The sequence below is a fragment of the Calliopsis andreniformis genome, chromosome 10 (assembly GCF_051401765.1).
Source record: "Calliopsis andreniformis isolate RMS-2024a chromosome 10, iyCalAndr_principal, whole genome shotgun sequence".
Classification (NCBI taxonomy): domain Eukaryota; kingdom Metazoa; phylum Arthropoda; class Insecta; order Hymenoptera; family Andrenidae; genus Calliopsis; species Calliopsis andreniformis.
In genome coordinates, this window is record NC_135071.1 from 16,172,157 (window position 1) to 16,395,257 (window position 223,101).

The following is a 223,101-nucleotide window of genomic DNA, read 5'->3' on the forward strand; positions in this document are numbered from 1 at the left end:
AACCAAAAGCGTACGTGGGATGTATTGATTGATACGTACAGCTTATACAAGACTTTTGTTTTAATTTATTCCAAAACATTTGTCAAATATATGTCTATGCATGGTATTTTTTGAGAATGATATTTTTCTGCAGAATATAAAGATTCTGCAAAAATTTGGTAGGGCAGTTTTAATTGGATTCATTTGATTATACGGTTGAATAATCCAGAAGAACTGTTTTCGATAAATCAGCGTTAAATCTAATAAAATATGCACTCGCGAGCACTGTAAATTGCAATTTGCAACTCTGCAGATTTTTTATTACGGTGGTACGTATGGTTGAACAATTTTCGAGTATTGAAACGTCCGTGCGGATGTGCAGCAAAAATATTCGATATGTATAAAGTACATACCCTCTTCGATTTTCTATCTTATTTATCTATAATATCTCATTTAAACTAAATGATATAATGAAATTGAATAAAATATGTATTACGGATAAAAAATTGGTTTGAATCCTAATGAAAAGGTAATCAAGTCGATAATATTGTCGATAAAATACGACCTACTGCATCCTACTTTATCGACTACATTATTTACTGTTTTATCTTGAGAGGAGACAATCCATAAGGAGACATCTCTACGACAGACGAGTTACTGTATACTCGTCTGTGATTTCCTGTCGGTATTATAATTTTAATTTTCACCACTACACCCGAATTATTACTACTAGTATATAGGAATATCTGCTCTTTATATAACAAATTTTTGTTACACCCTTTTGCACAATGATTAATTACTAATCATTGCGCAAGTAAGCTGCAGAAGTTTTTCTCTAAGTACCTACGCGAGTTAACTTAGCTTAGCATAACTTATGTATCTTAATTTATGCTTATCTTTAACTCTGTGGTTTATTTATTGCATATTTTTTTATATATATTATTGTCATAAGTCGAAAGTAACTTAGTGTAATTAACTTAGTTAACTTAATTACATTAAGGTCTTAATTATTACCTAACATTATGCCTCCTTACTTAAAAATTTAATAAAACGTCTACCTCACAAATCTTTTGTCGTTTTATCCCAAAACTAATGTAATACAAAATCAAATATGCGTACGATCAAACACAAATCAATATAAAAGACACAGAAATATATATACAACATATATAAACAATAAGAAAAGATATATATATATAAGTGTATACTAAAAAAATTACTACATTACCACATATTCTATTGCACCAAATCCCATTTTAACTAATTCATCTCCACGAAATTCCATTTGAAATTGTTATGGCGGCGCAACAGTGGCGCGCATTTCCTTTCTTTTCAAATCTGACCCTTTATCTCACAAGCAATCTGTACGCAAAGAAAACACAAGTATTAGGCACATATATTATACAAAATTATTATATGATGTGACTAACCCACACTTAATACCGAAAATATGGCGAGAAACTATAACTAAATTCGAAACAATGCAAATATAAATACATAAATGCCAAGTAAAGAACCAAAGAACGCCATGAAAACTAATTTGCATAAATTATGTAAATTTCTATTTCAATGTGTACTATCGTTATATAAAAGTAACCATAGAGTGCACTAATAACGATAGAACGTGATTAAAAGTCAACAGGTAGAATATATGAACCTGAATATTCACAGTATCACTCGCGTGTCTTATCACTTCAAATACCACTGAACGCCATTGAACAAATGACGCCACCCCACCTTGCCCAAGTTGGCGCTGGTGAGCAGAGGAAGGGTTGGGTGGGGATAACTGAGGTATCGGAAATTACATTTCCGAAAAATCTTCAATAGAACATCGTGACCCGAATATTATTAATTTTTAATACATTTGGTTACATCTGCGCCAATATAACGATACGATCATAACAAATGTCGACATTCAGGGCTATTTGCTCAAAATGTATTTTATACAATTGCATTTCTAATTATTTAGAATTCCACAAATCGATATTCCATGAAATTTTATAGTATATTTGATGCTGAACGTACCTCGTATCAATTGTAGACTGTATTAATGGATTTCTTCCCTTTTTATGCACTTTTTGCAGCTTACAAAAATTAGTTTACACACTGGCACGGCGTCGACGCTATTTTGAAGTTTGCAAATACGAACCAGTAGGGGGCGCTTTTAAAGTTTCAAAAGCAAAATATAATTTCCGCCAAAATTTGATTAGCTGATACTTGTCTTGCAAATACATTATAATCTGTAAACAAATATTATACTAATATTAATTATTAGATGAATTACTTAGAAATATTTACTTAATGCTAATTTAGTATCAGAAAATAAAAAACATTTCTATGTTTGAAAGATTTTATTGCAAATATTATATAATATCCTGTAAACTAGAACTTCAATGTCTTCTGTGAGAAATAAATCATTCGCGATTAATTAAATATCGAATTCATAAAAATTAAACAAAGAGGATTAACACGAATCATAACTTCTGTACAAAATTTAAAAATGACGAACAACATTACCGACCGTGTAAAACACAAAGCGCGCATGCACGCATGTGTACCGAAATACGTTTTCGTGCGCACGAAAATTTCGGTAAATGCTTTAGATAATTACAAAATAATAAATCTACGTACTGATAGTATATTACATTATTAAAGAAATGTTGTCACGATTGTCTACAAATGCTGGTCGAAAATTGCTGTTAAGTACAAATACGAAATCTCAGGTAAGTTGAGACTATTTGTGCATATAGGTTACATTAGTGCGACTCGTATCATTATCATAAACAAAATGCACTCAATGTAACTATAAATATTTTCAGAGAATAGCAAAATGTAATTTCAACCAACTCGCTTGTAATGTGGTGAATGTTTCATTAAGGAACAATCATGTTTTTAATGTTCACAAGCATTCGAAAGTTCTCGGAATTCTCTGTGTTCGATATCAAAGTACGATTGATACACCAACAACTCAAAGTATATTAAATATTTCAACAGGTACTAATTTATATGAAATTTTTAATTCAATAAGTATTTTGTAAAGTATTGTACAGAATTAAATAGGGTAATTTTGCATTAAAAGTTGATATATTTAAACATTGAATGGTTTTGTTAGATCCATCAGCACAACAGATTCCAAAAACAGTACAAAATATAAATGACACAGTAATACCGCAGTCTGAGGATATAATAAAGAGCATAGCTGATGACACAGGAGCAAAAGAAACTTTTATAAGCGAAATACCAGGTGAAATAACTTAATGTATAGTGAATTGAATACTTTTGCTATTAATTTTCAGGTGGCTACATTCTTAATATTTTGAGTAGTGACTGACAATTGAGCTAATGAATTGTTATAATATTCTGTACAGATATACCTTCACCACCAGTTCAGGATACAATAATAGACACTGTTGTTAAGCTGCATCCAAATGGCGAACCTACTTTAGAAAGTCTAGGATTAGGTGGATATTCCCCTATTGGACTAGCACAGTCATCTTTGGAATTTATTCATATTTATTGTGATGTACCATGGTGGGCAGCAATTACAATAGGTACATTAATTGTGAGGACACTAATGTTCCCATTGGTAGTAATATCTCAAAAGAGTAGTACGCACATGGCCAATCATATGCCAGGAATGCAAAGATTACAACTAAAAATGACAGAAGCAAGACAATGTGGAAATCAATATGAAGGTATGGAACAAATATTCCAGTGTACCAATAGTAGCAAAAATTAACTATAATTTTGCTTTCAGCTGCTATGTATGCAAATGATATAGCAAAGTACATGAGAGAAAGGAAACTTAATCCTTTAAAATCTTTTGTTGTAATTTTGGCACAAGTATGTATGTAAGAATATATATAAAAATATTTTCAATAATCTTGAATTGTGTTTCATGTAAGGGCAACTGAACATTAAATTTATTTTGCATGTTAGTTGCCAATATTCCTTTCGTTCTTTTGGGGTTTGAAAAGAATGGCTGATGTTCCTGTTGAAGGCTTAAGAACTGGTGGGCTTTGGTGGTTCACAGATTTAACTGTTTGTGATCCATACTATATACTGCCTGTAATGACCAGTGTAGTACTCTATGGAATATTTCAGTTCAGTGCAGCGTCATCTGCTGGTATAGGCAATCCAATAATGGCAAAATATTTATTCAGAGCCATACCAATTATTGCGTTTCCATTTTTAATTAATTTTCCTGCGGTAAGATGTATAAATTACATTCAGTACATTAACATATCTGTCACACAAATGTTTTAAGACATATATTATTTTAGGCTATTTTATGTTACTGGTTCTCAACAAACTGTATATCCATCATTCAAATTGGACTATTAAAAACACCTAAAGTAAGAAAATACTTTAATATCCCAGAACGTATAATTCGGAAGGAACAAAGTGTCTTAAAACAACCAAAAAACTTTATGGAGGGATTGAAAGAATGTAAGTTTGAATAGAAGTTTTAAACTTACTACTTAACATATAAATTTAAAATCTTTTTTCAGCTTGGACTAACGTGAAAATAAGTAAAAAAGTACAAGATCAATTTTACGCAGATTCTGTACAGTTTACTAAGGCAGGGAAGGGTCCTCTGAAGAAGACATTCAAATATGATCCAACAAAAACACCATCCGCAGCGACAGTTTTAACAAAGAAAAGATAAAGTCTTGTATATAAACATTTGTAAATAGGATTATACAATATTAACCCTCAAAAAGCTCATGTTTCTAACTGAATCCAGCATACCTGTTCAAGGATTACTTTGTAAAGATATTACAAAGATTCTCCATTCTTATAATAAGTAATAATAAATGCAATTAAGAATCTTTAAATAAATAAACTAATTTATGATTCATATTACATATATTTTACAATAACAATATTATTAACATTTTATACCAACACATTGATTTATCACTTCCAAAAGATGGTTGTTTTCAAGAGCTGCTGCAACTCTTTCTTTATCAGCAAGCTGTTTGTTCACTGCTGCTTCTGACACATGGGTGCCTGGTGTAATTTCAACATTGACCTTAAACCTTGATGGTAAAGCTCGCAGAAGTTGTACTCTAATTGATAGACCAATCAGTGTAGCCATACTACAGTGTGGTATTGTAGGAGTAAACTTTACATTAACTTTGTTTGCTTTATCATCAATCTATAAGAAGACACACATATGAAATTCAAATAATTAACATTATTAGTGTACTACCATTACCTCTATAAGACTTTGTTCCACTACATTCAGTTCTTCTAGAGTCAAAGGATGCTCAGGATCGTTGATATTTCTAATTAGATCTATAAATTAATTCAAATTACCGAATGCTTCGTTCAGAAGCATAAAGTAACATTTTTAATTGAACGTACCGAAAATTTCTCGAGCGTCAAATTCATCTGCGAGATCCTCGTCTTCATCTGCTGCGGTAATTTGCCTTTCATCAACTTTCTTGTATAATTTAGGATTAATATTTTCCAAAGTATCACCCATTGCGTTTCATCAAATAAACATTGCTACGCAAAATCTAAGTTCGCTGGTGTTTACAACTATGAAAGTAACTTACTTTTATGTCAATAGCAACACTACCAATAATGACAATTGTTGCAATATTTTCTCCTGTCTTCTTATTTGTAAAGTATAAACTATAAACTTTCTATGAACCCACTCACATCATACAAAAAACATTCTAAGAATGAAATAAGCTGTAATGTTTTGACCACTTCACTGATTTTTTTGGGGGGTTATATTCTATACTACATTCAGCTGAAGTAGAGTTATGTACAGAGTTTTAGTATTTATACTCGTTTTCCCATTTCGGAAATACGCATGCTCTGTGATGGCTGCTTACAGTGTATGCACGTGTGGGCATTTATGATAATAATTATTTTAATTTCTTATAAGTAATTGTAATATTTTTCAGTGTTTTAGAAATAGATTTTACAATACTTTCAAAAATACAAGAGACTGCATCTGACGAATTTGTAAACACTATATAAGGAGAAGGTGAGGTTATACTTAAATTGTACTAATTTTCTTGTTTTCTTGACCTCTTTTCAATTATTTCTGTATTTTAATAGGCAGCTAATTTTTTTACAGACCCAAAATGGCTACATCTCTTGCAGAACAATTAAAGAAACTTAAGGCACCGCAAACTAGTATATTGCTTCAAGATAAAAAGTGTGCTAGTTTACTGTTTGATCCAAAGGAAGCTGCTAACTTAGACAAAGAAACAGTTTTGAGTATTGGTCAAAATGGATTGCAAGAACTAATTAAATTATCAGATTCGTTTCTAGAATTTGAAGCAACACTTTTTGCGCAAAGCTCCTTAAGCTTAGAACGTTCCGTACAGGATACTAAAGTTAACAAGAAGTTAGATGGAGAGATTGAGAGATTTTTAATTCTGCTATCTCCTTATTTTTTACTCAATAATGCTCACAAAGCACTAGAATGGTTGATACACAGATTTCGGATACATGAATTCAACAGAGATCAGTTTCTACTATTGATACTACCTTACCATGAGACTAGAATGTTTGTTAGAGCTTTACAATTATTAGATTTATCAGATGCAGCTGATAAATGGCATTGGTTGGAACCTCTTCAGAAACCTGGTATTTCATTACCTTCAATGACACTAATTAATCATCTTAGCTCTGACAATGGCCTCTTAAAGCTTATTTGCAATCATGTTGTTATTGCTACAAGACAATATTCAGACAAAGCAAGTTGTCTAAGCACCTTGTATGCATTTTATACTACTTCTCTACTAGGAACTATTAATCAAGTGTCTGTTATTACTGAAATTCAGATAAATCACATATTACCAACCATTCTAAAAGGACTCGATAGTCCTATAGCAGATTTTGCAGCTAGCACCTACATGATTTTAGCAAAATTAATGACTAAAATAAAGTTCAATGCTGATACTACAGAAAAATTGTTTTTAAAAATGTTTAAGAAGACACATTTAAAAGAAGAAGCACTGACATTATTATTTTTTGCATATAGTGCACCAGCTTGTCAAATTACTACTGTTCCAAAAAGCCTGGTCATTCGGTTATCAGAGCTTGCTTGGTTTATCCAACTTACGATCAACCTTCAATCACCCAATATTAATAAACTAAAATTCATTGTACCATTATTGCAAACCAGTTGTCGCGTGATTTTAGAGGACCCATCCGGAACAACGCGTGTACAGAATATGGTCGGTGAAATTCTGACAAAAATTACATTAGATGATAATGGAGTGGATACCATTTTGTGGAATATCTTAAGTAAAGAATTTCTTACAAGCGACATCGCACAAGAATCCAAAGATTTTCTAACACGACTGTATCAATGTCTTGAAAAGACATATCCAGAAAGATTTGATGATTATTTGAAGAATCTTATGAAACGTAATGAAACAGATAAAGATTCTAAATTAGCGCTACAATTTTTAACATCCTGGCATTATGGAGCTAGAGACACACAAGACTCCTTGGGGATTCTTGATAGACTGATTCATATCAGCCCTGAACAGAGAATCATGGCATTGGAAGCTCTGGCAAAGAATAATATAAATATTCCAGAAAGTTTTCACAATATGATGACAAACACCTTACAAGCCAGATTTAGTGATAGCGAGGTAAACGTGATTAAAACACTGCTGTCTTTGCCTACAAAACGGTTGACCAGTCTACTTCCCGTGGATATTTTGATTGACGAGCTGAAAGTGTTACTATCAACGTGCCATAGTCCAAGCAGGAAAATATTAGCACAGCCAGCACTAAATATCCTTTTAGAGCTTTGCGAGGAGGGAGACGACACTAGTATCTTTATCACATCTCTACCGTATTTATTTCCAAACGAAGACGGAGATGTGAATATCGCGATGGAAGTACTGAAATCGAAATTTGCCAAAAAGAATCCTTACATGCACCAGGTGCAGCTAGACCTGGGAAAATCGCCTAACGCAGAAGCAATTTCTTCTGCAGCCTTTCACAATATACTCAACTGGGAACTACTGCCTCCAAGTGATAGTATATTGCGTGCCATGAGACAACAAATTGCCCATGGTGATGCAGCCTCTATGTTCTTTAATCTAATTCTATTAGGATCAGTATGCAGAGTCCCTGTTGGGTCTCTACATCCAGAGATAGCCAGAGAAGTTATAGAAATGGCCACAGAAATAATAAAGAAGTTTCCTCGAGTAAAAGTGCTGAAAAACTGTAACAACATAACAGGAGATAATATACAAAATGCCATTGCATTGACATCACAGGGATATCTGCCATTACAAGTAGGCACTTATGTGTTAGAAATGGTTCACAGGCGTTTGGACTTAAAATTGAACTCGAAGTGCGACTTTGAAAATAATCCACATCGTAGTAATTTGATCGTGCGGCTACTCGAAATGTTTTTTGAGGGAATGGACAATAAGCATTGGTGCAAACATTACTCGCGATGCTTGCAGATATTCTTCCAAAGACACTTCTCTACAGTGAACGACCTGATTCAATTTCTGTCTCAACTATTCATAAAACCAGTGAAAGTACAGACATCCTACCATTGCCTGAGGATAGCATTGGTTCTCCTGAATCAATGTAGGCACATGGAATGGGCGTTCGAAAACAAGATCTTTGTAACGAATTTATTACTTTCACTCGCTAGGGAGAATAATGAATGTCGAATAGCAGCGTTGGATGTCCTCAAAAAAGTTACAGAAACTGCGTCTCCAAATGATCCATTCTCAACTCTGTTCTTGCAACTGGTGGCTAGAAGTTCAGAGATATCGTTAGACCCTGATCAACTGTCGCTAAATCTTTACGTTTTACTTTCACCAGATCCAGATGTGACTGGACAGTTAAGGTCTAGTTTACGAAATAAGCTTCAACAAGCGCAACAATGGCTATTCGAAATTGTGATGAACCAAGAGACACCTATACACATCAAATCCCAGCTGTTAGACATCTTAGTTCACGTCAACGGACCTACAATAGTCCACAGACTAGCTCCTCTTGGACTTGAACTTCTACAGACTCTATTAACTGACTCTAAGACCAAATTAGCTGGAAACGTGTTGAAGAACATACTTCAGAGATTTAATAGCGCAACTGTGAAAGCGCTCGTTATGCAACAAGTATGGTTATTATTTGAGACCAGTATAGTTGAGCACAAGGCTGAGATAATCACAGAAACTGGCGCTAAACAACCGCCAAGCGTTATTCTTTTAAAACAATTAGGAGATACTTTCTTTAGTAGCGTTGGAAAAGTGTCTTCTGATCTGCAGAAGAAGATTCTTGCTAAACTAGTCGATGTGATCACTGACTGTGACATGGGTAACGTCATTTCTGCAGCGAACAGAGCAATCAGGAAAATTCGTGTGGATGCACAGCTCGTTGTCAACGAGTTACAAAATATGAAGAATCTTAAAGACTCTGAGTCAAACGATGCCAAAGGAAAGACTAAGAAACGATTGAGCCATGTACGCTCCTTACCTAATCCAATGATAATTAACAGTAGGGAATGGAAGCGTGGTGTAACTCTCTTGGAATTCGTTCAACGGGCCGACAATATTGAACGCGAAGAATTGCTTTATCCAATCTTGTTTGACTTATTAAAGATGTGCCTCAGTTTCGAAGAACAGAGCCCCATCGAGTACACTAATCAGCTGCTGTTGTCAACTATTCATAGACTGACTGTGAAGAAGCTGCCTATACGAGACGCTCATCTGCAGGTGGATTTAATAACTCAGTGCATTAGAACGTCGAGAAATCCTCAAACACATCATCATGCTCTGCTGGTTCTTGTGGAACTTCTGAAAGTTGTCGACGTGCGTTGCGCTCTTTACACCATCATGCCCATATTCACGTTTATGGGTAGCTCGGTGGTACGTCAAGACGATGCTTATTCTATACAAATCATCTCCAAGACCATTGAAACAGTGGTACCCATAATAAACGCCGCTGAAAATGAGACTCACGCTTGTGAGCTTTTGAGAACTTTCATCGTTTCCTTGCCTGACATTCCTGAGCACAGGCGGATACCCCTATTTGTGAAGCTTTTACAACTATTGGAGAATCACTTCCATTTGTATTATTTACTGACTTTTGAGAGCCACGTTGTGTCCAGAGTCATGCAAATCACGAATCAGAAATCACCTAGTCAGAGACTGGAGTTTGCTCTACAGGTATCTCAAGAGTTCCCACCTACAAGACTCATCCAAGTATGTGTGAAGCTAGCACAATTTATGAAAGAACTACCAATAGATATAGAAGGAGAGGAAGACAGGAAGGCTGCAATGTCTTTCAAATACAAACACATATTTGATGTAGGTAACAGTGGACCTAAACACCTAAGACACTACAAGTACACTCTTGTGCAGTTTCTAAGCAATCTACTGTCATCACCTGATTTTATCAACCGAGTTGCAGAGCTTGATTCTGCCGAAGTAGAAAGTTTGAAACCATGTTATGACCAGTTGATTGTTGAATTAATCCTGCTGATCCAGAGTACTTCAAAGAACGCTGATCGACATCAAGGAAAACCGATTGGAAAATATTGGAAAGTCCTCTTACACCATTTGTATGATGTACTGGATCTGGTTAACAATTTACTACCCAATAATACCTTCTTAATCAGCGTTAAACGTCTGATGGGTCATGAACTAATGACAGTTAAGAGGAAAGCTTTGGAACTGCTTAACACACGACTTCAGCAACGAAAATTCGGAGAAGAGGATCACATTGATTTATTAAGTCTAATCGAATCTTTGTTAACGATCACCGAAGCTCGGGTGAAGGCTGAGACACAAGAACAGGAAATTGTTCAACAGACTGTACTGATCACGTTGAAGTTGTTAGCTAAATTGTTAGCCACTGAGCATCCTGCAGTATTCAAACCAGTACGTAGACAATGTGAAGAGTTAACTCTGATTCTTCAATTAGAAATTTTAAACAAATTTGTTATCTTCTGTTTCAGATTTTGGAGATGACTACCGAGCTTCTACGAACAAGAGAAGGGCCAGTGCTAGGCAGCGCTGCACTCTGTGTTGCAGAATTATGCAGTTCCATGCGTATACATGCCATACATTCCTTGAACAAATTTTTCCCAGCGATTTTACACTTGCTGGACAGTCATTGCCATCAAGGTGTACCTGATGTAATAGTCGTCAGCATAGTCAGTGCATTGCAGAAGATAGTTGAATCTGTAGGGAATTTCCTGTCTTTATACCTAGATCAATTACTATTTGAGCTAGCAAGGCTGAACTCTCTGTATACTGACACAGAAAATCCAAAGATTGGCGTAGTAGTGTCACGTCTCAAAGCGACAACGCAAAAACTCTCTAGTTGCATACCCCTTCGAGTACTATTGCCAGCAGTGAACAGGACATACATCACATTGTTGACGAAGAAGTTGTATCAATGTATACCAGCTCTTATGACCGTCTTAGCAGATTCTTTTAACAGCGTGCAACCGAGTGATCTCAATGCAGCTATTCCAGACCTAGGCACATTCTTTTTGAAAGTGCTACAATTTCGTGAAGACATTTCTATGTCTGAAGAGGAAATGGAAGTGGATGGTGCGGAAGTAACGATGAAAGATATAGTAATGGTGGAAGAGAGCGCCAGCAAAGCTTTGGTCGCGCTGGTTTTGAAACTGAGTGAGACCACCTTCAGACCTCTATACTACAAATTATTTGATTGGGCTGCTAGGAATCCACAATATAAGCAACGCAGTATTACTTTCTACAGATTATCAGCTAACATTGCTGAATGTCTGAAGTCGCTCTTTGTGCTCTTTGCTGGACACTTCCTCAAACATGCAGCTATGTTATTAAGTAGCAATAATCCAGCTATCATGGAGGAACCTCAAGAAATGTCTCTTTCTGAAGAGTCTAGCAAGATTGAATTAGTGGAAGCTATTTTATTGACCCTTTACAGAGTCTTCAGTTATGATGCGCACAATTTTGTGAATCAGGAGAGGTTTGAGACCCTGATGCAACCTATTGTGGATCAACTCGAGAACACTATCAAAGATAGAGAACAATATGAGAAAAGAGCCAGTGAACTTGTTGTTCCTTGCGTTGCAGCCTTTGCTAGTGCTATACCTGACGATTCATTGCATAAGCAACTGGTCTACCAAGTACTGCTGAAGACAAGGCATGCGAAATCTTATGTTAGAAGCGCAGCACTGAATGCTTTGGTAAGCTAGTGTTCTTTTTGTTTTAGGTGAAGACAAAACTGTATTTATAATTTCCTTATTCTTTTCTCTGTAACTTGAATGCTAATGTTTGCCGTTGTTTTTTATTAACACAGGTTGAGATTGTAAGAAAATTAGGAGAAGATTTCATGCCTTTATTACCAGAAACTATACCGTTCCTAGCAGAGTTATTAGAAGACGAAGATGAAGCTACAGAAAAGTGTGCACAAGATGCAGTTCGTACACTTGAAGAGATTTTAGGAGAACCTTTGCAAAAGTATTTCTAAACCAACTTTGTAATATACATTTAACTAGCTCAATTAAATATGTACATAAATAAATATAACCTAAACAATAAAATAAGTAATTAAGTTTTACCTGATTTCTCTTATCTTCTTCTTGTCCTCTTAATCTTCCACGGAATTAATTTTATTTAAATATACCTTTCTATTACAAAAAAGGTAGGAATATTACGAAAACATCCGTTTATTCTTAACTTAGTCACAATTTGGACGAAATATAGAATATATTATTTCCTTATAGTATAATACATTATCGTAAGTGTGTATGTGAACGTAAGATTGGCAGCACTCAATTGGCGCCCGAGTTCAAATATTGACAGCGAATTAGTTGCGGCAACGACCGCGTTCTATAGTCTTTCTTTGAAAGTGTCTCCCATGTCTAATGTGAATGAAACTTTCTTGTTCTTTCAAGTGACTTTGAAACTAAATAGTAGACACAAATTTCGAACATCTCAACGCGTCGACAATCATTTTTCGCGGCTTAACATTCAAAGGGAAAGAAGGTCGAGGCCACTTGATAACCCTCTTGGAGATCGATTTTTGGAGATCATCCTCGTAGAAAAATGCAAGGTAGGCCTCCTCACTGACGTTTTCTGCTGGTACCGTGAACTTAATTGTCGATCACACTAAATCACACTTGGGGCACGTCTGCTGGGTTCCGTAAGGCCATCTCCTCAGTTTGCTGCATCGATGGAACTTTTCTGTAAGTGAATTTTAAGTAGTTAACCTGTTCTATATTTCTTGCACGTTTTATAGGTCAATAGCTTATTACTTGGAATTACATTCCATTAATTAATAATCTACTTAGCTTCATATTATAATATTATTTTGATTTTTCTATAATTTATGAAGTTTTTAAAAAAATTGTTAGAACTCTCTCTAGTATATTACTCACCTCTTTCTATACTGGAAGATAATGTAGACGATGATGGCATTGCCAACGAACAGCAGAGCAATTAGGACAGTCGGCAAAACGACGTCTGTAAAGTTCAAAGAAAAAAGATTATTAGAAATGTTAATTATGAATTACCCTACTGATAGAGATACGATTTAAAATGAATATTATTTAACAACGCGCAGATTCCCATTTGCTTTTGCCATTCGTCTTGGCCCACGTCTTGCAGAATGGCATAGTGAACTTTGATCACAAGGCTGACTAATCGATCCAAGTTTGCATTTACGTGAGATCATTTTCGTGCTGATTGTCCCTTATAATCGAGGATATTCCAATTGGAATTACTGAGGGAAATTGAATTTATCGCCGTGCTGTGTCATCGTTGCAATTGGCCATTTGGAGTCAATGCAAAATGTTACCTATTGAAAGTGTTTGCATTATGCATTGGCAGTTCAAAATCCAATTGCAATCAAATCTGATATAGAGTACTACTGATGCTATGAATAGGAAACCTAAGAAATGATTAAAGAATATAAAAAGAAGGAATATAAATATTCTGCTGCATAAATAAGTGCCAAACTGCAGGCACTTATATAATCAAGATTTATTCTCCTGTTGAACTTGAGTTGGTTTTATTGGACCCGATTCGACATGAATTTTAATAGATGCAAATTGAATGGTTTCATTCTTGTTTCTACCTCCTGTGCGTGACTCGGATTGTCACGTAAGACGAAATCGATAATTAGAAATCAACGTACGACTATGCTATTGATTGAAACAGTATCTAATTCTCGTTTTTGTTTTCACGTATCGTACTGTGCAGTTTTCAATATTGAAAATACTTTTCGTTGAGACTTTCAGAGCTCATTAACCATCCTCAATAATTGAATTTTTTATTTAAAAAAGAAATAGCAAAAATTTGCAATGTCCTAGTTTCTTTCTCCGTTCATGTCAGCTTTTCTGATTTATAGTTTCATTAATAATAAATCACGTCGCGGTCTATAACACAGGCAAGTGGTATCAAACGATTTTACAATGAAATTGCCCGAGGAATGAGCGATACAAACGGGGTAAAGTGAAGAATGAAGAAGTGATAATGAACTGGGAAGTTTTCATAATTGTTAAACGCGGTCGTTATCTGGGAAGCTCAGGACGTTAATTTCAACAAAGCAAGGCCAATGGACTTGCAATATCCCAGATAATTATTCCGTAATATCGGCCAACGCTCGGTGACGAATCAAGAAACTTCCACGCGACTCCTCAGCTGGACATTGTGATAATTCAAATAGGGACATTAACAGCAAGAAGAGGGGAAATGAATTCTGATTAGTTTTCTTCGTACAACTTGACGGAACAGATTGAAGCGGAGAAATTTAAAATTAAACTCTGAGTTGGCCTAGGGGAATTTCTTTAATATAAAGAAAGCTTAAGTCGCTCATTTATTTTAAATTCTAGAGTATTGTACTTCTGATATAATACAAATTTATGCAAAAAATTGAGAATATTGCATGTTAGGCTTTCTATAAAAAATTCTTAGAAATGATACTCCAAATGAAGATATTTTCTTTAATGATGAAACAAGTAGCCAAGTTGCACTTTATAAGATTCAATACTGTAACAAAAAATCCATTCATTAACTCAAATGTCAAATAAGAAAAAAGAGGATGTTAAATGTTAGTGAATAATAGAATACACAACTATCTATTAAATTACGTAATTCTAAGAGTGAGTTTGTTCTGTTACACAACACGCACATAAACAAGAATTTTCCTTTGAAAGTTTTTGCCATCACTTGTCAGCAATTATTTCCAACTTGTTCATTAAACTGCACGTCTTATCTTATCACTAAAGTAACAACATGCCACAACGTAACTTGATCTTTGCTTTCCACTTTTCTTTCAAATTTATTTCTTTAGTAAAATATCGAACCACTTATGCACCAAACTAGCATAAAACGACATTGATAATGATCTCAGTGAACATGAAATTGCCATTAACATATCAACTTCTTCACTGAAAGCAGCTATTCGACATGCACCAATTGAATATTTAATCTACCAATGTGATACTCCCAGAATTAAATATCTATTATTCATCCCCCACTTCGCAACTTTCCATTTCTATGCAATTCCCAAATCTCTAAGTTCTCACATCGACCCCAAAGAAGCTCTCTAGCATCAACAGCGATCCACTCGCCGAACGTCGGCGTCGGGGTGAATTTCACAGCACAAACTCGAACCACCCTCTACCCCCAAGAGCAGACTGCTAACTTTGATAATAACGTAGTTTGTCGTGAAGAAAAAAGGGTTTTTGGACACAATAAAGGTTCGTTAGACTGAAAAAGAATTTCTTCGAGGTTGGTTCACTGACCTACGACGTAGTCGGATTGCTTCATCGTGGTGGATTGCGTCGAATCCATAATGTGTCCGCTGTCTGTCGCGACTGCGTCCTCGCCCCGACCGATTCTAACCCCCGTGCCAAGGACGTTGTCCCCAGAAAGGCTGGACAACCGACGGTGGTCGTGTTCTGTCTTCAGGATCACCGCCGAGGTGGCTGTCAAGAAACATAAAAAAAGAGTATTTAATACATGTAACTTATTGTTGATTCGCTGCATTTGTTCTGCTGAAAAATTCCAGAGGGGTGACTTGAAACTTCCAAGTATTATATTAAATAGTAAAATGGTGCTACTAGTTGCACTGAATACTTCGTTAATTTTTTTGAAGACAATTTAAGTAAATTTGAGTGAAATTTGTCCACATATTTCTTTTTTCTTTATTGAGAACTTTTGAGGGTGAATACTTTGAAAAAGAATATTTTAATTTAAACAGGGTATATCAAAATATTGAAAAAATTAGATTTTAGTCTTGATTGTTTTTAAGGTGGACGAAGTTGTTAAAAATATTTGCACTTCTAAAGTCAATTCTTGATTAAAGAGTTTCCATCACGGTCAGATACTGTCTCCGTCTTTGGCTCATCGTGAAATAATGACTGTTTGGAAACGAATTCGACACTCTATAAATACCACTGCTGTTTACATATTCGCACGATGAGACACACGTCCTTATCGAGTATGGAACTCCAGTTTATGAGTCTCTCACCCGTAATGAATACTCATAATACAATTCAAATCAGGTATTAACATAAGTTGCGTTGTTTGCACTGAGAATAATTCATGAATATTCAATTTATCACAAATTTAACAAATTACTATTAAAAATACCGTTTAAAAATATTCAGTCCTTTCTTGTTATGCATTTTAGTTAACAATAAGTAGTGCAGAAATTTAAAAATTATTAAAAATATTAAATGCAACGTACTAATTTTTGAATTTTTGAATATTTGAATATTTGAATATTTGAATATTTGAATATTTGAACATTTGAATATTTGAATTTTTAAATTTTGAATTTTTTTAATATTGTAAGTGCTCCATTTCAAAGCGTAAAAATACAGCTTTTAATTATTTTTCACGGTTAGATTTCTTCGAAACGAATCTTCAGTTCTATTAAAAAAAAAAAAAAATAGAAAAAGATTATGTTACCACGTATCGAGGAAATTCAGTTTATTGAACCACACGTAACACCACAAACTAATTAAAGTTCCGCGTCCTCTAATGATTTAATAACTCGTGGAAACGTAACACGAAGATCGAGGGTACAAAGTCCGTTCCACATGCAATGATTGGTAAAAAAAAGTAAAGAGAACAATACTGACTGTGCACTGTGCTGCTTCAGCACTTGTGTCGTTCCACTTTTCTCTCAGATCTGTCGAAGAGACACTCGTCTCAGTGTCCCTCAAAAATATTGGCTGGCGGACGTTGCGAAAATATCGCCGACGTGTTTGCCATTTTTTTGCATAGCGATTAAACGTCACTAAACCAAAAATACCATTACGTAATCAGTTTTTGGAGCATTTCTCTGTACTTAGCGATTGAAGAAGTGGACAGATTTTAATTTTAGCAGTATTCGAGTAACCTTTAGTTGAGAGATCGCGAATCCGTCCTTATCCCAGCTAATTTGTCGATAGTCGAACTTTTGTGCCTCATCGGATTGCTGTTGACCCAGTTGTAGCAATTTTTCCTCTGTTAGTACTATCGATTGCGCTATTTTCATCGCGGTTTATCTGGAGCTAATTGAAACTTTGTATTTTCCTATTCTAATGTCATTGCTCTGTGTAGCATAATTTCTTATCGAATAGAGTCCACTTTAAACACACTTCAGCCATGATATCTGAACGTTGTCATTGATAATCAGTTTCCATCGATATTATTTTCAATTCTGACCCTCTATATTTTATTATTTTTAAACTCCAACTTCTGAGAGAAAAATTTCTCGGTCCAACATTGTTTGGAATAACATTCTCTATGTCTCGTTATATTCACATCTCTTTTGCTTTCTCTGTGACTTCAAAACAGTATTTTAAAAATGAACATAAATTCAGCTCGCCAAGATAAACACAATTCAGAAAAATAAATTCGCGTTGCCAAGATAAAAGGTGACCCAAGAATATTTAACCCAAGGCGTTTATCAAAAAGCAACGATTCAAAGATAAAAAGAATGCCAACGCGTGTATTCAAGCGTGGACAACAAACGTGTCATTCAATGATTTTCTTCAGCTTCGAAGGATAACGAAAATGGTTTTTCTGTTCAAGCAAATGGTTTTCTTGTTTGAAAAGAGGCGTAAGAGAGTGGGAAACGTGAACGGCGCGTGCTTCTGTCGTGAATAGGAAAACGATAATCGTAGAATGGAGCAGTGATAGTCGGTGACCCGTGGCAGATCAGTATGTCTCATCAAAATCTTCCCACATTCGGTGGCGATAGCGGATCGTTCGATTCTCATGCAAGCAAAAATGATTATTTCTTTCTCGTATCTGCTATCAGCGAATCGCTGTCAACGTTTAGAATACAAAATGATATCATTTGGAGACACTAAATACTATTTCTTCAATGAGAATTCAAGTTTTCAAATAAAAAAATGTTTCAAATATAGAAATTCTTAAATTTTGAACTCTTCAAATTTTCGAATATTTAAAACACAAATCTGAGGTGTCAAAATTTTTTCCAAGAAAACAATTTTATAAGCTGAGATGTTAATGAAGTCAGAACTATCTTACCTCGTAAAAACACTATTCAAAAACAATTTTTTCAAGTTGCAACGCTTTCGCTATTTATGTCTGGATCGAACAAAACCTTTAGAGAGATTAATCACTGGATTCTGTATGTTTTCTAACGTACTGTGTTTAAAGGCTCCCAATGCCCGTCTGAAACCCTCAAGACACTTTCACGAACTGAAACGGGCTTGTTTCCAGTACTCTCGTCAAGGGTCCTTCTAGTGGACGTCCAATCAGCCACAATTGTCGGTAGCCCTCTAATCTAGTTAATCCCTGAATGATCAAGTGACTGAAATACTCCTTGTAAGGGCCCACTGTTTCTTCGAATACGAAACAGAGTCGTTTCAGGAAAAAAAGTGTCCAATTGTAAGTCTAATTTAATTTAATAAAAGGTGTGAACCTGATGTGCGCAAATGTTCTTCGCGGGAGAAGTTAATATTTTTCTGTCTTCACTTTACTATTGATCTGATATCAGAATAAGCAACGATATTAATGAATTACAGAACCTCTATTTATATTCTCATTCAAGTCATCATTCGTTAAACAATGCCTGTATGAGTAGCAGCGCTTTCGAAATTTGTCACCTTTGTGTCGATAATTACTCGCAGCTCTTCAGAACATTCGAGCAGAAGCAGACAGAAGGTCTCACGTGTCGAGAAACGTCAATCCAAATTCCTCTCGCAAGAATAGATCGTCTTTATGATCGAAGAAAAAGTTCCTCCCGAATTGCGTCACGAGTGGACCTAATTTTAGAGCTATCGAAAAGCGACGGTGAAAAATATTGCTAGCAGAAAAGGGGCGAGGAGATGGAGATCTAGAGCGGAATCGTGCGCAACTTTCGGTATACATATACGTTGTATCAGTCACGTATACCATGTATCACAAGGGAAAAGAGTCTCTCATCGAGGAAAACGCAAGGTCAATCGTGCGAGTATGATGCAGAATGATTCAGGAAGAAATAACAAGAGACACAGAATCCAATGAAAAAAGAAAATAAAACATTTCGATTCCATAAAATTTCAAAACAAAGAACGGTTTTTACAACTGTAAAAACTGTTTCTCAAAGCGAGTGAATTAAGTGAAAGGAAATCTCGTAACGAAAAAAGGACTAAGAACAATTGGCTTCATCGCGAACAAGAGAAGTTATATAAGAGTGGAGTAAACGATTTTTCCAACGACGTGGCAGAATTATTAAAGAGGAACGAATGGAATTCTCAGGCAAGCGCAACGTCAGCCGAAGACGATTCTGGTTGACGAAACGCTACAGCCATCGATTTCTCGCCACGGAAATAATATTCAAATATTAACGAGAGTAGGAGGAAATTCGATGAATATTTTATTTGACGATAGATCGTCGAGCTAATTTCTTTTTTGAGTCATCGCTAAGAGATAAGCACGTGCACAGTGACGTAATACACACGTCGCGGACGAGCATTTTAAACGATTGTTTTGGCCGGATGCGATACACAGAACAGATCCACGTGATTCCGCGTAACGAACTTGATGGCATCTCTTGCACCGAGTATAAATAATTTGATTAATATGACCGCTCCATGGACGTCTCCCAAGCATGACGTTGTCAATTTCAAAGTTAACAAAGCAGTGGTCGAATACAGTTAGAACATTTACGTCTCTGGCTCTCGATAAATGTGTCTTCCTTCGACGAGCCTGCACTCTCAAAACACGATATTAAAATTAGACCCACCGAATGATCAAATTAAATAATAATTACTTTCCCACTTTACTTACGAATGAACGCTAATAACACCCAATTCTCTTGAATGAATAGAGTCTAGATAAAAGATAAACTCAGTGGCACAGTTACTTAAAAATATCTCTGCTTATCAAGCGGCAGTAAAGTTCAAGAGCAATTTCTCCTTATCTATTGCATCAGGTCTTATCCGCGAATAAACAGAGGAGAAAAGAATTTGAAAAAAGCAAGAAAGAATCTCCAGGACACTCACTTATCAGGTGTCTGAAGGTGTCCGTGAATATTCGTATCATGTTGAATCTGGTAGAATCACCTCGGTCCTCCGTTGCACCGAATTCGTATTGGCTGCACGCTGTCAGCTGCCACACGCCACCATAACGCGTTCCTGCACGACACTTCTGTTAAATGGCGCAGCTCCTGCCGGCTCCAACTATACTACTATAGCATCAGCGTGAAAACGACTCGCGATTCTCCCCGAAACCTCTCCTCTCTGCCTGCCTCGTCGACCTTGTTCTTCCCCTCGTTTCGATCCACGTGTCCTGCTCACGAAAAGCGTCCCTCGCTGAGCACTCAACCACCAACTGCCTCACTTACTGGCACAAGTGTCCTGAGAGGTACGCTGGGTCCTCGACAGCGATCGAACCACAGGAAATTGCTTGAGCAGCGAATAGGTCGACACCTATGAAGCCACTCCACGAAATGACCTTTGAACTATTCGAAACCTCGAAATCTTCTTAAGGGTTCTATTGTAGGATGACACGAGATTGCCCTACGATAAGTAGAGCAGAAATGAGAAGAAAGATCTCGTCGATTCCTTTTCACAGACTCCTAGTTTTTGTTTCCCCCGGAAGACCAGTGACGTCATTGACTCTCGGTTGTCATAGGTTGATAAGAAGCTGAAGACGCGCGGACCAGATGCCACAAACTGAGCGGGATCGTTGCTATTCCATCGGTTTTATCCGCGAGGAGCGCGTCGCGTGACGGGACGACGCCTCCGACGAGCCGCCACGGTGCCCTTTGACCCTGGCGCGGCGAAATCAGAGAGCGAAAAACGGGGCATGATAGGAAAAAAGAGCAAGATTCTCGCTTACTCATTATCGCTTATCGACCATCCTCTTCGGTGCATCCCTAGAGTGAGCAGCAGTGACCCTACCACTGCTGCTCTGCTTTCAAATGGTTTCCACGCGCGGAATTGATAAAGACTTCATTGTGAATTTCATTTGCATGCTGATGATGCTGTGGCGAAAGTCTCCTACCATAGAATGCGATTTCTTCAGTTTTTCTTTCATTCCTTTTTTTAGAAGGCCAGGCAATTTTTTGAGGGTAGAAACTTTGATTTAGTGGTGTTAAGAATCTTTTTTAGTAGAGAAAAATTAACCTTTTAGCCACTATAGTGGCTTTCGTGGATATTATGCTTTTGAATGGTATGCCACTGAAGTGGCTCACTCTGTCTGTATTACCTTATTGTGTATTTTTCGAACTCTTTATATGGAAATGTATAAATTATAATTTATTCATTTACAACTCTATTCCGATGTAATGTCATAGTGGAAAGTGTCATGCACAATTTACGTGCAATCTGCGTTAAAGGTTGCTGTATAGAGATACAGTGTTGAGGAAAATTCAGCTGTAGATAAAAGTTTAAGTGATATTTAGAGGGATTTCGTAGTGCGTTTTTTTTATAGCAATGGGTGTCTTCTATCTGATGGACTGACGTGGTTTGTTTGACGAAGATAACCAAGTTTTTTGAGATAATGAAAGGTGGGACTTGTAGATTTCTAAGATGGCTAAGGGAACTTGTAATAAAAGACAATTTTAGAATGTACTTCAAAAGTGAAAATCAGAGTTTCTACAGTGTGATATAAAAAACTTTTCTTGGCATTTTAGAGCACTCTGGACTGCTTTAAGAGGTAAACTAGATAGCAAGTAGATTGTACAGTGGTAAAAAAGAATTGTACCGCTATCTTTACTACTTAACGTAACAGAACATGCTAGAAGAGACTTCCATTAGACTGAATCTATGTATTCTACGGACCTATTTCCTTTAAATACATTTCAAAATTAAAAAAAAATCTTAATTTCCTCGAAATCTTCGAAAAATTGAAAATCTCTATTGAAAAATAAAAATTTGATTTCTTCCAAAACTCAAGACTGTAGCAGGAAAGAAAAAAGAAAAATACATTCTTGAAATGACCTATACAGTTTTCCTTTAAGACCACAGGAACATATTCTCACTCTCCCCATTCACAAAATCAACTCTGACCCACCCATTTACATTCCTCCAGCGATCTACCATCAATAATGAAGCCCCAGTGAATTGACCCGATACCAAAGTGTCTGTAAACAAACCTCCACCCACTATCAAAATTAATATTCACTATCAGCTCGCCCAGCACTCGTGCAGGGCATCGCCAACGCTGAAGACGACCCTGACTTAACGACGCCACATGGCCTATCCTTATCCCCCCTTTCTTGGCCTAACACATTCGAGCTCTTCATACAAGGAACGCTTTTGAGAGCAGTCGAGAACTTCGCCGCATTTTAAAACGTGTTTTTCATGAGGCTTCAAATCGATAAGCCTCCTTATCATTCGCCAAACACTCACCTCCAGGGATCTTCGTCTAGAAATCGATAATCTTTAGCTTCAACACTAGTGGAATTCTTTCTGATAGTTACCTACTTGAAACCTCATTTCCATGGCCACAATTTCCCTGAAAGACTCGCGAGAAATATGTGCTCGCCATGCTCCGAATCAACCTTGCTGACGGATGAACACAGCGCATGAATCGACGAGGCTCGTCAGCTGGAGGAATTTCAAGGAGAAAGATCGAGGATTGAAGCGAGAAAGAACGACGAAGAGGCAGAAAGGAGCGGCTATACTGTTCGAGTGAACCACTCGTTCTTATCCCAGCACCTGTTTCCTTCGATACACCTGCTGCGAGTAATACCTGATCTCGGTGATCTTCTCGCTGGTCTGACCAAAATCGTCTTGTTTTACTTAATCCTCGTGTCCTTCGATCTTCCCCAAATTTTGCTTCTAATCTTCAAATGACTCTATCTCGAGTAAAGTTCCGTATTCTACACGAGTGTCAAACAATCATGGACCTTCTTTACGTCGTCTCCCAGATCGCTTCTTTGTTCTCCTCAAGACCACAGCGCTTCAAATTCAAGGTAGCTTTTTACTTGAACCCTGTCCAGGTCTAATTTTCTCTCAGACTCTTTACCCCCGCTCGATCATTCTCTAAATCACCGTTCGAGCCAAATCGCGAAACTAGCCTCTGTGTCTCTTGAACCTGCTACCACCAGTTGAACAAGTGGAAACGTCCGTACGAGTCGGGCCAGTCGTGATTCCACCGATCTCAGGTCCGGTTCCCAATGGAGAATCTGGTCGGGTAAGAAGGACCAGTATCAAATTCGTGCCCTGGTCGAGACTTTCCTCGACAGGCTGGCCAACTCCATCGAACCGAAGCAGAGGAGCCTCGGCCACAGCATTCAGCCTCTCGAGCGGTTCCCTTTCTTCTTTCCTGGTCTCTTTCTGTCCACGTCGCGGGAACAAAGATCAGTCCAGCGTCTCGACGCGACGCATATCGCGTTTGGAGCCGATACGAGGCGACGCCAGTCCAGCTGTCCACCCGGACCCACTCTATTCCATCGACTTTCCTCGAGGCGAGTCGACGCTCGTCCTGGCGAGGCTGGTTCCCAGGTTCGTTTCCCTCGAGCTCGAGTTCCTCGCCTCCTCACGATACCGCGCGTGCGTCGTTCTGCGTAATCGCGAGGCGTGCGTACGTAAACGTGAAAGACGGCGACACGAGCTCTCCATTGATAAAAAGCTGACGGCGATAAGACGGCAAGAGTCGCGTGGTCCCACTATCAGAAACGCCGACGACGACTGGAGAGGAGCCGTCCCTACTTTGACCCGCCGCGACGCTCGGGAGCTTGCGTGGTGGGGGAGTAAACAGGGGCAACCCCCCCACCACCGAGACCCACTCCCACGCCGATTCTGAGCAGGATGAAAACAGCTGTCCTCTTTCGATCGGAGGAACGGTTCTTTTCTGCTGTCTGTGTTTAGGGCTTCTGATGGAGGACGGGGGTGCCTTTGGGGAGGTCACCCCCTTTGGATTGTTGGATCTCGGGTTGCTAGGTGAAGGAGAATAGGTCAGACTTCGGTTTGGGGGAAAAGAGAGAGAAATTTCGATTTTTAGATATCTGAGGAATTCATTTTTCAAAGTGGGATTTTTCTTTGGTTGTGGTTCGAAAGAGTGTCACTTTTGGAATATGTGAAGTTTCTGTTAGATGTTATATAATTTTGCAGTTTAACCAGAAGATATAGTAGAACTTCGATTATTTGCATTATCTGACTGTTATTTTTAATTCGATCTTTTTTTCTTGAAAATATAAATACTATCTGAAGACTATTAGGACTGAACACAACATGAATTAAAATTTTTTTAATTAAAACGTAGTTCATGTAATTTTGTTCTGTCAGATTAATTTAAAACACTCGACTAGAATACTGTCTCGATGTAAGCACACTACTCAAAGAATAGTTTTAAGGAAACATATGTGTATTATGCAGGTTATATCTGAATAATACCTTATGTCTCGATGCTTGCTTTTCAGATAAAGTAACGTTAATTTTTATATTATCTGACCGCGACTCCCCTACAAGGTTATTTTCGACTTAGAAATTGATGGATGGTCAAGGAAAATAATTTATGCCTCGACACTGTTGTGTCAAATAATGTTCGACGCCTCATCAATATTAATCAGGCTAATACTTATTTGAAATTCTACCGAGAGCAAAAACAACGGAGCTGGCGCGTGGGACGAGTTGCTTCAACATTTACAGACTACAATTTTATATCTCTGATCTTTTTTAAGACAAGAATAATACAATTTTAACTAATCTTCTTTTTAATTTATTTGTCTACGAATGAGCCTCACAAAAATTCATCATGGAAGCTACAACAAAAAATAGGACCATGAAACACCACTACAAAGCGGAGGAACAATCATGCTATCTAAAATTAGTATCAGTCCGCACGTGACAGAGTTTTTAATAAATACAGTCAACGTGATGAATAAAATGAAGAAAGATGAAGTGAGGAACTCTCTGGCAGCAGCAAACAATCAAGTATGAACCTTAAACAAAACTCTAAAGCGAAAGGTCAATTGTTTCATCAATTATTAAGAACCCTCAAATACTCTGCAGTCGAGTTTCTCAACTTCAGCTCCATTCCGATGCTCGTTCGACATGTGCAGCTGTAACATTGTTTTATTTTGTCGACTCTAAAATTATCTTCGGGCGCGTGGAAGGAGGAAGAGATGGTAGGGATAGTGGTAGGAAACGATCATCCCCTCCATTGTCGTCCTTCCCTCTTCACTTCCTTCGCCAGTAGAAGAATGAGCCAACTTGGTTCCCCCATCTCCCAAGGTTTCTTGTCCCTATAAACCGCGCCATGCCCGAAACTGCGCGGCTTCTGAATTATGCATTCCCATTCGGAATAAACACGGCCGTAGTTGTACCAGCGATTCTGCAAGTTTATGCAGCTGTTTGCAAGAAATTTAAGAAGCTCATGAGGCGACAATGAAACGGCGGAAATGGACTGACCATTTGCGCGCGAAGAAAGCGACAATTTGAAACGAGTTTTAAAAGATCCTTGGCGATTCTTCAAATTTTCGTTAATATATATGGCGATTCTAAAAAGAGAGATTAGTCACAGCATTGTGGATAAAAATATTCTGCTTCAAACGTGTTTCCTCGTGACAGAACAAAAATCCTGAAAAATATTTCAGGTTATGTTGGAAGCTCGTGATTTATATACAGAAAGCACTGGCTGCAACCAGCCACAGCCATTTTTCTGCGCCGTTTCCTGTCACTCGTGGGCCATTTTATCGCTGTCCCGTGGAACGAGGCGCAGAAAAAGTTGCGAGACGGGCTGACAAAAGTTCCGCCGGCGGCCATGTTAGGTCTACGTCATCGATGCACTACAATACACTCGAATCCCGTGATTAAGGGAGCAATCCTCTAAGCGACTCGAATGGCCTCCTTTTTTTTTTCGCCTTCGGTGAAAGCTAAGGAGAAAATTCCACGATATGCTGCCAGCGGAATTCCCCGCGGTTCCCCGCGAATTATTAGCGAGAATAGAGGGAATCGTGAAGAATAGAGACACATTCTCCTCGATTCCTTTTGTTCGCGGCGTGAAAAGATTCAGGCGGCGCGCGGCGGGCAATTTTTTATCGCGAGCCGACTTTTTCATTTGCCCTGAATCCGTTCTTTATACTTCCTTACAAGGGCTCATTCAGAATAACCGAGCAAATTAGCCGAGCAGTATCGTCGGCGAAATTGGTCGATTTTCGGGAGGAAACGGTCGAACCGATAACGCTTGCGCAGAGGGACGATAAGGGAAAGTTGCGGGGGGCGAGAGGAGCGAGTATCGAAGCGCACGCGATGTAGTGTCGCTGATAACGAACTGAGGATAAATGAAAAGTGGAGAAAATGTTTCTTGTGAGAGACGTCTGTGGCGAAAATAAATTGAAAATAAAAAAATAGAAAAACAAATACAAAAAGGTAGATATATCCTAGAAGCAAAAAATAAACGTCTACAATATTTGAGCAACTCATTTGCTAAGTTGATCAACTCTACAAAATAATATTTATATGTATTTGAAATATTTGTAAAGGGTTAAGCACCAATCAAGTGCTTTGGCGCTAAAATTTTAAAAAATTCGAGAAGTGAAATTAATCACTTCAGCCTATGAACGTAAGCGGTTCATTTATTAGGTAATATTATCTCCTTAAATTATATTATAAATATTCTAGTATTTAAAGTAGATATTTTTATGATAAATTCAAGCTCAGAAGTGTTTCAAAATTCGTCCCAACGAATATGATTCAAAAATTGCATCAACTTCCCGCTAGGGAATCACGAGCAAAGCAATCGATAGTCGAAGAAGTTCCCGAAGAGCCCCCTTCTGCCTCGTCAGCGAGCTCGCCAATTAATAATCCGCTGAAACTATCGTATTTCACGATATTGACGCGGAAGCGCAGTTAAGTGACGTTAATTAATTCGAAATTCTTGTATCGAGCTCGGCCCGCTCGAGAGGAAGATCGACACCAATGACCTCGCATCGATCACTCACGATTGACTCGTAAAAGACCGGCGTTATCAAAGAACAAAGCGAAAAAAGCAGAGATTGAAGAAAATATCCGATAAGCGGTCGTACGATCTCTGATTAATTACATTCAGAGCACGCTTCATTAGCGAAATCGCTTCCGAATCACTAGGAAATAATTATCATATAACTCTCGAGAATTATCGAACGATTCTCCAATTCACTAGCAAAAAGGGAATGCTGATTCGATCTGCATTTACTGTGTTACCTGGCGGTTGTCAGCGACCTGGAACGTCTTTGGGCAGAGGCGTGCAACGACTCCTCCTCGGGCGAACGACTCGCGGAATATTAATACTCTTGAGTGATATCACTGATTTATCTAATCGACACTTCGCGACGATATAAAACTATCGATGGGGACATGTACTTTTCGAGAGGTTCGCGATCTAGGTGTCCGTTTTGCAAGAAAATCGCTCGGGCAAGAGACACGTGGCGTCGAGACGGCTGGCGTCGTTACGTGCGCGACGCTGCCGATGTATAGTGCCTTCACGAATACTTCGCCGCGAGATTCTTTCCCTCCGTCTTTTTCTTTCTTGCTACCAGACCCCCACATCATCCCAACCCCTACTCTTGTCTCCCATTTACCACGATATCCCCACCCAAAGGCTTCCCCTTTCGATGGGCAGCCATAGGTTCCTGGGAAGCCCGTAAGGGACGTAACTGGGGACTCGAGAACCTTGCACTATGCACCATGCGCTGCTTCACGCAGAGCTATTCTTCAATTCAATTTCAGCTCTATTTAACAGATACAGGTTCATGCACTTCTAGTGCTCAGAATTAGAAAAAGAACTCTACATAATTTTAAATATATTTTCTAGATACTTGGGATACCTTATCTAAAAGAAGGTTCGAAATTTCTAGGCCACAGTGAATGGTAATTATATTACTGTAGAGTATTTGGTTTTCCATTTAAGCTAGAATATCCCAAAACTCTTAAACAAAAGTATCTCTATTTATCCAGATATTAAAACCTCGTTTTAATATTTAGAAGCTTACAAGAAATTTCCTCTCCCAATTTTTGTTTAAGCACTCAGAATCCATTGTTAAGGGTTACAATCTCCTTTGAATGACCAAAGAGGGATTAATTCAGCCAGAACAGTGTCATAAAAAGAGAATGGTCCTTACCTCTGCAACTTGGTATGGCGATGACGCTCTCGTTCCACTTGCCGTTTCTGCACTCAAGTATCCTTATTCTTTCTCGGCTGTCAGGGAACACGGTGCCCAATTCACAGCGGAACGTCCTCGAGGTCAGAGTGGTATTCAATATGAAACTTCCGTTCGGCGCTGAGATATCCGGGCAGCCCACCACTGTGACATTAAAGTGTCACTACATTTAGAATATTCTAAGTATATACCCTGGAAGCTCGGTTCTTCCATTAATATTACATATCTCAGTAATTTAACATTGAGGAGACTGACACTTAACTGGTATAGTAGGGTCACGATATTCTACTATATTCTACTTCTTTCTGCTACTACTTTACTACTATTTCTTCTACTAGTATTACTCTACTACTATACTCTATCTACTTTATTCTACCTCTTATGTTTGGTATAAAAAACAGCAACACGATAGAAAGAATATGATGATGATGATAGAAAGAGTATGCAGCATTGTGTGCCTCTGTCTATCCAATGCCAAATCGAACTCTCACAGTGTTGCTATTTTTCTTTGAGCATGGCTAGTAGTAGAGTTGACTGTAGCATGACAAATATTCATGGGAAACTAGCAGCAATTAATAAAGTAACAAATGGTTAATTTTACAATATTTGTAATGTACAGACATTATACCAGTCGAGGGTTGAAATTTTATTTCTCTTAAGAAGAACAGAACCTAGTGCATTTAAGTTTCTCAAAATATCTAGGATTCTAATAATACTGAAGTAGTTTCCATTTTTTCACTGATTCTCCCTGATATTACTTTAGTAAAAAAGATTCACTAGAACAGTTCCACCATTAAAACATCATTCATCATCACATAGTAAACGAATTGCTCTAAAAATGGCGAACGACAATGCTCAGAGCTAAATATTTAGAACGACTCGCTGCTGCAGCACAGCACTGGCTCTTGATCTTGAAGAAAGATCGTCGATCGAGTCTCCAGGGCACGTCACGCTCCTGTTCCGAAAATAACCCAGTCGAACGTTATTTCTAGGCGAAGGATTCATTGCGCAATCATCGGTGTTTGTTCGTCTCGAGTTCCATCGGTCTTTGAGCCATGTCTATGTATCAGGATCTCGTTTCACAGCTCTCAAAAAACAGTCCCGTTGTTAGACTGACCTTGATAGTGCAAGAAGAATCCCCGAGCGGCGTACAGCCTCTGCGAGGCAACAAGGTCGAGGGTGATTAGGTTCGAATTGGAAATAACCTTGACGCCAGCCTCGGTGCCGCAGAATTCGAGGAGGGTTCGTCCCTTTTCACGCACCCTGATGACATCCACGCAACTTCCGTCTGCCTCTGGTCCTGAAATACAGTGAAATGGTTAATGGGAATGCTAATGAAAATGAAAATGGATTTCAGACGTTTTATTCTTTTTTAGAAGATAGAGTGAAAGCTCTTAAGGGTAGATATTCAATAGGAAATTTCCTATTGTTTGTTGTCTGTTACTTATTTGAGTGTGTTAGAAATAAATATAAATAAAAACCTTAATTTTGAGAAAATAGACTCAGGTTAGTCTGACTCTGAGGTACAGAGATACCAAACAGATCACAGTCGAGAAAGATAATCCGTCTTCCCCAACATCCTCATAATTTTTGAATGGCCCAATTACGAGCGTTCCCCTGAATCCGCGATCGACACTCACCCCGTATATTCAGGTCGTAAAAAGTGAGTAGGATCCTCTGCCCAGGATCCGATCTGAAGGTCCATCCACACGTGTTCTCTCCGACGTAGTACAAAGGGTATCCTGGCGAATGCACGTAGCCACCCTCTCCAGGAACGACCTTGAGCTCCTCGTTGCAGTACCTCCTGACTGCAGCCTCTGGAAGCACCCCCGAGAAGGTACAAATTAAAACATGTTTCACAGTAGAAAAAAAAAGAGAGTCTACCCTAGATATACAACCCCAGGTATTACGAGGCGAAATGAAATTTCCACCCCAATAGTGGAATGAATTATCGGGGGCAAAAAAAGGGTATAAATTATCCCTCGACGCGAGAGAATCCCATTTTCTCCGGTTCGATACGGCTCGATCGAATTACCACCCCCGAGCCCCAGGGGCGTTATTGTTCGCCGTTGGGACGCGGGAGGACGACACCTCGGAGGGCATAAGGACGCGGTTCAACATCTGCATCCGCCTCGGTCCATTTGTCGATTTCGAGTGTGACTGTGGCCGCCGTTATACAGCGTCAGGAGCGAGGCAAGGGTGTCCTTGCTCCAGTTTCCACTGGAGGGGCGAAACCACCGTCAGCCACACCTGGAGGGGGCTGACGGTTGTAGAGCGTCGAAGGGGCGGCTCGGCCCTTCCCACCCTCTTCCCTTAGGGAAAGAACTCTTCCTCTTGACTTTGCTCGATGAAACGAGCGGAAAGAGGCTTTGTCGACGACGGAATTGAAAAGTCGTTGAGAAATGAGGAACGTTTCTAGATCGTGGAGGAAAAAATTTGCCTTTTCAGGGTGGGAAAATTGTGTTCCTTTTGTCGTCGAGGGAAGCAGAAAAGCTGCCTTGTGAGACTTTTTTTGTCTTCAGTTTATAATAGAGTCTCGATATTCGTATTTAAATTCTTATATTTGTAAAGCGTAATTATAGAATTAGGCAAAGAAGAATATTTGAAGAATTGTAAATTGTCTTTGCACTGCTATAAATCATTTTCTATAATGGAATTAGTATTATAATATTAATACCATACTAACTGAAGGCTACGAATTTTTTTAAGTGGGTCTCTGAGAATTTAGTATTCAGGATGCAGGAGCATTCTCGCGTCTCTTATAGCTCCTCTGTGCCTGTCCTGGCATAGGAATGATGGATTAAGGTGTTCTTCAAGAAAATTCTTACTTTTGTATGCAGGGTGGCGTTCATTAGGTTTCCGGAAGTATTTTTTGGCGTTATATAACTTTCACACTTCGACTGCCAGAATGTCCTTGTGTATAGGTATCTACTAATAATTACGAATGTGATCTAGTTGCAAATAAAAAATCTAAAAAAATGTTTACAATATAGAAAACATGTGAACAACCCCTATTTAAAATTGCAAAATTATTAGGTAATGTTTGTCTTAATAAGAATTCCAGCTTCTTCAACTTTTGAATTTAATTTTTCTTCTTTTTCTGACACTTGTACATTTTAATATTAAATCTGAAGGAACTGCAGTCTTCATTGAGCTATCAAAATTTAAATTACCTTTCGACAGGAAGGGTAAACGAAAAATCAACGAGCGTGCTGCACGTGCCGCTTTCTGTGCTCTCCACGTTCGATCGAAACGAGCTCGTTTTTGTTTCGGATTATCTAGATTGTAGATTATCGATTCGACACGACTGGAAATTGATTGCCTGCGCCCTTAGAACAGGAAGTTACTGCACGCGTGAGAAATAGTGTGCTTACTCTTCCTGTTTCGAATGCGTTTCCACCCTTGTGAAAAACGATTATATCGTTTCGCAGAATAAAAATTTTATACCTTTTTTCTACACAGAACACTATATTATCGCAGGAAAATTAGCATAGCATTTTGCAGAGTTACCTCTCCTACATTCTTGTTTCTGTAGTAAAATTTTATATTCGACTTTTATATTTCCTTTCCTTTTATATTTCCAGTTCATAAATAAGCATGTAATTATTGCTTAAATATTGTGAATGCATTAAAAATTGATTTGAAATACTTCTTACCAGGAATACAAGCGTATTTTAGCCGCAAAGTGCCTGGACTCCAGTAGCCAGTGCCAGGCTGCTCTGCAGTGAAGTTGTAGCGACAATGTTTCTGTCCAGAACACCTGCAAAACGAACAAGAAACCTCTTAGTATAATTAACATACATACACTCTCTTAAATTTTCGGGCAACACATTAAAGCTACTTTGGAAACATTATATGCAAATATTTGCGCCACATTAAGCCTCAAAAGAATATTTTTGTGTGTCATTAACAACTTTTTGGTTGTATTATTTTTTTTATGAAGAGAATCTTTACATAATATTCTAGATTTATAATACCTATACGTGATTATAAAATATCTGTATCATTTACATGATAGGAGTGAATAATAAAAAGATCATCAAGTTACCCTGACCCACATATGGGTCATAGGACTCTAAACATGTTCAAATTAAAATAAAATCAGAAGTTTACGCAAGAGAGTGACAAAAGGGTCCACGAGACATGGACGTATGCAAATAATGCCAATAATTCCAAAGAATTCCAGCGCACATGCGAAATATGCGCGTTAAAGGATTTGTTTATCGCAAATGGCGCAACGCTCGAGATTGTATCGATTCCTCGCTCCAGGGTCGTCAATTAAATAAGCAACGACGGTCATTAGACTGTCTACCGGGTGTCGAAAGCGCAAGGGCGAGGCCTGGGGAACAAAAGAGAAATCGCGATTGTTTTCAGATCGAAATGATTGTTGCGCGGGGGATCGAGAATGGCCTGGCCATGAGGAACGGTCCTAGGGGTCGATTTCCACCCCTTTCGCTCGGCGCTCACCCTTCCTTCTCTCGCTCGATATTATCCTCTCGCTACCCTCTCGGAAATAAAAAGGAAATAACGTTTCGCGTGCCACCCACGCAGAGAATCCCTTTCAATTTTTTGACGCGACCACTGGGGTCGCGATTCTTCCATTGAGATGCTTCTTTGACGCAGAAATCCGTTTAAACACGTTTATTTGATGCTGGATTATAATAGAAAAATTTCAGGAAATTTGCAGAATTTTTTAGGGGATTTTAAAGAGAAATTTGTGGGTGGCTAAATTTTTTTTTGATTTTGAAGTGCAAAGTGTCTTATGGATAAAAATTATTTTTCCAATCTTTGCACACATTTGACTTAAAATAATTTTCTCATTCATAAATATTTTCTATAATCTCCTAAAATATGAGTACTCTATAAACACTTCCACAATGGTATCTATCGATGAACATTTCAATGACTACACCTTTTTCCAAAAAGCTAAAAGATTCATTTTCTCATCCAGCATCAAGGCAGTCGCGGGAGCTGGATCCCAAAGGGCGAGGAGAGGGTGGCGCGCCCTTCGTAATCGCGCTGCAACCCCTTATTTGCAAAGTTCATCGAGCTGTGCTCCTCGCGCGGGATGCACTCTACCATAAGCGATTTCTCCTTCGGCGGGCATCGAACGTCGCTCAAAAGGCAATTAAAACCTCGCGCACGCTTTGCTGGCGCACATCAAACGACGATTTCGCGTGGCTCGAGATTTCGTTGCAACCACCCTTTCGAAGATACCGTCGCCGACGCGATGATCGGCTGCAACACAAAGGCTCGAACTTGACGGGGGTGAACGAAGGTAGCCGATTTCTCGCGCGAACTCCGATCGAGACCTGGCTAATTCCGCGGAATTGCATTCGACCGTGGTGGTTGGGTCCCATTCATGCGATTGTCGCCGCTACCCTTGTGCTTTTCTGCGAACTACGATAATGGCGCGAGTATAATGTCGAGGCAGTGGCGTGAGACGTGCTGGCGAAAATGGGAAAAGTTCTGTGAATGGTCTGTAGATGAAGGGGGGTTTTATTTGAATTTGTTAGACGGAGGAAAATTGATGAAAATTAAGATTCTGGGAACGATTTCTTATTTTCAAAATGTTTAAATATTCAAATATTCAAACCGTCAAATAGACAAACATTCAAATATTCAAACTTCAAATTTTGAAATTTTCTTAATTTCAAATATTCAATTTCTTTATTTTCTTAAATTTGAACATATGAACTTGAAAAACCTAACTAGCCATCTCTCCCTTCATTTTGCCAACAAGTATACGAACCTATTTTTAAAATTAAGACTCTAGCTACTTTTTTAATTACTGAACCCTGGGACCCACGTACTCCATATTAATACTAACCATATTAATACTTCTCCATAATATACTAAGTAGCAGTTAGTAATCCAGTCTTATAGGCATTAGCGAGCAGCATGGGAAAAAGACCTAGTCTCGTCCCGACTTTGTATCGCAATGTACCCTAGCGGTTTTCTACTTCTGTGGTCTACACAGGTAACCGAATCTGCCTCACTCTCTCCTTTTCTTGCGCTTAGTGGCTGACTCGTATTACCCATGGTAGGCGGTTATTATGTCGAAATGCGAAAGCAATGTCTCCTCGTGAACCCATGAAACTTTGGAAAACACAACCTCGAGGTATCACTCTCTCAACTAGTCACCTTCAACACTAACTGCATCTCAAAAATTAACCAACAAACGATTACCAAAAAATAACATACTTTCTGTTTAACGATTTCCTGAAGTCCACCACCCCGAATTCTTCATAAGAATCATCGATGTAATTTCCTCTCAGCTCTACGCTCCTCAGCGCCATGCTACCTCCACTCCTGGTCACCTTCCTTTCCACCAGCCTCTGAGCCTCGTATCCACAGATGCGCGTGAGGTTGGACAAGTACTCCGCTTCCAAGACGAAAACGAACGCCTTCAGGGACCTGCAGGTCATTCGAACGACTCCATGCGAGCAGCGTTCCTCTTGCACCACCTCCATGTAGCCTCCAGGTAGCCTGACACTCTTCAGCACCTTGGCGAATGGCGATTGGGCAGCCACGAAGACGGCTGAGCACCTGGCGATCATCATCAGGGCCAGCAAGAGACTCGTCAGGGTCGTTGCTCCTGGCGCCATGGTCGTTGATCATCACAGAGGTCAAGGATGTCCTCTCGAGACCGATCTTAAAATTAGCCTCCTCGAGGACTCGAGTGCGTCGATACGCTGGACCAAGATCAGGCCTCTCGATGGGCCTCTGCTTTTTGTACGAAGGCTCTGCTGGTCCTCCAAGTCGCGCTTGGACACTCGAGACCTACTCCACGGTGGAAGGTCGATGGTCCCTGGGCCTGTGAACGTGCACTGTGTAAAGGGCGTGGGAAGGTGGGCGCTTTGGGTGGTTCTTGATAAAGTGTTTGGAAGTGGTGTGTTAAAAGAAATTATGAGGTGGAGAGATTTCTTGGAATTGTTCATTTTTTTTTAATCTTGACTTTGTGAGAATTCCTTTTTGCCTCTTTAAGGTCACTATATTTTTCCACTCTCACAATTTTATTATATGGACACCAAGAGGAATTGTGTCGACAGCTTCCAAACACCTTTAATACCTTCCCAGTTAATATTTATATTATGGTTTAAGTTTAAAGAATGCACCACTTTGTCGACTTAGAAAAAATCTTGGGTATTGGAACCTGTTCAATTTTGATTAGTCTTGAAAGTTGATCTTTGAAATCAGAATCTTTCCAAAGATCACAATTTTTCCACTTTTTTAGAAAATTATATAATAAATATCAGATTCTACATACATTGTATAAAATACACTTTTGTTTAAAGGCTCTCACAAATTTTTCATTTTTCAGTTTCCAATTCCTTTCGATTCTCTCTAACAAAATCCTGTCACTCTATCTATCTGTTTCTACTTAAAATTAGTTTCATAACCAATATACTAACTTTTCAATAAAACAACCCATGTAATATTCCTGTCAGTCTGTCTATCTGTCTGTTTCTACTTAAAATCAATCCCATAACCAATTTACTACCTTTTCAATAAGACAAACCACGTAATATTCCTCTCAGTCTGTCTATCCATCTGTTTATCCTTAAAAGTAATTCAATAACCAATTCACTATCTCTTCCACCAAATTACCTATCTCCTCAGTCCTACAAAGCAGTGTCCCCTTAACGCTTACATCACAGAAGCCACGCGTTTCACCTTTCCCCGTCTCCTGTCGGTTCCAGCGGAGATTCGTTCACTCAGATCTCGAAGGGGTGCTCGCAAACACGGCCACCAGGTCGGCAAAGCTTCGAAAGACTGAAGAGAGACGATTATTCGATGAAAATCGCTGCTCTCTTTATTTTCGGCCCGCGTGCCTGTCGGTCTCTGGTGTTCTTCAGGTTCCCTCCGCTAATATGAGGCCTCTTGGTACGACGAAGAGACCCTGGTGCACGATCAATCGGCCACGGCCAAGTTCCAGGCTTCTAGACAATTTGCTCCTTCCCCAAGGCCGCGATTAGAATAGTAGCGTTGCGATTCCGCGGATCTTTTGCATGTTTCGTTTAACGTCAAACAATTCCGAGTGAATTGTCTGCCATTAGCATCCTCCCGTTTATTTTTGAAGCCTTAGGTCGAAATATATTTTCGAACCGAAGAGGACTTCCGAAGGATTTGGTTGCGTTTCTGGAACTGCTGATATAGGTCAAGGTTCACGTGCAATTGTTATGAATATATTATGCATATGTTATGTTGTAATGAAGGAATTCCCAGGTTTGTGGCTGATAGTTTGTACGTATATTTGTTTCACTGGGAACCAGCCACTGCTTCAAGTTCAATTTTTATGGTAGTCTGATAAATTAGGTATTTTGTGAATATTCTTGAAGATGTGTTCGAAGCCTCTCGAGCGTTTTAGAAAAATAGTTATGAGGTATTAATATTCCAGCCTCTTGTATCAAAATATATTAAGTTGCTTCTATGGTTCCTTAAATAATCGTCAAAAAATATAATATGAAATTCTCCAGCTACCTTCTGTACAATTTGGACCTTCTAGCTGAATCACAACCAACTTCGATCACTGAAATTTCACTAAATTCTTGTTTCACGAGCGATCCACTCGCCCCGACAGAATTTTCCAAAGGCACAGATCGATCCCTGACCGTGATTCTTTAATCCAATTCTAGATCAACCGCTGTCGACCAACATTCTCTGCCTTTCCTCCACCAACAATTTCCACACTGTAAACACACACATTCTGTGATCTCAGCTTCCACTTTGCGCCTCGACTAACGACATCTCGAAGGATTCCTCGTTTCCTCGCTAAAACCTCGTTTGTTTTCGTACCATCTCTCCCAGGCTGTTCTCCACGTCTCTACATAAATTTCAAGCAGAACGCGAGAATTCCGCGGCACAGAGTGGCCAGCAGAAAATAAAACTCCTTCAAAACTACCAGCACGTTCCGCTGTGATAAATCACTGGAAACAGCGTCGGCTAACGGTGCCCATTCGTCAAGATAACAGAGCGGTTTTACAGCCTCTGCAGTGATAGCTCAGTGATAGCAGACTGACGAAGGGGTTGGCAAAATCGTGTTATTTTGGGGATTAAACCCATTCACTTCCACAAAAACGCTGTTATAATCACCATAAAAAAATCGGAAAAAATTGCACTCCCTCTCGAAGAAAGATATTTGTGAAATTTTGAATTTCCAGTGAAATGGGGTTCCTTGATCTGCAGGGTTAAACATGCATCACTTAAACACAATTTTTTGCTCCAATTTTTTTTTAAGAAACGAGGGAAGGGTAATCCTGTTTTCCACTGTTTTATCACTGATTAATTCACCGCTTTTTTAAATGAATTCACTTCCCGCCCTTTCGCCAAAGTAGAAACTTGCGTGCACACTCGTCGCAAGCGTGCTGTTTGGCGTCGTGCCCGTCACTGAGGAAACAGGCACAGTGTCCGCTCCTGTCGACCATTCGTCGCCTTGTGCCACCAGCGTGCTGTCAGTCCGTTCCTCTACCATTGACAGCCTAAACAGCGAATCCTATGAGCCATTGGCGTCCACGCTACCCCCGGAAGCGAGCAACCCCCGCCAGCGATGGCCAACCTTCTGCGACCAACACGTGGTGTTTCATTAAAATAGGTTCCAAAGCTCCCCCACTTTATGGAACATCGAAGAAGAGATGGTAGTCGAAAGAACGAAGGGGGAAGGGAACGTGATTAATTATACAAAGTAGTTTGTACACTTAATTATCTGGTCAGGGTCTTCAGAAGCAATTTCAGAGTTCCTCGCGAATCTCGAGTGCTCGGAGATCCTCTGGTTTAGGGGGCCACCCTTGCAACAGCACGTGCGTTTCGACTGAAGGGTGTTAGAGGGGCACAGTCGTGCGTCGGCCTCCCCCCTGCCCTGGATCCTCCCCTTTAATCGTTGGTTTCTTTCATGGAAGATCGGCCCGCGATTTCGACAGCTGCTCCTTTCGAATCGCGACGCACCAGTTTCTTTGATTTCTGTGTTCGATTTCTTTGGATTACTGGCAGGGGCTGCTTCTTTGTCGGGGATGGTCTTGTGGGGTTGTTGGATAGGGGATGAAGCATCTGAGATTATTTTTATTGAGGGTTGCTTGGAGAAGTGCTGGTTTTGCATTGATTTGAGAAAGATACAGTTGAGGAAATTGAAATAAGTATTTTTATTTTTGTTTCTTTGGGTAGTTTTGGGGTTTGAGAGAGGGATAAAAATCCAAGTGGTATCAAATTTCCATCTTCCAAATTTTTAGATCGTCCAATACTGAAATATTGAAATATTGAAATATTCAAACATAGGCACTTCCACACACACAAACTTTTAAATCCGCTAAAGAATCCTAAAACTCTGTTAATTTATTTCTATTCCTGTACTCCAATCACCTTGGTACCCATTATTATATAACAAACCACTAATACTTTTTCAGTGGAGCCAACTATGGCTTCGTTGAGCAACAATGCCCGAGGCTTATCCTAAAATCACAGTTTCCACATTTTCCCTACTACCATTTCCACATTTAATCCCTCATTCCCGATCTTAAGCCATTGAACAGATCGATCGGACAGCTGTCGCCTTCGCCCTTCAATGACTCGCTTTTCCATCGAATCACCATGAAACATTTGTCCCTAAATCCTCCATATGTATCGACTCTGGTAATTGGCCGACCTTGACAAGAGTTCCATTCAAATCTCGACTCTCTATTGTCAGGTTTTCGACAGTCCCTTTCGATGCTTGGAAAATTAATTTTGAAAAACGATGGGGGATTCTGCTCCTCAAATTACCTAATACTTATATCTAAAGCTAGTACTTTACAGCTTCAAACGTTTACTACTATCAATTCTACTAATTTAACTGTGCCTGGAACGCCTTCAAATTCATTAGAAAACTGCCTCAACCTATAACTACCCCCAAACTGCCCATCAAGTCTCCAAACGACCACATCCCCCTGCACCCTCTCCCCTGAACCACCCAACGTCCACCCTGTCTGATGGACATCCGCTATTAGACCATCGCCGGACGACTCTCCGTGTCGTCTTACCATTCTCTCAGGTAATACGAAGAAGCTCCTTGCTATTGTTCAAGGAGAGGCTACAGGAGCGTCGAGGAGGGTCTCTTCAGCACGCGATTGGCCCCATTGTCCCATGGCACGTGCGTTCTCTTCGCGCGCATCTGCGCCGTCCCAGGAAGCTCCTTTCTCCACGGATCTCCACCGGTTGTCATCGATCCCCCGTTGTTCGTAAATCAACCAGGAGATCCTGGACTCTGGCTTCGAGCTGGGAGCCGATGTCTCGAGGACCAGGAAACGCTCACGAGCATCTGCCATAGCTGCTGCACACGTGCCTCGCGAACGAGGTCGTTCAGGGAGGAACGCGTCCAGGGGAACCGTTTTGACACTGTCACACCCCCTGGGCCGAGGGAATTTATTTGGTTTGCAGTGCTTGGGATAAGTATTGCGGTACTTGGTTGGGAGAGATTGATTGGGCAGTTGAGGGGCTGAGGAATTTAAGAAGAGATTTGGAAGACTTGCTTTGATTGAGGAGAGGAGGTGAGAGACCCTTGGATGGAGAAAGAGGGGCCTATGGAATTTTGTGCAGTGTAAAGATTGCTTAGAGTCTTTTAGTAATAGAGTTTAATGCTAGAAATAGTTCTGGAAGATGAGGGACTCTTGAATGAAGGAAAGATCTCTATGGAATTTTGCATTGTCTAAGAATTCTTTACAATTTTTTCAGTAGTTTAGCCTAGAGTTAGGGATACATAGCTCTAAAATCTCTCCAATATACAAAAAAAAAGAAGAACAGAAATTAAACTTCAGAATATAAAAATAAATTATTCAATGATATCTATTCGACTAAATATTTATAGTACCAATCAGAAAACAAACTATTCTTCACTTCTCATATTTTCTCCCCATATTTCATCTCTGATTTAATTTCTTCCACTCTCTTCTGCTCTTATTATTCGCTTCGCTTATTATTATCCACCGTCAAGGATTGACTCGATTTTCACTTAATATTTGCATTCCTGTTAACCGATGTGCAACAGTAACGCACGGTCTTGTGCGCAATTCCGTATTGAAACGAAAAAAATCGCATCCGGTTCGGTGCGCAGTCACGAGTAACCCTGCGGTCTTTTGCACCCTGATCCACCCCTTCAGTAGGGTGGCACGAAGCCCTTAGGGCACGCGTTCGGTGAAATTATAGCGACATGTGCGACTAGTCATGGCTCGTTTGATACGCAAATTCTGCCGAAGTTTGGGGAAATTGGATCTTTAATTCGCTTTTATTTCCTAGACTTCCTGGTCTATCGTAATGGGGGATGATCGCGAGGGACTCGATAGCAATGTGTTACCACCATTATATCTAGAACTAACCTACTGGTGGTTTACATACTATTATAAGAAAATAGGTATACAGATATCTAGATATCTAGGAATATTGATTTTTGGATTTCTCAGTTAAAAAGATGGAAAGAATAATATACATAGAAGATTTAATTACTTGTAATTAAGACAGCTGGACAAATTGGAGCACGAAAAGGCTGCAAGAAAGATTTGCAAACTTAATCAACTTATTCAAATGCGCTCTGCTTTAATCCTGTTCCAGAATTCGAAATCTGCATCGATTCATTTGCATTTAACATAATTCCCCCTTAGTTCCTAAAGGAACGAAGCATATAAAGTAAGCGGAGCAAAGTACACCCCATTACGCGTGAGAATTCTTCGGTGGAAGACGAAATGTTTGCGCAGAACCGAGAATATAACGAGGAAGTAAACAGCGATTTTAAATGGAATCTTATTTTAGGAGCGAATGGGTATCCTTGGACCCAGTAGCATCCTTTTTCATCGATCCATTACTCACCCATGGCAGCGTGCTGTCTGAGGTATAAATAGTTTGCGTGAGGCATCTTATATCAAAACTAGACGTACAAGAGGTTCGAGTGAGGTTTACGACGGACAGCAAACCCCTTGGAGATTCTTAACGAGATTACGTATTACGTACACCCTCTGTACTCGCGCGATAGCGTTGCGTAAGCCACCCCCGCGATCGACCCGTATTCGAGGGTGTACAGAGTATTCCATAAAATGTACTAGATATTTAGATAAGGATAATAAGAGATTTCTGCTTATAGTGACATTTCTAGTGTGAAGAGTTAGGATAAATGAAAAAAAAAATTCAGAAATTGAGAACCTTGAACATTTAGGTAAATATTTAAATATTGGAGAATTTGAAAATTGGAATATTTGAATACTTGAATACTTCAAAAACTTGAAAATCTGAATATTTAAAAATTTTTAAATATGAAATTTGAATATTTGAAAAATTTGAATATTTGAAAATTTGATTATTTGAAAGTTCAAGAATTTAAAAATTTGAATATTTGCAAATTAAGAAATTTTTAAATCTAAACATTTTCTAAATACCTAGAAAATAGTCCTCCCATCAAAGATCGAAATTTCTCGCTCACATTTAACGAAATACAGTCAGTATCTGACGTCGACGCGAGTCGAAAAGGAAAGTCAGAATAGGCGTTAGAATATTTTGACATTTAGCCAGCCGTCGTTTATCTTCTCCTCGCGGTTTCGCAAAGGCGAGCACTTATTCTTGGCAGGCGCAGATGAGCACTAAATTCTAGTGGGCGTTTTCTTTACATTTGTATAACAGTGTAGAGAGAAATTCCTGCATTTGAAAATTTCCAGGAACTTTTGACTAAAAAAAGACGGGATGAAATTTTACTCCCATTATATTAACTCGAGCAATGAATATTGTTAATCCCTGTTTTGTGATACTGTAATGTATCATTTCAGTACTCAGGATATATTTATTACTCGTTTCGTTACAAATACCTGAGCGTTTAGATCATTCGAATCGAATAGTAGCATCCTTTGTGTATTTTGCAGCAGATTTATGAGTTACGCTCGCGATTTTATTGATCTGACCAGGAGAATTATTTGCGGTTTTGAGAGCAACGTTTGTAGACCTGCGTTCTCTGTTTGATTATAAATGGAGGGAGTGTAATTTGACGTAATCTGCTTCTGGGAATTTTGGAACGATTATTTGTGCACCAGTTTTATGTGGAACGGTGTTATTTTCATAGTTTTTTCTTATCGCGAGAAATGAAAGGGTCAGTTTCATTTCCTGTAATAAGCAAGGTGTTATAGTGTAACTAACACCTGCCAGTTGTTAATGATAACCTGTTCCATCACTGTGTTACATAATTGTGGTTTAAATTACCTCACTGGTTCATTTGTGACATTCCTGTCACGTTTTATGAGGACCTTGAAATAAGTGATAATTATTGATCATTTTTCGATACACGCATATTATTGCACATTTTTTACTAGCGATTTTATTTAGCGAAAGAACAGGAATGTGAGCAGGTATAGAACAGAGTTCTGAATTAACTGCAGCTAGAAACTTACTTGCTTTCTGCCTTATCGATCATATGCGATTACTGTAGTCGGATAAGCAAGGGATCTATTTAAAGTTTCAGCTCATAAAACAGCAATATTAAAAGAAAATTAAAATAAAATAATTTAACTTATTTAAATTTTAATTTAAACTATTAAACAATAAAACAATTTTTAAATTTTAAAGGGGAGTATTAAATCACGAGTATTAAAAAAATCGAGCTTTCCGTGATGAACGTTTTATTCAGTTACAATAATCGTCATCGTCGCAGTGATGATAATAATAATGATCATAATAACGACACGCAAAAACGTAATCACACCATCGGTGATAATAATTACACTCATAATTCTCGATAGTGATAATTAATGACTGTAACAATGATGAACGACAACAATCGAACGGACAATTAAAGCGTTCGCGATTAACAGCAATTAAACAACACGATCGTGCAATTTGCACGCTCAGATCATGAATCTTCCTTGTCCTCTTACATACATATATGCTATAACTGTAAATATCTCACCTCTATCTACAGGGTGTGAAGAAAACTAAATACCATCACAATCCACAGATATTCTAATTATAACCAAATACCTAATTAAAGTATACCCAAGAAAATCAATTACTAAAAAAGAAAAAACACTTAGTCAATCTTTATATAAATACCCAGCTACCCTTTTGTATATTCTCACTCAAAATTTCGTATATTTTCGGTAACAAATTTTTAAACCCAACCAGATCATTATTACTTAAAGTTTATTATTATTTTTACTTGAAGTTTAATATCTGATTAACATAACATTACTAAAGTCATTGAAGAATTACTGACTGATACTTTCGATACTTTTGGGGATTGACACAAGGGTTAAAAAATGAATAAATCTTCAACCTTGAAAACAAGTAAGGCTCATGAATTTTTCTATATCATGTTATATCGTAGTTATCGTCTCTTCCACCTAAAAATGAAGAAAAAGATTTCTTGACACCCTGTACGTATCCCTCCCCATGTTTACATGCATTCATCGTCTGACAATTTCATTCGCGCGCTTTCTTCCACCTTCGTTCCACGACGATGAGCGTATTAATCGACGAGCTGTTAATTAACGCGGGACTCGTCGTTCCCCTCTGCCATACGTGTTCGTGTTCAACCTGTGTTACTAACGGTGTTAAGGGTATACGAAATCGGCTGCAAAAAGGATGACCAATGAAATGCGTATGAATGAGCGTCTCACATATGTACAGTGTCCCTTGATACGGTTATGGGTACAGTTACAATCTGCATTACAATTCGGTTAGCGTTTGTTTCGATGCTCGTCGGATTGGTTTCACGTCCTGTTTCGATGATCCTCGTCCTTTAGCGTTCCTTCACGTACTTAGCGATTCGGTTGCGAGGATATGAACGAAGCTTAAGCAGAAGGCTCGCTTCTATTCTCTAATCGACGTGGGTGAACTCGTCCCTATGGGTGCAACTATGTCCTTCCATTTTCAGAATTTTTCAAATCTTTTTCTTTCGAGTTTCTCTCAAAAATTCTTTCTTTCGACATTCTCTCGTTAGCTGAAGTTGGACTGAAATTTTGCTGCTTTAAAGGATTCATTGATGATGACACATAGTACTCTCTTCTTCCTACCAGAGAACATAGAACACAAGTAATGAACAAAAATGTCCTTATCAAGTCCTTCTTCTGTGGTCTTCATTCGATATTAGTTCAGCTAAGTTCTGTGTTGTATGAAACCTAGGTGAACATTCACCGCGCAGGTGTTTCTAATATCCACCACAAAATCGTTCGATCGCCTTTCATCAACGCTCCCAATCACTCTGGATCGTAGACAGGGTCCGATTTCAATGCCCGCTGCACCCACAGAGCCCACGGTCGATCGAGAAAACGCGAGTGCGCGGCTGGTGAACGTGCGAAAGCTGAACAGGTTTAACGTGGTACGAGTCCGTGTCTCGGGTTTGTCTCTTTCTCTCTTTGAAAAAATAAATCACTTTGCTAGGTATTACTCTCTCTTTCTCTGTCGCGCACGCTTCGACAGTTCGGCTTCTGCGGGAGCTACAACTACGTTATTTAGACACACCACTAAACGTCGATTCGTGTAACACTCGCCCCTGCCTCGTCTAATGCTCTTCTATCGGAATACCTACGGATCTATCGCGACTGGCTGGTTGGTTCCTCTTCAAAGTCCAATTTCGATGCGTCCGACTCGCCTACGTCTCGCTTCTGCCTCTACGCTATGCAAGAACCTCGTTCCTCAACACCAGCGTTCAGGACTCTGAACGAATTGGACAGATTTGTTCCACGAAAGTATGTTTCCTTCGATCGTGAATTTCTCTGATGGTGTCAGAGTTGGGCTGACTTTCCTTTTCTTTTTTGAAATTTCTCGGAACTAAAAGTTATTCTATTCTCAAATTATTGTACCTATTATAATAGTTATAGAAATGGCTTCTATCACGTCGAATTGAAATTGGAAAGTGAGAAACAGTTCTCTGAAAAAAAATTCTTATTGATAGATTCTATTAAATATTTATGCAAGAGAGTGGATTAAAATTCCATAATACCCAGTCATAAAATTATTACCAAACAGTTTGCGAGTTCTGTGTTCATGCAAATCCAAGTTTTCATAAGCGCTATTAGAATAATGGGGTAATCATTTCAGTCTCCACATATCATGAACTATACTCGTCTTTCTCTATTTTATTTACGCATATTCCGTATTTTTTTGCACGCTGAAATTTTCCTCAAATGCCTAGAAATCTGCAGTCTAGTTATTACCCATAAATAATATTCAGTGACGCAGAACTAATATCTTAATATTAGAGAAACTGTATGCAACTATTCACGAAGGTATTTAATTCGTCAATTTATTCGAACAGCGCCCAACTCTTAACCTGGAGACTTCAACGCGTGGTTGCGCACGTGGACTTCGCCGCCAATTTGCGTAGAGTGGTCTCAATGTTTCAGGAAAATTGAAAGTCGATTTTCCTGGCGCTGGAAAAGCTACTGGTCGATTTTGTCGGAGAAAGGTGGTCAGTCTCCCGCCTAATAACATTTTCACGTAGAAATCGGCACCTGGTGCATCGCGTTTCTTCTTTTGTAGTATCAGACCACGCGAAACGCTTTCATCCTCCTAAGTGAATTCATTATCGCGGTTCGGTTTCGCGACAGCTGCCGCTGCCTCTTAATTGTAAAAAGAATTTCGTCGATGTCGGTGGCTGTATGCTCGAAAGAGAGGTTTCTAATTGGTACGCTGGATCGTGGTTTCTTTTTTGCTGTGCTCTTATCGGGGTTTTTCAGCGTTGGAAAGCGATCGATCGAGAGTGAACGCTTGTAAATACTCGTAACTTCCGTCCACTAGGGAAATCTACGAGGAAAATGCTTGCTGGCGAGTTGACTTTTTTAATTCTTTTGCTTCGATCGAAGGGGAAGATCGGCGACCGTGAAACGTTGTTGCGAAATGCAGACGCTGATTTCTGAGATAGTTGTAATGCTTGGCAGTTTTTTGTATGATGCCTTAACTCATTCTTTTTTATGTGGCCAAGTGATGGGAAGACACACTGATATATGTAAGTGGATATATTTTTAGTGTATTTGAAAATTAATTTTTCTTTTTGGATATCTGAATATGCTTGTATTTAATAATTCAAATCGAGAATTATGTACTTGTGCAAATCTTTTTTTAAGTATCAGTGTGTATTTCTATCGCCTTGGGTATATAATTTATGATGAGGGAATTTTCTGAATTTATTTTTATTAAGAATTGTATTATTCCAACGCATTTGTGGAAGCTCAGACGAACATTTCCCTTCGAGCCCTCGATCACGTTTCCTCACGGTTTCCCGAAGTATTTCTTCTTTTTAAGCAGTAAGGCATTGTCAGATATGTTAGCTGAGATCTTCGAATTCTGTGATTGCAGTGCATCGAAGACTTTTATAAAAATATCTCCTTCTGTTTAAATGCCCCAATTGTCCATATCTTTTTCTACCTTTTATTTTAATTTTCTATCCTTCCTTTGGGATCAAAAATAAACACGCGCTTCCTAAGAAAAAGAAGAGATAGCTAGTCACATTCGTCGTTCATTTTTCCCTACATTTTCATCTTCTGTGTTCCCGAAGTTCCTCGATCTCTTAACTGTGGTTTCCTCGCGAGTGCAATAGCATTTTTGTGCGTGCTACAAAGTAACATCGAAGTAAACGTCAGTGCACAGTAGCAAATGAAATATGTACATATTCATTCTTGTCTATTTTATCGTTTCGATTTTTAATCACACGTCTTCAAGACTCGATCTTCCTCGCCTTTGTCTTCTCCGTTTTCGTTTTGGCACATTTACCAGGGTACACACGTCCACTTGCATCGTTCCAAGTGCATCCTCTTGGCGATGGCACACCAACGACCAGAAACTTCGGTAATCTTCATTTATTCACGACTAGGATGATATTACATCCAATGATAAAATTAATTCATTGATTAGGTAGCTTCAAAACTGAGAATTTTCTAATTACATTATTCTTAGTGCAAATCAGTGATACTAATTTTTCCAGAGCATGTCTTCCTCAATTTAGATAAACTTTTATTGGGAAGATTCTATGTTCAGAATTGAAAAAATTCAGAAAACATGTCTTTAATTGTAAATCGATTGTAGAAGTTTCTGTTTAACAAAATAGAGTGTTCTCATGTAAAACACTTTGCTGCATAATTATTGCTGTTCGAGTTGTAAATATATCGTTGACAATTTGATGTCATATAAAGCACATTAACAGAAGGTCCCAAAGTGCACAAATTGACTGATTTCATAATTTTTGGAGCAATTTTAATAAAAAAAAATTAATTAATATTGCTTCAGAGCACTTGTTATTCAAAATTTGCATTGAAAGTGAAAATACCGTGAATTTTTGAATCGCTGGTGCCTCTGACCCAATTGTGACTCCTATCAGTTTGCCCCTCGGTTCGGCTGTTCTGTTACACGATAATACTACTTAAGCTTGTACGATTTTAAGCGAGACGATCGCGGACGATCGGTTTCGTTGGGACCACGCGAATACTCCTTCAACTATATCGTAAAATTACGTTTAAACTGGTAACAGGTAGAGAGATATTAAACAAGACAACTGTCAACCATGACTACTATAATACTACTACGTTTACTCACGAATGACCCATTGGTAACTACTAATTTACGTACAATTATTCTCATAATTATTTTATACACTTTCTTTCTCCTAACAAAGCGGTCCCTAAAATGATTACTCCCACTGAAGGGAAATTTAAATTCACACTACTTGAAAATGAAATATTCATGCATTTTCACTGCTATCTTTGAGTTTACTAAGGTTCTTCATTTTAATATTAGCAAAATGAAGCGAGTAGTAAAATTATAGAGACTACAACAAGTGGATCACTAACAATTTAAACCTATTTTTCAAGGTATAAAGTCCTTAAGAAATTTCCAGAGGGTTTCAAAAGAAACCAGGAACCGCCGCTCTAAAGCAGCTAGAACAAAATTTCGACTGAAGCATGCCTGACAGTCAGAAAAACGCAACCCTTGGAAAATCTGACCTCTCAAAAACTTGAACACTTTTCTTAAAAAATTATCAACAGTGATCCTCGCGAGGGTACGAATTGGTGAGTGAGAAAGCGCGTGCTGGTATGAAAGAATAGTCAAATTAGCGCGTGATCCACTATGCAAACGATTATTCCTCAAGCGAGAATCTCCCCTCCTTTCACACTTTCCCGCCATTTCTTTCGTGCAAATGCTTTCTTCTTTGTCCCACGTTCTCTCGCGTCGTTGCGATCGTCCGCGATCCCTCGAGCCTCGAGTTTGAACGATCAGGCCCGATTAACTAAGTACGCGGTCTCTATGTTTATTAACTTGTTGAAAATATCGCATATTTATATAACTTTTTCTTCCTCGCCACTTTTATAGCGCTCGCGAGCGCGCAAACCCCTTGGTAGGTACAAGTTGCAATTCCACTACGATAGTCGATAATATTATCATATAATATATATGTATATATAATATACTTTGTTAAGCCTCAACAATTCCCATAATAAGTCTGTGTTTGTCGCGGGGGAGTCGTTTGTCAGGGCTTCTGTCAACTTCTTCGGTTTCTCTTGGTGGTAGCTTCTGGATCCTTAAGGAGACTTTGAAGAAAATTCTATAGTTTGAAACTTGAGCTTATTGAGACTTCAGATTAAGACTTTTAAGTAGAATTCAGGTTATTGTAAATGGGAGAATATTAAAAAATACTAGTGGCAATGAGTAAAGGCCAGAATACGAAACAATTTTCTTTTAAATTAACCCCAAATTAAGAATTGAATTTTCTTCTTCTAGTTTCTTCTTCTTCTTCTTCGATCCTATCTAAATGATCTCCACTAAATATACTAAAAATAAAATTTCTCAAAGCTAAATATAGAAGCCATCATCCTCACAGAAAATCCAGCCCAAGTCCCTATCACAAAAAGTAACCAATCAATCCTAAAGTATTACTAAACTATTCCACAAAAACCCACTCTCAAGTCCTAATTTCTCAGCCTCCTAAAGGATTTCTAAACCACGACCAATTTACCTCAATTGGCATCATCAAAATGCTATTAGACCTCTCGACAGAAGCCCTGATCAACGATCTTCGCCAGGATCTCCGATAACGCATTAGTCAACAGTGAATCTTGGTGTCTCACGTCAGTAGTGCTCGTTGAAGTACGCTCGAGTCCATGCACGTGAGAACTGATTGTGTTCGTATTTGGACACGTCCGTGGGATGAACGTTCTCGTGACACCATGGGAGCATTCGAGTCTGTCACTAAGGTCCCAAAAGGGTACCTGAACTGCTGGATCCTCCGTACAGCGTCCTCCTTGGATCTCTTACGATTAATAGTATCATAATTGCTATACACGAAACAATCCCTAATAGTTTGGCACAGTCAACCCCTACTCTCTTCAAATTCTCCAAATCTCGCACTCTAGAGCGTTTTTCAGTAGCGTCTCTCATCGTCTATCTTCTTCACTCTTATCAGGCTCCCTTACAGTGTTGGAGCTTGAAAGGTTGAGCCCAGAGGCGTCCATCCTGGTTCCGTTAGCCTCCAGGCTCCTCTGCAACGAGGACAGGCAACAACGCTGTCGACCATCGCGCAATTATCATCCCATTGACTCGCTAAGCGAGCCTCTCGCCTTCTCCCCTCGGCGCGCCGTGTTTCTTCTGTTACTGCTTCGAGAGTTCCCACCACCAGGGCCAGGTTCGATTAGCACCTGACCAAGAGCTCGACCGTTTGAGCGAAACCGTTCGATGAAGATGAAGAGGAAGCTCGTCTATTCTGTCAGAGATCGACGAGCTTGATAAGCTTGATCGGTTTGCCTCTTCGATCCCTTCAGCTTCCTCGAGGCTTCTCTTCAGCGTGGACGGCGCTCTAAGCGCGTTAAGGGCCGAGCTCTGGTCACGTTGGGCTACGGTGGTTCCGGCTCGGAGGTGGGAGATTCCTGCTACGCCTCCAGGAATATCAGAGCTGTCGGCTTCGGCTCAAGGTTGCTCTTCTTCGCCTCCACCACCAGGAACTCGATCTCGTTGCGGTCGCGCCGCGCGAACGACTCCGCGATCAGTCTTGCCACCTCCTGGTGATGGAGACCTGGGGGGCAGACGGAGTTCGTGGATTGAATCTGGGGTTTCAGGAGTTGAAGACTAAAAAAGCTTCAAATTTTCAAGTTTTCAAATTTTCAAATTTTCAATCTTTCAAACTTTCAAACTTTAAAATTTGCAAGCTTTTAATTCTTTGAATTTTCACTCTTTCAAACTCTCTATATTCTCTAAGTTATAATCTCTCTCTATATCTCTACATATCTCTATATCTCTATATCTGTAAGTTATAACTAATAAAAAAAATTCTACTTCCATATTTAGCCCCACCCTATGTACACTATTTACCCTACAAAAGTACAATTTCCAAGAGGAACAAGTTTCTTGTCAAGAAATAATTCATTACCTTCGACTTTATGACCGTCAACTTCCAGAATCAGCTGGCCCACTTCGAGACCCCCAGCTTCATAGGCTGCTCCATTATCCTACGAACAAAATATTTCATCAGTGCTCATTGATCTAACGAGCTAGAATTTCTAAAGGAGCAGTGACGCTCAACCGTCAATTTGCACATCATAATGTACAAATTCATTGACTTACGTGTATATTAATGATCCTGGGCAGTGGATGCTTGGTGTTGGCACCGCCTTCGATGGCAATGCCCAAAGTCGACTTGGTCTTCTTGACAGTGATCCTCAGGTTGCCTTGATGGTCAGGCACCACCAGGGCGCCATCCTCTTCCCTTCTTTCGGACATCTCGCTTCTGGCCAGCCTCTGAGCGCTGTGGTGCCGACGCGGTGGCCCCCCAGCACCCCCTGCCCCAGCGGGCCCGCCACTGGAGCCACCCTCCTCGAGGAGCTGCGCTTCCTGCATGTCGAAGCTCCGCGAGAGCTTGTGCGCGAGTTCCTGGAATGGGCAGAGCTACGTTTCACCGGTGGGGGATGAACACTGGTCCCACTTCCGGTTTACTTTGCAGCTTCGTGACGACCGCCCCTTCAATCATCGATTATTCTATTCTCTCCTTTTTTACAAAGGTTTTAACTCTTAATTGAGGGGTGTTAATAATGAAACGTAATGTCGAGGAATCACTGAGAGTATTTTGCGATTTTTTTTTCAATTTTCAATATTTTCAATACTTGTGGATAATTTTTTTTTATTAAGACTTGAGTGGAATTTGGAATTTTTGGGATCACGCCGTCACGTAGCTTGACAAAGCTACCTCAGCCACGCGCACGATGACAGCAGACAAGAACTAAGGAGGCTGATGCTGACGAGATTCGCGTGCACGATGTAGTCGAAGGGAGTCCTGGTAGTCTGTGAAGTTGGTCACGAGCCAAATTTCGCTTTTTCTCGCGAGCAAAAATGTAAAAGTATGTACCTCTAAATTTTAAGGAGTGTGCCATTCCAAGTCGAACATTGCTTCAAGAAATAGAGGAAGAAGACTTAAGCTATAATCATTCTTTTTTAGAAGAAGTTAGGGAGACCCTCAGACGACCACAGAATCACAGTTTCAGCAGAGTCTTAGAATACTATTTTTCATGCCTCGCTTTGAATTAATTAAATTTCATTTCGACTCCCTCTTTCTGTTCTCCTCTGTGTTTCGATATGGCAGTCCGAGGGAAGCTAAGGAGTCAGTGTTGATTAATCAAATTTCGTCGTCTCTGTCCGCAGCCAACTTGGTTCCTCTACCGGGCTTCACTTCCCCACAACGGTGCACATATCGGTTTTGGTGCATCCTATATGCAATAGGGTGGAACGAAAAAATAAAAATAAATGAGCGATAATTCTAATAGTCAAATAAACTTGCCTACTACCACAGAATTTCTAAGTTTCAATTTCCATACTGAACAACATATCAATAAAAGTAACATTTTTTAACAATTTTACGTAAATATTAACACAGAAATATCAGAGTCTAAAAACGATATTTTTTACTGATGACTCTGCAAGTGTTAATCTGTAAAAATTTTTCAAATCTGTTTAGACTCTGTAAAGTATAATATCGTATGATATAGCATCACTGCAATTTTGAGTGACTTTAAAAGAAAGTTCATCAAGTTTTACAAAACCAGGAGAAGAAAATAAAAAAGAAAATATCCAATCAATAGAAATAATATTTTTCACATGAAGTACCATTATAAGGCAACTACTATTAAATAAGAATGATAATAAAGAATACAAAAAAGAGGTTCATCCTCTAACTTTCGTTCCACCCTTAAATGCAATCGTACACAAACATCGTGTAGAGAAGAACGCAAATATGAGACAATACATATCGATATAGGTTACGATAAGTATATTAAAAAATTAAGTCATGCTTGCTGATAGGCTGGTAGCAGTTGGGTGTTGGTGGTGCTCGGACAGAGTGGTGGTGGTAGTGGTGGTTGTGGTGGTAGTGGTGGTGTTGTCGCGCATTATTACATTCAAGTATCGTGATTCTCATTGACAAACAATTACAAAGGGGGTCGATTACAGAAAATAATGAAAATGTATCTGATCTTAGACAGTCTGAACGATAGATAAACTCAAGCTCTCTCATCGAATCGCTAACTTCCCGAGTTAAACAAGCCTCGACGAAATCGACCAAGTTTGACTTTCGAAACTCCTTAATCAAATATCGAAACTCACAGAAGAAAAGTTTTACTGCTTCTCGTTAAGACGGCTGAATATATTTCAATAACAAAGCGCCTAAATTCGAGAGTTCTCGTTCGAATCACCGAAAAGAGGGTAGTCGAGCGTCTTGGTCGAGTTTCCTTGGTCTTCCTTCTGTCTCGTGTTTCCCTCGTCGACGCGAATGCTTCGGTAGCCGGAACCCTAGGTCACGGTCGACAGGCATGGAAATCGAGTTAATCGCGGACCAAGTTTCGCGGCTCGCTCCGTGGCGAAACGTGAATCGCGAATGGTGAAAGTGTTTCGCGGACGCAAGCGTGCGGGACGCGCGAGCGCGCCTTTTCCATGTCAGAATTTCTCTTCCTATCCAGGTGGCCGAAATCTTATTCAATTCTACCTGCTTTCGGTGTAGTACGCTTTCAGAGAAGGTCAGCTCGTGCCATATGAAATCGCCGCTTTTGTGGGTCGAAATAACAAAATATCGAAAACAGTCTGACAACATATGTCAGAGAAAGAAATTTTACGTGCCAAGATGAGGCGGATTTTAAGTGACGAAGCTGCGTTTCAGGCTTCCTTGAATTATTCATTTTTAACAATACGTGTAATTTAAGTGGTCATGGTATGTGTTTAACTTGGGGATTTACTCTAATCAGCCTAATCTAATGACATCATTGCGTCTGGGTAAAACGCGCCTGCAGTAGAATGAGTCACCAGGTCAGACACACGTCACGTGCATGTTGGTTAATAGTTGTATGGTCTGCAGACTATTTACACATATCTTGTCTTATTAGAACAAAGTGATCATTCAGTTGCTATAGAATGTGAATAAAAATTTCATTTTTTAAGTGTAGTATCTTTAGAAAATTTGAATAAAATCTTTAATACATGAGAAGCAATAATCACAACCTTTTGAAAGTTTCTTTCTTATTAAGAAAGCTGTTAATATTAATGTGCACGTTTTGAATAAATAACCATAACTTTTTTAGCTTTTGAAGCGTTTACTTTGGCCAAAAAAGGTGTTTTCATATTGTACGAACTGATAAAAGAAGAAAGAAAAAAGGAATTATGTTTTTGCTATCGCGTTTCTTCAAAGAACTTATAAATAAAATTGGTCCAAGATTTTAGTTCACTGCGTAGAAATGAAAGTAGAATATAATATTCTATTACATTTGCAAGTATGCAATACTTCCAAAAATTCTTGCTTTCCACGTGCAACTGTCTCAACTCAATTCGAATCGGGAAATCGTTCCCCTAGTTTCCATGTTCGGCGAAAAACGTCTGGACTTTCTCTGCTGATTTACCGTCATCGATAGCGTTCCATTACTGATCGAAACTTTCTTCCTGCCCATGTTCTTTCGTAAAGGTCTACTACAGTGACACTCTAGCGACTATCTACGACCGTACGTCTCTAATATAACGTTCTAATCTCCGCGAAGTTTCTTCCTCGATTGCTATACCTCTAAAGGGGGATGGTGAATGACGATGGACAGGGGGTTAAGGTGGGGAGGGCGAATAACGTTATTCCTGTTTCATTTAATCGATGTGAGTAAAGTGATCGTGCATGCCAAGACATCTATGTAAATATACTTTGATGTACAAACGTGTACAGGCACAATTACACGGCCGACACACGACGAGCGTGTAATTGCGTCCGTACACGGTATTACGATAGTCGTGCTTGAATATAAGGACAAATCGAAAGTAGCATGTGCAAGACATCTAAGAAAAAACACGTACACACCTAACGCTATTTCGACTAAGTTCGCTAGCTCTAAGAGCAGAAAGGAGGCTGATCTTGGTGAAAAATAGGAAAAGAGACAGAGAGATAGAGAGATAGAGAGAGAGAGAGAGAGAAAAGAGAGAGAGAGAGAGTAAAAGAAAGACAGAGATCTAAGTGGGAGAACTTCATGCTGAAGAGAATGATCGTTTCCGATGACTCTGATTGATCGAATCGAATGAGGATCCGCCGCGACACTTTTCAATTTCGAAATGAAAAAAAACTTCGTATTTCTTTTTACCCATCACGCACTCTGGCAGGCAAGGTCTTTTGTTGCAATTCGCTGTAAAAGGAAAATTAACTGCCGATTGAAAATTAAGAAGTGAATTTTGTAGTCTGTTAATCAGGAGTTCGATTCAGGCGTTGAATTTTGTATACTGCTTCGAAGTTTCCCTTCTATCTGTCGCAAACTGAAATTCATTAGAGACATTTATCATCTACCTGAATTGTCTAACTATCGATTCTACTCGCTATTGGTAAGATTTCTATCGAGATTGATCTGTGAAACTTTTAGTGGACAGTCTAAATGTACTAACTAAGCTTGCTATCTTAGTTTTAGCTATTGCTTCAGTCTAAGGGAGTCTAACCATGACTAAGCACGATTCTATTGTATTCAGCTATTTTTGGAGCATTTCGGAACACTTCCGATCTCAAGCTTTACCGAGAAAATCCCAGATTTGTTCGATAAATACGCTCTCAATGAAAAATATAGTATGAGATTTTAGTTAAGAAAGACATGCTGTATGTTATGCAATACAAAATGCGAAATGCAGAACCTTGGGAACATATTTATCGAGCAACTTTGAGGGACTCAAAGAAAATTCCAAAGTAAATATTTCCTCGCGGAAAATCCTCGCAAAAACCCTCGTATCTTTCTCTATTCCCACCCTTACGCAAGCCACAAATAGTGATGGGCACTCAGTTGCCTCTCTTGCTGACTTTTAAGTAATAAATTTCGAATCGCTGCAAGTAGTTAACAAGTGTTTTAGAAAAGTCTAAAAAATCAACAGAAATAGATGAAAATTAGTATAAGTAAATAAAAAAAATACAGGGTAGTCTATATAAATAATCTCCTCCAATTGTGGGGGTACAACAAATATTTTTTTCGATATAATGTTTCCTTCAAACCAATCAAATAGTATACAAAATATTTTTTGTACTCACACAATTGGAACAGATATTTAGGTGACCTAGCTGGACCACCCTGTATAACTCAATCTATTACTGTACTATACATACTTCTTCAAACTTCGAAAGAAGTCCACCACTCATCCCGATTTGTGGACTCTTTTCAAAGAACTAAAAGAGAATTGAAAATAACTTGAGAGCACAGCTCAAAATAGAGTCCATATAATTTAAAAGTATTAAAGAACGTGTACGTAATTTCCTCCCACGCTAGAATTTGTTTAATTAACGTGACCTATAGTACTCGAAGCGATTCGAACTAAGCGTCAGCCGCAAGAGAGTATCGAGATCAACGCGACACTCGGCGAAAGTAACAGAATAGACGGAAGAAAAGCTCGTGACGGAAAGAACGAAAGGGAGTATATCTGTGCATGGTAGATCTGTGTGTTTGTGGTTCGTTTGATTATAAAACTTACGAGGGGCCTGGCGCCCCAGTACCAGGATTTCACACGTTGCGTTAGCCCACCGAGCAAGTGGGACCTCCAACCACCGAAACCTCCACCACCTCCACCCTCTGAGCTCCTTTCCTCCCTTCCTTCGTCCTCATCCTCCTCCATATCGCGATCCCTTTCCGTTCCGCCTCCGCGTCTCCCGTTACCGATCATCTCGGCGTCGCTACCATCGCAACCACCGTCGCTTTCCTGCGTCGCGACGCCAGGAGAAAAACATCGAAAGCGTCGTGTTAGCCCCGTCAGCCGATACAAACCTTGAGGGGCTGCAACCCCTCCTCGCTTTTCTCGTATTTCTCAACCACTGGCACATTCTTGTGCCATTCAACTGAGTCTTGGGCGAAAGGATCTTTTTCTCGAGGGTTCTAGGGGACATTTCTAAGGGGTGATTAGAGGAGGTTTCTCAGGGGATGATTTCTTTCTGCACTGGGGAGACTTGGTGACGAGAGTGGTGGGGCAGATTTTAATTGTTGGGGTGTTTCTATATATTTATAATAAATTATGAGTCGCAAAGGATACTCGAAATTTACTGCTGAAATATGTAGATATAAAATAAGTAGCACTCAGAAACTACTGTACATCTTATCTTCTCTACAAATAAAAATGAAATCTTAAAAATTCCCAGGTCTTTAAAAAACTCAAGTATAGATTTACTATTCAAAAACTAGATACGAAGATTCATCATTTCTCTCAACCCCAAACAAGCACACGATTCAAAATTCTTGGCAGGAGACACAAATCATTCAACCTTCCACAATATCCTCGACTCAGTTACCCCTTTGCTATTCATTTCCTCGCAAGTAACCGATTGATTTATATCGCGATAGCAGCGGTGTACAATTTCACAGCGTTTAGAAAAATGTCCATGGTCACTGAGCGATCGTGACGTGGTAATCATCATTATCGCGTCTCCATCGCGTAATTCGAACGAGCCTTTCCCATCAGATATCTCTCGCGTACGCGGAATCCCATGGCGAAGAAAAGGGCTCGTCCTGCGAGCAGGAAATTCAAGATTACAGAGAAACTGGGCGCGATGATAGTCATAAGTGATTTCTATGGTTTTTCATCGAGCGCGAATAGAGGTTCCTCGATTGCAGAGGAGTGTACAGTATTCCCTTTTCTTTCTTAAACAGATCACAGTGTCTGTTAGCAAATGGAAGCTAGGGCTGCTCTTCAGAGCTCAGTTGTGGCCTTAAGGCTTACTTGAAACGTTCTGTTTGCAATCGAAGGATGATTATAGTTACTGGAGAATGTAATTTGTGACTTGTTGTGGGTTTTGCGCGGCTATTGTGCCAGCTATGTTTCAGCGAGCGAGAGTACTAATCTATTCAGTTTCTTATTTCGTATTTTGTTGGAGTGGAAATTGGGTTTGAAAAGGAGCTGAGGAATTATGGAACGGAGTAGTGCACTGGTGATTGAATATACATAAGTTTGAATTTTAATTTTTATAGAATAATAAATAATCGTTTGCGATATTTATGGGAGGATTGGGCTTCTAAGCTGCTTAGAGCATGAAATTCTGGGGGACTTTTAATAATATGATTTTTTAAAAAAGAACCGCTTCATTGGAAACGGTCAAGGTGATTTTAAAAAGGGTCACTCGGAGAAACCTGTTTCAACATGAGAAAGGTCAATGCTATTCCCAGAAAAATTACGAGGGGACCGTCGAAATCGGCGACGACTCTACACCTATAAATATTGTGTGATAAAAAAGTGGTAGAGTCCTCATATCGTCTGTGGATTAAAATTAATATGTGGTCAATAAACTTAGTTCAATTTCATCAACTAGTGGTCAATATTTTTCTCTTCAACTTACATTACATTCATGGCTTTCTAGAGGAATGTTACACTCCATTAAAACGAGCAACCCTTATATTAAACATCGTACCCTCGAACAAATATTTAACCCTCAGCTAGTGTGGTGTACATATTGTAACATAACCAATATTCCTACTTTTCAATACTTAAAAACTTAAATACAAACCAATGTCAGTACTTTAATACCAGAAAACTGAAGTTCTTGACTACTTCAGACTCACCAAAAACAGAAATTAAAAATCCCAATATGTACAGATAATTTAGAGTATTTCTCAATATCTCTAAAGTATAAATAGTCATGTATATGTAACGATATTCCAACAATTTCATTAAAAAGAAATAATTTAAAATACCATCCAAGAATTTGCCAATCTCCCAGCTCATTAGTTCCCACGAGTCGTTCGCAAATGTTTTTCACACCGAACACAGAAAGTTAGATTGCCACAAATACCGTTACTCAAACACACCAGCAAGGGTTAAATATTTACCATTTCCCCTGGTCGTTCGCCGCAAACTCGTCGAAGAGAGCACCGAGTCAGGCAATACAGCGATCGTTCCCCGTCGCGATTCCCCGATTGTTCAGCGAAATTAGAACAGGTGTCCGCAATTACCGATCGCGAGAAGTCGTTCTCGCGCTCGCGGAAAACAGCATCGTCTGTCGCCCGCCGCGGGACCGTGCAATTAACGACCGCCTATTAATCGTAATTAAGAGAGGAGGATCGGTAAACCGTCCTACCTGGCTCGTTACGAGGAACCTCGAGGCCGCCAATCGCTGGTCTAACGGGACGCGCTGGTAATTCGTCGTACCGCAATCGCGCGAGAACGTAACACGCGCCACACTGGGAGAGCTGTCTCGCGTTCTGCCTACTGGAATGGCGTTAATTAACGGTAGTGGTAAATAGAAACGAGTGACATGCGCGTGGAACAGAGAGGAGCATCGAATCGCTGGGCCAAGTGCCGCGGATTTTCGAGGAATCGGGCACAATGGGGAGCGCAGTCGGCGAGAGGCGAACGAGGGCGATTCTTCGCGTGAAAAAATAACGCGGGACGAATTCTCTGAGTGGGAGGCGACTACGTTTACGAGAAAATCGAGTCTGAATGTCATTGGGGCGGGAATGAGGACGCGGTGCTACGTCGCTGTTTGCAGACTCGATTTTCTTGGTATGAAACGTGAGGGAAAATGTTGGACGATATTGGGTCGTTTCTCTTCGTTTTAACACGTAAAATGCTTTGAAGTAGTTTCTTATAGCATAGTAGAGTCAAAATTAAATATTAATTGTATTGATATTTTTTATATACAATCATACTCGAATATTTATAATTTAGGGATAAAAATATAAATAGAGAGAGACAGAATTAAGTAGAATTAAGAGAAATAGTCCTGGTGAAATCACTTAGTAAATGCCATGTTTTCACTTTTAATTTGATGTGTACCTAGGCGTTACTGAAAAGAGAAACCTTAAAATTAAGAGAGCGGTGTGGGAAAGCGTAGGAGGCAGGCGAGGGTGAAGGACTGTGAGGAGATAAAGGGGTGGGAGGGTTACTTAAGAAATAGATTTAAGATTAGAAAGAAAACTGAAAATTTGGTCAAGACTCGCCAGTGGTCATCGCTGACCGATGTCCAGGGTAGTCCACTCCCCAAGGGTTGTTCATGGTTCAGGATTCAGGGTCCAGGGGGTAGGAGCCCTCCAGAGGACCCCCAAGATGATCCTCACCCTCCAGAGGCCCCGGAGCGAGTGAGACATTTTTCGTCCCCCACGAGTATTTATACCTCTGTGACCAGAAGAAGGGGAACCAACAATCGAAATTGCAAGATCGATCGAACGAAGAATAATTTGCGAAAAGTTGATATTTCTGATAAAATAATTATTTTGGCAACAGTTTCTGCTGCGTATATTGTTAACAACAATTGCATGCACTGACCCTAGGAAATTATTAACAATTATAATTGTTATAAGAAACACTTGGAGCCTTTTGAATAATTTCTCCAGACAAATTTTATTTTTATTGAAAATCTCGTTATTTAACAATCGTAATTGTTAATCATTTATGGAGATCACTGTGTGTCATTGTCGTTAACAATACGTGTAGCAGGAATTGTTATTTTATCGGAAATGTTAATTTTTCACAAAATATTCCTTCTTCGGTAATGTCAGTCAAAGGTATAAATACCCCCTGGAGGAGGACCTCCTCTGGAGGGCTCCTACTCCCTGGACCCTGGGCCATGGACAACCCCTAGGGGATGAACTACCTTGGACATTGGTCAGCGCTGGTTACTGATGAGTCTGGACCCGCTTGGACCCCTTTGGACCCCCTTGGACCCCATTTATAGGCAGTGAGTCTTCTTTCATCAAATTCTTAGCTATATTTCTAATTCTACATTTATTTTAGAAGTAGCCCCGATCTCCCTTCCTTAGTTTTAAGGTTTTCTTTTTCTTCAACAATGTAAATATACATGAAATAAAAACGTCACATTCACTAAGAGATTTTTTCACGAATTTCTTTTTTTCTTCTACTTGATACTATCTCTTCCTTTCACTCACTACATTCTAAATATTCTCGCGTGATTCAGAGTATGAATCGTTCTGTCGATCTCTTCTGATCTCTGCATTTTTCTCGAGAAACATGAAGATCACAGAATCGTGAGATCGTGAGACGGTGGGCGTCAACCAGCCGCGAGCTGTCTGGCGGCCTGCTTCGTCTTCCTGATATACATATAACGGAACAACGCGCCGAAAACTTTCTCCGACGCTGACCTATTATCGGCTCTCGCCATTATTATCGCTGTTTCGCGGAGTCGGTTAAGGTTAGTGGGTAACCGCGGTCGCTGAATTATGAGCTGGGTGTCGCTTAAACGAGGTTGACGTTTTTCAGAGTGGAACGATGCTCCGAGTCTTCCAAGAAGTGCTTGTAAAAATATGTTCCATCTACGGAGAAAATTAAGTAGTACAACCGAATAATAAATATCTTACGTTCTAACGCAGATGAAGTGCAGGGAATTAATTGCACGAGCGATCTTACATTTTCTTCTAGGCCAGCGTTTAATCGAATTGACGAAAAGAAGTGTCAAGTAAAATGGAGTAGGGAGGCAACTTGAGAAATTTGTTTCTATGGAAAGCCACCCAGGCTGAACAAAATTCTCATAGAGATTTCACCACAAAGATTTTATCTTTCTGCCCTGTATCCTTGCTACGAAATTATACTGTAATTGTCTTGCGTGTCTTTTCACTCAACATCACTGTGACTGAAGGAAACTCTTACTGCCTACATTATACAGAGAAATATTTTTCATAGTTTATGTCAAGAACTTAAGCTCGATGTGCATATGTACATAGGTAAGTGTTTGGAGAGACTTTCTAAGAAATTCTGTGGCCATAAAGGCGCAACGAAATGTTGACATAACGATAACGATATTAGACACCGATATGGACCTCGCCTAGAACTGGGTATCGATTCCGCGAATGCTAGTCGATTCTAGCAATACAAGAAATTTTGCACGTAAACGTCATTTATACAACTACATCTTCTACTTACATTACATATTAAATTATTGAATATCTTTCAAAATGTATACACAAATACTTAACTAATTAACATCCAATAATCTTAAAGTATCCACTTAAGAGTAAAACTATCGTGAGTTGCTGTCGAGGGTACTCTCAGATAGTGTATCTACTATCACACTGCATTTAAAGTAATTAAGAGTAACTGTTCAAAATGAATACACTATCTGAGAATACTCTCGACAGTAACTCACAATAATATTACTCTCAAATGAGTACATACCCAAGTACAAACAAATTCTCGACAGCATCTGAAGTACAATCATCAAGTCATAATTCAGACTTATATTACTATTTCAATCTCGTACCTCGACTCCTCCTAGCACAAGAACGCAAAGATGCAAACGGTGTTCCCGCTCCAGTTCCCGATTTCCTAATCAATTCTCATCGGCTACACTTTCAATCACTGCTTAATTATCGTCTCCCAGAGACGCAAGAAGAAGGAAATCGAGCATAAACGACGTTGCAGGCGGGTACCCTTACAGATCCCCGGTTCGCGTTTATGACTTAAGTGGCAGAGAATTTATTACGTCGGTTTGGCGATTGTCAGAGGCCAGTGGCGAACGACGAGCGGGGGGAAAAGAAAAACCGGACGCGAGTTAAGCTCGCCTCGGAGCGCGTCGGCTTTCGTGGCTGCAAGAAAATCGAAACGAGTTCGGTTTCTCGATCGATCTCGCGCGCCACCGTATCTCTTATCTCCGAACCGGTTCGTCCCGCGGATCATCCTTCTATCTCGCGGCTACCCTTTATAGCGTGCCTCCCCGATGACTCACTGTGTATGCATAGGCGCAATTAATAACGAAGGGGCCACGTGAACGAAGAAAAACGCTCGGGGGGATTCTTTCGAGGCAATCGACGACTTAAAGCCTACGGTGAATCGATTTAATTGCAGAATCGGCCGTCTTTGTGCTCGCTGATTATGCCAAGGGCTGCGTTGTAATCGAGTTAAAAGGTGGTGCAGATTGTTAAGAAGAATACCTTAGAGATGGCAATGTGAGGCTTCGTTGGCTGCGATCTTGTGAATTGTTAGCAGAAAGTTTATAAAGAGTAAGTAGATATTTGAATATAGTTACTTAAAATTTGGAAATTTGCATGCTTGGATTCTTGAGAATTTGTAGACTTTGGTACCTGAGTGCTTGAATATCGAAATATTTTAATGTTTGAAAATTTCAGGGTTTCAGTACCTGAATATTTCAAAACCTGTATACTTAAAGATTTCAGTATTATTCCACTAAATCCTTCACCATATCCTAACTCTATATTTTGCATCAGTGAATATTGCCCAAACCCAGAGCCAATTATCGTCGTCCCGAAACGACTTATCGCGCCAATTCCCCAGCGAGGAAAGCAGTTCCGTGGACCGGATCGCCTGTCGACCAGGAAACAAAAAGGATCGCAGTTTCTCCCGATGAGAATCTTCGAGGCGACGGGTCTTGTTCGACGTTTTGCTCATTAAGATTCGCGACGGCCTCGCGCTTCCTCGGAACCGAAGATTTCGCAAGAGCAGTCAGGTTCTAAGGAACAGCGTAACTGAATTATCCCAGGAACCCGCGGCTCGAGGATAAATCGATTCGCTTTGTGGCGAGAGTACGCGACTTCCAATTTTCCCGACTGCAGCGGGCCCTGATTGATGGCGACGTTAACGTTGTCTGCTTATGAATGTTTGAATAAGGAAATCCTTGAAGGAGCAACGTTATTGAAATTGTTATTTACTGTCCATGCAAATTATCCTGGAGAGGAAGTGTCTTGTACGTTGTCGAGTGACGAGTATTGAGCGGCTGAAATAAATTACAGTAAAGTAGGGCCTATACCCTTAGGTCCATCGCTGCTCGGTTGAAAAAGGCCTCGATCTTCGGGAGAAATATTATCCAAGCTCCTTCAGTCCCATCGAGAATCTACTAACGTAAGTTCTGTATGTCTTGGCTCCTTATTCTGGGATTATTGTGTCGATTCAATATTGTCTCTTCAAATATAATACCTCTACTTCAGACTTTACTTTATTCTACTTTATTCTGTGTATGCCTTATCATTCCCACAGCACTGGGAACCTTGACTCCAGTTCTTGGAAATCGCGATCCCTTCCTGGAAATTCTGATTTATTTAGGTACTTATCGCTCCTATTAGTTATCTCTTGAGTCTTCTTTTTCTGTTATTTAATAGGTAGATACTGTGGTATGCTTCTATAAATTGGTATCTATTTTATGAGATTCACTGTGGACTGTTTTTGGAAGAGTGTTGAGCAGGAATTTTGGAGAATATTCGTAGAATAACTCCACTTTTTAATAGTTCTACCATAAAAATTCAGTATCCTCTATTTTCTGCGACACAAATCAATTGAATCCTTCTTCCATATAATATTCGAACAGTGAGTCCACGAGGGGCAACAGAACCCCACCAAAGTGCCATCAATCAATCATAAAAAGGATGACAAAGCAGCCCAAAGTATCGAATTTGTTCTCCAACGATTCCTCATGCCACTGCACCTTCAAATCCCCTCCCATCCATCCAATTACACAAATTCTACCCATGTCACGCGTCGAACTCCCTGACAGTCTTGCCCGCGAATTTCGCTATCTCCCATCTAAACAGACATCAGAGCCCTGCAACGAGGCATCGAGTCGATGGTATCGATGCATCATCCGCTAATGTGTACATTACACGTCGAACGTCTCGGGTGGCAGACAGTCGTCTCATCATCCCCTTTGTCCGCCGCCGCGCCTGTTATCATCCTCCTCGGGCTTCCACCGACGAGATCGACGCTTCCACTCGTCGTCGTCCACGTAACCCGCATTTGAGGATAGCCAGACAACCTGGCAACGTCGTAAGACCCATTCGTCCACCTTCTGCCCCCTCTCATCTGTTACCTGTCCAACGTTCCCCACCGTGTTGCACCTGGCACGTCTCTGTTCCTCCACCTCGAGGACTCCGCTTGTCCCTGTTCGTCGATGCACGCAGACGGCCAGGTAAACGTAAACCTGAGGCCCTAGCGCACCGTCACTTCACGCTCGGTTCTTGAATCAGTCGAGGCGACGCAGTCGAGCCGTCTGGTCGACCTTCCTTCCTACATCTCGATCGCGAGCGCTGGATCCAGGGACAGGGTCCCACGAAGGAGGTTTCAGAAATTTTGGCGGAGGAGTTCCATCTCTGGTCTTGACACTCAAGTGAATCGGTTGGGGTCTGCGTTGGGAGCTAGTGAGGTGAGTGTTTTTGGAGGGTCTGAGGGTTCTTGGGGATTTAGGGTCAGTGGAGTTTGAGGGTCTCTGTAGAAAGAATTATGAATCAAAGGGGAAGTTTTGGGTATTGAAATAATGTGAGGCTTTAGGGTAATTGGGAGGTGTGGGTGTTTTCTGAATTAAGATAATTTGGAAGATGAGCTGCTGTAGGTGGGACTTGGAGATGTTGAATGTTGTGTTTCAGTTCTTGCTGCTTCTGATTTGGAGAATCTGTTCTCTTGAAGATTTCTGAATTATTGAGGTGCAATTGGAATTTGAGCCTGTGAGTGCTGATTTGTAGAGAGAGGTAGAGTTTAAACTTTCGCTTTGCTGAGTTTTATTTCACATTTGGAGTTCTAAATTGAAGGATTTTTGAATTCTTGAGCAATTCTTGCTTTGGGGACCTGTCCTAAATTCCTTCCAGAAACTATGTTCAAACTAGGTAAACCTTGCTAATATTGAATGCGTGTTGAGACCTTCAGTTAAGGAAGAAGTGAGCCTATTTGGGAAACCACTGTCACGAAGATACTAGTTGACACCGATTTATCCTCCGTGAAATTAGTCGTCAGATTACTACAGCTCTGGGAATCTTCTTGTTTGAGGTACTAAATCCTAAGTAGGTGAATCTTGGAAACTGTGAGAATCTTCGCCATTGTCTCCTAAATTGCTACTCTACTAACATTCAATCATCTCTTGAATCTCCTCCAAAAATTCCAATTTGAAGATCCTCTCCATTTTCTTTAAGAATGATTTCCTCTCCAAACTGACTTCAAGAATTTACATCACTACGATCTGTCAGATCTCTCTTCAATCTCCTTCACTCAGAATCTTCATCTTATCTTCAAGCATCTCCCAAGAATAGAACTCCATATAAAATTTAAAAAAGAAAAAGAAAACAGAAACTTTCTATCAACCAATTGAATTCTTAAAAATAATTTATCAATGAAGACAGAGTACACAAACTTTATAGCGTCTTGTAAAAGTTATATCAGAATCGCGAGCCTTTGTTTACACTCGCCTTTGCTAATCAGCGAGATAACACGTTCCATCGGTCCCGTTCTCGAGCCTCGATTGGCGATCGATTTCATAACGCTCTCAACGATTATCGATTGACGGTATTTCCAGCGATATTCGATCGGCCTGGCACAAGAGACCAGTCTGTTTCGAGATTTTTTTATGCGTACTGCAACAGGGCCGCCCCGTTTCCTCGCCGCCTCTGCGTTTCTCTCGACTATTTTTGCGCAGCGGAAATCGTACAGCCGCCTCGATGCAGTTTCCCTTGTGCCGTGAGTAGCGATTGCAATTCATTAGAAGAAAACGACATTCACTAGCTGTCACGTCACACATAGTGTAACGTCAGGGGATCTCACGTTACATTCTATAACTTATTTTTCTACGTCTAGCAAAACTTCCCATTTCCTAACACCTTAACAAATATTTCTTCATAGAACTGGAATTTTGCCATATCGAATATTCTCACAAAAAGGAACTTTCGTCTGAAAAAGCTTCTAGGGATCAAAAATCGTAAGAAAGAACTTTGCATTTCGTTCCAGCTTACTGTGTGCAGCGTCGTTTCGATTAAGAAACTTCGAGGCGAGTGTGTGTCTGATGAAATCTCGACCGTAGAGAAATCATTAAAGCCGCGACTCGCAACTCGTTCCAGGTGCGTGCATTATGCGCGTGCAGATGCACGTGCACCGACTGATCCGCTTCTATTTCTCTCCCCCTTCGGTCCATTCGATCGGCCTGTTTGTTGTCGTGCTACCGAGGCGAGCATCTTAATTGCCGGGAGCATCGAAGTCAGCGACGCTGTTTCGCAAGAGGCTTAGACGATCTTGGTATTATTGAAATTTATCGAAGGCGATTTGTTTGTCAGCTTGAAATACACTGGGTGACTCACAAGTAGGGACGATCGAGCATGGAGCAGTAGAACACGTTTCCTTGAGCTTCGTTTCGCATCTTGAGCACGATATAATATTTCATTTATTATCTGTTTTCCAAGTTCTGGATAACTATGCAAATTGACGGGATTCTCACAAGGAATATAAATTTTGGTTGCCTTTTTAGGCAATTAGTGTGACAGGTTTAGTAGTTAGTAGATGTCTCAGAATCTTAGCTTTAGGGGATTTCTATCATAATTGAAGAATAAATTGAGGTTGGAAATATTCTTACTAGGTAAAGATATTATATGCTTCTTTTACGAAATTCTACTATTTTCTATAGGAATTAGATTTCTGTGGAATTGAGATTCTGTGGATATTCTATAGAACTTCTGTACAAATTCTGCAGACTTTTGTATCACCCTATACGCCAAGAACCTCTGGAAAAATGAATCCTTGTGGATTATGCAGATTTTCACTCTCCATTTCGCGGGAGATTAAACTCACCCAATTATTAATATAATTTCACAGATTATTCCAAAGATAAGAAACCAACTTTTTCCTTCTTTGTTTCTTATCTTCTGACTGATACCAAGGCGCGAACGTGCCGTGCTATAATAATGCTCAGTTAATCACCCAACAGCGTTCTTTGTTGAACATTTATTAGCACTTTTCAGCATGAAGGCGAAAACTCGTGATTAGTCTTCTGAAACCTACAAAAAAATAAGATCACGATCGACGTTTTTCTTCCAAAAAAAATATCCAAAGATCATAGATCACCAGTGGACGCAAAACGGAAGTCGAGGAGCGACTAGAACGCCTTTAATCGTAGATAATAATCAACGTTATCGCGGTTCGGTCGCGGTTTCTGCGCTTTTCGTTATTGTTTTAGCGAACAGTTGCAATCCCGACCTCGCTCGTTTCGCAACGATCTGTGTCGCTGTCGAGACATTCGAAATCATATTTATTGTTTCACGTTTCTTCAAAGTTTTTCATGTTCTTTTTGCCTTGCCCCTAATGTTGTGTACCAATTTTTCAATTGGAATTCGGTTATTCAGTACTCTACTATATTTGAAAATTAAAAAATTATTGAGTTAAATACTCTGAAGGTTCCAATACTTCAAAAAGATTAGTACTTGAATAACAGAATATTTGGAAATTTAAATTTGAACCTTCAAATATTCTGTTTAAATTTAAATTTAAATTTAATTTTTATTCAAAGTATTTAGATTTAAATTTGAACCTTCAAATACTTAACATTTAAATTTAAACTCTCAAATATATAGTATTTAAATTTAAATTTGAACCTTCAAATATTTAATATTTAAATATTCAATACAAAACGTTTGAATATTCGAAATGTGGAAAACTTAGAGGCTCACAATTTGAAATCTCGTCTCAATTAACGCTCTGCTATAAAATCCTAAATAAAAGAGGCTAACAATAAGAATAATTGAATCTCTGCTAATCGAGGTTCTGCTATTCATGTAAAATCTCAGCTCCAATTAGTTCCAACAGATTCCTTCGAAAAAAGTCTATAAGAAACTTCTTTTTTCCTGCTCATTAAAACGACCCTGCCCCCCCTCGACGACAGTCCTCACGCACCGTCTTGTAGTTTCTGACTCGGTTCAGCGTCGCTGCTCTCTCGGCTACGTCTAACTGTTCATTCTGTACGGTATCCCAGCGCCGACTGTGGGAATCCATATTTTTTAACCGGTTTGATCGTTTCTTCTTATCGTCCACTCGAAACGCTCCTTTCACCGTTCAGCTGAACTGCCACCGTGAAATTTGAACCGAAGACATCGATCCACATCGAATCGCTTAATACATGGACTCTGGGACCTGCCCCGATCCTCGATTGAGATTTTATATTACTTAACTCGAGCTTAACTGCCATGTTACTCGTGCACCGATGACAGCTCTATTTACAGGAAAAATGCTACCGTGAAATGAATGCAAAGTGGAATGATTCCGCTCGAGTCAGACATGGAAAAAATAGGGGCAATCAGCGTGATGAGGAGATGGAGAAAAAGTTGAATGAGCAGACAGTTATGAAATGTTTCCTGCGTGCTATAAGTCACATGTAATTGGTTTAAATTGTAGTAATTATAATTGTTTAAAATTTTTGCAGTACGTGTAGGTAGTATTCGAGTGGAATTCAGAGAAGAAAATTTATGTTAAGTGATTGGTAATCCCTTAGATCCTTAGCAGATGAAGTTCCACAGATTTAACAAGAGTCACGGAGATTTTAACGAGCCTTCGATAAAAGTGGGATGTCTCTCATTCGCGAGAGGACTATTAATGGCATTAAAGCTTCCTGGAATAGGCCATCACATCTGTCTTTTACATGGAATTACAACTCTATCACATTCAAATTTCACGATCAACTTTATCTTTATAGCAGTGTAAAAGCAACTTTCTAGGTGTCATTTTCCTGAAAGCATACTTCGCCACTCTTATCGTCCCAGAATCCCCATAAATGAGAGTTCAATGACGCAATCCCATAGACGAGATTTAATTTCTACTCTTCATAGTCTGCGTTAAGTGAACATTTCGTTCAACTCGTTTCTCCATGGTTCTCAATTTTATTTCCGTTTTATTAAATCTGAGGGAATTCTTTAAACACAACTCGTCCACAATTCCTCTGGTGACTCTAGCAAAGAGAACGAACGGAAACGTCGTGGTCATTGCCAGTCGAGGGCAATGGGTCACGCAAAGCGCGTGATGAGAAAAAAGAACAATGTCACTGGGCCAGCTGGTCACTCCAGTAGCCTGATCTGAATCTTAATCAGTCTTGGAAAAGTAGTGTGCTAGCCTTCAACATTATTGGGTCGCCTTCGTTAATTCTATAATGAGTCAAACGAATTCTTCTAAGTTCCCAGTGTGGTCTACATATTAGGTTGATGCATAAATTCATGCCACAACAGTTCTTTCTCTTCTCTTCTTGGGATTCTTAATACACATCGAAACATATTATTACTATTATTATATCAGATATGTTATAATTAGAAGCAAGTTATAAATAGAAGCAAGAAACTATCATTATTTTATAATATAAAAAAGTGAAAAAATAATGTGGCACGAATTTATGTAAGTAAGTATCAATTCAATGGTAGTAACAGGTGCCTAATAAAAAATTCACGACTTTTAAATTTAGACTAATTCCTGCAAATCATTCACCAATATTTCCTCATAGAAAATAGTAAAAGTCGAATCCTATGAAACTTGTGATCCCCCTGTATCACGTAAAGGAAACATAAAATCGATATTGCCCTATTTCTTTCTCCCCTCGACTATCACACAAAACAAACGACAAAGTCTTTAGTATAATTTCCCAATAAGACCATCAGAACCATAAAATCCAATTAACGATTCGACGTACGCATCTGCACGTAACTAATTGCCCGTGATGGGAGCCTCGTTTCGTTTATCTCCTAGAAGAAATTGAAAGTTCCTTCGACCCCTGTCAGTTCGCTTTCGTCGGACCCGCGGTTCCCCGAAAGGTAATTTAATTTGCTGGAACGTCGGGCTGCAAAAGCGAGCCCGACGCAATTAACTGGTCGCAAAGATTGAAGCTCAGAGGCACGGGCGAGTCGCGTTCGAGCCGAAGGGAACGACTCGATCCGCCGGGGTAGTTTTACGATCTTGTTTACGTCCAGCCTTTCCGGTGCAAGGAACGCGAATAATATCTCGATGGTATCGCAAGCTGAGAGCCGAGAAAGCTCTGGATTTCTGGATCCCGCCGCGGAAATTACGCTGCTCTACCCAGAGCCCGCGATATTCTCGTGGAATCGCGTTCCCTCGCGAACGCGCTGGGAAATCGAGAGAAATGGTCGACTCGGTGTGGAAATAATGATATCCAAACAGTAGACATTATTTATACAGTGTGCTGGATTTAAGTGCGCCGCCGAGCGAGCTTGCTCCAGCCTGCAATTGCAGAGCTCAATTTCTGAGGGGTTCTTGCAGCTGTTTTATTCGGATAATTGGAGTATGATATTAGAGACATAGAGGGCGATAGTCAGGATTTTTTATTTGAATTTTAATTAGGCTTAGTGACAGGGATACTTCATTTACAAAGTCTGATTTTTAAATTGTTTGTTCATCGAGTTCTCAAATATTCGAATCTTTTTCAGTATTACATTCATCAGGTATTGACAGTTCTTCATTCCTCCTCAGAAAAGAGCTTTCATCCCCCTTAGAAATCACAAATAATAAAAGAAGAGAAAAAAACGTGCCCTCATATTCCACCCTAACACAGAATCTAAAACTCATCTTCCACACCCTCTTTTCCCCAGCCTCCCACATGTTCACGGTCACGTATCAAAGCGGAGGTTTGATCAAGAAGAATCGTCTGTTCGTTTTTGTTGCAGCGTTCCGAAAAAGGCGAGCAACCATGGAATCGTGGCTGAGCGACGTGCAGCGCGTGAGAATTCCACGGCCGAAATTCGGCAGCGGGAACTCTGTCAGACGGTCGAACTCGACGGCGCAGCACGTGCGACCGGAAGTGCACTCGAGGCCGAGCCAGGACGTGGCGAAAGCCACGGAGGAGCTCCGACAGGCGCTCCAGGACAAGCTCTGACGGAGGAACCATCGCTGAGGGGCACCGTAATTCATCGAGCCGAGCGAATCACCCTTCGAGGATCGTCGACGAACGCGGACGAGCGCCCCGACGTCGAGCGTCCCTCTTCAGGTGGTTCGAGGACGAGCCGTCTCTTTGCTATCTTCACCGCGACGGAGTTGCTGCTTCTCATACGAAACGGACAATCGAGTTCGGCGGGGATCGAACCGGGTTCAATGAATCGGTTTGAACTGTGCGCGAGAAGGGGAGAAGTGATCGAGACGCGTCACTGTATGGGGAACTGGGGATGCTTCGACTCGAGGAGTGTACAGTAGGGTGGAATGGAATATCTGTGATTTTTAGACGAGATTGCATCGAGCTTCTTTTTTTGAGTACTTAGCTTTGAGATTTGGTGCTTGATCTTCGATTGGCGACGTCAGTTTGTGAACTCGCTAATGGTGACCATACGTCAATTTTAGTATGAATTTAAGGGTGAAATACATTCATTTGGGATTATGGTATTGTAAGCATGAAGTAGATTTAGCGCCACGTCGTCAGTCGAAGATTACAGCTTTGAATTTTTGTTTTAGAGATATGTCTGTGTCTGACTTCGCTTAATCTACTGTCGCTGTTGCGCCTGACCTGGCTACGCGTCGACAGTAGATTGAGCTTAAGTCAGACATATTTTACGCGACTTTAGGCTTATGTTTTATAATTAATAACTCGAAAATGAAGTCTCGAGCACAATTTTTTCATTATTGATTTTTGTGTCATTCAACTATGTAGAACTATTTTTATACAATTTTTGAGGATTTAGAAGCTGAAGAACATTCGAGTTCTAAGATGTTTGAGAAGTCAGACGATTTTTATTCCACCCTAGTATACAGTAGCATATTGATTACATGTAATGGATATGTTGATAATGTTATGTCAAGATGTTGTTTAGCTGTATTTTAATTAAATTTGATAGTACTATAGACAGTACAAAATTTAGTGTTCGTGAGGATCGTGTCAACAATATTTATCACTATTCTAAGCTCTACCAGGGCAAACAACAATACAGTTCAATTTAAACGGAAGCATTCACAAAGTATTGATCTACCGAAACTGCCCAAGCGTCGCTCGAATAATCAGAGCTCTACTATACACGAGAGCCTCTGTTTCGAATCTACATATCTACACGTGTAAGTGTCAGTATTAATAATCAACCTTGAATATATCATTTGTAAAGTTAATGAAGACTTAGCAAGGTCCATTTATATTCACGGCCCTTTTATATTACTTATCTAGTGTAACAAAGAACGAGCTTCTATTAATTATTGTAACATGTACAAACGATACCTGCATATAAAACAAAACTGAGGATATCCACGACCATCTTTTTCTTAATCAAAACCTTCCACTAGCAGCATTTTAACTCCCTATAAAATATTATCTCCCATGAGAACACTTCTATGTAGAAAGGAATATTAACCCCTAATTGATATTGCGCTGGAGTTATAACAGAGCACAATGTGATCACTGATATTTCATGAGAAAAGATAATTCATAACTTTGTAAATTAGTCTCGCATATACAGGGTGAGTCACGCCACTGCACGCCTCAATTATCTTGTAAATTATTTGTTGCATGAAAAAATACTTTAATCGAAAATTGTTTAGTATCGATAGTACGTTTCTTTCGTTATGAAGCAACTTTCGTTTTTGAAACATTTTGTCATACAATAAATAGTTTACAAGGAAATTCAGGCGATATAATTACTTGAAGTACAAGCTAGTATAAATACTATATTCTGCAGCCTTGTATTAACTAAGGGCTTAAAAAATTTGATCTCATAAAACTTCCCATCCTCAAGGTCCACGATCCTCGATCCTCCCCCCTTCACGATCTCACGAGGAAAAAGGAAAATCGAGGGAGGCCTTCCCCCAATCTCAAGCTCTTCTTCAAGGATATCAAGAGCTATTCGTGCTCGGTCGTCGATCCCTTCCCAAGGCCGACGGAGGTCCATCCACGCCGACCATTGAGGAATAGAGACATTTCGCGGTCGCTATCTCTACGTCATGATCGATCGCGCCTCGATAATTAATTCAGGTTCGGTAGACCTTCTTCAGCTGGTTCCAGGATCTCGTCGAGGCGATACGCGTGTGTACAAGCGAGTGATATACGCGGCGCGGGGAACACGAGTCGACCTGGCGTGATCAACGTCCATAAATCGAGTTCGTTCGAGATGGACCCGTGAGAAGATCCAGTCGATCGGTCTCGATCACCTGGATGGGAACGAGATCCCGTCAGCGGTGGGATGGATGTGCGGGGAATCAATATGATAAGCCTGATGCTAATTTCTGATGCTATCTTCCAGCACTTTTTATTCGAACCAAATGGAGGCGAGGATCAGTCTGCGTTAACCCTCTCGTGAGAGGAGATTCAAAACTGACTGCTTTTATGCATTTTAAGAAACTTCAGTCATTAAGAAACTTGTTAAGATACTTCAATGCTCGAAAATTCTTCAATTTTTATAAATTTTAATAAGTAATTCAGTTTTACTTTAATATTCAAGAATTTGAAAAATTGGAAAATTTAATTCGAAATTCAAATTTCAATATTTCATTATTCGACAGTTTTATAACTTCATGGTACGAAAATTTGAAAATTCGAATATTTGAAAATTATTCAACAAATGAAACTAAAAATTGTTCTCTTCTATGGCTCTTAAAGAATTGAACAAGCAAGTATTAATTCCAAGTAAAATCCCTTAATCAAGCTGGTTGCACGGAATTCCTCCACATGGTAATTTGAATGGTTTCAGACGAGAGGCGTTCGATTTCCTTTTCAGACACTCCTCGAAGCATTTGAAAGCAAGTCATCGAGCTAAAAGCTTCTAATCGAAGTCCACGCCTGGCACTGCGAATCGAGCCGCGACTTGCTTTGCTGACTAATTAGGGTGGCTCGTCGGCAACAGTTCCTTAATTGGTCGACGATTCTTGCGGGACAATGATCGAGTTAACGGTACCTTGTTCATTTAAATGCCGCGGTTCATTGCCTCCGATCAATCCTATTATCGGGATCGGCGATCTATCGTATCGGGGGAATCGATTGTGCGAGTTAAACGCCTGGGGTATCTAGCTGATAACAATTAATATAAAAGACCTTCGATGGGATGTTTGACGAAGTGAAAAGGATAGATTCGAATCGATGTTGAAAACAGAAATGAAGGTGAAAATTATGGGAGCGCAGGATCGATTATTCCTGTTGTTTCTTACACAGATGAGGTCAGTTCTCATAATTATTAAGAATTAATTGCTATTTCGAAACGATCTCCCTAAAATTATCGACTACTTTTTCTTTTCGAGTTTCACTATTATTTTACTAGACCAGGCGACCATTAGCCAGAAACAGTCTCAGAGAAATTTCTCTGCCGTCTCTCAATTATCCATTTGTTCTGCTCTCATGCGCACCGCGCGCCTATCCTTTACTCTTTCTTTCTTTTTATTGCTAAATGCGAGGCGGTACGAGCTATGTTCCAAGACAGTTAATGCATACACGGTTGATGATTTATAATTACAAAACTGAGGATCATTAATAATCATTGCCGTACTAGAAATATCGTTCGGGATTTACTTCGGGGATTATAATAATGAGAACGTAATAAAGCTGAGTGAAATTGTTTCAGAACGTTTCAAGTAGTTGCAGGAATTATTTTTATCATTTCGTTGAGATTAATTATTATTCTAATTTTTGATTCTAAAGAAGAGAATAATCTTAAGGACAGAATGCTTTAATAGAGCTACTCTGTAATTGTCTACGTTCATTTATATTTTATGTTAGTAATTATGTGCATTTCTACCACCTTTAAATCGGATGCAATTTCAGTTTTTGTTGCCTAGACAGTTTTTACAATTATTTCAGAAGTTGCAACTTGCAACAAATTAAATTCGTATAACTTCATCATAAACTACGACGGCACTATTAAAACGTAGGGTAAGCAATAAATGTAGCTTGCACTGTTATATTAATCACGTTAAAGCACAGGGTTTAATTATATATCCTGTTACGATAGAACGAAGTACTTGCAAGCATTTTTATACGCGTTAAATTATGCAACCGTTCAACTACCATTTTTCCTACTAGCTTTCGTTACGCCATCGAAACTAATTAATTAGTGCTTTAAATTCCAGTTGCATAATTAAACAGCTTTCCGGAAGCAGTTTTCGCGTTACGCGTCGCTCGATTATTGTACTCCTAAACTCCCAACAAAACTTTATCCACTGTTTCAAACACTCCACCCGAAGCTACAAATAACAGTATAGTTTTACGATAACCTGTTCACAAATAATAACTTCCGCTGACGCATTCAAAATTTACAATTTTACGTTACTGTGGCGTTCCTACATTTTCATCAAAGGTTGCTCTGATTAGAGAGGTATGTGGCTACAGGTTCTGTTCCAGGAATTGGAAGGTAGAAATTGATGTCGAATTTTGAAATTTGGAAACTCGCGTGTTCAAATATTTGATGATTTGAAATATTACAAATTTTTACAGTTGTAATTTAAAAATTGTAATTTAGATATTGAATTTTTGAATACTTGAATATTTGAATTTTTGAATTTTTGAATATTTGTATATTTTAACACTATTCCTTTAAAAAGTCAAATATTGAAATTCCACGACATTTACCAAAAAATTAAAAGAAAAAACAGAAAATGAAAACAAATAAAAGAGATTAAGAAACCTATGAATTTCAGATCTTCCAAATCCTAGCGCCCTAGACCAAGGACTTCAATACACCCCAACGCAAGTGCACCAACTAGTGTCTTCACCCCAGTCACGTCCAAATCACGAAGGAGCAACAGAGTTATGACCGAGCAGACAGTTCAGCTATTTCCTGTCCTCGATCGATACCCCCAAGAAAAAGCGCTGTTCGAGGCAGCAGGTTAATTGCGTTCGGTCGAGACGAGAGGTTCCCAAAGAAACAGGGTCCCGTGGGGTAACGAGGTGAACTTATCCACTCACCAAATTGTCCGGGTGAAGATGGTGATGGCCGTAGTCCCTTGGGTTGCCCCGCGACCCGCCTGGCGAGCTGTGCCTCCGCCCGCGGCCGTTCTCCAGCTCGTCCTCGTAGTCCTGGAAAAGAAAATCGATGGGAGATACCTTTCACCGCGTTCACCGAGATCGTGGGTGTCTGTCACGGGATAGGACAACGAACGATTCGCCTAAGAACCGTCGGGGGACCGCGTCGGGGGTGCACCGAGGTCGAACGACATTCTCTACCTGGTTGTCACACTCGTCGTCGTTGGAGAGGGCGAGGTCGGAGGTCGTCACTTGGTGCTGCTGCGCTCGCCTGCAGCCCGCTCTGGAATTGCCAAAATTGCCATTTGAGACCCACCCCCTTCGGCCCTCGATCCTCCCTTTCCTCTAGATCGTCTGCGACTCTCATTTCCTTCTACCTTTGTCCCGGCTGGGATCTTCTTTCGTTAATCGGTTTGCAGCGAATGTGGGTCGTTGACTGAATATTTCACGCGGTCTATCGATTATCGTTTACGGAAATAGACTGATTTCTCGAACACCAGCTTTTTGGGGAGATGGGGTAAGGGGATGGTAGGATGGAGGGGGTGAGGGGCGAGGGATGGCTCTTGAAGAAACGAGGGGTGAATTATGTAAGGGTGAAACCGTGACCACTCGCTTTTATTTAAGGAAGGAATAAGCAATTGCTGTTTTCTTTGTATATTGAATTTTTTTTGTATTTACGTGACATTTTTTCGATGTTTGTTACGTAGGATTTTCAGGTTTTAATTCTTTCTCTGGTTCGTGTGGAGAAGGATTAAACAGCTGCAGCTTGTAAATATATCCAGTTGAACTAGTTTAAACTTTTACCAACTATGAAGGATTATAGTCATGAAAGGGCTGAAAGGATTATATAGGTATATGATCGAGGCTTCTCTTTCCAGTTCGAATTTAAAAATGGGGATAACTTGGACCTCCCAATTTGAAGTATGTACAGTAGTTATGAAAGGGTTGAAATACGAGTATTTAATATGCATTTCGTCTTCCCTTACCGTTTCGAATTTAAGAGTAGAAATAAATTCGATCTTTGAAGGCCACTGACGACAGTCTTTAAATAAATTCTCCAAATATATTTCCAATAATTTGAAATATCTACATGTATTAGCATTATTTACAAAACTTGAATCAAGAAGAGGACTGGAATAGCTTACCCAGACAGGTTCGCGAGAATTATAGAACACATACGAGCTCGAGTCACAGTGGAGGGACCCTGTTGCAGTTATTTATACGTTTGCCATCGATTATTTAATGAGCACCACACACGTCGGGCATCGATACGTGCTCCGTTGCGGATGATCATAAGTCGCGCGAGCCAAATCTATTTCCGTTCGCTGGCTCGTCCTTCGCTGAAGTTTAAGAGTCGCAGGTGCCCATCGATCGGTCAAGAGGGCGCGAATGCTCAGTCATGAGGATACTGTCGCTTCGATTCATCGAGAAAACTGATTTTTCGAACACCTCTTCGATTAATCAACCGAATCAACGATCAACGATCTCTAATAACATCACTGTCGTAGATACAGGTGCCACCGTGTATTACTTTCCTTTTTAACCGCGACGATACTCGGTTATTATTTTATCGAATTTATCGAAAAGCGAGAAGAATGGCGCGCACAATTTTCTCGACGAACATTTCACCCACGGAACGATTACGACACTGCTGACTCTCCCGGAGCTCATTTGTTTCATTCTGTTGCCTGGGATACGACCTGGTGTTAGAACCTGGGTCGACTAAATTTTCAAGGGCCATTCGTGTTAACGTAGGTGCGCGTTTCGCCGCATAAACCTCCGATATTTGACTGCAGTGGGCAGATTTTGAGTATTGACTTCAGTAACGTGCCCCGAGGGTTGCTTGTTGATTTTCCTTTTTTGTGGCACGAACTGCTCTGCTGCACCACAGTCAGGGGGCGAGGAGGGTTGCCCGTATTTTATTTACCTCGAAAAATTTGATGGCAGTTATGGAGGGAAAAATGACCAAAAAATACCCATAATCTGATCATGAGAAACAGAAATAAAATATTTTCCAGGAAACTCGAATCTGTGTTTTTAAATTTTTAGATATTTGAATTATAAATTTTCAGATTTTTAAGCTCTTGAATTTTCAAGTTTTTAAATATCTGAAACATAACTTCCAACGTTTTAAATTTTAAAAATTTTGAATTTTCAAGCGTATCAAAGTCTCAAATTTTTAGATATTTAAATCTTTGATTCAGCAATTTGTAGTCTTTTCATACACTTGTTTTAATTTTCTGAATTCTAATTTCTGGAACACTGTATTTCAATTCTACGCGGGCAATCTTGGAAAGACAATAGACTAAGTATCGAGCTACAACCCTCAATATTAATTCAGAACAATTTAGCGCCATAGAGGAAGTATAATGCAAACTGTCATGAATACATTGAGGTAACTCTACTCTACCAGTTGGTAAATTTCGTGGAATAAATACACAGGTTATGCTAGCCTCGAATTATCGATCAATCCCTCAACTGACGGGGTTTACAATGGAACATGAGCTAAAGAAAACCAGAGAAAGAGGGAATCGAACAATACAAACGATCAGATAGCCAAATCTGAATCCTGTCAAACGTTCAATGGAAACGGACCATTCATCGTCGCCTAATCCGCCGTCCAATAATCGAATGCTGTCCGAAAATCTGATATCGTGCCGAAATATGCAAATGCCATTTTCTGTGTGTTTTCGATCCGCGAACTATATCTAACACTATATTTTCGTGATGCCACTGAAGGATATCGATTCAGGGGAATTTACTTACGACGAAATTACTTTTTCATAAGTGTTTCAAGTTTCCAAGTTTTTGAATTTCTAAATGTTCAGTGTTTCAAATTTTCCTGATTCTAAATATTCAAATATTGAAGCTTTCAAGCTTCTAAATATCCAAATATTTAAATTTTCAAGATTAAAGATTTTAAAATAGTCCAATTTTCTGACTTCTAGGTTTTCAAACATTCAAATATGAAAATAGTGAGCTACATATTCAAACTTTGAATATCCAAATATTCAAACACTGAGTTATCAAACTTCAGAAATGCCGGAATACTAAAATCGGTAGCCGACACTCTGCACAAACAGCTATTACAAATTGAACCTGTTCCCTAAACAAATAGAACCTCCAACAATCCCCCATATCCCAGGGACTCTAAAAAAAATCTCGCCCTCGCCAAGAATCGATTTCCCTTCCATTCATACGCTCCGACTCCAATCAATCTTCGCCTGGAGGAACCTGTACGTGCCCGACACCGCGACAAGGGAAGAAATCCCATGGCCCGTCCCTCGCAAATTGATCGAACGATCCGTACAAAGCTGACCGCCGATACATCCCGCGCCCACCCACGCCAAACACACGAGCCGACCGCCGCCCACGCGCCGACACAAAGGACACACATGTTCGCGCGTTACCAGCCGTTTTCTCCGCGCGTACCTGCTTATCTGTGTACATACCTGCTACCAGCGAGGGGGTGGGTCGTCGAGGAGGGGTGGGCGTTCGTGAACGCGGGATAGATACTAAAGCCAGATCAGGCCTGCTAGGAAATGAAATATCGATGTACCTCGTATATCCGACACAGAAACGCCATTACTGCCATCCTCCCCCTCTCCTCGCCCCGAATCGCGTGTCCCACCGTTTTTTCCCTCGCCCCTCTTCGCGCGAGCGTTGAATTCAAGATCAATTAGGGATTCCCCGAAGCACGCTGCGGAAGTCGAGGAATTCGGCTTCGAGTCGCGAGAAATGGATCACGAGAGGGAATTATTCGCCACTGGGATACGAGGGGCTGAGAGGGGTTGGTGTTCAGTTTGTTCCTGAGGAAACCAAGAGTGATTTCTTCAGGGACGAGCGAAATCAATTTGGATTGACTGTCTGTGGAATTAGGATGAGTTGAAGGGGTTGGGAGATGAAGATTCTGGGATTATCATGTTGTTATATAATTGCAGGATTTCCTGTTGGATTCGAGAAATCAGGTTGATGCACTGATTCCATTGTCTGTGCGTTTCCAGGCGAAATCGAGTTACTTATGGTTCTGAAGTTGGCAAGAGGCTTGGGGTGACTTTAAGGCGAACTTCGTGGGAGTTCGATTGTAGCGATAATCGAATATCGCGGCTGCAATTAGCAGAGCAAGAAGCTTAGAGACTTGTACGAGACATTGCCAGAGATTGATGGTAGGGGAGTTATCCTGGTTGACGATTTACAGAGAGTCTTGATGTTCGAGATTTTAGGGAGATAGAAAGGGAAGAAGAGTCTGATTTTCGGAATGGCGAGATCGAATTGAAATGTTCTCGACCTGGTCCTGGGCATGTCGGCCCCCAGGCCGCTGTCCTCGCTGGGCGATCTATATTCCTGGTTATCCCTCGGCAGGAGAGGTCCTGTCACTCCGAGAGGGTCTCCTTCGACGTCCAGCAGTCGTCCAGGACGGCAACAACCCCTCTGCGAGAAATCACCAGACCCCTTGTCATGCCTTTTGCCGTTTGCCACTTTGCACCCGGTTTCGATCGCCAACGAGCACTTCTTCGACAATGTTTCTTTCTTTTCCCTTTCGTTTAGTCCAGCATTTTTCATTCTAGCATCTTTCTTCGACAAGGGTGTCAAATATAGAAATGCCCCACAGTAGTTAATTCCCAATTTTTGAATATTCAAGTGTCTAAATCTTGACATTTTCGAACGCTGAGATTTTCAAGTATGTAAATTTTGGAGCTTCGAAGTTTTGAAATTTACAAAGTTCAGAACTGTTAAACTTGGAGAAATTCGAATATAAATTTCAAAACTGACGAATTTGAGAACTGTCAAATTAAGAGAAATTTAAATACTGAAGTTATAAAACTTTACGAAATTCTCAAATTTTGAATCTTCTGAATATTGAAATTCTCCAATATCGAATCTTCTGAATATTAAAATTCTCAAATCTAGAATCTTCTAAAGATTGAGATTCTCAAATCTTGAATCTTCTGAATATTAAACTTCTCAAATTCTGAACCTTTCAAATATTGAAATTCCCAAATTTTCTATCTACAAAAAAATAACTGAAAACTTCAACTAATCAGAACAAAACTACAACGAAATTGTAAAGAATTTTTAAGACCTCTCGTTTCCGAAACACATCAACTATCAATTCCCTGTATAGTGCCAATTCATCCTCCGTTTATTGGTCCAATTCATACTAATTAACCACAATGCCAATTTGGCAGCGATTTGTCATCGATCGTCGCGGCAATGACGTTTGTCATCGCGCAGATGACGCTTGATTTACGACTGTTTCCGGCGGCCCTCTTCCGTTCAAAGATCACGGAGTCTGCGACCTCGATTTGCAGGACCGTGAACCGTGAAAGCGTGTGTAAGCTGGGATCATTAATCAAGCATCATTCGATCGATTTCTCGACTGACTTTGTTTAAAACAGGCCTCCAATACTGGAGTTGATTTACCCTTCTTGGACCAACATTCGTCAACCTTCGTTCATATGGAAGGAATATTCGTATTCATATCATCCATGGAAGGGGACATTGGAAAACAAGAGTTAAAGACTGAAGCTAATGGAACCCAAGAAAAGCGAAAATTTCGGGGACCACTCTGTCGAGGAATCGTCTGGGACTGACGCTGGCGGTGCTCTGAAACTCGTTGGCTACGAAACCGGCCGGTCAGCGAGCTTGCCCGAGCTTTGGACGAGGCTGGCACCTTCTTTCGTGGATCTTGTCTCACTTCCCCGATCTCGAAGCGCGAAACGACGACTGGACGAGAGCTTAGGAAGCTTCCGAATACTTTCCAGCGCGAGATGCGATCAAATTAGGCCGATTTCTGGTCTACTACTCTCATTATTAGCATCTTGCGATCGAGTGCGCGATTTAGAAGAAAGATCTTGATTTTTAAAAAAAAATACTTTAGAATTAAACCTTCATCTTTGGTTTTATAATGAGAAATTTCTAGAAAATGTTAGAAAATTTCATTTTTTGGTTCAGAAAATTAACTTGAGCTGAAGGTTCGTTTTTAGTTAAGAATTTTAGAGGCCTCATAGCTTGAAATTTTTAGAGCAGTGCTTGTATATTTTATTAAACATACTTAAGCTGTTTTAGCTGTTAATAGATAAACATCGTTATGAGAAATATTTTTAGTAGATTAATAATTCACTCCAAAATGTGGATCATTCCAAACTGGTATGCCTCTATGTATACTATTATTAATTTCCTGCTCAGCATTTCGCTAATTAGGTTCCTAATCGCGCACGCGATCAAGGCAAGACAGAACGAAACAGAAATCCAGCAAAGCTCAGGCGAACTCGTTCGAAAAAGGTCGCACTTTTTACTGTCTCCTTCGCTGTAGTCAGCGTGAAAAAGAAACCCAGAGGCAAACTATTCTAACTGCGCATTCTGTGCTTCCTAATTTTGCAAGCATCTATCCAAACGCATCCAGACACACAGAGAATGCTGAAATATTCGAAGCCTACGTTTACCCTCGTGCACATTCACCCTCAAAATTATTCCAACAAAAGAAAAAGAAGAAGAAAAAAAACAGAGAACAAAAAAGGAGCGCTTTGCATAACAGAGAAAATCGCTTTCATAAATTCCATCGTCAGGCTTCGAATATTTGCACACTCGAGCACTACGCAAGACAGTTCGTTCGGAACGTTGCTCATTGTCAGAAGGTACACCGACGAGCGCAGACCGGAAATGCGACAGTGGCTGGCAAAAAGCGCGCGGAAGCGAGACGACAAGCAGAGCACAGAGAGAAAGAGAGAAAGAGATACAAAGGTGCTAGCGATCGAGTAGTAGAAGAGAGATAGAGAGAGAAGTAGAAGAAGCCATAGAAGACAGACCAGATGCCTCTACTTTGAAAGAGAAAAGAAAGAAGGGGTTGCAGGAAGAGATTTCCGAGACATGCTTCACAGGTCACCGCGGCAGCAATTAAGCAAAAACAAAAGTTCGTCTCTCGGATCGACATTTCCCCTTAATCGCGAGACGTGTCTTGCGAATTCGACGATCCTCCTGGACATTTTCCAGGAACTCCCTCCCTCCACCCTTTCAGGCTTCTTGTTGACGTCATGTATCCATCTCCCCTCGCACCTCTCCAAACGATTATCAGTTATCCTTCTTTCGCAGTCCTTTTATTTCTTTTTTTTCTTTTTTTTTTTTTTCAAATGTGTACCCCTCGAATCGTTCTCCTCGGTTCGTATCTGGCAGCTATTGTAGGATTCATTGCGTTCTAATTGGACACATTCAGTGAGGGGGTCACGAGCATACCAGATCGTCCTCTCCCCGCGAGAAACCTGGACTGATCGCACCTTTGGAAACCAGCCACGAGGAAGGTGTCTTCAGAGCAGGCTGCTCGCGGGTTTCAGGGACGGGAAGGTAGAGACACAGTCACGGGTCTAACAGTTACAGTGGACAACGCAGAACAGAGAGTGAGAAAAAGACAGAGACAACAGTAGAGTTTTCTATACAGGTCCCGAGAGACGGAGATAAACAGAGAGAAAATATCGTGTGACAAGTGAGATTCGTAGACGTGTGTAAGTTAGAATATATGAAGTTGCTCACTTACCGGGAGATCGTGGAGGGATGGCGTCACTATTAGGTCCGAGTGGGCACGATCACCTTTCCTCTGAAACAGGCATTAAGACTCGTTCCACTTTGGGTTTCTCTTGAAGTGGATAAAGTAAATAAATGTCCCACTACCTGGACGTTTAAGATGTCAAATGTCCCAGTAAATGGGTAACCGAAAAATGTGTATATATCTCAACACTTGAATTGTGTCCCAGTAACTGAACTATTTTATGATAATATTCTTTGGTTTTTATTAGTAATACTGGTTTTATATTAGAATTTAATTAATAGCGTTAATGTCCACGTATCGGGACAGGGTCATTTACTGGGACACTTACCTTACCCTTTAGAGAAGTTCAAATTATTAAAATTTGAGCATTCAAGATTTTCTGGATTTGAAAATTCAAAACGATTGTTTTTAAATTTGAATATATGAATATTTAAAAATTCAAAATATAAATATTTGAAAACTGTAACGTTTGAAATTTGAAAAAATTTGATATTTAAAGATTCGAAAATTTTAAAAGTTTGAAATTCAAAAATTTGAAAATTGATCTTCATCTCCACTCTATTTATTATAGATAGATTAACTTTGAGAAGCATACCCTTGTCATGGAAACGCGAGGCCTATAAACCAGATCGTCAAAGGCAGCCCTGTCCTTGCTATCGACGAGTTCTCTAAGCTCAGTCAGCAGAGTCAGTTTCTCGTGTGTGTTCAGCAGATCGCTTAAGCTGACCACCAGCTCCTCGATTGTCAATCTGCGTGTCCTGTAGTCAGCAAGAAGTTGAGAGAGTGCTGCTCTTTCGCTCCTAGCGAGCACCACCCTCGCCTTCTCCTCTACCATTGCAGCTGTCGCGGCTGAGACTGTGTGCACACCGCCTCGATGTCTCCAGTCGCTGGCAATACTGAAAAAATGGTAGAAAAAAAATTTGAATACAGACATTTAAGAAAGAATAATGTGCAAGATAGTTTTAGTTAAAAGAGGTATTATTATTCAATAGGGAATTTAACACTTGTTTCTACCCTTCAAAATTGTTAATGGACACTTTGTAAATATTTTTCAATTTAATTATATTTTCTATATTTCCTGCATCTCTATCAATTCTAAAAAATTTCTTATTAATTATCAGGCTGCGCAAATTTGAATAAAAAAGGTTATTTCTTACGAAGGGCTAGGTGGTCGATGATTTCCAGGGCTTTCCAGGAGCATGGGGTCGTGGTCAGGGTACCTAGACGTTGGCATAACGATAGGCTGGCTAGTGGTACAGGAATGAGGCACCTTCCCCACATCTCGAATCAGAAGCGTCATCCTCTTATTCGTCTTCAGGATCTGCACTGCCTCATCGTGTGTCGCCTCCTCGAAGTTCTGCCCATTTACCTCGATGATCTGATCACCCACCTGGAGACAGAAAATAACTTTCTCCCTTTGTATATCGAAAACTGAAATCCTTTCAAAAACTAGAAAATCCAGAGAACTGAAGGTCGACGAAAAACAGAACAGATGAAAATATAAAAAATTGAAAAATTGAAAGTAGAAATAGAAACTCAAAAGCGTGGTGACAGTACTCTAGTCGTCACAATAATTCTCACCAACAGTCCAGCCCGATCAGCCACACTGTCTTTGTCCACCCCAGTGACGTAGATCCCAAGACCATACTCGAGGCCACCCCTGATCATCAAACCAAGGGATTGGCCAGGTTCGATGCAGAGCTCGACCTTTCTTGTCCTTGGACAATACCTCGAGTCTCTGGAAGGGTACACAGGTGGTGGAGAAGCTGGTCGACCTTGACGGTCCATCCAGCTGCAGGACTGCTGTCGACCGGAAGTGGACCACACAGGATGGCCCACTCTGCAACGAGGATCCAAAGCTGGTCCACGCACCGTCATACTCAGGGTCCTGCAGGACTTCAGCATCTGGGAACAGAAGAGAAAGATATTAGCGAAAATTTGAGATGATTCTTGAAGAGAAACTGAATTAATTAAGATATAGTGGTAATTAAGAGTGTGATGATTTCTTGCCCAGAATTTTTTTTAAATTTCAGGTGCTGAAGTTAAGTTATTGTTAGATGTATATAGATCAATTAACTAGAAGGCAATTATGACAATAGGTTCAATGGAAGCTCTGAAAAAATAAAGTTCCTTACTCATATTTCTGTACCTGAGAGTCACGTTGAATTCAATATTCTTCGATTTTTTGCTTAGACCACTTCCTTAATCAGCGACACAATTGTTACAAGAGATATTCCTCAAGTTCTCTTTCTTTCTAAGTAGCTGGATGTTTTTAATACGATTCAACGTGACCCATTGTAATGCGGAACTTCTTCTAGAGTAAAGGAACTCTCGACGCGATTCTCTCGGCTAAAAAATGAAGTTCAATTTCCTCCTAGAGGAAAACATACTACGTTATTTAGACAGCGAGTGGCGTGCCTCGCGCACGAATAAAGGAGGCTGAGAGGGCGTCAGGGGACTAAGGCTGCCTTTAAATATTATTCAAGGCGCCGAGGCGGTGCTCTTATGCAAAAGAATCCACGATACATATCGTCGGGGAGAGGATTCCTCGTTGTCGGCCTCAGAATAGATCGCTTATACATGTCGTGCCTCAGCAATCTGAAAGAAATCATTGTCCGTGAAGGGTTTCCTCCAGAGCAACCTTGACAAGCGAAACGACGGACAATCGGCGCGTGTGAGGTCAACGAGGAGCAAAACCGTTTCTATGCCGTTCCTCGAGGATGAAAGCTGTCGCGAGAAGATAATCCTTCAGCAATATTACAAAGAGTCCTTTGGTCCACGATTAGATCCAGCCTGGATGGATCTTATCGAGGACCTCGAGGCTTTACGAGATACTTCGATCACCTAGATCAAGATCAGGTCTTGGAGAAGAGAATTCAGAAGACAAAGTACCCCAAAATGACAGACCTAGGGGTAAGGTCAATCCCCACTGGCTGAAAATTCTACAACTTCTAGAGGGTGGCCCGAGCAAGTTGCCTCCAACTGGAGCCTGACTTGAAGGATCTTATGGACTTGGCAAAATACTTCGATCACCTAGATCAAGATCAGATCTTCAAGAGGACAGTTCTGAAGACAAAGTACCCCCAAAATGGTACATCGTGGGATAAGGCGAATCCTCAGGGACAGCAAATTTTACAGCCCCCACAAAGTCACCCTAGTAAAAGTCAGACCTTCCTTAAGCCACTTCTAAAGACAGGGTCTTCTGAATGATTCAATGATTCTGAGGGGTCAGGCAATACTTACGACAAGATTTACTAAATACTACGTTACAGTTTCTAAATCAGAGTCCCTGAGTCTCCCAAGCTTGCAAGGTGAAAAGTCAGTGCATATAGAAGGGACACCTGTTCCACTGGCAAAGAGGAGAGATCGTCCAACAGGGATTGGCAGCTGTGGCACGAGTCGGAGGAAAATTGGCACGTGTAAGGTCAACAAGGAGTAGACAGTGCGTTTTGCGGTGACGCCACCCGGTAGCTAGGATATCGATCTTCTGGCGGTCCGTGACGTCACATCCTGCCTATCCTTGACCCAGCCCGGATCACGTCCTTAGGATACCGTGTTTCTGGACCCGAAAGATGCAATTCTGTCGTGTCTATGCGAACTACGTGCCTTTGGTCCATTGTTAGGGGTTCTGATCTTCAAAGAGGAGAACTTTTTCGGATGAGGGAACATGAATCACTGCAACTTGAGCGATCGAAGGATTGAGAGTGATTGCTGGCTATATTTATGATAAACAGATAAATGAGTAAAAAGGAATTTTAAAGTAGAAAAATAAACAAGTTTTATGAGACTAATTAAGTAGAGTCTTAGGGGATGTATTTTTAAGAATCTTCCACTGTCAAAAATTCGAGTTTGTGAATTTTTTACTGATTCGATGATTGAGTCTAGGAGAAAATAGATAGGTGGTACAGTACTATCTATAAACCTACAGAAAATTCATTGTGAAATAACAAACAAAAGAATCTGAAATAAAACTAATTTTTTAAGTTTCTTAAAAACCTGAACCTTGATATTAAGACTCAGAAATAATTTTTAAAGCAAATCTTAAAGAGAAACATATTCACACAGAGAGTGATGAGTTTACAGAAGAGCTGCAATTCAGCTTGCAATTTCCTGCATAAGTACTGGAGTCCATGTAAAAGTTTTCCAGCTGGAAGTATACGAAGAAACGATTGCTTAGACACAGAAGAGGCAGAGATCCATTCCGTGAACAGCATTATTCTTTTGCCTCATGAGGAGGGACATTATTATCGTGGGTATATCCACGCGAAACAGCATAATAGTCGTCGCTTTGCTGGTACAAATGCAAAACGGAACCTTCGCTCGCGTGCTTCTCGCCGATTAAAAACTCCCGCAAGATTCTTATCGTTAATAATCCCGCAGGAAGTTTGTTCGAAATCGTACGTTTTCCAGCCAATTATATTGCTGCTAAGCTCGCTCTTTTCTCGTGGTGTTTGAAAATTTCTTTATCTTCCTTTTCCAGAAAACTTTCTATAGAGGACAGCTAGTTTTTCGCAAGGTGTTTGCACATTTTTATTAGCATAAAAAAAATTCAGTGATATATGATTTCTGAGCATCTAAGATAGAAGGTTAATAGATGTGATATTTTTTAATTTAGATTTTATCGAATTTTTCTGAAATTTTGGATAACTACCTACTGAAAATGAATTCTTATTTTTATAAGGACGACTGTTTTCGATTATAAGCAGATTGTTCCTAGTCTGCTCATTCCAAAAGAGTAGCTACTGAATTTGAAGCGTGTTATTTCACTGCAGGTCGATCTGTCCGATGAGAGTTCCTCGTGAACTCTTGACACGGTTCGCTGCGTCCGTTTTGTCTGCTAACCTTCGGATCGGCTTATCGAAATTACGTGTCGCGATTTAATCTATCCTCTGGATGATCTGTTGAAAAATCTTCGAACAAAGGACTCGCGAAACGAGGGAGAAAACCTTACTTATGGTATCAGAAAGTCTTCATCTACTTCTCTCTCATCAGGGTACGAAAAGTAATGAAGCTATTCCACATTACTTTTGTATAAGGCTAACAAAAAAGAAGGGGCTTATTTAATTATATTTGTCTACAGAAAGGAATTAGTTGCTATGCACTTGGGATTTTCAAATAATGAGATATTCAAAATTCTAAACATTCAGGTTTTCAAATATTCAAATATTCAAATTTTCAAATGTTCAAATATTCAAATTTTCAAATTTTCAAATTTTCAAATATTCAAATATTCAAATATTCAAATATTTAAATATTCAAGTATTCAAATATTGAATACGCAACTTCAGAAAATTCTTTGTCACTTCGTCAACAATCTGTCCCCTCTTTTTGGCATTTCTAGACCAAACACTTCAAACATTAATCGCTCAGTCTACTTTCACTTCTAGCAAGTAGAACTCCGCGACACTAATCAAAGTTAGAGTTACTAGTAGACCAAACTAATTTCAACAGAACAGGGTTAACTAAGACACTAAACTCAGGATCTACCCACCAGTAACTTCGATGTGAATTCTCAAAGCTGCTGACTAGTTAAATTGAAAGAATACCAGCCAGCTCGTATCAAGACAACACTCTACGACACGCTTCACGCCAACGCTAATCAGGATCGTGCTCAGGCTTGTTTACCAGTCAGAAACCCACCCCCTGATACTCGCCGCTGTCCCTTGTCCCTCGAAAACGATCGATAGAGAGATATCGCGAGAAATCACGAAAGTGTCCGTACTGATAGTCGTCAACCAGCCGTATAACATCCTGAAACGACTTCCTTGTTCGCGGGGAGGTCTGAAATCGAGTCAGGCCGAGGATGGGTGTCCTCGGGAGGTCAAATAGTACGTATACTCAAAGAGACCTTCCTGTAAGGAGCGATGTGTGACGTCGAACGGAAATAGTCCTGGCCAGAGTACGATAACGAGTTTCGGCCGACTTGGCTCTCACTGGCTCGCGCGTCCTTCGACCTCATGAATTATTTATTTCATTGGCCCACCCCGGAAGACGGACGACATGAAATGGAGGCCTCTAAACTTCTTTCGAGTGGCCTTGACGCTATTCTAATTTACTATGCCACGAGAGAGTGAAGTGGAACTAGATTTAATAGAGCCTCAGGTTCGAAATTTGAATATTGGAGTTTTTGAGCTTTTGAATATCTGAATATTTGAATATTCCTACGTTTTTGAAGCTGTGCAATGTGGGATATATCAGTACTGTTAGTGTAATAAGTGTATATACAGGGTGTACTAGAACTGGTGGTACAAGAGGAAAGAAGGTGATTGATACTGAAATTTTTGATATCATGCTTTCTTTTTGAGAAAATTGACTTTGGATTTTGGCCATGTATAAGTATACTGAACTAGAAAATATCATACATTTTTATTCTACATTTTCGTTTTATTCTTTCATGTACAATTACCCTCTTTCTTCCTTTATCATCAGTTCTGGGACACCCTCTACGTCAAGGACTACTGGCAATCATATCTGCCACAAAATTGGAAGAATTGTAAATAATACGAAAATAAAGTCTCGTCAAATTACCCAGAAGGCTCAAGAGACATGAATTTCCCCCACGAAGGAACGCCAGAGATGGTCGTCCATAAATTCCCCCGCTTTATCCCTATTGCGGGGAATACTTGACCCAGAAAAGTCGCAGGGGAATCCGTGAATGTGATCGAATCCTTATCCCCAGCGAACTAAATACCGATTCTCATGGAAATGGACATCCGATTCTGCCACCGTATTACGAGGTTCCAGGCGACTCATGCGAACCCCCTAGCCCCTGTTTTCCTCCTTCGATTGCAACCTCTCAAAAACATATCGCTCAGTTTTATTGTCTTGCTTGTTTAAGGGGCACTTAACCCAGAAATACGTCACTAAATCACGGAAGTGGTCTATAAATATCGAAACTATCGTCAACCTCTGAAAATGGAATTAATCTGAAGTTGAAAAGGAGGACCTGAGTTCTATAAAAATGCAACTGACTGAGGAAGTATTAAATTTTTAGGATCCACTATAAGGCAACGTATATTTTCTTATTTAAATACCACAAAATAGCTGCTGACCTCTATTGATAAAATTATACAGCATTATTTTACGAAAGTATTTCAATTATATAAATTATTTTTGAGTAAAGAGGAGTATAGAAATATTGAAAAGTGTGAAGGAATTTGTGTGGGTGAATGAGGCTATCGATGCGTCTTTTCTTCCCTTCATCTATTCAGGGACCAGAATTGCAATTTTGCAAATGTGATGGAAAGAATTCTCTTGATCCACGGGGGCTTCAATCGACCGATAAAGTAACACTTTCCGATTCCCAATAGCGCGGGTAACTCGGTTCCAGCGAAAACTGGGCTTACGAGCTTCCGGTAGAGAGAGCAATGAAACGTGAAAAAAGTCACTTCTATCTTGTCTGGCGAACTTTTATTCCAGCGAGCAAGAGAATGTACGTCTGGCTATCTCGGCTGTTTCCGATATGTTATCCTTTTATTGCAGAAATTATAGATATTACACGGAAAATCCAATTCTAGGAAACCATGTACTGCAAGCCTTCAGAAATGATCCCTAAATCGAAATATACAAAGAATTGATAATGACATTAATTATGTTCAGCCTTCAAATATACGACTTTTTTCAGAAATGATAAAGTACATATTTTCGAATTGTCAATTTATGTGGTAAAGGGAGTATAAAAAAGAATTATTGAGAAATTGCTGCATTTCAAGGTTAATAATCCATGTGGGTAGATCAGCTGATGTGTGAAATCGCTGTTATATCGCGTGAGCAGCAGTACGGCTGAGATGACAGTAGAAGTAGGACATATGCGGTCAGACACTCCGCTTACTCATGTCACTGGGAATATACTTCCCCATAACTTTTCATGTACGTTTTATCTTAAGAATTACTTCCAGTAAGAAATACTTATCTACTGACAAAGTTACAGGCTAGTGACTTAAAAGAAATTTGAGGAGCAACGAGGATGGTACAGTTCAATATATGGAAACTGTTTTATGCAAGTAGAATATCTCAAAAATAAGTATCTACTTATTTCAAGTTAACCTTTTTCAGTTATCGAAAGTTTACTGTGTGACCTGTATTATCTATGTTTTCCATTGCACAGAATTTTGATATACAGTTCCTCAGCTCTGTAGTAATTCTTTCACATAATGAAATACATTCCAAGTGACCCTCAGGTAACCATTTCAGACTCCACAAAGCCCCAAAAAGGGGACAGCAACAGAGATTCAGCAAACAAACACCCATGGCCACCCAGAAAAGCCACGATCCACAAAGAAGCAAAGGCGTGTGTCAAACTCGAGCGTGCGGGGGCGTCGTTAAATAATCGTCGAGGCAGCACGGAAAAGGAGGATCCCAAAAGGAGGCGCTTCCGGAAACAGAAAAGAACAGGCTCGATGCAGCGTCGGCAAACAGCCTTTTCTCGAAACGACGCAAGGGAGCAAAGCAATTTCAGATCGATCTATCGTCTTCAACGCGCGCGTACACCCACGCCACGCATAAACGGCCGCTCGAGCGTTCGCTGCACGCCTCTGCCTAGCCGCGATCTCGGCAGCGACGCGATTCTAAAGCAGCTTCCGCGGCAGCTTCGTGTATTATGTAGGGAAAATAGATGACGGGGGATTCGCCCGAGGACGCCGGGACGCCTGGCGCCGCGACGGAGCCAGGGACGGCGGAGCAGAAAAAATGAGACGCTGAGACGGAGGCTAATGGTGACTTTGTTTGCTCGCACGTGTTCGGGAAATGCACCGACTTTGCTGCTGCATTCGATTTCTTTCGCTGGGAAAGTTGGAGTCTGCAGCGAAATTGAAGATGTGGATTGTATTATGTTGCTATGGAGACTCACCCATCTGATTATTAAATCGAGTTGTGTTGTAAGTAATTTTTTTCTTATTCTACTTTCTATTGTGTGCTTCTTTTTATATCATTCATCTATGTAAAAATGGGTTCTACCTGTTAACTTGAATTAAATTAAATTAAATTGTAGGTGGCCCTTACAACATGTATAGAAAGTTAGGTAAATTGAAGGTCGATAAAACCCTTAGTACATATCTAAATACCATAAATACATCCCTAATTAAGTTCAAAATACTAACATAGCTAATACGGAATTTCTACTCGTGTCTGACCACACACAGACCATTCTACTAGCAGTTCAATAGAGATTACATTCAGTGCACAGCGAAACAATTTACCAAATTACCTATAAATCTCTGCACGAATACACCCCTTCATCATCGATCAGAAGCACTCTCCTTCCCAAAGTCCTAATGAAAAATGTCACCCACACATTCAGCGAGCAAATTGGGTACCCTGCAGCAACAATAATTACTCTGAAGGAATATTAAACGGGAAATATTCTCGAAACTTGCTCCCGTTCTGAATTAACTGTCGTCCTAATGAATTCAGGAGAAAAACGTGCCATAACTCCGACGAACTTTCCGCGCAGCCTGATTCCCCGTGCGTGTGTCTCCTGCCCCTGTTCGTGTGTGTTTGCTCGCACTTCTCGGTTGCGCGTCTACGAGCCATTACGGAATAACGAGCTGCCGCCACCGTTACGCTTTACGACAGTCGTGGCAATTTAATCCTGCCTGGTTCGTCCAAACGTTTATGTCCGATCGATGTCAGACAAGACGTAGACTCGGGTCTGGATACCAGTCTCCGAGAAGAAACTAGACTGAAACAGCAAACAACCCTGCGTGTGTGCTACTCCTGACCTACAGCTAGACCCTTTTTAGGGCAGGTTGATATGGAGCCTGCACTTTCTGAGATAAACAACATCGATTACGACACGATGACTACTTTCAATATTTTGAGATGGGAATTATAAGTAGTAGCTTCTATTAAGCCATAGTTGGTATATTGGTAGGTATTTGTAGTAGCTCAAATTTGTATGTCTGATATGAAAGATATTTATAGATATTTATAGAGAAGTCAGAAGAACTTGAATTTTCAAGTATTCAAAACTTCAAATACTTTTAAAGATTTTAAGACTTCAGAATTTGAGAAAATTTCAAAACCTGAAAGTCTAAAAATTTGAAAATTCAAAAATTTGAAAATTCGAAAGTTTGAAGATTCAAAAATTTGAAAGTTTAAAAAGTTGAAACTTTGAAGATTCAAAAGATAGCAGACAAATATGTCAGCTTTAAACCGCTCTCCTGAAAAATAATGGAACTTCGAACAATGGGTACATACAACTGAAAGCTCGCGGAAGAACCTCTTCTAAAAAACTTCTGATTATCATAACGAGTAGATTTGCTAGCTATGTGTGATCATTCATGTAGTGAACACACCGGAAACTGAGTCCATGGATTGTCAAACTAGGTCAACCATTTGACCTATCGTTCAGAAGGCTCCTCAATTTCCATGGACACCTAGGTCAAGGTAGAGCTGTCCTTTAATTAACAAATCTCTGTCGATTGAATATTTCTTCCCTTTATGACACCTCTATTAACTACATCACTGAATTCCTTCCCATTGCAAATTGCCATTTCTCTGCGTTCGGTTCATTCTGCTCGACTTACCCTCTCGAGTGTCCACTTTGAGAGGTAAGTTTTCAAGGCCGCGTAAAATCCCCGCTCCCCATCTCTCGGAATTGAATTTCTCTTACTTTTCAGAAGTACAATAAGTCTCGGCGGAGAAGAGAGATGCTACACAGGGTCCAAGCGAATTTGCGGAGAGGAAGCAATATCAGTGAAGGATACAGAACAACAACAGGGAGCCTTGAGGGAACGTCAAACTGTCGATTTCAGGGGATTTCGGTGTTAGCTTGGATCCACGTCATGCTATTTGCTGAAAGCGCGCTTTAATAGATTCTTTTCGAGAAGTCGAGGACGTTTCTCTCGCGATCAATAACTATCACAGAAATGAATTTAACGTTTCAAAAATAGATAGATTGTGCGAGAAATCGTCTGAATTCAGAATAAGTAATTATTGGAAATACATATAAGACAAAATACATAATAACCAGAAAAAATTGTAAAACAATTCTTTTAACCTTCGAACTTCAAAATATTGAGATAAGAATATTCATTAAAAAAATTAATTTTGTTTCCCTTTTTTGTAGTCAGAACCTTGCATTCTTGAAGTTATGACAACCATCCACATATACTTTGTGTCCAGTTAGCAATGAAAAAATTCTACTCTCAAAAATTTCGAATGAACTATTTATCCACAATGCCTCTAATTTTTACCCTAAATGTTTTACCCTAACTACCAGGACGGGAACAAAAACTATTTCCCCATTCTCCTGTCGCATTATTCTACCCATAGAGAACGTTCGAACAAACGTTTACAATAGGTATATTGTCCGTGAAAATACAATCCACGAAGCCTGGTGGATTTTAGCTAAAATGGGTTCTCCTACAGTCTCATCAAAATCTGTTGGCCCAATTTCAAGACCAAGCAAGCCTACCACATCTAATATCCAACCCCCTCAAAGTTCCCAAATACTTTCAGTAACCCAACTCCTTCCCCTCGAGGAACTCGAATACCAAACCACCCTCACGTTGATAAGGCAAGATTACATTTCCCCAACTATTCTGTGGCGCGAAATTCAAGCCTGAAATGGGTCCCATCAGCAGAGGCAGCCTGTAGATTCGAAATTCCCAGACAGTTTTCGCGCAGCTACGTGCCTCTTCACAGAGAGCGAGCCTGATACCCTGATGGCCCATTGTCGACGGGCTTTTGTCTAGAAAACTCGCGAGCAGCCACTGTGAGAGCATGACGAGCCACCGGATCCAGATACCCATCAGAAGCGTTTACACCAAAGATTACTCGCGGCGTGGCTCGGAGCGACGCTTCTTTCCATCGGGCCAGTCGATAGTCCATCTCCTCCCCTCCATCCAACCCTCAATTTTTTTCATCCCCAAGCCGCGGGATTTCTGGCCTCGGCGACGAACAGAGATCCCGTATTGAGTGACACGGGCTCGTGTCTTCTATCGCGAACATTGTTAGAGAATCGTCGGATATACGTGCATCCTATTTGAACTGCCGACCCTTTCACTGGGAAACGTTCGAATTCATTGAGGGTGGATGAAAAGATTGAGGACGTTTTTGGGGGAGATAGGGGAGTTTTTCTGAGGGGCTAGAAAAATGGTGAATTCTTGGGGGATGTGGTTTGGAAGTGAGAAGGGTTAGGATAGAGGGAATTGGGTTGGAAGTAGTGAAGTCTGATTTTTGGTAGACTGTTAGGAACCAGATTTGATAGAATAAATTAAATGGAATATCTTAAGGGGTTAAATAGAGTATTTTAGAATTTTCTGAAGCGAGAAACTGGATTGGAAGTAGTAAAGATTGGTTTTGAGCAGACTGTTAGTAACCAGTATTAATATCATATGACCTAGGGGTTAAATAGAGTGTCTTAGAATCTTCTGAAGCTACTATTGGGTTTGAAGTAGTAGAGTCTGATTTTGAGCAGGCTATTAGTGACCAATCTTGACATTATCTTGACTGAGAATTGAATAGAATATCTTAAAATTTTCTAAGGTCGGAATTATGGAGTCATAAGCGAGTATTGAAATTTATGAAGAAATTAAACCTGGAATAACGGAACTGAAGTAGAATTGTAAATTAGAAATATTAAAACCTGTAGAAAAAGTGAACCCTTGATAGCCCTCTTAACTACAATACTCTACTACTTCTGAAGTAATAATACCCAAGTTGTAAATTCGAATTTCATTTTAAACTATTTTTTATCGTTGTGGTTATAAAGGTCCTCTGTACAAAGAGATTAAGAGAATATGTATTTCCAAAGAAGTGATAACGTAAGAAAATTCTCAAAAGAGGGCGGCCTCGTTCACAAGAGCTAGCAATATCGCCTGAAACTTTCGCCGTAACCAGCTTCGCGGACCCTCCAGTTTTCTATAATCTCAGCGAGTAGCTAGGAAGTTAAATTAAATACGAGGGAAAATATCGCGAGAGCTGCTTTCCTCAGCAGAAGTTGAGGCAACATCAAAGGTGGCGAAGGAAAGTGCAAAAAGCGAAGGAATAACGCAAAGGTAAGAAAAACTGAATTGGTAAAAGGAAAAATACGATATAAAGCTGCAGCATTCGAAATTGCAATCTTGAAAATGGAAGCCCTCGAAAAAGGCGATACAGGGAATACAGAGCTCGTAAACGATAAGTGGTAAAGGACTCTTCGAATAATTGAGAACATAGATCAGAGATAGTCAGCTCACGTCACAGAGACCACCCTCCTGGCACCAATCGGAATCAGTGGATACAAAAGCAATCTTCGAATGAGCTAGAGTAGCATTCTCTTGATTAGTGTTATCTGAGACATATGTATCTCTCGAAATCTCTAACCAGACGACTGAGTGAAGAATTATTAAATTCTCAAAATATTGTACACATAAAAATCAAAAAAAGTTCAAGTATTAAATCACCCCCTAAACAACATCTCTCAAACATTTTTCATTAACAGGTCTATTTCTTTCATATACTTTCCTAACAATTCTCTTATTAATAAATGAAACTTGCTGGCTCAACCCACCCTTTAAAATTTATGTACTAGAGCCAGTATCCAGAATCGATGGGGTCACCGCGGCTCCTAAGGTCACTCATAAATATGATACAACTGCGATCGATCGCACGCCAATTGCCATCTGACTGGGGGATAATTTGACGGCGATTTTTAATCGCGATCAGGCACGTAGCCAGGCGTTCGTGTTTGGGGAAACGTTCCAAAATCGAAGGCCTCGGTACAAGGTAAGAGGAGGACAGGCTCAGACGTAATGGATGCGCTGCAGACGCTCTCAAGACAACAACCATCTATCCTCCTCCCCTGAATCATCAGAGGCATCGATTTTTCATCTTCGCGAACTTATTTATCTGCCCGAGCATCTGGAGTGTCTTCCTCAATAATAGATCCTTTCTAAGACAGCGAGGAGGACGAGTCGTAGCTCTAGTCGATGACGACGACTTCGTAGGAATTTCAGATCGATAGGCACAGTGTTAGAGAAGCTTCTAGCGAATCCAAGGTCGTGGGACGCGGTTATCAGCGATCTCGGTATCCCTAGGAAATCTATAGCAACGATTTCGAATCAGGTGAGTCGGCGTTTGGCCGCTCCCACGAGTTCAGAGTCACTGAAATCGACGTTCAGGATTCTAGGTCGCTGCTATTGACTCCCAATGGCTTGGAAATGGGTGGTTACTGAATCGAAAGTTTTTAGTTGCATGCACAGAGGGCTGCAGCGGCGGATATGACAGGTTAAATATTTGAATATTTGAATATTTGAATTTGAATTTAAAAATATAAATTTCAGAAATTTGAAAATTGCAACGTAATTTTTGATGAAAAGTCTCGACAGTCCTCAACGAATATACAGTGCAGCTCATAAGTGTTTGAACGATTTCAGAAGTTTGAAAAATTACAGATGTATTGGTAGCATTAGCAATTGCTGTATTCTTAATTTTAGGATGTATTAGAAACACGAAACAAATATAAAAAGTGTACATCAGGTACTGCAAAGAAACTTGCATTCTACTCAACATGTGACACCCTTCGAATACTTATGAGCGGTACTGCACATAGGTAAGCACAAATATCTCTACCCTAAATTTTATCGCAGATAAGCACTCTACATGAACGCTTCTCTTCGTTCAAACGTTGATTGACAGCAAGCTGCCTATCAACGCAAGATCTCTCGAGTGATCGACAGGCGATTAACGATGCCAAGAGCACGCGTCGCGGCTTCCTGACGCGTGCAAATTTCCCCAATTTTCCCCGATTTTCCCCGATTTTCCCCGATTTGGAAAACGAAAGTAGAAACTCACTTTGAGGGCCTCCTCGTGGGTCACCGCTCGGAAGGGTGTGCCGTTCACCTCCAAGATGGTGTCTCCTGGCCTGAGTCCAGCCCGCTCGGCCACCGAACCTTCCTCCACCCTCGAAATGTAGACACCCACCCCTGAGAACAATTCACAGACTTTCCATCAGGCCGGAAGCTGCCTGGCGACTGGTCCACGACCAGTGCTTACTAACACATTCCACCCAGGGCGCGTGTTTTAAACTTCCTCGACTGGTCCCGCCCCCTTCGCCACCGCGCGCTTTTTTAATTCGTACATTGAATTGGAAACCGCTCTGGCGCAGCTGACGCTCGTGCTGGCGATTAAAAATGAGAGCCAGGATTTAATTGAACTCCTCTTCTCGCTTTTTCTCGTCATTGGGGTGTGTTATTGAGATCTGGGGGATTATTCATTGCACCAGTTTCAATCCCTTGGCTTTCAATTAGTTTTGGGTACTAATTTGGTACAGGGAGTATCAAAATGGAAGTATAAGTATACTTGCAAATATTTTTAGATGACACACTACGGTGAAATTAAAAAGAAAATGGAATTTACATCTAATTGCATGGACTCTGAAATTTCTTTAAGTGTCTGTATTTAATTTTTCATTTTGGTGCCATTAATTCTAATAAAAAGAAGAGAGACCAAGGGTCTCTTGAACATTTTCAAGCATTCTTAATTATTTGAATTATCGATTAGGGTAGAAAAAGGTGACACACCCCCAAATATTTCAATCCTACAGGAACTCGTGGTTCCAGGAGTCAAGCTCGCATCACGAGCCGCTTTCAAGGCTCCATAAATCATACTCGGGAAATTGATCTACTTAGAATGCAAGAAGGTGGCTGGGTGTGAAACGTGACGACGTAAAGGCTCCCATTTTTATCGACGCCGCCAAGGAACTATCTGCGCTCAGTGGAGACGCCATGGGTGGAAATCGTCGTGTGTCAAAAATGAAAAACAGAAACGAGTGAAAAGAAGGATAGTAAATGCAGATGCACAAAAGTGAAACTGTTCGAACAGAGATTACGATTCAGTGCCGGTGCGTGTTCGTGTCTCTCGCGCATGCAAAGATGCATCTTTCCTGCGGAAACTGGACGATAAAGGATACTATAAAATGGAAATTAATTGGTTCTCACGCGACCTCAGATTCAATTACGCTCAGCAATAGAATTTAGAATTTTCTAAATGCAGTTCAACCTTTTTCAGTACCTACAACAAAAACAGCTTATGCATTCTTTGCAGCATAAAATTATTCATCAACATGCATTCTTGTGCAACGTAAAAACTAGAAATACCTTAATTTCAATTATTGGCAATGAGAATTCTAGTGTAAATTTAGTGAAAATTCCCCAAAAATTGATTCTACGAATAACTATAAATTCCGTCCAGCAATTTCCGCAGGAAAAGTGAATGTGACGTAATGTCCATGAGCCACCGATGCCACTAATGTTTGCTGCCATGTGCGCGGCGAGAATTCATGGAACGCTCTGAAGCAGGCATCCATGTCACATTAATCGAGCGAACAACGCGCGCCCAATTAATTTTCGGCGAAAGTATTTGGTCGAAAATCGTCATGAATTCGCAATGAACGTCAGAGTCGATGGACATCCACGAGGCCCGAATCGCGCTCGAATATATTACTGTTCCGTGTGACAAATCACCACGCAGCAAGAAAATCTTCCTTCCAGTGGCAAACACGTCCTTCGACGTTCAATCGTGGGAGGAGAGATCGTCGCGACGAACATATTAGTTTCTGCCCCGCCTGACAGCAGGGAGCAAATATCTGGATTTTCCTTCATTATGCGAAATCGTGGACTGGCTGATAATAGATCGCTGACACGAGAGATGCTTTTGCTATCTGCTTGAGGTATTCAGAAGGTTTGGAGTTGGGAAAATGTTTAACAATTTTTTTTCATCTTGGAAAGAAGAATTTTGATATTGACTCTTGACTGATATTGAGTAAACAATTTTTTTTTTTAGTAAAAAAGGATTCATGATTGAAGAGTTTATGGGAAAGTAATCTGTTTCAAGCTTCATGACTCTTTTTTTTATACTGACGTTCTATTAGTCAAGAAAAGTAATAGAAATTATACTAAGAGTTAAATTTATCTATATTAAGGATTATTAGAAATTTATCTTGTTTAGAAAAGAAAATTTATTCCTGAGGCTATACTGAGGTCGTCGAATTAAATTTTGCTAGTGCAAGAAGAATCCTGAATACTAAAACCACGATTAGTCTTCGTTAAAGAGTACCAATTAAACTGCGAGTGTAGTAGAATAAGTTCCACGTTGCGTGTACTCGAATAGACTATAAGTCATATCAATTAACTTCACACCACGTTTGGTTCGCTGTTGGTGGCGAAAGAAGGTGCAGCCAACTCGTTAACTAATTTATCTGAGACTCTAAATCAAGCACGATATCAGGTGTTCCAGAATAAAACTCAACTTCATTCCTTCCCGATTTGTCTAACTCTTATCTCAGAATCTCTACTAACTCTGTTCCCTTTGCCGCGAAAAGCCACCTTCTAATCGTCCATCTCGATGTCAGCGACATCCACCGACAAGACGTGACAAAATATCGTACACCAGGTCAAAGTTAAAGGGACAAAACGTTAGACTTGCAAAGCACGTGACACTGTGAATACTTAATTCAGCCAGATATTTGCACCCGACACGAAACAGGGCACAGGGTAATCACGTGGCGAGAGGGTGTAATCGATAAGCAGATTCAGGATGAGCAAAAAATTTCCTTGGACCACGGTGGACGTCCAAACGAGGTGAAACCAGGGGTTTACGTGTACTAGTGTGTAGTGTATGTGCGCGTGTTTGTGCGTGTGTGTGTGCCTCGATTCGACCCCAGAAGTTCTCTGTAATTGATGTCCTTCTACGCCGACAGGTCGAGTCGGGAGCAAGGATTAATCCAGCTGATAAAAGAGATAAGAAGAACAATGAGCTCGTTATGCGAGGGTCGCATCGCCTCGAACTCGTGTCATCGCTACGGGTTAATAAAACTCGTTCGTTTAGCGAGCCCATTTAAGGACAGATCTTTATCCTCAGATCAGCTGTTTCATTTATTTCTATTGCAGCGATTACTGATAGAAGTACCATCGACTGAAATACGTTCCACTAAAAATAAAGCTTCAATAGAACTCAGTAACTGCGTTACTCTAATTTTTAAGCTTTCAATTACCGAGCATGTAAATTAATTCAATGCCTCCAGATCTTACTGCTTGTACTAGCTATTTCAAATTTAAATATTTTCCCGCCTTATTGCTGTTTTGAAGAAACGCCATTAATAAGTAAAACGAATTTGAAATTTCGTTAAAGGGGCATTGAATTAATTTGCATTGGTAATTTTTCGCAAGCTTGTTATGCTCCTCTTTAATTTCGAGTAACAAAAATCGTATTGAATGCGAGAGATCAATTAAAAGATTGCTCCTTAAAAGGGCTCCGTTTTAATACTTCCAAGTTCCACGGTCTTGCTTCCTGCTCAGCGAGATGAGATGCAAATTACGTATACGTGTGCACCAAGTCACGTCTGTAGGTGTGTAAATTTTCTTCTATGAATTCATAAACTATGCGCATATGCATCATACACTGTCATGCAACGAAACGCCGGCGTGCTAAGCCTAGAGGAATTCTTGGATGCCATAATTGCGAGATTCTGACGATAAATAGTTGGAGGAGCGGAGCACGAGAGGGAAAAATTTTTATAAACATTTTTTTGGTCTTCTCCTTTTCAGCTTTTAACTTGAAAAAAATACTGTGGAGAAAATATAGCTAATTATGATAAAATTAGTAATAGTAGAATTTATTCTTAGATAAAGAAAAGGATTAAATTTTGATACAATTATTCCACTAGTTTCAATATTATAATTTTTGTTTTTACGATATCAAAAAGAAACTCGGTATCTAAATTTGTATCAGTAATAATTTTACACGCTAAAATGTGTTTAAACTGTCCCCCTAAAATTGGAGATACTGTATATTCCTCGAAGTCAAATTTTCCTCCATCTCCTAAGCCTCAGAGAACCAAATACCCTCGACACACAGGGTCGAAACTGAAGTTCGACGTTTCGAGGCTAATCTATCTTTATAGTTTGCCATTCTTCTTGCGAAAGAACTCGATAATACCGAGAAGAGCAAGAAAGAGTGAAGCAGGTTGCAAAGAAATCGTCGACTCGATTCAAAGAGATCAAATCGAACCTGCGCGTTCTGATCTCCGAAGAATGGGTCACGCGAGGTCACCTCGACCACCTGTTCCCCCGTTCAGCGTCCAGGGAATCTGCTCCTAAACGCCTTTGAACATCGCTCGGGAAAAATTCCAATAACCGCACGCGAATCGTGCTCGAGACTCTGGAAAATATTTGAAAGCTGTGGGAAATCTGGCCTGGTGGAGATTGGGGTTAAAGTGACCATCGGTGATTTAGTTTTAATTAGAAGGTGAAACAAGTCTCCATCGGCGTGTGAAAAATTGCGGTGGAATTGTAGTTGTATAGAACTCTCAACTGGTATGCTGTCAGAATAATAATTTCTTAATTATTTCCTGAGAATTTTCTCTAGAATTTTTAATTCTTTAATTTTTGTTAGTTACCCATACATATATTCTCTTTGTCAAACATTAACAATTGAATCAGCATCTGACCTCGCCATACCAGCCAAGAAAAGAACTCATTTCCACGTGTTAATGTACCGAAAATGGAGGAAAATTTGAGTACCTCGCTACCAACCCTCAAAATCTATAGCTTCCAATTACTCGCCCCTAATTAACCCTAGAAAGTAGACCAAAATAATGTCAGTTAAAAACCAGGAATTGAAGTTACTAAAAAATGCTAATTTTTCTTGGATGTCTCAATAAAGCCAGGGAAAATTTTCAAGTATCTTTTCCTGAAGGAAACACTCGCTCCTCCAGTTTTATCATTCACTTCCTTTCCCCCGTGCTCCTCGTCGCCCTCTAGTCCCAAGCCCGGCCGATCTGCGCATAACACTTTCATGCGACATCGATCGTATTCAGTGTGTATGTATCTGTGTGTCTGTACGTATGTGTACATGAATATTCGAAAACCACGGGGGGAGACTGGGATGGCCACGAATTTCGAACGATATGGGAGGCTATGGTCACGATGGACCTGGTGGCCCACTCTGGGTCACCGAGACGACCTTCCAGAATTTGTAAGATACCATGGACCTTGGTACTTCTAAATATTACCAAGCTTTTTACCACTTTTTTGGTTAAATAAAGAGAAAAAGTAGACAAATGGAATACAAAAATTTGACTTTTAGATTCTGGATTTTTCAAACGCCCCACTCTTTTTTGTATAGGTAAAATGTTTTTCCAAAAAATTCAGGTAACTAGAGAGGCGATAAAAGTGAAAAAAGTCTAGGTTTGTTTTTCATGTTCCAATGGCGCAATATTTCTGGAAATTTGAAACTGGAGAATATGGGAAATATTTGTGTTTGTTGCTCCGTGTTTATAGAGGATTTTAAGAAGCTAAAGTTTCTTCAGAGGGACCAGATCTGGTCTCATAATTCATCCTTTTATGCTCGAAGGAAGTAAACGAAAATGAGGTTCCCTTTCGTTCAAACTTTTGGCTCGATTCACCAATCTTCCCAGTGGTCTCCTTTATGTATGCTAATTTTTTCTCTCGCTCCCCCCTCTCTCTTACATTCTCTCTGCCTTTCTGTTCGTTACTGTCGATGAGTTACCTGACTGCGCTTCTGGTACAGCGAAACAGAAAACAAGAAAGACACACCGCCAGTTGGCTTATTCCGACTTCGGCCTGTTCGAAACGACGCCAAGGTGTCGGGGAAGGGTTTCCTCGAAAATAAGAGATCGATCATTCGAGCGTGACGATCGCCTGTCCTACTTTCCCCGTACGCTCAAACGTTTATTCTTCAAATGGGTTCGCGTCCCTTTATGGATCGAGTGCTTCGGGAACGCCTCGATTTTCTATATTTCCCGAGCGGCCGCCACTTTCGAGCGCCACTCGGATCTTGTCGAATGCTAACTCGAGTTACAATACAAAGAAAGAATAAAAACACAAGGATATCAGTTCCCCAAACAAAATAGCCGAATTTTGAGAATTCAAGCGACAACTTAAATCCAGATAAAAAAAAATTGATCTCACTTCTCGAAATAGAAATCAGAGTTAAATTAAAAAAGAATATCAAGCTTCATGAGATAAATCCAGATAGAAAATTCTAAACCAATTTCAATAGAATTCTAAAGTCTTCAACTAACCCCTACCCAAAACGTATCCAAATTTCCCTATCCCCAGATACCCCAAAGACATCACATAATCCTCAGTCTGAAACCCCAAAATACACAATTTTAAAATTGTTATCTGCACCTAATATTAACATCCCAATTTCTGAGATTACTTTCGAGGAAACCCTGGGCCCTAGAGACACTCGAGGGGCCTCGTTTCCTGCAGAAGGTCCCCAGGCAGAGGATCCACGCGCTAGGAGGGGTTTCGCGAGCGGCGCATACCTCGCGCCGAAGGTTTCACGCCCGAGATCTCGACGAGGACGAAGCGTGAAGCGAGAGATCGTTACCGTGCGTCGTGCGCGTACGTCGTGATCAAGCGTGATGTTTACGAGACTCGAAACCGTGAAACCGGACCCCGACGATGCTGAGCGCATGGCGTCGGGGATATTTCGCTCCCTGGCATCCGCGGAACGTGGATCCTGGACTGGGGACATTTCTATTTATCTTCGGCGAGCGCGAGGAACCTCTCTGGAAGACCGCGCGACGACTTCTCGATCTTCATTTCCTCGAACCAGGATTTTTCAAATTCCTTCCTCTCCGCATGGTGATTCTACGCGAGGGATCCAACGTAATTCGTTTTTTATCTGCGACAGGTTTGTTAGTTTGTTGTACACTCACAAGAAGATATGCGATTGGTCTGATTTTCTGCTTCTCTATCTTAGGGTTTTACAGGAACACTGTGTGAGACGAGAATTTATTCAGTGGTGAGTTGTCGAGATAGCCTCAGATAGGTGTCTCAAGTTTACGTGTATAAACGGGGGGCTCTCTTGTGAAAATAATTCTGAAATGAGTTATGAAATTAGCAAAGTGGAGTTGGTAGATCCCAGAAAGTGATTATTTAATATGAAGAAAATTCTAAATATCTTTTTCTAGCAATTCATTGAAACTTGTTAATAGGAAATGTAGAGATTCAAATATCTAGATATCTGAAAAGTTGTAGGAGCGAAAAGTGGGTTATTTCACAGCGAATTTCTCAAATCAAATGCTCGTCAATCTCCTCACCCCACGAGCCACAATACAATCCTACGCAAAAACCCTTCGAATCAGGAGTACCGCTACCAGCCACCAATGAAAGACACGGGAGCCCCCTCCCCTGCCCCCTGAATTGGCGTAACCTCTCTGGAACCGCTAATTGCGCCCAATCACTGGCAAATTGTATTTGAAGGGCCACGATTAAATCTCCTGGACCAGAGGATTCTATCGCTGATTAGCAAAAAGCGCGCGGAGGATCAGGGAGCGCAGAGAGGTAGGCGTGAAGCGCTCGAACGCGTATTTACAATGGGAAGCTCATTCACTTGGGTAATTAGCGATACCAGCTAATTGACCAGCGATAGGATGGCGCACGTTTAACGACGCGATTCTAATTGCCCTCAGGACCTGTCGCATTAATTTTTATCCCGCGGCTTGTACAACGAATCGGGCTGAAACATAATTACGCCTTGTGCATCTGGCTGGTGTAATCAGTTCCAGAAATCGTATCGTTTGTTAGCGGGTAGCAGACAGCTGGCCAAGATCGCGAAGAAGCGATGCGGGTATCTCTGTTTAATGGGAGGATTTACTAAGTGCTGCTGAGTGTGGGAAAAAGGATGTAATTGGCTACTCAAGATTATGTAAACGAGGGGGGTGAGTTGGGTTCGAGAATTTTGTGTCTGGGACGTCTGTGACACTTTAATTCTTGGAATACTAAAAATATACATAGATGTGTACTTACTCGTGGGAAATAAGAATGTTTTTAGAGGCTGACGAGGTTTGAGAAGCTAGATTTGGAATATTTTTGTGAGGCTTCAACATTTTTATGGGACTTCCACTTTTTTATGAGTAGTCAAGGTACTATACTCTCCATCTTTTTGTGAGTGTACGACACAATTTCGATATTAAATATGTTCCAAAGTATTTGAAAATTATTATTGTAGAGTTCTAAGTTTGAAATTTAATATTTTAGCATTTAATAAATTGAAGAGTCTTTTAAGTTGAGTGGTTTATATAGTTTCTAAGTTTTCCAGAGAAATTCAACGCAGACAAGACAATATCGATAAAAAGAAAGAACCCGCGGGTTTAAATGATTTTTCCTTTCATCATCGTTCTGGCCATCGACTAGCGAATTCCTTTCGCGCGGAGAAAACAATAAGAGGGGAGAAAATCGAGTCGAAACGCGATCAGAATGTTCGGTTCTTTAAATCCGGTCAAGGGGAGAACCGTAGCTGGAATGGAAGTGATGTTTAGTGATCGAAAATATGTTCTCTCCCGTCATTTCCTTGCGTTCCGGTTTCCACCCCCGCGACTTCAATCACTTTTCAATACTCGAAGAAAGACTTCCTTCAAATACGTACGATCAATGGTCATTTTAGATACCTCAAACTTCTCTACTGCATTTAAAATAAAAATAACAATATTAAAAACGTGACAGTATCAGATAATTATATTAGTAAAGAATTAATTATCGATTCTATTTTTTCAGTTATTAAAACCTTTAAGTTAAAGTTACTAATATTGATTAAAAATTTACAGTTTTCTTATTTTTATAGTTACGAATTTTTTGTTCAATTTTGAAGAATATTAGTTTGTACGTAAGAGATAATTTCGGGGGTGGTGGTACCGGAAGTCAGGAACATACGGCAGCTGTGTTCAAACACAGGAAGCAGAGGGTGTTGGTGACGCGACGATTACCAACGATAAAGAGTGAACCTGGTAGAAATACGAGAGAGCAGATCGCAATGACGTTGTGATGCCAAGGTATCGATTGCGATTGTTAGACTATCTAAACAAATTATCCTGTCAGTCAAGTGCTATAAAAAGACTCTAATCCCTGATGCAACTCCATTCATATTCTCCGACAATAAAAAAACATAAAAATCTGTACTTAATCCTCAACTAAATCACAATAACATCACTTCTGTAATTTTTTCTAACAATACTTCTACTACTAAAACAATTATCTTTTAACTCTACCAACAAATCTGAGACATCAATTCATCTTTATCCCCTTTTTCAATAAATTCAAAACCTCCACAAAAAAAAAGAAAAAGAAGAACAGAAAATCATTAAAGTCTTTCTGAATCCACCCCAAGAATTAAATTCTATATAATTCTAAAAAAAATGAGGTATCAACTTTCGAATCCCTGTTTCGTCGTTTCGACCCTCAATTAACCACCCAACAATCGCAGTCGATGACCCCCGACCTAAAACGTCGGTGAACGGCGAGAAACGGCAATGAAAGTCACAGCTGTCGGGAGATACCTCGATCTTGAGGCGCGAAGTACGGCGACGGGGGTAGCCTGAAGGTACTTCGGATCTCACCTGCGTCCTTGCCACCCTTCACGCAGATCCCAAAGCCATGGTGAGAGTCCGGTGGATCTCTCGTCATGGTGATTGTCCTTACAGTGAGCTCCTGAAGGCTCAGCGGCTGAGAGCTGGGCGACGTGGGAGGATTCGGCTGCGATTGCTGGGACTGCTGCTGCTGCTGCTGCTGCTGCGACGACGAGGACGACGTCGTCCTGACAGCCGCCACGCTCGCTGGCGACGACGCTGGCGTCCTTCGGTCACCCTGACGACGCTCGGATACGCCATTGCCGAAGAGTCTGCGAGAAAGTATTTTTTTTTCTTTCTTTAAAACGATTCCTTTGGAAAAATTAGAGGAAATTTGAATTCAGTGTGTGGTCTGAGTTTTCTTTCCAGATACATTAAGATAAGTATCCTAATACTTGGAGGGTTAAGAAGTCAAATATCACAGTAAGACAGCCTGAAAATACGTGTCACGAAATGCAACAAGTAAAATTCTGTAATACAGTTTTGCCTAGAAATCTCATCTCAGAGGATTGTACAAGGTCTGCAAATACTAATGAAAATAATATTCAATATCAGTTAACATAAATAAGAGAGTGTAGATATTTTATACATTTCCATTTCCAAAACTTCTATCATACTGTTAGTTACTGTGTAAACACATTATACTGTTAGTTACTGTCAGTTAAATAACATTACTTATACTGTATTTAGAATGAAAGTGACCCTGCATTCCTCGCACGAGGGTTAAATATCGCCCAGAAATGGGTCCGCAATAAAGACAGTCTAAATGCTACATAATGTCAGGGAGCAGGGACATACCTAAGCACCTGTTCCGGCGAAATGGCACCGCTGCCTCCAGTGGTGTGCCCTCTGTGCCTATATGGGGTGGTGTGCGACGAATGATGATGAGGGGCGCTCGGCGGTCTCTCGACGATCGTGTAACTCGTGCCTGGAGGGCTGTAATATCCCCTGTGCTGACCACCATGATGCCTGCTGGTGGGTTCTAAATCCTCGGCTTCGTAGCAACCGCCCCCGCCGCTCCTCAGGAAGTGGGGGCCGCTGCGCAGGAAGTGCGACCCTGTACCACCGCCCCACTGCAACTCCTGCAATTCCGAGCCGTAATCCTCCGTGCTGCTGGCCATGCCTCTGGGATCCGTTTTGTCAGACCTGTGAAACGAATCAGGGGTGGTTAGAAACATGACATCACGGGGGATTTCCAGCCAGATGGGATGTGGCTTCTTTGGGATATCCTCTGGAAATATTTGACAATATTGTTCTTTGCTTATGGGGGACTGAGACTGGGGACGGGGTAATGGAGATGGAGGAATTTCATTTGAGAAGTGAAAAGAAGAGTATTGGGAGTGTTGGATTGGGAAAGATAGATGTTTTTAGAGTTCATTGGATTTCAGTATGTCGAATGTTTCTGTGATTGTGGGGATATTCTGTGGGGTAAAGGTATGTATAATATGTAAATATATTATAATGTATAATATATCTTTTGGGAACACAAGGCAATCCATATAATTGAATTTCTCGATTCTGTTCTGTTTTAGTATATCAGTTCCTCGTCAAAGGAAGCAATTTTCGAAGCTGTGAGAATGAATACAATTAGCAGGTAACGCGCTAGGGGAGGATTGCTAATAATCGAAGCAACTTGGCAGGGGTTGAAGGGAGGCACGACCTGAATTTCAGCGACAGCGACGTCGAACCAGAACCTCATAAATTAGCTGAGACTCTTAGGAGACCATGGAGGTGTTTTAACGTCGCATGTATATGATATTCACTCTCTACGACATTAAAAGGTCGAACCAACCTAACCTCATCTGAAGTGAACATCTTTGAACCTGGCACCTACCCATTAACGTGTTTCCTTCCAGCGATTACACTTCAAGCAAATTCAAAATCAATTACACGTCTATTGCATCTAAAACTTAGACACTAAATTTAACTCTGCTTCTATTTTCCCTTAAGATGAACATTACCAAATTTTCAAGCCAAAATCAGTTCTCTACTAGAAAATAATATTACCAAAAAAATTAATTTCAAGCCTTTCAAGGATTATTAAAGTTGAAATTATTCTACTTTTAAAATCCTCCATCCACTAAAATCGAACCAAAATAAAACAGGAGAATAATAAAAATCGCTGAATAACTGATCAGAATAAAGCTTCAAATGTTCTCGTTTATCTTGATATCAAAGTGAACCGAGCTGATAGCATTCGAAAACTGATTGCAAACGATCGAAACCTTTCTCGTCGTAGCCAGGTCGTTGATCGACCGATCACGACGTTATCGATCCACGTTAACGCGCGCGAACGACGAAATAATGAAATTCATCGGGGGTGAAATTTCCTTATCGCGCGCGTTCGCTTGTCCCTGATAATATCTTCACGTGATACCTGGGGTACGGGGTGATTTTCCGTGGCGTGGGCGATGTCATAATCCCGCTAGGAAACCGGCCATTATCGCCGGAAGAAATTTGAAAGTTCCCCTGTTCGTGGCACTAAGCCTCATGCAAACACGCCCACGCTTCCCTTCGTCGATTTACTCGCTCCTCCCCACGAGGGTGAATTCCTTCCTTGGGACTGATACACACGGGGTGCCTCAGAAATACATGTCAATACTTCAGGAGCTGAATCTGCACACTAAAGTGTGTAGGCAAAAAATGTCATATTAATATATGTTCTATCCCACGTAGCACAGAGACGTCTTAGAAACGTCTTAAAGATATCGAATAAAATTCTAAAAATGTCCAAGACGTCTCTGAGACGTCTAACATTAGGAATCAGTATGTCTGTAGGACGTTTTAAAAGACACTCATGCACTCTTGAAACACTCTGTACACCTAGGTGATGTTAGAGATGAGAGTTCCCAAGAACTTTTTTCGTATAGAAGGTGTGGTTATTTTAACGAGTCTCAGTTTTGTTGGAAATTGGGGCAAGTGCTTTATAAATACAGTGGAAGCTCGATTAATTATTCAGGAATTCAGTGATTCAATGTATAGTATTACTTCGTTATTAGATCGTTGCTAACTTGAAATTGTTCAGAGTGAAAGACTTTCAATTGCTTGCAGTATTTCTTCTATACCAACCTGTTTCATATTGCAAAAAAATGTAATTAATAATGAAGAAATATTCTTTATTTGAGAAGTTCAGACTTATTAGAAAGAACTTTTTACATTATTGAGAGGCTGCACTATTTTTATTCTACTTTTAATGAAACATGGGAGAACATATTGCACAGAATATCGTCCTTATTCTTCGGCTGTGCGACATGATATTAATAGACATCGAAATAAAGTCTGATTTGAAATACAATATAGTAGACATCTATTAAAACGATCTACCCTTTTGGTATCGTTTCGTGCTTTATGGAATACCGCCACGCTGGCGACCGTCGTGTTTCATATTTTACGACAGAATAGGTAACAGCTCATATCGAGGCCTGGTACATTGTTTCCGAGAATATTAAATAATATTAATATGTCATAGACCATCGAAATAACATGTAATGTGAAATAATATTCCATAGTTCCTTATTAAAACATTTTATTGATTGAATATTCCCTGCACAACGACGTTTCATGCATTATAAAACACAGTGACGCGTTTCCTATGCATTTCATATTTTATGACAGAATTCGTTGTCCCGATACCACATCGATATTCAGGATAGCGTATCGGAGAATATGGAATCGATACTTTTTGCACAATATTCCATGTTTGCCTTTCCATATATTAGCATCCTATCGTATATACACAACAAAGCTACGGAACATTAATATACCAACCCTTCGATTCACGAAATTATTTCCCAAGCATTCTATAAAACGCTCTTCTTTTTAATAAAATAAAATGATTTTATATATACCTCTAGAAATTCAGACTGCACAAGAAGATGAATCGACATGCAATAATCACTCTGTCCAGAATCATAAATGTACTAGCGTGTCGAACAAGAAAGCTTACTGCCTAATAAAGCCATCCTGTTGGCTATTGTGACTGTTGGCTATTACGAAACGAATAAGGTTGAGGGGGGGCTTAGCTCGTCCCTGCCAATGAAGATAAGCAGTAAAAAGGAGTACGAGGTAAGACTGTCTTTGCTACTTAAGGGGTCAGACCAAATAAGAAGTTCACGATGTTAACTCGCACAGTGTAATCGTGTATATGCTCCGCAAAGTAGCATGGTGAATAATTGATACCTCGAAGGAGCTCGTGACTCCAGGAAAACGATTCCGCTCGATTCCGTGCGCATTGAGATTCACGGTGAACGTTGAAATTGCAAAGTAACTCGAAACTGGAAGGGAATGTAACTTTCAGGGAAACGGGGACGAGACGCTGAAAGCTTCAAAAATATAAAATCGACGTTCGAAATGGACATTTGAGGAATAATATAGTGACGAAAATTGAGAACAGTTCGAACACAAGATATGTATAGTTCGAGTCATAGGTTTCATGTTAATTATCATAAAACCCCCTAAGAATAATTCCTCACGACTCAAAATTATACATAGATGATAAATTCAAAATAACAAATGTTCGATAAGACAAGTCGTAAAAATAATTTTAGGCTTGAAAAATTTCGAAAATTCTTATTCAAGTATTTATTAGTAAAAGTACCATTAATTGTATTTTTAATAATACTGAATTCGATTTTACATCACTTAATACACCAATGAAGAAGAGGGTCCATTGATCATCTCTCACCTACGACACGCAACTCCTCAAAAATATGAGTAACCAACGTCGAGATTAACTCGAAGACGGACCCAGCGCAAATGTGTCGGTCGTGCCTCCGCGACGCCCCTTTTATACCCCCACTCGACCTTGTTTTGATCGAGAATGTCCCAACGACGCTTCCGTCGTCTAGCCTTCCATCGATTTTCATTTATCCGCTCAGACGTGGCGCAAAATAAATTTCCCCATGCCCTCATGCTAATTTTGTCATCGACCGCTCACCCCCTGCGCGACCCACCCCTTGAACAAGACACTTATCTTTATTTATTGTATTTATTAACGAGCAAGAAAGCCCAATTTGTACAAGAAAAAAACACAATAAAGGATCACAAAAAACGTATACAAAGAAAATCGATATTATACACTATCATGTAGATTCGTACATAGTTAATATTTAAAAATATCAATGCTACTAGTAAAAAAAGTCATCCTGGTTACTATAGTTAATGACCATCAGGCAGATTCTGACGAATGGGTCTAGAAAGTTGAAATTAGATGCAAAGATTGGCGGTCGAAATGAGAGAGGGTGTAAGGTAGCTCTGAAAGGAGCATTAAAATTAATGGAAGAAGTTGTGTAATAGTTTGTGTGCCCATGAATGATATTATAAACATTAAACATTAAACATTTCCGTCGTTAAACGTTCACAGTGGCACAGACATGCGACAGGGAGCCATCGAACGAGTTCGTGACCACGAGGGATAAAGCAAAGGGCGGTCTGAACCGCGACGTAATCGGGGGTGGAATTCCAGCCGCGTGAAATATCAATCTTCGAAGGGGTGGGACGCTTCGACGCCGTCCACGGCCCGATTTTCTAGAGCAACCGCGGCATTATCGGCGCGGTATGGTTCTAATAGCGTTAGGAAGCCTCCTGTTACCGCCGGAAGAAATTTCGGAGTCATCCGGTTCGCGGCAAATGCACAGTATGCAAACCTCTGCCGCGGTGCTTCGTGTGGCCATCGATCGGCCGCCGAATCGACAGCAGCTATTTAATTCATATACGGAGGACGATCGATTCCGAGTTTGGACGTTAAACGAACACGTCCCCCGCGGCGATGTGTGCGGTCTTGGGTCAAATTTGTCTGGATCTAACTACATCTGTTTAAATTTATCGGGATTAATGTGGATTTAGGGGGACGCGTTGAATAATTATTTGTTGCCCGTGACAAATTGCTCGAGGCGTTGGTATGAGAGAATAAATCGCTCTTGAATGTGGCTAAATGTCTGAGCAGCAAGGGACATCGCTTTAGTGTCGTTTTCAGATTTTTTATGGAACTTGGTATATGATTATAGTACAGTAGTATATCGAATAGAAGAATATTAGACATATAGTTGGTTTAGATTCTGGTATTTATGTTTCAGGGGGTGAAACGTCCACGAAGGTCCACAAAGTTGGGATGGAAAATGCATTTTCACAAATATCTCGAAATTTATTTACGTCATGTCATTGCTTACTAAAAACATGCATTATGTATTTTTGTGAGGATGTATTTTACTCTACTTTGGAAGTGATTTCTACCCCTAGATGTATAGGCGTCCCTGCAGGAAAGATCATCGATCAGACAAGAAATCCTGAAGGCTGGAACCGAGGCATTTCCCTGGCGGGTCCTTTCATCCCTTTAACTCGATTAAATCGAAGTAGCGATTATCTCGAAACAATCGGCGCCGGTGGTCCCCCACGTTCTTAACAGGTCACTATAGTCGGTTATAGTAGCGCCGACTCTGTCTGAGGTACGAGCATCGGTGGAAAGGGAGCTGCTGAATGAAGCCGGCTTCAGGGGGGTGTTCCTGCAGTATTGATCGCCCCACCCTCGCGCCACGGGACACACAGCGTCCCTCCTTATCCCCAACCCCCACCCCCAGCGCGCTCCGTCGCCTACTATAACCTTATCTCTCCCCTCCATCGCCTCTCCTCAGCCCGCGCTTCGTTCCGTCACTTTCCCTCGCAGACAGACGCTATCCTCCACCATCACCCTCTCTACCCCCTGCACTCTGTTCCAACCCCACGATCTCTTCTTTCCGTCACTTTCATTCTACCCTCAGCTCCCTCCCCCGCGTTCCCATCTTCTCTTCCCTCTTTCACCCTCTACCAACCACCTCCCACCTGTCCCTCCCCACCCCCAAGTGCGTCCAGGGGCAACTTCCACCCGCGAACGACCAGCCACCCCCTCTCTCAGTGTCAAGGTTGGGTCAGGCTGACTCGCGGATGAGGAAACTGGTTTGATTGCCGTCTAGGCACGAATAACAGAGCGTCGATGTCTGTTTGGGAAATCACTCGGTTTCGTGGCTGGTTATGGGGGTGGGTAGGCTTCTGTCAACAAACACGGCCGCGGTTTTGCGTGGATTCGGGCATTCGGCGCGTTGGCGGCCGAGCAACGCTGCAGTTGCTCGATAACTGGTCGATAACCGACCGTTTCGTTGACGATGGGTAACGTGGCGGTGGTTTAGAAAGTCACTGGGCTGAGGGGTTAAAGGAGCGACCAGGTAAGCGTGAGATATTCGGGAGGGGAGTGGGTTTGGGAGGAAATTGAAGGGGTGGTTGGCTACAGATGGAGGAAAATTTGAGACTGATTTTGGATGTTAAAATAAAAAGAAAATTGAGTATTATCGCGATCGTGGTTTGGCTTTCGTTTGTTAGCACAGTCGAGACCAGTGTAGTTTGCCAAGACTGCTCTCAGCGGATGGTAACAGTCTTTTTAGAATAAAAATGACTTACATGTTGTGTTCTTGGCTAATGAGGAGAGCTATCCTTTGACCCAATGGATGGGTCATCGGACTCGAATGTGTTATCAAAGTAAATGTCCCAGAAATGTACCATTTCCCAATACCTGGACATTAATGCTAATTTTAAGAATAAATTCTAATAAAAAACTAGCATTACTAATTAAAGAATATTTTCATAAACTAGTATGTTTGGTTACTCTGCTGGGAAATCTATTTTTCGTTTCAATACATATTAAATACTTTACCAACACGGAAGTTACTTCAATTGTTAATCTATATTGTATCATTAATCTATTTTACCTCCCCCTCAATTTATTTTTGTATTTTCTCGAGTAACGTCTTCCACGAACATTTCATGTCAGTCTGCGAAAACCTTTAGGCTCCAGGTGGCAAAGGTTCACCTCGAGGGGAAGAGACACGTAGGCAGCAAGGGTGAATTTTTCGCGTCAATTAACGATTATCACCCCTGTAGGCATGGTGATAGTGAGTCGATCGAACGGGGGCTAAATATAATCCTCGGTTCACAGGCACGACAGGAGAGTCGCAGTTACGGTCATCTTCGCGACCATCGATTTGATTTATTAACGAGCTGGTTATTAACGGGACAGGCTAGTGAATGAGCTCGGTCGAGTTTTATTTCTTGTGGAAGAGAACGAAGGAATGGGGTTATCTGATCGTTGAAGGGAGAGATTATCTTGGAAATCGAGGGTCTCCAGTTCATGCCACGTTGGATGAAGATGAAATGTTTTTTCTGGGCATTCTTTCCTTGCAATTGAATCGGATGTTTAGATTAGTCTATTTCCCAATAAATACGAAAATTAATTAAGCATCTGAGATACTAGAAAGAAATTCATTGCTTTCTTTTGCTTACAAGTGCTCAAATAATTAAAAATAATAGTCAAACTGTCGACTATTAAAAACTTGGATTTTCGACTCATATACAGTACTCATAAAATTTTTGAATATTGAATAACTTGAATAGTGCCAGTTCTAGTTTCGATAACTTCCCCAGGACTCCTCAGGTAGGCTTGCCAACCGTGCACGAAGAAGGGGATAGGAAGGTGGGAGGAGAAGCAGAGGTGCAAGGAAAAAGAAGATGCAGCAGGGAAGAAGAGAAGGTCAGACGAAAGGGCATGCGGTAAACCGCGTAAAGAGGGTCGTAAAACGTGGAAAGCATCCAGTCGATGGTCTGGAGCATCCCCATCGCATCGATGCCCAGTGGTGGTCAAAAGGAACTCGAACCATCACGCCTACACACCCGATCCAAAATGTTAGAACACTTTCTTGGTCACATCATACGTATTTGGAAAAAGTTCTAAAATCAGTAACGAATCGCACTAAAACGCCTAAAATTTGCATGAAATGTGTCTGACTTAGATCTCATTCTACTACAGACGTACACTAGTCAGTAGAATAATCAGTCACTAAATCAGGAGAATATGTCTCATGTCAGACATAATAACACAAGTAGAATAAGTCCCCAGTCAGACACAAAAACCTCAGCAAAACAAATTTCAAATCAGACACAGAGACATAAGTAGAATGAGACTTAAGGCAGACACAGAACAATCATGTAGAATAGGTCCCAAGACAGATACAGAGAAATAAGTAGAATAAGTACCAAGTCAGACACAGCAAAGTCTCGTCTTATTTTAGCATACGGAATCATCCCTCACAATTTTTGATCATTGACGATTTATCTTGCAGTACTAAAGTTCATTGAAAATAATAAGTATCCTAATACTTGTGGACCAAAATGTATATCACTCCTGTTTACATTTAGACTTAGAAGAAGCTAAATCACGTCACGTCATATTTCGATACTCCTATAGCATTCTGAAACCTGCATATCGTTGGCTGACCATACACCTTCCGTTTCTCCTTCCGCAATGGTTCTGCCATGGTTCACTCAACGAGCCCTCCCTTGACCACCACTGCATACAGGAGTTTTCCTGGGTAGCTGGGAATAGAACGGCCCTTCGAACAACGCTGCGGCGACTGCAGTAACAATATTTCACAAGCCCCTCGGAAAGGGGCATGCCTGACCTCAGTGCACTCTCAGGTGCACCTGGAGGAGCACGTACGCAGACGTGTACGTGGCTCAGGTGTCTCTGCGAGCATCTCTGTTCGGAGACGAACAAAGCCTCCCGAGTATTTGTAAATATTGAACGAGGCGAGTTTGAAGGGACTCTGCAGGTGGACAATGTCAGGTGGGAGATGAGGGAATTGAGATACAGGGATTGTACGTATGTATATCTGCACGATTATACATGAGGCTAACAGAAACAGAGTAACAGATGACTAGATATTTGCCTATGACAATACGTTTTGTAGGGCAGAGAATGCAAGCCAGATCGCCTGGCTAATGGAACACCTGATAAATAAATAGAAGGTTTACTTTACTTTGCAACACAAATGAATAATTAGGAAGGTAAGTGAGCACTAGTATTAATATATGCGTAAATATTCACTGTACGCTTTTCTGTCATACTAATCTTCCATTGTACACGAAGGGTGCTTCACCCGCTAATCTATGAGATAAATTATAATAATAATAATATTACTGATTTTTCACGACAGAATTACAAGTTGAAGCACTAATTGAGTCTAGTTCTAAAAGAAATAAATTTGAGGAGTCATAAAAAAGGACGTTCTTCCTGAATCACCCTCAATCTCCACCATCACCCCGAGCCACCCCGAAGAATTCCAATTCCCCGAAAAACTCGCAGCGAGCAATGGCCAGTAAATTCCCCCGAAATTTTGCAATTTCCCGACGACCTCTTTCCTAGCGTGAAATTTCAAATTCCATCGTGAGAAGCTAAAGGACGCGGAGGACGTCGAGAGGGGACGTGCTATACGAAGTCGCGCACTTTACCGGAAACGAGCGACGCTCGAAATTTATGCTAGCCAGGGAAACTGTATTCTGATCGAGGAAGGGTGCTCCAACACCTAACGCGCAGACGTGCTCCCAAGCGGCGCTTTAACGCTTCTGAAACGTTATCTCTGGCCTGTTCCAGAGAGCACGCGCCTTTTAAGCGCAACGCCTCGAGAAAAACGTAACCGGAAGCGTGGTAGGACGAGCGTGAGCTTGCCGTGGGCCGACTCGGCCCAGATGCATCGAGCTCGAGCGAAACGGCACGTGAAAGTAGGGGAAACACTCGATGCAAATCCTTGGTACGCTGATATCACATTAGGATCCTTTGGACTGTGAGATTTTAATTTGGAGGATGCTTTTCAGACGAATTCAATACATTCGGGGGTGTATTAGTTCGCTGGTTTTTAAAGAAATTCGCCATTTTTTTTAATGTTTGTGGGGTGGTAAAAAGATTTTTTTCGAGATTGAAGAGAATCGCGTGTTATGTGTAGAGTAATGTAAATCTTCGAAATATTTTTTTACTGGTCACATGATTGTTTTTAAATGTTAATAATGCAATGAATTAATCTAATAGCCTTGTTAAAAGCTGTCAACCCCATTTCCGCGAGACGCACCAGAAACAGGACGTCACAGAACGATAACAACGAATTATTGCAATTTAATACAGCACTTAATTAATAAAAGCAGACGTTTCCCCATAAACACCGCAAAACGGAAACCGCCTGAAGATACAATCGCAGCGGCATTGCGCAATGAGCGTTGCAAGCACTTAGCTTCGTTGCACAAATCAAGTCGTTATTAACTCGGGAAAGGCAATTCGCGGAATTAGCATCGTGCCGAGCAATCCTCGCACTAAACAGCTCCAACGATACAATATGAACCCTCGAGCAAACGTACACAACCACGTCATCAGATTGATGAAAGAAAGACCCTAACGAATCTCAGCTACTCAGAGAGAAACTGCAGATAGATCAGTAGACCATCGAATCAGCAAGAAACGAGGGAGCTAACGAGCCAGAAAATAACAATGGGGAGTCGAGTGGCGATTAGGTTATCAGAAGGTTTCCAGCCAAGTGGGCGAGAAACGTCGCGGAAAAATGAACACCAAGCCGGATGACGGCGGGCACAGCCTCCACTTCCGGTCCCGCTCGCGCCCTTTTCCCTCGAGCACAGCTCGCCACGTTTCCGTCTCGTCGAGGAGCAATTCTCGCCGAGTGGCGGTTCGCTTACTCGGGATTAATTTCCTCCGCGTAACTCGCCACGCGAAATTCCGTGGGTTATGCACCAAATAAACCTAGAGAGCCTCAGGGGAGCAGCTGGGGATGAAGGACGCCAAGGGCACAGAGATTCAGTAGCGAAATACCGTGGCTCCTCCCCTGCGCCTCGCCCCTTGCCCACTTTTCCTAGCACGCTTCCTTTCACCCTCGGCGTTCGTGCGATTCGTGCACGACCGCATTAAGAAGTCACTCTGACGTGACTTCGTGCTCGCCACTGCATTGCGTGGCGACGAGCGTCGCAATGTTGCATATACTGAGACTACACGGCACGCGCGAGGAAAACGTTCGAATTATCACCCTCGGCCGACCGAGGGCCTTGCTGCGTACGTGTAATGCGGAAAACGCGTGACGAATGCCTCAGAGGAGCTTTCGTTTTTAGTGGCTTCGGGGAGCTCTGTTAGGTTTTCGAGTTCCAGGAGCTTTGGTATTCGTGGAATGCGCAGGAGTTCGGTTGGAGGTGGGATAGTTCGGGGAGATTTTAAGCGGGGGTGGGCTTTGAAGCATTTTGGTGGAAGCTGTTTTGGATGATGCACGTATTGTGAGGGGGAATTTTTTAACGTAGAAGGGATCGTTGTTGAAATTCTTCGGAGTTTCAATTCTTTTCATGGTCTAAATTTGGAGGCTCTAAATCTGTAAATTTCCTAGTTTCACAAATTTCTGGATCTTTAAACGTTCAACTTTTCAAATTTTCGAATTTTTAAACATTCAAATATACAAATATTCAAATGTTCAAAAATGGAAATATTCAAAAACTCCAAAATTTAAAAATACAAAGATTTAAATATTCAACTATTCAAGTCTTTCAATTTTCAAGTTTTCAAATTTCCTTTACAAATCTAAAAGCATACAAAATCCTCCAAAGACTCTCCTAATTCACCTCTTCAACCCTATGTACGCCTCAAACCCACAAAATTTTCCATTACAGCTACACCTTCCAAATGGCCCTTTTACCGCAAAGTAACCCTCAAAAGAACAACCGCAATTGATTCTGTACCAAGAACCGCGCAAACTCCCCCAAAATCCACGTCAGAGCAGCATTCGCAAAGCCGACGAATTGTGTCCTCCTTTCCAAAAAGCCTTGTCGGACAGTGGTCTCTACATCTACACCCCAGCAGGGGGCGTGTAAAAAGTCCTGTCGAACCTGGCCAGGCTTTAAACGGAACAGAGGGATCGAATCCAATTTCCCGTGCCTGTTAGCGTGACGGCATCACGTTTATCTGAGCTGTTTAGCGTGTGTGCCCGATCAATGGGACAGTTCCGATCCATTCCACACATATAGCATTTAGGTGCCATTGCGAGCTAGCGAGCCAGAATTTCTAGCTAGAACGAAATTAGAGGAACGAGACTGCTGAACAGAGGGAAATGTATAAGGTAAATGTCCCAATACCTGGGTCACCTAAAATGTGAAAGGCCTCAATGAGTGAACCATCTTTTTGAATATGTTTACATGCGTCCATGTATTCAAGAATTTCACCCCAGTAGAATATACACTGCTTAAAGAATGATGGCATAGAAAAATTTTGGGCAAGAATTGATCAACTTTGACCGACGATAACTCCGCGAAAAATCATTGCTGGATCATGATCTTTTTTTTAAATTACAGCTTGAAGCCTTGCCTGTAAGATACTATGCCTTTATTTTAAATTTAGTGCACCTATACTACTATAGCGCTTTACATCTGAAGACATGTTTATCGTACTGAAAATTCCAAAATTTGACGAAATTCATCGACTTCCTAGAATTTTTTCTGGCAATGCCGTTTACAGCAGCATAAAGTTTGATCCTTCCCCTGTAATTTAAAAAAAAGATCAAGTTTCTACGATTTTTTTTCGCAAAGTTACAGCGCTTCAAAGTATCCCTTGCGTTTTCATAGCACGTCGGGTAGTGCCAACACATGACAAAATGCAGGGATTACTTTGAAGTCCTGTAACTTAGCGAAAAAAAATCGTAGCGACTTGATTCTTTTTCTAAATCAAAGGACAAGGATTGAACTTTATGGTACTCTAAACGATATTTTCGAAAAAAATTTTTCCAAGTCTGTGCATCCCGTCAAAATTGGCAATTTTTAATACGGCAAATTGCAATATTTGTCAAAATGCAGCGACTCGTTAAAATTTTTTTCGGAGATGCAGTTTGCAGTATCATACAGCTTGAACCTTCCTCTTTAATGTACAAGAAGAATCAAGTCGCTACGATTTTTTTTCGCTAAGTTACAGGACTTCAAAGTAATCCCTGCATTTTGCATGTGTTGGCACTATCCGACGTCCTGTAAAAATGCAAGGGTTACTTTGAAGTGCTGTAACTTTGCGAAAAAAAATCGTAGAGACCTGATCTTTTTTTTAAATTACAGGGGAAGGATCAAACTTTATGCTCCTGTGAACAGCATCGGCAAAAAAAATTCTAGGAAGTCCGTACATGTCGTCAAACTTTGGAATTTTCAATACCATAAACATGTCTTCAGATTTAAGGCGCTATAGTAGTATAGATGTACAAAATTTAAAATAAAGGCATAGTATCTTACAGTCAAAGCTTCAAGCTATAATCTAAAAAAAATATCATAATCCTGTGATAATTTTTTGAAGAGTTATCGTCAGTCAAAGTTAGCCGATTTTTTCCCAAAATTTTTCTATATAATTTCTATACAATCTTTTGTTCCTTCATTAGATACATTAGAATTCACGCTAAAAATTAATTAAAATTAGCGTTAGTGTTCAGATACTGGAACATAGTCGACTACTGGGACATTTACCTTAAATGTGCAATATTAGAGGGAAAAAATCGTGCTTCCTTGATGCAGGGCGTCGCGACGAGGATCAGTTCGCGGGCAGATCGATGGGCGACACGCGTCGACGGAAATTACGCCACGTTATCGTGAATTACGGTCAGCTGCATTCCGAAAAGGACCTTGGCGATTTTTCTACACACGCCGAGCTTTCCAGGGAAACGATTCGACCGTCTCGAGATCGCGGGACGTGGTTGCTGCCTGTTGCACGAACGGTGATGGCGAAGATAGGGCTAATTGTGCCCTCTTGCTTTGCCCTCTTTTTACTCGCCCCGTGTGACACTCTAATACAACTTGTTTTTCACGAGACCCCGATGGATTCTTGTGATTTTTCTGTTTTAAGGAAGATACGTGGAAAATCAAAATGGAAATACGTGAATAAGTCAGTGCTCAAAGAAAATTGTTATTAAGTCTAATATTTTTAATTTTTACTTCACTACGTGGAGCGTCGCTGAAGATACAAGAAGACTCATTTGAAGTTTCACATATAATTGTGTATCTCGTAAGCTATAGTTCGTTTAAGAAAATGTTCCAGATAAAATGTCCACCTGGAGATAATTTGTGACCATCAAAATGTCTCCCCCGAGACAGGGTGAGTTTTATTTAAAACATTTTTTGAACGAACTATAGTGTAGGAGATAATTACATGAGAAACTTCAAATGAGTCAAGTAAAGCTTCAAATCCTGTATAAATTTGTTTTGACTTTTAATTTTAAATAGCGAGAGCGGTACATCGTTTTTCATTTTATTTCTCTCTTTACCCCTTTTAGCAACCAAGTGCGATAACTTTTCATCGAGTGCCGCTTAAGGGCTGAAAACACAGCCCATATAAAGATAAAGAAATCCTAAATGGAATCAGCAAACGTGGTTAATAAAAAAGCTATGCAGTTATTTACTTCGATAAAGTAGATTTTTCATCAACTGCAGGCATAAATCAACCCTAATCGGCGCAAGTGTTGCGAGGGAGTGCCACGCGAGCTCACAGCCTCTCCTCGCAACTTGTGTCGTGCAACATAAATATATATTCGGCGTTTTTTCCGTGTTTCGTCCAGGCTCAGCCGTTCGCGATTTTTAAGGGTCTAAGATTGACACATTTAGTTCAAACATCGAGCTCTCGAGCAATCCCAAGATTTAGGTTGAGAGATTGCGCGTGAATATTTAAATTCCCCAGCTACGAGAGGGGTTATAAATGTGGAAATGCTCAGTGAAGTTTAAATTAACATTCATTTAAATTAAAATTCTATTAATCGAACGCAGCAGGAAATGCAAATGGAATACAGAGCTGATGCAGTGTGCTTTTCATTTTTTTTTCAATAAATCACTTTCACCGAATATCGTCACGGCAGATATACACTAAAGTAGAATAAAAAACTAAAATTCAATTTTTTTTTAAATCAATTTCCATTCGCTGTTAGACACTGTAACTAGCAAACAATTCTATCCCTTTATTTCGTTTCATTCCACTGTCTAATATTATCCTCGTGGAACAGAAAGGCGAAAAACGAAAAATTTAGTTTCCCAAATGGCAATATCATAGACTCCAATACATAATGAAAAGTCGAAAGGGAATTGTATGAACGAAATCGATCGAACTGTCGACGTCAAACGAGAGAAAGTCAGAAAACAAAAGAACGTTCGAAAAGGTAGCGTTCAGACGAGAGCAATAACGTTCACAACGCAAATCAGAACAATACTTTCGCCGTGACTGCACTCCAAAGCCACGTATCACTTCTGTTATTCACCTGGCACGTGTGCGCGACATGAACGAGCAAACGGTTCACCATATTGCAGCTAGAAAACAGGGTAACGAACGACACAGTAGCGACTAACCACCGCGTGTGCAAAGGTTAACGCATCCCCTATTGCTTAGCTCAAAAGAGAAGATCAATTTTTCAGTAAGGTCAAAATGATTTCTAATGTCACCTCAGATTTCATGTGGGCTTTATGAGAGCTTTATGTTCTGTAAATAGTGTAAGAATAATTTATGTTATAATGACAGATGTAAAAATATGGCCTTTATGAGGATTTGAATGATGTCTGACCAGTACAGACTGTTTCTACTTGTGTGTTCTCAGAACAACATAATTAATTTCTGCTATTTTTCAAATATTTAAAGATACAAATTTCTCGATATTTAGATTCTCAAATTTACAGATACTAATATTTCAAATTTTGTATTGTTTCAATTCCAAGCACGAGTTCCCTCCTTGGGTATAGCGGGGGACGTTGAGAGGCTGGGAAAGAAATAAGGAGTATCCTATTGTAGTGAAGTAACTCGACTAATCTGAACAAGGCTTTAGCGAACCACGACCCGCGAATCATACACAGTCTGCAGCGACCTTTACACTTGCCGCTGCTCGTACTTGCACATTGTACGCGCACCCACACCTTCTACACCCGCAGAAGAGCATTGCTATTAGTTATTAACGTGCCTCTCTCCCCCTCGGTCCGTCTCCCTCGCCCCCACTTCGTTTTTTCCCAGCAAGGCGTGCTCACGCACCACGTCACCGGGGATCGATCCTCGGCCACGAGGTCGAGGGCTGGAAAGTGTTACGAGAGGAGAAAGAAGAGGAGGCAGCAACCCTAGTCTTCTGCCTAGCCGGAGGAAACGAGCCGATTCAACGACAGACTTGGCCGTCAGCGTCGCTTATTAGCCGTTACAAGAGGAGCTGCGCGCCAGCGGCTGGCTTCTTACAAAAATTTCACCTCTCGAAGCATCTTTCGAGACGCGGGGGCGAAAGGTCACCGGGACACGCGCTCGGGAACGCTGGAGGAGGACGGGGGCGTATCGTCGCGATAGGGACGTCTGAAGCGGGCTGAACGCGTTGATGGGGCCGACGAGGCTCGAGGGTTTCGGGAATTATTCGACGAAACATTTGCCTTTGGAAATTAAACAGATGTGGAGGCAAAGGGAACACAGCGGTGGAGGAACTTCCTCTGGAATTGCACGACAAATTGCTTCGGGTTGCAATTGTTCCGTGAAATGATTCTATGCGTGTATGCATATTTGCAGCTATAGAAGGAATTTTGCTGGTATTATGGAAGGGAATTTGATAATAATTGTTACTTCGAGCTTGAAATCGTAGCGTAATAGGAGGAACTCGTAGAAGATTTTCGGAGTTAAAACAAATAGAATCGTGAAAGGTTCTCAGAGCTAAAACTACGGTTCTAAAATTTAAATGTTAAGATTTACAAATAAATGACGTATCTGTAAGAAAAGTACGAATTCGAGAGATTCTCAAAGTAAGAACTACAGTCCTATCCATCACTGACCATACAAAGAAAAATTGTGAAGATCTTAATTTTCATTTTACCGCATTACCATGTGTGAAAATATTCAATTTGTACGATATTATATTTTACTATTATATTTTACGATAAAAAATATTATCTATGTCCATCTCTGTCGCACTATAATACAGTTTTGTTTCAGTTATAAAATTAGATATAGGAAACCGTGGTATATTACGTGGAGAAAATCGAGATTAAAATCTAACAGTCGCGCAGCTTGTCCCCTAATGAATACACACCTCTAGTTAATCAGCGACACGTGTAAGAGATTGGTAAAGGAAACGACGGGATCTAGGAGCACCCTTGTCCTCCACGAAAGAAAACAGAACGATTCAGCAGCGTTGGAGGCTACTTGGCTACCGTGACACCAATTAAGCCTTGAAATATTATGCACACGCGGTTACACGAGCATGCAAATACCTCTAACCCAATTTACTCGGGAGAAAGATTTCGTAAGCGATAACGCTTCAAATCGAGGGGTCTTTTAATTTGTGCTCGCTAGAGCATTGCTCTTTTGTAGACGTGCCCTCGCCACCCAATCCTTTCTTTTGACATATCATCTACTTGTGTTCCCTTATCTCTTATCGCTAATTGATCGTGTACGATACTATCGCAGGGTCTTTACAGTCTATGTACATTATGTGGAATATGCAATCAGAATTAGAATACAAATTTTTTATTTTCAGGATGTCAAATATTCAATATTTTTAAATTTTTAATTTTCAAATATTCAAATATTTGAATTTTCAAATTTTCAAATTTTCAAATATTCAAATATTCAAATATTTGAATTTTCAAATTTTCAAATTTTCAAATATTCAAATATTTGAATCTTCAAATTTTCAAATTTTCAAATATTCAAATATTTGAATCTTCAAATTTTCAAATTTTCAAATTTTCAAATATTCAAATATTCAAATATTTGAATTTTCAAATTTTCAAATTTTCAAATATTCAAATATTTGAATCTTCAAATTTTCAAATTTTCAAATATTCAAATATTTGAATCTTCAAATTTTCAAATTTTCAAATTTTCAAATATTCAAATATTTGAATCTTCAAATTTTCAAATATATTTGAAAAATTATTTAATATTCATGTTATTCATCTCTCAAACCCTAAACTATTGAAATATTAGGAGTCTTCTTTACCAAATTATCAGACACTCAAGTATTAATATCCCTATACATGATAATTAATTTCAAAGCGATACAAAGCTGTATAATGTAATGTCATTATCAAAATTATCTTCCCCAAACTACGCAACTTCACAAAGCGTATGAATATTTCCTATTCAGCGACAACCTATTAAAACATTTATATGCCACAATAAAACACACCTACCAATTCAAATGAAAATTTCCCTCGCTCTGTTACTATTCGCAAAACGAGAACCATTTATTTCTTTTCCATCGGGAAGTCCTCTCCCTCGACAAATCGACATGATTTCACTTGGAATCGCTATGAAAGATCGCGGAAGACATCCGTGGGGATGCATTCGCAATCTTTCCATTCAAGAACGGAGAACAGACGCGCAGATTGGCGAGACTCGCTCGTCGAATGCAGAAACGCCCTTCGACGTGCCTTGTGTTCCACTGATAAAAAAGAAAGAAGTCTAGTCAGGCTATCGATTTTAGAATGCCGGCTTGCAAAAACTTCCCCGTGTCCCGAACTGTTGAAACCCACCCCCCTGCCTTCGTCGAGGACACTCTCGAGGAAAGTTCTTTTTCAACGAAGATTAGTTCGCGTCAATGTCAACTCCTGGGAGATACAAGCTGTTTTTCTCTCGCCCCCGTCTCGAAGAGCGTAAATTAATTTGAAGGAATTACCTTATCCCAAGGATTTATTGGCGTCGCCGTTAAATCCACCGAGATTCAGCTCTCTTCTTTTTAATTTGACTCCAGCTAGCCCAGATTGATTCGACAGTGCAGCCTCGCAATTTATCGCTTTACTAAATACTATAGATTCGATTAAGAGTGTTATTTCACGTCGAACATTTTGTTGCAATGATTCGGCTGACGGAACAGCGTCAGTGGAACACATGCGGGAATTATTGAAAGCCCGTATCGGCAATTAAAGGATCGTTTCGACGAGTTAACAACGAGGGGGATGGAAATTTGTTGCAGGCTTGATTAATGGAATCATTAATTCGCACGTGAGCTGGGAAAGCGAAGTCTGTTATTAAAATGTAACCGTGGCGCATTTATGTACGTCACTGCGATTAATAATGACATCGTTGGTAAGTAAAAGTCGTGAAATATAAACTGCTGGAGTCAGTGGTGATGATAACATTCGTGTTTCGAGAAGATATCAAGTAACAGAATATTTTCAATATGCTACTCGTTAAATATTAATCTAAAATCTTATGTCCGCTACTTCTGAAGCCATAGACAAGTTTTTAACACATAAACATATCATCGATACATTAAAACGATTTATGAACACGAAGTGGTGTTTCAGAAAACGCATCTACGCGGCGGAGTGCCAGCTACTTTACGTGATCGTGAATACGTAACGTCGTGGCGACTGAAAGCGATTTCAGGTAACTTTTGCTAGGCCTCGAAACGCGATCTCCAGCGTTGGGGATTCACGGCGGACCAAACGAAGTCCGAAAATCCGTTTAGTTTTGCCAGCTAAGCTGATCTGCAATTTAAATGGGGCCGCGACTCGTTCCGTTTATCCTGTTCATCCGGCTCAATGAATGAATAATTTGGTATTGATCCGCGTGATAAACGAAGAAATCACTTGGTCCTGGTGTTTACTATAAATGCCAATATGGCGACAGGCTTTATTGGTCCACGGTCCGCGAGGCTATTGGATTTCCAGAGTGACGCTACAATGGATGGCAAAAAGAGCTTTGACGTGGTTTCGGTTGAAAAGTTCATTTCTCCCGGAATTTTGTATGCCTTCCATATTTCCAGATCTGGTAATTGCGTTCCAATATCCTGCGGACCGGAGACAGCTTTCAGAGCCGCTGGTAAATGTGTCAGTCCCGAGAACTCGGCCCCGCGCGACAACTTCCGAGCTTAATAAACAGAATGGCCATGATATCGAGTTCCTCATCGAAACGCCTGCCTGGAAAATTCATTAAAACTGAAACTGGTCGGGCAGCGCGCGTTCCGTCGCCTCGATGCAGCAGATAGATCGATCGCGCTGTGGCGTATCGAGGGAACACGATACGGGATGCAAGTATGTGACCAGGGGATGAAAAAAGGGGGCCAGGGGGTGAAAGAGGAGGGTCAAGGAAGGGATCGGGGGTTGGTGGAGGCGGGGGTGGCTAATAATAAATGCGGGGGAATATTTCCTGTATGCGTATCTGCATCCGGAGCATAAAGAGCTCTAATTGAGGGGGCGAGAACGGTGGCTGATAACAGAATGGCGAATGTTGTTGGATGGCGAAGAGGTTTTGATTTCACTCAGTCCTACTTTTTCTATATAATTTTATCATAATAACTTGATTTTTTAAAATTTAGACAAAGTAAATTATACAAGTAGTTTTGCTGTTTTAAAATTGCAACAAATTTTACCCAACTTTTGTACCCAAATATTCAAAATTTTTATTTTCAAGTTCCTAAATTATCAATTTCTCACATCTATGAATATTAAAATGCTCACATTTTTCTGAAAATCTAAACTTTGCACCTCTACCTTAGCTTCACATTCACGATAATAAACGCTACACAAAAAAAAAAAAAAAAAAAAACAAAATTTATAGAGAGTCCTGTTCCTAGCACCGTACACAAAACACAAAAAAGAGAGTCAATAGACAGCGTCAAAGCTACCGAGAGCCCAAAAAAGAAGGAGTGGAAGGGGCTCTATTAGTCACAACAGAATCCACCGAACGAGGACACTAAGCAGCAAATGAACTAAAAACATCTGCGCATAGAAAAAGACCGAAGAAAGAAGACGCGAAAATGAATGGAACGGAGGAAACAATGGGGTAACAGTAAAAACAAAACCAAGTTTCGAGCCCGATCGAATGAAGAAAGGGAGGGTGCAAAAAGAGTAGAGGAAGTGCTAACAGAGACAGAAGAAAGACGGTGACTGTTAGAAAAATATTAGCGTCGAATGATAAAGGAACACTCGTCCCCAAGTAAAAGGAAACAATACGAACGAAAAATTAAAGATGAGAATAACAGTAGAAGCAACCTTGAGGGAAAAACAGACGCGGGGGTGGGGAGTGGGAAAAGAGGCGCGAAAGTGTCAAAGGCGAATAAAATGTCAGGAGAAAAAAAAAATTGGGCTTTTGGCTTGACTACGTAACGAATACGTGAAACATAAAAAAAAGACAGAGAAACGACCGAGGAGATGGGGGGAGGCTGGCCACTTGACTTTGCACCGAGTAACTCGTGGCTAGGCGGAAGTGGCCTAGACCAAGAGACAAAGAGCGACGCTTGGAAAACAGACATAGGGAAATTGAGCAAAAACAGCAAACAGGACCAGGAGGACGCTTGGTCAGGGTGGCTCTACAGGAGTCGAAGAGCAGACTCCAGTGAACTGAAAACTACGTTTGTCACCAAGCACGTGATTGTCCCGTGCACGAACTACTTTCGCAATTTTCCTCGCAAACATTTATGAAATCGAGTGCCCTGGAAATCACTCCAAACTGATTTATCAATGAAAACAGTGGCTGTTTTTCTAAATATTTGTAGAGCATCCAGGGGGTTATCGATCGCACGAGGACGCGTGATGCAATTTTTTCTATAGCAGCTGCTTGTAAATAACGTGGGTCGCGTGTGACCTTTTTCAGCGACGCTGCCACAGCGGCTACGATAATTACTTCGCGAAAGACTACGGAGAGAATTATGGTAGAGGATACCCTAGAAACGGTGACTCGAAATCATTCTCAAGCGGGTCGTTAGACACGAAGCAAAGACTGCCAACAGCGTGGTCTTCACAAAGGTGCTTAAAGTTGCTTCAAGCAAAGCACTTGAAATTTCATTGAAAGCCACGTTCAATGATCCCCCATTTTCGGCGGTCCCTTGAAGGCTGCCTTCGAGAAACAAGCTACTTAACATGGACTCCTGATCAACTGAGTCCTCAACACGTTTTTAAAAACACGCACGAATTTGCAATGTTCACACTTCTGGTTCGTGGGATAAAATGTAACAATGAAAGATAAAATTCTATGGAAATGAGATACGGTCTTAGAGACCATTACAAGGACTTACTAATTCTGCACTGATACCTGTCTTATCGAGTATAAGTGCATCCTTGTACCACTTCCTCTGAGGCAAGTGAGATGCCTCAGTTTCGAAACAAGGTATATACTCTACTATATAGTACTGTCTCGATAGAAGCTCGCAACTTGAGATCAGGAGCCTAAAGGATCCCGAAAGCTCGTTTCCAAGATCAGTATTCTCACCATTGGCTCAACATTCAGTTCTCAAACGCGAGGATCCCACTAAGTGAAAGAACACTTCCAAGCAAACATAATCATACCATCGAGCTCGTATCGAGGTAACATTGTACCCAATCCTCACCATCATCCTCCCTCACAACCTGATCTCAAAAACCAGTTCCTCTCCCCAGTGATCCCCCAACTGACTCGAAGCCGCGAGTATGGAGACCCTCGCTGTACCAGAGACCGCTCGAGCAAGATTCACAGGGAGCTGGTTCCCGATCCGTCGGAAACCCGACAACCTCGCCGCGACGGAAACCTCGAATCGTTGCTAAATAGGGTCTAGGAGCTGTTCGAGTTTCGCGTGTCGAAAGGAGCCACCTCGCGCCCCCGCGTAGCGCGTCTGGGGGTACGAGAGCCTGGGTCGTCCTTGGGTCAGGGGAGGCCTGTCCCTCGCGACCTGTCCCGCGTGCAATTGACAACTCACGTTTCTCATCTCGGGGTCCAGGAGGCGACGTGCTCACGTGCGGCCGTTCCCTCGTCGCACGGTCGTTGCACCGTCGCTGGTGGTTGCGGCAGCGTTCCAGGCGACGACGGAGACAGCGACGAGGACGAAGGGGCTGGCGAGGACGATCGACCGCGGGGGTGTCGATGGGACGCGAACGACACGCGCAACACAGAATGGCGAGCACTCGGTGCAATCGCGAGGCACACGCGACGAGCGACGAGCATCGCCCCAGCTCGGCACCAAGCTCACGACTGCCTCTCTCGACCGAGGGCCTAGCTGGGGGTTGCTTCGACTCCGGTTCACCGGTTCAATCGCGGGGATAGGGGTGGCTGGGGGCGCGCTGCTGATCCCGCGCTGCTGCCCTCTGCTGGACGGCGAGGGAGAACGCGCGGCGAGGGCGCAGGCTTGAGGTGATAAGGGAGAGGGTGATAGTTGTGGCGGAAGGGTTTCGGTTGATGGAGAGGGACGGTGGATCGAGACGTTCGAACTTTCGCTATTTATTTTTTAATTGCTCGAGTTAACCCTGGGGAACGCGAAGTGGGACAGTGTCCACTAACTTTGAGGGAAGGTAGATTTTTTTAATTAAAATTGCTTGGGGAGGAATTCGGTGATTTGGGCGGAGGGATGGTGAGTGTATTGGTGAAGTGGGTGTTGAGTTTGGTTTTCTTAGATCTAGGGTTGATTTTGAATTTCTGGGTTATTTAATAGCGATAAAAAATTGAGTTTGGTCTGGTTTTATCACATGACACAGTTTCTGAAGTGCCAAAAAAAACTTGAACTTTCAATACAAAATGAAAAAAAGGTCCAATCGCTATAAGAGGCATTTAGAGCAACGACGTTCTAACTTCACTACTTGAAAAAATAGGCGATCTAAAATATAGAATTCCTTTATAACAAATTAATACAACTAACTTAATTTGGGAAAAAATGTGGCTTATATTACTCCACTTTTGTACTCAATACCTCATATATTCTACCACTCTAATAGTACAGTTTGAAATTTAAAAAAGCAATTCTGCCTTGTCCCGTTGTGTGTTTGCGAAGAAACCTAGAAAGGTGCACATAGGAAAGCACTATGAAAGCTATATAAACCAGACCAATCTTAAAGAACTTAAATTTGAACACATATAAACTGCAACGAGACGTCTGTCTAGCCTCGTTATGTGCATGCGAAGGGATCCAATGATACTCATAGAGTGAAGCACTACGACCGTCCCTGGATGAAGCTACATAAGTCAATGTAAATTATAGATCATCGTTGATGATCAAATGAACTTTCCAGGGAAGGATCCCATTATGAGAAAACTGTTTGTTTAGCGACCACGTCTACTTGGATACAGTCACGCAGTAGACGTTAATCCTGTGACACAGTAGAAACTGTCGATCATGGTCAGACACGCGATACTACCATCGACTCTCTAAATTAAAAGGGTGACGTGATACCTGATGAGCGACGGTTAGTCGAGAAAACACATATGCGAACACTTTCTCGATTGAAACTTTGTTTTGAATGCGCTAATACACTTTCGAAGTGAGAGCATAAAGGAAAACCCTGAGGTCTTAATTACTCTATACACTGCTCTATTAATTGAGAAATAAGAAGTTTCGAGTTCATGCTAAAGTAGAATGCAATTACTTGCCAAATATAAAAAACAAGAATACAACTATCCTTTCTTCACTATACTCGAATATCAATATTAAAATGCGATACAAGTAAAGCTAGTCTCGTTAAAAAAATAATCTCTTGGTATTATCTCTCACCTTACTCTACGAACTCTTAGAGAATACCAAACGAAACCTCCACTCACATCTCCACACGTTATCTAAATACTCCACCACCCTCTGAATGTTCGCAATAACCCAGTTAATTCCCACCAACCATCGTTCCGCGGTCCAGGAACTGATACTGAGGACCAATTACGTCTCCGACGACATGCACGTTCGAATTCCTCAGGTTCCTCGATTCTGACGCAAGCACGACCTTGAGCCAGTTTGGCATACCGAGGGCGCACTATCAGCGGCGCGTGGCTGGGTTCCACAGTACTGTTCAAGGAAGCTCGCCCTTATCGCATCGATCGGCGCCGAGTGAAGGGGTGGATCGCCCTTCTCCATCGGCCGTTCACTGATCGCGAGCCACCAGTCGAAACTGTTAAACAGGTCCCATCCCACACTCCCAAGGACTTAAAGCTTAACATGGACAAATGTGGTGCACCTACCTTGACTGGGAGCACTCGTACCCTCGAGGAACAGGGATCAACAGGTTCGCGTGCCGGATATGCTGGCATACCGGAAGTCATCAGCGCGCGGCTTCTACATCGCACGTTTACGATCTGATCATTCTTCACGGTGAGGTAGTGGTCTCGTAAAAGTGTTGGTCTTGTCGGGCTGGATAAACGATGATGACGCTCTGGGAGACTGCTGAGCGATCTCTGGGACCTTTGGTAGAATGAGAAAACGATATAGAGGGACGTGAAGGAGGATACGATGAATATCTGTAAGTGAGGGATTTTGATAGAGGGAAGAGATAGATAAAAATGGGAGATAGGAAGGAAGTTTACCTGTGAGTACAGCTGAATGAGGTGATTTTGATATAGAGGCTTGGGTCCAGTCTTGTGGAGAATTCTAGGAAATATGTTTCTTGTGTTTTCTGAGAAGCTTCTTGACTTTGGGGTTACAGTTCTGGGAATCACGATTTTCTTGGGATCAGTTGTAATCTGGATTCTTCTAGTAATCTTAATGTGAAGGATTGGGTCCAGTCTTCTACAGAGTTCTAGAAGGAATGTTTTTCACCCTAGGTGAAAAACAGGAAGCTTCTTGACTTTGGGAACCACAGGGATCTGAAAGGAGAACGATTCTCAGGATCGAGACTCCAAGTAAAATTGTAGGCCATCTATTGTCATTTTTATCGACTCGTATTACACACAAGTTGCGCTGTTCAGCAAGGAATTGACATGTACACGAATAGAATACATTACTCAGATGGCTGAAGGAGAAATCAGGTTCGGACAGAGGTAAGTACAAAATTCTCTAAGCTAATCGATGCATCGAGGATCCAAGCTCGGCGCATAAATCAAGAAGACATCTCGTCGAGTTTAGATCCCACCGTTATTATTAAACTGTGCTTCTTTTATGCCTATTACGAACGCATGCAGAGAGGTCCTTGTAAAAATATATCAACGCACGTACACACATGTTCTACCGTGTCCCTAAGCTTCGACATCGGAACGAGTATTCGGATATTCTTTTCAGCCGCGTGCTCGATTTCATGCTCCAAAGCCGAAATGAGAGATTCCAATATATCACAGAATTTGCAATTTCTCTGTGCCGCGGATTGCCGCCGCGGCTAGAAAAATAAATCACGGAATGGACGAACGACCGTTTCGACAATTTCCCCGAACTGTTTCTGCAACGAAGAAGAAAAGTAATTGACTTGATTCCGCCATAGGGTTCGTTTAATTCGCTCTCAATCGATCACACTCGAAGCCGCGCTACGGAACTAAAATTTATATACAAAATCACAATGATCCTCTCGCGGATATACTCTCGCTGCCGTTAATTACCTTAATCTCCGTGGAATCCGCAAAGTACACATATAAATACACCTGACTAACATACAAATCGCTATAGTTAGCGCACCTCTAGCTGCCTCTTCGTCGCTCGTCCCATTTACTCCTTTCGCGTCGGCATCAGACCTATGACTCACGCTAAACATACCTAACGCTAAATTAGTCCACGAATTGCGTAATAATATTGCTGCGAGACCCCGAGTACAATGTAAAACGCGTCGCGTGGACACGAGCGTCCGCGACGAAACTGGACGAACAGAAATTCCTTCCATGGTGACTCAAAATTCTTGTGCACCGGCGTCAACGTCATCACTAAACGAATCGATACTGTCATGGTTATTAAAACGAAACACGGTGTAACGTACCGTCGCAATGTAATGAGATTCTTTCATTTCGAGACATTCTTCGATATTACTCTCATCTCGAGGAGAGCACGAAGAACACGTCCTCTACAGTCTCTCTGATCCACCTGAACACCCACAGTACTTCAGTGGATCGCCCATCAGTCCCAAACACTACAGAATTCAACACTACCGCTTGTGACTATGACTCGACTTGCTCTTGGGGCTGTCGGTGGCGGTGTCGTTAGGCTCTCTCCTAGGCCGTAGAATGAAATTGAGATTGTGCGCGGTGTTGACGGCGTAGTAAACGTTCGCAGAGTTTGGCAAGACCATCTCACGATCAGGTAGCACCTGTGCCAGGGTGTACTGGTCAGGGCTGCCCTCTATCCCCAGTTTGAGCATCGCGTTCCGTATCACTTGGGGCGTCCTTTCATTGTTAGAGAGCATGATCGATTTGTACAGCACCACACCTTCGGTCTCGACGTTGTCGCTCTCCATGGTGACCTTGATGATGTAGAAGTCTGGCGAGCTCTTGTGCGAGTGGCTCGGACTGGACACGCCGACGAGGCTGGGGCTGTTCCCGTTCGCGGTCACTGGCGGTGCCAGTCGGTTCTGCTGGCTGCCAGCGGCACCGCCGCCACCAGAGCTCAGAGAGACGTCCAGAGATGGTAAAGAGGAGCTAGACGATGAGCTGGACATCTGGGACGGCGAGGTGCGCCGATCGAGAGAGTTGTGCGGCGAGCTAGGCAGGGAATCCAGGTCGCAGTAGAACTGGGAGCTGCTCGAGCTCGACGTGGACGCTATCGAGTCGTTTTTGCGGTGACCCTGATGATTCTGCAAGACAGGTCTAGACTCAGTGCTCTGACAAAGGAGCGATCGACTGGGTCAGTGGACTAGCGGCTTGACAATACCTCCTCATTTGTCGAGAAAGTCTAACCATTGAGGTCTTACGTTGAGTCATTAAGGTCACTGAGAATTAGACGTAAAAGAAATTCTACCTTCTACGAAGGTGTTTACTCTAGGGAATTTTACTTTTGTTTGCTTTAGGAAATGACCCAGTTGATAAGGTGAGAGTACTGACCTGCTTCTTCTTTCCACGATTGCTCAAAGTGTTCCCAGGAGGCGGTGGCTCGATCTGACAGCTGAGTTTGTACGCTTCTCGATCGTCCAGGACTATTACAGAATGGAACCAGCGGTCGAACACGGGATCTGTGCTGATGTTGTACGCGTTTGCTGCACTTTGGAGTAGTCGTATCCTAGCGAGCACCTCGAACTCCTTCCGTCTCTTGTCGAAGTTGATGAGACCATCGGATATCGTGTCTGGTATCGCGGTGTCTATCATCGTGAGGTCAGTCAGAAAGGTCCCCAGATACGGTATTGTTCCGTAGCTGATGTTCTAAGCATAAAAGAACAATATTCCATTAGAATATAGAATAATTTGAGTAAGTACAGAATTTTTATTGTACCAGGATTTCTCAACATTTTTGGTTTGTGACTTCCTTCACGTAGCCCCAAAAATTCAGTATTATGAGTTCTATATGGCTATACGGTCTTCATTGAAAAATCCTACTTTACTCAGTAATTCCTTAATACACCAATTTTACTTACGCCAGCATGAGTGTTCTGCTTCTGAAACAGTTTCTGCAAATGCCTGTCGCTCCTACCGGCAGTGTCAGCGAATTTGGCAGTGCCCTCTTTGATCAGAAGCTCCCTCTGCGTCCAAGCATTGTTCTCTTCCGAGAAGATCCTTTCTAGCTCCCTAAACAGCTCGTGTTTCTCTCTAGGCATACACTGCCAACATTTCTCTAGCCTATACACAGGATTACTTTGAAGACCAGACACGATAGCCTTCAGACTACTGAAATTCTTCAGCACGCGAAGTTCTTGAGCAACGTCGATCCACGTCTCTAAAACCCTAGCCCTCTCCTGGGGCTTTATCGTGGGATCCATCAGTATCGTCGAGATGACTCGAAGCGACACAGCGTTGAACTGGTTCACCGTAGCCAAAACAGTTGCTGCGTCGTGGCTCCTCGAGCGATCCCTCCTTGACCAGACAGCACCTAGACACTGATGAGCTACCAGCTCCTTGAACACCTCCGCGTCCATGCGGGTTAGCTGCTCTGCGAAGTGACGGTGTGGAACGTCGGGAAAGTTGTAGGTCGTCCAGTGATCCACGATGGGATCTGGGGAACCACAGGGCAGTCGGCCATTGTCGTACACTAGGCAGGAATCTGCGAAGAAAGGAACAGACTGGATTAGTGAAAGGGGTATGTGTACGTTCTCTGAATAACTGTTGCTGAGTCAGACACATGAGGCGAGTCATGTTTTATCTGGAGGGATACACCAAATTGCGATAGGCGGACGGTAAACATCCGCCTGTGTGCTTTGGCGAAATAGTAATGGCGCAGGATGATGTCGAAAATCATTAGACTGCGTTAGCAGATGTTCTAAAGAGGATGTTAGTGAATTGAGTCTCCGTTTCCAAGTTATACATTATTAAAAATGCACCTAAACTGCACGTAAAATGTGTCTGACTTGAGATCTCATTTTACTGCCAGCGTATATTAGCCAAAGCAGCTGAAGCGAAGTCAGTAGAATAAGCCCGTCAAATATGTTTAAGTCAGACACGTTTCACTCACGCTTTAGGCACTTTTCCAAGTAATAACTCGAAGACGAAACCTCAAACACAATTCTTCATCTTCATCTTCCTCTGACATCTACTTGTATCATTTTTAAAATAGCTCTAAAACATCATACTACCGTTTTCTATGTACTTTTACATAATCCCAAAAAAGAGTCATAACCAGTCTTATCATCGTTCATAAATCACAGGAAACGCTAAAGAAAATGAGAAACCCATGATTCCATAGAGCAGCGTATTTCCAAATAAATCTCAGCAATGAAATTACCTATCTGATCCTCGCGCTGGAACTTGTGCAATCGATGCCTTGCCTTGAGCTCGAGCTCCGAGCCAGGAAGTCGTCGGTGCGTGAAGTCAAGGAGCCTAGCGAGTAGAGGATGATTCGGCGGCGACTTCCAGTCACCAGGATACGCGTCCAGCCAAACTCGAAGAGCCTGCACGAGGGTCTTCCTATGTTGTTCACCTGTCAGGGCGGCGGAGCCTTCGTCCAGAGCGTCGTACCTCGCCAATAATAGCTCGAGAACTTCGCGTGGCGTCGTGAACGCACGATACGTCGCCAGGAAGACGTTGATGTACGTCGACTCGAGCTCCCCGTCGTCGTTTGCCAGACTCTCGACCAGACGCTGCACGGTGCCAGCTTTTAGGAAACGCACTCTCACTGTCTCCCATTCCAAGTGCGAGATCTCGTCGTCTGAATCCTGGGAACGAGCAAGTTGCAGGGGCAAGTATTAGTAAGGAAGTGTACGAGTTTTTAGGGACAGGTGGAAAGAGATCAAATTTTTTATTTGTGGGTACCAAGAGGCAGAGAGAAGGTAAGCTTCTTGAAACTAAAAGGATTCTGTCAGTCAGATGACTAAACTCGATGGGTTATCTTTTTCTAAAATTGAAGTATGTATAATGCTTCGCTGATAGAAAGATCCTTGGAAGCAATGCAGAGTGGAGCACAGTACTTTTTCATGTGTATCTAAATGAGAGCCATCAGTTTGTAGAAAATGATGGGTTACTTTTACCTCACCGACAAGCTTTTCATCTACTGTACAGAGCTGATAAAGTTCAATTTGGAAACATATGGATCTATACGACTACAGTAGCCAGGACCATTTTATTGACCAGAGTGGTCATAACTATTAATTAAATCGACGTATCCCCTACATACAAAAAAATACTACCCTGTCAACATTTATCTCGGGTGCAACTTCACCAGCTCTGGACACTACAATGTGTACCCACAGGTTTAAAAAGAAAAACGAATAGAAAACTATTCTTACCGATGCAGAGAGGCTCCTGGTGGGCCTGTGGTACCGAACCTTCTTCAGGTACACCGTGTATATGACGCCGTCGCCCCGTTCCTCGCCCCATAAGCGCCACGTGGGCTGCAAAGTGAAAGCAAACGGCGAGGTTACACGTCGGTCAAGACACAGGCCTCATCCTGGCGGGATCTGGTAGACGGCCAAGACAAGGGGCAAATCGAGAGCCAGCGCGCCAGGGGATGATTTACGTCGCTAATTTCACGGGCTACCCCCTGTCACGAGCAACCGTCTCACCGCGGCGTCTGATGGAGAGACGAGCTAATCAATGAACGTCCGTGCACTCGGCAGATTTATTGAAATAATTGACTTCCAGCTAGAGATTGACCTCGCTCGTCCATTTCACGGCTCGAATCGCGATTAGCAGGATGGAGGCGCTTTATCTTCGTTGTACGACCTCCTCAATATGCTTCCGAGCAATCGTTCGAATGATTCCCTTTGAACGTTTCGCATTTTTCCTCGGGCCTGTGATCGAACGAGGAGTTGAATATTTCAATCAGAGGATGGAGGGCAGATCCGTTAGAGGCTAGTGGAATGGTTGATGAGGATCGGGAAGATGGTTCGAGGGTGATAATTCTTGATAAAGAAACCTACGCCTTGGCCCTTTGAGATTTCAGGCTTCAATTTCCATGTAGAACGCTTTGGGGCCTCATGAATCTGATTAACATCTAAATGATGCTTCTTTGTCGACTAATAATGTTAGAAGCTGGAGGTACACGAACTTTGTAATTAGATTGTGAACGTGTATGCAAATTATTGGTCTCTGAAACGTGGTGAAAAAAATCTTAAAGTGAAGCATATTAAGGGAACAATAGCTGATCGCTTAAATTATGACAAAAAATATCACAAAAGATCTGCGACATTTAATGCAAAACACTCAGCATTCTCCCTTTAGTACAACTTCCTGTTCGAGTGTGTTAGGGAGGATAAACTCGTCCTGCAGCCGATCCTCCAATTATTTCGAGCAGTGAATTTACAATTCCAGAACGCGCGACATTACGAGCACGCTGGAACGCGGGGCCCTTGCTTTTCCTCCGCTTTAATGCCAATGCAAGTCGGGAAACAAGGCGGAATCCTCGTTTCCTCGTCCGCGCAGAAACGGAACCCCGACGAAAACGGACAAAAGAAGAGGAACAAAAGCGACTGCGAGCTTTTAGTCCTCTCCCCCATGAACACGCGAATAGATTTCACGACAAATAAACAACCCATGCTGTGTCTGCAAAGCTTACTTCCGGGACACCCGTAATATCAACCGTGGAACGAGCAGACTGTTGGTGGAACACCAGAGATCCTTATCAATGGTATTTCCTTCGCGATATCTGAACCATGGATCGCTTGACGCTAGATTATACCCAGAAAGTATAATTTGCATTTAATAATATTGAATTTACATGTTTGAATATATCACATTTTTGAATAGTATTAATTCATGTAATTAAATATTTCATATTTAAGTATCACTAGAATTCATATTTTACTAAAATAATTTACTTTTTAATTACTAGTTTGGGTACTGTATATGATACAAAGTTTCTGTTAATAAGATTGCATTTTTTCGCGAGAATTTTTTCGATTTTCTTCCATGTCAATTATGATCTCAAAAATTACACAAAGGGAAGGAACAGAGGGACCCTCAAAGGAACAGGGCCTGCTAAAAATAGTACATATTCTCGAGGCGCAGACACCGCGAGATTCGATGCTTTATTTTCGACGCTACAAATGTCGGCAAAGCTGTCTGGTGTAGAGGTACGATGAATTGTTTGGAAAAGAAAGGAAAAGAGCAAACTTATGCTTCGAGTAATATCGAAAGCTTATGAGATCGACTGAATCGAGTTATTAATGTACAAAGCTTCCTCTTCTAAAATGTAACATTTACTAACTGCGCCGACAGCGTTACACACAATGCAGGACTGTTCGATCGATACGACTGCAACAGGAAGACGCTTGAATATGGGGACTGGAAACGATGAAAAAGAGAATTGGAGTGAAATGATTATGAGCGACTGTCTTGGGGAGAATTCTGATTTTCCTTTTTTGAATTCGGATAGGAGAATGTTTGGTAAGATTAAAATCACTGAAGAAGAAAATTCAGAAAAGGGACTCCCAAGAAGTAATCAAGACCAGTCGACTTTTATTCTAATCTTCTGTTGATTATACAGCCCCCAGTTATTCACAACTTTAAACAAGATTTCCAACACACCTCTCTTAATACAAAGCACCTAATTACAAATTCCAATTAGCCACAAAATACCCTAGAAAGTTCCTAAAAGTCTCCACCAAACAGAAGCATTTACAGGCAACTAGAAAAGAAAAAATCAATGGCCTTCATTTATCGAAGAGCAGATACGAAACATAACGAATGTCAAGATTACCCTTAAGCCTATCTCTCTGTGCTCCTAAGCAGCTTAGCTCTAATCCTCTCTTTTGTTCTCAGCAAATGCTCGTTAAGAGATCATCCATCCTTTCGGTGCCCCCTCTGAACAACAAAAACATCGAAAAGGTTTTATATACCAGGATGCAGAAAATTGCAAGCAAAACTGCGTTCAATTCTGCCCTTGATCCTTGCAAAACACTGGAACTGCTTTTCCGAGGAAAATCAGGCACGTTCGTCGACGATGACGAGCACTGTTACGGAGTCTAGACGCAGGCGAAGTCGCTGGAAAAAGGCTAACCTACACTCCGGAACGAGTCGGCAATTAGAGGCTTATGAGCAGAAGCCGAGCGTGACTCGAGGTCCTCGTACCCCATCGTCCTTCGAGACGGATCCTTGGAACGCGTAAACACTGTGCATTGTTCACGGAGAACTACATACTAGATGGAATAGAAGCACGATCGAATGCAAAATTTTTGTGATAGTAGTGAGATAATAGCGCGACAGTGTTGTAATAGTAGTGAAATACTGTTGGATCAATGTGGAGTCAGTATAGAGTTTGAGTCTGTGTTGAGTGTCCATATTGAGTGTATGTTGAGTCTGTGTAGGGTTAGTCTTGAATTAGTGTTGGGTCAGGTTTGAGTTTATGTTGAGTCTGGATTAAATGTGTGTAGAGTTCATGTTGAGTGTGTGTTGAGTCTACATTACGACTTGACTTAGTGTTGGGTTAGTATTAAGTTTGGATTGAGTCTGTTCTGAGTTCATGTCGAGTGTGTGTTGAGTCTGTATGTTAAAAAAGATTGAATTTTTAATTTGTTTTGCAAAATTGACTCAATCAGAACTCTTCAAAAAGGGTATTCTCTATTTAAGTAGACTCGACCTTGTCCCTCGGACCAAGTAAACTTTAGTAAACCATCAATGCTAAGAAGGCACCGAAACCGACGTGTGTACAAACTAGAATCGCCTCTATCGCTCCACGTCGGCCTATAAAAAGCTTAACATCGGATTACCTGTGGAGACTCGTGCGATCGATACACATGGAAATACATCCGACCATCAATCCGTCTGCTCCCCTCCCAGCCCCGTAAAATTGTCGACGTAAAGTCGCGATTCGAGATACCCGTGGAATATTCCAGCTAGACAGACTGCCATCGATTTCTCGAACAAAGTTCCTGGAATGGCAATCGCGACTTTCATCGATCCTAAAATTCCCTGGGAGGTAGAATTGCTTCTCTGTCGAAAGATATAGAATATTTCCTTGAGAATCGATTCCTTCTCTTCTAGTTTCAGCACAGAATTCTCCTCGAGAGTTCCGATTCGCTTTGCAAGCTTAGGTTTGCTTCGCGAATATAAGTTCACCTGCCATCAGAGCCTGAATTCATTAAAAGAGCAACGACACCCTGTTGATAATGGCTATTCACCTATGATAACAGCAAAATTGGTCACTGGAAGATATACCAGACTTTGTCCACAGCTTTTTTTCGTGTTCTAAACAATTTAACAGCAACAGTAGATAACACAGCTAGGCGTGACTCAATTGATAACGTTAAAATACCTCAATGATACCTAGACCAAGGCTGCCACCACGACTCTAACACTATCTGGTCCACCTCGACACAGTTCAGGCTTCTTTCGAAGGGAGATTATGCTAACTCACTGCATTTTCTTCGACTTTAAGAATACGTAGTATGAAACTCCTGCAAATTTCCTACACAGCAGTGACGTTCAGCAACTGTATTTCCCAATTACGACCAAGCCTATAATCGCAAGTGAAGTACTGATTAAACAAGATAAACGACCCACAATCAGACATCTTCAAAGAGTCCTATAAAGTCAAATACTGCAGTGGAATAAACAAGGCAAGGCAAAGGATGAAGGTAGCCTGCAGATAACAGTTCTTTCGTTAAAGTTTCGCAACGACCCCGAGCAACAATTTTCCGAAGGCTGTTAGATAAATCCGCGCGGTGATCTAATCCCACTTTCCGAGAGGCGCGCCTGAGGTTCGCATTAACGTCACGGAAGAACTAGCGGGCTCTGCGTTCCTGGCGTTTCTGATACACTAGTGGATACTTTATTTTCGACCAGCGAAACGCTCAAGCAACTGTGGTATCTCAGTATACAATACTAAATTAGATATTCGAGAAAGAGAAATAATCTACGAAAAACGTCTAATGGCAAACATATAATCCAAGATTCTTTACTCAAATCATTGTCGTCTAATTGACTCACAATCGCTATCACGTCACCTGACTCAAACAAGATCGAATCAAAGCGCGGGAGCAAAGTCGTCTGACACCTTCTCCAGCGGTACATGAGTCATCGACAACTCCCTAGCTGTTGCCTCGTTTAATTGCTTATCTGGAATCGTACTTTCCGTACCGACTTACGGAACCGTGTAATTATGCACTGGCTGACCGGAAGCTGCCGTCTAATGGGATTCCCTCGAGAGGCGAGGAAATTTCTTTGTTCGCATCACTGGGACACGCTACACCATTCACGTGTTTACAAAACAGAGAACGCTTACTTTGCAGTTTGTGAGCTGTGGAGCTCCTGCTGGGATTTAAAATTATTTAAATTGCTTGAATCACTGCAGAACAGTTATAATTAAGGATGCGCTTTAATAATGACTGATCGATTTAATTATTTTTGCTCTGTGGGGGAAATGCTGAGGGGGTTGTTATAGCAAGATATAAATATTATAGATTAATATTTGGTGCGATATTTGTGGGGATAAATTTATTGATTTTATGGATTTTATGTTCTAATTGTTCCAATAATTAGTCTTCACTCACTGGAGAACAGTTATTCAGTATATAAAGACTATTCAAAAATTCAGGGTGCGTACTTGATGCACTTATCGAGCCAACAGCGAAGAGAAAAGGTTTTCCTCCATCATAGCAAGTGTCCAGCCACTCTATTATCTATTTGAATGCCTTGACTACATAAAGGTGGCGCGTCCTTCGGATTCGATGGATAAAGAAGAGAATCGTTGACCTTGACTTGAAACTCTGAAGGGTTTCGGTAGCGTTAACACGTTTGACGTATTGTGGACGAGGTGTCTTCGAGTGAGGCTATGCGCGAGTGGCTTTCATGCCTGACATCAACAAAGGTCTGCTTTATCACGGTTCGTTCTTTGAACTTCCGGTGTCTCCTGGTACCCACGCGACCTTCTCTTGCTCGTCACGCTACACACATCGGCTTTCTTCCCTCTTTCCCTTTGATTCGATAATTGTGGCTATTTGTAGCTTACATGGGGACTCCCATGAATTCTCAGCTGAGTCATTTGGAATTTAAAAGAAGTTTAAGTAGAATTTTTAATGGGTCCTATACTCTGTGAATATTCAATTTACCGAATGTTTTGAATTAAAAAATTTTCAAGCATTCATATAGATATTAAAGCTTTCAAAATATTAAATACTTCAAGTTTCAATTGGTTCTCAAGAATTGCTCGACGATTTTTCAATGAATTAAAAATAAATGAATTTAATTATAAGATGTGTAAGGTGAAAGCTAATTGTAATTACAAGAAACGACAAATGTAATTCCGATATGCCATATAAAACTGATTCTCCAGTCATGTATGTATGCTTAATTAACGAGCAATTATGTTCCGTTCAGCGGCAACTGGGCCAATGTGACCGTATTTCATTTTCTATTTACAAGCTGTTCCCGGGTCATTAATGACAACGATACAGTTCCGATGACACTCTGACCCTGATTGCCCGATTAAACGGCATCCCCGCGTACGTGCTTCGTTTGACGATCACTGAGTAAACTGTCAGGAAAAATGAATTACTCGCAAACTCGAAGTTCCGAGATAGACAGTATTAGCTCACCTGTTTAACATACTTAACAATTCTACTTTTTCATATGAATAGGTGTGCTTGAACAACTTGCAATTTCAAAAAACTGTATATTCACTCGCGTTCCGCGAGAGAAAACACTTTGCACAAGAACGAAAACAAATTGCGGTTAACGTCCTACAGAAAAAACAGGAGTAATGTACCGTTGATATCGCGAAGAGAAATGTCCGATAACAAGGGGCATCAGAGAGTGTTAAAATAGTGGAAAAAATGATTCCTTACAGTAGAGATATATAAAAAATAATTCTTATTTTTCAGTGAAATTAATTGTTCAACATCTGAATCTGAAAATATAAATTCTTCCAGGCAAACTAAATCAAAAAGTCCTGTACCAGTTCGCGATCTGAAGCCCGATTTCAAAGTTACAAGACGTTCAAGTTTTGGAGGGCCATCGACTTCCGGCACGTGCTCGGCTGGCTTTGATTCGAACCGCGCGCGCCGGAAGTCGATGGCCCTCGAAACTCCAAATCCTCGTATCTGGAAAACTAAGCTTTGATCTGCAAAACGATAAGAAACTTTTCAATTTTAGTCAAATATTTACATAATTCTTCATTGAAATACTTGCTAACAAAAAACTGAATTACTTAGAAACCTCGTAATTGAATAAAACAATGTATTTCGTCGTCGAGGAAACTAGAGGAAACGTTCAGGGGGATTTCCCTCGTCTAACAAAAAATCCAATTCGAACAGAAAAGTAAGTTTTATCTGTTTTCCTGTATTTTATTGCGGCACAAATATCGACACGATAATTTCAAGCCTGGACATCAGTGACAACGATACTCGATAATTCTCGTTCACATGCACAGAGAAAGCGTGCTACGATCACAGCGACCATTCACGCCATGCACACTACCGGAGCGTGACACACTTAGGATCTACTAGAAAAAGGCTGAACAAATTCCCGCGTGCGAAAGCGATTTGCCTGACGGACTGATAGCTTATCTGAGTGTCACGTAATCTCGTTGCATCGACACCACGGTTCGTCGATGTGTACCGTCATCGAGGGATTGCGAGAAAGAATGAATCTCTGTTACCAAAAACATGGACGCTTTGTTGCTTATCGTGCGCGATAAATCATGACACGATACAGAAACACTGTCTAATTTAGTAAACATCGATATACTATCTGAAACTCTTCAAAATCGAATTTTTCTTCATCTCCTCGTCCCCAGACTCAAGTTCCATTAACTCCCAACAAAGTTAATGCGCATTCTCGGTGACTAATTTGGTATCCCTGGTCCACGCAATTAAGACTGCGGCGAACGTTACTTAAACGACTTTAACAAGGTCCAACGATCAGCTTCCTCTACTTAAAAACAGTGTCACTAATACCTCAGACCTTCTGCACCTCGAAGGCAGAGGTCGAGAGAGAACGCATGCACCGCGGAGCGAACATAAAAAGAGTATAAACGACTCTAAACATTGAAACACTCGGTACACAAGTCTCATGCAGATCAGCATTATCCTTCTACACAAAAGAGAGGGCAAGACTGTGCCGCAGCCAGTCGAGCAGCGGGGCAACGCGAGAACAAGTAACCAGCAGGCAGCAACACAAAGAGAACACTATTTTGGCAACGAAAATTAAACGAAAAAGAAGAAAATGCATAGAAAGGGATGAAAAGAAAAACAGAACCGTGCGAGGATGAGAAAAGAAGAGACAACGACGTCGAGGAAACAAAACGGACGATGATGAATCTCTTGGGAGAGTCTGTTTACCTGCTGCACGTACCACTGCGTGGAATTCTGGTTCTTCCTGTGGCCGCTGGGCTTGCAGGGGGCGCAGAGAAGCAGGGGCGCCAGTTTGTTAACCCCCTTGACGCTGGCCGAGGCCGGGGGCGACGTTGGGCTCAGCCCGTCATCCCCCAACACGGGCCACAGCATCCACGTCTGAATGTCCGCGGAACTTCCCCTTCGGCCGTCACTTCGATTCTGCCTGTGCAAGTTCTCTGGTGATTGGTCTGCCCTTCCGTACGTCTTTGCGAGTTTAACGACTAAACGGAGACTTGCTGCTTGCGAAGGGGGTCTACTCGAGTGTAACTTATGTCCTTTGATGATGCTTTGCAGGTTTTTGGAACTTGGCAAGGGGAATGTGGTAATATACCATTTGGGGAGAACCTGAGTACAGAGTAGCTTACGAGATGGGAAGAATTGGAGGTATTGTATGAGAAAAAGGTTTTTGGAGAATTTGAAGGGTTGAATGCTTTAATACTGGATAATCTAAGATTTTGAATGTGTGAATATTTGAGTAATCTATAGATTTGAATATTTGAATACTGCATGATTTGAAAATTTAAATATTTCAATAGTGCATAATTTGAAAATTTTAATATTTGAATGTTTGAATGTTTGAATTTTTTAATTTTTGAATTTTTGAATATTTGAAAATTTCAATATTTGAATATCTAAATATCTAAATATTTGAAGATTTCTAAATTGAAGACTTTGAATGTTTGAAGATCTGAAATATTATTCATCTACCCCCAAAAGGAAAATTAGCATACTCAACATGAGGAGTTCATCAAACTGACAAAGACTGATTAAAGGGTGAGTGTTACACTGGAGAAGTCCCCTTCGTTAGTTTTGGTGTCCGTGAATTCATAGAGTGTGAAAAGAAGGGGCTTAATTTTTCAGTAAATAAAAAGGGATCGTGCGAAATGAGTGTGCATTTAGCTCCTTTCATGTTCTGCGAAAGTATTAATAAAAACTCAGCATGAAATTTAAATAGTGAGTTTTGGAACTTATTCTCAAATTGCTGTCAATTCTACTGTATTATTCTACTGTAATATATTTCTTTCAACATTACTTTTTAAATTCTTTAAATTTCGAGATCCCTTCTTCTCAACACCCCACATATCCCAAAACAATGACAAGTACACATTTAAAATACTCTGAGTGTTTCGAGCCACACCTTTCTCATCAACCAACAAAATACCACTCACAATAAACTCAAATCGAAACTAAAAATCTCATCATCATAAAACTCCCTCCATAAACATAAAACTCCTCTAATCATCCCAGCTTTTTTACAATCTCTCCTACAATCTCAAAAATAACGTTATGAAAAAAAAGTACTGAACTACGTCAACGGATATCAAAGCCACACGCGAGGCATTGGAAAATGTTAATTCACTGTCCTTCGAACTTCGCTAACAATTCGATTGACGTGCATCATTCCCCGCCTCCTGTCTATTGTTTCATTAATATCCGCGTGTTCCCATGAAATCGACGCCTCGACAGCAGAGAATCTACGCGTGCATGCGTAAGATCGCCGAAATTGCAGTCGAATGCACCGAATGCATAATAAGCGAGTGGCTGCAACACCACATGATTTTTACGCCTTTTGCGTCCCATTTGACGCTACTTATCGCGGCGTCGTTTGAAATCTAATCGATATACAATCGCGATTCGAGTTTCGCAACTGCAACGCGTTGTCGATGTGAAATTGAATTGTCAACATTCGAGGCGTTTGGATGCAGGCCCCAGCGATCCGATGACGCTGCCGCGTAACAGCGCCTTGGGGCCGCACAGTGATATCGAAATCGAATCGAGAGATAGGGGCAAGTGCGTCTTACAATCTCTAGCCAAGACTAAACAGAGTATTTTTACTGTTCGCGCAGCAGCTTTCCTTGAATCTCTGATACTGCGTCTCGATTCGAGATGCTCTGTTTTGCTTCAGAATTGTTTAAAAGTATCTCTGGAATTTGTTTTTATTGAAGGTGTTCGGCGTGTGGAGTTTTTTCTCGAAATTTAGAGATTTGAAAACTTGAAAATTTAAATTTTATCTCAATTTATCTTCATTTATCTTAATATTTGAAAACTGGAATATTTCAAAGCATTTGTATTAGAAATTTTTAATATTCGAAGATTTTTAAAGTTAGAAAGTAGACAATTTTGTAATTGTCGATAGGTCACGGTTCAAAAGGTCGAAGGAGTAGAATTGTTTCGTTAAAGAGGATGCAACTGCATCGTAGGCGGAATTGCACTTCCGACCATTAACGTCCTGCGCTTCAACCCCATATTTCCTAAATGTCGGATGGCTCTTCAACCTTTCAATATCAAATATCCTTAGAAATATCCTAGCTAATTGGAAAATATCAACCAACTCAATTGTTTCCATAGAAAAACAATTTTTTCACTCCCATTTGAGTAGCATGCAAAATAGAAACTTATATTTTCCTAAAATTTCATTAATAATAATGAAAATACTGTGAACAGATTAGTACCAAAATCTCTTAAATAAATTGCCAGTATTTGCATATGAAATCGCGAAGAATCAATATTTTTTCGAGTGACTAAAAACCTGTTATCCAAGGCGCCACATTTGAGCCGAGCAAACTGTGAGATAAATTTTTCTCATTTTATCGAATTGACTCGCGATGCGTGACTGCTAAATCATTCCACGTGTCCACGATTTCCCACGTGCTGAATGATCATCAGGCAGCATTAATGCAATACTGCAACGCGAACGATAGAATTTCCAGGAAATATAAGTAGTGAGCTTTGAAAAATCTTTGGAGAAAACCTGCAACCATAACACTTCAGAAATTTCTATGAAACCTTAACTACTCCACAATTATCTTCTGTTATCAAAAAATAAAAGTTCAGACGCTATAAACACAAACCCACAGTAATTTCTGATCCGTATAAATTTCTTTAACGAAACGAGGGGAGCTTTGCTATCATTCGCTGAACGATCTATGAGGGGATTCACGCGATCGTAAACTGGGCAACTGACTCGATAGCAGGGTCTTAAAGCGTAGAAACGTTTCAACAAAATCCTCGCGGCTTGATAAAAGAGTCGATGTCCGTAGACGCCTAACTCTGATAAAACGAACGCCCTGTCACCGCTTGCCACCAGAAACGCGCGCTTTCTGTCTCGCAGTGTTAACCCTCTGGTGTCTCATTTCTCGTCTATTACAATTTGAATATTTCAATTTTTAAATATTTGAGATTTTGAATTTATGAATATTCCAATTCTTGAATATTTGAAAATATGAAAAATGTAAAAATTTGAAAATTTGAATATTTGATAATTTGAAAATATGAAAAATTTGAATATTTGAAAATTTGAATGTTTGAATATTCGAATATTTGAAAGTTTGAATATTTAAAAATTTGAATGTTTGAATGTTTACATTTTTGAATGTTAAATCTTTGAATATTTGAATTCTTAAACGTTTAAATTCTTGAACATTTAAATTCTTGCGCAGGATTTTCACTAAGGTTCTCAGAACGAGAAAATACGCCAATTACCCTGATAATTACGTGCCCAATCCTATCTCGAGAAACGCAGGCAATCCGAATGCATTATGCAACGAAGGTATTGTCCATAAAGAGAGCCTCAGTGGACCAGTCTGCAGCAGGAAGCGTGCTTTAAGCTGCCTGCGCGTTTCATGCGAGCATGAATCATTTGGCGGCTCAAATGACTCGGCTGTTACGTTATTTTCTTATTTAACGCGCGGGCAATGCGTGCCACTCGAGCCTTGACGAGTTCTACAGAGTTCCATTCAGTTATTGCTCTTATAAAGGTAGCATATATTTCAGCATTCTCCTTCCCAAGTAAAAGGAAAACTGTACGATAATTAACCCTTAGGTGGTATGCTCAGATCATAGCGTTTATACTAATTCAGCTTTTCCTGTCTACTATAAAAAATATTCTCAAACAACTTACAGAGATAAATTGGTACTAATCATTAGACTACCATAGATTATTTTTTCTAATAAAACGACAGTTATTATGAGTTCAAGGTATGAATAATACTATCACAGCTTATAGAGTATCTCAGGAGCAAAATTTAGCAGTAATATACTGTTATTAAATCTGGCCCTGAAATCTATTTCAATATTGTCTTACTACAGGCTTCGTCGAGTTAATAATATGTAGCAATATGTACTGACTTTGACGATCAATTTCCACATGTATCCAAGACAGATACATTGAACAGTAGTTTAAGCTTGTTCTAGGCCTCTTACAGGAGCAGTCTCGCTCGATAAACAAGCAATATAAGGTCACGGTGTTAATACATCACGTTGTTCGCCACAGGACACGGGCACTAACAGGACTGTTTGTACACAACCTCGGTGTCGAACACCGTGATGGCAACAGGTTCCAAATACTAAACAGAGAGCTCTATTCCTGCTGAACGTACAGAAATATTCCTTCGAATTTTTACTTAGCAATTTTACTAAACCAGTAAGGTTCTCGACCCAGAAAAGTCGACTCCATAATTCCTCCCAGCGAAATAAATTACCAGCTTCGACTTAAAGCGATTTCCTCGCGTCAGTCGTAATCGTAAAACGCAAAGAGGATTCAGCTAGCAAAGCCAAGGGTCTATCGCTTACCCTTCCTCGAATCACGTCGAATGTCGCGTAGTCAGGGATCGTATCGGTTTGCGAGTTCGAGGTAGAGACCATAAGAAGAAAAGTCCACAGAGGCCTTAGCTATTTATAGTAAACACCGAGCCCTGGGGAAATATACGCGACTGGATCCACGGCTGCGAATAATTTCAATGACTGTCGCAGGAACGCTCTCCAGAGCTGTTTAGAGAATAAAGATCGCAGGAGAACGTGGAAGAAGCGAAAATGCGAGGTAGCTGGCTCGCTAACTGGGAGAATGGAGCGAAACTGGGTCTGCTAGGGGAAAAATGCTGCCGGAAGAAGACTCTTGCGTTTCTTTCTCTGGAGTTCGCGTTAACACTGTGGACGAGCTCGAATCGCGAGGGAAAATGGTTGAAGAGAACTGTGGGTTGCTGAAAGTTTTCCTGTACTCGTGGGGATCAGAATGGAGGGAAAAGTGGTATAGGTTTGCTAATTTAAGGCTGAAGGGAGGATCGATGAGACATGCAGGGGTACTTTGAACCATCTCTGAATAACGAGACAGCCAAACTTGTCTGAATTATGTTGTGGATGGAGAAGTAGATACATGTATCTAGAAACTAACTTTTTTGGAGAAATAGGAATTCAGTTTCAGAAATACCTATACTGAATCTCTATACCTGATATGAGAATTAGTTTCAAGGTAGAACTGTTATATGAAAAGTAGAGAGTGTATATATTTGCAATTACATGCAGCTATTTGCAACGTGGATTCTCAAAACAGATCTTTTAATCCACTCCAAAAATCGTCAAAAAATTCACTAAAAAAGGAAGCTTAAAAAAATCTAGAAAACTACTTTATCATCCATCCCTAAAGAACCAAAAGATCTCCACAGTATCGCAAATAGTTTCAGAGTGTTATATTTAAATTCGACCATCGAGATAACGCGCTGATAAGCCAAACGAAGGGGAAGTCCTAGAGAGAGACCATCAGGGATGTCACGGTTGCATTAGCATACTCGATCCGGTTTCGAAAATACGTGTAACCTTGGCCCACCACCTTTCCTTTCCCACCGAAAAGAAGAAAGTAAGAAATTCGTTTCGATGGGTCCCGCGCGCGCGAAATTTGGACGATGGCCCGCGACACCACGCGCAGCGTCGATCCTGATCCATAAACGATCTGGCGCTTGGGAGTTCGTGCCAAGACGTTGTCCCAGACAAAATCGGTTTATTCTTCCGAGTGGGTCGACACGCCACTGCATTGGCATTCACACGTGCAACGAGTGGAATTCACTCGAGCGTAGCTGAAAGTCGTATTCGAACTGGGACTTTGTTATTTCTGTGGCTATAAAGCAAAACGACATAGCTAGAGTATTAAAGAATTTTTTGGTCAATTTATTAGATTTTCATATGTAGGTAATTTAATGAAAAATAAATAAGCTTGGGCGAAAAATTGGGTTATTTCATTGGTTAGATTCTAATGGAGTAATTTAATGGAGCTCTTACTTTTAAAAATGAAGATGGAATATAATATAAGGCTATAAAACAGAATCGAGATTCAAAACTTTCGAAAATTGTATCTAGAAATAAAAATACCTATGTGATTTATATTGCTTTGCTTTAGAGCCACAGATTTCCCTTCGTTCTTCGTTTATTTGCTCAGTGCATTCTCCAAGCCTGGCAAAGTGGGAGAAGAGCAATTTGCAGTCTCGAATTCTGTTTTCCTTTTATTTTGGGGAAACGTGGAGCATGGAATTCTATAGATCGAGAGTCGCTTTTGGTATTTGAGGATTTCTGAGGTTAATTAAGGAGTGGTTTGATCAGTGGAGAATGGTCTGGGTTTATAATTATCTATCGAGTACATATGGAACCAGTGATTGCAATTAGTGCAGTGCATATTTTCAAATTCTGGGATGATCATTATAACCCTTAACCCCTTGATGTCGATTAAAATCCCTAGCAAAGAAAAAAATTACTTTCCTTCATCTTGGAGCAAACCTGTATTCTAATATTTGAGAATTTTATTTTTTTAAATTAGCAACTTGAGCCTAATTTTTGTTAACCCACTTCCTCTCACAGTTCCCATTTAGAAATCTTCAAATTTCTTTTACTAAACGTAGCTATTCTCATTTTAAGACACTGCAAACTGTTTTCATTTTCAATCAATATGTATTGGAAAATTCGAAGTTTAATATTGCCTGCATTCTATATCAAGCTAACAAATTTTGAAAGACTTCGATCATTATCAAGGATTGAAGTTATCTCATGATAGGCTGTTACGAGTTATTAGAAGTTTCGGGAATGCAGAGATAAATAATGACTTATATTGGACACGCAATTGTAAGGGACCCCAACACGCGTGGGAAGAAAACCTTTCAATTGACCAGGTCGAGTTAACTCGTCACGTACGATAAACACTTCCATGACAAAGTTTGCGAAGCTGTTAAAACATTTCCTTAGAGTATTGCTAATCTTTTACCTTACACAATAGCACGATGCACAGTAAAGTAAGAGGATCAAATATCGCTTTTGTTTCTTGAAGAATTACCTAATGTAGTACCGCTTTCGCAACAGTTTAACTATCGTAATATGTAATTAAACAAAATTGAAACTTCTTTTCTCGTAATTGTTATGACTTTTTGCAACTTAACTCTACTTAGGTCTCAGTAATTGTACCTGCATTCTTTCACAATGATTGAGAAAATCTGTGCCAAGGCTGGCAAACAGTAGAAACAGAGAAAACTGTCTAACTGGTTGACAATTAAGCCATTGTTAAATCATTTATCACCTTATCGTGCAACCTTCCCGCAGAAACAAAAACGCTTCAATGATCAAGATACAGACGAATTTGCTAATGAATTCACTGTCTTTCATTTATTAATGAATAACACTAAAAAACACTAAGATACACCAGTATTCTACTATTTCGATAAATAATATTGTATCTCAAAACCTCAACTTCACTTCTAATTACAAGAAATAACTGAAAAATATAATTCTCTAATCTCCTCAGTATTATATAAAATCCCATCACTAAGATTCTTCTGTTCAGAAAGCAAGTCCAAAAGGCAAGTTGAAAATCTGCGATAAGAGAATAAACGGAGCGGCTCGATCCTCAGAGACGAAAACACACGGTCCACCCACACCAAAACTTTATCACTGAATTTCTCACGATATCACGAATATTTTCCAGAACAGAAGCAAGAATTACTCGAGGGCCTCAGGTGAAGGGAGAACCGTATCCTCACGAGATCACCGGCGGACAGAGTGATCCCATCCTGTTCGGGATGCAACACCTGCTCGCGTACCTTTCTCCCTCCTCTCGATGCACTGATCACGCTGCACACGCGGCGGTAAACAATGTCGTGGAAACCCGAGGCACGGTAGCGTGGCACAGGTGGTACGCGCGGAGACGAGAGGGAAAGGGATACGTTGATGTAAAATGAAAAAGAAACGCGGAGTCACGAGGCTGTTGGATCGTCGAGGGTGATTGTACGCAGTGGAACCGCGCCGCTCGCCGTCCCGACAACGACTGGCTCCGCTGCAAACACGCGCGATTCCGCCAAGCCAACGCAATCGAACTGACCACGCTCCTTACGTCCGCGGATCGTGTTTTTGTTATCATGACGTGGGGACGTACGCTGACGCACGTCTGCGTTAGTTGTGAGATTAGAAGCGACGGCGGTGGCTTTGGAAATCTTGGGGGTGGATCGAGAGGGAATTTCTGTTGGGAGCTTGAGTTGTGGACCTTAAATTATTCGTCTCTATTGGTGATATTCATATTGAAATTTTAAATCTATAGATCATAGTTTTCTGGATTTTCTAATGTCTCAATATTTAATTTGTGAATTCACGTCGCTATACAAATATTCAACTATTCAAATATTCAAATTTTCAAATATTCAAATTTTCAAATCTTCAAATCTTCAAATCTTCAAATTTTCAAATTTTCAAATTTTCAAATTTTCAAATATTCAAATTTTCAAATCTTCAAATCTTCAAATCTTCAAATTTTCAAATATTCAAATTTTGAAATTTTCAAATTTTCAAATATTCAAAATTTCAAATCTCCAAATTTTCAAATATTCAAATTTCCAAATATTCAAATTCTCAATTATCGAATATTTAGATACTCGAACATTAAAACAATTAATATACTCTGCCTTATTTTCTATAATTATTTATTTATAGAAATTGTTTAAAAGAATATTCGAGCTGAAAACAGATACAAGTAACGTTTATAGCAAATTCTATAAAAGTCAACGATTTTCTACCTACATATCAAATACAATTTTTTCTATGCCAAATACACATGATTTATAAACTAAAATTTACTCTTCGAAGAATACCAAAGTAACTACAAAAATTGAGTTTACCAGAGGATCCCAATATTTAACGACACTAGCTACAGCCCTGACGTCTGCCAGACGCAATGGATAAAGTCAACCATGACATTACCATCGGAAGGAGCCAGTGTCCACACGCGATCGATAAATTCGATTTCTCCAGAGGCAACTTGTGTAGATTTTATCATGCATGCGAACTTGAGGAGGATAAACTCATTGTATCGTTTTAGGACTTGAATTGCATCTTGAATGGTAAGAAGACACTTTACGTTCATTCATAAAGATGCGTAAACGTACTACTTGCGTAAACTATTCATTGACGATAGGATTTCATTATAAAGAGATCGATAAAAATATTTCAAGTGCATCAACATGAAAATCCGATCAATGTAGATCATCTGTGTTGCAGAAATAAAATCGTGCGTCAGTTTCATAAAACTTATGAATTTATGAATAATTTAATTACGAGAGGAACATTAACTACAAGAAAACTATTTATCGATTATGAAGAAAAGTATTCTTCTGTTCCTATAAAACTACCTCATTCTTTTATTGTGAAAGTGAGATAATTGAAAAATTACCAAGATTAATCCCAGTAATTACAATAATGACCGTTTTCAGTGCAGTAAATGTGTACAAATGAGAAAAACAGAAAGTAGAAACATACCTCAGTGCAAGAAATCAAATACAAAAAAAACAGAAGCAAAAAGTTATTTAATAGAAAGTAGAATTTACTCAATTAAAATTTACTAGAAATATTCTCATTCGAATAACACCCAAATCTGTTTAAAAATAAGCTCTGAAGTACTTGTCGAATTTTCGTGTACGAGTACTTCTACAATATTTGAATATTACAATATTATATAAGCCCAGATCTATTCGAACCGAAATGTAACCATGTTCCATCGAACAAAAACAATTCCAGAAGCATCCAGAGTTTCCCAGAGGCAGAAAGGGACGACGATAGAATAATATCGGGCCCATTGGTGCAACAACCTCGTTATTCATAGCCCTGCTTTCGTACCCGGGTACCGCCACGAGTAATTACGATCCAGCCAGTGTGTTTGTCAGTGGTAAGGTCGTTTACTTTCGGTAGCGCTCTCTCGTACGTGTGCACCAACACGGTACGGCAGGCTAGAAAGCCTCGAACAGCCGTGAGTACGATAAAATTTTCGCCCTAGGCGAGACGACGGTGTTCGTTAACCTCTTGCACGGTCGTCGCGAGCAAATATATCCTGGCCACGATATCTTTCCGATTCGACGCTCGCTAAAAGGTGTTTCTGTCTGAATACCATCGCCCGATCGATGAACCCCGCTACCTACGTCCTTTCGTGCGTTTAATCAACGTTTCTACGAGTACATACGCGAGAATCTGACGGCAGACGACCGCTCGCGGAACGAGCAATAAATTGTACGTCGGGGTGAAAGCTGAACAAGGGTCACTAAACCGATTGTAAAGCCATAAAGTCTGATCGAACTCTTGGGGGAGAATGGGTCCATTAATTGGGTTATTAACTGTGGACGGTTGATTAATGGAACGCTGGTTTCGAATAGGAAAGTCTTTTGTGAAATTGCTTTCTCGGATATAGATATTCGAGACACTGTAACGAAAGAAATATATTTCTAAAGGATTCCTTATAAACTTCTTTAGATAGTAAAGACACTTGACTTTTTGTAATGAAACTGAGGTAACTAGAGAGAGTTAGAGACAGAAGTTGAGACCAAGGAGCTGTTCTCTGGACTTCCTTATTTTTCCTTCGCGAATGTTCTTATTTCTTAGGTAAAGAGGCTGGAAAAACGCGAATAGCCTCGTTTTGCGTACAGTTAGCGACGCGTGTTTGCGCGCCGCGCGAATCGCGCGTACGTGACTTTATGCACCGCGCAGTGGCACGTTTCGTTTCCGTTTCTCGCCACGGCACCGTGCAATTCAACTAGCAGTAAATCTTGTTAGCTGGTGCACGTACTCTCGACAAGAGTGTGCCGTCGCCGCCGGACCACTCGCGTGTCAGTCTGCGCGAGAGAGCACGAGGCCCGACGTAAAATCGATACCGAGCTTCTCACCCCCGGGATTCAGGGGAACGAGACCCGCACCCTCGATGACAGACACGCTCGAAATGTCCTCGATCCTTTTCTACTAACACTTTCCTGCAGAGGCTGTCGCGGTTTCGTGCCTCTCCATATCCCACTTTTTTATTTCTTTTTACAAGAGAGGGTGAACTTTTTGTGGATCCAGTTTAGAACTTTTAAGTAGCGCAATTTTTAGACCCTGGCATCGCAATATTTTCAGATTTCTAAGTAAGTAGCTATTCAATTTAGGCAATTTTTAAATATTCAAATATTTAAGTAGTTGAATAGTTAAATATTCAAATACCCAAGTACTCAAGTACTTGACAAATATTCAAAATATCAGTTAACTATTCAAATATTCAAATACTGAAACACAGAAATTATTTACTTCCCTAGAATCATTCAATATATTTTCATTTACAAAAATGAGACCATCAACCAATCCTCATCTACATTCTGGCTAAGATATTAACGTTTAAATACCGACGTTACCAAAACGAGATGTAAGAATGTCAGAAAGCAGAATCGTTTATTATTGTAGAATTATTAATGGCTGAATGGAGCAGGTCTTCATTCACATTTTAATGCAGGCGTGAATTAATCTGTGCTTCATCGAGCAGCGCAATGCGTGGCTGAATATGCACAGACTAACAGAGGCGATGACGTAGATCGGTAACTACGTCACATTCACGACGTCATGACGTCGTATATCACGCCGAGCAGCGTGATTCCGGTAGTCGTTGCCTGATAACGGGTGAAATATAACTGTTCACCAGGCTGCAATTGTTTATCGATCCGCGTGGCTGTAACTCGTTCAAGTTCGTACCACGCTGTGCATCGCGTTCAGCTGGACAATGTCTTTTTAGGAGTTCTCTGATATTTCCAGATGCAGGGACCATAAATATGTAAATACAGAGGATTTATAGATGTTTGTGGAGAAATATGGACGACTAATATAGAAAGTTTATAAAGTCTTTGCAGGTTGACTGAAAAGTAACTCTAAAGTAACTAGAAAGTATCTATCGTGTGATTATACCATAAATCTAAGGAGATGGTAAAGCGATAGTAAAGTTCATGCAGAGTGATTATATTGTAACTTTGTATGAGTATACTGTGAGTATCAAACTTCTGTATTATGACTATTCTATGCCTATATTGTAAAAATGAGAATGTTCAGGATATGAGGTTTTTAAGATGACTGTAACATCTCTTGTGACTGTAAAGTGACTATACCATGACTATAAAGTGCCTACATGGTGACTATAGTGTGACTATGTGATGACTACAACACGACTATAAGATGACTATAAGATGACTACGAGATGGCTACAAGCTGACTATTCGATAACTATTAAATAACTATAACCTGATTATTAGATACCCATATTGCATGTACATAATGACTGTAAAGGGTCTCTATTATGACTGCATCTGGACTATATCATAACTATATCCTGACCATAATATAACTAGAAGATGACTATACAGTGACTATAAAATTCAGACGACTATACAACAAAAATTCCGCAATTTTGAATACATCCTCCTCTCAACTCAGTCTCCATCCTCATCTCATGCAGACTTTCAGCCCTATGTCTTATTATTTCCAAGCATCATCTCCCTGCGTTACAACATCGTCCATTTCACCAAGAGTTGTTCCTCTTCCGCAGGACAAACGTCATGCTGTAAAGGAAAGTAGCGGTCCACTAGCACATCCGTTCGTGTGATAATACGTAGTCGCGTAAAAATCACGATAGGCATAATCCCACGAACGTCGGAGTGTTACACTTCAGCCAACCCCTCGTCTACGAGTCGCGTCACCCTCGAGCACGTTCACCCTCGGTGTAGGGTGAATTTGATGACTCAGGACGCTTTATGGGGGAATGAAATTACGACCCCGTCCCTGTGGCGAGGAAGCATCGCGGAGAGACGAGCAAACATCTTGACGTTCTTCAGTAGCGAGGTTGCTCGAGGGCCAGGCCCTGGGAACTGAGATCCGCTTCGACTCTGTTCCGATGTCACTTCTTTCCCTCGCCATTTAGTAGTTTATTACTTTCACGAAATTCGTCTTTATTAGTCTTGCACAATTGCGCGACAAAAAGAACACGTAAACTTAATTACTCCTTAAACTCGACGCTTTTGTTATTTCTGGGTAATAGATTCATCCAATTGGGTCTTTCGAGAGTTTTATTATCTGGAGCAGGTTTTTACTAGAAGTTTTCAAGATAATCCATCTCCTGTACTGCAGATGTTATATTAAATTAATTTGTGTATTTTTTGTAAAAACTAACTAGATTAAAATTTGCACAATATCTTAATAGGTTCTACGTAAGTAATCAACTGTATACGATATAAAAATACTCTATATACCTACTTAGAAATAATAAAAACATCGAAGGCGTGTTCTTCTTTCATCACAAAGCAGATAGATGCAACGTCAGTGAAACGTATCGCAACAAAATAATTACAATCCAATACAACAACAGAGGAGTTGAAACACGTAATTCCTCGCAAGGTGCTCTCGCAAACATTACGAAACAAAACCGCCACAGTCGTATCGCGCTTACAATACCTTGTCAACATGTATTCAAATATTTGCCAATACCTCAATGCCATCTCTCGTGTCCCACTGAAGGAGGACTTTCGAGCGACGAACCTGACCGAATCGCTCATCGCGGAATTCTCCTATCTGCACGCCAATATTTGCAGGCTTGGATTCGCCTCAAAGAGAATCCTTGGACGCGATTAACACGTTACGTGGGCCGACCGTGCCTCTAGATAACGTCCCGATTATGTGATCGTGGGAGACAGAGTGTCGAGTTTCCAGGGTTCGTGTAGAAAGCGTGACCGAAACGAAATCCGACGAAGGCGACTCTGCGCGCCACGATAGAGACACGCATCAATTCTGTGCCCATGGTAATGGGTCCCCGATGTGACTGTGAGCACGCGATTATCAGCACGCGAACTACGTGCTGTGCAAAAATAGGAGAAGCTAGGGACGAGATTTTTGTGTGTATTACGAACTCGTGTTAGTTGTACAGTTCAAGTTAACTGTTTTCTAGGAACAGATTTATGGTGCACCCTCGACAATTTTATATGCAGCGAAGATTCATAATACTTCTTGGATTCAGTGAAGAGCTAGCGATCAGTCTGATCCAGTGCTGCCAGATACCAGGACGAAGTATCTTCCACTGACGTCATAATGCAGAAAAGTAGGAGTATGAATGCAGTCAAATACCATGTGGTTCCCCCACCCTTCTACTTTATGGCTTCACTGGAAGACATTTTGTCCTGACCTCTGGCAATACTGCTCTGATATTATCAGAGTTTGAGAGTTCATAAAGCTAAATAAAGCTGTGGTTACAGTGGAAGCTTTTTCTGAGGAGTTCATGTTCCGATGAATATCACCAAAAAGCCAATCACTTAAATTCGAACCAGGCTAGCCTCCAAAACCTCAGATCATTGCGAAATCGTTCAGGATGCAACGATTAGATCCTCGTCGCGAAAGGTTTTCTCCACTTTCACGCCGCGACCGACATCGCTGGAAACACGTGTTAGCCAGTGGTAGCCAACCCGCGTTCCCAGTCATTAGAGACTCCAAGGCGTCAGAGGCTTAGGAATCTAATTAACGCCGCTGATTAACTCGTTCGCTAAAAACTCGTTAGTGTTACGCGATGAATTCGTTATTCCGCGTCTCTGATCAGCGCCTCGGCTCGCGTGGCGTGCGCGTTCCACAACGAATTCTCGCTTTCGTTCAACCAGAGAAGGGGGAAACGCGCGAAATTCGCCTGTTCGAGAATTGCACCACACGGAAACCTTGAGAGGCTCGCGTGGGAGGAGGAGAGTGAGTCACGAAGGAGATGGCGCGTGGCCCACGCGTGACCCACAACCCAGACGATTTTCGCGGTGCACGAAAAATAGTCAGCTCGTGTCTTTTTCCGTTGGGGGACAGTGATGTAGAATCGATTGTATCGGGAATCGCGAAAGCGTCGAGCAAGTGGATCCTCGTGGCGGCGATATTGCGATCAAGGTCGAATCGGTCGAAACAGTTAGGCGAGTTGAACGAGTTGTCTGACGGGGACACCATTCTATTTTAGTACCAAGAAGGAAAAGTGCGTTTCGTTGTAGGATATTTGAAATCGATGCATGTGATATGTACAATAGATGTATGCAATCGGTACGGTGATGTAATAATTCAAGCACAAATTAGAGAAATCGACACTTGTCTATTTGGAGACATTATTACCCTATACTTCTTTACTTGTTTGTTAAATTCTCATGTGTAATATTTCTCTGGACAATTGAGTAAAAAATTGTGGAAAATTCAAATATTTGGGAAACTTAAAATTTGAACATTAAAAAGTTAGAGAGATTCAAGAGATCTCGAAGAAAATGCTGAAGAGTGAATGAACAACTCACGAGATATAGCTCCAAAAAAAAGAACGTCCATGTTTATGTAATATCCTTGCTTTCAGTGATACAGATCTGCATAAATAAGAGATTGCAAAGAGTACTACAGAAACACAGTCACGATAAATAATGGGAAAGAAAGAAGGGAAAATGAGTCACAATAAGGACGAGAAAAGCCATTTGTAATTATCTCACAAGTAGTTTTCCTACAGTGTTTGAGTAACAGGTAACGTTTGCCTGCAGCCAGGCGCGGTGTTCCATAAAGCAGAGACGTTTTAATGGCTGTAATCAAGTCCAGCCATTTGTGCAAACGTTTTACTCGCGCAAACGATACAAGTTTCACATTGTCAATAAGAAACTGATCGACGAGGCAGCTGCAGAGCAGACTCCTCCACATAAATCAAGAGTTCGTACCTTCATATCTGTTACATATAACAGCATCGAGCTTTGTAACTCTTTTGGAAAATTGTGGTAACATTAAACCGCGATAAGAGTGCGCAGAGGAGATTGCAAGAAATGGACTTCAAGAAACGTTGGTCTGGAACCTTTCAAGACCTCATTAAATAATATTAATTATAAAGATAATTTGTTATGGAAATGAGTGGCAATTATCAATAATCACTTAAGTGGAACTGTTTTTACGAACCCTATCAATATCAACTATTCCTCAGACTCGACTGCATCCGTACAACATTCACGGTTTAAATATTATAACCTTCGTCGAGGAGCTGGTGTGTCCTTCGTCGAGACAGAAAATCGCGTTAAACGCTTTAAGTGGATCTAATATCTCAATCCTGGTGCCAGCTAAATTCTACGCGAGACATGTGACTGAAAGATTATAGTAAAGAATCGTACGAGACATGCATTCTAATCAAACACAGAGATCCCTGAGTGCATCAAATCCTTCTATTATTCAATTTGACCTTTGCAGAAAATAAAAATGTATATTTCCAACTTCGTAAAACCTACATGTTTCCCAAGACAATTCTCCACGATATAAGAGAAAACAAGAAGAAGCTTCATATTCTGTATGCAACTCTGAGACGATAAAACTAAAAACAAATCGAGGATGTAAATTCTGTTTCCTTTACGAGTCTGAGATTTCAGAAAGCTTACGAGCATGGAAATCGCTGTAGGATAAGACTGGGTATAATTTGTAGTATACACATAGTGTATTAACAGTCTGATACCGAGCTTCTGTTCTTGAGAAATTTCACTTTAAAGTTTTATTACAAATATAGGTAATGTTGGTTACAATAAAAGAGCTTCTTTCACTTTAAAGTGAAATTTCACAAGAACAAAAACCCATTTTGTCGATTTTATTACACTATGTATATACCAGAAATTATACCAATTTTATCCTAAAAGCGATTTCCACTGGGCTTCCCTTGTCAGCCTCCCTCGAGTCTCATTTCCTTTTCGAACGACACCCTTTTAAGCGGCATTACCACGTGGAAATATTCTTTCTCGACCCAATCTTGCCGCGTTGACCAAACACTTCGCAGAGTCCGTTTCAAATATTGACACTGTGCAGCGTCGCGGCAAAGGAAGAAAAGAACGTGTGTGTGCAGACACCGATGCTCCAGTTACGCACGCACCGTCTTCGCACGGGATCGATCTTCTCACGAGTCGACTCCGATCGTGAGAAAGGCGGATGTCCATTCAGGATTCAGCACGAAACGAGAGGAATCTCTCCTCCTTTGTTCCTTTCTCCGTTTCGCGCGAGGGCCACGGAAGCGTGAAAGTGCGCGCGGAAAAAGTGCGCAGGCGCCTGAGTCGAATTCAGGCGGCGCGAATTTTCGAAACGAGAACACTTCTCGCGCGAAACGTGAAAAATAGTTTTAGTATCTAGAGTTATTCCTGTATTACATGTCTGTCTATGTTTCAAGCTAAATAAGCAGTTAATAAAAAGACTAGAAATTGAAAGTGAAGATCATCAAAAATTCCTATCTTCGATTCGAGGAATATGTCCACTGAAGTACTCATCTTGTATTAGCACTGATATCTCTAACAATTATTAATATTTTTCTACACAATAATTGGTTCAGATTCCATCTATATCTTCTTCTAAAAAATATTCCTGAATATCTGTCCTATATTTTTTATTTTCTATCTACCTTTTCTAACCATTAAAGACACAGAAAATCGTAATTGTTTTAGTTGCTTGTCTCCATCGTAGGAGTGGATAGCAGATTTTCTCTTCACCTTGGGTCGAATAACTAGAAGTAATAATATCCATGGCATTGGTATGGCAGTAGCTATCGAACACACTGAACCAACTCGTTTATCGTTCGAGTTTCTCGGACAAAGTCCTTCTTTGTTTCCCTCTGTATATTCACATTGACGTATCTTTTCTAAACGAACACACTTACATAAAAAAGTTTGCGACTATCAAGTCATGAAACATGGCATTAAACTACCCAGACTAAAGCCACAGGAAACTCGAAAGATAAGACAAAATACGATATTCAATTCCTCGCGAAAAATAGTTAAAGATATTGAAAGAAGTTTTCTCATTAGGATCTTCGTTTTAGGGTATTATAAATATCTGTGTTACAAAATGAAGCTTCTACGAAACTCTGCTCGATTTCATCGATTTACTTTTGCTTTCGAGTCGTCTGCCTCTTGATCTGAGCTACTTATTTTGAGAGAGCCTCTACAAAGGTAGTTCCACGCGTTCCTGGGTTCGCGTTCACGAAGCCCGCGCTTCTTTCTCGCCTCCTGCATTCCGCGACGCGCCTCGTTAGACTTGACACGTATTACTTTGCATTCTCATAAGCGTTATACCGCCCTGCCTTTCTCATCGCTAACGCGCGAGACTCGCCATGGAATCGGGAGCGATCGAGGAGTTTCCAATCGGGGAAAAAAAACTTTCCACCCAGCGATGGAGTCGAGCTGCTCGAAAATAGAGTAGAAGAGCTAACTCCGAGCCGACGTCTTTCTCTACCCTCGTATCAGAGTGAACAAGGTACAGGAACTACTTAAATAATAACTGTAACGAGCCTTACGAGTGTCTCGTATTGAATGATAGCGATTAAACGTGAGAAACGACCTAAATGCATGTATGAGACTAAGTACAGAAGAAAGGTATGAATAATAACGACCATAACAATGAAACTTCTGGTTTTATAATGGCGTTACCTAAATTTCCCAGCTTGTAACGTAGGATACAGAATCAAGAGTACGACATGAACAAATATAAGCGAATGTAGGTGAACCAGGATGAACCTAGAAGAGAACATATATTTTAAAAGCATAGAATCCCAGTTTGATGAAAGCACCAATATTGCTCACTGATACATCAACGTATGGTTTATTATTAATAATAATAATAGAAAATATATACACATAAGTAACACTCCAAACTAAATGCAAATAAAGACTAAATTGTTGTACCTGCAATTATTCCACACTAGTTAACAACATGAAATGTAACAAGTCAGGTGGTTTCCTACTTTCTGCAAGAGAACATATGTGATCCATATGTGAGAATAGTGTCCTCGAACTAATATCAAACGTAAACAGAACGTTGTCCCTTAATAGTAGGCATACCTTCGCGTGCGCGAGCGTGCGCGGGTTTCATTGACCCTCGAGTTATTGAACGTATTCCATCGAACTACAGGCTACCCACTGCGTTATGATCGCTACCACGGTGCTCAGGTACAAAGGTCAATGAGGTGTACCTGATCCCAGAACAAGCCTTAACCATCTCCCAGTGATACAATGACGAGACGAATAGGACGATTCTTTCGATTCTAATTGAAACGTTAATTAAGTGGCAACAAACTTCCTGATTTCGATGTCTACGATTTTTATCGAGCATTATGATATTAGATTATCGATACTTGAAGAAAGTCGAGAAGGATGGGAGTTTAGAATAAGTGATTTTTAAAGACTACCATTGGCTCAATATTTATGAGTTTGAATATTTGACATTGGAGGACGTTAAGTGTTTGAGAATTTGTACACAGAAATATTTGAATATTTGAAAAGGACTACACAGAGTTCACCAGGTTTCGAGGTAAAATTTTATTCCACGCGTGTTTCGTTTCGACTGTAACTGCCAGGGAACTTACGAAACGTAAAGCAGGTTTCACAACCTGAGCAATCGAGGACAAAATATCACCAACTCTGGAAATTACTTTTACTCGGTGTGGATGAGTCTCTTTGTCAGGGATCACGTGCACGTGGACCACGTGACGGGATCCCAGTTATTAGCAATTAACGTTATATGGATGATGTAATGGGGATATAATGTAGAGATCAGCTGCTGAGCTGATCGACTTTTTTGGAGCACATGAAATAAGAAGACTTTGAGAATATCAGTGTGACATCAATATATAAATAGATACTACAGTGTGAAGAAGGAAGGTCGTGGATTAAAGCTATTATACTATTAAATTTATGAATATATAATAACTGTAACTTTTCCCCCAGAGTTTAAAGATAAATTCTCCCTTAAACAATTCATACAAACTGCAATAATTTAAACCTACATATACATGTATGAGATTATCCAATACATAACACTTAAAAAAAAAACAAAGATTCTTAAAGATACAGCATAAATATCGACTATTGTGTACAGAAAATAACCTTGAGAGAAAACATCATTTGTGGGATTATCTGATAAAAAAAATACAAATAGAGTCAAGTAAGCAGTCTTCTCTACCTTTCGTGATGTATGAAAATTACTGATTTATGCAAAAAGGACGACAGGCAGCCAAGTAGAGAAGACTAATACAATAAATAAATCATGATACAAGGTCCACTTTGCTGGCTGGTTGAAAGCACCGAATTTAAGCGCACATTCGTGTTTGGAATACCTTACAGCGTTATTAGTCATCCTTGTTAGCGATTGTCAAAAGGTCGAAGCCTGTTGTGGTACAAGGTGAATCGAAATCGATTCGCCCTGAGCTACGCGATCGTGCGGCATTGTGATTCTTTTGCCTCGAACAACTGTACATATTTCCTGTTTCGTTATTACGCGCGTTACGATAATACGATAGCTGATAGCTGTCTTTGACTTTTCGTAATTATCTACGCATTTAACTCGCTCCTCCATTGCCATGAAAATAAAATATTGTTAAAAAGTTCTGAAATATTCTACATCCTCGTTCGACTGAATCGCTTTCGAAATTTATAAACAATGTTTGTAACACGATAAATGTGTATCGTTACAAAGTAATTAATATTAATGAAATATCACCTTGAATGTGTTCCCTAAACAAATTGCAATATTCTACTTTCCTACTTTTCCTAGTTCTGCAAAATGAGGATTATAATATTCCTCGTAAGATAAAGTATGTATCACACGTCTACTTCAAAAACAACACAATATGATTTTATAATTACATTACAGCTATAAATCAAATCCCCTTCAAATTCCCTCAACAGTTCTTAATTCAAAAACAAATTCAAACGTGCTCCAAGAAGGTCGTCTTCTAATCAACAACCAATTCCCCTTACATAGCTACTCCCTGTCCTTCCATCCCCATTCCCCTAAAAACATCACCTCTTAAATCAAGTTTGAAATACCCTCAAAGTTCCTCAACATTCTTCATCCACTCCAAAAACCCAATTCCAAACTCCAAAACTGTCGTCTTCTAATCAACAACCAATTCCCCTTACATAGCTACTCCCTTTCCTTCCACCCCATTCCCCTAAAAAAGTGACCTCTCAAATAAAACCTCAAATCCCCTGAAAACTCCCCCAACATTTAATCTTCACCCGCTCCAAAAACCCAGTCCCAAGCGAACCCCAAAACAAATCCGCCATCTACTAAACCTCAACTATCGGTGAATGAATTCCTAAAAGAATCGCTTCCCCAGCGGGCAGCGTTACATCACGGAGAGCTTTCAAATCCCCGAGAATTTCCGCACGGCGTGCTGTCAACCAGCCAGAGGCCCGCTTGCCCGCGACGCCAGCCGCGCACGAGGATAGCCTCGCAGGCGAAAGAGAAAGAGCGCGCGTTCGTGGATGGAAGAGGCGCGCGGGTCGAAGCGAGACGGGCATAAAAAAGAGAAAGGTATGATAATTACCAAGGAGTCGTCCCCATTGTCAGCGCTCATAGCCCAGCGCTAGCGCGAGGGAATTCGAGATCGTCGGTCGTCGTGGTCGTCGTCCTCGGTCCTCTTCGCCGCCCTTCCGGTCCGCCAGCGTTTCGCTCGTCATTCTGCGACCGATCCGAAATCCGCAGGACACTCGGACGCTTCGTTAGCGCGCACCGCCGTCACCGCCTCGCACCTGTCATCTGGCATCGCAACGGACGCGCGGCCACTGCGCGGCACGACGACGTTCAACGTACGCGGACAAGGGAACCGACGCGAGGTGCCGAAGGACGGAGGGACCCCGAGAAAGGACCAACTCGCGCGAGGGAGGGGGGGGAACAGAGGACACTGACACACGAAACGTCAACGACACACACGCGGAGTTGCTCGCGGCTCCTGCACAGTTCCCACGGAAGCCGAGGGAACGTAACTTAAACTAGGGCCCGCAACGACAAGCCACGCGAGACGATTTCGGCGCTGTTCGAACGACCCGAGCCGAACGACCGCGACGATGGACGAGCTGCTTCACGCGACGCGAACTAACCTCCGTACACGCTCGCGGACAGGCGCCAACTTACGGCCGCGGCCGCTCGTCTGCGCCCTTCCACCGCGTCCCCCCCACCACCAGGCCCGCGTACGAACGCACCGAGGGAGGTTTCACGAGTTTACGCGCGGATTCTCGCGACTCGCGGGCCGATTTTTGTGGCGTCGCGAGGAGGAGAGCGCAGGTTGGGGATTTGGGGATTTATGGGCCGCGGAAATCGTGGAAATACTTGAATTTGGCGAGGTGTTCTGGGGACCGTGAGGTGCACGGGGTTCCCGCTACTGACGCCATGTTGGACACTGAGGTGCGCGCGCAGAGGCGGTAGATGCTGGCGAATTTGAACGGGGAAAAGACGCGCTGTTATTTGAAGAGTTACTTAGGCTTGGTTTTAGAAGATGATAGAAGTATATGATCGCAGTTATATCATAGGAATTATAAATAAGGGTAAAGAGAGTCTAACTAACGAGGGAATACATTTCTATGTGGAGTATTTACGTACGGGTAATTAACATATGGTTGAGCAAGGAAAGGAACGGATTCGGGAATAAGTTTGGATCGCTTTGAGTTCTATTTTTTGCTACTTTTCCTGTGGGAAGGGTGTTTGTGATCAGTGGAAGAGGTTCGGGTGTTGATGTATGTAGGTGGAACATGAGAGGAGTGAAATAATATGGTGAAAAGACATACACACAATGAGACAACACATTACACGACAGAGAAGAGACTTTTTCACAACATTTAATAAAACGCTATCAACTATGTATGCCTTTTTTTTACTGAAATACTCTAAAAGTTACTTACATACGTGTGTAGTTTATATGTATATTTTATGTCGTACGGAGGTGTCACTTCCCTCGCGACGCTGTCAACGCTATATCGACTCTACGATTCCCCCCGTTGTCGTTTCTTCTAGTCTCGAACGCGAATTTCGTTACTACTCGATGTACACTGACAACAAACGCAACGATTTTAGGCACCAATCAGCGACGACGATGAACACAGAGTGTGAGACGCAGAAATAGAAGACCGTGCAGCGTCGACGGTGCTCGGGAGCTGACACATCCAGTAAGTATGTATAAATTTAATACTATCGTCGTTATCATTGTTATTTCCTTATACGTAGTTATTTCAATTAATCGTGGGTACAGCGATCAACGTCCCGGGATGCTAAACAGGTCTGTGTCTGAAAATCTACAAGGTGAATAACAATGGGTGTGCAAAAAAGAACGTCTGCGCTGGACGACCGTGCCTTCGAACTTCCTTCAAACAAAACCACTCCGCGGTATCCTTTCATCGTCCTTCGTGTCTGACGTTTACCTTGAAATTGCGATTATGGAACCAAAACTGAGTCGTTGATCGAGGACGCGTGTAAATTCTTGTGTCTGAGAAAAAGGGATTCCTATCAAAGACATCGCGCGCCTTATGTTTATACGGTGTGCGTGGTCGTAGTAAAAGAAATTGCAATTTCAAGGTGCCGTGTAAAAAGAATGGAGGGAAAACAGAAATGTACGAGGGCTTAACGTTTACGTGTTCTGTTAGACAGCGTGCGTTTGGTATGCCAGCCATGGTTCTCCTAATATTCGGAAACGCGTGTGCATTCGAAGTGTGTCCTTAGTTACAACACGAGAGGAAAATCCCTATTTATCGTCTTTATCGTTTTATCATCAATCATCGATTGGAAAAAACCGTTCGAAACTCGACCTTCTACTAACTGGCATAAAAAAGTCCCATAATTTATTTCTTAAACCTATTTTAGCCTGGCAAACTGTATTTTTTTGTTCGTATAATATGCACAAATATCACAATCGCTCACGTTTCGTGGTCGTGTATAAATGTTTTGTGTTTATTCGTGTGTTGTACATGGCTCCTGTTCTGTTCCTTTCCTTTCGACCAGCTAAGCGAACGCTCGGTCTCGCGCGCTGTCGCGATAAATAACGTTGTTTAACGCCGCCATCGAATTCGTTTGTTTTCTTTTAAAAAGACGCGTGACCCGCGGTCCTACGATTAAAGTATTAAAGTTAGATATTATAAACTGCAATCTAAAGCTGATCCCATGTTGTTTCTTGGTCACAACCTCGTTGAATTTCTTCTGTAGTTCCATTACAGAACCCTTGGCCGTTTCAAGGAGACTGTTCTTTATTAATTCTCGACGAAGACTACCGGAAGTCCTTCGTCCAGTTTTTGGCTCTGGATTCTTCACAGATTTCCTCTTCGGGGCATCGTCTTATCCCATCCAACCAACCTCGAACACTATCGACGATCCGTCTATTACACGGACAAGAACGATGCCTCGAGGTTCCATCCCGGGCGGACGCGCACACTTTGTTTCTTTCTCTAACGACAATATCCACGGGACTCGTCGTAGCATTAACCGCGAGTGATTTTCGAGGAGAATCCCTTCGTTCTTTTCGAAAATCACGCAGAACAATTTACTCAGATTTAACTAATGTGCCAGAAGGACGATTCTGATCAGGGAGTTGCAGTACCTTCCTTCGATCCCCCGTTCTATTTTCTTCTTTCTATATTCTTCTCCCGTTACGAATCATCGCGAGAAACTCGCTTCAATTCGTACACGTATGTTCCTTGCATCTAGAAGTGTCCAACTTAAGCGGACACCGTCTCGACCATCGACTTCTTTATGATCTCCCCGAAGTTCTCGTCGCATTCCTCAGTGCTCTCAGACTGTTGCTCATTACCTTGCCCCTTCTCCACCTCAACCTTCGTCCCGCTTCCATGATAAGTACCGTGCGCCTGAGGCTCCATTTCGCCGTAGTATGAATATCTACCAGACAAAAGCTCCGAGAAGGGTTCCAGTTTGCCCATCTGCTGGACAGCATTCATCGGCTGGACCGAGTTCAAGTTCGTGTACTGTGATCCAGCGGTGTCGTCTTGGGCAAAGTTGGTCTCATAGCTGGAATGTTGTCCAGGATGAACCTGACAGTTCCCCTGAATGGACCCAGTATCCTGTCCATAAGGCGCGTAGTGTGAGAATCCTGGGTTTCCTGGCATCGGTTGGAACTGTGGTTGAAATTGCACCCTAGATGTAGAAGGAAGGTTAGCATAAGGTTGGTAATCCTGATAAGTAGGCTGCTGGAAGTTTACTCCAGCACTAGTCTGGCTTGAGAACGTTTGGAACGCTTGACTAAATTCGGGATGAAGTTTTCTCTCCGGTCCCTGCGTACCGTCAACAGTGTCTTCGCTAGGATAACAATCGTCTCTAATTGCGTACAGATCTAGACTATCTTCCCTTGTACCAGGTACTTCCGGCTGACAGCTACCCCCACCCCCGGTCGCCTCATGGTTCTCGTAATGCAGCGTCGTGAAACCGCCACCGTTTAAGCATGATTCTGTGTTACTCCTATTCTCCATCACAGACCCTAAATTGATCTCCCTTAAGGGACTTCTACCGTTCTGATTGTCAGAGGCCTCGTGATCCGCACCCTCCTCGTCCCGCTGCTTTTTCTCCAGCTCTAACCGCATTAGAGTGTGAATGAAATGCGTTCTCACGCGCACTGGATTGAACTCGATCCTCCCTGAACTATTTGCACAACCGTCCCGAGTGCAACCGCATGGAAAACCTGCTCGATCGACCTGTTTAAATACACCAGAGTTATAAAATTAATTTTTGATAAATTCCACTGCAAATAATTGCTACTCTGTAATAATTACAATTTATTAGGATGCTAACCTGGCACTTGACATTAGCACGACTGCAAGGACAGCTCTCTGGATCGCAGTAGCCTTTACACCCACAGCCGCAGTGCTCTCTACTGGCTCTGATGTCACGGCAGTCGTCCTTCTCGATGGCGTCTATTCTTCGGACTCCTGCTGCTCTGAGTAAAGCTCGTCTCTGCCACGTGGGCACTGGTTGTAGAAAATAGTAGCTATCAATGTCCAGTTCCTCGTTATCGCTTGGTTCTTCGTCTGTGTCATCGCTAGGGTCCTCTGAACTGGACGCCGCCTCAGCTACGCAATTAGCAGCTCGCTCAGAGCGCAACTGCGCCAGTCTGGCACGGTGGATTCGCCTCTGCTCGGCTGCGTGCTCCGATAACGAAAACCTTTCAGCATGCGTGTGTGTCGCGCTCATGCCAAGAGTACTACCACCCTAAAGGAAAAGAAAATTCAATTTAGCGTTGTGTAAATTACAATCTCTGGGAAAGTTTGCTGCGATTCTTACCTGAGAAGGCACACAAGTGAAACCTTGTGCCCTAGGGAAGTAGTACACTGTGACAGCGTCAAAATGAATATTGCGTTTCTTTTTCATAGGTTCATCCGCGTTGCTTCTCTTCGGATTGGGAGTGCCCTCCATGCAGTCAGTCAATCTCCGCTTCAAGTTGCTCTTCGGAGGCGTAGGGAAACTCGCCAGCGGTGTTTGCGGAGTACCAGGAACAGTAAGAGTGGGCACGAAGGAATCCAGTTGATTTACAGCTACAAGAAAAAAATAAATAGTCATATAAGATACCTAAATTTTTCAATAACTCCCCTCTAGAAGTGTTAATTAAAGATAATTACCTTTTTCTTTGTCAGAGAGAATATCATCAGGTATCCTATCCAAGAAAGAAGTCTCAGAATCGCTCTCTGGCGCCGGCGCAGGCCCAGGGTCCCCAGGAATCTCGCTCCCTAGACCCGAGTCACTGCCATCCGACCTGACCTCATCCCTAGCACCAGTAGCTAATGCCAGGCTCTCTGCTGAGTCCTCAGTGAAAGCCTCTGGCCTCTCAGCCTCCAATCTAGTGATGATCTCAGGATTGATATCCACGCAGCACATAGATTCGCTCTCTGGGCAGGACATCTGATCAGACACAACATCATCGTCGCAGCCAGGGAGCCTTGCGTTCGTCATGGACACCTCCGAGCTGTCAGAACCAGTCTCAGTCTCCGTCTCAGTGTCAATAGCTTCTGGAATATCGGTGGAAGGTTCAAGCACCTCCTCGGGCGAGCAGGGTGTCGCTTCAGAGGGAACCAAATTACCCGACGCCTGATTAGATTCCGTGGTCGACGCCACTGACTCCAGGTTAATCTTCTCTAAGGCTGTAGGCACCACTTCTTTATTGAACTCCTTAATCGGTGTTGTTGCCCGTTTCGGCGACTCTACCCTCTCCAGGATCACCTTACACTGAGTCAAACTTTGGGCAACATTCAACTGTGTCTTAGCTTGAGCTTCCACCTTAGTCACCACAGGAGATGCCACGTGCTTCGTCGAGCTGTTCTCCTGTTCAGTCTTCTGGACATTCTTCTTCTTGTTAATGCACCTCAAAGTAACACGCAACTCCGGCAAATCTTTGGCCTCAAACCTTACATCTTCGCCACTAGCACCACCATCGCATGCGTTGTTCTTCTTGGTCACCGACCTCGTCTCCTTTCTCTCCGGTGTCAAGCTGGACACATTGATACGCTCTAACATAACAACTACATGAGGACACGAAATCGTGCTCTTGGTCGAACTCTCCGATTGCTCGGTCTTCTTTTCCAATGAACAGGCATTATTCGTCAGCGGCATATCTTCGTACGCGCAAGGGTTGATCAACTCTTCACACTGTTTCTCCTGACACGGTTCGAGGTCCCTTTCAGGGCTGTTGCGCGGCAGCGAGTAGCACGAATCCTCGTTGATGAACGCGTCCTCATACTCCAGCTTCCTACGAGCGTCTATCCTCTCTTCGACGTCGTGTTCATTTTCGAACAGTGTCGCTCTGCGAACCTTCTGCTCCGATTCTGTCTCCCTGTCCCGAGCAGAACCATCGAGGGTCGCGCTCCCCTTCAACCTACAAGCACTTCCAAACGACCCCTCGAGGATCCTACTGTTCCTAGAGATGCATCGGCCACTAACATCATCGTCGAAGAGACACGAATCAGGGGACAGCGATATCTCGCCTAGTGTCCTCTCTCGAAGGCTCACCAGCACTGGCGAGATTCTCCTAACATCGCTTCTCAACTGGTTCGTCTCAGTTTCCGGAACCTCGACTCCGATCTTTTTTATCTCCGCGTTGATAGGCAAGAAGTCACTGGCAGCTCTTTTCCTCGACACTGACGATACCCCGACGCATCCCGCACTGTCAACCACCCTATCCTCCCCTTTATCGACACAAACCGGTGTCGACGCTGCCGCGGGACAGCCCTCGCACTGGTCAACCTGCTTCTGCGGCGTAGCTTCCGTTTCCGCAGCCACGGACTGCTGCTCGTCATTCTTGCTCAGCTTAAGACCCATGTGCGAAGAGGACTGAGCTTCCTTTTGAGCATCGAGTATTGGCAACGGCACGAGGGAGTCCTGGGACGACTGTAAGCTGGTGCATCCTTGGTCGCCGACAGACTGGCGACTGATATCGTCTACTTCTTCGGTGGCAGTCGAGGGCCGGGCGTTGTTGTCGACTTCCGCGGGCTTAATGTCTGTGGCTGGCGTCGTCGACAACGTGGCGGCCGTTCCTGACGATTCTACCGTGGTGGAATCCTCTTGGGCCTCAACAACGTGCTCCTGGGCCGAAGGCGATTCCATCTGGAGTGTCCGATCTGCGGTGAACAGGGAAGAAACAGAGAACTATATTAACAAAAATAAAAAAAGAAAGGTCTTTGCAAGCTCAGCCGCGAAGATTGCGATTAGAGGAAGAAAAGGAAGATATCTGTGTACATGGAACGTCGTCTAGAGTATCTTATCTCTGCGTCATTCCATCGACCATCCTGAGGTCCTTTTCACCCCGACTTCGTACGAAGTAATCATATTACCTCGGCATTGCCTCTTTTTCTCGAAATATCATAAACAGAGGACGACGAAGAGGACTGAGGGGATCAATAATCCGCTCGCTGATACCACGCACCAGTGAGCCGACCGAGAGACAGAGGAACCCGATCGAGTGTCCGAAAGGAAGTACCCACGAGTCGACCCCCTGGATCCAAGCATGATCTGAACATCGCTGATCAGAGGGTTCCCGATCTTCTTAGTGTTTTTTCTTATCACGTCACCGAATACAACAAAGGGGGGAAAGGGGGGGTGCATGTAATCCTGGCCGGAGATTATTGATTCAAAGCTGGCAGGCACGGATGGTAGAGGGGGTGCAGCGGGGAGGAAGGGGGAGGTTTCTGTCTGCCTTCGGTTACCATGCGCACCTTGTACCCCTTATATACCCCGAAGAACTCGACGACGAGCCAGGTGTAAGTGTTCTTGCCTTCTGTTTCTCTTTCTTTTCTCGTCGCCACACGTGCACACACACATACTCTCCCTCTCTCTCGTTCGTCTTTTTACCTTCGAGCCGCAGCGCGATTTTTCTGCTCCCTCCACCACCACCTTCCGCACAACTCTGTCCCCTCGCGAAGCCCGAACCTCCTCCGAGCACGAGGCTCGACCTCGACGATCCCTTATCGCGGAGCCTTTAAGTCGTCTCGCAACTCCAGCTGCCTCCATTTTGCTCGCGAGCCAGCCAGTCCCCGAGATCCGTGCTGCGATCGGCGTCCCCCATTGAGGAGGAGCGCGCGGACCTCGAGCAAGGCGGCATGCGGCGATCAACGTATGGACGCCTCGAGCTGCGGGATTTTCGGGCTCCCCTCGAGCAGATCGGCCAAGGAGCGGGTGTACGAGGCCAGAGGGTCTCGACACGGGGTCGTGGCAGCGCCTCGAAGAGGTCGGGGGCAAGGAACGCGTTGCAGAGTCACGTACGTGGGGCTCGACGCTGGCGTCGGAGGTAGCAGAGAAGACAGACTTTGGACAGGGCTCGCGACGCGAACTCGGTGGCGTTCTTTCAGCGGACACGAAGAGGAGCCGAGGATCGAAGGGTCTGGCGAGCGAGATTATTGAACATGGAACGTCCTAAGAGGCATCGTGGCCTAGAGCGACACAGTGGCGATAACGGGACGAGAGAGAGCGGGGTCCCTCTGTCGACTGGAGGGACCGTGGGAGCCTTGGAGGCTCGAGAAGCGGGGGCAAGGCTGGACGTTCGCGAAGAGACTGACTTGGCCCTGGGACGCAGCCACGGCGACGATACTTTCGAGAAAGCGAGGGAAATGATGCTTCTAGGAGAGTAATGGTACTCGGCGAGAAGAAAGAAGAGAAGCGAAGCGGAGGCGCGTGCGTCGCGTTCGACAGCTCGGAGCAGAGTGAACCGAGTGCCCCGACGCCGCGTCGATGACGACCCGCTCGGCGTCGTGCCTCGTGCGCCGTCGGCTCGCCTCGGCTCTCCTCAGCGCTAGTGAAGGGACACGCGTACTGTAGGCACACGTACGCGCGGCCTACGCGCGTATGCGCTCGTGAATGTGTAATACACTGTGTGTACGGGGGAGCTACGAAACGCCGTGCCGTGGTTCTCAACACTGCCCGTGGATCGAACACGAATTTCGCCCGCGTGGCGATCGATCCTTCGAGCTTTTTTTTTTCTGAAACCACGCTCGTAGACGCTTAGAACCGCGGCGAGGATCGGGATGGAAAGGACGATGGAGGATCGACCAGGGCGAGCTTTTCTAGTAGAAGAGCTAGCGATTGCTCGTGGATAAAATTCTGCAGCCTTTCTCGAGTAATTCTATTTTCTGCATGTGGACGCGCTCGCGGCCCATGCAGCGGCCCCACGCCTACGCTGACACGCACGTGTAAAATTAACCTTCCCAGATTGGAATACGATGTGTCTTTATACCCAATGCCTTCGGACCTTCGGGGATTCTTAAAAAGGAGAGCCAGGATTTCGAGTGCCTTCTTCTTGCGTTTAACTGCCTCGGGTGATCGCATAATGATGACGGTCGTAATGTGGTAGGTCGTGGAATGGTAATGGACGATGCCAGTGGACGAGATACGGGTTACCGATTTCTGAAACGTATTCATTCGGTGAACACTGTATTCATTGCAAGCTTGGTTGCAGATATTGCGGGAAAAATTGAATGATAAAGAGGAGGGACTTTGTAGCTTCAACACGACTTCGTGATCCACATACTCGGGTTCCCAGAAACGCCTTGGGCTCCTGTCTCAACAGCTCGGGGATTCACGCAACCTCCTGCTGTCGAGAGTCCTGCTAATAGATACTCAAACAGTCCAGCCTCGAATCTCTTGTTACGATTTAATGCGTACTACCTAAACACATTCACACAATTAATATAAAATCTCTAATCCTGTTCTCAGACCGCAGAGGTGCGGTAATTAATTGCGGAAAAAAAACTGATTTATAGACGAGTCTCGTTACACCTGAACATTTATGACTTCATAAACAAGATACAAAGATCAATGATCATACAAAATCTCTGCAGATTACAAATTCCAGGCCACCAGGGCTCCAGCTCTAGCACCATCCACGATAAACTCCGTTCTTCGAGGTCTTCGATGGCGTCAAAAATATCTCCGATAACGCCGTTCGTCTGCAACGAACCCAAGCCTGGCGAGGGGACCATGAAAGCCACTGATACCAGCGATATATTCACGGTATACCAAACAGGTTTCTGTCGTTACATAAGCGAGCATATGCCAAGTGGCTGTATCACTCTTATCATTACCCTTGCAGTCGACTTTTGCGCGGATTCGCATCGGCGATCTCAATGATCCAGAAACGGCACCAGAGCCATTGTTGAGGCAACGAGTCACGAAGGGACCAAAGGGGCGTGCAACCTTGAGCCGCCTCGAACCCCTTAGGCAACCACCTTTCCACGAGTTGGAACAGAAGGCTGGCTTTTCGCGGATCCAGTTCCCAGAAAATCCAGGGAGCTCGATGGTCCTGGGGTCCCTAGGCTGGTTTGAAAAGCGGAGAGCCTCCGCATTGGTGGCGCTGCCGTCGGAATTGGCGCGGTATTGTCTACTCGAGCCCTCTCCCGCTCCCTCCTCGCCGTCTCTCTCCTCGTTTCTCGCATTTATATTTTTCTGTCTCTTTGTCGCACGCACACACCGACCAGCCTCTCTCACGAACGGTTCAACGAACGAGAGAGCGTGGCGCTTGCGCGGGCCTGCTCGACGTAATTGTCGCTACGCTGCGAAAGTAGAAGGCGTACCAGCGCCGCAACCCTACCTGCTCGTCTCCTTTCAGTATTTTCCCTCGATGCCTTCTCTTTCTCGTCTTTTTAGCCAAGAAAGCAACGAACAAATAGCAAAACAAGCGGAGAACGCTTGGACCACCTCGCGCTGCAACCCCTTGGCTTTCTGGGGTTGGGTTTGGTGGCTTGGGTTTTTTAAAATCGGTGGCCAAGGCTGACTAAGCTGGTTCCAGGAGGATTTTGGGGACTAGCTAGCTTGATCTTGGGTCTTTTTGGTGAGGAGTGGAGATTGGAGCAAAATAGGCGAAGGTGGATTAATCCTTGGACACTGTAAGTTGGATCCTCTGCTGAGGGGTGGGTTTGAGAATGAAGCGTATTTCTGGTGTATGAGGGAAAATAGAGCAGAAGTGGAGTGCAACGATAGAGACACTTCGTGAAGCTATTTTCTAATTACTCCGAGCCATGTCGAATGTTCAAGCGTGGAATCTGAACGAGATACAGGGTACTTCATGATTCGAGGTCTAACCCTTCTTTGAAGAATTGGAAGGTGGTAGAGAATAGCGAAATATTGATATTTCTATCTAGTATATATTACAGGTCTTTGTCATAGACTCGTTGCTGCGTTTCCTCTATCTTGGAATTATTTAAAGCAACATTAATGGGCTATCAGTAGATAGTTGGTCTCAAGAACGTGGTCCTAACTCTACCAGTCTTATTGAATTATGACCCTATAGCGGAGAAGCAGTGTATATATACTATTTCTCGTATCTCTGATAACACTAATGTGGGATATCAGTGGAGATTTGGTCCCAGAAACGTGGTCCTTGCTACAGTCTCTTTACTGAACCATGAGCCTATAGCGAAGAGATAACCAAGCCAAATTCGAAACGTTTCAATGCACGAAGGCAAGCGATCACATGGTTTCTTACATAATCGAATAATTGAACTGCATCGAAGTTGGCCCCACGTTCGATTTCTTTTCCACTCGTGTGTCGCCATTTCGATTGAATATCAAGGTCGCGTTCTTGAGCCATATCGCGAAAATTTTGCACGTCTCCCCTACCTCTGGCTGGTGTTTATTCCACCCGTGTAGGTCGTACGTGTGTGCGCTGCTCGTAAAATGTGCACGCGACGAACAGGTGCGAGCGACTAGCTACGTGGTCGCGAAATCGACGTCTCTGTTAATCGCGTCTATTTCCCAGCGAAGACCTAATTTGCGTTTAGACAACATCGACGATTAAATAATTCCTCGTGTACCGTTACCCTTGTACGCTTGCCAGTGGATTTTGTGAACGTCTGCGAGAAAGATGTACGCGTCAATCCGCTGTCAGATCATGCCTCGAGTTGATAGGAGAGCGTTGAATTGCGAGGTAATTCGTCTGCCCCGGTTAAGTGATTAAGATTGAGTGATTCTGGAGATCAGGAATTGAGGTCACGATTTCTTTCACTTCTCCGCCTCTTGTGTTGCAATTTTTTCTCGTCTTGCAAACCTTCGAATTCATAAATTCACAAATTCACAAATTCACAAATTTTCGAACTCTCAGCCTGCATATTTTCAGATTCACAGGTTCTCAAAGTTTGCAGATCTTCAAGTGGCAAATTTAATTATTCGTATCCCCTAAACTACTGTCCACGTGATCTCAAAAGAGGGTACCTTCCAGTTCAACTTGACCAATTCTACAAACTCTGACAAAAGCTCACTAAAAAGAAAGAAGCACTCTTCATCAAAACGAACAATTCCCATCTTCTATTACCCCATCCTAACTTATATATTCTAACTCTAATTCCCAGTCCATACTCACAAAACCTACATCAAGAAACACAGTACCTCCTCCGCTACGCTTCCCTCGCTAGGAAATTCACGCAGCAAGGTACAGGTTTCCAAGAACAACTCTGCAGTCTGCTTTGATTTCCAAGACTGCCAGCACCCGCCACGGAACTCGTTTCCAGCAGCAGATTTCAAGGTATAATTTTAAAGCAACGAGCGTCTATCAAGGAAACAGTGTAACACTCGTTAACCCACAAGTTGCACACCGTCCCCCTTCGAAGTCTGCCATCTCGTCCAGCCTCGCGACTTCTGTGCCACAATCAACTGGCAGTTTCCCTAGACCGCTGTCATCCCCTGGTTCCCAGCGTCAGCGCTGGATCCAAGAGAAGACGTTGTGAAAGGGACAGCTTGATCGGGCCTTGGATACGAATTTTCATCAAAAAGAGCCGAAGCAAGGCTTGGCCCCGGGTGCCGGTCGGCTTCTCTAAACTCCCTGAGAGGGACGACAGCCTGGCTAGAGAGAAACAGAGCAGGCGAGAGAGAGGGGCGTATCAAAACGACGTAGGAGCGAGGGAGCGAGGAGATCAAAGCAGTTTTACAACACCGGCAGACGCTGTGATATTGCTCCGTCGTGCTTTCTGCTTTCTGGGAAAGGTCCCGTTCTCTCTCTCTCTCCTCCCACTCTACTCTCTCATTTTCTCTTCCCCGAGTCCTCTCTCCCCCTCGTCGCTCTTTCACCCACACAAACGCGTGCAACTTTGAACAGAAGCTACACGAGCACCGTCTCTCTCCGCTACACGCACACTTATTCGCCCTGCTCTCTCTCCCTCTTCAGCCCATTCTCATCAGTAGTATTTCTCTCTCCCCTCTCTGTCCCTCTCCTCGACCCTCTCGCCCACTACTTACACAAATCCTCCGCTGCCATCGGTGTCTCAGTCGATCTTCCAGTTAGTCCTATCTCGCCCTCTCCCTCACGCCCACGCTCGTATTTCTCCTCATCCCCCCCCCCCCCCCCCCCCCTCGACCCCGTGGTCGCTCTCTCTAGCTGCATCGCCTGCTCTATCTCCGTTTCCACGCAGCTTTCCAGGCGCTGCCCTCCTCGTATCGCCTCTGCGCAGGCTACCGTGGATTCACTGTATAGTGAGACACTATACAGACGCTGGCGGAGTACTATAAGCGGCTCCGACTATACCCAGAGACTATGGTCGACTCTGGCGCACGTTGCGGCACGGAGGAGAGCTCGAGCGGGGAGAGGACACGAGAAAACGGTTCTACGCGCGACCGATTTCTATTGGGCGATATGACAGCTCGAAGGGTGCACGGTATTGCGCTCTGGAATTCGCGGAGCAGGTGAACGGGCTGATGGGGGTGGTAATGAAGATACTGTGGGCGATGGGGAGGGTTTTTGAGGCGAGGAGGAAATTGGACGATGCTTTTGCTTGAGGTTCAAAGCTTGACTGAATTATCTTTTGTTAATTTAAAGTTGTATCAGCTTCTGTAGTGGTTTTAATGTAAGCTAGAGGGGTTGATTGTTGAATTGTAGGGGTTGACACTTTGCATGCACTGTGTAGGTATTAAATATTATCTTGAAGGGTTATGGATTCGATTGTGTGAGCGTTCATAACTATAGTCTGCGTAGATTACTCCGCTTGTAGAGATTAATAGCTCCCAAGTTAAGGGTTAAGGAAGTTGACTTCCGAAGATTTCCACCCCCTTTGGTAGCTATACTAAAAGCACAGAGTAATATCTGAGTCTTCTCATATTTTCGAGTGTCTTCTAAGCGTCATTTCATGAATTTCTTAAGGGTCGATTTATTGGAGCGCCTCTCTCCGTGCCTGCCTATTTATCGTGCTATACTACTGCACCCTAAGTCAAACAGGGATACAAGGTCTTCTATTATTTGAGGCGAACTGGTTATTTTATATTAAATCAAGGAAGTAGAATAACCAGAGTTCCCTGTGGATATTTTCGTCATGAATTTTGTTAACCCCTCCCCACTCTCTTTTTTGTTATATAATGACCTAAATATCTTAGAAATCTAGTATTAATATTTTCAAGAAACTCTGAGATCTTTCTCTCCTATTTTTTCTCCCTTTTCATTCCAAAGTAAATTAAGCTTTCTTTATTCTATTAAAGATCTAGTGCCATAGAACCCCGTAAGGGGTCTATACATTTTTAAAAATGTCAGAATTTCCTTCTCTTGAAACTTCAGTACAATGCACATTCTCTAATTGAGATCTCCGTACAATTTTACTTCAAATTTTCAAGAAAGTCTCAGAGACCAGACTCTGACACAGATTTCCCCACTCTTCCACACTACTAAAGAAAAAAATTGATTTTCCTTTCATAAAAAATCCAGTATGACGAAACCACCAGAATTTTTTTAAATCACTTATGATGGTCTTAAGATTTCTTCTCTTGAAAACCTCTGTCCAGTAAAAATTCCTTTTCCTTTGTAATCTCGGTACAACTTTACACCAAATTTTCGATCAATCTCCTCGCCCTCTCCTCTGTGCTCCTGCAATGGAACGCCCAGTAGATTTCAGAGCCCGCGTCCGTGCGCCAGTGAACGCGTGTTCGCAGAAATATACATCCATTGTGCCCATCGGTTCGACGTGTACGTGAAGAGGGTTGGTATCCTCGCACGAACGAGGACCAAGGCTAGTCGTGTGTGGGTGGCTCCAACACACCTTGGGCCAGTGTGTCGCTTTGGCATAATAAGAGGGAAGGAGAGGAGCATAATGCAGCCTCCTGCGCTCTCAGTGGCCTCCCTGGAAGCTGTGGAATGCAGCACCCTGGCCCTCAGGTCTCCTCAGCACCGCGTTGCTGCTTGTAAACACTCCTCGGGACCATTAGTCCAAAAACTCGCGAATCGAAAATAACACCGCGACTGATCAAACCTTTATAAGGCCACTACGCGGAGAAACTCGTCACCTTGCTACTATTTTTAAACCTCCACACTCCTGTCGCGATATCCACCCCTACAGAGCCGAGTAATCATCTCCAGAACAAGCGATTCCACAGTATCTGAATTTATCTTCAGCAAAGGGTATCGATCGCCAGCCAAGGAGCGGTAATACACGACCCAGCGTGAAAGAAGCCCCCCTTCGTCGACATAATCATCCCCTAAGCGTCTATGGAGATCACCTTTGAGAACGATCGAACCCTGGATCCCCAGCAGACTTTGCGATCCTAGTAAACCTCAGCAGCTCGAGTAATCGTCGTAAGGATAAACATTCGTCGCCTATTGGTGTCTCTGAGGAAGAATATATTCCTTGAGGAGGGGGGGTGAGAGAAGACGAACAGGGGAGAATCTGACAAGGAGCACGACCACGAGGAGGCTAAAGAACAAGGGTGGAAAAAGGGCAGGCGGGACGAGATATTTCTATGGATATTCCGCGGGGGTGAGGAGGGAGAGAGAGAGAGAGAGCTGCGGGGGTGTATATTGGGTCTTGTAAATGGGGGTGGGGGTTCCACCTCCGACCGAATCGATCCCACCGCAGTGTAGCACTATAGCAGTCCACGTGCATACATACCATGGACTCTCCTCGCCCCTTCTCTCTCTTCGACCCTCCTCCACCCTCTACCCCTTGCATTTTCTCCGTACTCACCACGTCGGTGGCACTACACGCCAGAACAAACGCAGCTGCGCCAGTATGACGGCGAGGCCACTGATTTCTGAATGAAATTTTTTAATGATCTTAATTAATACGTGGACTTCTACACTCTGGTCGAATCAGACAGTCGAGGCGACATGTGGGCCATCATGGATTCGTGAGAACTGGAGTCAACCCTTTTCTTCAACTTCGGTGACTGCGTTCGGTCTTCAGTTATTCTAATTGTAAGTGGTAATGACGCTACTTGTAATATGGAAAAAAGGTGTGGTTATGAGGGACGATGTATCGATTCCCTATAATCAGAGTGTTGGTATTTATGCGTTTATGGGAAATGTAAATATGGAGGTGTTTGAGAAGACTCCTAAAATCCACTGTAAATATGTTAAGCCTGATTACTAGTGGCATTTGTAATAATGGAAAATTCTCCGCTATCCTCCGTTATCTAAACAGAGATAAACGAGCGAATGATGTTCGATAATCAAACAGAAGTACAAATATTGAAGTTAAAAACCGGGAGGATCAAAAGAAAACAAGATATCATAAAACGAATCATCTCGTTAATAGCAAGAAACCCACCAAAGCATCAGCAATCTCATCAATCGCCTACAACAAAAAACCTACAAACCCCGTATCAACCAGCTGTAATTGCTAAAACCACTAGCACAGTAGAAACGCTTCAACACAATATTTTCCTATCGATTGGATCATTAAAACGGCATTCCGCGGAGCAAAAATTCGAAAACTAGCGTTTCTCGTTACCAACCCACCTCGCTATCAATTGCCCCAACAAAATCGAATCTACAGAGAGCCGAACTTCTTCCTGGATCGTAAAACCATTGATCTCCGTGGATTTCAATCGTTAGAGGTCAAACGACCGACTGATTGCGAAAGGGGAGCAATAGTGCGAATGGATGTTATTATAAATCGATACACGCGGACACTACGACCCTGCATCCTCGTCCGCTGATTGGATATCCTGTACGAGAATTACTGACGCGTTCGTTCAATTCGTAGTGCGTACTACTCGCGCTCGGCCGATGCGGCTGCAGTCACAGAATGCGCCTATGCTTCGGGCCGCTGGAAATCGAACGCGTAGGAGTGGGGGACGGGGCGGTGTGGGAAGATAACGGGCACGGAGTATTATTACGTGTGTCGTGGTACACAATCGACGCACACATTCCGTCCCGCTGGGCGGGCTGTGCTGTAGCCCACAATTTAGAGAGAACTCGAAACGTGGATGACTGGAAAAAGGTGGGGGAACGTGGAACTACTTTGGAAAACCTTAGCTACTGAAGAGTACATGCTGATCGAAATCTAGTGCGGTGAAAGTACAGTCAATAGGGACGACATTTGATATTGTTGAGTGAAGACGTTTTTAGAAACTAGTCCAAGTCTGAGAAAAGTAGAATCAGATAGGTAGATCAGACAAAAATAGGGCTTCTAATATTTCCAGTTTTTTGGGAGCAGGTTCTAGTATTCTTTAGAAGCTTAATGCAGAGTATGTTTCTTTAATGTGGACCAACTTTGGTAGCAATCTACAGCCCACAATTTAGACAAAATATTGTATAAATGAAAAAAAAAACAGACTAAATTAAAATTCAGAGAGTCTTCTACTCAATACCCAATCTTCTAATTCCATTAGACTTATTACATCACGGTTCTAGTTTTACTCTCAGCCTTACTGCACTTCGAATAATTGAAAACTTGTACCTCAGAAAATGTGCATAGTTGTATAGATAATCAGAGGTCTATTAATCAAAATTTCACTGTAGAATGATTCTAATAGAGGACTAAGACAGATCGCTGAATAATCAGGAAAATTGAATGGATGGATAGATGAATCGCAAAGCATCGATGACTTACTTTTAACAGCCACTCAAGACTCAAGTTCACGCACACGCGTCCCTTGATTACATTTTCGCGGCCATATTTCCCCCTAAAGCCACGCTCCCACAGATTATATGGAACGTTAACACGAACGTAAATACGAAGCTCGGCGCAGCTAGCTGGTACAGCGGCCATAGTCGTCGCTCATTGTACTCGGTTCAATAGACAAGACTATAGGTTTCTCTTGGCGACGTGTATGCATGCACGCGCGTGCATCCGTGCACTGCGCCGTGCATGTCCGCGTTTGAAAGCATTACACGTTATATGCAAGCTTTCATTCACATTTAACTGCGGTGCAATTTAGGGGTTCATTGGGTACCAGGAACCGAGGGTCCCTTTCCGAGGCGAAATTTCACCCCTTCAAAGGGTGGATCCAATTTCAAAATGGGTGGCCTAACGAGATAGAAGAATCTTTGTAAACTGATATTTTTTTACCACTCTGTATATCGCAATTAAAACTAAAAATGGGTCGGGATCCAAAGACAGGGGAAAACAATTGCACCGAAATCGATTTTGAAGACATACATATTGAGAGATGACCAAATCATCCACAGACCGAATAGCAAGGCACCCTGCTCGTCAGTGGGCGTGTACGCGAAGCGTGGGCGAGCGTACACGCCTGTGCACTCGCGTGCAGGTCGATTGTGGGCGTGCAGATGAGCTCCGTGGGTCGAGACAGAGGAAGAGCACGAGTGACCGGAAGATGTGTCAGGAGACACCTTCCCACGCATTTATTCATGATCCTTGCTTACAGGACAACTTTACCCTGGGGGTGAAAGAACGTGAAGCGGGGGAGGAAAGATCAAACGAAAGCTAAACTCAAAGACTTAATAATCAACTCTCTGATAAGCTCATCATTAACCTATTAAGGCTCAAGTTTGCTTAAACACAACATTTCATTCCCGATTTTTTTTTAGAAAATTTACATTATTGAATTCTGCTCCTTCATGTTACTTTTAGACTGCGTTTACGCAACTTTGGGCCTTAAAGGGTTAAGAATGAATTAAACACGAGTTCATAACAGAGAATTAGGGTTCAGTATCTCCCAACAAGAATATCAAAACAAAAACACACACAACCTCCAGGATATCCAAATATTTCCATCATCGTCAAAGACCCGAGACACCACAAACGAAACGATTCCTTCTGTAATTGCGCCACGAACGGAATCGTGTGTTCAGAGTTGCGAGAGATCGCGTAGAATTGCACACGGCTCCGTAATTGGTTAAACCTACAGGTGAAAGAGAAACTTTAATTGCACAGCAAACAAATACAGCGACCCTGAAGCACCGTAGAAGGAAAAATATTAGCAGCAGCGTCGATCTGTTAAAAGTACATCTCCTTCGATCACTGTTGTGTATCTAACCACCCTTTGTCTCGAAAGGGGACACTGGTCTGTCCACCTTAGTGCTTTCTTTCTGCCAAACACCGTCTGCAATTCCAGCCGAAAGAAGCAACATCCCTCGACGAAGAGAGCCAGCCCATGAAATGAACTCCTGGTTAACGGGATCGCAGCAGCGAGGTCAGCCGCGTCTCTTTGCCTCTGCTCACGAGTGTCCTCAGTTTCCTCTTTTTCCAGTTCAAACGAGGTCTGCTCTTCCCTTCGCCCCTCGCAATTTGCTATGTTAGACTAATGCTGCTTGCACCTTTTAGCGACCAGGGGACAGTTTAGTGGCGATCGTTCCTGGTGGCGCCTGTTGAATTTCTCGATTTTTACGTTTTACAAAAGCCCACTTTTTTAGTATTTTTGATACTGCATGCGATTGAATCATCCACACCTGGATGACCCTTCGAAGTACGATGCTTCATCGTCTTAGAGGATTAGTATTCCTAGCAGAAGCTCGTGGCTGGATTTATTCTCTGAGAAAACACATAATGGAACACGAGAGAAGCATGGAGAGACATCGAGTAAGTGTTTCTTGCGAAAATATCGTTCCTCCCACGGAAGCACGTGAAGCACCGTTACATACTACGCACACAGAAGTAACAATCCTCCATATCCACTTGTTCGTCACCATCTTACTCGTGTCGATCGTCCCTCGAGGGTCTTCTTCAGGGTCGAAGCCGCTCGCAAGATTTCCGATGTCTGGCGAGCTTACATAAAATCGAAGCAACGAACAACTAGGGTGAAGAAGCTCGGATTATTCGATAAAAACTTCGACTTCGTTTGAAGCACGCAAATGCATTCTTTCTTAATTAGATTGCTCCTCGAATTGAACAATCGTTGACCTTTTCCACCACATTTTCCTGAAGTCGAACTCGCGATTCTTCTCCCTCATTATTCTGCCCCTTTTGGCTCCAATTTCTTATTCATAGAACGATAACGATACAATAACGCTGGAATGTTGTGAGCTCTTCGTGGAAGACGGTAAACATCGTAAAATATTCCAGTCGCCACCCTAAGCAGCTGTTATCATTTTTCCTTTAAGAATTTTAAAGAGGGCTGCAATTTTCTTTTTCAATAGCTCCTGTGTTTGAGGCACGGAAACGTGCATCGGTCGATAACGGAGAAGTTCGTTAAGTCCACCCTTGATTTATATCAGTGCTCCAGGGAGCACCACCCCCACAACGAAAGTTGTTTCAGCGTCATCTACGCTACGGTTGCGCGAAGGAAATTTGGACTGCTGCGATTCCGGGGGATCGATATGTGTCAAGTACAGCGTAGCATCGATCGTCGAGTGGACTACACGTTCACAGATTCAGCTGTGCCCACTTAATATTCATCAGTCAAGAATACACTCAAATTGTTCAATTTCCAATGCTTATCCGACTGACGAATATGAAAAGAAATTCAGTAAAACGTATATTGGTAACCCTATGTTGTAAATAGGACACAACCTGTGGCGACAGCCATAAACGATCTCATTCTAGCCTCCCACAACCACCCCCAAGCTCCCAAATATTTCAGCGTGATTTTGGCCGAGATCCCATACCTTCTTCCCAAAAATACACGCTATACCATTTAGATTATTCCTTCAGCTGACCGAATGCATTCGACTGATCAGTATTCATCGAACGATCGCGGTGATTCCGGACGATTCGAGGCCAGCGAACGGACCGAGCGTAGAATCGTCCCATGGACCAGAATAGCGTTCTGACGTCATGTAGACGTAAGGACCACGCTGCACGGATGACGAGCGTTGAAAATACCGTGGAGGCTTCGTCAGCTCGTGTTACAGGCGTTGCAAATATACGCTTGCGCATGCAGCTCTGGCAACGTGCGCATATGCTCGTCCATCTGCATATACAGCATCTATGTACGTACACGATGGTCTCCGTCACGTAGCCACTGGAATGACGTCATTTTCGCGGGGCACGTGCGCTGACGCGTTTTTCGGGGGCAAAAACCCCGCGGGATCAGCCACCAAAACAAACGGGAGGAACCTTCGCGGTTAACCTCGGAACGCGTTGTTTGCTGCGCTTGGTTGATGTGGCGCTTGCAGCATGGTGATGAGGGTAAATGATAGTCTAAAAGTCTAGAATAAGAAACACGTCGAGGAGGTTTCTTTGACTTCTGTTTATCCCTTTAAATAAGGAAATAACAACTCTTTAAATTGAAATCACTGTGTAATTTTCTAGGTATTGTATATTTTGATTATATTCCTTGCCGCTAGTAAAGGCTCAATCCATTTGCATTTGTGACCCAAATTCGTGAGGTGTTAGTAGGACTCGAATGGTTAATAGCACTGTAGATTGGGGCCAGAATTAAAAAATCGTGATTCTATTATTTCCTAATGAGAAAGGGGGATTCGATAACATACAACTCGGAAAGCTTTTCTAACACGACAATTCTCCCAGTAATGCTGGTAAACGCGTTTCGTTCCCAAAAGTTCCGATGGAACGTCTCCTGTGCGGCGCCAAATTTACTGCAGATAGAGTTGGAAAAGTAATTTCTGCGCAATAAAACGCCACAAGTGGATTTGACCGTAAACTTTCCCGCCAGCGTTGGATAACCCCGCGGACGATCGGATAGGTGGACGACCCGGCGCAGAAGGAAAAACCCAATTAAACTTCACGGTCTCGTTGCACGTCATTGTAATGTCATTATCGCAGCCAGTGCAACCTGGGAAGGGAAAATCGTCGTGGCCGACAGAAACTCGGAGATCGAGGAGAACGGGCCTGACCCACTTTTGCCCGATGAGGTTAACCACGCGAAGGAACTTGTGTCTTATCCTCCACGCGTCTCCTGCGAACTTAAATCCCTCCATTTTCCCATGTTCTTTCTCCATCCCCCTGTGACCCAAACTTCTCAGGCGTTTCGCGTCCCCTCGAACTCTGCAAGGTCGTCTCGTGGAGGCCTCGAAGTAAGGAAGATTAATGATCCTAGGGGAACAAGAATCCCGGGAATTTCGATGGGAGGACCTCTCCCTTGTCTGATATTGAATCGCAGTGGCACCAGCGCGGGTTACCTAATCGTTCCTCGAACGGGAACAAAGTGGAATTATCAATAAACAGCCAATTAGGACGAGGCTTTTTGTCGGACGTGAAAGTATTCTAGCCTGGACCGCTAAGGCAGAACGCAAGTAGAACGAACGCGCGAGCGCACGCGGGCCTGTTGCAAAATCATCCTGAGATCGCTCGGCCCCGAGTGTCTGGCTGGCCGAGCATTGCGAACGTTTCACAACGGCCATTGTTAGATGGAACGATGTCGAAATCGCATCAATTTTAGAGGCGAGGATGAAATGGAAGACGACTCCCTGAGTGACCCCCACCTGACCAGCTGGTGCATCGACCTTCGAAACGGATGGTGAAATTTGATCGAAGCCTTCGGCTGAGATGCAAGTTGCGGAGAGGATTGTGAAGGAACCAGGTGATGTCTCTGAGTGGGTGGAGATCTTCCAGCTGGACTTACAATCAGCTGTTTTTGTCTGCATTTAGAATAAATAGCTTCTAGGAGCTTTGAGAATCTTTGAATTAATTTTTGTTGTGATTAATATGTCTACAGTTCATCGAAGATTTATGTTCTGGTTCACCTTTAGTCAATATTATGTTAAGATAAGGTATCACTAAATTCTTTAGGATATGGAGTCTTCCCCAGCTTTTGTGCTAGAGCTAGAATATATGAAAACCCGTCATCCAATTTCAGTGAAAGGATGGCAGCGAGAGAGAGTAGGTCGGGGTGGCGAGAACTCACGAGGCGTCCCGACGCCGCGCGTCAATAGCGTCCCAGTGGCAGACGTCGCCACGCGTGGAACACCTCGAGCGAACGAGGGAGGCGGGCTCGATTTCCCGTGTAACTGACCATTCCTAATTTCCAACTTTTGATGTGGATCGCGGATTAATCTCCGCCACGCTTCACTTTCTCCCACCCTCAGGCGCCGCGGCTCAAGAGACCCTCGAGCGCAATTAAATCCGATCGATTTGAAGAATAAACGATTGAACTCCACTCGTGGAATTCGCTAATGATCGTTCATTCAGACTGCGTCGAACAGCGGGACACTGAATATTCAACGTTTCCATCCGATCCGATTCAATTAACTGGACAAAGTGTTTCACCCCAAAGGGGTTGAAAAATCGTTGATTACCGCCAGCGTAATAATTCGTGGGAAACAATGGGGAATTCTTTGGAAGGATTCTTTGGAATGGAATAGTTGATCTCCACGAGGCGTTGCAGCTTGTGAGAGGTCATCCAGAAACAAAGTACCGTTTTACGAGCCAACCTTGAACTGTTCAGAGCCAAGTGTGACGATTAAAGGCGGTCTCGCAATAAAAGAGAGCTCCACGTTTCGCAAATCCTCATTTCATCCCCTGTCGATCCTTCTTAGGATCGCAGATGGTTCGGGAGAAGACGTGTCGTCGGACAAGAACCCTACGCTCATGGTAATCCACTGGTCCATGACCCTAACCTATCCTAATCCGCCCCAACCGCGGGGAGGTTAACCCCTGACCGCGAGGTCAACGCTGGTCGCCGTTCATGCACACTCTGGAGGGATTGAAGAAAGGATGGTAAACAAACTTGTACTTCTCGTGTGATTACCTGGCTGGTGTTGGTGAGAAGTCTGGGGACAAGTGAGGGGAGAAAAATGGCAATGTGGATGGGGTGAGGTAGATAGATTTTCAGTTGAAGAACTGGTTTTGATACTCTGATTTCTAGACTGGGTTTGGCGCGAAGTTCTATCGAGTTACAAGTCAAATATAAGGTGTCCCAGGAGGAGGTGTCGAATGTTAAGAAGTGAGTAGATGTTTGTGGAATAGATGGCAAACGTAGGAGATTGATATAAAAGATTAGGGTACAGTGGAGGCCAAAAGGACTTCAATATTATATATTTATTCATCTACTAATTCACAGTTCTTTTCTATAACATTATAGTAACTTTTCTTAGAATTAGTTTTTACAGTCTCGTTTGCCCACCACTGTGTACATACCCTCTATATATTCGAATTACAGGAACACACCCTGATTTGGGGTTCATGACTGGCCTTTAACCCTGAACCTACGGCCCTACTTTTATCTCCTATGGGGTGAAATACCCATTATGTAACTGAGAGGATGAGGTCAATTTACCTTGAAAATAGGGGTGAGTTTGTCTTGCTAAGTTTTTAAATCCTCTAAGTGATAGTTACCTGATCAACTGATAGCTGAAACTGCTGTTTATGAACCCTTAAATTAATGTACCGAAAAAATGTGAATTTTCTATGTATTACCGCTGATAATTTTTTTAAATAAAAATACAGCAATCCTCATCACACTATGTTCCAAGTACTAAGATCATACAACCAGAGGGCACTTCTTGAGAACTCTGATATATCACTACTTTTCCCTATTCACAATACTATTACCAAGTAATCCAAAGAAAAGAAGATCTACTGCGACAATCTCCCTCGGAGGAAATGATCGACAAGACCACGCAATTCCCAAGCCAAGCAATCCCCCCTAACTTCGTCACCTCTTCGAACAGGGAAATGATAGAAGCAACGAGAGTCGGAGGTATCGTGGCTAGCCTCAAATATTTACGCCAGACGGCAACAATGGGAACAATATCGGTTGCTTAGCAACGCTCTCTTAAAGAGACCGCATTCTACTTTCGCCGTTTTTCCTCTCCCACCCCTTTCTTCGATTTCGCCGTGTCGCCAGATAAACCACCTTTTCCTCGCTAAATGGGATCGTCCTCCTTCCCAAATGCACTTTCATCTTGGATCCCCCCTGTACCATGGTCCCTCAGAGCCCCTGACTTCTCGCGATTCGGCATGGAACAACGAATGGCCAAAGCTGAAGAGACCAGACAGAAGCTGGAAAGAGGAAGCAATTGTGAAGAGGAGCAAATGAGAAGAAAAATTGTCCTCTTCTAGTTTGCTTCTTCCCACGTTCCTGAAACATGTACGCAACGTGGAGCAGGAAGGACCAGGAGAGAGAGCGAGAGAGAGCGAGAGAGAGAGAGAGAGAGAGAGAGAGAGAGAGAGAGAGAGAGAGAGAGACCAATAATGTGTACTGGAGAGACGAAAAGGACGGTAGAACAAGAGGGGAGGGATCAATGCCGGTTGCCAGGGCAACCAGGCACCTGATCTTCATCCATCCTGCACCACAGTTCTCAGTCCTGCCCTGTGCACAGGGACGAACTGGAACGAACGTTCCTCTAGAATATCTACAGCGGCTTCCTGAAGAGATTGCACTGCGAGGGGGATCGAAATTGGCCTCTGATGATGAGAAACTTTGTGCATCACCTAACTTCAGTCATTTAATTCAGATTTTTTTAGCTCCGTATTTTCTGCTTTTAATGATAAGGATAATGTTTTGGTTATTATAGGGAATAGTCTGTGGATGCAGGAAAAAGTTTGTATAGTGAATAGTGTAAACAATACGTTTTCTGTAACGCACCAATGTTTTCAGGTTCGTCACCACCTGCCTCAGTGGCGCCATCTGCGCAACCCCCTCCCTTCCTGACCCAGCTCGACGTCGTTTCCTCGCCATCGATGATAGCAACGTTATTTTTACTCTCGATTGTGGAGGCAAAAAGTCCACCATGTGGGTGGGTTGCAATAAAAGAACCTCAAGGCGTATCGACGTAGACTCCAGAATTACCGATGATGGTGTATCAGGTCTGAGCCATGGCATCATCGAAATTACTATTAACTGGCAACTTTCTCTGTTCTTACCTCCCAGTTCTATTCTGAGATTCAATTAAACCGAACAATACGACAGACGAAAATTAACAAACTTTCCATTATTTCCCTAGTTCTCCTTTTTCTATTTCTTTTTCATTAATTATTAAAACCCGCAGAACTAGATTTAAAATTAACCCGATGTTAACATCTCGATCAGTTTGAAAAGAACGACGCCATGAAGATGCTACTACGGTAGTCAAGTCTATAGTTTCTATAATAGCAAGCCCTCTTGCGCATGCTTTTAAGCAACTTCTTTTTTTTCCTAACCTCTATCGCAGTCAGCTATATTTTGTTCAAAGGATGATCAATTTAACTCGATCAATACTGTATGAAGGAAAATCGGACGAACCGGTGGAATATTCGGTGCAAGAGGAAAAACAGGAGACTGGTTTGGAATTGTTTCTCGGTCGGAGCAGACACGACGCACGCGTTTCTGCGCATCAACGCGAATTTTGGCGGGTCGATGCGCCATTGTTGCCCCGACGGCTGCGTCCGCTTTGTTTTCGCCTCTCTCCCTCTCCTCCTTCTTCCCCCCCATCCCTGTACTCAGACTTTCGTCTGCTCTTTCATTTTACCATTTTTCACTCAGCAATCTCATCCACCCGATGCTTCTACGATAACGAAAAATTATAACCTCGAAATTGAAATGCAATGGTTGATGAAATATTCAACTGCAAACCTAACGACACCTATTGCGCTCTAATAAGCGTTAGATCACCGCGGAAGTGTCATCCACAAACAAGTATCTGTGATATTCAATACACTTAAAAAAAAATAACAGGGAAAAAAACTTGCGGTTGGGATCGACCTATATATCGGGTGTCCATGAAGCACCTACTCAATGAATTTTTATACGAAGTTTCTAGTCACTTTATTTCTCCTCTGACTCATTCACCAAGCGTTTAACGTCTTTAATTTCGAACTGTAACCGTAGAAGTAGAAATGGAAAATGGTCGACACGGCTCTCAGTGAAAGAGCGAGTTTGCGAGACTAATTATCGTATGGCGTGCAACTTTCGTTCGAACGATTTTAAGGTCACCAAGTTCCACGAGTCACCCTGCGCGATACTGTAATAAACGCTCCGTTAGGGCATGCTGTAGACTTCTGAATTGCAGAGAAATGTGACTACTCTGTCATTGACGAGGATACGGTAGATCTGCAGAAATGCAGCGCAATCAAATATTCGTCGTTGCACAGGGGGGAATTGAAAGCATCAGAAACAGTATTAGAAAGTTTTCCGCGAACGGAGCAACCGTATTTGTTGCCACGAAAGAATGTCTGCGCGTGATATCTCTGTATGATAACGAGATATCTTCCTTACCCCGCTGCACATCGCACATCATCCTGTTCTGCCTTGTCTTCTTATCCTATTTCGTAACGGGATTCACGTGAATTCCGTACCTGCGGAACCTTGCAGTAATCGAACGGGAAATTGGAACAACAGTTATTATAACGATAAGAATTATGACACATTTTCAAAGTTTCAAACTCTTAAGTATGTAAAACTCAACTTATTCAAATATTTAAATTTCTAAAAATTCAAATTTCTCAACTGTTTAGATTTTCATTAAAAAATGTATCAATTCCTGAAAATTAAATTGCCACTTTTTCTGTTTAATATACCCTGAACTATATACGAAATAGTGCTTTTAGTGTCTGTGAAAAAATTTCGTTGCAATAATCATACATATTTTCGAGGCAGACTGGCAAGAGTCACGTGCGCAAACAGTGAAGACATTTGACGCGATATCGATAACGGAGTGACTCGTCACTCGGCAGGCATCAATTTGCGGTTGATAAGCCAACAATGTTGCGACCCGAAGAAGTACCGATTCGAACCACGTTTTTTCTACATTACTAACTCTGGATCTCGACTACAGCGTTCCGATTTATCGCCCATCGTGTGAAAACAAAAGCGAGATAACTCAACCAAAGAGTAACCCTTGACCCAGCGAGATTTTTGGTTCACGCTGGCCGTGGGACGAACTATAATTTCTATACTACTCCTATTCCCAGAAATATATTTGTAATCAATTTTCTTGCTTCAAATTTAAAATTCTTAAATATCATCAGTGTATAAATTACTTGGTAATATTCTGGTGACACCTAATACGTATAAGTATAGATAATAATTTTGTTCTCATCGTGTGATTCATTCTCCTCATTCATAGGAAATGAATGATCTAATTTAATCCTCAGAATTATAGTTCATAATCCCTATCGTTATTCTTGATTGAGAACTGAATTTATCGGTGATGCTACATATTTGCACGATTTCTACGCCGATCGCAAACCTCTACCATGATATACTCTCGAAGCCAAAAATCGATATGCGTACAGGCTCGCCATTTGCAACCTGTTTAGTCCACATTGTACTACTCTTAGTCTGATATTTGCGTGGGTGCAATCAGTTGCACGTAAGGTGTGTTTTATTATGAATTTTACGTCACACGTGCCAATTGCTATACGTGCATACACCTAAGGTAACCTCACCGGAAGTGCGTCACTTCTTTCATAGGTCACCCCGAACGAAGCAGATAACGATGGAAATTTTTTTCCACCTTTTAAACCATCAAATTATCGCGACATTTTACTATCAACTGCGTTCGTCATTCCATAGCTACTTCATGAATAACATCACGAGGCAATGAAACAAACATTTCAAGGTGTTTCGACCTTAATTGACGTCAACAGACAAATAAGCACAAGCTAGCCAATGGCCAGCATAAAACAGCTCCGACGTACCGAGATATTCTCGAGAATAAATATTTATCCATAGCTACTCGAATCCCCAAGAACCCAAGAAAAATTCGACGAATTCAGTTCCCCAGAATTCCATCATTCGCCACCGATTTAAATGAACATATCACAAACAGTCTATCGATATTTTCAGTTTCAGGAATAACCATTTCGATCCTACCCTCTTAACAAATACTATTTCAAAAATAGAATACTTCCAAACAAACCACAAGGAGATTACAATATTTCATGATACATTACTCTGGCTGCAGTCCGAAATTCAGCTGAAACTGCTAACATTGTCGAATCTATATACACTGTGTTACATGGTGTATACACTATTCAACAGTCTCAGCTAATTTCGGACTTCAGCGTATATAAAAAAAGGAGAAGCAAAAGGGAGGGAAAAGCTCGAGTAAAAGTATCAAGGTTCCAGAATGCAGGAGCCTCGTTCGCGGCAGGTATGTAGAAAGGACCCCGACCACGACCAATAGCGACGTGCGTCTTTCGCAGGCGGAGAGGTAAGGTTAGTTCTTCCATTAATGGAAAACACCACGAAAATATGCGCGAAATATGCGCGTATCCCTAAACTGCAGCGGAAGAATCCCGTGGTGCTGAAGCGACGAATGCGATTTCTATTTCTCTAAGTCCGCCCCTGCCCCCGTCCCGTTCTATTTTCCCCGCGCGGGACACAAGGTTAACGAACGTGCACGACGATGCGCGATCGCGATCGAGACAAAGAGACCTAGCGGGCCGTCGACGATTATGACATCATAACCTATCAACGAGGCTCGTCCGCGGAAAACAATCGTGGTTGGGGGCCAGACGAATTATCGCGCCACGGCGTACATGCACACGTACTCGTCGCGATAAAGAAAGTTCGTCACCGTCTGCTTGCCTGTCATCACCACATCCTCGCCCCCCTCTGCACCCTCGCGTGATCGTCGCCTCTCAGGGGCCCGTTTCGTCCCTCGAGAAGGGCCAGACGAGAAAACGCGACCGGCGGATCTTCGAGATCGCGCACAGAAAATATGATGTTGCGTGAGTGACACGACTTACCGGTTTCCAGGCGATCGTCACATTTCCAGGTTGCCCCGAGATAACAGCCGGTCAAAGCACGTCGTCGTCCTGACGTCGAGCTTCTCTTCGGGGAAGCTTCGCAATGGGACACCAAGCACCGTGAGTAGCACAGTCACACCATGGCGCGCACCAGCAGCCTGCTGGCCATCTTGAAGCCACCGACGAGACACGCACACAACAAACCCCGTCGAGAATCAGGCACAAACGGCGTAAGGTCCTACCAGAAGGACGGAAGACGATCGAGTGAATGCTCCGCCGTGCGGCGGCCATGATGGCGCCACGAGTCGGGTGCCTCGAGCTCGAGGGAACTCGGTGAACACGGGTTCGAGGGCTTCGAACCTGTTTCGAATTGTATTCCAGAGGCACTGGAACGTGACGAGGTCTCTGTTTCTCGGCTCGGGAGTCGCTTAGCGATTTTTCGAGGCGATCTTTTGGCGCGTTCGGGAAGAACACGAGGGAGGAATTGAATTGATGGTTCCTCGCGCGGTCGCTGAGGTGGCGCCACCGATCGGTTGGAGTTGTGGCTTGGCTAATGATTGTTTCCTTTTTTTGCGATAGGATTTTTGAGAATATGCAGTAAACAGTGATTGAGCGATTAACTGGTGAGTGAGAAACACTTCTTTAGACGATATTGGGGTTTTGTCGGTGGAACAGAATGAGAGGTCGTTTCGTCTGCTCTAGACAGTCATGGCGGTAATATGAAAGATTTTGTTTGCCGTGAAGAATGTTTGTTGAGTAAATTTATGCACTTCCGATATCTTCGAGGCGATTAGAGGAAAGACGACAGGTTCTGCGATGAACTTGTGTGCCTCGTTGCACGAAAATAGACAACGAGGTCGTTTTCGCGAAGAGATCGGGAGCTTGTAAGTTATTGCGTTTCAGAAATTGTTTATCGACGCGCTCTCACGTATTAAAACTGTGTTGCACGAACGCTCTGAGAGAATACCAATTATTGTACACTCTACGCCAATTGCGATTTTCAATTTTCAATTTATACATATATAAACCAATACACAGTGATATTACAATAATGTTAAATGTAAATAAACAAATAACAACTGTGATTTTCAATTAGAGCGTCCGTTCGATTTGTAAATTTCTTAAATAGATTTTATTCGAGCACTAAACAGTGATATCTACACTCTACAACAAACATTTCCGTCTGTTCACCTGTCGCTAGTAATATTCGCGGGTTTTATTGTTATTTAACGACCACCGCCACTAGAAATCCCATATAAATACGAATCGTTATTGCTTGCCTGTTGAACGGTGTCGTTAAATTTTTGCAACCTTCCCTCATGGGGCTTTATCGAAGGGCGAGGGTTCGAAACTCGATAAAATACATCGATTACTAATCTACAGAATCTCGTCCTTCGATATTTTACCAATTCTCGCGAAGAAACCGTGGACAAATCCTTGGCACATCGTAGTAAACTCTTAATAAACGCGTTATGTATATAAATAAGTTATACAATCGATGGCTCAATTCGAATTATTAAATATATATATATATATATATATAATCTATATATATTATGTATATGAATATTTAAGATCTGTATGACTAGAATATAATATATATATAATATCTCGACATGTATCACATGCTATATTGACTATCGCGTTGCAGGACGGGATTTGGAAGTTTTATTCCTCACCCTCGCACCATTTCTCTCTCTGGTAGTTCTTGTTATAAATAAAGTGAAAACGTTTCAGAAACTCGCCTATTCAGGTCGTTCTTAGGAATCGACTTCCGTTCACCAGAGACAGAAACGTGCTTTCACTTATTGCTGTATCAGTAGTCGAAGACTTAACACTTAATTTTAATAGTACTTTCATAAAACTTTCATCGTAGGAGCGTAAAACCGCGTATTGACTCATTGTATATCGAACGTGTTAATCCTTCTAATACTTTCATGGTTCACCAACAAGTTCGTAACTTACAAGCTAAGATCCTCCACCTACTCTATCATCTTACTTTAGATCGTTAAATCCCACTGTAGATCAATCATCCCCCACTATACTCAACCTCTCTCGCTATATGACTTTCTACCTTCCTCCCTCTATCATGTTACACGACTATAGCCTCAGTAAGAAATCCCCCGATAAAAGTGAATTTGATTCTCGTTTAAACAAAGCCTCTATTCCTTAATTCGACTCTCCGCTGGTCACAGCGCCATCTGTCGGAGGTCCTCCCGCCGTGACGCCCTGAGGATCGCCGGCAGGAAGTCCTTGCATGTCCTGCACACCTTGGAACAGTTTACCTGGGAACCCATGCAGGAGGTCGTAGGAGACAGGTGTGGGTGGCAAGGCTGTGGTGTGGGCGTGCGGCGACTGCAGAACGGCTATCACTCTTCTTAGCTCCTCTAGAGCGTTCCCTGCGCGGAGGAAGCAATTAGTGAGTGAAGAATCAAGCTTCGGAATCGAGTTCTAGAAACTGAGGAGTCTCGAGGTTCGATTTGAATTTACTAAATTTTACCCTGCATGAGAATGTAATTCTTCGCCAAAAGGAGCGTGGCAATCTTGGATAATTTTCTCACGGACGGACTGTGGGCATAGGGGATGACGGATCTAAGTTCGTCAAGAGCGTCGTTCAAATCGTGCATCCTTCTGCGCTCCCTCGCGTTTATATTCAGTCGCATGCTTTTGCCTTGCCTCGTGGTCTTCGACTTTGATGGGCAGTTCAGTCTTGACGCCCCTGGTCTATGGGCAGTAGAATACTCTTCATATTTGTTTTATTAAGTTTCGAGAAAGAAAGTTGATGGATGTCAGACTTTGGGGGATTTAATTGTCGAGAAGATTTGCTTATACCTTTCATGGTCAGGTCTGTTCTCGTCGGACAGAGCGCTCGAAGAAGCATGTGGTTGGGGCTGTTGCTGAAAATAGAAGCCACCGAGGCCGACAGCACCCAAGGGAGTCCTCCTTCCAGGTGCACTTTGAGGGTGCTCCGATGAGTAGCCAGCTGGAGGGGCTGAGACGCTGGGATGGGACGCTCCTGGCACTGAGTACATGGACTCCAGCGACGCCGTCGACTGTGGGGGTAGCGGATGCTGCAGAGAACAGGTATATTATTCACAAGGCTAATTATCAAAATACTTGAGAGTTAGGATGATAACTTTCAGTTTCTGTGATACTGTGATCATTACTTATTACTTCGTAACCTTTTCTTTTATTTTGTTACCATGTTGATAGAAGATATATCTATCTATGTATTATACTTTTGGAAACGAGATACAGAGCAATAAAACATTATGTTAAATTCAGACCTATTAGACTACTTTTGTAAATTCTACGAGAGACTCAATATTTAGATTCAATATTTTGTTCCTGTTGATACCCACAGAGGCACGGTGCTCCCAGGCCCATGTGGGATGCGAGGCGGACCGCTGCCAGGATCCTTGCTGCAGGTGCGCTTCCGGAAGTCCCTCCCTCCTGTCGTCATCCTCCGTCGAGCTGCTCTCACCATCATAGGACCTCATGTCTCGAACGATTCCCGTATCAGCTTCAAGCCCGCTTTCCCTTCACTTCCGTCCGACTCTACGAGTCCAGCCTCACAGGTAACTTCCCGAGAGATACAAAAACTCAATTATCATTCTTCACGCGGGGGTAGTATCATCGACAGGTGCAGTAATCGATAGCGACCGCGACACTTACCCAAAAATTTCTTTCCGCCTCCTATCATGCACGGCGCAGGATCCCCCGAGTGCAGCGAGGATCAGCAAAATTTTTTGCGCACCACCATGTAGCAGGCCATTCCTCCAATGGATTCCTCTTGGGCTCCTTGATAATAGCGATGCAATTGTAGCGATTGCTTCTATTTCAATTATTTCCTCTTCAATTAGTGTGTCTTCGCTAGCAATTTTGGTGGACGTAAATAAATCACTGTTTACGAGGGTAGACGACGCTAATCACAGCCATGTTCAATTCGCGCTAGCGACTCAGTGGGCCTGGCTGTCCATGTCCACCTTCGACCAGCCACTGTCTTTCTCACCTTAATTGTTCAACTCGATCGCGTGCTGTGCTGCCCATTAACGATGTCTTCTTTCTTTCTCATCGCACGAGCCGATACACGTTTCTTCTTAATGAAATTATCGCGCACAGACAGGACACCAAGCGAAACACGCACGCGTCTATTGTTCACCGACGGCCTGCGCGTAGGGTGCACCCCGTGCAACCCCAAATGTAGTTCCAGTCGCCTCCGACAGGACGAGGCAGCGTCGGGACAGGGATGCTGGCCTGGACCAACGACTGGCGAACCCTGGTGAACGTTACACCAAGTTCCAGATGAGATGCTGCATCTGCTTCTTACCATCTGGATAGGTCGATGCCCAGATGGATCGGGAAGGCCGCCTACCGAGGGTGCAACTCTGTTTTTTGCACTGTGGCAGGGATGCTTCCTTCAGGGTGGCTTCATTTAGCGATACTAGCTGCTGATATTACTTCACCACTATTTTCAGTAGCTTAATATCTAGCTCAGACATAACTCAGTTAATTGAGGACAGTGAAAATGAATAACCCTTTCAAAGTTTTCTACTTTAGGACAGAATTAATCCCCTAAAGCGACTATTAATATTCAAAATCACGTTTAAGTAATCCCCCGATCGAAAATTCATCGAAAATTCATGAAGCTATTAAAAGTATCTCCAATCTTCGTCCCTTATCTTTTCTTGAAAGATGTTTCTTGAGCCTCCAGTGGACAGAAACGAATCCAGGAAATGTATTTCGTCGTCGATACCGAGGGAAAGAAAAGAAGGGCCGCGGGAAATTGCATAAATGGTAGGGGAGTGGATGGGAGCGGAAATGCAGCGCAGAGTGCATCGACGAGGAGGCTCGACGTGTAACGTTGCAGATCAATTTTACGAACAGAGCGATGGGGTACGAAATAACGACGGATCGACGGATGACACGTTCTATCTCGTGCGTTATATCTGACCGTGGGCATAATAACGCTCGAAATCAAAACCGACTACGCGCACCGCCCTGCCATATTGTTCGCTGCATCTGTCATGTGCATGGCGTGCACAGGGGGTTGTCATTCGCAACGAACACGTTTCGTCGAAAACTCTGTATCGGCCGCCTTTGCGCCGCTAACAATGGGAATTTTTCGCACTGGCGAAAATATTTTTTTTCCTCTCGTTCCGGCCGCGCTCGTGTTTTCATTTTAATTAACACCGAACCAAGGCTGCGTTCCATGGAGGGCTGGATTTTCGGGAGGTCTTTTGTATCCGTTACGTTGGACATCCACGTTAAAAATAACATTGGAAATCGATGCATTCGTAGTTTATTATCTTTGCAACCTGCGCGAAAATATTGCAGCGCTAGATTGTTCACACTTTTAATGCAGTTTTAAGTACCTTCTCCTTGAGGCATATTAATATCGATTTTGAAAAGTAGAGAGGAAGGATTTGCCTCTGAGACTGTCTATACTGTAATAAGAGAGATTTTCTTGTGGATACGCATCTGAAATTTCGACGACGTCACACTTGGCAGCGGACCATATGCAAAAGAGATCTACGGAGCTGAGGTTTTTTTCGTGGAAAGGAACTCTGCGCGATTCTAGGGGGTAGAATATCTTGGTTATTGATTTAGAAAGAATCTAATTTGAGAAATGTTTGAGAATTGATAGATTTAGTATTAGGTATGTTCTTTTAGAAACAGTCTATGCTAGAATATCGAACACTGGTGATTCCCCCGGGTCTGATTCATACGATTCATTCCTTGTAGCAGAAATAGTGGCTGGTGGAGAGGGGTTAGTTTTAGTTCTGCCCGAAGTGTTTACTGTACGCAATCCGGCATAATGTTGCAGGCTCTCGACTCCTCTTGCTCTCAAGCGGGTGAATCTTTGGCACAGAAATTGGGGGAGGGTAACACAGAGAAGCCTAGAATTGTTTAAGAAGGCGCACCCTCATCGAACTTCCCTCACTACCCCTATATTCGCGAAATCTCTGCCGCTGCCTCCACCAAAAAAGTAACAAGCACATTGAAGAATACTAAAATTAAGATACCCCAAGATCGAATTGTTTCCCCCTAAATTTCGGTTCAGCGATCGCAGCGAATAGAGCAGAATTTATGTCCTGGCGAGCACACTCGATAAATTCTGCACGGCGGGCTCCCCATTCGTGGCGAAATAAATACAGAATCTTTCTAGGTCGAGCACCCGAGCTACGTCTATCGAGCTCCTTCCCAACGGTGGCTAATCACGCATGAGGAACCGTCGACTCGATCCTCGAGCTTACATAACGTTCCCAGCAATTATACCTCGGTCCCAGGGCCAGATTCGAAGCAACAACAGCAAGAAGCAGCCCAGTAAATACATGGGGTCAGAGGGGAGTAGGTGTGCCTTAGGCAGACAAGATTATTTCCGCGGGGCAAAAGGAAAAACTGCACACATACGTGTCGAAGAACCCGGAAGGAGCGATTCTACGTGCGCGCGGCTGGAAAAAGGATCTTTCGCGTACGCCCACATAGAACCTTTCGCTCGCGAGATCCGCGGGGCTGCGAGGGGGTGGGAGAGAGAAAGAGTTCGTTTAACACCTATAGATCGACCTGGTGAAGACGGAGAGGCGAAGGAACGGGGCAGAAGGAAAAGGGAGAGAGAGGCGCGCAGAAACGCTGGGTTCGTACGGGGGTGGTTTTCGGTGCGAGGGGCCGATCCGCGAGCGGTGGAAAGTCCTGAGGGATGAGGGAGGAGGTTGCCAAGGCAACGCTCTGCCAGCCTCGGCTTACTTTAGCTCCGCTCGTGCACTCGGATCAATACAGCATCACAGAGCTCCCGGACCAAACACACACCCCCTCGACACCCGGCCACCCCCACCGACCAGCCACCCCTTCGCCAGTTATGCCTCTCTCTCTTTCTCTCTCCCCCTCTGGCCATGCTCCTTGGCTACCCTTCGCCTCATCTCGTCTTTTTCCCACCGTCTCGGCTTCGTCCTCTCACCCCTCGCCCCTTCTTTCTTCGCTGAATGTACGCGCCTCTCCCCTTTCGGGGGGGCTCTGTCTCGCCGTCTCTCTCGCCCCTCGCGACTCTCCCTCTCTAGCCACCCTGCTTCTGTCCGGCGCGGGATCTCGGTACAGCGATCGCAAAAATTATCGCGCCGTTTTCGGTGGGTCATCCTTGAAAACAATAACTCACTCGCTTGCACCACGGGCGCGGTTAATTAGCGATTTAATGAGGGAAGGAAATATCCTTGACGAGTGGAAGGCGATGGGATATCGCTGCGTTCTGAATTGTAGTCGTTAGAGGTGGTTGGGGGATGTTTTTGCTGGTTGTCGGGTTGTTAATATTTTTTTAAGATTTTTTGTTTTACTGAAGGCAACATGGATGAGGGTTTTAAGTAGAGATGGATCTTCTTGAATTTTTTTATTGGGGTGTGAGTTATATGTTGATGTTCGGGGACTGAAATGTTGAATATGTGAGTTAATTAAGATAGCAGAATATGTAAATTAAAGATAGATACAGATTTAGCAACACTAACATTTAGAAAATGATAGTATAAAATCTGAGGTACATTATATGGAAGAAGGTAAAGGGTACTGTACCTACTTTTCATGATAGTGTTTTACAATCAATTCTACCATTATTACAAAGATATAATGAACACGATAATCTTCATAAGCCTTTAACTCAGTTACTCAACATCAATTCATTACTCCCTAAACAAGTTAAACTTTAAAGTATACCTACTTAAAACTAAGTTTAATTACAACTTAAAAACCACTACTCCAAACACTATCCTCTATACTTTCTTTCACAGAACGCTTAATATTTTGATTCCAAATTTGATAATAAATTATCTTCCTTCCTCAAAAGAAGCTTTTACTACCCAATCCATCACTCACGATAGTTTCACTTTCAACCATTCTCTCTGCTCTTCCTCCAGCAGTTGTCGAAAACGAAGCTAGCCGTCTGACATTAGGGAGACTATTCTTTCCTCGCAGCTGGCATGAGAAGAGCCCAACTAGTTTCATCAAACCGAATTCGACATATTCAATCATCAACAATTCTCCCAATCCCAAAGGACCTCCCAGGGCGTCGATCTGAGTGCCATAAAAATCTTCCAATAATCTTAGAAACCTTCAAATAAAACCTTACTTCCTATCAATAGTATCAATCCAGACAGCTCCTTTAGAATTCTCCCAATAGAGTAGAACCTCCTTCATCCGAACACCTCAAGGGACAAGGCAGTTCTGATAATGGAGGTCCACTTGCAACCCCAATACATCTCATTAGTTCGGATAATAGGGGTGAGTAGAATGTTAAGTAAAAACTCGTTCATGTAAAGGGAGAGAGAGTTTCACTGTAAGGTTCTATTATAAGGTTCTATTGTAAGGTTCTACTGTAAATGCACCGCGATGTTAACGAAAAAATATTCCCTCACCGTCGGTCGTTCACATCGCGGTGTTCCCCGATCGATCGACATCCTCGTCATCCTGAAATATCATTTCCTCTCGTGTTTAATTATTTTCGCGCGGCTCGGTCACAAACCCCCTCGCCCATTCGTCTCATTCAAATTCGTCTCGACGTCCCCCCGAAATCGCGACCAACGACCATTCCTCCGGTACTTCGGTACGTCGAAGTGTATAAATTGCACCACGCCGTCCGTGCATCGAGGCTCGTTCTTCGTTAATGCGCTCCTTGGCAGCGTGACGCACGATGGCCGTCGGATGAGCAAATTCAATCGGACTGATCATTTCGGTTTTATACCGTCGAAAGCACGCGACGGATGTAAATCACTCGGAACAAACGCTTCGCCGCTCCATTTTCGCCCGTTTTATCTCACTGAGTCATCGCGCGGCCTCCGCCTTCTCGCTCCCAGCGAATTAAGAGCAGCGAACAGCGAGGAGAAACAAAACAGGTTCGTCTCTATACGCCGACATCCCTGACGCTTCACCTTTCCCTATCCCCCCCTCCCTGTCAGCAATGTGGAATTAGAGTTTTGAACTTAATTAACGTGACATCACGGTGAATAGGAAGACGAGGGGGTGGGAGTGGTAATGAGGCGAGCTCAGTCAGGGCTTCATTTTCACTTTCTTCCCGCCATAATTTCGTCACGTCTAACGGCGCTTCTTATTTCCTTCGGTTTCCAGAAATTAATTACGGAAACAAGAGCCCCGCGCGGCGGGATCGACGATCTTGCTGGTGGTACAGGCGGGAGTAATTAGAGCGGCGATAAGTGGAAGGAAAGAGGTGGAGCGATCGCAGGTGGGTGGCCATCGCGGTGGACCGAGGTAAAAGGTCATCGTGGACGTCGAGCGGGTTAATTGATGACTCCTGGCTGCGGCTGGTCGCGTCTTCGACCGATGCGAATTTCCCATGGAAACTTCGGCCCGAGATCATAACTGCGTGAAATCGGAGTGCTAAACCGCATCAGCGCTGGGAACTTGGCGCATAGAAACTTAGATTAATTCGCATCTCTGCGGAAGGATGTTTTCACTGGAAAGATGGAGTTCATTTCGCCACCCCCTCCCCTCTAAACTTTACTCCAGAGCGTGGACTGGGAAAAACAACCCCCTCCGAGCTCGTTCCGCGGGATAAAAGGTTCCAGAATGATATTCGAAATTCAGTGGACGATTAAAACGAACGCTCGGGGAGCGTACCTTGATTATGATCAATGAACACCCCCGCAAGAGGATCCTCGGAGGTGGGAGAGGATCACTGACGTAACCAATAGAGCTCCTTCGCAAGTTTGCCATGGAAAACACAAGGAGACACCCTTTCCATCATCTCGCTCGTAAATTCATCGGGGATAAGGGGGTGAAAGAGGACTCGCAACGGGTGCCAAAAAAGAACTTCTCGCTCGGCTCGAAGATTAACGAAGAGGAGGAAGATTAACTGACGCTTTTCTACGCCGCCTGCCCCTCGTCCTCTCCTTACGTCTCCGTGCCCCGAGGGCCGTGTCATCTGGAGAAATAATGGCGGCCACCACAGGATCAAAGGCTAATCGGAATCTCTTGTATCGTTCTGATTCCTGAGACTGGGGAAGAGGAATGGACCAGAAAGTGCTTGAAGGGATAAAAATGATTGGAAAACGACAGTCAAGGTAATCGTTATTGATTGATTTATTTACTGGCTTGATAATTACTTCTGATGGTCACGAGTTTGAAGTTCCTTATCAGGTCTTATCATAGTGGGTAATAATATAAGAAATTACTTATTGTTACCAGAAAGGGAAGACTTAGAAAGGAAAAGTCCTCTAATTCTTTAAGAGTATCAAGAATCAAGAAAAAAGTTATTCCAATTATTCCACTAAAAATAAGTAACTCCATTATTACCTACTTCATAAAACGTCATCAAACTTGTAACCACTAATGCACGCGAGCAAACGAGAAGGAAAAAGCACAGTAATAATTAAAGCATGCCCGAGGTACCACTCTCAAAAACACAGACACAGAGAATAATTCCACCTCAGCACTCCAAACGGTGCTTCCCCACCCCCCAAATTTGCATCATCCAGCGACACCCCAGTTCAGACCATCAAAAGTATCCAAGAGAGCTCCAGACCTAATCAAACACCATCCCAAGCGTCTTCCCGCGCGTCTTCCAAGACCGCCGTTCACCCGGAGCCCGTTCGACGTCCAGCCTCGCGATCCGTCATCTTTCCCCCTTTTTACAAGGGACGCGTCGTTTTTCCTTCGGCCCGCGTAAAAGCGACGAGAAGTGTCGAAAATAAAAGGAAGGCTCGCGTGGACGGGGAGGAGGTGAAACAGTGGCCGTTCGAGAGCGGGACGAGGACAAAAGAGACCGCCGGAAGAGAGGGGCAGAGGGGTGGGAGGTGGGGCGGGGGTGGGGCAGGAAACAAGAGGAGCAGGAAGAACGGCACAAATGAAATTTAATAAAATTTCAAGCCCGCTGGTCGGACCGTACACAGAGGGCTGCCGGGTCCGTTGGCGGTCACCATGGAGACGCAGCTTCCCGCTCCCCGTGACGTCACTGCTCCATCGATCTGCAACCCCTCTATGGTTATCGCCACCGCTGTACTCCGCGCCCACCACCACCATCCCCGATGCCATCACCACCACCAACCACTCGCCCGTCCGTGAACGGCCCTTCACGCTCTTCTCCCCTCACCCACGTCCACAAACAACACCCACGGTCCACGGACGAGGGTGCACGCGCGCCGACGTGGTCGTGCACGCAGACGAGCTCGGGAACGGATACTCACGCAGCAGCCACGGTAGTACGCATTGGGGAAAGTGAGTAACCTTGCCTGGCTGGCTGGCGTACACCTTTCGCCTACCTTCAGGTGAGGGTGGAGCCGCGAAGATGAACGCTCTCTGTACAGAGAGCAGAGAGAGGGAGAAAGAGAGAGAGAGAGAGAGAGAGAGAGAGAGAGAAAGAGAGATAGAAGCCCTTATTTCTGCGATTCGTCCGGTGCACCCTTCGCCGGATCGCATTATCGATCGATGGTTGGGCGTGAAAGGGGCAAAGGGCTCCGACGCGACACCCCTCGCCCCCCTCGCCTGGACCCCTCTATGTTTCGCTTCCTCTTTTTCCGCGCTCTCTGCCATCGATGACTCTTCCTCTTCTTGCCTAGAACCTGGCCGTCCTCCCTCCAGGCAACATTGTTCATTTTATTTCTTAGTCCCGGCCGAAAGCACCGCCGTTTAATTAAATCCGAGTCGCGGTGAAAAGAGGGTGGCGCGGGCTCGTGTCCTGACCCTTAGACGCCCAGCGACGCCGCGCGGGAACACGTGGTTCGGCTCGGGGATGTTTTCCACCGGCGAATTAAATTAGCAGGACGCTCACCGTGGAGAGTGGTAATTGGTATTGTTGTGTCGCGAGCTTGTTTCGCTTGGTCGGCTGAGTTTACTGCGAGTGGAAATCTGGCGAGCGGGAGAGTACAGGTTCCTATTCTGAGTCGAGGGAAAAGTATTATTGGATTTATTTCGAGAAATGTAATTTTAATGTAATTGGGAGGAGGATGGAAGTTTTGTCTCCCTGGTTAGAAGACTTGTAAATAGTCGAGCTTATAACACTTAAAAATTATAGTTCAAATTTAGTAAAGGAGTAGTTATAGAATTTTTTTAGTCACTCGTGAGTTGCTCATTTATTTTGTAATTGTATAATACTCTAACAATACCTAATCTATCAATTATTCAGTTTATATATTTCCATTTCGTGTCTATAGTTTAACTCTGGTAGATATAATCCCTGGAAAATCCTAAAGTAAAGGGTTACTGAAGAACATTAGATCAGCATCCCTCTGATAACAATGCATATATCCAGAAAACTATATCCATTCATTTCTAAAGGAGAATCTGTAGGTACACACAGTGTTGGCCTCGCTTTGATCCATTCTCCCGCTAATTATTCCATATAGGCATAGAGAGGATCTCCAACAAATGGAAACCTAATGAATTAAGCCGACCATCCCAGCCCGTTGATGATTCCTCCAACCGTGCTCTCTCCAATTTCATTAAAAACTCGTCGCGTCCTTCTCCGTCGCTTTACGCCGCTTATAGCCCCGTTAATCGAATCCACGGTTAAGCGCGCAATTTATATGGAACACGACAGAGTTCCTCGATTCCATTTTTTTCCCCTCGTCTCTTATATCTCTCTAGAGAGATCCAACGTCGAAACACGCGATAAATGTCCCCGCCCCTCGCCGTCTCATCACGCAGTTTTTCACGGAGAATGCCATTTACGTACATCGTTGCCTTCGATACCATCCGAGGGTCATTATCACAAGCACACAAAGAAAGTGATTCCATCCTTATCCACCCCCTCTCCTGTCTGTAAACCAGACTGTCTAACGATAAATCTGACCTATGACCGAATTCGGAGACACTGACAGTGTCCAACCAGTGTCTGTGCTGTATTATTATAAAGAAAGACGTTGCTTGAGAGACCCTCGAGAAAGAGGGGAGCGAGTCGAGTGGCCAAGGGGTTGAATCGCATCTCCCCGAATTTAAATTGGAACGTTCGAATTCCCACGAGCGGATCGACGAAGTTGTCAAGGGTTGACCGTCCGTCGCACCTGTTCCGAAATAGAGACAGGAAAGGGTGCAGAGGGTCAGGGGCGAGAGGGGATGTCGTCTTGTAGCGTTTACACGCGTTCAGGGGTGGAAGAGGTAGGCGTCGTTTCCTCGAGTGTTTTTCTTTGCCACACAGACCGCGAGGATACGCGCTTCTGCCGATTCGAGGGGCCAGCAGGCAGCCTACAGCTGATCCCAAATTTTATCACCCCCTGTGACCAATCAGGAGGTCGGTGTCCTGCACACGACAGAGCTAGACAGTGTGACGCCAGTCGTCCCGACGGATTTTCACCCTCGGAACGAACTCGACTGCGCGAAGCCCCTCTTCCCTGGTCCACGACCTCCACTGTCTCTCTTCATCCCCTTTGCCCACCCCCTCTGCTGCTCTCGTCGAGGGAGATCGCTGATCGCGGCTACGTACTGTGACCGAGAAACCACGTCCACCGAGGAAACAGAAGCACGCCACTGGGATTTTTCGATCTGCTTTTCCAATTTCTTCCACACCCCCACGCCCTCGTCGTCCTGTAGGCTGACACTTTTATTAGCTGGGAAACGGCTCGAATAATGTTTGAAATGCTTGGGCAGTAGGCGGGGTGTTCTACTGTATCACATGGTGGATGAATAACTCTTTTGTCTCTGACACTGCGATCCTTGATTCTCTTTTATGTGGATCGTTGCGTTGCTACTGCGGAGGTGGCCGAGAATAAGTTCAAGTTACAGATGGGTTATAGGGACACGTGCGGTATCATATGACTTATTCACTTCTTGCTTTTATTCACTTTTAGCTTAGATATTAAAGAGTAGGATATTTAAGTATCTAATTTAGACTTGAATAATCCAAAATTTTAAGATTTAAATATTTCTAAATTCGAAAATTTGAAATGGGGGCTTAAAAATTTGAAACTTTGAATATTTAAATACTTGAATATTAACGAATTTAGAGGGGTAAAATATAAAATCGATAATGTCGTAGGAGCAAAAAAGAAACTAATGGAGATGTCACACGTAACTATTCCTACGCATGTTTGTATTATCGAACCCAGAAGGTATCGCAAACTTATCACGAACAGAAATCCATAATTGGCCGATTCCATCCCCCCTCGCTATAAATCACAAATACATTACAAAAGGCCAATATAGCGATTCCATTTCCGCGAACAATGGTACGCTTCCACGTTAACCGTCTCAGGAACGCCATACGGCTCGCGTTACCCGATTCTTCAGGCTCATTACACTCGGTCCGCGAGTTTCTCGCGTTCTCATGGCGAGTCGGTGGTCGATCGGGGCCCCAGAATTTTATCGATTCCCCAAAGGACGGGCTCCGAATGCAGCCTTGACAGTCGGTATCGGTTGTCCACGTCGGCTGGGGAGGGATAGGTGTATGGGAACCACCAAAATTGGAAAGGCAATAAGGGTGTACCGAGGGTGCACCTCGAGCGGCTCATAGGGGTTGCCTAGCGACCCCAGCATCCCGGCTCTCTTTCTTCTCTTCAGCGAGCCTCTCTTTCCCTACCAATCCCCCTATTTACTGGCTCGTGCTGCCATCGTCCCCCTTCACCCTCCTTCCACCCCCCAGCGCTGCGTCCTCGTCCCCCCGAGCAGGCATCTCCCTCTGTCTTCCATCCCCTCGGTTCCTTCTCGTTCGCGTGTCCGTCTCTCGAAATACCGATGCCCTCCTCCTCCTCCCTCCCTCCCCCCGTTACGCTGTTTTCCACCACCACCCTCGCTACCACCGTTACCGCGTACACCCCTTTTTTTCCTCCGTTGTTTCTTTTTCTCCCTGATCTCTTTTCCATTCGGCGATCCGTAGTACTCTTCCGTAGGCTCTTGCTCCCCACCCAGCCAACGATCGTCCAGCATCCCTACTCTCGCGACCCTCGCAGACCATTTTCCCTCCTCTTCCTTTTTCTTCTTGCGTTCCCCTTCCTTCCGACGAGTGGCAGCTTCCTCGTCGGTTTTCCCTGTCTTTTCACTCCGCGACGGAACCAGGAATAGGCACCCCCTCCTCGTCCCTCCTCCCTCGCCGCGCTGTTCGGCCACCCTACGAGAGGGGGGCCCCCCGCGGCGGAAGCCAGCCCCGCCGCCCTCGCAAGGAGGCCGTGGCCCGAATTCTATCGACCCACGGTGTGTACCTACTATCAACAGCCTTCAGCTTCATTCACCCGCCCAAAAGATCCGGTTAAGAGATTGCGTACGCACACAGAAGACCCGGGCACGTGTTTTTGTTTTTGCGACGCCGCTGCCCGGCTTCCTCGAACCCCTGAATAGTCAAGCTTCCGGTTACCACCGCTGTGGATCGCCGTTTCGCGATGGACTTGCGATTGGACCTGGGTGAGGTGAGAGGAAACAGTTGACTGGGGATCCTTGATCGGGTGAACACGGTACAGGTTCAGGCTTCGAGGTGAGAGGGTTACTTTGATAGAGGTTCGGTGGTCGCTGAGGAGTTTGGAATGGAGAAGACGATTATGACGTCGAATGAATCTACTTGTCTAGGTCTTGAAATTATTCTAACATTCACAATAGATTATCTTTAGAATGGCTTCATTAGATAGTAAGGAGAATAGGATCTAACAAAATAATAGTTTTTTAAACGGTATCTCTAAATACAATTCTAGTAGAAATTTCCCCATTTACAGTTTTATTAATATTTTTACATTTGTGCGTATAACTGAACTGCCAACAATATTTAGAATCAAGTCTAGTCTGAATATGATAATTCTACCTCTAATTCGACAAAATTTTGAAATTGGTATTTCAGACCCTCCTGTGGAAATGAGCTCTATGTCCTCTCTCGAAAAGAGGGGATACCACAAACTCACCCCCTTTTCATATCACACAGGTTTATTTTAAATGCATCAGTATTTCCCAATTTCGCAAAAATTAGAGAAACCGTGATTCCGTGTAAATCAGAAAATATGAAATTTTTTCAACCATGGTCGCGCACGAAATGCTCGAGCCCTTTTAATAATGAATCGCGACATCCAATATTAGCCTCTAATGGTAGTTTCGTGGGACAGGTAATTTTCACGTCATGGACGCTCAAAACGCGAGACCATCGAGCGTGATGTGTTCGGTGAAAAGAGTATGACAAGCTGAAGAATAAAAAGAAAGAAGGGAAAACGTAAAGTGTAGCGAGAATGAAACGTATCCATAAGATCACGTGGGTGTTCGAAATTGGTGAAAACGTCGGCCAATTCCCTTTCAGAATGGCAATCATCACCTTTACCAGCGTCGATAACGCTCGTCGCTTCGGGCAATTTAATTCAAACATAAAAAATAATCCCTTTGATGATAGGCAGTGGTCGACTGGAACAGAGCCAGCGGTCACGGTGAACCCTGCTCAGTGACCAATCTCTATTTTTGCGCGATACCTTTGGCCAAAAATTTTGTTTTCTGGTTGCCACGGTGAAAACACTCGTTGCGCGACAAGTGAAACGCATACTCTAAATTCACGAATAAAATCTCGTAGATTTCAATCTTCTCAACATGACTAAAAACTATAACTATCTTTAAATTTAAGGTACTCAAGTGTTTAGTCTTAAATCATTTTTATTTACAATATCATCATATTGTATCACGATTACAATATCATCAGATTGAATAAATAGAAATTAAATTGAAATCTATAAAATTACAAAAATTATAAAGTGGAATTATCGCCAAAAAATATTTCTCTTTTCTAATAAAGATTAGAGTATAGAACATACTTGAAATGAATAAATTTGTTAATTATTCTATTAGACTATCCCTCATCATTAGATAATATTATCAAAATATTATCGTTAGATAATATAGCATTTCGAGCGCCAATGTTAGTGTTGCCCTGGGAGAGTGATCCCAGGTTGACAGTTGCACCTTTGTTGACCTATCATCAACGTTCTGATCCTCGGGGCACACAAATCCCGCTTGCTCTCCGCAGGAGTCACGAGGATTCTGCTTCTCTAACAGCAGGCGGCTATTAGACAGCCGCACTACCTACGACACTCGTTCACCGATGACCTCCAGCCTTCAGTTTTATGGCCCCCGAGGTCCCTTTTCTCTGGGATTCGATTTTCTCGAATCGACGCCGACAACCGTATGAGATTGAGATAATCCTGGCGATCGTGATTCACTTCGCCCCAGAAAGGCAAAGTAACTTGGTTGTTGCGTAGATTTCTTTATCGCCTATGCCATTTAAATACGACGAAGTTCGCAAACTTCTATTAGAATTCCATTCTGTGTACCTAACTTTCAATTCTCAATTTTATTTTGTACTAAACAGCTAACAATGGCTGTAGAAGATATTCGTCTGTTTAAAAAGTAGATTTGTGAACTCTTCTTTTGTAATCAGGCGTGGTCTGACTACAAACTGTCTAATACTACTTTCCACGTAGAAAAACTCCATGTGCTCTTTATGCAAGATTATATAATCTCTACAGTCATTATTGCTCTTTTAATTAAACCATGTATCGGAAAAATGAACGTTCGCTTTCGATATCCACGCAGCCATTAACCCCGTCTTTCGTAGCAATTAGACCACGTCATTAAAAATAAGTACCTACTCTCTTGTATTTGTTAAGAATTCCTGAAAATTCGAACCGCCTGATATTAATATTTAATGGAACGTTTTGTGCCACCGAATTCGCTCACTCCCTGGCTTCGCGTGTTCTCGCTTTACACAGTGGCCATGTCAACTACCAGTTACTTGGCCAGTGTAGTGCTCGACCAATATGCTCACATATTCATGACAGGTGACGCGGTCGTGCGTCTCCAAGTGCACGCGTGTACGCGATGCAATTTTCCGCGCATCGGTGGTTAATAAAGCATTAAAGGGAGCGCCACTGCTGAACCCTCGTACAGTAACGAAGTGCTATTGTGACTCTAAACAATGTTACCCTCATTGGAGGAAATCCTTATGTCCAAGGCCATTGATTAGTCTCTCACTGAGAAATTAGTGGAGGTTTAGTGAAGTTTAATCATTCACTGGAAATCTAATTTCTTCTGAAACATGTTTACAAGTCTTAAAGTATAGTAAAGAATAGATATAAGAAACCCTATTACTTGAGAAGATTTTTCGTATACATATTTACCCCCCACTTAAATCTGTCGAACCACTTAAACCCTCCACCCTTCGCCCAAAAGCCTTACAATTACAAAAAACAATCCCACCTCACCTCACCACCTTCCAAATCAAAAACCACCCCCAAAATGGACCTCCTCGCCGCTGGCATCGCGATTGATCACAGGAACTCGTATCGCAGCAGCATTAATTTCATCGCAACGTTCGATTCGAGGCAACGTCGTTCACGAGCAATCGGTCGTCCCGCTAATTGCCGATCAATTTTCCAATTTCCGCGGCGTTGTCGCGCGACGGGGAGAAAAACGGTCGCGCGCCCCAGCCCGCGGGACAGACTTATTACCGCGAGACAAAGGTTCGCGTCCGCTTGATACGCGGGAGGAACCGCGGATGGGAAAAAGGAGCGGAAGCGGGAGGAAAAGCGGGAGGGCTTCCCTTCCTCGGCGGCCTCGTCTCCGACAGGAAAAGAACTTTTCGAACTCGAAGGATGGCGACGCCCACGAGGGGGGCGGCGGGGGGCGAGGATGATTATTAGAGTAGGGACGATCGGCGGGAGGAAGCGAACGGAACTTAGATTTTCTCCCGTCGACGTCGGTTCGGCTCCGTGGAGCGCGTGTGAGCTTAATTGATATTAGAAAGTTGAGGAAAGGCAGGGAGGAAGTAGGGCGGAACGAGCCGTTAAAAATGTAGTGGATGGCAAACTTCGGCTGGTCGGCTCTTGTTTGTTCTCGATGGAAATCGCCTCGGGTTTGTTAGCCACTTGTCGTGGAACGAAGCGATGCCTAGGCTCTCGGGTCTTGCTGGGCTGAGAGCTGGAATGTCTTGTGTTCTTGATACACGAGTGACCAAAGGGGCTAAAATACAGTAGTGTTCATTGAAATTACGCCACCTTACAGATATCAGTGCTGCTGGTTTAAACCTTTAACAGCATCATAAAATTGCAAATTTTGGTAAAAAAAGTACATGGTTTTTTGTTCTTTAAAATACTTGTGTATAAAATACATATTTATTAATATTCAACTACATATTTAGCGAAAAAAATAAGAAATGATAATTCTCAAGGTTCCCTCAGGTCCAAACCATACACTTAAGGGTTAAATCTTGCTCTTTATAATTACCTTCATATTCAACAAATATCTACTATTTTTTAGCGACTGTTGCAATTTAATTGGTCACTATTGTAATCAGCAATAGTGTTCCCAGTTCCTTATATTTGTCAGGCCAGTCAGTCTACCCCATATTCTTCTTATTAACAAACTTGACTCCACCACCCTTTTTCTCAAGGACTGCCATCGTATGCTTAATTACCCATAAAAATTAATTTACGTGAAGCAATTTTCCACCCTCGAGAAAAGTCTACTTTCTATACGATTGGTATTTACGTGTCCTTTACCTGTTGGCACGGAAATGGATTTCAATTCCCCCTCCTACGCCCCTCATCGTTTCCTTCGAGTTTTCTGCGGCGAGGAGGAAGAAAGAGTCGCTAATAATGCGCTCGCGCGAGGATATCGAGAGAGCAAGAAACGGAAATGGCGCGACGTAAACGAGTCGTTTCGCTTTCCCGCGTACAAAGGGCGCCAGGGGGTGGTGGGAAGGAATGGGGAAGGAGATCAAAGTCAATTTTTTCGCCTCGAGCCCAATGGAGAAATAATCCTGTGAAGGGTCTCACTCCTCCCTCTGGATACTTGCCCGCGCGAGACGAAGCTTCTCGCGTTGAACAAAAAACTTTGACAAAGGATCTCGCCTCGTGCCACATGAGGACGACTTTTTCTGAGAATCAAGGTAGAAAGAATGTTCGTCGAAGAAGTATTTTTTTCTGCAAGAACAAATGGGAAATGGAGTAACAGGGAAGTAATAAAAGACTTGTGAAGTGAAGAAAAATTCGATTTTTAAAAGTGTTCAAAACTTTGTTAGGTATTCTGTACATGGTATGTCAAAGTAGTATTGTCGTGTTGTAGTTAGTGTCTAATTTTTGTGGCATTTCATATCTTGATTTTATCACGAAGATAGGAATAGAGAGAAGGCCTCTGAGCCACATTGTAGTACCTATTGGAGAATAAACCCTAGAATCAACCCTATGCATTTTTATGCATCTAAGCATCAGAAATGTGTACGTACACAATTTTTATATAGGAACCCTATACTTTCCTCCCTCATCCTCCTCTCACTACGACCCCTCGACCTCCCGAAAATCCTCCCAAAAACGCATCACTATCGTCATTTCCCCCGTTCCTCTCCCAAGCATCGTACAATCGGCCCAGGTCCTTCCCCAATGGGAGGCGAGCTCAGGAGGCACAGTATTCTCCGTAGTAGACCTTGCACCCCGAAACTCACCCCTACGCGGGCAGAATCCGAAGGTACCCGACGAAAACACCGACTCGATTCTCGTTTCTGGGTGACTCGTGGCTGCGAGAAGAATGACGTGCAGAATCGCGGGACAAAGCGAGAGCGAGCCGCGGGAACGTAGGAACAGAGAAACACATTACGCTCCTACGTGGACTGGGGCTCCAGCGGAAAGGGTGCCTCGTGCAGAAGAAGGAAGCATACGCCATCGAGTCCAGCGAAAGAGAGACGAGGGACCAGGAAGGAAGGAAGCTGGGAAGAACGTCGAGGCGTGAAAGAGACAGCAACCTTCTGAGTTTCAGCAACCCTCCGCCTGAAGGTTGCCCGCTGGAAGGAGGCTGCACGCCCTTGAACAAAGACGGGCAACAGGAGCGTCACGACGTGCATCCCCCGCGAACAGAGACGAACTCGAGGCATAGGGTCAGGGGGTGGGTCGGGGCGCCGCGGGGTGGGCGACGATACGAGGCTCGATTTTCTGGGTGACGCTTGCGCGACTCGCGTCAAATCGCGCTCGCGCCATCCAGCCAACCACCACCAGCAACCGACGGGCCACCACCTCCGCGCGAGGCGGGCAGCGAGAGCCGACGGCAGAGAAACGGCTGGCAACCACCATCAGTGCGATCACGAGCATCGCCAACCCCGCGTCTCGTCGTGGAAAATGCGCGGCAGGGGTGGAAAAGGGCCGACGACGAGGGTTGCGTGCTCCCTGGCTGGCTGGCCGTCGGTTTTCGGGCACAGACACCGCCGCCTGTCCGCGACGAGCCCGCGCCGACGCTCTCGCTGCTGGAGGGGAGGCTCCAGAGCCGGCATCCCACGTTCCAGGGTGGAAACCGGCGTCGAGGTGTGGTGGGGGATCCCAGAGAGGGCTAAAACGAGAGACGGCTTGGTGGGAGGGAGAACAGTCGATCCCTGGGACACCAGCAGGGGGACAGGGGTTGATATCGAGGGGCAGGGCTAGGTGGGCGAAGACGGAGAGGGCGCAGTGGTCCCGCGACCATCAAACCAACAACACCGTCCCGACACAAAACGACGCATCCTGCTGCGCCCCCTTCTTCTTCTTCTCTGCCGCCGCTTCTTCTTCTTCGTCCACACGTCCTGCTCCGACCAAGTTGGACACGTCCACCGAGAGATACGTCCTCGACGCGGTTCGAACCTGACAGGCTACTCGACGATGGATTTCGAAATGACTGGGAGAAGGATTCCTTTGTCTGGACCTGATCCAAAGGGTTTGGGGTTCTTTCGGTGATCCACGGTGGAGGATCGAAGAGACGTGGGACGAGGATCCAGGGGAGTTTGGAGGGATGGAGTTCCTTGCAAGGTAATATATTTCAGGGTTCTTCAAGGTCAGGCTTTTTCGGGGTAAACGGCTCGATTGTTATAGGAGTGTTTTCGACGGTTTGGATCACGATCGAGGGTGGAAATGATTTTGTAAGTAGTGGTCATTGTGGATGTTATTGCCGGTACGTAATCTTACGTTTTGCATCTGTGTGTCTGATGGTTCAAGGTTATGCGGGGAAGAGGAGTGACGTTCACGGAGTTCAGGGTCAGCGATGATGCGCCCCGAGCCTTTTTCGAGATACCTGAGGCGTAGTTTGTTTTCGTGGGAAGTATGGATCAGTGATAATTAAAAATTGTAATGGGGTGGTAACTTTGTTAATATAGAGACTTATAGTTTTGATTATTTGACAAATTTAGAGCCACTGTCTTGAAAGGATTTAGTAGCACAAATAGTAATTATGAAACATAGTTTTCTGGAACGAACTGTAACATTTCTATCTTAGGGTGAAGTTGCATCATCGGGAGAAACGAGATGGCATATGGTCAACTATAAATTTCGACAGATACTAGGATCTACGTTGCATAGAGTCGCCATATGTTCTACGCCGAATGCTCGCTCGAAGCGTAAAATTAGTTTTGGGAAGATTGTCCCTCTCTGAATGTGAAAGGTCACTGCTCTGTACTCGCAAGAACGGTATTTCTAAATATGTGAATAAATAATTGAAGGTAGATAATTATTTCTAAAATCATTTATTCTAGCTCTGAGATTAGACTGTTATTTAGACTACTACTTAAGTTATTACTTGCTAACGAATTTCTTTTGATTCTTCCTCTCGGTCCCGTTTAACGTCCCTCGATCTCGCAGCGCCGCGAGGCCTCCCGACTTCTCTGACACCCGGTAGACAAAGGTGTTCCCCTATTCCGCGTAAGTACATTACGGTGTGTACTGTTGTTTTATCAGTAGTGCAGGATCGCCATGGCTACGAAGTATGAATAAGCCGTTGCCGGCACGTCGCCGCTAGCTGCCTAATTACCATTTTCGTAATTTTCTGTCACGAACCTGACTTCCAGCCGCCATCCGAAGTCTGCCCTCGATCGCGCCGGAAGTCCCTCGAAGGGCGAGAAAAATCCCTCGGCCACTCCAAATCCAATCCCTTCTCCACGATACGACACAAAATCCAACGAACTCGAGCCAACTGAAATCAGCTGAAACTACTCCAAACTCCATCTTGACACAATTTAACTGAAGTATAGTCACTTCGACACAAATTACACTATTCAGACTACCCCCAAGCAATCTCCAACCTCCATCTCGACACGATTTTCCATAGAAACTAAAGTGTAGTCACCTCGAAACAAATTACACCCCTAATTGCCCCGAGAGCGTGCTCGAGGCTCGAACAATGCCTGAACTTATCGAACTGTCAATATGTGATCAGCTGACGAACCTGGCGGAGGGTTTCGCAGCGGCCTCCTATTTATAACCACCGATCGTTGCTCGACGACTCGATTACGCTGAAAAAAAAAAAAAAAAATTCAACGTCCCCCACTTAACAACCGTTCACCCTCCGAGTCAGCTGTGCCTTCCCTCGAAAACTGTTTTCCATCGCCACCCTTTTTCCCTGTCTCAGCCTTGGACATATTCTGACGAGTCCACGACGATAGAAGAAACCCTACTGTTCCCATGGCATTTCACACGTCGTCACGTTCAATTTGCTCAATCTCCGAGTGGACGAGGACGTGCGTCAGGGAAGGCAGGATTTATAGGCACGATGAAAAGCTGTTGCTTGACCTACGACCACACAGCTGCCTAGGCCCGAGAACGCGACTCGACCCCCTTCCTCCTGGCCTGACCGTCGACCTCGGCCTCCCCTTGCTCCCGCTCGCTGTGGTCCGCTCGTGAAAACTGTTCATTTGTTCCAGATACCAGGTAGAACCATGCGGTTCGTCGGCCTGGTACCAGGGTTCTCATGAATGGAGGAGGGTTCGCCAGGATCGATGAAGAGGGCGTGCCTTCAGGGGAGGATTGGTATCCGTGACGTTTGCAACCCCACCTCAGAAGGCCGCTATCGCAGCACGTGCTCGGTTACGTCACGAGGACACACGGGCTCGGGCCAAAGCCATTCAGTGATCCGTGACAGGACTTTCGGCGATCCTCTTCTACTTGTCAGCGATGAGCAAAGGGACGGTGAGGGTATCTCTATATTTGCCTGGACAGTCTCATGTTTTCTATCGATTGCTTCGTTATCCAGGGGAACTGGTTTCTTAGTATTTGTTTTGGTAACATTGTATTTACCTCTGATCTTGTTTCTAGTAAGGGTTTCAGTTTAGGTTTTATCTTGCCTTGTTTCGTTTAGTCTAAATTCATGCATGGGGAGTGATGAAGTTTCGAGGTTCGTAATTATTTTGTCTTGATTCCTTGTTTTGAGTGACTGAATCCTTTTTTGAAGGAAAAAGTAGAGCAGTAAAATTAATGTATCTAATTTTTTTTTATAGTAGATTGTA

The 223,101-nt window shown here is 42.2% G+C and overlaps 10 protein-coding genes and 3 long non-coding RNA genes across 25 annotated transcripts; 3 read left to right on the forward strand and 10 right to left on the reverse strand.

The window, feature by feature from the left end:
* Positions 1-2,516: 2,516 nt before the first annotated feature.
* Positions 2,517-4,837, forward strand: Oxa1l (OXA1L mitochondrial inner membrane protein). The gene is made up of 8 exons (XM_076387720.1): positions 2,517-2,702; positions 2,799-2,973; positions 3,092-3,223; positions 3,348-3,674; positions 3,737-3,822; positions 3,919-4,188; positions 4,263-4,428; positions 4,491-4,837. Exons 1-8 carry the CDS (start codon positions 2,637-2,639, stop codon positions 4,646-4,648), a joined length of 1,380 nt encoding a protein of 459 aa, XP_076243835.1. The 5' UTR covers positions 2,517-2,636; the 3' UTR covers positions 4,649-4,837.
* Positions 4,056-5,772, reverse strand: Galla-2 (MIP18 family protein galla-2). Of its 2 annotated transcripts, XM_076387722.1 has the most exons (4): positions 5,350-5,772; positions 5,201-5,280; positions 4,889-5,140; positions 4,056-4,183 (listed from the first exon to the last, which is right to left on the reverse strand). In XM_076387722.1, exons 1-4 carry the CDS (start codon positions 5,468-5,470, stop codon positions 4,175-4,177), a joined length of 462 nt encoding a protein of 153 aa, XP_076243837.1. In that variant the 5' UTR covers positions 5,471-5,772; the 3' UTR covers positions 4,056-4,174. The 2 variants fall into 2 exon arrangements, with proteins under 2 accessions (XP_076243837.1, XP_076243836.1); XM_076387721.1 differs by lacking the exon at positions 4,056-4,183 and having other exon boundaries at positions 4,830-5,140; positions 5,350-5,769.
* A 126-nt stretch (positions 5,773-5,898) lies between these two features.
* L(2)k09022 (HEAT repeat containing 1 homolog l(2)k09022) lies at positions 5,899-12,545 on the forward strand. Its single transcript, XM_076387717.1, has 4 exons — positions 5,899-5,983; positions 6,077-10,865; positions 10,943-12,166; positions 12,280-12,545. The coding sequence occupies exons 2-4, from the start codon at positions 6,084-6,086 to the stop codon at positions 12,448-12,450; spliced, it is 6,177 nt and encodes a 2,058-aa protein (XP_076243832.1). The 5' UTR covers positions 5,899-5,983; positions 6,077-6,083; the 3' UTR covers positions 12,451-12,545.
* An 88-nt stretch (positions 12,546-12,633) lies between these two features.
* LOC143185031 (uncharacterized) lies at positions 12,634-35,144 on the reverse strand. The gene is made up of 8 exons (XM_076387718.1): positions 34,726-35,144; positions 32,178-32,281; positions 30,162-30,338; positions 29,639-29,821; positions 28,483-28,665; positions 15,731-15,913; positions 13,361-13,445; positions 12,634-13,166 (listed from the first exon to the last, which is right to left on the reverse strand). The coding sequence occupies exons 1-8, from the start codon at positions 35,127-35,129 to the stop codon at positions 13,097-13,099; spliced, it is 1,389 nt and encodes a 462-aa protein (XP_076243833.1). The 5' UTR covers positions 35,130-35,144; the 3' UTR covers positions 12,634-13,096.
* Positions 17,957-18,597, reverse strand: LOC143185035 (uncharacterized). Its single transcript, XR_013002862.1, has 2 exons — positions 18,474-18,597; positions 17,957-18,247 (listed from the first exon to the last, which is right to left on the reverse strand). It is a non-coding gene; the product is annotated as an uncharacterized LOC143185035 (long non-coding RNA).
* Positions 18,668-19,356, reverse strand: LOC143185034 (uncharacterized). Its single transcript, XR_013002861.1, has 2 exons — positions 18,871-19,356; positions 18,668-18,790 (listed from the first exon to the last, which is right to left on the reverse strand). It is a non-coding gene; the product is annotated as an uncharacterized LOC143185034 (long non-coding RNA).
* A 54-nt stretch (positions 35,145-35,198) lies between the features above and the next one.
* On the reverse strand, positions 35,199-36,535 carry LOC143185110 (uncharacterized). The gene is made up of 3 exons (XM_076387844.1): positions 36,515-36,535; positions 36,199-36,390; positions 35,199-35,338 (listed from the first exon to the last, which is right to left on the reverse strand). Exons 1-3 carry the CDS (start codon positions 36,533-36,535, stop codon positions 35,228-35,230), a joined length of 324 nt encoding a protein of 107 aa, XP_076243959.1. The 3' UTR covers positions 35,199-35,227.
* A 13,699-nt stretch (positions 36,536-50,234) lies between these two features.
* Positions 50,235-132,164, reverse strand: Dysc (whirlin protein dyschronic). Of its 4 annotated transcripts, none has more exons than XM_076386523.1 (15): positions 131,982-132,164; positions 109,291-109,638; positions 108,484-108,764; positions 98,910-99,040; positions 85,713-86,036; positions 85,289-85,521; positions 84,727-85,027; positions 84,120-84,179; positions 80,877-81,019; positions 76,790-76,871; positions 76,532-76,642; positions 56,458-56,682; positions 51,070-51,375; positions 50,876-50,954; positions 50,235-50,521 (listed from the first exon to the last, which is right to left on the reverse strand). In XM_076386523.1, the coding sequence occupies exons 2-15, from the start codon at positions 109,611-109,613 to the stop codon at positions 50,379-50,381; spliced, it is 2,742 nt and encodes a 913-aa protein (XP_076242638.1). In that variant the 5' UTR covers positions 109,614-109,638; positions 131,982-132,164; the 3' UTR covers positions 50,235-50,378. The 4 variants fall into 4 exon arrangements, with proteins under 4 accessions (XP_076242638.1, XP_076242637.1, XP_076242639.1 ...); XM_076386522.1 differs by having other exon boundaries at positions 108,424-108,764; XM_076386524.1 differs by lacking the exon at positions 56,458-56,682 and having other exon boundaries at positions 108,424-108,764.
* LOC143184759 (uncharacterized) lies at positions 66,026-72,890 on the forward strand. Its single transcript, XM_076387216.1, has 3 exons — positions 66,026-66,157; positions 66,209-66,369; positions 71,334-72,890. Exons 1-3 carry the CDS (start codon positions 66,026-66,028, stop codon positions 71,854-71,856), a joined length of 816 nt encoding a protein of 271 aa, XP_076243331.1. The 3' UTR covers positions 71,857-72,890.
* A 3,916-nt stretch (positions 132,165-136,080) lies between the features above and the next one.
* Positions 136,081-169,840, reverse strand: Rgl (Ral guanine nucleotide dissociation stimulator-like). 6 transcript variants are annotated; one of them, XM_076387172.1, is made up of 7 exons: positions 169,271-169,840; positions 147,808-148,020; positions 139,819-139,923; positions 138,819-139,248; positions 137,518-138,140; positions 136,991-137,305; positions 136,081-136,743 (listed from the first exon to the last, which is right to left on the reverse strand). In XM_076387172.1, the coding sequence occupies exons 1-7, from the start codon at positions 169,298-169,300 to the stop codon at positions 136,099-136,101; spliced, it is 2,361 nt and encodes a 786-aa protein (XP_076243287.1). In that variant the 5' UTR covers positions 169,301-169,840; the 3' UTR covers positions 136,081-136,098. The 6 variants fall into 6 exon arrangements, with proteins under 6 accessions (XP_076243287.1, XP_076243288.1, XP_076243293.1 ...); XM_076387173.1 differs by having other exon boundaries at positions 147,808-148,024; XM_076387178.1 differs by lacking the exon at positions 169,271-169,840 and adding an exon at positions 155,715-155,855.
* A 2,584-nt stretch (positions 169,841-172,424) lies between these two features.
* On the reverse strand, positions 172,425-199,053 carry Axud1 (AXIN1 up-regulated 1). Of its 4 annotated transcripts, XM_076386890.1 has the most exons (6): positions 198,924-199,053; positions 174,333-176,324; positions 173,998-174,248; positions 173,509-173,925; positions 173,003-173,411; positions 172,525-172,857 (listed from the first exon to the last, which is right to left on the reverse strand). In XM_076386890.1, exons 2-6 carry the CDS (start codon positions 176,308-176,310, stop codon positions 172,676-172,678), a joined length of 3,237 nt encoding a protein of 1,078 aa, XP_076243005.1. In that variant the 5' UTR covers positions 176,311-176,324; positions 198,924-199,053; the 3' UTR covers positions 172,525-172,675. The 4 variants fall into 4 exon arrangements, with proteins under 4 accessions (XP_076243002.1, XP_076243003.1, XP_076243004.1 ...); XM_076386887.1 differs by having other exon boundaries at positions 172,425-173,411; XM_076386888.1 differs by lacking the exon at positions 198,924-199,053 and adding an exon at positions 177,055-177,156 and having other exon boundaries at positions 172,425-173,411.
* A 1,314-nt stretch (positions 199,054-200,367) lies between these two features.
* On the reverse strand, positions 200,368-203,073 carry Oli (basic helix-loop-helix family member olig). The gene is made up of 5 exons (XM_076386709.1): positions 202,599-203,073; positions 202,286-202,505; positions 201,756-201,994; positions 201,424-201,647; positions 200,368-201,322 (listed from the first exon to the last, which is right to left on the reverse strand). Exons 2-5 carry the CDS (start codon positions 202,421-202,423, stop codon positions 201,093-201,095), a joined length of 831 nt encoding a protein of 276 aa, XP_076242824.1. The 5' UTR covers positions 202,424-202,505; positions 202,599-203,073; the 3' UTR covers positions 200,368-201,092.
* Positions 203,074-221,514: 18,441 nt separating this feature from the next.
* On the reverse strand, positions 221,515-221,996 carry LOC143184593 (uncharacterized). The gene is made up of 2 exons (XR_013002786.1): positions 221,884-221,996; positions 221,515-221,808 (listed from the first exon to the last, which is right to left on the reverse strand). It is a non-coding gene; the product is annotated as an uncharacterized LOC143184593 (long non-coding RNA).
* Between the last annotated feature and the right edge of the window lie 1,105 nt (positions 221,997-223,101).

What these genes read in the sequence shown, in the direction of transcription:
- Oxa1l (XM_076387720.1), top strand. Translation starts at nt 2,637, where the DNA reads ATGTTGTCACGATTGTCTACAAATGCTGGTCGAAAATTGCTGTTAAGT. An exon ending in ATGTGGAAATCAATATGAAG is followed by an intron (nt 3,675 to 3,736) that starts GTATGGAACAAA and finishes TTTTGCTTTCAG; the next exon opens with CTGCTATGTATGCAAATGAT. An exon ending in TTTTAATTAATTTTCCTGCG is followed by an intron (nt 4,189 to 4,262) that starts GTAAGATGTATA and finishes ATATTATTTTAG; the next exon opens with GCTATTTTATGTTACTGGTT.
- Galla-2 (XM_076387721.1), bottom strand. Translation starts at nt 5,470, where the DNA reads ATGGGTGATACTTTGGAAAATATTAATCCTAAATTATACAAGAAAGTT. An exon ending in TGACGCTCGAGAAATTTTCG is followed by an intron (nt 5,281 to 5,349) that starts GTACGTTCAATT and finishes ATTAATTTATAG; the next exon opens with ATCTAATTAGAAATATCAAC. An exon ending in TGGAACAAAGTCTTATAGAG is followed by an intron (nt 5,141 to 5,200) that starts GTAATGGTAGTA and finishes GTCTTCTTATAG; the next exon opens with ATTGATGATAAAGCAAACAA.
- LOC143185031 (XM_076387718.1), bottom strand. Translation starts at nt 35,129, where the DNA reads ATGGCGCCAGGAGCAACGACCCTGACGAGTCTCTTGCTGGCCCTGATG. An exon ending in AAAATACGCTTGTATTCCTG is followed by an intron (nt 30,339 to 32,177) that starts GTAAGAAGTATT and finishes GGGTGCTTCCAG; the next exon opens with AGGCTGCAGTCAGGAGGTAC. An exon ending in TTACGACCTGAATATACGGG is followed by an intron (nt 29,822 to 30,161) that starts GTGAGTGTCGAT and finishes ACTGTATTTCAG; the next exon opens with GACCAGAGGCAGACGGAAGT.
- LOC143185110 (XM_076387844.1), bottom strand. Translation starts at nt 36,535, where the DNA reads ATGCAAAAGATCCGCGGAATC. An exon ending in TGCAAAAGATCCGCGGAATC is followed by an intron (nt 36,391 to 36,514) that starts GCAACGCTACTA and finishes GCCTCATATTAG; the next exon opens with CGGAGGGAACCTGAAGAACA. An exon ending in CCGACAGGAGACGGGGAAAG is followed by an intron (nt 35,339 to 36,198) that starts GTGAAACGCGTG and finishes GCACGTTCACAG; the next exon opens with GCCCAGGGACCATCGACCTT.
- LOC143184759 (XM_076387216.1), top strand. Translation starts at nt 66,026, where the DNA reads ATGAAGACAGAGTACACAAACTTTATAGCGTCTTGTAAAAGTTATATC. An exon ending in CCGTTCTCGAGCCTCGATTG is followed by an intron (nt 66,158 to 66,208) that starts GCGATCGATTTC and finishes CGGTATTTCCAG; the next exon opens with CGATATTCGATCGGCCTGGC. An exon ending in GATGCAGTTTCCCTTGTGCC is followed by an intron (nt 66,370 to 71,333) that starts GTGAGTAGCGAT and finishes TTTTTGTTGCAG; the next exon opens with CGTTCCGAAAAAGGCGAGCA.
- Dysc (XM_076386522.1), bottom strand. Translation starts at nt 109,613, where the DNA reads ATGGCCAGCAGCACGGAGGATTACGGCTCGGAATTGCAGGAGTTGCAG. An exon ending in CTTCGCGCCTCAAGATCGAG is followed by an intron (nt 99,041 to 108,423) that starts GTATCTCCCGAC and finishes AATTGTTCTCAG; the next exon opens with GGGTGGGTGTCTACATTTCG. An exon ending in ATCTTCACCCGGACAATTTG is followed by an intron (nt 56,683 to 76,531) that starts GTGAGTGGATAA and finishes GTCGCGACGCAG; the next exon opens with GAAAGCGACGGTGGTTGCGA.
- Rgl (XM_076387172.1), bottom strand. Translation starts at nt 169,300, where the DNA reads ATGAGCGCTGACAATGGGGACGACTCCTTG. An exon ending in CGCAGTGGTACGTGCAGCAG is followed by an intron (nt 139,924 to 147,807) that starts GTAAACAGACTC and finishes TTCACTTTGCAG; the next exon opens with CCCACGTGGCGCTTATGGGG. An exon ending in ATCGTGGAAAGAAGAAGCAG is followed by an intron (nt 136,744 to 136,990) that starts GTCAGTACTCTC and finishes CCTGTCTTGCAG; the next exon opens with AATCATCAGGGTCACCGCAA.
- Axud1 (XM_076386887.1), bottom strand. Translation starts at nt 176,310, where the DNA reads ATGGAATCGCCTTCGGCCCAGGAGCACGTTGTTGAGGCCCAAGAGGAT. An exon ending in TCTCTCTGACAAAGAAAAAG is followed by an intron (nt 174,249 to 174,332) that starts GTAATTATCTTT and finishes TTTTTCTTGTAG; the next exon opens with CTGTAAATCAACTGGATTCC. An exon ending in TCACTTGTGTGCCTTCTCAG is followed by an intron (nt 173,926 to 173,997) that starts GTAAGAATCGCA and finishes CTTTTCCTTTAG; the next exon opens with GGTGGTAGTACTCTTGGCAT.
- Oli (XM_076386709.1), bottom strand. Translation starts at nt 202,423, where the DNA reads ATGAGGTCCTATGATGGTGAGAGCAGCTCGACGGAGGATGACGACAGG. An exon ending in AACAGACCTGACCATGAAAG is followed by an intron (nt 201,648 to 201,755) that starts GTATAAGCAAAT and finishes TACTGCCCATAG; the next exon opens with ACCAGGGGCGTCAAGACTGA. An exon ending in GAATTACATTCTCATGCAGG is followed by an intron (nt 201,323 to 201,423) that starts GTAAAATTTAGT and finishes TCCTCCGCGCAG; the next exon opens with GGAACGCTCTAGAGGAGCTA.